Below are 243,793 nucleotides of genomic sequence, written 5' to 3' on the forward strand. Positions count from 1 at the left end.
AGACATTTATTTCTACCCCCCACCATGCATTGTTTTGCAGTCACCGTCTACTGTCTGCTCTCTGTGTCCATTTGCTGTGTGCGCATCTTCTCTTTAGGAGGCAGTGGGAAGCGAACCCAGGACCTCCCATGTGAGAGAGAGGTGTTCAATCACCTGAGCCACCTCAGCTCCCTGGTCTGTTGTGTCTTTGATTGTCTTTCTTCATTGTTTCTCTTTTGCTGCATCATCTTGTGGCTCCAGCTCACCATCTCCAGGAGGCACCGGGAACCAAACTTGGGACCTCCCACATGGTAGGCAGAAGACCAATCGCTTGAGCAACATCCACTTCCCTAAAAAAAAAGTTTTTAATATCTAATAAAGAGGGGAGATTAGCTGTGACCTAATGTTTGCATTGGTCTGGCAGGCCACATGTATTTGTAGAGTTAGAGGACACAATAGATCTGAGACCCAAAGAGCTGGTGCCCTCGAATCCCTCTGACCTTGTAAAATGTGGGTGATTGTACCCAGCCTAGTTGCTCTAACTCTCAGGTTGCACTGATTAGATGAAGTAATTGATTTGAGAGCATTTTACAAATTCAAAAGCTTTAGGCAAATGGCACTTATTCTGGGGGAATGTGTACAGTAGTCATTTGAAAAACTGATCTTACTTTTCTCATATTAAGTGACCCTTCCAAAAGAGGACAAAATTGTATTTCATGATATTATCTTTATTTTAACCAAGTAACAGCTAAACTTGCCATACCACACATGCTGCACAAAGAGAACATTGAAAGACAGACCGATTTCCCAGACGGGAGGGAGGTGTACAGGAGAAGATTATGGAATGCATTTCTCTCGCAGAGGAACTATATTTAGTTCCTTCCTCACTTCCTGTCAAATATGGTTCTTAATTCTTTCTGAGACTTGGAGCGACATTAAGATGACAGCCTGAGGTACGGAGGGGCAGAGGTGAAGAGGTACCAAAAAATATGCAAGTGCATTTTCAGGTTTACTTTGGTCCTCTCTTCTCCTTCCAGAGTTTCAGGCTGTTTTCATGGAAATGCTGCTTTTGTTTCGCGTAAGCACTTGGTAGAAAAGAGATTTCATTTGGGATATTGGTTAAATTTCAACAATTCAGTAATGATTTTAGGTAAGTCATTTAAATTCCAGGCTTTGAAATCCCAATCCTAAATTAAAATAAGAAAAAGCAGGGCACTATGTGTGTAAGCATTGTAGAGTTTTTAGATAATACAGCTTTGTTGCCATAAATTAGTTCTTATTGCATTTAGTTCTTCAGAGAGGGAGGTCTAAAATTCCCCTCTTTCCAATCACTTGTCCCCTGGACAATGAATGCCATTGCTTTTTAAAAATCCAAGATGCTACCACTAAGCTATTAATATATTTTAAGTGAGTTGGCGGGTACACATTGTTTTCCATTTCGCCACTGAGAGGTAATTCCGATTACACTATAACATGGATTGAGTACAAATCGTTATTTTCATTTAATAGCCCAGATAATGTGTTCATAAAAGGCAAATATCTAAAACTGACTCCCAAAAGGAGTTTTAAAACGGAGGCTTGCCAAGTAGAAAATTGGGGGTTTAGCCTTGTTTTTAAGCTTTGTTTACCTGAAAGTCCCAACCAGTATGAACTTGCCTAATTTTTTTTCATTTTTTTCTTTTACTTTTTTTATCCTTCTTTATTATTATTTTTTAGTGTTACATGAAAAAAATATGAGGTCCCCGTGTACCCCCACCCCTCTCACCCCCTTCCTCCCTCATTTGATTCCAGGCTGAGCCACCTGTACTGCCAAACCTCAGGTGAGGCAAAAGATTTAAAGCAGATGCCATGCTGTTAGCAGAGCTGGGTGTGCATTTTCCATTGTGCATTTGCTTATGTGTGTATATATGTATATTGACAAAAGTGGCGTGAAAAGGGGAGGGGACATTAACATAATGAAGAAAAGGGGGACTAAGGTCAAAGCAGCTCCTAAACCTAGTCGAAAAAGGGTAGCCGAAAGGGTCGGAGTCACGTGGGCCAGGTCACGTGACACCAAGGCTTCCATTAGAGGTCAAAGGAAAGAGGCAGGGGTCATTTGCCAAGGCCTCATAGAGCTCGGGGTGGGGTTGGGAAGGATTTAAAGCAGAGCAATTATATATGTGGTTTCCTTCTCTTTTTAATTAAACCACAGACACAGGGTAACAGCTGAGTTTTTGAACTACGTTTGCAAAGGTTTCGAAGTTTTTACCATATGGGGCATATTCTTGGAAATCTTTGGGACACAATGATGGCAGCTCTGATAGGTTCTGGGCCTTGGACCTCTCAGGTCAAGGGAACTTTGGCCTCTCTTATCGTATCTGTCACCTGTTCTCCATCTTAGACAAGCAAGCAAGTGGGATGAGAGAGGGGGAAGATGAAGGAAAATGCGCCGAGCTTGCTCTCAGTATACATTGGTTCAAAGTATTAACTCACGGGCGGGTACGAAGCACAAGCTCTGGAAGTGCCCACTCTGTGCCGGCCTCCCCCTGTGGATGGGCCTGTGGAGAAATGAGAAGAAGCTGGAGATCATCAGATGGACCGCGAGGCCTCACACCACTACCCACCTATCCCACCTCCAGTACTTGTACTTAGTCCTCGGGTACTTAAGTACTTAGTACTTAAGAGAGATGATATTATCCCCATTTTTCAGGTTAAGAGTGGAATGCAGGGAGAGGGAAGAAGAGGTGTGATATGGGGGCATTTTTGGAACTTGGAGTGGTCCTGAACGATATTGCAGAGACAGATGCAGGACATCATATATCCTGCCATAACCCACTGAATGGACTGGGAGAGAGGATAACCTACAATGTAAACTATAACCCATGCTGTGTAGCAGCGCTCCAAAACGGATTCACCAAATCAACGAATGTGCCACAATGATGAAAGAGGTTGTTGATGTGGGAGGAGTGGGGAGGGAGGGAGTGGGGTATATGGGAACCCCATATTTTTTTAATATAATATTTTCTGTGATCTATGTATCTTTTTTTAAAAAAAGACAATAAAAATGAATAAATTTTAAAAAAGCAAAAACACCACCACCAACAACTATAACCAATATCTTACCCTTAGTATGTTTTCTCTAAACCACCTGGTTAATGACACCCTATATTATACACTTGTTATATGAAAAGAAATGCATATTAGATTTCGGGAGAATAATAAAATATAACTGCTAAATTAAAAAGAAAGAGAGAGAGAGAGAAATGCAAAGGCATTGAGCAGCCTGCCCAGGTTCATTTCCAGTACGTAGCCCAGATTTCAAGACAGGGTGCCCTGGAACCAGTGCTGCGCGCATGTCACCTCCCCTGCTGCTTCCTGCCCCTCCTTTTCAGGTGGACCCTGCCGGCTCCCCCAGGGGGCTCTTGGCACAGAGCCCCTGACTCCCCGCCCTGTCTCCTCTGAGACTTGAGCAGGCGACCGCTGACTTAGTGAAGGGGCAATGCTGCTGATAGGCAGTATGAATTATTGGGTGGGTGGGTAGGAGGGCGGGAAACAGAAGATTCCAAGATGCCGGCTCGGCAAGCAATCTTCCAGAGGGTCTGAAGAAGCCTTTGGGGTCGCCCTGAATAAATTTCATTTCTTCCCAAACATGGTTGAATTTACCTTTTTGACCCGACTTCTCGCTGTTATTCTGTGCCTGCGTATCACTAGGATACCATATAAAAATCTCCTAAAGCTAATTTCCTCCACTCTGCCTACCTCAATAATACTGCAAACACTCAAGATGCTCTGTCAACTACCATGTTCAGCAATGTGTTTGGCATGCTCAGTGGAAAGGTAATAGCTTAGGAGGGCATAACTAGGCAGATGGAAGTTAAAGGAAGAGTCTGAAGTCCCACGAAGACGACTGAGCTTTGGTTTAGGGCTCTCTTTGTAGCCTTTCCTTTCACTTTTAGAGTAATTCCATATCACAGATCTATATTGGAGGAAGAGTATTGGTAATAATCAACATGACGTTAAAATACTCTTTATTACCATTGTTCATTCCTTTACTCTAAATACCTAGATTTTTAGCCACCATTTACCGAGCATCCATTTGTGCCAGATGCTGCATATATTATCTTAAATTCTCACGACCTCACAGCAGGCTTGGTATTATTAGCTTCACTTTGCAGAGAGGTTCATGTCATTTGTCCTGGGTCATGCCTGAAGGTGGTAGAACTGTGAGTTGAAACCCAAGGCTGGCTGGCTCCAAAGACTAACTGCCACTGAATTAACTCAGCAATCTCTTTCTGTGTAACTAGAAATTGTCTAAAAAAATGATAAAGGAAGCCTAATAAGCATGCCTTCAGTTCTGTAGACTCCAGGGTCAAAACCAAACCTAAGGACCCTAAGGCAAGTTATAGACGTAATTAAAATCTTTAATAAAAACTCCAGGGAGAGGAGGCAAGATGGCGGCTGAGTGAACTTCCCGGTTACTAGCTCCTGGAGGGAATCGGCTGGGAGGCCTCGGAGACTTCTTGGGACCGGGCTGTTTCGGGATTTTTCCTGGTCCCAAGGTGTTTAGACATCGATTTGGAGGGAAGGTAACAGAGAGGATCCATCCGTGAAATATACACGGAGAGCCCAGCTACGTGTGAAGGATTCCCTCCTTGGGTAGGCAGAGCCGAGGCAGCTAGCACCGCGCCGAGCCCCGGCGGGCGGCGGCCAGGGTAGCCTAGCTGGGCCACGGTGGGCAGCGGGCGGGGGATCCAAGCCACGCCGTGGTGGGCGGCGGGTGGGAGAGCCGAGCCGCGCTGTGCCGCGGCGGGCGGCGGGCAAGGGAGCCGAGCCCAGCCGAGCTGCGGCGGGCGTGGGCGGCGGGCGGGAGAGCGGAGCCGGGCCGAGCCCAGCTGAGCCGCGGAGGGCGAGGGGGCCGAGCCCAGCCCAGCTCAGTCGAGCCCAGCCGCGCCGCGGAGGGCGGCGAGCGGGAGAGCCGAGTCGCGCTGCGCCGCGGAGGGTGGCGGGCAGGGAAGCCGAGCCCAGCCGGGCCCAGCCGAGCCCAGCCGAGCCGCGGCGGGCGAGGGAGCCGAGCCCAGACGAGCTCGGCCGAGCCCAGCCGCGCCGCGGCGGGCGGGAGAGCCGAGCCGCGCTGCGCCGCGGTGGGCAGCGGGCGGGAAAGCCAAGCCCAGCCTAGCCCAGCCGAGCCGCGACGGGCGGGGAACCCGAGCCCAGCCGAGCCTAGCCAAGCCCAGGCAAGCCCAGACGAGCCGCGGAGGGCAGGGGACCGGAGCCCAGCCGAGCCCAGCCGAGCCTGGCGGCGGGGTTTCTGTTCTTTGCTTTTTTGTTTTTTTTTTTGTTTTTTTTTATTTTTTTTATTTTTTATTTTATTTTCTTTTTGTTGTTGTTGTTGTTGTTTTTTAATCCTCTCTTTCCTGTCCCCAATATTCTTCTTATACTATTTTATCTTAACAATACAATAGGTCCTACAGGAAATACCTCACATTTGCTGGGTTTCCTCACCCTCCACTGCCTCATTTTTCTGTGAATAGATTTAGCCTATCTACACTATCCCCTTTCCCCTACAACTTGATATCCTCCACCATCTGCTATCTCTCCTATATTCCATCTCCCTTTCTTTGATCCGCAAAGTATCTAACTCTTAATTTCTAATACCTTTGTTTAGTTTTCCATCTGGTATTCGTCCCTGAAACTATTACCTTTCTTTTCTCTTTCCCTCTCTCACGGAAACAATAGCCTCTTAGTACGTACCACATTCCTCCCATATTCAGTCGTCTACCTCATTATAGGTACTTTCCTACTACTATAACTCTACACAATTTACATGATCTAACCTCCATCCTCCCAGAACTCATATTGTTGCTTTGTTAACATATATCACCAATACTACTTCACACTTTTTCCTCCCTTACACAATTGCCTTTCCGCAGCACTAATACTTTCCTTTAAAGTGAGCTTAACTAGCAATAAGAAATTGGAATAAGAAGAACAAAGTGACAAAGAGAAGATATAACACTTACGCAAAAACAACAGCTAATTAATCTCCAAGACTAGACAAAGAAGCTAAGGAACTGATTAAACCCGTCAAGAAAAAATGTTGACAAGACAGCAACAAAAATCTACAAACCAAACCAGTAATCAGGAAAACATGGCTGAATCCAATCAGAAAGGGGGGCAGGACTTCGCACAAGCAATGAAAGATCTCAGATCATTTATCACCGACAAATTTGATGAAGTAATGAAAGAGGTTAACAGCATGAAGACAACACTTGAAGGGGAAATTGCAGACATGCGCAAAAAAATAACAGATATGATGGAAATGAACACCACAATTCAAGAAATCAAAAATACACTTGCAGCAAATATCAGCAGACTAGAAGAGGCAGAGCAGAGAATTAGTGATGTGGAAGACAGTGCATTGGAAATCAAACAGATAGTAGAAGTGGTCAGTAAAAAGGTAGAAAAAATCCAGATAGGACTTAGGGACCTGAATGATAACGCAAAATGCTCAAACATACGTATTATAGGCATTCCAGAAGGAGAAGAGAAGAGAAAGGGGTCAGAAGGACTGTTGCAGGAAATAATGAATGAAAACTTCCCAAAACTACTGAAAGAGACAGATGTATATATCCAAGAAGCACAGCGCACTCCACTGGTCATAAACCCCAACAGGCCCACCCCAAGACATATACTTGTCAAATTATCCCATGCTCAAGACAAAGAAAAAATTCTAAAAGCAGCAAGAGAAAAGAAAACCATCACATACAAGGGAAACTCCATAAGATTAAGTGCTGATTTCTCATCTGAAACGATGGAGGCAAGAAGGCAGTGGTATGATATAGTCAAGGTACTAAAGGAAAAAAATTTCCAACCAAGAATACTGTATCCAGCTAAACTAGCATTCAAAAATGATGGAGAGTTCAAAATATTCACAGATAAACAGAAACTGAAAGAGTATATCAACAAGAAACCTCCCCTTCAAGAAATTCTTAAGGGAGTTCTGCAGGAAGAAAGGAAAAAACAGGACAGTCAGAGATGGAGGAGAGTGTAAAAGCAACAAGAAAGACAAAAATAGAAGGGGAAAATAAAATAATACAAACAAAATATAACAAACACAAATCCAACCAAAATATGGCTACCATAAATAACTCTCTAAACATAATAACACTGAATGTCAACGGATTAAACTCACCTATCAAAAGATTCAGACTGGGACACTGGATAAGGAAATACGACCCATCTATATGCTGTCTACAAGAGACACATCTTAGACCCAGAGACTCATGGAGGTTGAAAGTGAATGGCTGGAAAACAATCATACAAAGCAAACAACAACCAAAAAAAGGCAGGAGTAGCTATATTAATATCAGACAAAATAGACTTTAAATGCGAAACAGTTGTGAGAGACAAAGAAGGATACTATATTTTAGTGAAAGGGACAATCTGTCAAGAAGATCGAACAATCATAAATATTTATGCTCCTAACAAGGGCGCCTCTAAATATGTGAGGCAAACGCTGGAAAAACTAAGTGAAAGAATAGATGCATCTACAATTATAGTGGGGGATTTTAATACACCACTATCAACTCTGGACAGAACATCTCAAAAGAGAATCACTAAAGAAACAAAACATTTGAACAGTATATTAGAAGAGCTGGATCTAATAGACATATATAGATCATTACACCCAAACACAGCAGGATATACATTTTTCTCAAGCGCACATGGAACATTCTCCAAGATTGACCATATGCTAGGCCACAAAGAAAGGCTTAATGAATTCAGAAAGATCGAAATCATACAAAACAATATCTCTGACCACAGTGGAGTGAAGCTGGAAATTTGCAAGGGACAGAGACCCAGACTCCACACGACAATTTGGAAATTAAACAGCACACTCTTAGAAAAACAGTGGGTCAAAGAGGAAATCTCAAAAGAAATCAATGACTACCTTGAAACAAATGATAATGATAACACAACATACCAAAATTTATGGGATGCAGCAAAAGCGGTACTGAGAGGGAAATTTATAGCCATAAATTCATATATCAAAAAAGAAGAAAGAGCAAAAATTGGAGAACTAACTGCACTTTTGACGGAATTAGAAAAACAACAACAAAGTAACCCAACAGGAAGAAGAAGGAAGGAAATAACAAAGATAAGAGCAGAACTAAATGAAATAGAAAATAAGAAAGCACTTGAAAAAATAAACAAGACCAAGAGCTGGTTTTTTGAGAAGATCAACAAAATTGACAAACCTTTAGCGAGACTAACAAAGAAAAAAAGAGAAAAGATGCAAATACACAAAATAAGAAATGAGAAAGGTGATATCACCACTGACCCCACAGAAATAAAGACTATCATAAGAGGATACTTTGAAAAACTATATTCCAACAAAAATGACAATTTAGAGGAAATGGACAAATTCCTAGAAACACATAAGCAGCCCATACTGATGAAAGAAGAAATTGATGATCTTAACAAACCAATCACAAGCAAAGAGATAGAATCAGTCATTAAAAATCTCCCAACTAAGAAGAGCCCAGGGCCAGATGGCTTCACAGGTGAATTCTACAAAACATTCCGGAAAGAACTAACACCAATCCTGTTGAAACTATTCCAAAAAATCGAAACAGAAGGAACACTGCCTAATTCCTTCTATGATGCCAACATTACCCTAGTACCAAAGCCAAACAAAGACACCACAAGAAAGGAAAATTACAGACCAATTTCTCTAATGAACCTAGACGCAAAAATACTTAACAAAATACTTGCTAATCATATTCAACAACACATTAAACAAATTATACACCATGACCAAGTGGGATTTATTCCAGGTATGCAAGGATGGTTCAACATAAGAAAATCAATCAACGTAATACACCATATAAACAGATTGAGAGAAAAAAACCACATGATTATATCTATAGATGCAGAAAAGGCATTTGACAAAATACAGCACCCCTTCCCGATAAAAACACTCCAAAAGATCGGAATACAAGGAAACTTTTTGAACATGATAAAGAGTATATATGAAAAACCGAAAGCCAACATTGTTTATAATGGCGAAATCCTGAAATCCTTCCCTCTAAACTCAGGAACAAGACAAGGATGCCCATTGTCTCCGCTCCTATTTAACATTGTCTTGGAAGTACTTGCTCGAGCACTGAGACAAGAACCAGATATAAAAGGCATTCAAATTGGAAGGGAAGAAGTCAAAATTTCATTATTTGCAGATGACATGATCCTATATATAGAAAACCCTGAGAGATCTACAACAAAGCTCCTAGAACTCATAAATGAGTTTAGTAAAGTCGCAGGTTATAAGATCAATGCGCAAAAATCAGTAGCATTTCTATACACCAATAATGAGCAAGATCAGGAGGAAATCAAGAAACAAATACCATTCACAATAGTAAATAAAAAAATCAAATACTTAGGAATAAATTTAACTAAAGAGGTAAAAAACTTATACACCGAGAACTATACAAGATTGTTCAAGGAAATCAAAGAAGACCTAAATAAATGGAAGAATATTCCCTGTTCATGGATAGGAAGACTGGATATTATTAAGATGTCTATCCTACCAAAACTGATCTACACATTCAATGCAATCCCAATAAAAATCAACACAGCCTTCTTTAAGGAACTAGAAAAACTAACTATGAAATTTATTTGGAATAGAAAGAGGCCTCGAATAGCCAAAGACATATTGAAAAAGAAAAACGAAATAGGAGGAATCACACTTCCTGACTTCAAAACATACTACAAAGCTACAGTAATGAAAACAGCATGGTACTGGCATAAGGAGAGACACACAGACCAATGGAATCGAATTGAAAGTTCAGATATAGAACCTCATGTATATAGCCATATAATATTCGATAAAGCCACCAAACCCTCTCAACTGGGAGAGAATGGCCTATTCAACAAATGGTGCCTGGGGAACTGGATAGCCATATGTAGAAGAATGAAAGAGGATTACCATCTCACACCTTATACAAAGATCAACTCAAGATGGATCAAAGACCTAAATATAAGAGCCAAGACCATAAAGACCTTAGAAAGCAGTGTAGGGAAACATCTACAGGACCTTGTAATAGGAAATGGCTTCATGAATATCACACCAAAAGCACGAGCAGCAAAAGAACAAATAGATAAATGGGACTACCTCAAAATTAAAGCCTTCTGCACCTCAAAGGAGTTTGTCAAGAAAGTAAAAAGGGAACCCACACAATGGGAGAAAATATTTGGCAACCATATATCTGATAAGAGACTTATAACTTGCATATATAAAGAACTCATATATCTTGAAAACAAAAAGATAAACAACCCATTTAAAAAATGGGAAAAAGACTTAAACAGACACTTCTCCAAAGAAGAAATACAAATGGCTAGAAAGCACATGAAAAAATGCTCCAAATCTCTAGCAATCAGGGAAATGCAAATCAAAACTACAATGAGATACCATCTTACTCCCATAAGATTGGCAGCCATGAAAAAAACAGTAGAATACAAATGCTGGAGAGGATGTGAAGAAAGGGGAACACTCATCCATTGCTGGTGGGAATGCAGAAGGATCCAACCATTCTGGAGGACAGTTTGGCGGTTTCTCAAAAAATTATCCATAGATTTGCCATATGACCCAGCAATACCCTGCTGGGTATATACCCATCAGATCTGAAAACAAGGACACAAACCGATATATGTACACCAATGTTCATAGCAGCATTGTTCACTATCGCCAAAAGTTGGAATCAATCCAAATGTCCATCAACAGATGAGTGGATCAATAAAATGTGGTATATACACACAATGGAATACTACTCAGCTGTAAGAACCAATACACTACAATCGCACGTGATAACATGGATGAACCTTGAGAATCTTATGTTGAGTGAAGCAACTCAGGCATTGAAGGACAAATACTATATGACCTCAATGATATGAAATAAGTTAACTGCCTCAGAGAGCTAGAGTCTGGAAAAGTGGCTTACAGGAAATCGGGGGGTGGAGGAAGGATGTGAGTTAATGTCTGCAGGGGTGGAATCTGTGATGAGCTGGCAGTAAGTATGAGCACAAAGAAGGGACAAAATGGGGGCAAGGGGTTACCTTCGGGTGGGGTTTTCTGGGTTTGAGGGGGGCTGGGGATGGGAAGAGGGGTAATATTGTCCAAGAAATAGGTGGGAGGGAGGGGCAACATATGAATATGGGAGAGTGTCAGAAGTTCGTTGAGAACTAAATGTTGAGTAAAACGTATCAAAGTATAAGTAGGAGGGTTACCTGGTTAGGATGCTCAGGGGGTATGGTCTGATGCGGGACGGACTCCGGAGGGAATAGCTGAAGGCTCATTTTGCCAAGGTGGGTTCTACCATTGGGTGGGGTGGACCCATATCCTGGGGAAGACTAATGCCGTTGAATAGAGAGAACTGTATCTCTCGTGAGAAAGGACGGCTCCCAGGGTATTAGATTGGCAGGCGTTGTGGGCCCTAAGGGAGGGGAAAACGGATGTGGAATGGATGGAACAAAGGTAAATAAGGGGGCAAAAGAGGAGTTATGTGAGAGTACACGAGGATGAATATAAAACAGCTAATATTACACCAAAAACATATAGGGGACGACAGACTAATAATGAAAACCATAAGACAAAACATAGGATAACTAAAAAATTTAGAAAACTGTACAGCCTAAAATATGGACCACATAGTAAGCACAAATGTCACCTTGTTTGAAAACTATAGTGTTGGAATCTGTACATCAGTTTCAGGAAATATGATATGAATAAGTTAAAAGATTATTGCTGTGCAAGGGAAAAGGTTTTATGGTGGATCTGGGGAAATACTGTATATTGTATATATGAATTTCGGTGATCTAAGACTCTTCTGAAGCTGACATTATGTTGGGATTCACTTTACGGGAAGTTTTGGATCACAGAGTGGTTCAACAATGGCAGCGGAGGAATACTGATATGGGATGTTATTGACAGGATATATATGGTTGACAGGGAGTTATACAGGGCATATGCCCAGGGTATATGGTAATGTCTATATATAGTCATAGTGGAAACAAAAACAACAGCTGGGGGGGTACTGGGCTCCTGGCTGGGGGGTCACTGTTGTGGGCCCTGGGAGAGCAGCGGCAATCCTCCAGGTGCAACGGCAAGAACCAGGAAGGAAGGAGGGCCCAACAGTGGGCTCGTGATACTAATGGTTACACTTTTGAGCCTATACACCTGCAATACGAACAAGGCCTAGAGTAGCACTGTGCCTGGGGGTTCCCTCCTGACAGCCTGCATGTTACTCAAATGTGGCCACTCTCACAGCCAAACTCAGCGTGTAGATGCGATGCATTCCTCCCAGCGTGGGACATGACACCCGGGGATGAGCCTCCCTGGCACCGAGGGATCACTACCACATACCAGCTGAAGAAGCAACTAGAAAATGACCTTGAATTAAAGATTCAATGCGGAACAGCAGAATATACCTGTCTACATATAATAACATGACTTCGGGAAGCTGTTTGACCTAATGTAAGGGGGAAATGGAAAGGAGAAATGAGATTATAAGGCTGTGAGTCTCTAAAAAAGAGTCTGGAGGTTGTCAGAAGGAATACCCCTATGTACAACTGAACAGAGTCTAAGAGACAGATAAGGTAGATACAACCCCAGGTATTGGTTCTTTTGAGGGATAAAGAGACCCACGGGTTCTATGGTCATGGCAGAAGGGGTTCACTGCCATGACAGATAGCCCTTCTTTGGAGCTGGTGTTTCTGCGTGATGGAATTGGACTCAGAGGGGATCTCTTTTCAAAAGACTTGCATGCTACTTTATTGGAATTGTAGTCGGTGCTGGGTTTAAGATATATGTAGGGGATTTGAATCTCTGGACTGATAATATGACACCCAGGCCCAGAGCCTCAACAGACTTCAGCTCCTACACTTTGATTTATTGGACTTACTCCACTCAGCTAACATGGAGTTGAAGAAGGTCAACCACCACAACATGGAGCCTAGAGTGTCTACAACTGGAAGCGGGAGGAGTGCATCCAGTACCCATGTGGAATCTAAGCCCTCACTTGACATAGATGTGCAATGGACACAACCAATCCAATGTCCACAGAGAAAATGTGGAATGGGTGTGGGAACGGTAGCCATGGTGGCTGCTGGGTGTGGGGAACGGGAGGAAGAGATGAGATGTGGAGGCATTTTCGGGACGTGGAGTTGTCCTGGATAGTGCTTCACGGACAATTACGGGACATTATAGATCCCCCCAGGGCCCACTGGATGGAACATGAGAGAGTCTGGGCTATGATGTGGACCACTGACTATGGGGTGCAGTGATGCTCAGAGATGGACTTATCAGGTGCAATGGATGTGTCATGATGATGGGAGAGAGTGTTGCTGTGGGGGGAGTGGGGGGCGGGGGCGGTGGGGTTGAATGGGACCTCATATTTTTCATAATGTAATTAAAAAAAATAAATAAATAAATAATTTTTAAAAAAAAAACTCCATAGCCTAAAAATCTCCTTTCTCATTTTCTTAATTTAATTTGTCTTCAACATTCATCTAGTGAAAGTGCCAATGATTATAATTGCCATTAAGTCATCTTTTCTCTTTTTTTAAAGATTTTATTTATTTCTCTGCCCTTGCCCCCCATTGTCTGCTCTTTGTGTCCATTCGCTGTGTGTTCTTCTGCGTCCACTTTCATTATCGGGCCACACTGGGAATTTGTGTCTCTTTTTTGTTGTGTCATCTTGCTGCGTCAGCTCTCCTTGTGTGTGGTGCCACTCCTGGGCAGGCTGCACTTTTTTCACGCAGGGTGGCTCTCCTTGCAGGGCACACACCTTTTTCACACGGGGTGGCTCTCCTTGCGGGGATGCCCCTGAGTGGCACAGCACTCCTTGCGTGGCAGCGCTGTGCGTGGGCCAGCTCACCACACGGGTCAGGAGGCCCTGGGGATTGAACCCTGGACCCTCCATATGGTAGACGGACGCTCTATCAGTTCAGCCACGTCTGCTTCCCCCATTAAGTCATCTTGACCTCAGTCTACTTGTGTTTTCATGGGGAAAAGTATATACTAATATTGTTATTCACTGTTATAAACTATGGTAAATTGAGTATATCTCAATTTATATCAAAGAATGTTACATAATTATAAGCGTTCAATAAATGTTGCAACTATTGGTGCTAATATTGGATTTAAATGCAGAGTGTAGTTACTAAAGGTGCAAAATTTAAGTCAAGGTGCCATTAGTACCTTGATTGTCTCAACTAAAATTGAGAGAAGGGTAAGGAGAAAAGGAAAAGTAATGCCAGAAACAGATGGGGATAAAGTCCAGGGGGCAGGGAGCCCCAGCAGCTTAGGAGGGCTGAGAGAGACACATGCACAGTATCCTAACTTGGGAAAGTTTGAGGAGCCAAACTACCTAGGAGAGAGTCAACGTGGTTGTCCCTTTAGTACACAGGCTAAATGTCTTTATGTCCCGGGCATGCGGAGAAACATTATAATTCACGTTTTTATAACAGCTGCATCGCTTCTCATCTCTGGCATATTTTTTCAGCGTGCACAAAGCCTCTTATCTCACCAACAGTCTCTCCCTGGACTGCTGTCCCTTTCAGCTGCTTAGGGCCAGGGCACTTAAATCTCCCAGCTGTCTTTCTTACCTCTCAGTCCTTGCCTCCTTTATCTGGCTGTTGTTTTTTTTTAAATCTTTCCCAGCTGCCACTTTTGGCACAGTGATTGTCTCTCAGTGCTCTCAGAAGGAGACATTTCAGCATGATGATGGTGTGGGGAAGGAACACAGTTGTTGTAACAATGCATTTTCAAACTTAGTCCTGAAATCGGTCAAGGAAAACATTCTTCTCAGCTTTGGTACAGTTTGCTCTTCGTGAGTCAACCTGTGCATTTCTGAAAGGATGAGCCACTCCAGAGGTCTGCAATAAAGAAAGGCAAGAGGGAACCACAGGATACTAAATTGCCCAAAATAAAAGATTCCTCCCTTTAGGAATGCAGATTTTCTGCTGTGGAAACCTCACAGAGTTTATGGAACACCCTCTCAGTTGGATAAAATGCTCGCCAGCATCGCCCCATGTACAGAAATGTGAATCTGAAGAGCCAGAGAGAAATTTCATTTCATATTTGAAATCATTTGGCTACAGTTGACTACTACCAATAACCCTAGTTGACTGTAACGTCTAAAAACAATGTGCTAAGTGCAGGGTAATTTTTATAACAGTATTTTGGATGATTGCGTGGGCTTAGATTTTCTTAACGTGATGGGTTCTCAGTGATTAAGATAAACGGTATAATCATAGAGATTTTTTTCCAACACATTTTTGATTTCAAAATTTCTGAAATTTTACAAACATTCTCTACCCACTAACCAACAACTTCCTCTTTCCAACATCCTCTCTCCACCCTCTGGAACTCTCTAGGCTACTTTCTGTCTCTGAATTTGCTTATTCTAGATATTTCATATAAATGAAATCATACAGTATTTATCCTTACATGTCCTGCTTATTTCACACAGTATATTGTCTTCAAGGTCCATCCATGTTGTTGCATGTCTCAGAACTTCATTAGTGTTTACTACTGAATTATATTCCATTGAATGTATATACAACTCTTTATTTATCCACTCAGCTGCTGATGGACACTTAGGTGGTTTCCATCTTTTGGCTGCTTGGAATGATGTTTGCTCTGAACATTGGTATACAAGGGTCTGTTTGAGGCCCTGTTTTCTCTTTAGGGCATATACTTAGGAGTGGAATTGTTGGGTCATATGGGTCTATGTTTAATTCTTTGAGGAACCACCAAACTATTTTCTACAGAGTCTCGACCATTTTATATTCCCATCAGCAATGCATGTGGGGTCCAATTTCTCCACATCCTCGCCATTTATTTTCCATTTTTAAAATATTAATAATAGCCATCCTAGTGGGTATGAAGTGCATGACGTTGTGGTTTTGGTTAACATTTCCCTAATGGCTAATTAGGGTTTTTGTTTTGTTTTGTTTTGTTTCAATTTCATTTAAACTGCAATAAAAGCTTGAGGAACTTGCAAAGCCAAAGCAGAAAACTTTCCGCATGCCACCCTGCTAAACACAGCCAGGCTGAGATTCTGGATTCACAATTGTCTTTTCTTTTTTTTTTTTTTTTAAGGTTTATTTTTTTCTTTTTTTCTCTCCCCTTCCCCCACCCCCCAGTTATCTACTCTCTGTGTCCATTCACTTATGTATTCTTCTGTGTCCGCTTGTATTCTTGTCAGTGGCACTTGGAATCTGTGTCTCTTCTGTTGCGTCATCTTGCTGCATCAGCTCTCCGTGTGTACGGCACCACTCCTGGGCAGGTTGCACTTTTTTCGTACTGGGCGGCTCTCCTTAAGGGGCACACTCCTGGTGCGTAGGGCTCCCCTATATGGGGGACACCCCTGTGTGGCACGGCACTCCTTGTGTGCATCAGTGCATATCAGCACTGCGCATGGGCCAGCTCACCACACGGGTCAGGAGGCCCTGGGTTTGAACCCTGGACCTCCCATGTGGTAGGCGGACATCCTATCAGTTGAGCCAAATCCACTTCCCAACAATTGTCTTTTCTTTTTTCTCACTCAAGAATATGTTCAAAAAGTACAGATGTCTTGAATAATAACCTATATATTTTTTGGTGTGAGTTTAATATTGTTCTCTTCTATATAAGCCCAGGAAATGTGAACACATTTGTTGAAATATCTTTGTGTTGCTAGTAAGATAACTTTTTATTTCAAAGAATGATACCAACCAATTTTGAATTTTCAAATTCAGGGGCTCTTTCCCAGTAAGTTGTAAAGAAATATATACCCACTATACTTTGAAGTAAACGGTAACTCTTTATATATTTAATTAAAGCCAGTTTCTCAAGGTAAGGAGAAACTCATACAGACAAGACCTACCCAGAGTGGATTTATTCATTTTCACTATATTCTCAATCAAAATCAGTCGCCACTGAATGTCTTCATAGATATCTTCAGATATCAGAAAGAACGATTGAATTCACACACACGCACACACGCACACATCTCCAAGTTACAAAGGACAAACTCTAGCTATTGCTTGTTAAACAACAATTTGGATTCTGAAAAGAATAGCTTGTGTTAGAAGGATAGTAGTCCGGTAAGGGTAGAAGATGAATCTGTGTTGTATTTAAGATCCTGAGACTCCGACAGTTTGTCATCTGAGTTGGTGCCGTATTTCATAACCTGAGGGAAGACAAATGATGGAACCTGAGGATTCTGCAAATCGAATCTTAAAAATTAGTGGAACTGTTTTTCATTTCTATAGTAGGTTACTGTCTTTGTTGTCATAATGGTGTCCTCTTCCTGTTCTAATACAATATCAATATTAAAATCTTTATTGGGCATTACTGAGAATTTTGTATGTCTTAGCATGTTAAGCACGCTGCATGTTTTTCTGGAGTTTTGCTTCTATGTAATAGCAAGTCTCTGACAGCTAACATTTCCTTGATGTTATTGATTTTCACCAGGTCATTGAAAAAATGACTTTTTAAAATCTTCACTAGAGAATAGAGCACGAGTAACTAAAATGGTGGGAGCTGGTTTCCCAAATTATATTTAAGAAACAGATTTTCTTATATTTTTTTTCGCCAGTTTATAGATCAGTTTTCTTACTTATAATCATTCAGGAGGTATTGCTGTTAATGGTAAACATAAGATGTAATCACTTCCATGAATTCAGTCATGGCAAGTTGGATTTACCTACTATGTTTTGTTTTCTTTTGTTTTTTTGAGACAGAGGAGCTGTTAGTTAACACAGAGATGAATCCTAACATATAAGCTGTAAAATGACTCTGGGACCTGCAAGTTCATCACAGAAAGGCACAGAGTATTCTCTAATGGTGGTGAAATAAAAATAATGTGCAATGTGCGAAGAACTGTAAATGTGAACAAAGAGAAGGCTCAAACTGTTTAGCTGTGCCAGTTACCCACTGCTGCATAATAAACCAACACACAAATAGTGTAAAAACAAAAACAACTTTATTGTGCTCGCAGCCTGGGGACCAGGAATTCAGAAAGGGCACCGTGGAAACAGCGTCTTTCTGCTCGCAGTCAACTGGGTGGTTAGACTGGCCCAGGGCGGCTCGGAAGGCTGGCAGCTGCAGCTGGAGAACACATTTCTGAGATGTCTGCTCCAGCACAGTGGACGACTTACCCACCAGCTCAGAACTCCCAAAGCACACGCTTCCTGCAGACAAGGGAGAAGCTGTGCAGCCGGCAACGGCCCCTGCCCCCAGAAGTGATGTAGCCTTCCTTCTGCCACATTCTGTCTGTTCCAAATGCATCAGTAATGCCAACCTAGGTCAATGGCAGGGGAAAGGGACTTAGACCCCACCTGTTCATGGGAGGAATGAAGGTATTGGGCGCCACCTTTTAAACTGCCATTTCTCTATATAAATTCGCTTCTCGTATGCCTTTTTCATTCCACTGCCTAATTTGTACAAAATAAGTTCTCTTTCTTTTCTGTGTTGGTGTTTGCTCACTTCTGAAATGTAGGGATTGGTGTATTGAATTAGGAGTGGCAGAGCCCCTGGACAAATCTCTGCAACAGATTATTTTTGATATTTTACTGAATGAGATTGTTGTGTTTTTGTTTGCATGTTTGTTTGGTATTGAGGTGAAATTCATGTAATAGAAAATTAACCATTTCAAAATGAGCAATTCAGTGGTTATAATACAATTGTAATGCTGTGCAACCACACCTCTAACTAGTTCCAAAACATCATCATCACCCCAGAAGAAAATTTCGTACCTATTAAGCAGTTTTTCCCCATCCCTCACTCCTGCCATGCCCTGGCAACCACCCAATCTGCATTTTGTCTCTCTCGATTACCTATTCTGGATAGGTCGTATAAGTGGAATCATACAATATTTGTCCTTTTGTGCCTGGCTTATTTCACTTAGCATAATTTTTTTGAGGTTCATCCATGTTTGCTGCATGCATCAATACTTCATTCCTATTTACGGCAGAATAATATTCCATTGTGTGGATATACCACGAGTTGTTTATCCATTTATCTGTTCATACTGAGTTCATCTTAATAATAAAATTGTGGTATTTTGAAACTGTGGGTAGCCCAGAAAAGCATGTTCTTAAAGTTAATCCATTCCTGTGAGTGTGAACCCATTGTTAGTAGGATCTTTTGATGGGGTTCTGTCAGTTAAGGCATGACCCAGGGTGGATCTTAATCCTCTTACTGGAGTCCTTTATAAGAGAAGGAAATCTAGACAAAGAGAGAGAAAGCCTCAGAAGTGAGAAACCAAAGCAACAAAACCTGGAAGAGAAGGGAGGGGCCGGCAGACAACACCATGCGCCTTGCCATGTGGCAGAGGAGTCAAGGATCACCAGTAGCCTGTGTTTGGGAAGAAAGCATTGCCTGACCGTACCTTGATTTGGACATTTTTCTCAGCCTCAAAACTGTAAGCTTGTAAGCTAATAAATTCCCACTGTTAAATGCCAATGTAAGTTATGGTTTCTGCTTTCAGCTGCTTAGCAAACTGAAACAGAGAAGTTCAAATATCAATAGGGTATGTTAAAGAGTTACTACATATATAACTTACCACTCAACGCTTTAGGGGATTGATGTTTTTTCCAAACTTGATGGCCACCTTGCCTGATAGCAGGATGTGGGTCTGAATTCCTTGAGTTGAAATAGACACCAAAGATTAAATCAGAAGCCTATACAACTAGAAGAGCACTGACCTGGGAGGCCAGATGCTTAAAGTTCAATCCATTCCCCACCAGTAATCACCAGCATTTGCTTGCGCAAGTCCCTTTACCTCTTTGTCCTTAATTTCCTTCTCTGTAAAGAGTTCGGTCTAGGTGACCTCCAGAGACCTTTCCATTTGGTTGGATTAACGCTATGATTTTAGTTCAAGTCCTTCCTACTACGTTCCTAATAGGGCACCTCTCACAGCATTTTTGAAGAGAGGAAAACTAATGAAAGAGGCATTCCTTTGATAACTTACTTAGACCTTGCAACCGATGTTCTAGCACTCAGTGCATTTCAGAGCATTTCCCTTTGTAATAAAATGCCTAAACCAAGAGAAGAAAGGCATGAGAAAGAGCCTGAAGAGAAGGTATTTTGGAGCAACTGGGTTACAGCCAAGATGTGGGGTCCAGAGAGAGCTACCTGGTCAGCCTGAGAGATCCGGAATGCCATGCCATGAATTGGAAAAACATAATCTTCTTCCAGGAAGGACTAGTGGATACTGGTAAACTGTAATACATGCTGACATAACAGCCACGGCCCCTACCTCCATTCAAGTTCACCTCCTACCTCCGCCTTTCACTCACCAGGGAGAAGGCTCTCTGCTTCTGAACAGCAGCTTGAACAACTGCCACCCTCATGTTGCCTGGGCAAGCACGCCGGGGGCCACTGTGAGGGGCACGGGCACCCACTGAGGTGAGGCTGAAGAGCCAGGTCGTGTTTGTCTAGAGTGCGCTGACCGTGAGATCCATCAATAATCCATGGTCCCGTGGAGAAAGAGCCCTATGAATAAGAAATGCGGCTGTTTTGAAAGTGGGAGCCAATGACGCCCTCGTTCCAGGGAAACAGAAGCTGCTCACGGTGACACAGCACTCTCTGAACTTTCCAATTACGTCACCGGGTCGCTCAGATGAGAGGCAATTTTAGAAGGTGCGTTCAACATCCTACCGCCCTTCCGGCCAGCCTCATTTGTTAGGGTCAAAATGTGGTCAGAAACAAACATGAGCAGTTTGTTGGTTGTTTGTCTTTACGGTTAGTCGAGGGCACCCACCTATTTTGGAGCCCCAGGCTTTATATCGGGTCATGTTTAGGTCTAAAAGGTTTATCTGGGGGGTTTTAATCCAATATGGAAGGCTGAAAATGAATGGAATTCCCATATTTGTGTGTGTGTATATATATATATATTGTTTAAAGCTCATCATCTTCTAGGTTTGTCTAGTTCTTCCTTATGGCAATATTTAATTATTAATCCTACCTTACTTTTAGGTTCTAATTTAAGAGTGCATTAATAGAATGCTCATTGGGGAGCTGATCAAAATCATGGCAGAACAAAGTCATAATGTAGGATGGTTAAGAACATGAACTTGCGGGCAGAATGACCTGAGACTGAGTCTGGGCCACACCACTTGCCGACTCTGTGAACTTAGGCAAGTTACATAACCGCCTCAAGTCTCCATTTCCTCCATGATAAGATGGGGCTAATGCCTCATAAAGTAAGATGATATAAAGCACCGAGCACGCTATTAGTTAGCAGTCAATAAAGCGGAAGTCTTTTTAATTGTTTCTGCTTTACTTCTATATTCATCTAAAAAATATTGAATGTTTCACAGGCATTGTTTTAGGCACTGGGGAGCTAGCAGTGGAAAAATCAAAGTTTTGGCACTCTTGGAGCTTATATTTGGAGGAAAAGGAGACTGAAAATAAACAAGCAATTACACTTTTCAGATAGATGATAGAAGCAATACAGTCATTAATAAAGGATGAAAAGGGGTATAGAGAGTGATGGAAGTGGGCAGAGGGTGGTGGTGTTTTTTCTTGGTTAGTCTGGGAAGTTTCTCTGGTAAAATGCCTTTGGAACAGGGAGAATGTGGAAAGCACAAACAGCATGTAAACCTCTGCATGGATGTGACACACATCACTTCTCATGCTTCCTTAGCAAAAGCAAGTCTCATGGCCAAGCCTGCCTTCAATGAGTTGGAAAAGCATAATCTTCTTCCAGGAAGGACTAGCGGCTGCTGGTAAACTATAATACAATCTACCAAAGAAGCTTCTTCCCCAAGAAGATCCTCCCAGGAAGAGTTCGTCACTGCTTCCTCTATTTCATCTCCGAGGGTATTACAATTGTTTATTCAACTCTCTCTCCAGCCAGAACAGGCTTTTATTGTCTTTGTTATTTACACGGTTCCTAGGACATAGTAGATACACAATCATGGCTGTTGAATTGAACAAGATTGGATTGGATTGATATAAAGCAGAGTATTTGAGTCTGTGTGTCGGTATAAATAAATAAGCCTGAATGGAGTATGGCATAAGGCAAAATTAGCTTAGATGGGACTTTGAACGTAGAGATCTGTTATTGAAGACTCTGGTTTCGTAGTTTAGTTCTCTTTCTATCATAGCCCAAAGCCCCCTGGCTTAGTTTGCCAGGGCTGCTATGACAAATGCCACAAACTGGTTGGCTTAATAACAGGAATTTATTGGCTCGTGACTTTGGAGATTAGAAGTTCAAAATCGAGGTCTCGACAGGCCGTGCTTTGTCCTGGAGCCTGCAGCGTTCCGGTGCTGGCATGCCGCTCTCCCTGGGTGCCTGGGTTGCCGTGCTGCCTCTGGCACACCGTGATCTGTCCCCTGGATCTCCTCTTGAGGCTTTTTCTGCCTTCTGACACACTTCTGTGTCTGAATTTCCTTTCTTTAACAGGCCTGCAGTCAGATGCATTAATCTCACCTTGTCTAAACCACATCTTAAAAGAGCCTACTCACAATCGAGTCCACACCTGAACTGGTCACAACCTCTTCAGAGGTTCTACTTGCAAATGGGTTCTCAGCCACAGGAGCATGCATTAAGGCTTGAACATGTCTTTCGTGGGAACATGATTCAACCCCCAACAGCCCTATTAAAAAAAAACCCACACATCCATCACCTAGATATTTGTGTATTTACTTAGAAAATACATATTCAAAGTAAAATTTAAAGTAATAAAAAAGAATAAGCAAAATCCACCCTCCCTATATCTTGACTCTACCTTACCTCGGGACATGTAACCACGGTTGACACTTTCTTATGCATCTTCCAGAAAATTTCCACCAATGCACAAGCATGCATATGTGTGTGTGTGTGTGTTTTTTAATACAAGTCATACTGTACATATGGTCCTGCCATTTGCTTTTTTAAATTTAACAATATATCCTGAACATCTTTACTATTAATCCATGTGAATCTATGTCTTGTACATGGCTGCACAATAGTCTATTACAATGATGATAATTTATATAACTAGGTTTTTATTTGTATACGTTTAAAGATTTAGGGCGGCAGACTTGGCCCAGTGGTTAGGGCGTCTGTCTACCACATGGGAGGTCCACGGTTCAAACCCCGGGCCTCCTTGACCTGTGTGGAGCTGACCCATGCGCAGTGCTGATGCGCGCAAGGAGTGCCCTGCCACGCAGGGGTGGCCCCCGCGTAGGGGAGCCCCACGCGCAAGGAGTGTGCCCCGTAAGGAGAGCTGCCCAGCGCGAAATAAAGTGCAGCCGGCCCAAGAATGGCGCCGCACACACGAAGATCTGATGCAACAAGATGACGCAATAAAAAGAAAAACAGATTCCCGGTGCCGCTGATAAGGATAGAAGTGGTCACAGAAGAACACACAGTGAATGGACACAGAGAGCAGACAACTGGGGGGAAGGAGAGAGAAATTGAAAACAAAAACAAAAACACTTAACTTATCAGAAAGAGAATTTTTGTCTGGCCCCATTAAACCTTTCCGTTCCTAAATTTCCACTCCTCAGTTATAGGCCTCTCCGCCCACCCAGAAACACAGACTGAAATATAGACAGGCATGCTTATTTGCTATCTTTTCCTCATACCCATATCCACATCATATCCAGTTTCTCACTGACTCCAAAACAGACTATGAATTCAATCTCTTCCCCTAATGTCCAACGCTACCAGCCTGCGCCAGGCTCCTGCCATGCCTCCCCTGGTTCACTGCCATTGCCTTGGAGCTGGTATCCCTGCTTCCACTCTTGACCTTGCTGATCCATTCACCACAAAGTAGCAAGAGTGCTCTGCTGTGGTCGATCACACATACAAAAGTGTAGGCGATGTTTACATTCTGTGTGAAGAGTAATAAAAGCAGGCACCAACTGTGCCCATCACCCTGCTTAGGAAAGAGAATTTACCAATAAATAATTTTACTTTTATTTTATTATGAAAACTTTCAAATGCAAAAAAAGTCGAAAGAATTGTACCTTGAATATCCACATACCCCCCACTAGTTTCTGTGATACACATTTTACTACATTTGCTTTAGCACATATTTACCCATGTATCCATCGCCTCATCTCTTTTTCTGATGCATTTGAAAGCACCTTCACTCCTTAACACTTCAATAAGCATGTTATTAACTTTAGGCAATGCTTTTTTTACAGTTCTTTCTTTTCCTTTTTGGAGGATAAAATTTAAAAGCAATTACATGCCTGCATCTTAAGTTGACCATTTCATGTGTTTGAAATCCTTTCACGATCTAGAACATTAACAAGAACATTAAGAAAGTTCCCCCATGCCTGCTCCTTGTCAACTTACATCCCTACCCTCCAAACACAGAGGCGTCAATTGTTCTGATTTTTTTCCTCCTTAGATTCGTTTAGCTTGTTCTAGATTCCATATAAATGAACACCCAGCATGTGCTCCTTGGTGTGTGGCTTCTTTCACTCAGCAGTGTTTTGGAGAGTTAGCCATGTTGTTGCATATGTCAGTAGTTGCTGTTCCTTTTGATTGCTAACTAATATTCTGTTGTGTACATATACCACAATTTGTTTATCCATTCTCCCGCGAAGCATGCTTGGGCTGGTTTCAGTTTGGTTCTAATATAAATAAAGCTTCTGTGAACATTCCCGCACAAGTCATCTTTCGGCCATATGTTTTCCTTTCTCTTGGGTAAAGAGCACAGGAGTAGAATCACCAGGTCATAGGGCAAGATTATGTTTAATTTTACTGCCAGACATTCTTCCAAAATGGTTCTACCTTTTATACTCCCATCCACACTGTATGGGCGCCTGCTTTCTCGTTTCTCACTGTGGGTCTACTTCTCGTTCCTCGCTCTCTAAGAGCGATCCCTTTGGGATCTGAGTTTTTATGTTTTTTGTTTGTTTTTGTTTTTGTTTTTACACTCCCACCTTGCATGGGCCCTAGGTTTCATATCCTTGATGACCTGAGTTCAATCAAAATGGAAGCTAACGTTCTCCAAAGTTAAGCAAATACCCTCAGATTAAAAGCCAATTTCAGAGCTATACTCCTACGATTCCTACTTTTATTCCATTTTGGCATCTGCAATTCCTTACTTTCTTGCCAGATCATGAAAGCATTAAAAACACAAAGCTACACAGATTTTTAAACAGAAGATTCATTCAGGAAATCTAGACTGCCATGCTGTCACAGTCGGAAGTCTCTAGAGCAGGGGCTCTTAACCTTTGTTGTTCCACAGACCCCTTTGCCAGTCAGGTGAAAATCACGGACCCCTTACCAAGTCCACACTATACTGTGTATTATTTAATAAATGCATCACACCTGCACCAACACGTTCCCACAAGAATAATGTTTGTTTTTTTTTAATCTCAATTCAAGCTCATGGACCCTTTGTTAAGAACCCCTGCTCTAGACTATACATTTGAAAACGTAAATTAGATCACGTCACACTCCTGATTGAAATTTCCCACTGGCTTCACATGACACTTAGAACAGAACTCAGTTACCTATTTTAACCTTCGAAGCCCTAATTGACATGGCCTGGGCTTACTTCCCTGACCTTATCTGAAAGCCGTACACTCCTGCCGCGTTGTCCTTCTTTCTGTTCCTCAAAGCCTGCCCCTCCCCCCAGCATTCCTCCGGGACCCTGCTGATTCCTCTGTCTGGCTGCCTCTTTCTCATCTTGAATGTCTCGGAGAGACTCTCTGACCATCCGATCTAAAGTAGCTCTCACTCCGCCACTAATCACTCTGTCTCAACAGTCTACGTTATTTTCTGGTAGAATTTATGACCCAAAGAGATCATGTTATTATTTACTGATTTATTTGCTGAACATCTTTCCCTCTAAAGAAAGAAGACAAATTCCATGTTTCTTTGGTTTCATCTCTGTTTTCCCAGTGCCTAGAACATTACTTGCAATCTAGAAAGCATTCAATGAATAGCTGAATGCATGAGTGAACAAATGAATGCTATGGAACTAATCTTGAGTAAACATATTTTCATATGCTGTGCAGGTAGTCATGTCTGAGTAGGTAATATTAGATTTTTAGCTTAAGACTAAACTAAACTGCCTTCCCTGTATTTCTTCTTTACATGGCATTATTTGGATTCATAAAAATTTATAGGTGTGTATCATCTACGAATTGCAAGGACATTATGAAGTATTTGTTATATAAAAAGGATGCTGGTTTTAAAAGGGTTGGGAACCAGGTGCTGGTGATTCTCTATACTCTAAGCACCAGGTCCCCATTGTCCAGTGTTCTATTGGACACACCCTCAGATATCACATGGTGTTCTAAATTTAGCACGTCCAAAAGCAAACATATCATTAGGCTCCATAAAACTTCCTCCTTTGTCAGTTCCAGGTGTTCCATTCTTGCTCACCTTCCACCCCACCCCCAACCATGTAATCAGTCAGCAGATCCTCTCTTCTGCCTCCCTGACACCATTTGTGATTGTCTATTCCTTTCCATCCCCATTGCCACGCCTTAGCTTAGATGCTCATCATCTTCTACATGGAAACTTGTAACATTCTTCTCTTAGATCTTTCTGTCCTCCATAAGCCCCTCTTATTCATATACTACATGAATGTTGATAGTATTATGGATACCAAAAAGCAGAGTGGCTACTGCACATGACATTGACTATAACGCAAAAATCAGGCTCTGCAAGGATCTTTCTAAAATTTCCAATCTGGTCGTATCCCTGACTCCACTTTGCCTGCCAAAGTAAGTCCAGTCCACTCTCCATGGTTAATCAGGTGCCATCTTCGTTCTCCAGCCACTCCCACCCCCCACCCCCCAACACTTCACTCATGCTGCAACACTTCATTCAGACAGACCAACTCTACGGTTCCCCAAAACAGGTTCTTACATGTCTGGAAGTCTTTGAACAGTTTGTTTCCTCAGTCAGAGTCATTCACACCCCACTTCCTCTTGACTGTTGTTGAAATCTATCATCATTCTTGAAAATTTAGTTTGACCATCACTTCTACTGTAAAGCCTTCTCAACTCATCAGGCCCAATTGCCTGGTTCCTTTGTCTACTCCCATCCTTCCCTGAATCGTTGAACTAATTGCACTGTATTGTAACTCTTTATGTGCTTCTCCCCAGCTACTATACAGACTCCTCATAAAATCATGACCAGCCCAGACTTGACATATAAAAGATAGGCAACAAACATTTGATGCATGAATTAATGAATCTTGCACTCACTTGGACCTAAGGAGAATCATTTCTAAGCTCTGGCTGATGAGCTTGAGTTAATATCCCCCCATATTATTTCCCCATAGAACTTGACACCATCCTTTTCATGCTTCTTTTATAGGTCCTTAGAGTGGAATTTAATTAAACCATACTTACTCAATAAAATTACTGCAGCTTTGCTATGGTCTGAGCAATCTGGGCTTGAAAAACAAACAGAAAAAAGATATGATGGTTCCTGGCGTTGAGAAGCTAAAAATCTTATGAGGAAAAGATGGCACCATAGAACTTTATGCTGGAAGAGACTTCTGAGCTTTAGTCCAGTCTGCTTATTTCACAGAAGAGAAAACTGAGAGGATGAGATGCCTAAAGAATAGAATCTAAGTTTCCTGGCAGGAATAATATAATAGACATACACACGTACACACATGAAACATACACGTATACACATGCAAAACACACAGAGAAATTTACGAGCATACTAAAAGAGAGAAAAAGAGAGTAACATAAGTGAATGAAACATTCATGTTTAACCAGGAAATTAAAATGTTTAAAACCTAGGGAACCCTAGTGGAATGATGGGTAACCATGCACAAGCCATTTACTGTACACACTTTGTGTCTCTGTTTCCTGATTATAAAATAGGGATACTAATGGCTACCTTGCAGGGCATTGTTGGAATTAAAGATGTCGTATGTGAAATGCCCCATCAGCCTGGGACGCTTTTGGCTGCAAGCAACATAAAACCCAATTTATAGAATCTTGAACAAATAAAGGTTGATTTATCTCATATTACAAATAGGTGGCTAACAGCATTGGTACAGCGGCCTTTGTCTCTGAAATTTTCTTGGCCGTTCCTCTGTTTTTGGTCTCCTGATGGCCAAATAACAGCGCGCCAGACATCACGTCTTCATTCAAGGCAAGAATACCGGGGGAGGGAGGGGGGGTGCGAAAGGACAGTAAGCGCCCCTAGCCGAGCCTTAGCGGCATTCTGCTGATGGCTCATGGGCCCAGTGAAGTCATGTCAACATCCCCAGCTAGACAGAAAGCTGCAAAACACAAAATTTTGGCTTTTAAGTCTCTGTAGTCAGAGCAGAAAAGAGAAAGAAGGTTGGGAATAGCTTTTTAGTAACCAATGAACAGTACCTTCCACAAGAACCTCCCACATAGAAGAGGCTTAATAAAGGGAAGTTACTGGAAGTTTAAACAAAACTTTGAGGTGTCTTATGAATCCCACCAGTCACCTTGATCTCTGTGCCCTGTGGCAATGAGCTTTTCATTACAAAGGGGCAGTGAGACGCTGTTAGCTGGTGTTAGCTGTGGTTCCTGGCTCTAGCCTACCACCTTCTTTCCACATCGTATATATTCCTTGAGACTGCCCTGGGATTATGGGAATTTGGTGACTCAGTCCATTATTTTGGCATTCCCCTTCAATGTAAAGATTCAATATTAAAGTGATATTTAGAATTTTTTTTTTTTTACTTTTTATTTTGAAATAATTTCAAATATTAGGACAGTTGCAAAATCAATACAAAACTCGTACGGAGAATTCCAACATACCTCCAGTTTTAGATCTATTTTTAACAACTTGGATTTGGAGGTTGAGTTTACATGAAACCCCAAAACACACAGAAGATCATGAAATAATGAAAATATAAGTGAAAGCGTGAATAGTTGCCTGTTGTACTTTATCCTCCTTCAAGACTTAAATAAAATGACTGACTAGTCTCAGAGTCAAAATAGTTCAGAATTTAATTGGCAAAGGTATTTTAAGGCTTAGTCTTTTCCGATTTTTCTCCTGCCTTGGTAAAAATATGAATTATGTTGCAAGCCTGGAACATCTTGAAATAGTAGTTACTAAGACAACGTCTTAAATTAAGAATTAATTGGATTTTTAAAATTCTCCCATTTGCTCATACGAACATATTGGCATTGTGCTTCTCATCTTGTCTTGGTACACGGTCCCTCTAAAAGGAGTCAGAATATCCTTTAGATTCTGAGAGCTAACGTTTACACACTTATATAAGTAAGTAGAATCTTAATTTAAATATAATAAGCATAGCAAAGCAGCGCCTGCCTACAAGAAGGTGGTTTATTACACGTTACAGAATCATATAATATACTTGATTGTAGGTCTTCAGACTAGCTTCCACCCATTTTTAGTAAATAGCTACTTTCATCTCAAAGCTGATCCCAGAGTCGCCATGGTTATTTGCCAACGACACCTGGGCTTATTTTCGGTATGCTTCCCTAATTCCTTGTTGCAATCACATCAGTTTATTCTCAAGGGGTCAATTATGCATCCAAATTTGAGCTATGTGAGAGCTGGCAGGTGACACAGATGCTATGAATTAAGCATTTGTGCAGAATGTCCCTGCTCTCTATGGAAACGTAAGCCTTTCTGTGATATGGACTCATGGAAGGTTAGGGACACACAGCTCAACCTGCTTATGTAACTCATACAGAAGATCTCAGCATAGATCAGCTAAGTCCCTTTCCCAAGACTGTAAACTAGGGGCCGAGGTAAAATCAAATTCCAGGTCTTCATAAACTTGACATTTCTGCATACCTTTTTAATAGAGGTTGAAGGGCAATGGAATGGTCCTCCCCCCGGCAGTTTCATTCCAAACCTGTTGGCTGGGTGTCGGCCACTGTGCTAGGTGCTGGGATCCCAAGGGGACTGGGACGTGGTCTCCTCCTTAAAGGGTATGCAAGAGGAATGAGAAAGGTTGGGCTGTCCTGGTTCAAGTAGGGGCTCTCTGTGCCCTGGAAGAGTTTCCATCTCCCAGGAATTTAGAGGAATCCTCTGCTCTGGATTTTCTGACCTATATGAGATAGAGAAGGATGGGGCAAGTAATGATTTAAACTAAATGAAGCATGTGTTTTTGCTGATTCAGACTTATCTCAACAATCTTTCTCAAACAGTGGTGTTATGGTCTTGTGTTCAGCAAACGAAAGACAAATTTCGGCTCAACCATTTCCCTCTTTGCTCCTTGATTTCTGTATCTGTAAAAATTTCCAGGAGATAATACTTATCTCCTTGAGTTGTGACAGGGTAGTAGATAGAGCCTCTAATGTGTGCATTTGGTGGGGAGAAGAATTTATCTAATTCACCAGGTGGGCATATGCTGAAAACTGTCAGTGTCCTTCAGAGAAAAATATGATTATTCTCTTATATGTATCCATCCCAGATTTTCTCCTGTAAACAATTTGCCCTGCAAGGATAAAATAAAACTTTCCTCCACATCCTTGCTCTGACAATGCAGCCTCCTTAGGAATCACAAGATGAAGCATGTGTTGGAGGAGGGGTGGTTGTGGCCCCCAAAGTAGGACGTGTGGACTGGTATCTTCGTGTCTTAGTTTGTCCGGTATGCTATGACAGAAACCACGGACTAGTTAACCTAAACTGGTTTTGGAGGCTAGAAGTCCAAAATCAAGTCTCAATAGGCCATGCTTCCTTCTGGAGTCCGTACCATTCTGGAGCTGCCTTCTGGGTAATCCTCTGGGTTCCCCGATTTACAGCTCTGCTTCCATCAGAGATCTGCCTGATTCTCTGACTTCTGGCTTCTACTTTCACCGCCAGTGTCCTTTGCTCATAAGAACCTCAAACATATTGGGTTAAGGTTCACCCTCCTGGCAGCGGACTTGGCCCAGTGGTTAGGGCGTCGGTCTACCATATGGGAGGTCCAGAGTTCAAACCCCGGGCCTCCTTGACCCGTGTTCAGCTGGCCCATGCACAGTGCTGATGTGCGCAAGGAGTGCTGCGCCACTCCCCCGCGTAGGGGAGCCCCACCCGCAAGGAGTGCACCCCGTAAGGAGAGCCGCCCAGCGCGAAAGCAAGTGCAGCCAGCCCAGGAATGGTGCTGCCCACACGGAGAGCTGACACAGCAAGATGACGCAACGAACAGAAACACTGATTCCTGTGCTGCTGATGACAACAGAAGCGGACAAAGAAGACGCAGCAAATAGAACAGACAACTGGAGTGGCGGGGGAGGGGAGAGGAAAAAAAAAGGCTCACCCTCCCTTAGTTTGGCCACACCTTAAGTGATAATGGTATCTGCAAAGACTCTATTTACAGAAGGATTCACACCCCCAAGAATGCAGATTAAGACTTGAACATATCTTGGGCCGGGGGGGGGGGGGGGGGGGGGGGGGGCAGGGGATTCAACCCCCAACAAGGGGCTCCACTGCAGGTTCTTCAGTGGTGGAAGAGTATGACTGTCAGCCCTTCAGTCTGGGCCAACTCTAGAGCAGACAATGAGTGGAGAATCTTTAGCCCTGTGCTGGCATTTCCACTTCCTCCCCGCTTATCCCCAACCAGGTGTAGTTTAGCAAGACTTTAGGCAAAAGTCCTCCTTTCCACTGGGAAGAATTTGAATCGTCGTAGCTGGTGTTTGTTTTTAGCACAAAGTAAATAATCATGGTTTTCTTCATTATAGGAAAGATTACATGTCATTTTTTTTAATCAGAAAAATTAAAATGTTGACGTGTAAACCCTTAATATTGTGAAACTTCACCATCTTTTAAACTCTTGCATGCCAGGGAATTGTTGAAAAAGTTTCAAGTTTAATAGTTTGCTAAATTTAGATAAATCAATATTTCACCACTGTTTATGAAAAATGCCTTTCTTGGTTTAAGCTTTAAAGTGTCCCCATAATAATAAATTGATTTAGAAGCTTTATTGGCCTCATTTTAGGTGTCTTGATTGGACATGTATATTAGATGTTAAGTGCTCAAAAAGTCAGGAAACATAAGCAAATATATTAATTTCAAGGACATCCTTAATCTGTAGCTATAATAAAATAATCTCATGCTATATGCTTTTTGGGCATTGTGAAACACAAAATATATGTCTTCAAAGAGCTCACAGTCTAAATGTGGAAACAACCATTTGATTGCTCCCAGAAACTTATCTCATTGCCCTGCTAGCAACTACTGATTTTGGTCTACGCTTCTAAAAAAGGACATCTCAACTCACAAATCAGTTCCATGGTGGAGATCATCAAATTATAGAAGAAATACAGTTCACATTTACCACCAGTTCTGTCATTTTCTTTTCCCATCTCTAGTGCCACACCACATACGCTTCACACAAGGTTAAATGTGGTACTGCTGAGACTTTGTCTTATCCACAAACTAAGATGCAGAATTTAGGAAATCATTCACATCAGTCACACCACTTGTGCTTTTAAATGATCAGATTATTCATCCATAGAAATGTTTTTCCCTGAATTACCTAAATATCTAGTTGGTGCTTTCATACATTTTGTATCATACCCATAGGATATTACTGAGTTATAGTCAAGAGAATGTTTATCTACTTATCTGGTACATTAGAAAAGGGAAGCATATTTATCCAAATCTGACTTGCTTGGCAAGTGCATCCGCTTTCCATGCTAGATACTAGCTGTGTCTGAAATCTTGTAAATTGAGGATTGAGCTAACACTCACTCATTCACAGGACGCCTAGAACTAAGGTCAGTGAGTAAATTATATCGCAATAGAATCAGTGCTTCTTGAATTTAAAAAATAATAGACTCTCAGATTTGAAAGGAGCCTTAGATGTTGTTTAATCTAAATGCCATCCTGTCTATAACTTTACCACCGAATTATAGACCAACCCCTGCCTGAACATTTGCCAAGTTCAGTGAACTATTAAACTCAAAACTCATTCGACAATGCACTGGCATGCTTGAGTTTTAACAGATGGTGAGCATTTGAAAATATTAACCATGTTTATGTTTCAACATTTTTCATTTTCTGATTTTCTTAAAAGGACTTGCATTCTTTTACAATGAAGAAAGCTACTATATTTATTCCATTTTTGGACTTTTTTTACCCATAAAAAAGTCTTCTCTCATGAATATTTGTTTGTTTTTTTGGTTTATTATTATCGGAATAATGAAAATGCTCTAAAAATGACTGCAGTGATGAATGCATAATTACATGTGTATACCAAATACCATTGATTATCCTCTTTCGATGGATTTATGCTTTATTAACATGTATCAATAAAATTGACTTATTAAACTTTTTTTAAAACTCTTCTATTAATAAAAAATATGTAAATTAAAAATCTGTCTATTAATTCTCCCCATGAACCGTAATTTTACCTGTTGGTGTCTTGGATATCAAATCTAATTTCTTTCCCATATAACAACCTAGGAACATCTTATCCTCATCTAAGTCTTGCCTTCAGACTGAATTTTCCCTGTTTCTTCAGTCAAACTTCACACACATAGCATCAAGTTCTTTCACCATCCTGGTTACTCATCTCTAAATGCAAACTCATTTTTGCTTATTGTTTCTGAACGAGCACCCTGTGAGTAGAAATGTAGCATTCTAAAGATCCCTGAGTAAATTGGGACCATGTCTTAGCTTGAGATGATATCATGCTTCCATTAGACAGCTCAAGATTGCATGTCCTGTTTGGTTGGCCATATCAAAAGTTGATTCATAGTTTATCTAAGACAAAAACCTCTGACTTTTCCATACATGTAGTATTCAACATCTCTTCCACCATGTTCAGAGGCATTAGGGTTTTATTTTGGGCCCAAATACAAGACCAAAAATTTACCCTGCTAAATCTCATCTTACTTAGTTCTGCCCTTCAAGTTAACCTAGCTAAACCTTCTGAGGCTTTCCTCCAATTCATGTTTTGTTCAGCTTGGTGTCATACAAATATACGGTGAACCACACCATTTATGCTTTTACCCAAGTAGAAGACAGAAACGTTTAATAGGTGAAAAGGACAGAGTTTAGTCTTGAAACCCACTGCAATCAATTAATGACATTGATTCATTAGTCGACCCTCTGGTTAGAGTCATTGCCTTTAGTCTATAATCCTTTATCATCACGGGCCATATTCCATGAAGAACCTCACTGAATGCCTGCAGGAGCCAGAAGAAAACTGAGATATATTGGCTACCTCTGCACCCAAGTAGTTTTATGTTTCCTCATATAATCCATTCCAGACTCATTGACTCTCTATGTTTTCTTTGATGTAACTCTCTTTCTGTTGTTCTTTGGTGTTTTGGGTTTTTTTTGCTGTGCCATTACCAATGATCCACCTACCTCAAAAATGAGCAAAAGCTATTTAGGGTTACGTAGGCCAAAGCCTATTCAATTTCATACATACAGGTAATAAAATGTACTTCGACCATGGTGGCAATAATTATTGATTAGGCATAGACCAAAATCACATCTTGGAGAAGAGGTTGAGGGTTGAGGGTTGAGGTTTTCCATTGCTAGCTTTCACTTCCTGAAGAAAACACATTAAAGTTGTGGTTAACATAAAAGATAATTACATAATTTAGGTTCATGCCCTTAATCAGTAACAATGATCCTTTTTTCTCTAATAAAATCATCATTACCTGGATTGTTATTGAAAAAGTAATTGAAATAGGGCCAAAGTTTTAGTAGAACAAAAGGGCATGAATCATAAAAAAAGAAGCACCCAAAATTCTTGTCTCACTTTATGCCTGTCAGAAATAACTATAGATAATAGTTACCTGAACGTTTTCCAGACCTCATTTTCTAAGCACATATGTCTATGTGTATATATATCTTTTTCTTAGATTCTTCCCATATTAGCAGAAGGGGAACTTGCCACACTCTTTTTAATTCCTGCATCATAATTTCTGTCTGAATTTACCATACCGGCTTAACCAGTCTCCTAGTGATGGACATTGAGATTGATTCCAGTCTTCAGTAATTACAAGCAATTATTTTAACTAAATTAATAATTCAAAATATACTTATATCATGGAGCAAGTGTAGTTCAAGTGTTTGAGCATGTGCTTCACATGAACAAGGTTCTGGTTCAATACCCAGTACTCCTAAAATTTTTTTAAAAAATATTTATACTTAAATTTTAATCCTTAATAAGAGCCAGGTACTGCTCTAAGCACTTTACAAAAGCGAGCTCATTTAACCTCTAAAATAACACATCCCATTAGGCACTAATTTTATCATCCTTGTTTTACTGATGAGGAAACTGAGAATGGAAGGAGAAGTAACTTGTCCAAGGTCAAGGTCACACATCTCGAAAACATTGCCAGAAAGCTGCACTGGCTCAAGACTCCACGCTAACCTTTGGTTGGCTTTTGATTCCTCTCCACCACTACAACACAATTGTCTGTTCCTAAAGTAGATCAGCTGCTAAGTCGTCAGGAACGAAAAGACGCTTTTAGTATTCGACATTCGCACCTGATAAAACTGGGAAAGAAGAGAAAAATAGAAGGCAAAATGGCTCGAGAGGCCACATCCATTCTGCTCTACAATCCCCATTCCTGACAACTCTGGCAGAGCTTTTGGGAGGACAAACAAACCAAACCTTCCTAGAGATGATTTCTCCTGCAAACGTCACTTTACCCAAAGATAATGAGAGAGTGGAGGTGACAGTTCACAGAACTTTAGCTTTTAAGTGTGCAGAACAGGCCAGACACGACTGCCACCCTGTGCAAAGCTTCAGAGGTGGGCACAATTTTAAGTTCAGGGTTAAACGCAATCTAATCAAGCCTTTTGAAAAAAATTCGTCTCAAGAACTCTTTTTATTAGAGCTACAATTATAGCTCTTCAGCCAGAAAAGAACAAGTTTTGTTGATCTCAAAAGCTCAAAAGCCAAAATGCAATTCAATTATTTCCCTAGATGCAAAGCAGTTGGTTCCCTGGTGCCAGTTTTTATGTTTCTTAAAGATGAAGCTGCATGCTGCCGAGGGTAATACCATTTGAATCTCAAACAGACGTGAGTGGAGAATGAAAATGGAAAGTCCTATCAATGTTTGGAGCTTTAAAATTGATTCCTGTCCCCAAGTGGTAAATAAGAAAAATAATGCCAGTTTCTTTTAGTGTATGCAATGCTAATTAGTTCACTGTTCTAATTTTACTTCTCACTTTGGTACAGCCAAAGCTTTGCTGGTGTATTAGTGACGACAGAAATGTTTGCACATTTTAAAAAATCTGAGATTACGATTCACCTTGAGAGAAATAGCTTTGCTTACAGCGTGAGGGGCTACATCAGCGCGACTTCTTTTCTACTGTTAGTATCAGTGGTAGAAGGGAAATTTGAACTTCAAGATGAAAATATTATAGTCAGTAAATGAAGAAAGGAAATTCATGTAAAGTACATGCATCCATTGAATCAGGTGGTCAGAAGAGAAAATTTCAGAAAAAGAGCAGGTCATCGGGGAGACAAAAATTAACTTGGTGATGTGATAAACAAAAAAAGAAAACATGTTCCCAGATTTAGATTTAAAAGAATTTATAAATAAATATCCAGAAATGTTGAAAACCTATGAAATGCTCCTTGTTGCATTTGACTGTCCCCAGAGACCAGACTTATTGAGGATTCAGACAAAGTCTATTCTTTTCTTCCCCCACCCCCATGCCTTTTTCATCTCCCAGTTCTGATGCTTTCTGATAGCTGCTGCTTTCCTTCCCATCTAGCATCATCTCATTATAGTACCATATGAGATGAATACTCCAAAAAGGGATGTGAACTCTCAATGCCATTTTAATCTTCTGTTCCTGCAAATGAAAGATCAAACTTACTATCCAAACTATAAAAGTATACCATTGATTTGTTTTGGAATGAAATTATATTTGATAGGGCTATATCTACAGCAGAAATACAAACTAAGAGCTTGGTACAATCATAGGGATAACTCAGGGGAGTATTTCATTTTCTTTTGTTGCTTTTGTGTTTTGTAGATACTGGGGATTGAACCCAAGACCTTGTATATAGGAAGTAGGCACTCATCCGCTTCTCTTTATTTTTTTTTAATTTTAAAAAAAAAATTTATTTTATTTTGGTTTGTCATCATATATGTATGAAAGATTGGGAAAGACTTTGAAAGGTACCAAAAGGTTACTGAAAGTCTTTAAAGGAAAATTATGTTGTTTATGGCACACCATTCTAGGTTATCTTATTGCATGGTGTTTGTGTCTTTGAGCCCTTTCACAACTCTTTAAGTTATAGATAACAAATAGCATAGCAATAAATATTTTTTGTCAATAGGCATGTAAATGAATTCTATCTTAGTGTAGGGACCATTGATTTCTCTCCCCTGCCATGTAGAAAAGCCAGTTTTACATGTTTTTATATATTTCATGGCCTCTATATACCGCCACCTTTTAAATTCTCCTTGGAATCAATTGTAACATCGTACTGGTTCTCTTATTAATTAATGAACTAAATAAAATCTTTGGCATGATTTTAACTTTTTATGAGATTATCTTTTAATAGTCAAATTTCTGTACATTCCAGTTCAATTAATTCTCAACATTGTTCAAGATACTACTTTGTTTTGCATTCATAGAAAGATCTAAGTTCTCTTTCTCAAGAGCAAAGTATGGAAATATGGTTCTTTCTCCCAGTTCTGGCTCATCATCCTCATCTCAGACAAATATTTTTTCTCATTATTCCAAAAGATCATTTGTTTTCCCCTATAACTGATTCACTCATGGATTTCCTTGTGGTTTTAAGTCAGGGAGATTCATCAAACAGAAGCCAATACCACAGTAAGACTGGTTTCCTTTTTTATTTTTTTGTGGGTACATTTTTATGTGTACCTTGTAAGTCACTGTCGTCTCTCCTTTTCTCTTTGTATTTTAGCATATTTAAGCAAATTGAGCCAGCTGAGTACTAATTAACATTTACGTTGAACGTTTGTTTAGGCTGGGACCCAAATTAAAGAAATGCCCTTAGGAAAACTTTATGATTTGTGTATGCACAAGTTACTGGTGCAGAAATTAAGGCCAAGAGTGGATTGGATATTTGAGAAAATAAACTATCTAGTTTCCAGGAAATTTTAAAATAAATGAGTGTCACAGTTCCTTCAACAGTGATTTCTAAGGTCACGTATATTGTTATAACCACACACACACACAAACACACACACACAAAGGCACCCCAAAAGTACTGGACAGGAAACTTACATTTTTCTTTGAAGTTGATTTTTTTTTGAGACTTCTTTTAAAATTTCAGTACCTCCTTGAAATAAGGGGAAATACTTGTGATTTCCCTGCAAGATCTGAGTATTACAAACAGGCAGAGGACCCGCAGTTTGTAGTAATGGAATTTTATTAACAACTGAGAACTGTCCTTACGGAACCTCCAGCTCCAGAGACATAAAAGGGAGAAACTAAAGTAGGGCCGTGAGGGTTTGGTAAACCTACCAGTAAAACGCAGCACTTCCTGCATCCCTTAACAAGGGTTAGGAAGTGCGGGCTTAATTTCTTCATTGTCTTGCTCTTTCAGGAAATCTAGGAATAGAAACTAACATCAACTTTGATCCTTAGGTTCCCAGGAAGCAGAGTATTCCTATAAACAAATAGCTCTACGAAGGCTCTTTATGTCCCTCGATGGAGCGATTGTTTTAGTTTCATATTTACTAAGGTCCAAATGACAGCACTTGTATAATTCTCTTCCCTGAGAACTGCAGAGTGCCTTTCTATTCCTCCTAATAGTTCATCTGGTCACCTATAGGAAGGACAGAATGACATTTAAGAGTCTGGACACTCAAGTCAACCTCCACCAAGTATCATTATTCAATTCCCAAATTTCCACCCTAGAAAATGACTCCTAATGGCATCCATTTGAGAGGCTGGCTTTGAGGATTAAGGCTCAGTATCTGAGATGCAGCAGCCGCTCAATAAACATTTGTAGCAGCAAAAAGGTCAAAGACTTGCCCAAGAGCCTGCAGATACTGGGTCACTTTAGGCAAAACTCCAGGAACAAGCCACTCCAATCAGCACGGCTCTGCCTGCCTTCCTCTGAGGAAAGGGCTGGTGGAAGGCAGAGCCACCTAAACAACCAACAGAAAGAAAATGGAGGTTACGTGAGCATTCCCTCAAGGATCACCTGCAGCAGCAGTTGTCAAAAGTGGTGCACATATTTTTGGTGGCACTTAAACATCCTCCAGAGGATCTGTGGACATGCCACAGGTTTAGCCTCAAGTGAGAAGAATTCAAAAGAGCACCTCTATGCTCTAAATAAGTTGAGGTCTACTGGCCCAGGTGTGTTATGTCTCAGAAAACGGAGGCAAGCAGCAGGTGAAACCGTTAAATAAAATGTCAATTATCTGTAAGGACTCTTGTAGAATATAGTACACACCAAAAATTAGAGATGGGGAAATGCCTTAATATTCATAAAGGCTGGATTCTACGAATTATCAACCCATGCATTTAGCTGAGATCTCATACAAAATTCTAGGGAATATTTTTAAGGACCAGGGAAGTTAAGGGAAACCCGTCAAGATATAAAAGTTTTGATAATATCTTGTGTTAGTTAGGGAGAAGAATATGTAAAGTGCAATCACACTTCAGGGAGCAAGTGAATCGTCTAGAAATCTTGCTTAGTGGCAAATTCTGATTCAGTGGGACTAGGTGGGGCCTGAGCCGCTGCATTTCTAACCAGCTCCCAGATGATGCCAATTCTGCTTGTGTATTATCATACATTCATAAATACATTATCATCCAACCTTCAAAGAAACATAAATTGGAGAAAATGTATAGTATTCACTATAATTTTTAAATGTGCATATCTTTTAATATAGCAATTTCACTTCTAGGAATCTGTAATACATGAGCTCATTCTCAGTCACCTGAAGATGCATATAAAAGGATATTCATAGGAGAACTGTTTTTATAAGAGCAAAAAATTGACAACAATCTAAATACCCACCATAGGGAAATAGTGAGGTAAATTATGGTAAGCTGAGGATTAATTTGAAGTCATTAAAGGGAATGTGTATTGCCACTGAAGATCCTCAAGCCATCTTATTAAGTGAGATCATATAGAGCCCTGCCCACATACTTTATTTATTTATTTATTTTTAAAGATTTAGTTTTTATTTCTCTCCCCTTCCCTGCCCCCGGCCCACCAGTTGTCTGCTCTCTGTGTCCATTCACTGTGTATTCTTCCATGTCCACTTGTATTCTTGTCAGCGGCACCGGGAATCTGTGTTACTTTTTGTTGCGTCACCTTGCTGCATCAGCTCTCCATGTGTGCGGCGCCACTCCTGGGCAGGCTTCACTTTTTTCACACTGGGTGGCTCTCCTTACAGGGCACACTCCTTGCTCATGGGGCTCCCCTACACGGGAGACACCCCTGTGTGGCACGGCACTCCTTGCACACATCAGCACTGCGCGTGGGCCAGCTCCACACAGGTCAGGAGGCCCTGGGTTTGAACCCTGGACCTCCCATGTGGTAGGTGGATGCCCTATCCATTGAGCCAAATCCACTTCTCCAACATACTTTGAAAAAAACAAACTATGCACATTGTCTTAGTTTTTTACGGCTGCCATAACAAAGGGCCACAAACGTGCTTAAAACAACAGAAACATGTTGTTTCACGGCTCTGGAGGCTGTAATGTGAAATCAAGGTGTTGGCGGAGCCCTGCTCCCTCTGAAAGCTGCTGGGGTGACTCCTTCCTTGCTTTTCTGCTGTTTACTGGCCCTGCTTGGCCTTCCTGGACATTTCTTGGCCTACAGATTCATCACCGCAATCTCGGCCTCCTCCATCTTCCCTGAATGTTCTCCCCTGTGTCCAGCTGGGTCTGGGTCCACATCTCCTCTTCCAGCAAGGACACCAGCCTCATTGCATGAAGGTCCACTCCAGTCCAGTTCAGCCTCCTCTTAACTGAGCACATCTTCAAAGACCCTAAAAAACTATAACATGCAAAGGTATAGCATAATTAAACTGCATGTGAAATATGCATATAGGTAAAAGTGCATGGATAAGACTGTTATTTTTTAAAATTGAACCAATGTAGATTTTTAAAAAATAAAAAGGCAAGAAGTGACCAATAGCGCTCACATGGGGGCGGGGGCGGGGGGCAGGTCATGCACGATGTCTTTGTAAATGGATTCAATGAAGGGCAGTTGGGTGGATTTGTAATTGTTAGAAATAATCCAATCCAGATCCTATGACCAAGAGGAAGGTCTCTTGTGGGATGCTGCAGGACTCTGTCCTTGGTTCTCTTTTAAAAACATGTTGACCTATGACTTGTGTAGGAAAAGAAAAGTCATTTCTTCAAATTTTCAAATGATGCAAGGCTGGAAAAGATAGCTAATTCTTTGGATGATAAAATGAGGAATTAAAAAATATCTTCACTGGCTGGAAACATCGATCAGATCTAAGAGAATGAAACCGATTTGGGGTAAATGTCAAGGCCTGCAATTAAGTTTAAAAATCCAGCTGCACAAGTACAAACATGGGGAAACATGGTTTAATAAAATATCATTCACTAAGACAGGAATTTTAGCTGCCTGCCATTCAAATGAGCTAAGAATATAATTTGGCTGCCACCAACATTTGGTTACAGATTCCATGCCAAGCATGGCAATTAGTTCCTGGTCAGATCAAAACAGTTGTGTTGTTGAGTTTGGTACTGAACAATTTAAGAATATATTGACAAAAAAAAAGAATACATTGACAAATACAGGTCATCCAGAGTACAACCAGGAAATGGATAGAACTTGGAAAACCATATTATACGAAAGTAAAGAAATTTTGAATTATTGAATTGCAGATTTAGGGGATGGGGAGAACTTCTGGGGAAGATGGCAGAGTAAGGAGCTCCGGGATTCACTTTTTCCCCCAAAACAACTATTAAACAGGCAGAAACTGTCTGAAACAACTGTTTTGAAACTCCAAAGGCCAGAGGAATGCCATACAGCATCCAGGAAGGAGCAGGAGGAAGAGGCCGGTAAATTATGGTAAAGAATTGTAAATTGCTTTCTCTGTGCTGTGGCTATCAGCATCATCCCCCACTCTCAAGGCAGGCTGCACTGGAGTCCAGTCCCTGGCTAGCTGCTGGTGACAGAAGTGAACTTAAAATTGGCCTCCCCAAGAACAAGGGTGAGTGTGGCCAATCACTGATCATGACTTTAATTAGTGAATTCAGGTCACTGGGACCTGGCACTGAGGGCAGCTAGTATTTCAGTCAACCCCAGACAAAGGCAATTGCAGCCATTGTTTCAACCCTGGCCTGGGCAAAGGCAGTGGTAGCCACTGTTTTGACCTTCCCTGGACTGAAGCAGGGGCCGTGAGGATTTAAAGATGCAACGCATCCTCAGGGGGCAGTTAGCTGAAGGACAGCATTTGCTCAGGGGACCAGGAAAGCTCAGCATTGAGGAGGCATCAGAGATGCTTTGGGAGCCCTTCCTGATCTCCATTTCAGGGCACTTTGGAGCTGGTCGGTGCCCCCCTCATGGGTCCCTTGCTCTATTTTGGCTGGGAAAGATCAACTTGGGAAAGTCCTCCCCGGGGTGACTCTTCTCCCAGAATTTGCCCTTTAGGCAACAGCAGCATGAGAAAATGAAAGGAGTACAAAAAACTTTAGAGGCAGGTAGCCTGGGGCAAAGACCTGCCAGCTTCAAATACCCAGGAGAGGGAGGTCTGTCTCCTGGCAAACAGAGAGGACAACCAAACTCCTGTAAACAGGGGAACTCTAATACAACTAACAAGCAAAAACCAGGACAAGGAGGAGGCCCAGAAAGGCAGGGAAAACCCTGCATATTGCATTTACTTTGGGCAGACCTTCCTGATAGAAGAGCTGATGTTCAAAAAATCTCTGTCTTATCATCAACTGGTTATAAAACCAAGAAATGGTCAACCTAGGGAAGAAGTCTCAGACTGCCACAAAAGAATACGAGACAAACAAAGAAATAGGAAATGGTGGCCCAAAGAAATGAAGAAGAAAAAAATACATAAACTATCAAGACAGATGAGATGCAGACATTCCAAACAAAGCCTTTAAAAAATGATGTTGATAATGCTAAAGGAGATGAAAGAAAATACAGAGAAAGAACTAAAGAACATCAGGAAAACAAAGAACAAGTACTATGAGAGTCTAAGTAAAGAGATAGAGATTTAAGAAAGAAACCAAAGAGAACTACTAGAATTAAAGACCACAAAAATTGAAAGGAAAAATGCACATGAGGGTTTCAAGAACAAACTGGAAACACAGAAGAAAGAATCAGTGAACTTAAAGCAAGACTCTTGAAAGGAGTCAGCTGAGGAGCAGAAAGAAAAAAGAATTATAGAAAGAGAAAATAGCCTAAGACAGCTATGGGACACCTCCAAGCACATCAATATATGCATTTTGGGAATCCAAGAAGGGGATGAAAGAGAAAGGGGAAGAAGGAATAGTCAAAATTCCCAAACTTAGCAAAAGACATGAATATGCACACTCAGAAATAAAGGTAAACATGAAGACAAGGAGAGTGTTCTGAAGGCTGTAAGAGAAAAGCATTATGTTACGTACAAAGGAGTCCCATTAGATTAAATGCTGATTTCTCATCAGAAACCATGGAGGCAAGAAGGCAGTGAGTTGAAATACTTGAAGTGCTGAAGCACAACTGCCAGCCAAGAATTCTATATCTGGTGAGACTCCCTTTCAAAAACAAGGGAGCGATTAAGACATTCCCAGATAAACAAAAGCTGAGGGATTTCATCACCACTAGGCCTGCACTACAAGCAATGCTAAAGGGAGTTCTCCACACTAACAAGAAAGGACACTAGACAGTTTTCAAAGCAGCATAAAGAAATAAAGACCTTTAGTAAAAGTAACCATTTGGATAATTATTAATGCCAGTATTTTTAGTTTTACTGTTTGTGTATGTTGCTCCACTTCTTATCTCCTATAGGTGCTAAAATGTATGTGCATAAAAAGTAATGATAGACAACCAGCAAGAAGGCAGCAGAGTAGGGAGCTCCAAGTGTCAGCTTGTGCTACAGGGCAGTTAGTAAACACCCAGAACAATCAAAAATGCCTATTGGGAGTATCCAGGAGACCGGAAGCACATCCTGCAACATCCTTGAAAGAATGGAAGAAGGAGACTGCCCATATGCAGAGAAGATTTGTAAGTAGAGCACTCCACACCCTGGACCAGTGCTTATCCTCCACTGGTGGTGCAAGCCACCTCAGGAGCTACTCCATGTATGGAATTAGAAGCTCCATGTAGCAGCTTGATATGGTTGTGAATTCCAAAAACAGATATTGGATTATGTTTGTAATCTGGTCTGTACATGGGCATAATTAAGTTATGATCAGGGCTTTGACTGGACCACATCATTAGGGCATTGAGTCCTAGGGGGTGGGGACTCACAGATAAAAGACATGACAAAGGACAGAGTTAGGGGTTCCTAATGTTGGAGTTTTGATGTTGGAGTTTTATGCTGAAGCTGGAGCCCTGGGAAGTGAGGAACCCTGAACCCAGAGAGAAGCAAGTCCCAGGAACATAGGAACCCAGGAAGCCTGAACCCTCACAGATTTCGGCAGTCATCTTGCTCCAAATAGACTTTGGTGAGGGAAGTAACTTGTACTTCATGGCCTGGTATCTGTAAGCAACTACCCCAAATAAATACCCTTTATAAAAACCAACCAATTTCTGGTATTTTGCATCAGCACCCCTTTGGCTGACTAATACACTCCATTTCCCAAAAATGGGGAATATCTTAATGATATTTAGTCTTCCAATTCATGAGCATGACTTCTTCCAATTATTTAGGTCTCTTTTGATTTCTTATAGCAATGCAATGTCGTTTTCTAAATACAAGTACTTTACATCCTTGGTTAAGTTTATTCCTGAATATTTGATTCTTTTAGTAGCTATTGTAAAAGGAATTTTTTTCCCCTGACTTTCTCCCCAGATTGCACATTGCTAGTGTCTTGTAGGGTCTGTTTCACCTGATGTAAGTATAGCTACTCTGGCTTTTTGTTGTTGTTGTTGTTATTGCATGCATGGAATATCTTTTTCCAACCTTTCACTTTCAATCAATTATTATCCTTGGGTCTAAGGTGAGTCTCTTGCAGACAGCATATAGATGGCCCATATTTTCTTATCCATTCCACTAGTCTGTATCTTTTGATTGGGGAGTTTAAACCATTAACATTCAATGTTATGTCTGTCAAGGCAGTTCTTATTTCACCCATATTGACCTTTGGATTTTATCTGTCATATTTTATTTTCACCACTCTTTTGAGACTTTTAATTACTTTTACTGATATAATCTTCATTTCTAGACTCTCTTCCAAGCCTCTCTCTCCTGTCTTTTCATTTCAGACTATAGCACACCCTTTAGTATTTCCTGCAAGGCTAGTCTCTGTTATAAACTCTCTGTTTCTGTTTATCTGTGAATATTTTAAACTAACACTCATTTTTGAAAGACGATCTTGCCAGATATAAGATGCTAGCCTGGAAGTTTTTCTCTTGCAGTATCTTTAGTATATCATACCACTGTCTTTAATCTTACTGGATATCCCTTATATGTTATCCATTGTTTTTCTTTTGCTGCACTCAGAATTCTGTTTATCTTCAGCATTTGACATTTTGATTAGTATGTGTCTCAGAGTTGGTCTATTCAGATTTATTCAGATGGGAATGCAGTGTGCTTCTTGGACATGGACATTTATGTCCTCCAATAGGGTTGGGAAATTTTCAACCACTATTTCTTCAAATATTCCTTTTGCCCCTTTTCCCTTCTCTTCTTCTTCTGGGACACCATGACATGTATGTCTGCACATCTCTTGCTATTTTTTATTTCCCTGAGAACTTGTTCAAGTTTTTCTATTCTTCTCTTCATCTGTTCTTTTGTATGTTCTTTTTCAGAGGCCATGTCTTCAAGCTCACCAATCTTTTCTTCTGCCTTCTCAAGTCTGCTGTTACATGATTTCAGTGTATTTTTCACTTCATTTATTGCACCTTTCATTCCCATAAGATATGCTATTTTTCTGTGTATGCATTCAAATTCTTCTTTGTGCTCATCCAGTGTCTTCTTAATATCCTTAATTGCTCTAGCCATTTCACTGAATTTATTAAGAAGAGTTGTTTGAACATCTATGATTAGTCATCTCAACTCCTTTATGTCATCTGGAGGCTTATCTTGTTCCTCTAACTGGGTCATATCTTTCTTGTTCTTGGTACGGATTGTAATTTTTTTATTGGTGTCTTGGCATCCGGCTTACTAGATGTATTTATTCTGGGCACAGTTTCTCTCTTGTTTATGGCTTTCTTGCCCTTTCTCCCTTGCTGGTTGTACAGTAAGAGCTGAGGATGTTCCCCAGAGAGACTGATGGGCTTCATGCCCCTTCTTTCCCTGCCTGGGGTGGGTATGTAGCTGCAGGTCTGGGCAGCAATCTATGCTATGTGGGCCTAAGATGACCACAGTTGTCCTAGTAGGCTTCCAATTATTTAATCTGTGCCAGCAAAATGTACCTGCAGTTATCCAGAGAGGCTGGTGCAGAGCCTACCAGCTTCCTCCCTGCAGGAAGTGGGGCTGAAGTCTAGGCCATGGCTGTATTCCACTCTGGATGGAAAGAAGCTGGTCCCTACCATCACTGTGATTTTCAGTCAGCCTGACTTCCCTTCATGCTGGGGGTGGGAGTCAAAATGACAGCTACCAGCCTCCTTCAGATTTGGACAGATTCAAACTTTAACTGTTCTTGAGGTTGTACTTTGCCAGCTGAATTTACTGATCAGTACCTGAAGTCAATGACCAACGATCTTTTCCTCCCCCTTTTTTTGGGAAATGGAGCTTCTAACTCCAACCACAGAATAGCTCCTGCGGTGCCACCAGCAGAGGATGGGCGCTGGCCTCCATGGCATGGTGTTCTTTACTCAGGAATCTTCTCTGCAGATGGGCAGCTCTTCCTCCCATTCTTTCCAGGATGTTGCAGGATGCTCTTTTGTTCCCCTGGAGCCACCAAACATGTGCTTTAGATATCTCTGGGTGTTTACTAACTTCCCTCCATCACTAGCTGACTCTTGGAGCTCCTTTTTCTGCTCTCATTGACTGGTTGTCCCCACCAGTGTTTTTTAAAACAAATGGAAAACACAATTATCAAATTTACCTGGAAGCGTAAGGGGTCCAGAATACTCAGAAATGTCTTAAAAAGGAAAAATTAAATTGGCAAACTCTCTCTTCCAGACTTTAAATCATATTACCTAGCTACAGTAGTAAAAACATCATGGTACTGGCATAAAAACAGACACATAAATCAATGGGACCAAATTGATGGTTCAAAAACAGACCCTTATATCTATGGTCAAGTGATTTTTGACAAGCCTGTCAAACCCACCCAGCTCAGTCAGAATAGTCCATTCTATAAATGGTGCTGTGAGAACTGGATATCCATAGCCAAAAGAAAAAAAAGAGGACCCCTATCTCAAACTGTATACAAAATTAACTCAAAATGAATAAAAAAACTTAATATTAAAGCAAGAACCATAAAACGTCTAGAAGAAAAATATAGGAAAACATCTTCAAGACCTGGTTGTAGGTGGTGGAATCTTAAAGGAGATAAGAGGAGGACTAAGAAGGATTACTAAAGCTTAATGTATGTAGAAGTTTTAGTTAGCTTTACTGTAAAAATGTGGAAATGTATAGAGTTGACGGTAGCACATTATAGTAACAGCTGGTTTATAAATGGAAATGTGGCTAGAAAGGGTAATCTAGGGATGAAAATGTCAACTGAAATGTAGCTAGAGAATAATCTATGGGTTGAATAACACACGAAACTCAGAAGTGGATGAGAATTGTGGTTGATGGTACAGATGCAAGAGTGTCCTTTTGTGACCTAGAGCAGATGTACATCACTATTGCAGGGTGGAGGGAAAGTGGAGAAGCATGGGAAAAATATAACTGGAGTGAAATATAGACAGTGGTTAACAGTAATACTATATATTCATGCATCTATGCCAAAGATGTACTGTGATGATAATGATGGAGTCTGGAAAATGCATGCCAAATGTACACTATAGACCATGGTTGGTGGTAATAGTCTGATGATGTTATCTCATAATCTGTAACAAATTGTTCCACTAAATGTAGTGTGTTGATGTAGGGGTGTTGTATGGGAATTCTACACATGTGCATGATTATTTTGTAAGTTCATAACTTCTGTAATAAAAATATATTTAAAAATTAATAGGGTGGGTTGGGGGAAAATATACAAAATGTAAGATGTGGACTACAGTCAGTAGTAAAATTTTGATGATATTCTTCTTAATTTGTAAAAAATATCTCACAACAATGCAAGGTATTAGTTGTGGTTTGATGTATGGAGCCCTTGTAAATGTTAACAAATTTTGGTAAGCTCACAACTTTTACTGTACACTTATTCCTTATGTATATACATATATCAGTGATATAAAAATAGAGTGGGTTGGGGGGAAATACACCAAATGTAAAATAATTTGATTAGTAATAATATTTTGAGGACGCTTTTTCATTATTTGTTAAAAATCTTCCACAACAATGCAAGCTATTGGTGGTGGAGTGAGGTATGAGAGCTCTGTATGATGTTATACATGTTTGTATTGTAAGTTCACAACTTCTACTATACACTTATTTTTTTAAAGATTTATTTATTTATTTATTTATTTATTTATTTATTTATTTATTTATTTATTTATTTCTCTCCCCTTCTCCCCCACCCCACCCCAGTTGTCTGTTCTCCGTGTCTATTTGGTGCATATTTTTCTTTGTCCGCTTCTGTTGTTGTCAGCGGTATGGGAATCTGTGTTTCTTTTTGTTGTATCATCTTGTGGTGTCAGCTCTCCATGTGCGTGGCGCCATTCCTGGGCAGGCTGAACTTTCTTTCACACTGGGCGGCTCTCCTTATGGGGCACACTCGTTGCGCGTGGGGCTCCCCTATGCGGGGTACACCCCTGCGTGGCATGGCACTCCTTGTGCACATCAGAACTGCACGTGGGCCAGCTCCACACAGGTCAAGGAGGCCCGGGGTTTGAACCATTGACCTCCCATGTGGTAGATGGATGCCCTAACCACTGGGCCAAGTCCGCTTCCCTACACTTATTATTTATGTATGTTTCTGTATGAGTGATATATTTCAATAAAATTTTTAAATGAAATAAGTAATGTTATATCTAGGTTTTTGGACATACAGTTTTCAAAGATATAAGTGTTAACAAGTACAAAAACTGGTAGGGGGACAGAGGAGTATAGGAAAAGTATATGTGCATGGTATTGAAGTTAAATTAGTATCAAACCAAATATGATGGATTATATATTTAGGATGTTTAACTTTAACTCCATGGTAACCACAAGGAAAACAGATGAAAAATATATCCAGATAGAAATGAGAAGGCACTCAGTATGGTATAACATAAAAATCCAAAAAATATAATATTAGTCTTAATGGAAATGGGAGATAAAAAAGTTATAAGACTTACAAAGGCAAAATAGCAAAATGGGAGAAGAAAGTCCTGAATTATCAGTAGTGACTTTAAATATAAATGATTTAGACTCTCCAGTCAAATGGCAGATATTGGCAGAATGGATAAAAATACATGACCCAACTATATGCTGTCTGCAAGAGACTCACCTTAAAGTCAAAGGAAAAAGTAGGGTGAAGGTGAAAGGAGGGAAAAATATGTAAGTGGGATGGGATTTTTCCTTCTGGAGTAAGGAAAACATTTAAAAATTAATTGAGGTGATGACACCACAACTCTCTGATGAAAATGAGAGCCACTGAGTATACACTTTGAATGGACTGTACTAAGCATGGGACTGTAACAGGGAATCCAGTGGTGGATGATGGACTGTAGTTAACAGGACAAATATGACAACATTTTCTCCTGAATGATAACAAATATATAATACTAATATAGGTTGTTAATAATTGGGTGGGTTAGGGGAGCAATTCAATCACTGGCACTCACAGAAGATACACATACATAATTATATAGGATTTTTCCCCAGCAAGTACTAATACATTTTTTGAGCATGCACAAAGTACTTGATGTGCATTACATTGTTTAATCTTCATAATATGCCATTGATGTAAGTAATGTTATTATCCTCATTTTATTTTTTAAATATATTTTTTATTTTTTAGAAGATACTTAGATTACATAAATGTTACATAAAAAATAGAGGGGATTCCCATATACGCCACACCCCATATTTTCCTACATTAACAACATCCTTCATTAGCATTGTACATTCATTACAATTGATGAACACATTTTGGAGCATTGCCATTAAGCATTGATTATCATTTACATTGTAGTTTATACTCTCTCCACACAATTGTGTAGGTTATGGCAAGATACATAATGACCTGTATCTGTCATTGCAAAATCAATTCCCAAAAACAATTCCCAAGTTCCAAAAATGCCCCCATATTACACCTGTTTTTCCCTCTCCCTCCCCTCAGAACCTCCAGGGACCACTGCCTCCACATCAATAATATTGCTAGAATCATAATTAGTCTGTAGTAGAAAACCACTAAGTCTACTTTTTTTTTTTTAAAGATTTATTCATTTTATTTATTTCTCTCCTCTCCCCCCCACACCTGCCTGTCCGCCCGCCCCAGTTGTCTGTTCCCTGTGTCTATTTGCTACATGTTCTTTGTCCGCTTCTGTTGTTGTCAGCGGCACAGAAATCTGTGTTGTTGTTTTTTTGCATCATCTTGTGTCAGCTGTCTGTGTGCATAGCACCATTCTTGGGCAGGCTGCACTTTCTTTCATGCTGGGCGGCTCTCTGTGCGGGGCGCACTCCTTGCGCGTGGGGCTCCCCTACATGAGGGACACCCCTGCGTGGCAGGGCACTCCCTGCATGCATCTGCACTGCACGTGGGCCAGCTCCACATGGGTCAAGAAGGTGTGGGGTTTGAACCGCGGACCTCCCATGTGGTAGACGGTTGCCCTAACCACTGGGCCAAGTCCTCTTCCCTAAGTCTACTTTAGTCATAGTCCATTCCCCAATCCTGAGGATTCTTGGATGGTGATGCCAACTCCTCCTCTAATTGAAAAGGGGCTTCAACCCCACAGGGCAGATGGATGGGACTCTCTTGCTTGCAGTTATAGACTCTCTCTGTTCCTTGGGATGGTCGTTGCCCACCTTCATCTCCTCATTAATAGTCTTGGGTGAGTCCAATTAACTAGAGAGTAGGTGTTGCAACTTTGTTGAGATTCAGAGCACAGCTGGCATGTCTCTTGGACATACACTTATCAACTCTAGTATTAATTATAGGTTCAAATAGAAGGGTCAGACGAGCCATGTTTAGGGAAACCACAACTGAGTCCAACCAATCTCACTGGGGAGCATAAATTCCAAAGTAGGGCCCACTGGCAAGGCACCATATTCCTGAGCTATCCGCCCTGCCTATAGTGTCTGGATGTCTCCAGAGCCCTCAGAAGCCCTGTTATTTGAGGTAGTATTTACTTTGGCAGTTAATGAGATCCTGCTGAGACATGCATAAGTGTAACCTCTGGAATGATATCCCAACTCACTTTGAAGTCTCTTAGCCATATAAATCATTTGTCTTTACCTTTCCCCCCTTTTGATCATAGTCTTTCTCCTGTTGCATTGTTAGTTGGTGTTTCATAGTAATCCCTTAGTGCCAGGGAGGCTTATCCCTGGGAGTCATTTCCCATGCTGGGGGAAAGGTAATACATTTATATGCTGAATTTGGATTAGAGAGAGGCTACATTTGAGCAACAAGGAGGTAACTCTTAGGTACCCTAAAATATTACAGGCTAAGTTTCAATTTCAAAAGTAAAGGTTCGTAAGTACAGTCATCAATATAAAGGGCCCCTCAATGGTTCATCTTCCTCCACTAGTCATTGCTCCTGTACTCAGGGGATTCTTACTTTCCCACTAGAGAATGTGACAGAGCTCCCCAGGATGGGAATTCAATATTCTTTTGGTTATTGTGTGAATTGCCACCAACCATGACAATGCCCTGTGAGCATTTGAACATATTTATATGCCTTATAGGTATGCCCCAGGTGAACATTCTCCCATATATCCCCATCACTGACACCCCACGCCAATGATCCTCCTGTTAAAGTTGTAACCCTTCTATGATCCAAAACTTCTTAAAAAATGAAGCCAACAAAATAATCAAATACAATTAATAAGAAAATGAAATAATAATGATAGTTTTCAAAATAAATAAAATACAAAAGCATTTAAAATTTTTGGAATAATAAAAAATGATGGGAAGCAGCTATGGCTCAATCAGTTGGGCTCCCATATACCATATGAGAGGCCCTGGGTTTGTGTTCTGGGGCCTCCTTGTGAAAGCAGGCTTGCCCACACACTGCGGAGATCTGCCCACCCTCAAGTGCCATGGAGAGCCTACTCAGCAAGGTGACACAACAAAAAGGGAGATAAGTAAAAACACAGGAGAGTGCATAGCAAATAGACACCGAGAACAGACAACAAGCAAGTCATGGGCAGGGGGATATAAATACAATTAAATACAGACACACAGAAGAGAAAAAAATTTCCCTTAAAAAATATATATTAACAATTTTTTTGGCATTATGCCTTTCATCACTGTAAGACCTGTTGTCTTATATGTACAGTGACATTTTCTTCAATTTATTCCCCCAGTGTCTTACTTTTTTCATTTTGTCTTCAAAAAAGTTTTAGGTTATAGAACAGTCACGTACAGAATATAGGGGATTCCTATATACCCAACATCCTCTCTTTTTTCCTCTTTCCCCTATTAATAACATTTTATATGTGGATGGTGCATTTGTTATAAATGATGTACAAATATTGAAACACAGCTACTAACCACATCCAGGGTTTAAAAAAATACTAATGGGTTCATAATACATGTATTATTCTGTGATTTGTTTCTTCCCCATTAAAAAAAAAATCATGGACAACATTCCCTGTCAGCACAAGTATATCTAACCCATTCTTTTAAATAGCTGCATAACACATGCAAGTTATGGTTGTACCAACATCTATTCAACCAGTCCATACTTATGAAACTGTTTTATTACAATTGTTTTCAATATTTTTGTTATTAAAAATGATGTTTGCACATATAAAAAATATGTATAGGGCTCCTATTTGGAATGATGGAAATGTTTTGGTGGTGGATAGTGACGTTGGTAGCGCAACACTGTGAATACAATGAACAGCGCTGTAATACATACCTGAATAACATTAAAAGGGAAAATGTTAGATTATATATATGCTAACAGAATAATTTTTAAAATAATTCCATGGAACTACACTACACAGTGAGCCCTAAGTTAAATCATGGATTTTAACTAATAGTCCTGTTTTTAAAATGTGCTATCATCGATTGTAACAAAAGTTCCACAGCAATGCAAGGTGTTGGTGTACGGGAATCCTTTATTTTATGCACAATTATTCTGTAAACCCACAACCTCTTTAAAAAGAAAAAATGGTTAAAACAAACAAAAAGACTTGAGGAGGGAAAAAGAATGTCAGCTGAAAGAAGGCTCGTCTAGATCCAAACTAGGACAAAAGGTTGGAAGCTGCATAAAGACAAATTTCAGACTGATATGAGGAAGAACTTAAACCTAACAATGAAAGAGATTGTTTACTGAAGTCATGTATTCTTGATTGCTGGGGATATTCAAGCAGAGGTCATGATACCTCTTGCTAGAAGAAGTAGAAGAGCATCAGATAAAAGACCTTTTGGCCAGTCCTGGATTATAAAAATGTACATTTTTTACAACATGAATTCATAATCTGCTTGGAATTTAGAATGTTTAAAAGCAAGATGTGATATCATTTCTTAACCAAATATTTTTATTCACTTGGTTAATTTTACCAGGATTTTGACAGGCATGGCCAGTATAATTGGGGGTCCATGGGTTTTCTGCCTCACTGAAGACAGTTCTTAGGTCAAACACATTTGCATACTTCTTTATTAAAAGTACCTCCTGAAATTTCAAACTTGAAAAGGATGATTAACTTCTAGTCTAGAACGATCTGGTTGAAGATGAGGCACATAAAATCCTTTGTGCCCAATCTCACTCTCACTCTAGTGTAGAGTTCCTTTGTACCTCCCATCCTTGCCACAATCATCCAGGGCACCTAGTGTTGAGGATGGCTGTTTGCATTTGAGATACTGTTGGCAATGGTAAAGCAATTCTTCCTTAATACTGACATACCCTAATAGCGGTTTTCGTGAGATTCAGGAAGCAAAATTCCTCATTTCTTAGGGAACAAGGACCACAGCCATTGACACATTTTCTACCTTGGACTTAGCCCCCTGTAGAAGACTGTTCCTTGTCCTATGCCTGCTGGCTTCACTGATGTCAGTGGAAGTTTTCCTCCATGTTCATTGAATTGTGTTCTCCAAAGATATGTTCCCAAGCTCTACCTCCAGGTCCCATGACTGTGATTCTATTTGGAAATAGGATCTTAGAAAACGCTATTAGTTAAGATAAATCAAAACTAGAGTAAGATGGGCCCTAATCCAATATGATTGGCATCCTTATAAGAATGGGAAAATTTAACAGGGAGGAGGGCAGACTATTATGTGATGGAGGCGGAGATTGAGTTTTCCAATATTTTGTCGATGATTTTATGATTTTTGCACCTATTTCATGATATTGTCTTTTTTTCATGTGATGCCTTTGTTCTGGCTTTGTTATCAAAGTAATACTGGCCTTTTAAAGTGAATTGGAATTTGTTCCCTCCTCCTCTATTTTCTGAGTTTGTGAAGTATTGGTATTATTTTGTATTATTTTAAAAAACATTTTACAAAATTCAACAATGAAGACATCTGAACTTGGTCTTCTATTTGAAGGAAGGTTTTTTGTTTTTTTTTAAGATTTATTTATCTTTTGTTTCCTCCCACCCCACCCTCATTGTCTGCTCTATGTGTCCATTTGCTGTGTATTCTTCTGTGTCTGCTTGTCTTCTCTTTAGTCAGCACTGGGAACTGATCCTGGGAACTTCTGGAGTGGGCAAGAGATGCTCAATCTCTTGGGCCACCTCAGCTCCCTGGTCTGCTATGTCTCTTATTGTCTCTCCTCTGTGTCTCTTTTCATTGCATCATCTTGCTGCGCCAGCTCTTTGCTTGAGCCAGCTCACTGCACAGGCCAGCTTGCCTTCTCTGGGAGGCCCCAGAAGTCAAACCCTGGACCTCCCATATGGTAGATGGGAGCCTCATTGCTTGAGCCACATCTACTTTCCTGAGGGAAGGTTTTTAAGGACAAATTCAATTGTCATATATCTTATCAGATTTTCTGTTTCTTTCTGAGTTTTGGGGAATTTCTGTCTTTCTAGAACTTTTTTATTTCATCTTAATTGTACAATTTGTTGGTATAATATTATTTATAATATTCCTTTATAATCCTCTTAATTTCTGTAGGGTCAGTAGTGATAGCCCCTCTTCTGTTCCTGATCTTTGCCATTTTTGTCATCTCTCTTATTTTCTAGTTGGTCTAGCTAAGGGCTTGCCAATTTTATTTAACTTTGGTTTCATCTATTTTCTTTATTTTTAGTTCATTTTCTATTTCAGTGATTTTTATTTTAATCTTTATTATTTCCTTCATTTTTGCTTATTCCTCTTTTCTAATTTCTTAATATTATCTGAGATATATTCAAGTATATAATGTGATTTCCTGGGTGCTATTGTGAGTGCAGGAAGTGTAGAACTCTAAAATTTTGCTAGAGTTCTAACCACCCCTATAGCTATTAAACACTTGAAATGTGGCTAATATAAATTGAGGAGTGCTGTAAGTATAAAATGCTACCATGTATCAAAGATTTAGTACCCAAAAAAATCTCAAAATTAATTTCACAAAAATTAATTTGATATATGTTGAAATATACTTTTTGATATATTGGGTTAAATAAAGCATTAATTTCATAAATTAATTTTGCCTTTCTTAAAATTTAAAAAATGTGGCTATTACAAAAATTAAAATTACAAATGGGCCTCACATTACATTTCTACTAGACAGTGTGATTCTGAAAGCACAGTTTGTAAGACTACTAATGACAAACTTGACATACCTATACCAGCTTTACCACTTTTCAAGAGAAAATTAAATTCCAAAATATCAAGAGCAAAAAAATTCCCAAAATGAGAAAATTACATATCTGTCACTACAATACTACAATGGAATAGACCCATGAAAGTGTTATGTAATTACATTGTTTCACAAATTTGAAATCATCTCAAGAATTCCCTTTTAAGTAATAAGCAGTTACTCCAAACAGTTCGTTCCAGTTTTTTATTGCCAACTTCTTTCTTTCATGCCTCTCTAAAATATATTAAATTGTACAAAGTGAGAATAATGAGCTTCCATAATTTTAAAAATTAATCTTATAAGGAAAATGTTATAAAGCCATTGACAAATCTGAATCATTTTTTAAAGTTGATTAAAATGTTGAATAGAAGTGGTGAGAGTGGAATCCTTTTCTTATTACTGATTTTAGGGGAAAGCAACCAGTCTTTCACCCTTAAATATATGTTAGTTGTGGTTTCTCGTAGATGCCCTTTATCAGGTTGAAGGAGTTTCCTTCTATTCCTAGTTTGTAGGGTGTGTTTATCATGAAAGTGGGTTGGGTTTATTCAAATGTTTCTTCTGCACCTGTGAAGATGATTATGTGCTTTATTCCTTTATTCTATTAATATGGTGCATTACATTGTCTAATTTTCATATGTCAAACCTAGCTTGCATTCCTGGGATAAATCACCCTTGGTCACAGTGTATTGTGCATTGAATATGCTTATAGAATTGTTGGGGCTTTTGCACTCTATTAATAGGGGATATAGGTCTATAGTTGTCTTTTCTTGTGATATCTTTGTCTACCCTTGGTGTCAGAGTAATACTGGCCTCATAGAATGAAGTGGGAAGTAGCCCCTCCCCTTCTATTTTCTGAAAAAGTTTATGAAGAATTCATATATTTTTAAAAAATATTTGATACAATTCACCAATGAAGCTGGGATTTTCTTTGCAGGAAGAATTTCCCTTCTTGTTTTAGGTGTCTTTAGATTTTCTACTTCTCCTTGAGTCAGTTTTGGTAGCTTGTGTTTTTCTAGGAATTTGCCCATTTCACCCATATTATATAATTTGTTGGCATATAATTGTTCATAGTAATCCCTTGTAATCATTTTCATTTCCATAAAGTCAGTATTAATGCCCCTTCTTTCAGTCCTGATTTTAGTAACTTGGGACCTCTCTTTTTCCTTAGTCAAACTAGCTAGAGGTTTGTCAAAAAATTTTTTGTACTATTTTCAAGAACCTACTTTTGGTTTTGTTGCTTTTCTCTATTTTTAAAATTTTCTATTTCATTTATTAATGCTCTGATCTCTATCATTTATTTCCTTCTAGTTTTGAGATTAATTTGCTCTTCTTTTTCTAGTTTCTTAAGGTTTTAGGTTATTGATTTGAAATTTTTTTTTTAATATGGCCCTTTACAGCTATATATTTCCTTCTTAGTACAGCCTTAGCTGCATTCCATTCATTTTATTTTGTGATTTTGTTTTCATTCATCTCAGAGGATTTTCTAATTTCTCTCATAATTTCTGTCCACCAGCTATGGTTTTGGGACTGCCAGTGGGGTGGGACACCAAGGACCAAGACACTCCCTGCCAACCTCCACCCCCACACACCTTTGGGTTGAGGGAGACAAGCTGGACTACATGACACTAGCTGGGCGGGCAGGGTCTGGGCAGTTAGATGGGGCCTGTGCCAGGAGCAGCTGCAGCCTGGGGGCCAGTAGTAGACTACTCAAAGAGGTTGGAAAAGAGCTTCCGTAGGTGGTATAGATGGGCATCTCCAAAAAGTCCAGCCTCCTGACACAGCACATGTCCACATCCTCTGAGAAGTTCTCACATAGCAACTCGATGGATGTGGCCTGCTTGGTGTCACCGACCTTTGTGTACTACTCCATGAGCATGTCCACCTTCAGCCCACCCAGGGGAGGCTGCTGTGCAGGAAGTGCAAGAGCAGGTGGCCTGGCACCTCCGGGTGGTCTTTGTGCGTTGATGCTAACCCTCAGGTAAGGGGCGGTACTCTTCAGGCTCTTGTGCTTGCTCTTCAGGATGTGCTTCATGGTCTTGGATCCTTGGCCAGCCCAAAGTTGATGATGTAGACCGTGTGCTGCTGCCTCGCTCCCCCCCTGCCCCACCAGGAAGCATGTGCTTCTGGTCATGTTGTGAGGCTCAGGGTGCACACCTACTCCATGCATGGCATCAGCTGGATGGTGATCATGAGCACCTTCCTCAGCATGGACATGAGTCACAGAGGTCAAACAGGTAGGTCCTCCATGCTGGGCCACTCAGCTCCAGTACCATGGCATTATACAACCTTTTTCTCTCCTCTTTCTCTCCATCTCTCTCTCTATCCCTTTCTCTCGAATCCCTCTGGGACTCATATTCTGTGTATGTCATTATATTTTATGATGTCCCCTACAGGTCTCCAAGGTTCTCTTCATTTTTCTTCATTCTTTTTTCTTTCGGTTCCTCAGAGTGTATTCAGGCATTTATGTCCCCAAATTGCTGCAAGCCTTTGGTTAATTTCTAGAGTGCTGAATAAGTTGATTATGACTACTTTCATGAAGAAGAGAATTTGTAATATTTTTATTTCACCCTTGCTGCTGATAATGATTCATCGTTTATTGGAATACAAAATTAGTTAACCAATGACCAATGATTCCATAAGAAACCCATATTTCACATATTTGGCTCTAAATTCCCTCTTCAAGTTCCTAGAATACTTCACAAAATCACTCAGAACTAAGATGACAAATGGACATTTTCTAGATATAGAGGTTCTTTCAAATGGGAGTTTCTTTCTAGGTCTTTATTCTTAAAGTAAAATGACTCTGCTAAGGAATACTTTTCATTTAAAAGCAGATGTTAAAACCCTTCTAAAACTACACATCACTACAAAACATAAGTTGTAACAAAAAATAAGATGATATTCATGTCAATTAATGTTACTGCTGGTCAATTTTAATTACATCATTCTTTTTTGAGAAGAAATAAAGGAACGTCACAATGGAGTTGAATCTAACAATCTGAGTATCAGTTCATAGTCACTGATCAGTGATCAAATCCATCCTTATAGAAACAAAATAAAGCAGAGACATGTATTAAAATTTAAATATTACTGAGATTACAGCATCTGTGTGCACTCACTTTTTTTATTTTAACTTTTTAAAGATACTTAGATTACAAAAAGGATACATAAAAAATGTAGGGGATTCCCATATGCTCCCTCCCCCTCCCACATGTTCCCACTTTAACAACATCGTTCATTAGTGTGGTACATTTGTTACAATTGAAGAACACATATTGGAGCATTGGCACTAAGTATGAATTATAGTTTACATTATAGTTTAAACTCTCTGCCATACAATTTTGTAAGTTAAGAAAAGATATATAATGGCCTGTATCTGTCATTGCACTGTCATTCAGGACAATTTCAAAGTTTCATAAATGCCCCCATATTATACCTATTTTTTCCCCTTTCCCTTCTCTCAGAACCTCCAGTGGCCACTGCCTCCACTGCTAGAATAATAGTAAGTCTATAGTAGAATAACAGTAAGTTATTCTTCCCCCACTAGAATAACAATAAGTCTGTAGTAGAATAACAGTAAGTCTACTCTACTCCATCATTCACTCCCCAATACTGAGGATTATGGGATGGTGATGCCCACTCCACCTCTAATTGAAAGGGGGTTTAGATCCCATGGGGCACATGGATGGTACTACCTTGCTTGCAGTTGTAGACTCTCTCAGTTCCTTGGGATGGTCATTGTCCATCATCATCTCCTTGTTAGTTGTCCTGGATGAGCCCAGTGAGTAGGTGTTGCAACTCTGTTGAGATTCAGGGCCCAACTGGCACATGGAAAACCCAAAGAATTAAGTCTCTTGGACATAAACCTGTAAACTTTAGTACTAACTATAGGTTCAAATAGAAAGGGCAGAAAAGTCATGTGTAGGGGAACTACAACTGAGTTAACTCTGTCACATTGGGAAGCATAAATTTCAAAGTACAGTCCACTGACAGGGTGCCAAACTCCTGAGCTGTCAGCCCTTCCTATAGTGTCTGGATGTCTCCAGAGCCTTCAGGAGCCCTGCTATTTGAGAAGATATTTACTCTGACTGTCAATGAGATAATGCTGAGATGTGCATAAGTGTAACCTCTGGAATAACCTCCCTACTCAACTTTGAAATCTCTTAACCATATAAACTCATTTGTCTTTACCTTTTTCCCCTTTTATTTGAGGTCTTTTTTGGGGTTCATTGCTAGTTGGTGCTTGATAGTAAGCACTCAGTGCCAGGGAGGCTCATCCCCGGGATGTCCTATGCCAAAGGGAAGGTAATGCATTTTTATGCTGAGTTTAGCTTAGTGAGAGGCTACACTGAACAACAAGGAGGCTCTCAGGAGGTAACTCTTAGGCAACCTATAATACTAGGCTAAGTTTCAATTTAAGCAGACTCACAGAGCTAGTCTGGAAGACAGGTTTACAGGAGACAGAAAAGGAGTAGAGGGTTGTGTGCCAATGCCCATATGGAAAAAATCAATTATAAGGTGGAAGGATATCACTTGATTTAGATATATATCTTTCCTCCATCTGTTTGGCCTCACTAGTATGAGTTTAAGCCTCCAGCTTTGCAGGTTCCTCAGCTGTAAATATTCTCTCTGAACATGATACAGTTGAGCCAAGACTTTGAGATCATTCACAGTGGGAATTCATATGTCTATTTTGGGAAGGAATCCTGATTCTGATATCACCACCTTTCACCTCTCAAGTCACCTTTCTATTTACCTCTTTTCAAGAGGTTTTTTTTTTTTTTTTTTAGTACACCATCTATTTTCTCACAATTCAATTTCCATAACTCCCTGCAGGCTGAATTCCCACCACTCCCTCTTCTCACTTTTTTCTATATTAGAGAAGCTGTGGGCTTACAGAACAATCATGCATAAAATACATATACCACCACAACACCAGCACCTTGTGTTGTGCTAATTTGTTGATAGCAAAACTGTTGATAGCAAATTTTTATAATTGTACTAAAATTAAAATCCCTGTTTTTACTTAGGTTCCCTACTTGGGTAGTGTAGTTCCATGGAATTATTTTTTTTAACTTTATTCTGTTATGAGATATACGATCTAACATTTCTTCCTTTTAATCATATTCAGATGATTAAAGGCTGTTAATTGCATTCACAATGTTGTGTTACCATCACTACTATCCGTTACCTAAGCATTTCCATCATTTCATATAGGAACCCTTTACATTTTAAACCTTAACTTCCCATTCCCTATCCCCACCTTCCCCAGGTAACCTATTGCTGCAATCAGCTCACAATAGGTTGGCTCAAAGGGAAGGCAATGCAAACCTTTATGAAATAAAGCAACAGAGAGAGACACACAAGAGAGGAGTTAAGATGGGCGCAGAGGACTCAGTTTCTGGAACTAAGAGCCTCGACCCTAGTTTCCACCTCGTATTTATTGGAAACTACCAAGCAGCTGTTTGCTATTAGAACATCATCTATAATAGGGAACAACTGCAAATCTACAATAGAACAGGTGTAACATTTACCGTAAGGAACAGGTAAGCCAGTTTCCCACAACATTTCCCCCTTTTTGCTTTTGCAAAGTTTATGCAAATGACATTTTACTGATTAACAAATCTTCCTGCATGATATTTTCACTTTTAGGTTTGAACAATACTCATTAAATTTTTTTCTCAGTACATTCGGTCCCAGGATTGTTCAAACTTAAAACAAGAGATTTATATATTCAACAAGGTACATATATAGATCACTTACAGTTCATCAAATCACTTAAGTACACAATATGTTATATTAAATTTCTGATTAGTATTCAAGCATTTTATGCATAATCCATAACTGCAACAGCAAACAATTAGACTTCCAACTAGCAGATATTTAATGAATAAACTTCCATTTCTCATAGGCTTAAGATTTCCTACCAGCAAGGCTATATAGGCCAGTACTCGAATTAGTGCTGGTCACATCCAATTCACAGGCTAAGTCATTACAAACTCCAGTACCATGAGAAAACTTGTATGTATCAAATACAGAAGAGAGTATAGTTTTGTCTTACCCAAACATTTAAGAATTTGATTGAGCAGCAGGGACCCTACAGCTTGTCCCAGTTGTTTGCCTTTTCCAGGCCCTTAAAATATCATTGCCTCTGATGTTTCTTAGTAGGGTCACTGCCACAGGTTTCTTCTATGCAGCCAGGTTCACTGCCATCAGGCCAGGGCAGAAAGCCTTGAAGAACTGCAAAATCCATTGTTAACCTTTTCACACAGTTTTTGTACTTTTTGTACTCACTTCAGGTTTGTTTTACTTTTACAAAACACATTATTTTACTGAACATTATCACAATACTTTTACAACTTACTGTATGCATACTAGTTCTGTCCTGCATATTTTAGGACAAAATATACCTTATAGCTTTCCCACAAACTTTTTACCTTTTCAATATTTGCTTAACTTTACATCTTTCTTCCTTCCTTTTTCTTTTTCTTTCTCTTTCTTTTTTCCTTCTTTTTTCTCTCTCTTTTTCTTTTGCCTTTCTTTTTCTCTTTTTCTTTTTTCCTTCATTTCTCTTTCTTTCTGGGCACTCACCCTGCTCTGGGCACCCGCCCTGCTCTGGGCATCTGCCCTGCTCTTTTTCTTTTTTCTTGCACACACACTGAAATAATTACAACACACACACTAACATTGAACAGACAAATATAAAAGCAGTTTCAAATCTATTAATCTAGAATTTCTTCATTGCTTCCTTTTTTATCTCAACATTTCTTTTCCAGTTTTCCTCCTCTCAACCTCTTTCTTTTTTTTTTTATTTATTATTATTTTTTTAAATTACATTATGAAAAATATGAGGTCCCATTCAACCCCACCGCCCCCGCCCCCCACTCCCCCCACAGCAACACTCTCTCCCATCATCATGACACATCCATTGCACCTGGTAAGTTCATCTCTGAGCATCACTGCACCCCATAGTCAATGGTCCACATCATAGCCCAGACTCTCTCACGTTCTATCCAGTGGGCCCTGGGGGGATCTATAATGTCCCGTAATTGTCCGTGAAGCACTATCCAGGACAACTCCACGTCCCGAAAACGCCTCCACATCTCATCTCTTCCTCCCGTTCCCCACACCCAGCAGCCACCATGGCTACCGTTCCCACACCCATTCCACATTTTCTCTGTGGACATTGGATTGGTTGTGTCCATTGCACATCTATGTCAAGTGAGGGCTTAGATTCCACATGGTACTGGATGCACTCCTCCCGCTTCCAGTTGTAGACACTCTAGGCTCCATGTTGTGGTGGTTGACCTTCTTCAACTCCATGTTAGCTGAGTGGAGTAAGTCCAATAAATCAAAGTGTAGGAGCTGAAGTCTTCAACCTCTTTCTTAATCTCTTTCTGTCCCCGAGTCATACTTGCTTTATGGTGCCATGCTTGAACGAGTTCTGTAGTTTAGATACTTTGATCTAAAGCCATTCCAGCCTTCGGAATGAGACCCAGCCATGCAGTTTCCAGCGTCCGTTTCTCCATCTGCATGACTGGAGGTTCTGGGTTCCACAGGAACATTTGTCATCTCTTGGTGTTCATGGTATGGCTTTATCTGATGAGCTAGTACCCACACAGGACATTCTCCATCTCCTGGGGAAATACAAGCAAACCCTCAAGAACTTCGAAGTCTTTACAAACCACTTAGGGCTCTGCACCATTGTACCAACTTTAATTTTGCTTGAGGCGATCCTTCTTCCTTTCAGGTCCCTTTTAGGGCGCCAGTTGCTGTGATCCTCCCTTTGGGCCCCACGCTGGGCACCAGTTGCTGCAATCAGCTCGCAATGGGTTTGCACGAAGGGAAGGCAATGCAGAAGTTAAAGAAATACAGGAACAGAGAGAGACACACAAGAGGGAGATAAAGGTGGGACCAGAAGTTCCAGCTTCTGGAACTGAGAGCCTCGACCCTAGTTTCCACCTCGTATTTATTGGAAACTACCAAGCAGCTGTTTGCTGTTAGAACTACAACATCATCTATAATAGGGAACAACTGCAACATCTACAATAGAACAGGTGTAATATTTACAGTAAGGTACAGGTAAGCCAGCTTGCCATAACAACCTGTATTCTAGATTCTGACTCCATGACTTTGCATATTCTTAAAGTTTCAAATCAGTGAGATCATATAATATTTGTTCTTTTATGTCTGGCTTATTTCATTGAACATGATATCTTCAAGGTTCATCCATGTTGCATGTGTCAGAATTTCATTCCTTTTTATGACTGAATAGTTTTCCTTTCTATGCATATCCCACATTTTATTTATCCATTCATTGGTTGATGGACACTTGGGTTGTATCCATCTTTTAGCAATTGTAAATAATGCTGCTATGAACATCATTTTGAAAAAATATCTGTCCAAGTTATGCTTTCAATTCTTTTGGGAATATTCCTAGGAGAAGGATTGCAGGGTCATATGCGAATTCTATACTTAACTTTCCGAGGACCTGCCTAACGGTCTTCCACAGTAACTGCACCAAATTACATTGTCGCCAGCAATAAGTGAGTGTCCCTATTTCTCCATTCTCTGCAATACTTGTTATTTTCCTTTTTTTAAACTAGCAGTCATTCTAATGAGTATGAAATGGCATCTCATTTTGGATTTGATTTGCATTTTCCTAATGGCTAATGATGTTGAGCATCTTTTCATATGCTTTCTGGCCATTTGTATATCTTCTTTGGAAAGATGTCTGTTCAAGCCTTTTGTTCATTTTTAATTGGGTTGTTAGTTTTTTGTTGTTAAGTTGAAGGATTTCTTTATGTGTTCTGGATATTAAACCTTTATCCAGTATGTGGTTTTTCTCCCATGCTATAGGTTGTTATTTCACTTTCATGATAACATCCATTGAAGCACAAGAGGTTTTAATTTTAATGAAGTCCCATCATCTCACTTTTGACAGTGAATAATTAAAAGTGACTTTGAGTTAACAAATCCCAAGATTTTTTTCCACTCATCCTTGCCTTCTCAGTGGTACCTTCTATTGTGAAGCAGTGTAATCTTTGATCCCTCATTGGATTGGCTCTGTTGTGGGAATGCATGTGTAACTTGCTCATTCTGAGATTTGTTCTCTCTAGTGTGCTGAGGACCACTTGTTTTTCCCCTGAAATTCTCTCTCCCTTTGGTTCTCCTAATGCTGCTTTATTTTGGCTCAATTTTGTTGCAACTGTGTGTTTCCTTTTCTTCTTTGACCTCCAAAAACCTGAATGAAGGCCTTGCTCAAGGTTCAGTCCTCAGATATTTCGTTTTCCTCCCTTTACACTTGGAGATCTCCCTGATTATCTGTGATCCAGCCTTCAGAAATCTTATATGGTGTCATGTCACTGACGGATTCTTCAGCAGTATCTTAAGGGACCTCTAGTTCTGCCTCCAGAACTTTCTCCTGAGCCCAGGTGTACAGATTCCACAGATCTAACAGTCAACTCACCACCTTTTCCTTCCCACACTCAATTCTACCATATCCCAGTTTCCCTCTTGACTTTTCTATTTCAGTTACTGTTGTCACAATTTTCCCAATCCTCTAGGTTTCATAACTGAGAAAAAGAAAGTTTATTTTTAATCTCTCTATTTGCCCTCTATATATAGTAATTTAGTTTTATTTATTCTTCCGAAGTTTCTTTTTTGGTTCACCATTTTTTTTTGGTGGAAAATTGGCAGTATCTTTTAAAATTTTTAATGTACCTATCCTTTGATTTAACAATTATATTTAAATGAATTTATTATTCAGCTCTGCTTGCACAACTAGGCAAAGACATACACATACAGTTTTGTTTATTTCAACATTGTTGAAATACAAAAAAATTGTGAACCATCTGAATGTCTATCAATAGATGACCGCTTCTGAATGTACCAATACTATAAGACACCTGAAAAAGTAATTGGTAGGACAAAATGTATACTATTATTTCATTTCATAAAGCAGGAAAGGATGTACACACAAATATATACGCATAGACATTTCTGTAAGTCATTTTTTTTCCATTTTTTAAATTAAGAATTATTTTACACAGAGTAAAATTAACCTTTTTTAATATATAAAGTTCTGAGAGTTTTGACGAATGCATACAGTTCTGCAACCAGCTCCACTATCCAGACACAGAACAGCCTCCTCCCTCCAAAAAATTCCCTTTTGCCATTTTGTGGTCCATCCCATTGCACATCCCTAATCCTTGGCAACCATTGATGGGAGGTTTTTGTCATGTATAGTTTTAGCTTTCAAAAATGTCATATAATTTATAAATGGAATTATACTGTTACAGCCTTTTAAGTTTGACCTTTGTTAAACAACATTGATATTTGAGATTCAGCCCTTTGTTAGGTATATGAGTAGTTGTTCCTTTGTATTCCATTGTATAGATAGATATACCAGAGTTTATTTACTCATTTGGGTTGTTTCCAGTTTGCGGCAATTATGAATAAAGTCACTACAAATATTCATTATAGGTTTTTGTATAAACATAAGTTATTGTTTCACTTGGTAAATATCTAGGAATACCATTGATGGGTCATATTGTAAGTTTGTGTTCAACTTTGTAAGAAACTGTTTGGAATTTCTAGTTGCTCCAAATCTTTGTCAGTTCTTGGTGTTGCCAGTTATTTGTTTGTTCGCTTCTTTGTTTATTATTTTGGCCATTCTAAAATATGTGTAATGGTATCTACTGTGGGTTTTTTTTTTTTTTTTTGGAGGCGCCATGGATTGAACCCAGGACCTCGTGCATGTGAAGCAGATGTTCAACCACTGAGCTATACCTGCTCCTACTCTATTGTGGTTTTACTTTGCATTTCTCTAATGACTAATGATGCTGAGCATCTTTATTGTGCTTATTTTATACATAGACATTTTTGAGAAATCACACACATGCACTGAACTCCTATGATTATATACAGTGCAACCATGGAAAGAATTTGCAGTAGCTGGGGTAAAAGGAGATTTTTACATTTCATCTAGCCTTTACATACTGTTTAAATTTTGTCATGAGCATATTTATTTAAAAAATTTTTTTTAAAAAGTTAATTTTAAAAATTCCCTTCTGCAGATAAAATAATCTCTGTCCTATATGAATTCTCTAACAGGGCTTCATATGTAAAATGAAGGGTAGTAGATTATCCAAACAACTAGTGGGTAATACAGGAGGCAAAGTGATTTGTGACAAGATATATAAAAAGATCTCTCCTACGAATCCTTTCTTTTCAATTCCCCTAATTCAGACCTTAACAAAAGGTCTGATGTTGTTTATCTCATCTATTTTGAAAATCAGTAACCTATCACTTTGACAATTTTAATAAGAAATATAATAAGAAATCAATGTCACAATGTGAAAACACACTTGTCATATGAAGAAAGAAAGCTTAGAAGGGGAGAAGTAGGAAGTTTTTGTTTCAGAGTTGAACCTTAGCCACAGTGAGATACTGTTATGTACCTATTGGTCTGCCTAAAATCGGGAAGATTGAACATACCAAGCATTAGTGAGACACAGAGCAATTGGTATGCTCATACACTATTGGTGAGAATGTAAAATTGTATGACCAGTTGGAAAGCATTTGGGCTGTTTCTTAGAAAGTTTCAAAACATCCGTCTATGACCCAGGCATTCTACCCATGAGAGAAAGCAAAGCATTTGTCCATACAAAGACTTGCACACAGATGTCATAGCGACTTTATTTGTAATAACCCCTAACTGAAAACCAGCCAATTGTCCATCAACATATAGATGGATAAACAAATTGAACTATATCTATGCAATGGGATACTCCACAGAAATAAAAAAGAATAAACATAGATGAATCCCAAATAATTATATTGACTAAAAGAAGCCTGACAAAAAAAAGAAAAATTTTGTATTACTCTACTTACATAAAATTCTAGAAAATTCAAACTAGGGAAGCAGACTTGGCCCAATGAATAGGACATCCGCCTACCACATGGGAGGTCTGCGGTTCAAACCCCGCGCCTCCTTGACCCATGTGGAGCTGGCCCATGTGCAGTGCTGATGCGTGCAAGGAGTGCCCTGCCACGCAGGGGTGTCCCCCACATAGGGAGCCCCACGCACAAGGAGTGCGCCCGTAAGGAGAGCTGCCCAGTGTGAAAAAAAGTGCAGCCTGCCCAGGAATGGCACCACACACACGGAGAGCTGACCCAGCAAGATGACACAACAAAAAGAAACACAGATTCCCGGTGCTACTGATAAGGATTGAAGCGGTCACAGAAGAACACACAGAGAATGGACACAGAGAGCAGACAACTGGGGGGGGGGAGCGGGGGAGAAAAAAAAATCTTAAAAAAAAAAAGAAAATTCAAACTAATCCATGATGACAGAAAGCAGATCAGTGTGGGGCACGTAGGGGCAAGAGAGAGGGATTAGAAAGAAGCATGAGGAAATTTGGGGGGTGATGGATATATTTATCTTGATTGTGGTGTTAGGTGTATACATATATCAAAACTTTCATAATAAATAAATGATTGCAATTTATTTTGTCAAATACTCCCAGTAAAGCTGCTTATAAAATGTGGAGCCCTAACCATCTCTGAAAATTGTTTGACTTCCTTATCACATAGATTTATTAAATAAGCAACAGGCCATGCAAATGAGTTCACACTGCAGACCTGTGGCTTTCCAAATTTAAAATCATTAGATGATGGTGATGATGATGGGGAAGGGACGTTGGAGGTGGACTGTTTAAGTAGGTGAATGCTTTTCTTCTCTCAACTTTTTTCCATCTACAACCTATTGGACAGGCAAATACTGCACTAACCAAAATAGAAGCCACTAGTCACGTGGCTGGTGAGCACTAGAAAAGTAGCTGGTGAGGAGTGGAATCATTCATTTAATTTAATTTGATTAACTTAAAATACAGATTTTTTTTTGCAAGACAACGAAAGTATTTATTTGGAGTCTTAGAATTGTAATCTTGGGAGCAATGATTCAGGTAGCAGCCTAACTCATGTCAAGTCATGGCATTTCCAGGCAAGGTTGTGCTTTTTTTCATATATTTTTATTAGAGAAGTTGTGAACTTATAAAACAATCATGCACCTGTGTGGAATTCCCATACAACACCCCTCCACCAACATGCCACACTATGGTAGAACATTTGTTATAGATTATGAGATACCATCAGACTATTACCACTAACTATGGTCTATAGCATACATTTGGCATATTTTTTCCATACCCCCCTATTATTAACACAGTACATCTTTGGCATCGATGCAAGAATATTACAGTATTGCTGTTAACTATAGTTCACAATTTGCATTAAATGTATTTTCCCATGCTTCTCCACATTCTTACCACCTTGCAATAGTGATGCACACTTGTTCTAGTACATTGAAGAACATTCCTGATTTTGTACTGTTAACTACAATTCTCATTTACCTGTGGGTTCACTACATTAGTCAGTCCCTAGATTATTCTGTCGCTTTCTTTCAATTGACATTTATATCCCTAGGTTTCCTTTATCATAGAAGATTATTTGGGACAGCACTACTCTCCAAGGGTTGTTGAAGTTGCTTGAGCATGACAGATTTGAACTGAGGTACAAAATGAAATGTGCTTTCTGCTACTTCCAAAGTCAGAAAGTGGAAAGAGTTATTGTGCTGTACTGGCCGCCTGTCTTAAAATGCACAGAGCAAACGCTGCAATGAATGCAGCCACCATCAGCCTACCTCAGGACCAAAAAACAGAAGGTGAGATCTGGGACTTGGGCACGAGGACTGAATTTTATGTGGATCCCACTTCAGAATCTTGAAAAACTATCTGCAGAATGTACTCTTACATAATGGATAAACCTCCTCAACTGATAAATGTGAATTTCCCAGTGGATCATGGAAAAATGTCTATTTTTGGCCCCTCCATGGGAGGCCATGCAGCTCTTACTTGTGCTTTGAAGAATCTTGGAAAATGGAAATCTGTGTCAGTAGTTGCTCCAATTTGCAACCAGTTCTGCCTTTGAATGGCAAAAATCTCTCAGTGGATATTTGGGGTTAAATCAAAATTAATGAACACTGTTGTTCTTAAGAAGTTGTATTCAGGTTCTGGTGAGACATGACCAAGGAGATGATGATCAGACATTTCAGCAAGATAGCTACTGCCTGATAACTTTATGACTGCTTGTACTAATTGCTTTTAGATTGCAAGTGGATTGTGATCACAGTTACATTTCATTGTAATCTATATTAACAATCACATCAGACTTCATGCAAAACAAAATACTTGAATGTAAGAGATGTAAGCAATTAGGATCTCTTCTGAATTATAGAAGTTTAAATTAAGTAAAAATGTAATTATTAGATTTTTAAATATGGATTTTCATGATACTGAAAGAGCTTCATTCTTTTGTTGAATCGTCCTCTAAATATGCATATGTTAAACAAGCAAAGATGAAATTCAGGTATACATTGAATGGCACCAAAAGATATTCAGACTTTTCTGTAGTCACTTTTTTCCCAGTGTGGGGCAGAATGGTCTTATTTTACACATCCCTTTGATGCTGAGGGTGTAGTAATTCATTCAGAGCTTGTCTGCAGATCAAGTTTTGTTGCAGGAAGAATGCATTTCATTCCTGTGTCAGTGAGGAGTAAAAGAGTACTCAGGTTTTATTGTTTAGTGTCAACTGAGATTTGAGCCCTGTAGCAGTTTGATATGGTTATGAATTCCAAAAATAGATACTGGATTATGTTTGTAATCTGATCTGTACCTGGATATGACTGAGTTATGATTAGGGAAGTCCCTTGGTGGGTGGGGACTCACAGATGAAAGGCATGGCAAAGGACAGAGTTGAGGGTTTCTGATGTCAGAGTTTTGATGTTGGAGTTTGATGCTGAAGCCTTAAGCCGGAGCCCCAGGAAGTAAACTCACAGAGGAAAGAGAAGCCAGCCCCAGGAAGAGAGGAATGCTGAGCCCAGGAAAAAGAAGGCCGAGGAAGGGAGGAACCCAGGAAGCCTGAACAGACGTTGGCAGTCATCCGGCTCCAACACGTGGAAATAAACTTTGGTGAGGGAAGTAATTTATGCTTATAGCCTGGTATCTGTAAGCTCCTACCCCAAATAAATACCCTTTATAAAAATCAACCAATTTCTGGTATTTTGCATCAGCACCCCTTGGGCTGACTAATACAAGCCATGATCTTCTTCTTCTCCTTCATTAGAGCAAACACTTGGAATATAATCTTTACTCCACTGTAGCGGTAGAATTCTCCCTTTACCTGCTCACTGCCTAGGCATTTGCATTGATTTCATTTCATTCACTTTTACTTCATCGTCGCTAGGAGAAATCCACACAATTAAGTGCTTTTTTTTAATATCAAGTTTTAAAAATGCAGGATTTCACTTAACACTTTTGTTATTCTTAAAACATGAAATCTAATGTTCAGGTCCCAACCCCTGGTTCTGTGGGTGTGAACCCACTGATTTGTAAATAGGACCTTTGAAGACGTTATTACTTAAGATGTGCCCAAACTGAACAAGGATGGGCCTTAATCCAATATAGCTGAAGTCCTTCAAGCAAAGGAGAAGTCATGGGGGCAGTCAGAAGCTGGAAGTCAGAGGAACCTGGAAGAGAAAGGAGAAGACACTGCCATGTAATTGCTTTGTGATGGAAAAGCCAAGGACCCCAAAGAGTGCCACCCAGCCAGAAGATACCTACCCCAAAGAAAGCAAGCCTCATAGTCTTTAAAATCACAAGTCAATAAATTCTTATTGCTAAACCAGCCCATTGTATGGTATTCATTCTAGCAGCTAGGAAACTAAGCCATGCTCTAATAAAACATTTTAAAAAATTAAATTAAATGTCTAGTTCCTCGGTCACACGGGCCACAGTTCAAGTGCTTAATAGCTGTGTGTGGCTGGTAGATAATGTGTTAGACAGCATGGGTTATGAAACACTTCCATCCTTCTGAAATGTTCTACAGTGAAAAAGCTATGTTCTATAAAACCCAACTGCAGAGGGTCTGATCCGACATGAAATCTCATTCAAAGGAACAGTAGTCTGCAAGTTAAAAGAATAATTAAAAGAAACTGGGTCTGTTTTACTTGCTAGGGGCACTGAAACAAAGTACTGCAGATTAGGTGAAATAGACATTTATTATCTCCTGGTTCTGGAGGCCAGAAGTCCAAAATCAAAATGCCAGCAGGGCCATATTTCCTCTGAAAGGAGAGAATCAGTCCCATGCCTCTTTCCTGGCTTCTGCAATCCAGGGCATACCTTGGCTCGTGCCTCCGTCACTTGGCCATTCCTTTCTGTGTCCCCGTTTTACTGCGTCCAAATTTCCTCTACTTATAAGGATGCCCAACATCTTAATTAGTAAGATCTTCGAAGACCCTATTTACAAGTCTATTCCCAATCACAGAACCAGGTGTTGGCACTCGAACATGCCTGGGTGGGGGGGCAGGTGGGGGGCACAATTCAATCCATAACGGAGTCCTTCCTATAGCTCAGATATTTTGGGGTCCAAGGGTAAGGGCAGGCAGAGGAACAGCCTCCCTCCCCCGATTTCCACCAACCAGAAGCTTACATAGAGTAATCAAAGTGTACATGCTTCTTCTCTTTCCTTGGTGCAGGAATGTCTCTCTGTATTATCAAGTTCTTGTGTTGGCAACTGAGAAAGCCACTGACAGCTGGGGAGTTATTTTCTCCTTTAGTCACAAGATGATGGAGATAATCTAGAATGGGACGTGTGGGGGAGAGAAGGGGAAGGCAAGTGCTTGCTGCTCTGACCCATACTGGGCAAGGAAGCAATAGCACATAGTTCTTTCTTTCATGTAGATCGGACACCTAAATAACTCATGATTCTATCCCCTACGTTTGATGAGAAATGATTGAGTCATATCAATGGTACTCTCGAGGCGCCACAAAGAAGGATCAAGTTTTAAATCAGCTTTATTGTTATTTTTCAGGATCATTGCAAAATAGACAATCCAGATCGCATTGTTTCAAAACACTGAAGAATCCATAAAACCTAATCTATTCTATTTCCCATGGGTGATGTCTGGCCAGGAAAACTATCCTGTTTTGTGGAAGACTGTTGACCTAAAACAGGCAGAAACTTGGATATCTATTTTTTCACTGTAAAAAAAAAAAAAAAATTAGGTGCCGTGGCTAGGAATGTATCTGACTGGAGAAAGAGCTATTGTTTTGGAATTTTCCACTTGCTGTCTCAGAGATTTGTTGAAATTGCAGGGCAACCCACTCTTTGTATTAAACTGGTTGTATGTTTGAGAATGGTTGAAGTAGGAAAGTTTGAGATTGTGCATATATTATTAGAATAAAAATTTGAAAAACAAACATGGTACTGTATAATACAAACATTGTGGCGATGGACTAGAATTGATAGTACAACTATAGGAATGCTCTTTCATGGATTGCGGCCAATGTCCCACACTAACACATGGTGTTGATGGTAGGGTGATATATGGGAACTCTGTGTCTTATGTGTAATTTTTCTTTGACCCTACACCTTCTCTAATTAAAAAAAAAAACTATTTAATGCATTTAATATATTATATATACTATATACAATTATAATTAGATCTTTATATATAAATATATAAATTGTTAATATATATAAAAGTATATATATGTTATATATATACACAGCATTAAGTTTTTTTCAACAATGCATATTTTCCAGATTGTTCCCTTAGTGTTATGTGTCAGATATTTAATTCAACCCAAAACTACTAAAAGCCTTCCACATGCCAGATGGATGGCTATTTTGGCATTTGGCATTTAAAAGGAAGTTGCTAATTTGGCTAAGTTCTTTGTAGACTTCCATCTCTCCGTTTTTCTTTCTTCCTCATCGTTTGCTGTCCTGTCTTGTGGCAATAGTATAAATACTTACTAATCTCATGATTAAATGAGAGAGGCAGGAGTATTCCACTTAATAAACAATTTTATTTTTTAAACTGCAATGTGATTCTCTATTTCAATTTTACAGTGTGACTTCGCTTTTAAATTTCAACTACAAAATATATCCCATAGAAGAGCACTGAAAAGAAATGAAAGAATGTACAAATGCTAGCATGCTGTCTTAGGATGATATGAATTTTTAAATCTGTTTTGCATTTTTACTATTTTTAAGATATTGCATTAAAGTGGAAAATAAATGTGTGACTTCCTACTAACAAGCCCTCAGGCAATTTCACTCTTTCAACCCCTCTTTATACTCAGAGTCCAAGGGTATACTCTCACGCTGGGTTCAAGTTGGTCTCTGGGCATCTTAAATTCTGGGGTAATCTCTCTCCCTTAAACTGTAAGCTTTTGAATCTGGCTTTTCTCTTTCTAATTCTGTTTTCAGAGCCATTGCCTTATTTCTTTCCAATAATTGGAATTTTTAAAAAACAAGTCTAACAGTTAAACATTTTTGGCTATAGCTTCGTTTCCTGTACTGTTTTGGACAAACGTGTGTTTTTCAGAGAGCCTGACTTTAAAGCTGGATTTGCCTCATAAAGTCAACAAATGAAGCTGTCACAGGGCCCCTGTGCATAGTTGTGCTCGGCTGGATGTCTAGATAACAGGTAGATGGAGGCTATTTGCCACCACGTGCCAAGAGGAAGTGATGCCAGATGGGCTAGTAGCAGCCCTTTCCTTATCGTGGTGTGGCGACAGGAAATAGAGACATGTGTGGCCTACCTCTAGGCACCTAAATGTACCTGAGGAGACAGGACTTGAAAGACAGAAAAAGGAAAAAGAAATTGAGTAATTATCCAATTGAGTAAATAAACATCACATATATATATATGTACCATATATGTAAAAATATTATATATAATGCAATTTTCCCAGGTATTCAAAGAAGGAAGAGATGAATGTAGGCTGGAGTATTTAGATAAAGTTCCAATGAGCCAGTGGAATTTAAAAAGGATCTTCGAGTTTGTGAAGACCAGCGGTCTCATCTATTTCTGGTTAGGTAAAATGTTCATGCAGGGACAAGCTTAGGCAAAAAGTGAGTTATTCGACACAAGCACATGAGAAGAGGGGTCTGCAAGCCCACGTCCTCTTTTCCAACACCTCTGGACCTCACCCTCTCCCTACCTTAGTGCCTGAAATTAGTGAGTTATCTATCCCTTTGAGTGAAGGTGTGGCCATCACAAGACGCCCTTTCAAAGAAGAACATATCCCCATAAGGGCAAGCATCTCAAGCAGGACCGCCCACACGACTCTGTTGAGCAAGGCTGCTGGCAGCTCTGCTCTGGAGAACCAAGAGCCTCTGTTCTCCTGGGGCTGAGCCGTTCACCTTGCCCGGGGTCTCAGGAAGGAGAGAGGGAAGGAACCACTTGTCTCTGCTGGGCACTTTGGTTCATCATTAATATCACCATTGATTTGCAGACCTAGACCGCTCTGAAGAATGCGATGAAGGCTATGGATTGTTGTCTTAGTTTCTTAGGTCTGCCGTAACCAAGTACTACAAACCAGGTGGCTTAAAACAAGGAGTTGACAGGACGGTGCTCCCTCTGAATGTGTAGGGAAGAATCCCTCCTTGCTCTTCTGATTTCTGGTGTTTGATGGCAATCGGTGGCGTTCCGTGACTTGCAGGTCCCTGTAATCTCTGCCTCCATCTCCACGTGCTCTTCTCCGTTGGCACCATCTTCACATGACACTCTCCTCTCCGTGTCTGTCTGCCTCTCCTCTTTCCAGCTTATAAGGGCACCAGTCATGTTGGACTCAGGCCACCCTACTCCAGCGTGACCTCGTTTTAACTGATATTTTCAAAAACTGTTTCCAAGTGAAGTCACATTCGCTAGACCGGGGCTTAGGACTGCAACATGTCTTTTTGGCAGACACAGTTCAACCCATAACAACCATTCCTCAGACAAATGCACAAAAAACCATCTGTGGAGTTCACAGACTCCTGAAGCCTCTGCAGGGATCCCAGGTGAAGAGTCCCTGTTCACTGGGCAAATAAAAGTGTGCATGTGTAGTGCCCGGAAAGAAGTTCTGCCAGGGAGACCTCTGCTGTTCGCCTTCGCTTTTCTATTTCTCATCCAGCCACTCAACTCCCAGGCTCATGCCCACCATATATGGGTAGGCAGACCATCAAAGCCATGACCAAGAACCCTCACATGGGGGGAGGAGGGTGTACGCTGCCACCACAGATTTATTTCCATGTGCTAGAACCATGCAAGTAACTGAGGGGTTTGGGGCTGGGGAGGGGGCATCAAAGAGAAAGAGGTAGATGATGGAACTGGAGCCAGCTGTGCCCAACCTTGTAGGTGTTCCACCAAGTGAGAGGTCAGTGTAGCGCCTCATTTTCAGGGAAAATCAGATCCTACAGCATAGCCTCCAAAGAATTCCATCTCTTACAGATGCTGGGTCAGGACATGTGAAAGTAAATAAGATAGAAAGCCTTACTGGAGACCTCGACATGGCAAGAATTTGGAATATTTTAAATTTTTCAGGGTATTTCACATCTGCAGCTGTATTTCACAACGCCCCTTTTCCAGTGGACAGGAGGAGGGTCTGGAGGCCAGAGTTGAACTACCCTGGTTCTTTCTTTCAAAAGAAAAGGAGTTAAAGAATTAATTCATCCAAAGCAATCTAAGGGTTACCTCTGACTAAGAGGACTTTGTACTCCAGAGATGGAACAATGCTTAACTTATAATGTGCTTGCCAGTATCTCATCAACTGAGGAGGGTGATACTCATGGTTCCTTTCTCTGCACAGCTAACACTGGTGTACTATCAAGTTCTATCACTTTCCTTAGTCAAGTTTATACGTCCCTCATCACCTGCTCAACAGAGGCAGGATATCTTGTTTTTATTCTCAGGATGATTCCTGGAGATGCCCAGCCATCCATCCCCATCACAACCTGGTCTTGTTGTAACTATTCATGATATTATCAATGGGTAGTTTTCCATTCGTTCCTATTTGTTCCTACTTACTCCTGGAAAGTGTCCTGGCTAAGTGCACAACCATAAACCAGACTGCTGGGTCCAAACTTCATTACCAAATGTTGCTTTGTGGTCTTGGGCAAAGGGCTAAACCTCTCTGTACTTGTCTCTTCATTCATAAAGTGGGGATAAGAACAGATCCCACCTCCTAAGGTTTCTGAGTTAAAACATGAAACGCTTAGACCAGTGCATGGGCCGTGGGTAAGTTTTGGTTATGATTACTGGTCTCTATTTGCTTGGAGTGTTGTCTTCTCAGCACTTACCATGGTGACACGCAGTGGGCCCTCAACTATTTGTGGAAGGAATGTTCTCGAATCACCCACCGGTAAAATCACTTGTGAGCTATTAAAATACAATGCAAACTCCCATAGTACACTTGCAACATGTTCTTCAGAACTTCTGACTTCCGAGGAGCCATGTTGGGGGAGGCACACCCCCATCAGCCTGTCCTCCTAAAGGGCCAGGAAAAGCTTCAAAAAAGAACATCGTGCTTCTTAGGTCTTTCCTGTTTGCCAGTAAGAGAACATACCAGCAGGGCAAGGGGGATTACTGGGGTCAGTCATCTGATGGGAACAGTCTCATCAGTCATGTGGGTGGAGCAGGTGTCACAGAGACCGAAGGCATCTGTTTAGCTTCATTTGGGACACGACCTGCAATCCCTTGACCTGTTTTCTCTCTGTGCATCGGCATGAATCCTTCTTAGGAAAGAGGGTCTGTCTGAGTTCATTTGTCTCCATCCAATACACCCTTTTGGGGGAGAGCTTTCCACCAAGCCAGCTCACAGATGGTTAGCCTTCTTGTGTCTTAACTGATATTCAGGTACTTTGGGTCCACAGAGCAGATTCTGGGAGGGGAATCACCTGGCACTGGCAATACTCTCTGTGGAGAACCTAGCAAAAACCCTTCATGTTCGAATAGTTAAAGTTTTATGCTAAGTAAAGAAAAGCAGTGGGGCAGAGCCATTCAAGAACCACTTCAAAGGTGGGTTCCTCCTGCCCCTAAGAGTCCACTGTGTTATAGCTCTTGGATGCAGCCCCCACTAGTTGCAACTGGAGTGACAGTTGCACTCCAGGGGACAGAAATCACTGGGGCTGGGGATGGATCAGGATGCAAAAGTGAGGGCCCAAAGCGGATTCAGACGAGAATAGTGTTAGCTTCGATGAGGAAGGGGACATCCATCCACATGAAATATAAAGCAGAGAGGAGAGGAGAGGGGAGGAGAAGGGAGCAGGGGAGAGATTTGGGGATGAGGGGAGAAAAGGTGAAGAAATTAATGCATCAGCCTCCTTATAAAAACAGATAGTGAAATCATCCGCGAAGGAGAAAGATTTGGGGTGGGATCTCAAGGAGGACTGAAAGGATTTAGATGAGCCTAGCATCTGTCATCTTCCCAGTTGCACTACCAGAACCTTCAGAAGTGATCCCACACAAGAAAATGTTATCAACAAATACGTACCGAATGACTTTCATGTATAAACCCTGGGAAAATAGCTTTAACTCAAACAGACATGATCCCTGCTTCCTTGGAATTACTGGTCTAGCTGGAAAATACCGACAATCCATGTTAGAGCGTTTCCAGAAAGGAGAGCTCACTGTGGGGAGGCCTCATGGGGGTGCGCCCCTTGGTAGGTGGCTTCTGTGCTGGGTGGGAGCACTTAGGGGAAGGACTGGGGCATCTGGCTCTGACTCATTCCTTTCCCTCCCAGACTAGTGAAATATTTCCTTCCAGTCCCACACACGTCACCAAATGAACCATTCCTATCATGCTTCTGCTCAAAAACCAATGGTCCCCATTATCTCCCCTCTGGGGTTCAAACATCTTAGGCTCAGGTTGAAAGCGTGCCCCAGTGCCAGCGTTCCCTGGCTCCCACCACTCCCCATTCCAGCTAAACTCGCAGGCTTTATCACCTCTCCACTTTGGCGCCTGCTGTTTCCATCCTCTTGAGCTGCCTTCTCCCACCATGCACTGTATCTTCTTTCTGCTTGAAGATTCAACTTTCATTTCCACCAGAAAACAGTCTGTAATTCCCAGAAGCAACCTCCCTGCCTTCCGTACACCCACAGAACTTGGTTCCTGCTTCTCTTAGGACGTTTTTTCATCGTCTTCTTTGTACCGCGGTTATTTTGATTCTCTCCTCTTCCTACTACATTATAAACCCAAGGGTAAGATTTGTGCCTCTATTCATCTTTATTATGGAGTCTGTAATACTTTATACACCAACACAAAATATATTTAACCCAAGCAAATGCTCAGTTAATGTTTGTTGATTTTTTAAAGTCATTTTAGAATGGATACGTGGAGGTTTCCTGTGAATGCGCAAAATCTGGATCTTATGCAAACATGATTCTCTGCATTCCTGGAACATAAATGCTCTAAACACTTATGTACTTCATCCATTCATCTATTCATTTATTCATTATTCTCATTAAACATATTGATCACCTAACATATGTAAGGAATGTGCATACAAGGATGGCTCTGAGATCAATGTTTGGGTCGTCTTGTTTCCTCTCCTTCTGCAGAAGAGAGCAAAGAGGCACTCCACAACACCGCCGTCGGTCAAGAGCTATGTGTCATAGGAATGACCTTCACTGAAGTTCTGACCTATGGGGTCAGAATAAACCATGTACATAATGCACAAAAAGCAATTAGAGGTCATTTTAACGTCTACAGAGAATACTGGCTTCTTAGAGATTCATTTTCCTATTTTTTTTGTTTGGGAGACTTTGCTTTAGACAGAATTGCATTCTTTCCCCTTTTTCTCCAGCGACACAGTGGATTTTTTGGCGTTCATTCAATGAACAATTTCAAGTCTACATTTTCGGATGGAAATAAACTCTGATGAAAATTGAGAATCAATGCTTTGCTTCTAATAATGTTAACACAGAAGGAAAGAAGCCTCCAGTTCTGTGTTTATAATCAATAGAGAAAGAGGAAATGCCCACAAATATAGACTTTTAAAAGTAGATTGGTTTTGGTTAGGTTTGCTTTTCAATAATCACACAATTATTTTGTCTTTTAAAGTTGCTGTAATACAAAACACTTCATTTTCATGTTGTTACAAGATGCAAATGCATTCGATTCTGTGCCCAGCTACAGTGCTAGATGCCACCCTCCTCTTCTGCCAGAGCCTTTATCTGTATTTTCGGCCTGGGGAACAAGGAGGTCCGTCTCTTGCTTCCTAAAGACCCCATTACCCGCTTCTCCGCACGCATCTTTGGGGACCCAACCTCTCTGGGCCTCCCCCAGCCAGGAACCTCCCCGATCTTTCCAGACCTCTCTGCCACCCTGCCTGATGCACGGAATTCATTTCTTTCACAGACAGGTTCCCTTTCTCCTTCCCTGCGCCTCCCCCGCTCCCTCTCCTTTCTCCTGCGGCCCATCTGGCCCTGCTTTCCCACCCCGCTCTGTGCCCCCCTTTATTTCCACTCCCCTCCGCTCGGGCTCCGCTCTCTCCTCCTTCTCCCCCACGGCTTGTCTGTATTTGGAGCTCCCGGAAGCCGCCGGCGACTCTCCCCGGGAGCAGCGTGACTGACACCGACGCCCCTCGCGGGGAGGAGGGAGAGGGGCGGGGAAGGGGAGCGCGCGGGAGGAGGGCGCGAGGGGCCGCGCGCGGATCTCGGTGGCGGAGGACGAGACCCCCCCGGTCCCCGAGGCAGGTAAACCTGGCGCCGTCCCGGTGGGCGAGGCCGGGGAGGGGCTGCGGTGCGCGGCGGGGGGCGCCGCGCGCCGGACGCCCGCAAGTTCCGCGACTAGGTGGGCTGCGCAGGGGACCCCGGACGCGGCGGCGGCGCGCGAGGGACAGCGGCCGTGCGGGGATCTGCGGGCCCCCGGGCGCCGCGGAGCCGCGGGGGGCGCAGGCGGAGGGCGGTCGCCCCATCTGGGTCAAGTCCACGGCGCGCCCTGCCCCCGCCGCCTCCGCGCGCGCCTCGGGGCGCCCGGGCGCGCTCCAAGGTGGGTGCGGGCGGGTGCGGGTGGGCCCCGCGCGGGGCCTCAGACTTCAGGGCTTCTCGCCCTCTCAGCTCTGCGCCTCCGTAGGTGGGAGAGCGTCTTTTGCTTGGGTCTGACCTTAGCAACCTCGAGGAGAAAGTGCTGGAGAGAACGGGTGCTGGTTTCGCAGCAGAACCCGGCTCGAGGCGATGAGTCACTTTTAAAAAATGAAAAGGCGGTGGCGGCGTGGGGTTCCGAAAACTGCATCTCACCGCTGGTTTTCTCACCGCTTTGAGTAGTAGTTCTTGGAATTAGCCGCGTGGCCATCGCTTTTAAGGCTCATAATCATACATGCAGGTGGTCGCCCGAGGGGTGTCGGGCACCACGGTTAGGCTGCAAGTTTGAGCAATGTTAGGAACGAGTAAATATGTGTGACTGCATTTAGGATATTAAACTGGGATCAGGTCTAAATGCCCAGAGTGGAGCGGAACACCCAGCAAAAAGATCAAGAACCTTTGGTTATGTGATCACTGGACTAGAGAAACCTTTGAGATTTATGCACCATAGTTTACCGGAGTTGTTTGCAGAGAAACTATTCCCTTCTGGCTTATGTGAATGTCTTTTCATTTAAGTGACATTTTAGGAGTCCTTGGTAAAATGAAAATCCAAACCCATGTAATGTAAGTTTACAGCTGTAGAGTGCTCTTCGGGAAGATTATTTGTATAGTTATTAGAGTCTAATCAGACTGTAAGCCTCTTGAGGGCAAGGATGGGGGTTTGGGTAATTCCTATAGCCCCAATTGTATTTTAGCTCATAGCACGCAGAGAGCAGGCAATAAACATTGCTGAAAATATGTAATTCAGTAGTTCGTGGCCAGGGCATTACTCAAGATACTGCATATTTTGCATGGAAACATTATTTCTCCATAAATTCCCAAATCTCAAAATTCTTAACATCAGGATCAAAGTGTCATGTAGATATTTATTAAGAATAAAGAGAAAAAGAAGTTGACTCTGAAAAGTCATGAAAGTGATCTTGACTAGAAGGGAATTAGGTTTTGACTGTTCATCATGGGAGTGAGAAATAATTTAAGTTTTTGATACCCTAAACTCTTGATATATTATAGTTAATGTAAGGGGCTATAAATATTTTTGTAAAAAAGGCCAGAGAGTAAATATGTTAGGTTTTGCTGACCATCTGGCCTCTTCAGCAACTACTCATTTCTGTTGAAGCTTGAAAGCTGCCCTAGACAATACAAACAAATGGGTATGTTATGTTTCACTTTATTTGTGGACACAGTATTTGAATTTCACATTGTTTTCATTAGTTACAAAATATTAGTCTTCTTTTCTTTTTGTTTCAACCATTTAAAAATGTAAAAGCCATTCTTAATTCTTAAGGCCTTACAAAATTAGCACCTACCATGTACTAGGGTTTGGAGAAGAAACTTCTGGAAAGGATTAATGAGCCAGATTCTCTGAGTACCTTCATCGTGCCCTGGGAGTTAATAAGTTAAATACTCTCAAGAGTAGTATTGACTTATTATTTTGGGCATTATGGTGTTTTGTTGTGAATATTTCCTAAAAGATGTTTTTATGTAAGTTTTTCTTTTAATTTGCCAACTATGTAATATTTTACATATGAAAAAGGATATCCTAAGCCAATGTAAGTTATAAACATTATATTCAAATGAACACCTGCAAACCCATTACCAGACTTGGAAACTTTCTTTGTGCTCTTCCCATATGCCATTCCCCATGTTTCTCGCAGCCCTGTGTTCTGTGTTGCTCACTCCCTGGTTTTGTAACATATGTATGTATTTCTAAATAATATTTTGTTTAGGTTTGCTTGTTGGTTGGTTTTTTAAAAGGGTATATGTAATCTTTACATTTTTAAAATTCAGCATTGTGTTTTTAAGATTCACTTACACTGCTGTATGTAGCTGTTTGATATTTCTTGGTGAAAATATTACACAGTTTACTTATCCATTCTCTTTGGTGGACGTTTGGATGGTTCCTGTGTATTGCTGTTACAAAGAGTGTTGATTTGAAGAGTTTGGTCCATGTCTCTCAGGGTATGTGTGCAAGAGTTCCTCTCGGTGTGAAATTGCTGAGTCACACTGTGTGTGAATGTGGGTGAATGGCCAAAAAAAGAGAGGTGATTCTTCGGACTTACACGTTGCTGCTGTATACAGAAAGCTTATGCATCCCCCCAAACCAAGATAAAGTTACTATAACTGAGATTCCGACTTCTCAGCCTACTCAAATTCTACTTGTATCATCTATTTTCCCATGCATGAAGTGTGGAAAATTCTGATGTCAAAGTTTACAGTAAACTTTCACAGCTGGACCACTGGACACCCTCTCTCAGGAGCATCCTCAGGCCCTCCAGGTTCACCTGGGATCAGGATGGGATGGAGGCCAGCTTTAATCACGAAATCAAAGGAGCCTTACTTCAAGCCAGGTGCAGAAGTGGTTAGTACAGCACCCTGAACGTTCCCTGTCAAAAGAGCAGACACGCTTCTATGAGTGCCGAAGTAAATGTGCTTAATAGGTGCAAAACTGGCTTCTTCTACAAGGAAGAGGGAAGTCAACTGAACTTGCACAGGATAAAGTTTATTGGCATGTCTATAGACACTACTATTTGTGTCTATCAGTTTTCTACCGTTAGCGTCTATCAGTACAAAGTTGTAAAATAGCCTTGTTCAACACAATGAATGGCTGGCACAACCCAGATGGATGACCTAGTAAGGGTGATCGCTTAATTTCAGTCTCTCCCAATTTCTCCTTATACTTAGGATTAAAATAATTTTTGATATTTCATCACTATGAAATGTGTAGCATATTACTTGGACAAGGTTCAGAGAACTGAGCGACATTGCTATGACAAAATTTATCTATCCCCAAATCCTCATTTACATGAATAAAATTTCCCAGCATTTACATTATTTAAAAACAAGAAATAAGAATCAAATTGCTGCTCAATCTAGTATTGAGGAATAAGTATACTCATCCATATGGCATGAAACAATGAAAAAAAGTTACTAAAAAATGAAATTTCTAATAAAAATTATCTTTTATTTACATTTAATAACTAGTCAAAATTTATAGTAGTGTTGTTACGATAAGGTAAGAATCAGAAGAACTTTTTTTAACATTTTTGACTTGAGGTTAAATTAAAATTTACATTCATATTTTTGATGTAGAAAAGTAGGAGAGGGTAGAGAACAAAAAGCATTAAAACATAAAAAATATAAAATTAGGATAAACTTCTACAGGACTAGTAAAATGGAAATAGAAGTTCAAGGAGAAAATATAATTAGGCACAGTTTCTGCCTATTAAAGAGCAGCCTGTTCATGTATTCTTTTAAAATGAGTGATGAGTTTCTTTGGACTTATTTGAAAGAGGTGTTTTGTTTTGTTTTTTTTACAGGTCAATATTTACAGGTTGCTGGAAAGAATAGCCTCTGTAACCATTCACATTTGGTAAAAGTTTTTGTATGTCAGTCTAAAACTATGCAAGTGGATATAGAGTTTTACAAAATTCTTTCAGGTTATCTACAAATAAAAAGTTTAAAAACTCCTTTTGTAGATCAACTTGCTCCTGTTTTCTGACCAGAAATAAAGGGTCAGGAATGCCCCTTTCTGCAAGTTTAGAGTTGATAAATGAACCAATTAATTGATTAACATAGTTCTAGTGACTACTCGTTCTGCTGGATTTAAGAAAGATACTTAAGAACTAAATGTCTTGGTACTTACGACAGCTCTCATGAGGGGATGATGGCCCATCACATTTTATTTATTTCTTTTTAGACAATTATTTCTTCGCTTTACTCATTTTTCTTTTCCTTCCTTTGGAGGCATTCCCTGTGAAGTATTGGGAGCATGTGCTGTCTCTGTGTAGTAGCCAGACAGATAGCATATTGGATCTGTAAATGTATGGCTTTCACCACATTTGGAAAGGTTTTGGTCATGATCTTCAAATATGTTTTCTGCATCATCTCCTCTTTGGACTCCAGTGACACTCTGATAGTGTCCCACAGGCCCCTGAAGCTCTGTTGCTTTTTTTTTTTTTCCCAATCTTCTTTCTCTCTGTTCTTTGGATTGGGTAATTTCTGTATCATCAAGTTCACTGATACTTTCATCTTTCATCTCCATTCTGCTGTTGACCCCATCCACTGAATTTTTAATTTCAGTTATAGTTATTTTTCAGTTGTTTCTCTTTTATAGTTTCTATGTCTCAGAACTTGCATCTTTCCATTCTTTTCAAAAGTGTTTACCTTTATTACCGGGGGCATAATTAGAATAGCGCCTTTAAAATATGTTTGATAATTCCGGCATCTGGTCATCTCATGGTTGTCATCTATTGATTGTCTTTTTCTCTTGAGAATTTCTCTAGTCTCTTGCATGTCCAGTATTTTTTTTTATTGAATTCTTGACATTTTGAGTATTATGTTGTAAGAGTCTGGGTCCATTAGACTCAATTTTTTGTTATATCAGGAAATCAACCCAGTTAAGTCCAAACCACATGGTCTGTCTTGTATCCTGTGGGGAGTGGTTCCTACATCCTTTCATTTTCAGAGCCTTTGCTGTGTCCCTTTGGTTCCACACTTAGGTTAATTATGGGTTAATCTCAGACTTGAACCCTGGTTTATAGTAGTTCAACTATTAAAGCCTCTGGGTCTGTCCCACACATGCATAATTTCACACCCAGTCTGGGGTGAAACTGGAACTTCTGCTGGATCATAGATGGAATCCAGGACCCACTTCTTCAGGTCTCTCCTCTCAGGGATTTCCCGCACACTCTCCTAGTCCAGAAAGCCCCTCTTTCTGGTTCCTTGGAATTTCAGCTGCTCACACGGCTACTGTGGAAGTAGATCCAGGAGGCTGAGGCACATAAAGAAGCAAAAACGGGTTGGAAGAAAATGCTTGGGACAAATCCATCACCTTGGCTGTTTTAAATCGAATGATCCCACTTGCACTTGTTGAAAATGTCCATGCGTAAAACTGGCCCAACAATTAAAAATGATGCTTAGGGGGTTTTTTTGGTTTTGTTTTTTAAGATTCATTTTTAAATTTATTTCTCCCTACCCCTGTGTTGTTTGCACTTGCTGTGTCTGTTCATTTTTCTTGTTTCTTTTTTAGGAGGCACCAGGAACTGAACTCAGGACCTCTGATGTGGGAGGGAGGCACCTAATCCCCTGAGCCACCTCTGCTCCCTGCTTTGCTCTGTCTCTCATTATGTTTTCCTCGTGTCTCTTGTCGCGTCAACTCGCCATGCCTGCCCATCGCATCAGCTTGCTGTCTTGCTTGTCTTTCGGAGGCACTGGGAACGGAACCTGGGACCTCCCTTGGGGTAGAGGGGAGCTCAATCGCTTGAACCACATCTGCTTCCCCTTAGGGTATTTTGGTTGGTTGGTTGGTTTAATTTTTCTTTTAAGACATTGCTGAATCTGTTATTCAATTGTATGTAAACCTTATGGTGAATCCCAGTAAATTTTGAGATTAGATGGAATTTCAGCAAACCATATTACCTTCATTATTCCAGAGAAATAAGGCATTCTGAACACTGAAATGGCAGGTTTTCATAAAGTAAAATATTTCTAGTCATGTCGTGAGAAATAACTGGCTTTATGAATTGATACCCCTTTTCATGCCTCGGGTCAGTAATGCTTGTGGTTTTATCCACTTTAGACGTGTGGTGTTTGAGGTGTCACGGTCATTGAATTTGGGGAATAGGAGATGTGGTAACACATGTAGTAGATCACAGTGACTCGTGCTGTGGAGCATTCAGAGGTAAATTACCCTAATGAAACTTAGCACTTTAAAGCTCACAAAGTTAGCTTCATCATCTCTTTTCATCTTCTGTAGAATCCTGTGGCAGGTTTTATGATGATGCAGGAAAAATACTTAGAACTCCATTCCAGAAATCTGGAAGTCTCCTACTTGCGGCTGCCAGCTGTCATCTAAATACCACTGTAGGCACCTTAACCTCGTTCACTGAACTCATCTTCGATAGCCTCTGCCCTCTCTTCATTTTTATTGGCACCACTCTACCCTGAAGAGACTTCTAAATTACCCTCCACCTCTCCTTTTGCCTCCCAGCCATCGTCTGTGCAGTGCTTTCCCAAGTCTTGCTTAGTCTAAACATCTGTCAGCTTCTCTTCCACCCGCTGTCCCCTCCCAGCTTCAGATCCTCCCAAGGACCCTGCACACCAGCCCCAACCCTTAACTAGTCATCTGTCGCCTGTCCTCATGCTTTCCTGGCACATGGTGCTGCTCAGGAAATATTTTCTGGCTGTTAGTTCCTCCATGCCCCTGCACTTGTTGGGCATAGGCTTGGGAATGCCTTTACATAGCTTCATTCTTCTGAACAACACCTCCTCATCCTTTGAGCTTTCGTTTAGTTCTTAAATAAACTTCAGAAGCCTCCCAAGTACCCTAGGCTCAATTGTACTTCCTAACGCCCCATGCCTGCGTGCTCCCACTGCCTTCCTGCGCAGCTTTACTGTAACGTTTCTCAAAACGTAGTCGTTGTGCTCTTCACGTGCTTCTTAAAATTCCAGATTCTGGGGAACACTTAGAACTACCGACCTGGTGTTTCTGAGGATGGGGTCCAGGAATCTGTGTGTAGGAAGCCTCGCCCCCCCAGCCCCCCACTCCCCGGTGATTCCGATGCCCTGGAGTTCAAGAACTGCCGCTCTTGTCCATCACCTTTCCCGGCCCCTACAACTTCTTGCAAGAGCAAGGGGTGTGGCATTCTGAGGACTCTGTGATCAAGCTGAATTATGTCCTGTGACTTGGCTGGGACGTGCGAGCAGCAAAGTTTCCGAGATTTACCTGGCTTTCCACTAAGGCTCTATAAAGGGGAGCAGTGCTTTTTCATTTGTTTTTTAGAGCTTTATTGAGGTATAACTTGTGCACCGTAAGAGTCCCCATTTTAAGTGTACAATTCAATGATTAACTTATATACAGATTGCACAGCCACCTCCTCAATCTTATTTTAACTCATTTCCATCACTCCAAATAGAGACTTCCATTTTCATTCACTCCCATTCCCTCTCCCAGCCTAGGTGATCACTTCTCTACTTTCTATATATTTTCTGGATAGTTCGTGTAAATGGACTCTTTCGTAAATGGCTTTTTTCATTTAGCATACTGTTTTTGAAGTTAATCGGCATCCATACTTTGTTCCTTTTTATTGCTGAATAATATTCCATGGAATGGATATGCTCTATGTTTGTATGTTTGGGCTGTTTCCACTTTTCAGCTATAATGAACGATACTACTCTGCACGTTCACGGACAAGTCATTGCTGGATATGTGTTTTTACTTGGCCTTGAGTAGAAGCAGAATGGCCAGGTCAGGGAGCAAATCTATGTTTAACTGTTTAAGAAACTGCCAAATTGTTTTCCAAAGTGGCTGCACCATTTTACAGTCCCACGAGGAATGCACAAGTTTTGTGATTTCTCCACATCCTTGCTGACACTTTTTATTTTCCTTTTTAAAATAACAGCCTTCCTAGTGGATATGAATTGATATTTCATCGTGGCTTTGATTTGCCATTCCCTAAGGACTAAAGATGTTGAGCATCTTTTCATGTGTTTATTGTCCATTTGCACCTCTTCTTTGGAGACATGTCTATTCAAATATATTGCCCATTAAATTGGGTCATTTGTCTTACTACTATTGAGTTGCAAGAGTTCTTTATATATTCCAGAAACACGGGGCACAGCAATACATTGACTTGATAGAAGGACGGAAGGTCCATAAAAACCCTGTCCAGGTCAGCATGACCTGGCCAGTGGGGTCTCCATGGCCCTTCTTTCCCAGGACCAGGCTGTGGCTTTGGAGGAGACCTGAAACCTACAGATCCTGAGTCAAGAGAAGGCGACTCCTCTATCTCTACTTCCTCCGTGGCCTGAAAAAGAGCAAAGGAAGGTGTGGGGATTTAGGAATAGGAGAGCTTCCCCCAAAGTAGAGGATTTGGACAGGGAGTGGAATAAGGGACTAAGGGTTTGTCCCGGGCACATTCAGCATTCAAAGTCTATGATTTTATGGCTTCGTCCTCACCCAGTTCTACCACCCCAAGTTCAGCTTTCAAGATACACTCGGTCTTTCCCCATCGGCTCAGCTCCCTCTGGGCTGTTTTCTGCTGCTGGAGCCCACTTCCCTGTACCCTTGTGCTCCAGAGAGCTAGCCTGTATCCAGCAGCCAAACCACACCACTTCTCAAGGAGATCGTGGCGCCCTGAGGACAGCCTGTGCTCACCCATGCACATCCAGTGGCCAGCACAGAACACAGCTCGAACCATGTTCACATGCATTTGCTTAAGTTAGGGAATAAAGAATAAGGTGTGAATTCGTGTATTAGAAACAAAAAAACCGAGACTCTGCCCTGAATCACACTGGTCATCAGTTAAGGGGCTGGGTCTCAAGTTAAGGTTCTTGGGCCCCCTAAATGCTTTTTCCACTACACCGAGTTATGAGACCCAGGCTCTGACTTTCAGAGATCCCAGATGAGAGGAGAAATACTACAAGACGGATCAGGGATAGTACTGAGGAGCCACCCAGCCAAGTGGAGAGGGCAGAAGGGACGGTGAGTTCATTGATACGCGTGGTTGTTTATTTTACCCTACTATATTCTACTCTGGCTTTCTCGGAGATGACAGGAAATAATACACCTCCAGGGAAGCCGATGTGGCTCAACAGATAGAGCTTCTACCTACCACATGGGAGGTCCAGGGTTCAAAGCCAGGGCCTTCTGGCCCGTGTGGCGAGCTGGCCCACGTGCAAGATGTGCAGCCCCATGCAGGAGAGCAGACTGCCCAGGAGTGGTGCCACCCACACAGAGAGCTGACGCAGCAAGATGGCGCAATAAAAAAGAGACACAGAGAAGAGATAATATGAGATGTAGCAAACTAGGGAGCTGGGGTGGCCCAAGAGAATGATCACCTCTCTCCCACTCCAGAAGGTGTCAGGATGGGTTCCCAGAGCCACCTAATGAGAATACAACAGACACAGAAGAACACACAGTGAATGGACACAGAGAGCAGACAACGGAGCGGAGAAATAATAAAATATATACCAAAAATAAGAAATAAAAATAAAAAATATAGATATACCTCCAATTTGTGGGATGCTGGAAGACCTTTGGGAGGATTTGGATTTGAAGAAAGGGTTGCAGTGGTCATGGGAAGGATCCCCCAGGCAGCGGAGTCAGCAAAGCCAAAGCGTAGAAGTGGGGTGGGATGGGGGCGTATCTGGGAAATGCTGAGTTGTCCTTGTGACTGGATCTCGGGGGCTTGGCCCATTGCAGTTAGAGAGCAGATTTAAAAAGTCAGCTGGGGTGAGCTCCTTTAGAAAGTTAAGCTGAGGAGTTTGCTTTTATTCCCTGTAGTGGAAATTTATGGGCGGCTTTAGAGGATCACTTGGCTGACCAGCCCTTGTGTGTGATTTCTCTATAGTTTTGTGGAAAATGTAGAGGTTTGCTTTACTGGTGTAACTCACCCATCTCTCATGCTGATTACACCTCCTCAAACATCAGGGACCCTTTGCAGTAAAGAGAAAATAGCGGCTCGGTTTACTGTTGGGCGAGTAGCTCCAGAGTCACCGTCCAGGAGAGCAAGCCAGAGCTGTGAGGGCGGGCTCCTTGGCACACGGAGCCCTCTCTGAGTGAAGCGACTCCCTGGCTCGCCTGAGCAGGGTCTGCTTCCAGCTTCCTCCCACTACAGCCGGGCAGGACATGCATTTAGTCACCCTTGATTTCCTTGTTCTGAGCATTGTGCTTCGCTCATGGCGGGGACTGTCCAAATGACTGAATCAAGTGAACCAACCGTTCATGAACCAGTCAATGAATGAGTGAATGACTACCATGATGGTTTATTTGTTCTACGCAGACCTGTCTTAGTTTCCTAAGACCCCGTAATGGGAAGGCTTACATAAGCAGAACTTCTTGGCTCAACGTTTCAAAGGCTAGAAGACTTGCTTCTTCCTGGGTGGCTATCTTCTGGCTGGCTGGCAATCTTTGGGCTCTTTGGTTTTTTTGTCACATGGCAATGCACATGGTGGCAGCATCTTCTTTCTCTTCTGGGTTCCCTTGACTTCCATGGACTGTTCCCCATAACTTTTCCTTCCATGCCCAATTTTCTTGGCTTATAAGAGCTTCAGCCGTATTGGATTAAGGCCACCCTCATTCAGTCTGGGCACACCTTGACTAATAACATCTTCAAAGGTCCTATTTACACACTTACAAGATCAGGGGTTGGGACCTGCATATGTCTTTTGTGGGGGGCGTGAGTCAATCCCCAACAATAGCATTTCTGCAATTATTGATAATGAATCATAAGATTACTTCCTTCAGTGATTGGTAGTTTTCTAGGAAAGGAAAGAAAGGAATTGGGAAGTGGATGTGGCTCAACAGATAGAACATCCGCCTCCCATATGGGAGGTCCAAGAGTTCGATACCCAGAGCCTCCTGGCTTGTGTGGTGAGCTGGCCCACATGCAGTGCTGCTGCACGCAAGCAGTGCCAGCCCACGCAGGGATGCCCCCAGGGAGGGGTGCTGCCTGCGCAAGGAGTGGCCCTTGTGCAAGGAGAGCCATCCACATGAAACCATAGCCTGCCCAGGAGTGGCGCCACATACACGGAGAGGTGATGCAGCAAGATGACGCAACAAAAAGAGACACTGATCCCCAGTGCCACCTAATGAGAATACAAGCAGACACAGAAGAACACACAGCGATTGGACACAGAGAGCAGACAACGGGGTGAGGACGGGGGGAGGGAGGGAGAAAGAAAGAAAGAAATCTTTAAAAAAAAAAGAAAGTAATTGATATAGTCATGGTAAAGAGAATTTAAACATCTGGTAGTCTGGTTTGATGGTAGCTTAAGAAATATTTTGGACTTTCACTTGGGCTATCGAGGATATAGTCTGCTGTGACTGTATTCTCACAAATAAGCCAGTCACCCAGCCTCATCTTGACTATAGGTTTGAAAAGTCTTCCATTTCTGAATCACAACTTTAAGACTATTCCCAACTGAATACTGGGGCTGTGAGCTCCGGAATGCCTTGGATCTGTCTCTCTCTCATAGATTCACAGGAGAAACTCTTTTATCTAGTGAAGAGAACTTTGAACTAGCAATCAGCCAACTCGAAATACTTTTTATTAACTTGGAAATGTTACCAAAGTAGCAATCTCCCTTGTTTTATGAACTGGCTGAGGAATATTGAAAGACTACCTGCAAAATCCCCCGGGACAATATGGAGTTTTAAAAAATTTGAAATCCTAGAGAAAAAAGAAGAATGGAAGGCCCAAAATTTTCACATTCGAAGGAGCAAGTGTGCTCTTTTCAATCATGGGAGGGAAGACCACTGTGGTTTGAAGTCGGAGAAACCAATCTACAACTTCTTTTAAATGGAAATTTCTTGTATGAAAACCAAGCTATCAACTTGATCTGGGAATGTGCCAGTGGCTGGGTAGGCAAGGGAAGGCGGTAATCGGTAGCTAATTAATTATCAAAAAATATTTATAGAATTACTAAGTCCATGGCACCATGCTGAGCTCAGTGGGAGATGCAAGGAAGAGTAAGATGCGGCCTCAGCCTGTGAAAAGCTTTGCTACCAGTCTCCTTGGGGGGCAGGGTGTACAGGTGCTAAGAGAGAAGTGAACACACAGCAGGATTTTAATTTTATTATTGATTGGGCAGTGTCTTACAGATGGTTAAGTATGTGATACAAATGGTCTGTTTGTTAGTCTGGGCTTATTACCATTTACTGTGTGCAGTTTTCACAGCAGCTGGAAAGTTGCTTTTATAGATAGTTAGAAAATTGAATTAGGCAAGCCTTAGGAAACCTGGACGCTGACCCCTCACCAATGAGCATAAGGTGGTTTGGGTGAAGAAAGTATGAGGGATAAAGGAGTGTAATTTTCTAAAAATATTCCCACAGAGCTTGTGCTTTTGCCCTTTGCAGAGGACTATTTGAAAGCAAAAGAGTTGTTATAAAATGTTTAGGGGGTAACCCGTGCTTAAGGAAAACTAATCGCATACTGAAATTTCCATTTTATAGTAACCATTACCCACTAACTTGAGGAAATATTAGAGGAATAAGTACATGGACAGAGGAAAATAAAACATTGAGGAAAAAAATAAGGGTGTACTAACCCGAAATTTCCATTGACCAGAACTTCCGGATAATTGCTTAACATTTCAAACACACTAAGACTTTATGTAGTGGTTTATCAATGTACTTATTCCTACTTAGAGCAAAATGAGATGGGACATCTTACTAAGAGTAGGTCACATGTTTAGCCCTGATCATGTGCCAGACTTTCAATAGCTCTTCCAGCACTGTAGCTACCCTATATATTAGGAAGTTGCTGACATGAAGCAAAACTAAGCTCCTTGCTCAGAGTACCCCAGCTCATGAGAATTGTCATACAAATCTGGTCTGTCCCCAAAGTCAGGCCCTCTCTGTGCTGCCCTGGTTAAAGGTGGACAGGACAACCATTGTGAGACCTTATACGACATTTGAGAACACACGGAACTCTCCTTTTCTGGAAACTTAAGAATAGAAATACTGTCTCAGCTGTTTTAAGCATGATCATTGTACTGTTGACATAACATTGGACATAAAACTGGACAGTGTTCTGAACTAAGTGTCTATACTTTGAGGTGACCAAGAAGGCAGAAATCCCCCTCTTTTTTTGGCCTCCATTGTTATTTTTTTAAATCATGGGGGTCATCTTTCCCCCTAGGGGGGTATTTAATTGATTCCAGGACAGTATAGGAGAGAATACCAGTTGGCTACATTCTTCTGGAAGTATAGGAAGTATCTGTAAATGTTTGCAATGAGTGTGAGAAAGTTTGAATTGTTTAAATATTTAGAATGCTAACTTCACTTGGAAAAAATACAATGCTCTTCCCGATTAAGGAAGTACAGCAAGAAAGAGGATCTGGCTTACAAGGGAGGGTTGTAGAATCCCTAAAATGAAGGAGAAGGTCGATCCCAGCTTACAGATGTGCCATGGTGTGGGATTGGAGTAATTCTCAGGAGAGATGCCTCTGAGAAGAAGAAATGAGTGGAATTCTAGGTGTGTTTGGGTCTACTGAAAGGAGACTTATACAGCTTGGAAGAGTTTGAAGAGAAATGATTTTAAGAATATAGAAGGCTGAGCAACTGAAAACAATGAGAATCATTGGCCCTGGGAATCATAGAACTTTAGGTTGTTAGTTAGAGATAAGGAGATTGTTACCAAAAGGAAAGCAACTAAAGTAATTGAAAATGGTAGACTTTTAAGTCCAAGAGTGGGAGGGCATACTCAGGAAACTGCTGTTTTTTTGTAATAAACCTCATAGAACAATTGACTTTTCTTTTTCTTTATTTTTTTTAAATGACATTCAAAAAATATAAGAGGTCCCCACATATCCCCCACCCCCCTCAGCCCACTCCTCCCACATCAACAACCTCCCCCACCATTGTGGGACATCCACTGCATTTGGTGAACACACTCCAGAGCACCGCTGCACCACATGCACAACAGTCCACACTGTAGTTTACACTCTCCCCCAGGCCACCCAGTGGACCATGGCAGGACATACAATGTCCAGCATCTGTCCCGGCAGCACCACCCAGGACAACTCCAAGTCCTGAAAATGCCCCCACATCACATCTCTTCTTCCCTCTCTCTACCCTCAGCAGCTACCGTGGCTACTTTCTCCACATCAATGCTACAATTTCTCCCATTACTAAGCACAATATTTTCATAGTAGAATATCAGTAAGTCCCCTCTAATCCATATTCTATTCCTTCATCCTGTGGACCCTGGGATGGTGATGTCCACTCCACCTCTACATCGAGAGGGGGCTTAGATTCCACATGGATGATGGATGCAATTCTCCTGCTTGCAATTGACTTTTAAAGTTCTGTGCCTTTTTTACTTTGACAAGAAGAAAAATTATACTCTAAGAAGGAAAAGTGAGGGAAGAATTCAAATAAGGAGAATAAACGACAGACAGGGTCAGGTTATACTTTCCATTCTAATGAAACTCAAAACAGAATACTCAAAATTAATACAGGGGAGCAGATGTGACTCCAGTGGTTGAGCGCCTTCCTCCTGGGTTCAGTCCCTGGTGCTTCCTGAAAAAACAATGAGCAAAACAAGTGAACAAACCAACTCAGGGAAGCTGATGTGGCGCTGGCTTCCCACATGTGAGGTCCCGGGTTCAAGAACCTCAAAAAAAGAAAAAATTAATATGGAACAAGGAAGTAAGGTTAACCTCAAATATAGTTTTCTAACACAGGTCATTAAAAAGAGAAATCTTGAAATGCTGTGTTCCTCCCCCATTTCTCCTCGCACACCCTCACACTCAGGTCAAACGTTTGAGTTTATCCTCTGTCAGCCATAGGTCATAGGGGACCTCTGCTTGGGGTGGGTTTCTCCTTGAATAGATGACTAGGAAGCCTCCTGTGTCTCGGCCAGACTCCTGAGTCCCTGAACGGGTACCTGGCTTCCGTTTGTCCTCTTCTGAGGCTTAGAGTGTGTCGTCAGTGACATCACCCTGCTTTCCTGACCTGAACTCATCTGTCCATCCATCTGGCCCCGACTCCCTCCTTACCCTGACCTACCTGTTTCCGTTTGCTCCCACCACTCTTTATCTGTCTCCTCAGCCCAGCTCTTCATTTCTGGCTTGCACCTCCTCATCCAAGCTTGGCTCAATCCACTTTGAAAAGCCAAGGCTAATGGACTGCCTGGGAAGAATTTGGAGAATCTGCAGCTATGTTCTTTCTCCATTCTTGAGAGCTGGGACAGCAGCTGGGGGCACATGTGGGGACAGTGTATGTGTGTGTTGGGAAGAGAGGGCGTGGCTATCTTGGAGGGAATGTTAATGTATTGTTTTTCTATCTTGTGGACAGTCTTTCTTTCACTTATTCTTGAGTTTCTCCTAGGAACTGTTCTAAACTTTTAAACCCAGAAGGAAGCTTCCAGTTTCCTTACCTCACCACCTGGGTCAGGAGGCCCTGGGTTTGAACCCTGGACCTCCCATGTGGTAGGCAGACGCTCTTTCCGCTGAGCCAAGTCTGCTTCCCATTTGAGCTCTATTTGGACCTCTAAGAAGCTGGGGCAAGTCTTCTGTCTGGTTCACGCGGCTTTCTACTGCAGTGACATTTGAGTCGCTCTTAGAGGGCATTCCACACCCGTCCCGCCCGCTCTGCAGCTTATGGGCTAACTCCTGTTGTCTTTCAGGGGTGCCGATTAGGCCAGGAACAGCAGCCCTGCGTGTGAAATGTCGCAGGCCTGCCTGAAACAGCCTGCACTGTGCGCTTCTGGAGGTGGCGGGAGCTTTTCTGCTGGGGGGAAGAGGGGAGGGAGCGTGCTAAAAAAGCAAACACATTTTTTCTATCATGAGTTAGGTCTGTGGTGGTAACATTTGGCAAGTTGAGTAGCAGGGAACATAGTTAACTGTGAACAGACGGGCAACTATTAAAAGATTGGAGGGCCTTTCATCATTTCTCAAATGGCCTTCACCCACCTACAAGATACCCAGTTCTCTTGCAAGACGATTATGTAAAGAATCCAATCCAATGTTTTCTTCTCTTTTTTTTTCAACTGCGATGGAAGCAAAAGGCTCTGACGTTAGAAGGAAAAGAATAGATGAGAAACTTCTAATTTTGAATCTTCTTGGGATTAGATTCTGATTCAGCTGTGCAGAAAACACTGCCCCACATTTTGAAAGCGTGGCTGCCGGCGTTTTCAGAGAAGATGACTTTCCAAAATAGACAATAAGCTCCGCCATCCGTATCTGATTACTGCCTGACATTTGGTCACAGAATTACAGAGCTCTGCACTTGGTTGAAACGTATAAACTTGCTTTTAAAAAGAAAAAAAAATGGCAATGGCAAGTTGTTATATGTAAGCCAAAAACTAATAGAATACAAGAGAGAAATGCAGTACCTGGTTCCCAGTAGAAATAAAATATTTACGCATCTTAGAGCAGCAAAATTTACCTGTCCTCCAGGGTAAGTGTCTCCCACGCAGAAGCATGCCAGCCCTCTCTTGCTCAGAAACATGCTTGACAAGTTCATGAGAACTTTACCAGGTATTGGTTAAAATGAGATACATGTCCGTCTCGGGCAGCAGCCTGATTTTGCCAAAAGTTTGGCGTGGTCAGTGTGAATGGTATCCGTTAACTGGGTCTCTGTGCACCTGGCCAAATTCGATTGGGTTCCATTTGTCAGAGGCTGTCTTAGTGACACGTAAATACTCGGTGAGTAATTCCGAGGTACTGACCCTGGCCACACTCAGTGTCTCTTTTTAATACCCAGCCCCTGTTATCCTCTGTCCCTCCGTCAGCTTCAAACCCAGTTTGTCTTAGCCAAGAGTGCTGGGCAACTGAAGATCCATGTCTTCAAAACTACCCCCACCTAAAACTAAATTTTATCTACAAATAACCAGCAGCAGGACCAAAGGAAAATAACCCCTTTTAATAGTGTAAAGTCCTCATCATTCGAAATCATGGTACTTTGAAATGATTCAGCAACAGGAACACTGAAATAAACGAATAAGTAGAAAACAGCTCTAGGAGGTGAATGTCTCTTGTCTGCCTGCGAAATGATGCGCAGTTTCATAAACTTATAGTTCTGTGCTGGGCTGTTTGATTTAATGTGATTGCGTAAACAAGGATTATCGGTGGGTGTGATGTTCCCTGGAGATTATACTTTAACAGAAAAAGATACGAGTTGGTAACATTAATTGTGAGATATACGTTCTTTTTTTTTAATAAATTGAGCACATAGCTCTGATATATTTATATGCATTTATTTTTTCATTCTATGCATATATTATTATTATGATTATTATTATTATTATTAAAGATTTATTTTATTCCCCCCCCCAGTTGTCTGCCCTGTGTCTGCTTGCTGTGTGTTCTTCTGTGTCCACTTGCACCCTTGGTGGCACCGGGAAACTGCGTCTCTTTTTTGTTATATCATCTTGCTGTGTCAGCTCTCCGTGTGGGTGGCGCCACTCCTGGGCAGGCTGCACTTTTTTTCACGCAGGGTGGCTCACCTTATGGGGCGCACTCCTTGCGCTTGGGGCACCCCCACGCGGGGGACACCCCTTCGTGGCACGGCACTCCTTGGTGCAGCAGCTCTGCACATGGGCCAGCTCACCACACGGGTCAGGAGGCCTGGGGTTTGAACCCTGGACCCTCCATATGGTAGGCGGACGCTCTATCCATTGAGCCACATCCACTTCCCAAGGAGATATACGTTCCTTGTCCTTGAAGTAAGTGCTGTGCATAGACTGGATCATGTAACAGGGAAGCATCAAAGTGACACTCGATAATAGCGTAAGAAGAGTGAATAATTGTGCGTACACCTTGAACTTGAAAAAAATCGTTCAATTCGATAGCATATAAACCCAGCGCAATCTGTCATTGTGTCTGTTCCGAGTTTTATGTCCTGAATTTCACGTTTTCGTGACGCGTAGAAATGCTCTTTAGGTAATTACAGCAGTTCCGAATACTTTGGAAACGTTCCTTCTCTCTGCTGTGGAGCTCAGTGGCGTCGGTTTGCTCGGCCTCCCTGATGTTCACGTCGCCTCCGTTTGTTCCTGTGTCTTTCTAGAATGGCGGAAATGCAGGGGTTGATAGACAGGCTGGAGCAAGCGGTCGTCCGGCTGGAGTTCCTGGCTGCAGCGTCGCACAGACCTCCTGGGAACTGTGGGGAAGTGAACGGCGTCAGCGGAGGTAGGGCCACCAACTGCTGTCATTCCGGGCGCTCTGTTTCGTTCTCATCTTTTCGTTTTCAAAATGAGGGGTATTTCCATCTGTTTTCTTCCGTTTCCCTATTCCTTCCTTTCTATGTGACCCTGATGTTAGCCAGATGCAAGCCATTCCCGGAAAAGAAATGTAGAGAAATATTTCAGCCCAGGAGCCACAAAAATGACCAATCTCTGTGCCTGTTAGGGACTGAATTCATGTGCCAAATGTCTTTTTCTTTTAGTGTTTTACTGCTTTTCCACACGCAGTGGCTAAATATGTTATCTAAGTTATCAAAAAGAAACTGTTCTCCATTAGAATGTAAATTGGGGATAATTCTCATTCTGTAGATTTTAATTTTAAAGAGAACAAGTCATTACATTTATTTTAATGCGATATTAAAGGAAGCTAAGCCGAGGGTGACTTTAAAGTAATGGTCCTCTCACATTGTTTTGCCTCTACCTATTCCCAGCCAAATATGCTTTTAAAATTCTCTGACCAAATATCAAAAGTCAACTACTTTCTTAAAAGGAGTACTGTATATGGCAAACTCTTTCAGCATCTTTAATAATTCCTTCTAGTCTAGGGTTGCAGATTTAGCAAATGAAAATATAGGACACTCAGTGAAATCTGCATTTCAGATAAGCAATGAATAGTTTTTTAACACAAGTATGTCCCCAATGTTGCATGGGACTTAAAATCTGGAACATGCTTATACTCAAACATTATTCGTTGCTTATCTGAAATTCAAATGTAACTGGTCATTCTATATTTACGCTGGCAACTCTGTTCTTGTCACACATGCATTTTCTCCTTATCTGACCCATTTTGAATCCTGTCAGCTTTCTTGGGCTGAGAAAAGCCTTGGGGAAGACCGGATTTCAAGAAAAAAGCTTTCACCAGGCAAGATCGGCGTTGGTGCTTCTAGAATTTCAGACTTACTTGGAGCTGGGCCTTGTATTACATGCCCTGAGACAAAAATTACTGTTTGAGCACAAATGCGCAGGCTGTTTTTGTTTTTGTTTTTCCTCAACATAATGGAAATTAAAATGCTTTGAATGAATTGCAAGGAGTGTTGTTTAAAGGGAGGTTGCCAGAGCCCTGTAAATTTTTCTGCATCAACTGAGAACGCATCTATGATTTCATTTTAAGCCTCTTTTTATTAACCCTACACTTGGTATATGAGGTCCAGTAAACCTTATTTGTAAGAAAATAACTTCATGTTATCTTCAGTAACTGTAATATGCTGTATGCTTCAGGCAATCTAAGATTCCTGACCATAAATGTTAAGATCGTGAATATATAAGATTAAGTTTAAGTCCAAGTCCCAGGATATTCTGTAGTGAGTAAAGAAAAACTGCAATAATTACGGTTAGACTGAACTTTATTTGAAAAAGAATTTTCTGGGAAAATGAGTAGGCTGAACAGAATTGGAGGTTATATAGTTAAATTACTTAAGTGTTGATATGAATATTTTCTAATATGGCAAAATCACTCCAAACCGGTTACTAAAATAAGGTCTTTGAAAGTAACATAGCCGACAATTTATTACTTGAAATGAAGTAGGGTAATTAGTGAAATATCTGGATGATATTCATCCTTCAGACATTTCACTAATCCAAAGCAACGCAGCTCCTGTTTATTCTTAATTAGTTAAGTTTCGGTAATTTTCTAAATTCTATTTTTAACAAATGCTTCAGGACAACCTAGCACCTTAAATTAAATGTCATTCATTATGATGACATTATAACTAAAGCTAAAAATTCTTTTTACTTAAAAAGACACTTGCAGAAGGAACATGGTCCATGATGAATATAGAATCTACACAGATTGAAGAACTGCCCTGTTAACGCTGCTGCTGTTACACGTGGGGTTTTTTCCCCTGGCAATCAGGGAAATTCAGGTCAACTGTCGGAGAAGTATTTTTTCGCGCCTTCCAAGCGACAAAACCTTGCTAAGTGCGAGGAAATCTAAGATGAGTTATGCGCAGTCTTAATCCTCAGGAATCTTTTGGTCTCGATGCATCCTAGTCATTGCTGCAAATGCTTTGGTTCTGGAGACTGAAAGGGTGCAGTCTGGAGAGAAAGGCAGGTCATGGAAGGCTGCCTGGAGGAGGTGAGCATTGCTGAGCGATGAGAGGAAACTGGAGGGTACTCCCTTTTATCGTTGTACCTTCTGCTTCCTAGAGGCCTCCATCATATTTCTGAAACTTTCTGCCACTTAAAATTCTCAGCAGAGACCTTTTGGTCCTTTCCTTAGCAACCAACAGGTTTTTCTATCCCCAGAGAGATCCGTAAGGAATCTTTGGGCTTGTGCCCCTTTTACGTTTGTCCTTGCTGCGTTCTGAAGTTTAAAAGAACTCGGCTTGTGTAGCCTGCTTAGGAGTTAGGCTGGAGGTGCAGAGACCTGTCAATAGCTGTTTCCATCAATTTTTGGGCCCAGGAAAATGGGAAATTGGGAAAAAGGGGAAAGGACAGAGCCTTCGTCCTGCAGGTTTGTGATCATGGCTATTTCCATACAAGATGAAAAAGAGAATCCTGCGTTTTGGCTTGGATTCCCATAGCCTGCAAGGCTGCATGTCTCAGGATTACGTTTTTCAATATTACGGACATGAAGGCAGGCCCTTGGACAGATTCTTACTGTTAATTAAAAGGCAGGGTCGGGGGGAACGTGGAGCAGCCACTTGGAGCACACCAGGCTGGGCTGTCGTCACTTCGGTTTTTACAGTGATTTGGCAGATTAAAACCAAACGCAGATGAGCCCAGCAGCCATTTCCATGCTCCCCCCCATCGCTGCCTCCCCTCCCCCTGAGAAGTGAACAGGCAGCAAAATGTGTGAAATCAGCTTTCTCTTTTTACTTGCCCCGTGTTCCTTTTTTTGCCTTTGAATTGTCTTGGGAAATCTCGGTAACTGTTTGCAGGGTCGTTAGAGCTGCTAAGCAGGTCGGTGGATAAGAAAGTGCCCTGGCTTTGGCTTGACAAGGCTTGGCTCAGTTTTTGGATCTGCCTCTTAATTCGCTTCGGTCAAGTCTTCTGACCTGTTTGCATCTCCAGTTCCTCATCTCTTAAATTGGTATGATGCTACTTACTTGCCGGGCTTGGGGGAGAATTAAATGAGATGATATAGGTGAGAGTGGTTACCTCCAGAGGATGAGGATAGGAAACCAGTATTTTCCTAAATCTTAGAGGAGTGTTTACTGAATTTTTTTTTTAAGATTTATTTATTTATATTTATTTCTTTCCCCTTCCCCTGATTGTCTGTTCTCTGTGTCTATTTGCTGCGTGTCTTCTTTGTCCGCTTCTTTTGTTGTCAGTGGCATGGGAATCTGTCTCTTTTTGTTGTGTCATCGTGTTGTGTCAGCTCTCTGTGTGTGCGGCGCCATTCCTGGGCAGGCTGCACTTTCTTTTGTGCTGGGCGGCTCTCCTTATGGGGCGTACTCCTTGCGCGTGGGGCTCCCCTACGCGGGGGACACCCCTACGTGGCAGGGCACTCCTTACGCGCATCAGCACTGCGCATGGGCCAGCTCCACACGGGTCAAGGAGGCCCGGGGTTTGAACCCTGGACCTCCCATGTAGTAGATGGACGCCTTATCCACTGGGCCAAGTCCGCTTCCCTACTGAATATTGATGTGGATGAATGACGTACTGAGCAGCATGAGATTGGCAGTGGTGACCGTCGCCTCCCCCATCGCCTGTGGCAGGGCTGCTCCAACTTTCCACTGAGCCACCGGGGAATAACCAGACGTTCTTCTTCCAAAGGTGTGGCGCCCTGCGTGGAAGCCTTTGATAAGCTGATGAATGGCACGGTGGCTGAGTTCTTGAAGAACAGTAGGGTCCTCGCTGGTGACGTGGAGACCCACGTGAGTACCCCCTCCCCCGCGCTCCAGGCTGTGCTCCCGGTGACCAGCCCAGCCACCGACGGCGCCCACGGCCTGATGAGCTCCTGCTCCGGGCTCCCGGTCATCGGGCGGTGGCAGCTAAACCATCCACGCGCGCATTCGTTCAGTAGGTCATTCACGCAACACCTGTGGTGGGGCGTGCGCCAGGTGCTGCTCTAGAAGCTGGGGGTGCAGAGATGAACAACATCGGCCAAGACCCTCTTCTGATGGCACTTACATTTTAGTCTAGAAAGCAGATGATACAGGTATATAAAAATAGTTCAGTTAGTATGAAGTACCATGAGAAAAAGTAGGGCGGGGAGTGGACATAGCTCAGTGGTTGAGTGGATGTGGCTCAGTGGCTGAGTGCCTGCTTCCCTCATACGAGGTCCCGGGTTTGATCCCCGGTCCCTCCTAAAATCAAAAACAAACAAGCAAACGAATGCAAAAACCAACTGGGGGGAGCTGGTGTAGCTCAGTGGTTGAGCGCCAGCTTCCCACATACAAGGTCCCGGGTTCAATCCCCAGTACCTCCTAAAAACAAAACAAATAAGCAAACAAATGATAAAAACAACTCAGGGAAGCTGGTGTAGCTCAGTGGTTGAGCACCAGCTTCCCACATACAAGGTCCCGGGTTCGATCCCCAGTCCAGTACTACAAAAAAAAAAGAAGAGGAAAAAAAAAAGTAGGGTCGTGATATAGAAAGTGCTAGGTGCAGAGGAGTTGTGTGCGATGGGGGCGCCTGTCTGAGGAGGTGACAGTTGAGCAGGAATCTGATAGAAGCGAGTCGCTGAGCTTGGCAGTGATGTGGGGGAGAGAATGCCAGGCAGAGGAGGATGCAAGAGACTCAGTGGAGGGAACGCCTCCGGGCGGAGCGGAGGGCCAGGAGATGGCGAGGAGGCAGAGAAAACACGGGGCCAGGCCACGTGGGGCCTCCTTGGTCTTAGGAAGGGACTGGGGCCTAGTTCTGAGAGCGACGGGAGGACACTGGGGACTGGCACGGGATGGAAAGTGGTGTGATTTATCGTTTAAAAGCTCGCCCTTGCTGAGCTGAGTCCGTCACCAGCCACCTTTCTCCAAAGTAGAGCCCCAGGAGAGGTAAAACCAGAATCTGAGAATCTTTCAAATGGAAGAGATCTTATGGGCCAATCTCTCTGTTTTGGGACATTTTTAATACTTTTTAAAATGTTTAATGTCATCCCCAAGGCGGCTCACTATTTGTGTGCATTTCGTGAAAACCTAATGTGGTAAATAAACCGATTAAACACCAGTCTATCCCCTGGCTCTTCTTTGTCGTTTGCCTTTGTTTCTCACAGAGGATTGAATTCCTAATCTCTCTCTCTGCCTGTAGATTTCTCCTCAGCGGGACAGTCCTGGCAAAACCAATTTCATTATAGATGCATTAAAAAAAATCTGATTCTTGAACAAAGTTGTGGTTTGGGGTTTTAAAAAAAAAAAGGTAAAAAGGGATTCTCTCTTTACTCCTTCCCCATTTAGACATTGTTTGTAACAGCTATCGCCAGCCTTCTAGGGGACCTGGTGACTCAGATTATACCAGAAACTCCAGGACTGCTTTAAATAGGCACCTACCCCATCCCATTTACAGGGTACTCATGTGCCACATCTAATGAAGAGAAGATTCTCTTTGTGACTTCCATTTTTATTAAAGGTCCCTGTTGAGAGAGGAAGCTATAATCTACGTGATTCCAGAGAAGTCTCTGTAATATGACATGTATCTCGGAGCTGTTCTACTGCTCTAGTGTGTTCTTTTCTTCACCTTTTTTATTTACAGGATTGTATGCAGTAAGATAGTGGCTGAGCTTCACATATTCTGAGGCATAATGGTACCCGAAAGCTAATATATAAAGAACACTATTATCCCCAGTACGCTAAAAGAAAATCTTGAGTGATGAGCAAACGCTGGCTCTCTTGAACACTATTGTCATAATTACTCTCATTATTGTTACTATTAATTAATTGGCATTATGCGTCTAAGATGCCTAGTACATTTTATTCACTCTTATTAGTAATGTCTCACAAGATTTTAGATAGTTCTTTACTAGAGAATAATGAGGTCTATAAATAAATATATTTAACTTTGTGTGTTAAAAGAACATAGGATTTCCATACTAAGAAAGTCTTTTCGAATTGCGAAGTAAACAGTTTCTTTAATTTTTTTTTAAGAACAAAGTGAGTTGTAAATAAAGGGTGCCTTGATTTAAATTTTTTCTTCTCTCCACTTAGCTTGAAATAGTGACTTGAATAAGGAATATTCTCATTAATGAATATATATTGTTTAAAGAGCTGTAAATGTGTGTTTCTGTTGATTAATTAAACATGTGTGTTTTCTGTTGATTAATTTTTAAAAAGAATGAAGGAGGTCAGGTAGGGAGAGAAAGAAAGGATAAAGAGCAAGAAAAAAAGCACTCATCTGGAAGTTTAAACTCTGGTTCAGCAACACAAAGAAAAGGCCAGGCGGCGAGAGTCCATCTGCCCATTACTTACTTTACCACTTGAACAAGTAGTTTATTTTCTTCCCCTTATGGAACATGTGTCATTGGCATTAAGCTCGCAGCTGCTGCCTCTCACAGAAGCCAGAGTGGGGGTTGAATGTCGTTCCAAGCACCTGTTGCCTAGGGAAAAAAACCTTACATACCTGATTGTACAGTATGGAAATCTGAGAATGACACAAATGTGCATCATGTTCAATCGTGTCCCTGAGCTTAAAGGCCATTTCACAGATACTAATAATGAAGCAGGGCAGCCCGGCCAGGATTTAACGTCTGTCTCGATGTACTGGCTGCTGGCTTGGCTTAATTTACTGAACACTCAATAGTCTATTGACAGAACAGGCCACAGAAAAGGGGAGCTAATAGCTACAATTAGGAAGCTCTGCTAAACCGAGGAACATAACAGATTTAGGAAAGATTAGATCACGTAAAGCCTCCCTGCACGCAACAGAAACCAAAGGGCTTGTTGAAGTGACTCTTGCACCAAGGAACATGGACACAGCTAGTACCCCTTTTCAGAAAGAATAAACACGGCGTAATTTTATAGTAGATATTTAGGGTAAATAGAGTCGTCGATGTCAAAGGACAGAATCCTCTTGAAATTGTACCTACATAATACCCAGCCCTCGGTTGGTCATCATTTATCCTTAAATGGACAAACGTGAATTTTTTTACAAAGCTGCCCTGTTTCGATTTATCGTATATGAAACTCAACACAGCTCTGTTTCTGAAGGATTCGAAAAATTATGAAACAACTGCAAATCATACAGCTCTTTCTAACCGAAATCCTTTTGGAGATTTATAGAAGTTACATTTTAAATGTTTCTGAAAGCCTGGAACATGCATTTCCTGTTCTGATTCAAATGGATAAGAATACTCTTTTATTCATTGTTTGATTAAAACGAGACAACTACAATTTGAACAGAGGGTCAAGAAAATTCATCTAAGAAGCGTAAGACTCATAAAGCAAAGTATGACTAAAGCACATCCAGAATATTATGATGTCCTTGAATTCCCTGTCTTTATAAAAGACAAACATTTTGAGATAATTATTGAGCCTTGCTTTTGACGGGTCACTGTCCCCATTCTAGATGTTCTCAGTCTTTGTCATTTATTTAAATTCTCTACAAAATATTTTGTTCGTTTTATGCCACACTGGTTAGGTCATGAGTTCAAAGCTTGGCAAAGTGAGAAGTATCTCTTCCTCTGGCATTAGCGGTTTGTGTTTGGATTTTAGACCTGGGTCTCCTCTTTACAGCGTGACCTTGAGCTAGTCCCTGAATGGTTCAGTGGCAGGGCTGGTCAACATCACTCCTAAAGGCCGGCTTGCACAGTCTGTCCGAGTGACTCATCAGTTGTCTCAGCGTTAAAGCATGGGGGTTATTGGATTTCCGAATGAGAGCTTGCAACAGGCTCACCGCATGGCCATTATAAAAAGCACCTCCAGCCGTGCCAGGACAGGACCTGAATCATCCGAACATGAGAAACAGGCCCAAAGAAACATGTCAAAAAATGAGACCCAGCATTAGAAATAAAAAATGCCATTTTAAAAAATTTTACTATTGTGTAGAAGGAAATCAGCCTTCCTCGTTTCAGAGGACCTTTGGGTTGCCGTGAGTCTGTCCTCCTGGGACTTACAGATTGTCACTTCTTTACCTTTACTTGGAACAAATAACCTTATCTCTGAAATAAATAATGCAAAATATCTGCGGGGTTGTTTTATTAATAATATCCATGTTCTTCCAATGATTTTAAAAAAATATTTATGAGTAATTTATAGCCATTAAAAAATGTGACCATTTGCAATTTTTGGTGCTTTATAATCTGGACCTATACAGCGTCCTCCCCACCCCTCCCCACCCCCACCCCCCAAAAAATGATCAGAAACACCAGTTTGAGGTTGATTCAGCAAAGCTACTGCATCTCCACAGGGCCCCTGGCTCTCCTGCTCTGCCTTTAGCACAAGCTGGTCTTCCTCATGAACGTCCAGTTTCCTGCTAATTGTCTTTTTTTTTTTAAGATTTCTTTTTATTTATTTCTCTTCCCTTCCCCTCCCCACCCCTGTTGTCTGCTCTGTGTCTATTCACTCTGTGTTCTTCTGGGTTCATTTCTATCCTTATCAGTGGCACCGGGAATCTGTTTCTTTTTGTTGCGTCATCTTGTTGTGTCAGCTCTCCGTGTGTGCGGCGCCATTCCTGGGCAGGCTGCACTTTCTTTTGCGCTGGGCGGCTCTCCTTACGGGGCGCACTCCTTGTGCATGGGGCTCCCCACGGCACTCCTTGCGTGCGTCAGCACTGTGCATGGGCCAGCTCCACACGGGTCAGGAGGCCCGGGGTTTGAACCCTGGACCTCCCATGTGGTAGGCGGATGCCCTATCCATTGGGCCAATTCCGCTTCCCCTCATTGTCTTTATCTGAACATTTATTTTGAATATAATTAGACATAAAATACCCTGGCAATCTCGAGCCCAAGGAATGGGCGCCTATTTCACTTTCCCCAAAGGGCAGGGATGCAAAGACGGGCTTGCATCTAGAATTCTGCCCTGGGTTTCCCGCAGGCGTTAAATCGAGAATCTCCTTTCTGACTGCCGTTGGGTAGCCACTAACAGTGGTCAGAGTTCTGTGGAGAAGGAAGGACTTTAGCAATCACCTCTTCCAGCTCAACCTCTCCCTCCCTCCCTCTCAGATCACTGGAAAGCCTGGGAGGTCAGGTGATGTGCTGGAGGGAGTCGAGGGCCTGGGCGGCAGAGCCAGGACTCTGGCCTTGGCTGGGCCCCACGCCCTTGGCTTCTGTCCGCTGTGGCGTTGTGTCTCCATCTTGGTGGACTGGTCTGCACGCTGCGGCTGTGACTCTTCTCCCCTCCGTTCCCGGAATATGAGGAAAGGTCTTTGGACGACGGGCCCAGGCCTGAGGGCTGAGGAGAGGCCGTTAGGCGCCCGTCTCACCGTCTCTCGTCTCTCATGAGCCTCCTCAGAGTAGCCCTGCATGAGGCGGCGGGGAGGCCAGTGGCTCCCAGGACAGGCGCCCATTGCCCCCAGAGGGTCTCTGCTGCTGATCCGTCACCCTGGCGCGGTCTCCGCCGGGGCCGTTCTCACTGTGCTTTTTGGCACTGAATTGGCAGAATTCAGAAAGGTCACAGAGAGTCTGGTCTCTGTGATCATTTCTTCCCAAGAATTCAGAGAATCTTGAGTCTCAGCGCTGAGCACATACTTGCCCCAAACATGCCCTGACTCACAGCCCATCTTCTGCTATGTCGCTGGCCTTAGTTGGGCATCCTTTGATTTTTTTTTTTTTTTAACTTAGAGAAGTTCATTTTCAGAGCCATATAATCTCTCTCTGTCACTCTCATGGAGCATTCCAACTTCACAGCACATTTAGTGGGTTAGGACACGGCTAATGAGAAAACTGGACTTGGAATCAAACATCGTTTGGAAAAGCCACTGATCATCGCTAACCATCATTATAGACCCATTTGCCAAAAACCAAATATGTCACCAACCTTATCAAGAGTGAAAAGACCACTTACAGAACAGGAGAATACAGCTGGAAATCATATACCTGGGCAGGGTTTGGTATCCAGAATATGTAAAGAACTCCTGCAACTCAACAACAAAACACGAACAACTGAAATATGGGCAAAGGACTTGAATAGGTATCAATTGGAAGAAGAAATGCACATGACCGATAAGTACATGAAAAGATGCTCGACTTCATTATCCATCAGGGAAATGCCAGTGGAAATCACAGTGACGTACCCCTTCACACCCGTTAAGATGGTTATTATTTTTAAAATGGAAAATAACGAGTGTTGGCAACAATGTGGAGAAATCAGAACTCCTGTGCATTGCTGGTGGGAACCTAAAATGGTGCAGCCACTGTGGAAAAGAGTTGGGCAATTCTGCAAAAAGTTGAACATAGAATTACCATATGACCCAGAGTATTAGCCAGGGTTCTCCAGAGAAACAGAGCGTGTATGTATGTTTGTAAATATGAGATTTATTATAGGAGTTGGCTCATATGACCATGGGGATTGGCAGCTCTGAATTCTGTAGTGTCGGCCTCAAGTTGGGAACTCCAATGACGGTTTTAGTGAATTCCCCTGGAGAAGCAGGCTGGCTGAGGTAGAGATGGAAATTCTTCTTTCTGACTGCTGAAATCACCGTTTCCCCCATTTAAGGCCTTCAACTGATTGGATGAGACACCTCTCATTGCCAAAGGCAGTCTCCTCTGTTGATTGTAGATGTAATCAGCCATAGATGCAATCAAATGCCTTATGATTTAAATCCATGAAATACCTCCACTGTAGCAATCAGGCTAGTGCTTGCTTGACCAAACAACACCATAATGTAGCCAAGGTGACACAGGACCTTCAGCATCACATCTGGCAATTCCACTCCTAGGTGGAATTGGGAATATACCCAAAATAATTGAAAACGGGAACTCAGACTCTTTTACACCAATGTTCACAGCAGCATTATTCACTATAGCCAAAAGATGAAAATAACCCATGTTCATCCACAGATAAATAAACAAAATGTGCTATATCCATACAATGGAATATTATTCAGCCATGAAAAGGGAATGAAGCTGATACACACTACAGCATGGATGAACCTTGAAAGCATAATGCTAAGTGAAATAAGCCAACACAAAAGGACAAATATTCTGATTCTACTCATATGAAATATCTAGAATAAGCAAATTCGTAAAGACAGAAAGTAGATTAGAGGTTTCCCGGGACTGGAAAGTAGAGAAGGAATGGGGTGTTATTGTTTAATGAGTACGAAGTTTCTGGGCTGATGAAAATGTTTTGGTAATGGTAGTGGTGATGGCAGCACAACAGTGTAAATAGAATTAATGCCACTGAATTGTATTCTTTAAAATAGTTTAAAAGGCATATTTTATGTTATGTTTTATGCCACTACAATAAAATTTTTTAAAAGAATATCATGAAAATATTTTGCTGAAACAATGACTTTGGTTACTTGAATCTCTAAGGTTAGGATGACACTGGCTTGTTTTCCCTCCTGGAAAGCAAGTAAGCTTTGCTGTTCTTTCTACTTTTTAAAAACTTTAATGTAATTGTTGAGCAGATACTATATTTGCGTGACTCAAGTAATTTTGGTCAGGGAAAGCTCTGAATCGAGTTCTTGCTCTCATCCCATTTCCCCCTCCCCACCCCCTAGCTTTTAAATGTCTTTTGTTGCCTTCCCATGTTTGCTTTGGAAAATATATACGTTCTTATTTTCCCCTTTCTTTCTGCAAGGTCAGCTCACTGTTCATCCAGCTCTGCACCTTGCTCTTTTCACCTAACAGTGTCTTCTCGAGATCTGTCAGCGCAGGCAGACCTTCCTCATCCCTTCCACAGCTTCATAAGATTCCGTTGCGTAGCTACCACAGTTTGTTTAACGAGACCCTTGCTGCTGGGCACATGTTGTCGCTAGTCTTCTGTGACCGTGCACAACTTTGTGTATGCATCCTTCTCGATGTTTCCAAGTACACCCAAGGAGAAGCTCCCCAAACTGGCATCTCTGGGTGGAACAGCCGGAATGCTGGAAGGATCCAAACTAGGGAATCTGAGGAGAGTTTAATAGACGATTTACAAAGCTGTGAGCAGGGTTTAGGGAAACAGGGCAGTCGTGGGATTTACTAATGGTAGCAGGCATTGCTTCCTCAAGCTTCAAGAGGTGAGGGAGTGGGTATCAGCAGTCAGGGAGAGTGGCCGAATAAAGGGGGCCGTTGTCACTCTGCGACCAGCAGGGAGGACCCTGGGGGATGGAGCCCCGTCTTCCCCTCCCTCCCTGCTCTGCTCTCCAGTGGATTGGAGTCCATTTGCCCAGTCTCGCCCATAGAAGGGCATGCCAGACTCAGGGATTTTTGCCAGTCTGATCGATGAGACCACGGTATTTCCACATAGTTTTCACTAGTTTTTCTCTAATGATGAGTGAGGTTGCGCATCTTTATATGTTTAACAGCCACTTGCGTTTCTTTTTCTGGGAACTGTCCATTTATATCTTTGGCCCATCGGCAGGGGCAGGGGATTGTGGGTTTCCCTATTATGGATTTCTACAGCTCCCTGAGCACTGGGGAGATGAGTTCTTGGGCTGTGATAAGAGCTGCAAATATTTTTTCCATGTTGTCATTTGTCTTTTGGCGTTGCTTATGGCGACTTTTTTGTTTTTGTCATGCAGAAGTTTCTTATGTCGTAAAATTGATCATAAATGCATCGATTTTTTTCTTTTGTGACCGTAGATTTTGTGTGGTAGTTAAAAAGGCTTCTTCTGGGAAACGGACTTTGGCCCAGTGGTTAGGGCGTCCGTCTACCATATGGGAGGTCCGCGGTTCAAACCCCGGGCCTCCTTGACCCGTGTGGAGCTGGCCATGCGCAGTGCTGATGCGCGCAAGGAGTGCTGTGCCACGCAAGGGTGTCCCCCGCGTGGGGGAGCCCCACGCACAAGGAGTGCGCCCGTGAGGAAAGCCGCCCAGCGTGAAAAGAAAGAGCAGCCTGCCCAGGAATGGCGCCGCCCACACTTCCTGTGCCGCTGATGACAACAGAAGCGGACAAAGAAACAAGACGCAGCAAATAGACACCAAGAACAGACAACCAGGGGAGGGGGGGGAAATTAAATAAATAAATAAATAAATAAATCTTTAAAAAAAAAAAAAAAGCTTCTTCTTCTAATACTTCTATGGCTTCTTTTTTATATACATAAATTTGATGCACAATTGAGTTTCTCTTGTGTATTAAGTATGGCTCCAACTCTTGTTCAGATGACATCCTAGAATTGCCATTACCACTTACTGATCTGTCCATTTCCCCCACTGATTGAAATGCTGCCTTTATCACATGCTAAATATCTGAGTGTCTTTGGGTCTGTCTTTGGACTTTCTATTTGATTGTGCTTTCAGTCTATTCATAGGGCAGTACCACACCGTTTTAGTCACTGAGGCTTTAGAGTATGTTTAATATGTAGTAGGGGTGGGTCCCCCTTATGACTCTTCCTATCTAGAATTTTCTTGAATGGTCTTGCTTTATTTTTCCATATGAACTTTAGAATTAACTTGCCCAGCTCTAGAAAAATGTTTTATTGGAATTTATCTAAATAACTTAAATTTTTTAATTAGTATAGAAAAAATTTACATCTGTATGATGGTCCAGTCTTTGTGTCCAAGAACTAAATATTTCTTTCTATTGGTTCAAGTCTACTTTCACATCATTTGTGCTGTTTTTGTCCATATAGTTTTTGCACAGTCCTTGAGTTTATTGGGTGGGGATTGTTATGCTGGTAAATTAATTTTTCAGAATATTTTCTAATCGGTTGTTTGTATTTCATAAAATTATTGATTTTCCTGCATTTATTTTGTATCTTGTTACCTTTCTTTGGTTGTTTACTTTGCTCATTAGGTGGAATAGCTTTTCAGTTAATATCCAGCATTCCCTAGATATATAATTATTTGCAAATAGTAAGTGGTTTACCTTCTTCTTTCTAGTTTTTTATTTTAATTTCTTTTTCTTCATTACCTTTAAGACAGCATTAAAAAAATGTTGATACTAGCTTCTCATCTACTAGTGGAAATGCCTGCCCATTAAGTATGTTGTTTTCTTTTGGCTGGAAAAATATATTTACGTATACATATTTTAAAAATAAATTTTAGTGTCTTGTTTTAAGCCAGGGTGTTGAATTTTGTTAAAGGTCTTTTTTTAGCAACTGTGGAGATAATCATACAGGCTTTCTCCTTCAGTCTTTTAATATGATGAATTATACTGATATTTACTAACATTGAGCCATTCGTGTATTTCGGGAGGCTGAATAATTGCATTGGAATGACTACTCTAAATTTTCTTCCACCTTTCCTTCAAGACGTTTAAGGAGTTTCACAGTGGGCAAAGGGAAATATAAAGTTTAGTGAGTCAATATGTAAGTGAGTTGTGTAAAAGCTAATTTGTTCAAGAAAAATACGCAGTCTGAAAAATTCTTATGCACCTTTAAATATTATTGGTAGTGATATCATTAACTACCAAATGCCTTTTTAAACACTTTCTAAGCTTAAGTCCATTGTATGTATATAATACATCCTTATTTAGATCCTCTGTCCAAATTTAAAAATGTTTTTCTCCCGTAGAGGCATAGTTAAACTATAGCCAACAGGTTTGAAGTGTAGAGCTTGCAGGGGGAAAAAAATTCAAAGGAAATTTAAAATAGCAATTATGTTTATTTTTCTGGTATGCACATAACTTACACTATTCAAACTTCATATTTAAAAAAAGACCAAAAGAAAAAAGCGACAACAATGCGTAGGAGTTGTAAGGCTCCCCTTGTTTCTTTCATTTAACTCATGATTGCCTGGACTAATCAATTAAAGCAAGAAGAGGATGAGTGTCCGCAGTGAAATTAGCCTGTACTGGTCTGTTTTCAGTAGCGAATTTTTTAGGGGCAAATGACTTCTTTGGTGGAATAAGTCAGGCAGAGCTGTGTCCTCGCCAGAACTGGTCAATTCGAAATCCGTGAGTCCGTAGATTGTGATGCAATGAATGGGATATGGAACCAGGCGAGAGAAAACCGGGTTTTCCTTCCAGCTTGCCCATTAACTCGCTGCACAGCGTGGAGAGTTTCTGAATTCTCTGTGCCTTTGCTTGCTCCCATGATGAGTTTTGCCGCTAGGAAACTTGTAGAATGCCAGTCCCTCTTCCTCTTCCTGCTCTCTGCTCCCTGACACAAGCAAAACGGAAGGGGCAGAAAACACAGGGGTGCCTTCTGAGCCTGCCCGGCCTGCTGTGGCTGGAGTTAGCAGCCGCCCTCTCACCTGCACCTGGGAGAATCAGATGAGGATTGCATCTACGTGAGTGCCTTGCTCCATGGAAAGGCATAACACGCATCTACAGCTAGTCCATGTCAGAAGTTGCTGAGGGTAGCCAGTCCCTTTTCCTCCTAACAGTTTTTCCCACAAAAATGTCCTTTCAGAAGATTGTTTCCCACGTCTGAATTTAATCGGGCTACCTAGGACTGCAAAATACCTGTCCCTTGCCCTTGTCATTTCCCTTGACTTTTCCTTTTTTCCCAACATTATGCCAATATTTGGAACATTTGTTGTCGCTTTTTTCTCTATGTAGACTTCAGGATAACTTGTTTGCCTGGAGCTGCTTCAGCATCTGAAATTAATATTTCGTCCAAAAGCAGTGACCTCTATACGTTCTGAATCTATTTCGCATATTTCTAAGCTCACACACAAGCACATGCGATAGCCACCATTCACCTAAGAATCCTTCAGAATGCCAGATGGACTACCTTTAAGAAAAAATAGTTGCAAATACAGAGGAGCGCTGGCCCAGGAGTCACTCAGATTCCCGAAAATGTGTTTGTAGATTTGTTACTGTGCGTAAGGCAAGTACAAAAATGCTTTCTCACGTTTAGTATATTCTCCCCCTTTCCAGTTGTATTTATACTGTGGCTTTGTGCTATAAGTTGTCAAACATGTACAAACCAACTTTTTCTATATAATATGGCAAATATGAGATGTTTTCATGATGTAAGAGAGAATAAGGTATTCAGGAAATGATTTATCGCTCATACATGACTGAAGTACAAATCCTTTCCCTTTCAGAAAACGTATAGTTATTTTAAATAGTAAAATATTGGGATGCTGATACTTGACTTTCAATCATTTAGTCAAAACAGATGAGTATACAAATAAAGCCATATAATGTTGATCATCGGGCCCACTTGTTCAGTGTTGGGACCTATTGCAAGATTCCAGAAGTATGCAGTTTCCTGCAGCTCCCTCGGTATCTAGCCCTGTGCACACAGTTGGTGCTTAATAAATGTTTGAATGAAAATGGACAAATGAATCAAATCATTAATGAATTTTTGACTCAATGGATGGGTGAATTACTGATACTGAGCAAAATCGGGGTTCTTTTCTGCCCCATGCCCTTCGAAGACCAATTCCTGTGATATAGGGGTTTCAAAGAGTTTCATTTGCTAGCACATAGCAAGAGCTCAGATAGCCTAATGGCCTCAAGTCTGTCTCCCCAAACTGCAGTAATTCTGATAGTTTGATAATATCCAGGTTTAGCAGGTTTGTGCTAATGAGTGATTGGGGCGGGGCTCCAGTTCCTTTATTAATAAACATTAAGGGGCCGACTAGTCATCACAAGACTTTAAAGTTGTAAAAGATGGGGGTTCGTCACAAGGTCTTGACAATCACAAGATAAAGGTTATATAGTTTTATAATCCTTGTCAGAGATCAAGGCATCTGGATTCTAGTTCAGCAAGTTTCAATAATTCCAGATATTTACTTTTACAACATACTAAGGCATCTATATAATGACTCAGTACTCATAATTATTTGTGAATTCTTAACCCTCGATATTACTATGACTAAGAATTTGAATCAAACAATAGTCTTGGCTAGCAGTTAAAAAGAAAATCAAGGCCAGGTGTTAAGCCATGAATCCAAGTGAAATATGGGGAAACATAGATTATTAGATTGCCATCTCTATATAGGTTTTGTTTCTTATGAGAAGAATCCTGAATCTGCCATAGCATTGCCAATCTATCTAGTACCACTCTCAGCCCCATCATTCTCATTTCTGTTTTGTAGGTGAGAAAATGAGTCATTGCAAGAACTAGGATCCTAAGGCAGCCTCAGAAAGCCAGACGAGAATTCCAAAGTAATGTGAAAATTCATCAATATATTGACTTGTAGTCACTGTCAGTGGAAATCCATGAGCTCTAGCTGAGACGCAATATTTTTTTGAAACTTACTGTAAGTGCTTCAAACTGAAGGTCAGAGTTAAGAAATAGAATTTGGTATGGTTTGGTCTGATTTGGATAAGATTTAGGTGTGTCATTTTCTCCTAGCTCATTAACATTCAAAATGATAGAGATTAGGCAAGAAATAACTCTGGAGTCAGAAAGGGCAAGTTGAAAAATTAAATTTTTGTCTGTGTATTTGCAGAAATTAGATCTCCCTAGTTTCAAGAGTCTTTAGTTGCATTTGTGTACACATCTGAATGAAAAGTGAAAAATTGAGTTGGTTGTCCCAATATGTCCAAATCCACACACTCCCAAACTTTTCAATAAGCCACCTCTTCTCTTTCAAGTCATTTCTAAATCCCTTATTAGAAACTTGGAAGGTGTTTTCCCGTAGACCTAATGTTAGCTGTGGTTTCTCTTCCTAAACAAAGATGTAGAAGAGTGCTACTCAGTTTCCACAAACTGTTTGCTGTCTGTCATGAGATAAGTCCAGAAATTGAGAATAAAATTTTGAAAACTTTTATTTCAGTCTGACAGAGTAATTTTAAGTCTGCTAAATCTAGTGATTTGAAAAATCGGGACTTTTATTGCATTTTTCTAGTAATGAATTTTCATTTATTTTACAAAAATATCAGTCTGTGACAGATGAGAAATTAAAAAGAAAAACCTTCCCCACAGGTTTTTTTCAGCAGCATTTATGTAATGCAAAATGAAAGGAAAAAAATTCTTCCATTGCACTTTTAGTTAAATGAAGCAGGAAAACAATAACATTAAAGGAAAAACAGTCATTTATTATGAATACCTGGGGAAATGTAAGCTTAATTAAAGAAAGATAAAGAAATAGGGATTTCTGTGCAGATTCTGGGTACTTTCAGCTGATGTTAAGCTGGGTGGTGGGGGTGGGGGAAAGATATTGTGGGTGACTGAGCAATAATTCAAAGAGAGAGGGTAGGGAGAAGACTTAAGTATGAAAGAAAAATCTGCCTTATTAAAAAGAAAGTCTGGAAGGATGTTCATTGAACCACTGACACTGCTCAGTCTTGGGAGGTGGGATTACTGAAGCTTTACTTCTTTTTTTCTTTTTTTAGATTTTTATTTTATTTATTTTTTATTTATTTCCCTCCCCTTCCCCCCCCAACCCCCTTGTTGTCTGCTCTCTGCGTCCATTTGCTGCGTGTTCTTCTTTGTCTGCTTCTGTTGTTGTCAGTGGCACGGGAATTTGTGTTTCTTTTTGTTGCATTGTCTTGTGTGTCAGCTCTCCATGTGTGCAGTGCCATTCTTGGGCAGGCTGAACTTTCTTGCTCGCTGGACAGCTCTCCTTATGGGGCACACTCCTTGCGCATGGGACTCCCCTACGCGGGGACACCCCTGCGTGGCAGGGCATTCCTTGCACGCATCAGCACTGCACATGGGCCAGCTCCACACGGGTCAAGGAGGCCCGGGGTTTGAACCGCGGACCTCCCATGTGATAAGACGGATGCCCTATCCACTGGGCCAAATCTGCTTCCAGAAGCTTTACTTCTTAAACGTCCATGTCTTTTGAACTTCTTATAGCAAGTTTGAATTACTGCTATCAGAAGATGGAGGAAAGGAATATTTTGGTGTGGGAAGAAAAAAATCTTGGAATCAAGGTATCGACTGAAAAGGAGTTCACTGAGCAGCAAAATACAAAGTGTAGAGAAAAATGTGGGCAGCCCTAGGGTGCCTGAAGGTTCTCATGCCGCCACCAGGTGGTGCCACTGATCCCCTGCAGCTTGGTTGCTGGGCGCCTACTTGTGGGGCCAGGCTGCATGGGAAGTCACCAGGAATGGGGGACACTGCTTTCAAAGGCACTCTTGTGGGTCGAGTGTTCCTATTGTGGTGAAGGCTGATGGATTGATGTTGGGTAGCCATGGTTGATGAATGAACACAAGCTAGTTCTTAGCTCATCTGAGAGCCCTTTATTTCCCGGCCATATTTCCAGTTTTGATATTAGTAAGAGAGGTGCTTGTAAACAAGGGGAAAAAGAAGTAGCATTTGTTGAGTGGCTGCTAAATGTCCGGCACTGTGCTAAGCTACTGACATTACTTCACTGAATCACTTGGAGAACTCTTGAAAGTCGGTAACATTTGAGATAAAGGTTGGACAACTTGCTTTTTTTAAAAAAAGATTTATATATTTATTTCTCTCCCCTTCCCCCCCACCCCAGCCCCAGTTGTCTGTTCTCTGTGTCTATTTGCTGCATGTTCTTTTGTCCTCTTCTGTTGTTGTCAGTGGCATGGGAATCTGTGTTTCTTTCTGTTGCATCATCTTGTTGTGTCAGCTCTCCGTGTGTGCAGCACCATTCCTGGGCAGGCTGCACTTTCTTTCACGCTGGGTGGCTCTCCTTACGGGGCACACTCCTTGCACGTGGGGCTACCCTATACGGGGACACCCCTGCGTGGCAGGGCACTCCTTGTGTGCATCAGCACTGCACATGGGCCAGCTCCACACGGGTCACGGAGGCCCGGGGTTTGAACCGCAGACCTCCCATGTGGTAGACGGTTACCCTAACCACTGGGCCAAGTCCGCTTCCCAGGACAACTTGCTTTTATGGCCGTGCAGCTACTAAGGAGAAGAGACGGATTCTCTCCCTGGCCTGTCTGAATCTCAAGTTCATGATTTCTCTACTGCATCACATTGCTTTCCAATAATGTCCGCCATTCACTTTTAAACAGATACTGCCTGAGTGTCTGTTTTAACAGGGCCACACTGCCTTAGTCCTCAAGAACATATCATCTGCTGGGGACAAAAGGGAGATACACACATGCATGAAAAGCTAACTAAGAATATGTCTAAAATCTTGCAGATTGAAAAGGTCATAACGCATGCCAGTTTAAGGAGTACCTTGTCTCTGATTTTTGTGAGTGGTCTTAGAGCAACCAAGTGTCCTTTGTAGACCTGAGATTCATCACCCATAAGTGGCTGCTGGCTCCCTAAGTCAAAGGCTTTGGTTTAAACATGTTGATAAAATGCATTAAATTCCATAAGTGTTAGAAAAACTTAGAGAATTTGGAGAGGGGCCAATCTGCCGAGTATTTTGTAGCTACACAGTGATTTGATTTGAAAAGGAAGCTGATTTGGGAGAACAGTTTTGCTCAGATACTCACTTGTAACAATATTCATGCCTGCCAGAAAAGCAAATGGATTTAGGCATTCCGTGCTGTTTTCTTTCTTTTCCTATTCTGCTGCCTTGAGAAATACTCATTGCTTTGAACTCTTTCAAGTCTTTGATCTTTTATTATATAAGTGGCGATAAATCAATTCTTTAGAAGAGTCTGTGTTGGGATTTTTAAGTAACAGCGATTGGTTTTAGAGTATAGATTTTGCAAACAGTTCTGCACATATTGTTTTGGGACCTGCTTATTTAAATTAAATGATATATTCAGGGCCACTTTCCATGTCAGAAAATTGATGACATTGTGATTATTATTTTTAATGGCTACATAGTATTTCTGTGTATGCTTTCACCATAATTGATTGATTGATTTTTTTAAAGATTTATTTATTTATTTATTTCTCTCCCCTTTCCCCCCAACCCCGGTTGTCTGTTCTCTGTGTCTATTTGCTGAGTCTTCTTCTTTGTCCGTGTCTGTTGTTGTCAGTGGCATGGAAATCTGTTTCTTTTTGTTGCGTCATCTTGCTGTGTCAGCTCTCCGCGTGGGCGGCACCATTCCTGGGCAGGCTGCACTTTCTTTCACGCTGGGCAGCTCTCCTTACGGGGCGCACTCCTTGCGCGTGGGGCTCCCCTACGCGGGGGACACCCCTGCGTGGCAGGACACTCCTTGTGCGCATCAGCACTGCACATGGGCCAGCTGCACACGGGTCAAGGAGGCCCGGGGTTTGAACCGTGGACCTCCATGTGGTAGACGGACGCCCTAACCACTGGGCCAAGTCCGCTCCCCATAAAGGAACAACTATACATATGAGAAATAATGTACGTACTAGAATACAGGAGCCTCCTTAAATTCTGCAGTGTTGGCTTCCCGCACCCTCATTCTGGCCCTGTCCATGCAAGGATGCTCACCTTGTTTGTAATCATGGAAGAAATGGGTGATGTTTGGCTTATTTTCAGTGTTTCCCTACTAGAAACGAAATTGTAGTGAATCTTTGTACAAATATTATTTTATAATTGCACAATTATTTTCTTCAGGAAAATTCCTAGAATTGGAAGTACTTGCCATTGACTAATATTTTTATCGCTGAACTAGCCTCCCCCCTACCCGCCCTTCACAGCATCTGAAAGGACTTTAGGTTGTTGGTCAGTAGTTACAAAGGAGGAAAGTAAGAGTTATAGGGAAACGATGCATGATTTGAATGCACATTAAAATTCACGACATTGATTGTTTAAAAATACCTTGCCCTCTGCTGGAGGAGCAGGAAAATAAAAGCAAAGCTATGCTTTTCCATATAAGTCATGCTTTTTGCGAAAGAAAGCCATTTATGACTTCCATCTTTTATCTATTTGACATCCAAAGAAATTTGTTTAAATCGTCTCTTTGGGTTGGAAATGAAATGTTTGGGATGGGTCTGGTGGGGTGTTGAGGTCACCTAAACTGAGGCAAATAATGTCGTAGAGATAAATAGTAGAAGATTTCAGGCGTGGACGTAGAAAGGACACGACGGCGCCGTTTCTTAGTGTCAGAGCTGTGTGCTGTGGCCCTGTAAATACTTCAGTGAGCTGGGAGTTGCCAAGACAACAGCAGTCCTATTAATGAAGAATAAACCTCATTTATTATCAGTGCCTGAAGGTTTGTTTTTTTTTTATAGACTGTGCCTAGCAGGCTAACATTGAACTTCTCAATCTACCTACTCATCTTTCCAGTTTGCAAATGAGCCCTAAGCCTATCTCCTTTCTCTGCCAAGGAAAGTGGAATCATTGGGGAAAAAAAATCAGTCAACTGTACGGGCAGTAAAATACTAATTTACAACAATTAGCTAATATAAAATGATTGCCCTTTTGATACATGCTTTGGCTAAGGCAGCGTCTGAAATTAGCTATGACTTGGTTGGTATTTGAGCAGGCCAGAGTCTTTAAATTAACTTGTCTTCATGATTTAATGGAGTATTGCCAGCGTATTTTTAAAGCAAGTGGAGTGTGGCATGATGCTTCCTTTCTCTAGTCAAGCTGTAAATTTAGGCTCCATTTTATTGTGCACACTCTGGAGGCATCCAAAAGGCAGCCTGTGCCGGAGTTGTAGACTTCATGACAACCAGTCTTGAAGAGCCACCTTATGGGATAAGATGGTTGGAAATTACTCGGTCCCAGGCAGTCCGCTCCCTGGGTCCTGGAGTGAAGGAAAACTTGTACTCAGAAAGAATACAGGCCCCCCTGTTTTTGAGGATGTTTCTTGTCCTTTGTCAAGTTCACCAAATGGGAAAACTTACCTTTCCATCTATGAACGGATGATATTTACAGTCCATTCTTTTCAAGATCGGATGTTTATTGTCTGTTAGCCCCTTACCATTTATTACTCACATTCACTCATTATGTTCTATGTTTACATCTGGTTTCCCCTGATTTATAGCTGGTAGCACCTAGATACATAGTAGGTATCAAGCAAATACTTAAAAAAAGGTTTTTTTTTTAAGCCATTTTAACCTCTTTTAAGTATATAATTCAGTGACATTAATTACATTTACAATGTTGTCCTACCATCACCACCATCCGTTACCAAAATGTTCTCATCAACCCCAAATAGACACTCTGGACCATTAATAACCCCCTATAACAGTTTGATATGGTTATGAATTCCAACAATAGATATTGGGTTATGCTTGTAATCTGATCTGTACCTGGGCATGACTGTGTTATGATTTGGGCCACCTCATCAGGGCATTATGCTTTATGGCCTGGTAACAGTAAGCTCCTACCCCAAATTAATACCCTTGATAATGCCCAGCAGATTTCTGGTATTTTGCATCAGCACTCCTTTGGCTGACTAATACACCCCCTGTTCCCCATTCCCCGTCCCCAACACCCCTCTGGTAACTACTGATCTACTTTGTGACTCTCTGAATTTGCTTATTCTTGATATTTCATATAAGTGAAACCATATTTGTCCTTTTGTGTCTGACTTACTTCATTTAGCATGTCAGAAAATACTTCTTCATCGTGAAATTAAAGAATAAGCTTCTATTTTACTCAGTTGTGCCTTTTTTTTTAATCCCACCCTTGCAGCTTTTTTTTTTGCATGCTATCTGTTCTCTGTGTCCATTCGCTGTGTGTTCTTCTGTGTCTGTATTTATCCCGCCCTTGCAGCTTGCTTGCTGTCTGCTCTGTGTCCATTCGCTGTGCATTCTTTTGTATCTGTATTTATTTTATTTTACTCCCCCTTCCCCCCTGTTACTTGCTTGCTGTCTGCTCTTGTGTCCATTCACTGCGCGCTCTTCTTTGTTCTTGCTGGTCTCCCTTCTTTGTTGCGTCACCTTGCTGAGTCAGCTCTCCATGGCACCTGTGGACTGGGTGGCACTCTGCAGCATGCGGGCAAGCCTGCCTTCACAAGGAGGCCCTGGGACATGAACCCTGGGACATGAATCTGATTGAGGCCCTGGGACATGAATCTGATTGAGCCACAGCCGCTTCTCAGCTGTGTCTTTTTAATGAATTTTTTTCTGATAAAATGAAAATGTTTGATATAGAAATGCTTGGCAATAAATGCATGAAGAAGAGAACAAGAGCCATTTATAATTCCACTCTTCACCAGTAATTACCATTTTTCTGGCATAGTTATTTCATAAGGACTTTTTTTTTAGTCTAAAAAACCATTTGTTGTAAAATCCTGTTTTCTCCTCAACAAGATATAATCAGGGAAGTGGAAGTGGCTGAAGCATTTGGGCACCCACCTACTACGTGGGAGGTCCTGGGTCTGCTTCCCAGTGCCTCCTGGAGAAAACAAGCAAGACAGTGAGCTGGTGCGACGGGCTGGCGTGGTGTGCTGATGCAACAAGAAGACACAAAGAGGAAACACAATGAGAAATACAACAAAAGCAGGGAGTGGAGGTGGCTCGTCCATTGAGCGCCTCTCTCCCACATGGGACATCCTGGGTTCCATTCCTAGTGCCTCCTAAAGAAGATGAGCAGACACAGAGAGCACACAACAAATGGACACAGAGAGTAGACAGTGAGCACAAACAACGAGGAGGTGGGGGGAGAAATAAATAAATAAAATATATCTGAAAAAAAAAAACCCCGAGATATAATCAAACCTGTAACAAGGGTCTGTACTGGTTTCCCAGCTGCTAAACAAATAGCATACAGTGGATTGACTTAAACAAGGGGAATTTATTGGCCCACCATGTTGAGGCTAGGAGAAGTCTAAAATCGAGGCATCAGCAGGCAACGCTTTCTCCCCGAGGACTGTGGCATTGGTTCTGGCTGGTTGCTGAGGCCCTTGGTCTGCAGGTCGTTGGCTTTGCCATCACATGGCGAAGCGCACGGTGGTAGGTATCGTTTCCTTTCTCCTCTGGGCCCCGTGGACTCTCAGCTTCTGCACGTGTCTGGCTCTCTCCACCTGAATTTCCTTGCTGCTCGAGGCCCACCCTGATTGGGTTAGGCCACACCTCAACGGGAGCGACATCGTCGGGAGGTCCTTTCCCAAACCCACAGGGCCAGGGCTTGGGATCCAGACATGCCTTTTGTGGGGCGCTTGACTCAAGCCCGACGGGGCCGCAGTTATGCAGCTGAGCAACTCAGTCATCTGCAGGTCACGTGCCACGCACTGGCAGGGTGTAGACAGAGTGGGTGAGCTGTTAAGACGGCCGGTGGAAGTGTGGCGGTCGTGGTTCAGGCAAAACTTGACCCCTTTCCTCGCTTGCTGTGGCAACTCCAGGTTCAATGACAAAAGAGCAGTTACTCTGATTTCTCATTTTAAAGATTCTAGATTTAGACGGAGTTACTGAGAAAACAGATTTTGCCCTCAGAGGAGGTTTCGGAATGAGCAGATGTAAACGTTGCTTTATGAATGGTAATTCTGGCTTGCTCCTTTGTGGCCTTTCCTACTGGCTGGTGGGATGAGAGAGAGGTTTCCCAAACCTATCATGCAAAATCGGCAAGAGTCCGTGGGAACCAAAGGAGGCATAACGAAGAACATTCCTTACTTGCATGTTTTATTCTTGGCAGTGACGGCATGAAAGGGCAGTTTGGGGAGTTGCTTTAGCCTCCCCACCAATCTCCATAAGCACTTCCAAGCATCCCCAGATAAATATGATAAAAATAACAATAATAAGCACGAAGAATAAAATCATGTGCCGTGAGGGTAAAAATATCTTAAGAGAACTTTGCTATTTTTAATAAACAGAAACAATCTAAGTAAAACCAGATTGTTTACCGTGCGGTCCCTTAGCGACCCCCCCCCATCCTTCCAGTCCCACCGTCCTTTCCACCAGATAACTGCCCCTATGTTATATGCTCATAACTCCACCACCACCCACCCACATCCTCCAGGCTCACATCAAAAAGCAGCATCGGGGAGATGTTTTGTCCCCAAGAAGAAGAAGTGGGGTGGGTGTTTCACAGTGTTGCTTGAAGATGGAGACTTAGTTTTTGCCTCTTAAAAAGTGGACAGGGAGGGAGAGGGGAAGTTGGAAGGATATATAGTTATAGCTTTCCCATCTACTATTTAAAAACCAATGTTGGTTGAATTGAATATTAAATAATTTGCCCTCGGTTCAAATCCCGACTGTGCTATTTCATTCAACCCTCCATCCGCTTTGCAGTTCTTAAGTATCTATTACGTGCCAGGCAATGGGTCGAGTGGGAGCTGGGGTTTGAAGAGCAAGGTGAGAATTGGAAATAGGCATTTAGGAGAATGGAGGAGATAGCAATCTAGGATGAAACCGTTTAGAGTGGAAATACTATTGAAGACTCTGGAGAACCTCCCAATTCAGGAGCAGAGAGTGTAGACTAGGAACTACCTTCCAACATTACCGTAGTTGAATCATTGCATGATTGGTCTTGCTAGAATTTGGGCATCAGGGAAGAGACAAGTACCTATGGAATCCATTTCTAGTGCCTGTTTTTGCACATGAACATCACCCCAATCTGCTGGTCTGTGGACACTCATCACTCTTTGTCAGCTCCTGGCTGCCTAGAACACAGCGGGTGGCATCCTTGTGGACCATAAGTAATTAAATTTGTTTCCCCGGTTGTGCCTCTTTCATTTTGCCTTGGCTGCAGAGTGCCAGCTGGGCTCAGTGGAGGATACGAAGGAAGAAACCAGGCAATCCTAACTCTTCAGGGACTTCGGATGTTATTGGGAGAAACAGTGAAGATACTGGACATGCCAAGTTAGGGAGTGGCGATGGACCGGACTCTAATCCTAAAGTTGTCCACCAACCTTGGGACATTCTCTCACCTCTCCAGGTCTTTGCTTCTTTCTCAAAGAGGCAAGAGCACCGTGTGAGCAGCAGGCTCTGGGTATACGCGATGGGTTGACCTCAGCTGCCTGGAATATACTGAAGTCCCAACCCCTGGTGCTTTGGAGATAGGGTTTTTGCAGCTGAAGCCCAGTTAAGAGGAAGTCATCCTGAATTATGGTGGGCCCTAATCCAGGATGACCTTCTAAGAAGAGGCACAGGTGCAGGGAGAGGAACTCATGTGAAGACAGAGGGAAGGTGGCTGCAAGAGGACAGAGGCAGAGATTGGAGTTTTATGCTGCCACATGCCAAGGAGCACCAGGGAGAGCTGGCGAGCCCTGGAAGCTGGTAGGGGCCGGGAAGGGTCCTCCCCTAGATCCTCCCAGACTTCTGACCTCCAGAACAGAGGGAGCATACGTTGCTGTTGCTCTAAGCCACCCAGTTTGTGGTTCTCTACAATGGCAGTCCTGGATAGAAAATAAATAAATTCCCTGTCCCAGGGCTCTTTCTGGAGATGTCCTGGGAGGAGACCGTCCTTCCTGGAGCAAAGGGTGCTCCGACCTGATGCCAGAAGATGAGGGTCTAATTGCAGGTGGCTTCGGAGGCCAGGCAAAATGCTGGGCCCTAGATGTGGTCATAAGAAGAGAAGTGGGAAGCACTCACTGTGAGAGTGTGTGTGGGTGACGTTCTCTTCTTGGCTTGCAACGTCTGTGCCCAAACACATTAACACATTTTTACGCAAAGCCTTCCTTTTCTTTCCCTTTGGTGATCTCCCATCACTGCCGCTCTGTACTCAGCCCAGAGAAAAAGCACACATGCTACTGCTTTATAAATACTTCTGGGTGGCGATAATGCCTGTGCCTCGTTTATTTGGTACCCATTCTTCTTCTTCCATGAGGCAAGCATTAGTTAGCTAAGAAGTTGGTCTTGCTGACTTTTTTTTAAAGCCATTTTTTAGCTCTCCTAGTCTGTGCTGTTCTCACTCGCCTCTGCCAAACATGCCCCTCTGCTGTTTTCTCTCCACCTGAATGATGAGAGTCCCAGGAAAGGAACCAGAAGTTCAGGCCTCCTTGCCTCAGTTTTGCCAGAAACTATCAGACCCTGAGAAAATAACTTCCATTTTTCGCCAGTCCTTTATTGCGTCACCTGAAAAAACGGGGGAGGTGAGTGAAATGGACCCTCTGGTGGCTGATGTGAGCCGGTGGCCCAGAGAGGATGCACTCTGGACTTGTTCCTCCAGCTGCTAATGACAATGAGCTTGAAACGAAGAGACCAGGCCAGCAGCTCTGGAGAACTTTTTAGAAACGTAAATTCTCGGGCCCACGCAGGCCCACGCAGACCTCTTGAATTCAGTTCTGAGGCCCGGCAGCCTCTTTTCACATGTCCTCCAGGGTAATCGACTGCTTGCTCAAGTTTGAGAACTGCTGGTTTCAGCCTTCTGTTTGTTGTTTAATACGTTAACCCAGATGTCCTTCTTCATTTGAACTTTATGGGGTCAGAGCTTATATTCCTGTCTACAAAATTAGGCATCTTCTATCTTGGGGTTTTGTTTTGTTTTGTTTTCATTTTTATCAGAGAAGCTGTGAGTAACAAAGCAATCATGCATAATGTACAGAATTCCCATACATCACCCCTACACCCAAGCCTTACACTGTTGTGGAACATCTGTTACAGCCCAATCTTGTTTTTCAAGCAAAATTGTGAAATGGGTGAAATTCGTCTTCGGCATCCTGTCACCTCCTTTTTTCGGCTCTTTTTCCTGTCTTGTTTTTATCTACCGGATTCTTCCTTGCCTCTTAAATGGCTAAAATTCAAGGGAGTTCTTTAGGATGGAGTAGAGGTCCTGAAAGAATAAGATCTGAAAATACAAGATCTCTAATGACAGAATCCTGGGCATCCGCATTCCAGCTGCAGAGGTATTTGGGGATGGCATTGACATTGACCTTCCAGAGTCCACCATGAGCAGAGACCCAGCCTATCCTTTGTAAGACTGACCTAATCAGAGTGAAAGGAGCCTTTTCCCTTCCTGTCTCATTCTCAAGAAGAGGCCGATACAGTCTCAGGAGGCAAAAATGCCTTTAGCACAGGCACCAAAGCTGGGTGCTTCTGTCTTTTCCTCCAAGACTTGCCATGCCCTCCTCCCCAGTTGTGCCATTTTCATGATACATTGCAGTCTGGAGCTTTTCAAATGAAACAATGCAAAGCCTGATGAGTATTCAGAGTTCAATTGGGCTTCCCCAGGGAGCCTGTTCTCTCCAGAGGGAATTAGATGGACATAAGTCATATTTATTTAGCTGGGGTCTGCTTATCCCCTCTTGCTTTCAAGATGACGGGAATTCATACTTCTACTTTCTGCCCTAGGACCATTGAACAAGTTGCTCCACAAACCTGTCTGTCCAAGAACCACTGTTGTTGGATGCTAAGTGCTAGAGGTCAAACAAATGGCACAGCCTTGTCTTTTACCTCCAATATCCCTTTCCTCGTTGCACACATGTGCTCTCAGGCAGATAGATTCACACACCCACAGAGGTCAGTTCATCTCAGAGCCCTGCACACTTGTGATGGACAAACTCAGCAAATACCCTCAACTACGTGTCGTCATTGAAAAACCCCTACGTTTGACTTTTTCTTTCACAATGTTTTGAACTGCCTGAGTGAGCCAAATTCTCCCCCTTCATGTTATCAGACTCAGCAGGTTCAGTAAAGTTGCTTGTAAATAGGGTGCTGCCTGGGGAGGGGACTCACAGAAATTTCCAGAAGTAAAAAGCAGGTGCATCGGAGTAGCTCAAAGTTGTCGTGAAAGTCCTTTGAAATGTGAACTGGTGAGGCTTAAACTGAGTGTTGCGTAGAGTCTGTCAATTATGCCCAGTGTTCCAGGGTTCTGGAAAGGTTTTGTCCACACAAGCTGCGTGAAAGAGAGTTGGAGGAATTATCTAGGCAAGCAGTCATTCTCCACCACCAGCCAATCTCTTTGTGGAGTGAAAGGCCATTTGGGGGAAAAGGCTAATTAATGAAATTGGCCATTCTCGCTAATCAGATCCACCAGAGAATTGTTCTACTAGCAACAGGCTAAAGTTGATATTAGGGAAAGTGAAAAAGGCTAATGATAGTGTTAATCTTGGGTTAACTACAAAAATACTGCCCCTGCCACCTCTGAGCTGCAATTTTAACTACCGAAGCCAGACATTCCCAAATTACTGTTCCCACAGCAACTCTAATTCGGTCGACTCTGCACGACTTGGCATAGATGAGGACAATAGCTCTGTATTATTGTTGCTGGGAGAGGTGCAGTTATTTTTTTTATTTTCAAGCTGTGGAAAGTTGTATTTCACGGAAATGTGGTCATTAGAGACCAACAAAAGTCCTTCAGAACCCCGGAAAATCCGTGCTTTGAAACATGGATAAACATTCATGTAATTCAGAGCTGCACGTTGTTAAGGTCGCAGTGGCCTCCTGGACAGTGGACTTTGAAAATCTTCTATTCCTACCTAAGGAATATCCACATTTTGAGGTTCTGAGCAGTAGGGTCCCAGCAGTCAGGCTACTGGGACAAAGAGAAGAGGGTATACTCCAAAATGGCTTTGAGAAAAATATATGCTCATTTAAGCAGTCATGAGACTTAATCTGTTATGATGATGCTTGAATTTGGCATTTTAGCTGTAAATGGTCTACAAATCTTGGTTTGATTTCAAACATTTTCTTCTTTGTGAAAAAGAAAATCCTTGGAAGAAAACTAGAGAGAAAAGTTAAAAGTAAGATTAAGGTGCTTGTTGCTGTAAATATTTTGGAAAAATTTTCAGATGTCCAAAAGTGATAATGAGGTAGAATGGTAAAAACTAGTCATTGCTCAATTAGTTAACGCATTTACCTTCCCAACCCAGAAAATTATCTTCTTCAACAATGGATTTGAAATTAACCTAATCCTATCATTGCTACTCTAGGTATCTGTTTTTGAAAATGTAGTAAGCTTGCTCTTATCTATCAAAAGTAAGTGGCATCCAAGATGGCAGAGAGAAACTGCCCCCAAACAGATGTGACACTAACAAGAAGGATGTTAAAGATGAAATCAGCAAGCTCACAAGAATATAAATGTATGTGAGGAATCCTGAAGAAATGGATATAGGGTTTCTTTGTTAAGATGACCAAGTAAAACTGATTGACAGAATTTTTCCTTCCCCCCTTCAAAAAAAAGGAAAAAAATAAATCGCTAGTAGTATCCAAACAAAAAAGCTATAACCTAAAGCAACATTTCAGCAACTGGTGGCTGAGCAGCTTCTGGTTCCTAATCCAGCCACCCTTCAACTGCCTCAAAGACATACCTCAGAGTAAATGAAATAAAAAAGAGGAAAGTACAAATCAGGAGAGGAAACCATGAAGCTGCCTCCCTTAGTCGCTATAGAGTCTTCATTTCTAGGTTCTGAGTTGGGGAAATGATCTAAAGTCTGAGGGGTATCATCTCCTCAGAATGGCATGTGTCCCAAGTAGGTGGAGTGCTTCCCAGTGCAGGACATTGAACAAATTCTCAAAACGATGAGCAGCACCCAGGTTCTCTAGGATTTATGTACATCACTTCAAACTCTCCCTTTCCCCATTTCCATCCAAGCCTAGAAGAGGAGTTAGAACACAACTTATTTAGCTCTCAAATCTGTGCTTGAAAGAGAAACATGTCTCCAACATGGCGGCAAGGGATTCAAGAATTCTTCCATAATGTATCAGAGTAATTAGAATATCTGCCCAGAGTTGCCTGAGCAGAGCAAGATGAAAAGAATCAGCATGACAACTACAAACAGTGTGTCAGAAAGGAACTTGGCACGCAGAGGAGAGGCACAGGCTCACCCGTGAAGAAAATAACGCTTAAAAGAGCAGAAACAGAGCCTCACAATGGCTCAATAAGAATAAAACATTTTTTAAATAGCGAAAAGACAAAGTGATGAAACAATGGGAATGAGATGAAAAGGGAAACTCAAAGTCTAACGAAACAAATCAAGAACAAAAAACATTATTGCCAAAACGATCTATAAATTAGAAATGTTAAAGTATAGAAGAGATCCTGGTGAAAATTATTTACTAACAATGGAGAAACATCTCCTTATAATCACAGTGAAACAAGGAAATTAAAGACAAAGAATCTAAAAAAAAGTGACATGCAAATATTATACAATATGAGGACAATAATTGGAGTCCCTGAATAGAGAATATAACAAGTAGAGCAGAAGATGTATTGAAAGAAAAAAGAAAATTTCCCAGAAATTAAAATGGGACCAAATGTGTTCCAGGAAATATAAAATGCTGAAAACTCAGCTGTATCTTAGTTAAGCTATTACACCTCAAGGATAAAGAAAGAATTCTTCAGATGTCAAATGAGAACAAGTCTGTCTCCTACAACGGGTGAAAAATCAAGCTGACCTCATACTTTCTCACTGAGGACTTTGATGCCATGCCACCTGAAAGTGGAGAAAGAAAGTGACCCGTGGATATTACAACATCCAGCCAAGATGTTGTTAAAATATAAAGACAGTGGGAAGAGAGACTTCAACCAAGCAACTGTGAGAAGTTTTTGAAGAAAATACTGGATAGCAAGAGTCCAGCCAATAAAAAAACATTTCAAAATAACTCAGAAATGGAGCCGCCGCAGTAAAGTGACTGAAATGACTGAAAATACGTTTGTTTAAATGTGGAACTAATACTAAATGACTGTGGGGATTGCTGTTACAGCTCGGAAATGAATACCAATTGGGAAAAATAAAAATAATCACCAAGTACAGAAGATGGGAGCCCAGAGATGGAGGGAAGTTCTTGTGTCTTCATCTTTCCCAGCAAGGAGTCAGGATTGTCTAGAATTTTGCAAACATAATTATTCCAGCCTCTGAATGTTGGATGATCTTTTTTTAACCATAGAATGATCATTGAGGATATGATTATTACAGTGTGAGAACTTTTATTTGAAGCGTAGTGGTTCTTTCTCATTCATCCATACTGTTCAATCATATTTGAAACTTAACACATTTCATTTCTTAAAATAGTACCTAGGGAATGATTCCACCCTGTAAAAGTCTTTCTGCGAAGATACCTGAAAAGGTGGCCGCAGCAATGTTCATCTGATGTTAATATTTCTGGTCGTGGGGCATTTTTTAACTTTAATCTTTACAACTTTCTGCATTTTAAAAAAACTGTTTAAGATCAGTATGCTTTATGGTACAAAACCAACTGTGGTTTTTCTTTAAAAGTAGAAAAACACATCAAAAATGGCTAATCCTGGATGATACTGGAAACTCTTTAATTCTTGGTACTTTCGTGTTACTTTTTAAATCAAAACATTCGTTGGTTAGTCAATTAAGAGTGGGCACAAGGAGAGGACGAGGGGCTGTGCCGTCCTGCGTTTGCGAGCGCTTTCGCCTGCACAGCCTCTTTTGGGGGGGGATCAGTGGGGCCCCTTCTACCTGGACTTCCTGGGCACCCTGAGAGCCCTTCCAGACCTGTCTGGATGAGCAGCTGTCGCAGCCACTGATGCTGGGTGAGCACATCTTCCCGGGGATGGCTAAGGGGCGACGCTCTTGCCTTTTGAGTGGGCAGAACAGATTTGGGGGCTCTGAAAGGGGCCAGGACAACCCTCACACTTGGGGGCTCAACGTTTAAATGGCGTCTTTCTCTTGATTCTCAGGCAGAAATGGTGCACAGCGCCTTCCAGTCCCAGCGAGCCTTCCTCGTGGTGGCCTCTCGGTACCAACAACCTCAAGAGGTAAGAGACGAGGCCGCCTCGGGGGCTGGGGTGGACCATTAGGTTAAAAAACAAGCAACTGAAATACCTATGGGGCGAGACAGGGCGCATCTGTAGGTGCCGTCTGCAGCCTGTATCATGATATGGAACGTGTCTTCTGCCGTCGTCATCTTAATAGGTAAGTTTAAAAACAAATGTCTGCCAGTTGCCAAAAAAGAAAAAGGGGAAACAGCAAGCATTACGTGTCTTCTTACTACTATAATAATATATCGTTATGGCCCAGTTCATGCTGTAGCAACTGATGTCAGTTTAAAAGGTCAACTTATTTATAGCATCGGCATCCTATCCTTTTCACAGTCTCATGGACTTTTTTTTTTTTAAAGATTTATTTTATTTCCTTCTCCCCCCTTCCCCCACTTTGTCTGCTCTCTCTGTCCATTCACTATGTGTTCTTCTGTGTCCGCTTGCATTCTTCTCATGTGGCACCAGAAAACTGTCACTTTTTTGTTGCGTCACCTTGCTGCGTCAGCTCTCCGTGTGTGCGGCACCACTCCTGGGCAGGCTGCACCTTTTTCGCATGGGGTAGTTCCCCTTGCAGGGCACACTCCTTGTGTGTGGGGCTCCCCTACACGGGGGACACGCCTGCATGGCACGGCAATCCTTGTGCGTGGCAGCACTGCATGTGGACCAGCTCATCACACGGGCCAGGAGGCCCTGGGTTTGAACCCTGGACCTCCTATATGGTAGGTGGACACTCTATCAGTTGAGCCACATCTGCTTCCCTCACGGCCTTTTTATAATCAAGGTTTCCTACTGGGTTTTAAGTTCAGATCTTGTGCTGCTTTGTTATCACAACTGCTCATTGGTATTGTCAGCTGGATTTCTCGCAAGCTCGTGTTGTTAAGGCCTCCAGTGTGTGCCACTTTGTCAGGGCAGCCTCAGGAAACTAACAAATCTCCTTTTTAGCAAAATCAGAGCTTCTCAAATATAAGTGTATATGGCTCACCCAGGAGCTGAACTGCAGTTTCTGATCCCAGAGGCCCAGGGTGGGACCAGGAATCTGCTTTCCTAGGGGATGCTTAAGCTGGTCATTCTCAAAACACCAGCGTTGGAGAGAATCTTTGTGATTCTGTCCAAGCTAAGGCATATTCCTCTCCTTTCTCCACCACCATGAATACAGGTTCACCACCATGAATACAGCTGTGGTGTAAGAAAGCTGTTAAGAGACCTTGATGCAGTATTACCAAAATAATCGTTGTAACAACTTTTAACCTGGGATAACTTTGCCCTCTGTAGCAGTTTGATATGGTTATGAGTTCCAAAAATAGATAGTGGATTATGTTGGTAAGCTGGTGTGTACCTGGGCATTATTATGATTAGGGCTTTAATTGGGCCACCTCATTAGGGCATTGAGTCCCCACCCCTTGGTGGGTGGGAACTCACAGATAGAAGGCATGGCAAAGGACAGAGCTGAGGGTTTTTGATGTTGGAGTTTTGATGTTGGAGTTTGATGCTTAAGCTGGAGCCCCGGGAAGTAAGCTCACAGAGGAAAGAGAAGCCAGCCCCAGAAAGGGAGGAACCCTGAGCCCAGGAAGAAGCAAGCCCTGGGAAGAGAGGAACCCTGAACCCAGAGAGAAGCAAGACCCTGGAAGAGAGGAACCCAGGAAGCCTGAACCCTTGCAGTCGTCGGCAGCCATCTTGATCCAACACTTGAAAATAGACTTTGCTGAGGGAAGTAACTTAGGCTTTATGGCCTGGTGTCTGTAAGCAAATACCCCAAATAAATACCCTTTATAAAAACCAACTGATTTCTGGTATTTTGCATCAGTATCCCTTTGGCTGACCAATATACCCTGTAAGGGCCAGGGTAAACTTTAACATATAAAGAAAAATAATAATGGATGTTAAGCACAAAGTGGTGGTTGGTAGGGGGTCCTTATTCTCCAGGCCACCTATAAATGTCCCACTCTCTAAACCCAGGCCCCAGTACCACCCTCCCAAAGCACTGACATTGCACCATGCAAATAATTCCATCCCCTCTATGAAGGGGTCTTTTTGTTTTTTGGTTGTTATTGGGTTTTGTTTGTTTTTATTCAACAAAGGGTTCTTAACATTTTGGCCATGCTGATTAAGTAACGAATGAAAATTTTCACTAAAATGTCGCTCAACTACCAGCATATTTTGCAAAGAAGAAAATAGAAATTATTCTTTTGAATACTCCGTATCCAAGTTTGGTAACAATTACACGCTTACAAAAGATAAAATGAATAGTCCCTGTGACACAACACAAGTTAAATTTCATAGCGCTCTTTGACTTGTGGCACAGAACCCTGCCGTTTAAAGAGTTGAGCTGAGAGGGAAGCAGATTTCGTTCAACAGATAGGGCGTCTGCCTACCACATGGAAGTCCAGGGTTCAAACCCAGGGCCTCCTGACCCATGTGGAGCTGGCCCACATGCAGTACCATGCCACAACAGGGGTGTCTCCCGCATAGGGGAGCCCCACACGCAAAGAGTGTGCCCTGTAAGGAGAGCCGCCTAGCACAAGAAAAGCACAGCCTGCCCAGGAGTGGCACCGCACACACGGAGAGCTGACGCAGCAAGGTGACACAACAAAAAGAGACATGGATTGCCGGTGCCGCTGACAAGAATGGAAGCAGACACAGAAGAACACACAGCGAATGGACACAGAGAGCAGACACCTGGGGGGCGGGGAAGGGGAGAGAAATAAATTAAAAAATAAATCTAAAATAAAAGAGTTGAGCGGAGAATCTTAGGATGTGAGAAGTTTGACATCGAGGGATAAAGCTCAGGCCCTCGCTGGCTCAGTGGTTCCCAGTTTTGCCTGCACAGTGGAGCCACCTGGAGAACTTTAAAAAGGACCAGTGCCTGCTTCTCCTCCTGGGGGTTCTGATCTAATTGACCCGCGGAGTGGTCTGGGCCTTGACGGCTTGACAGGCCCCCCAGGTGCTTCGGGCTGCAGCCAGCGTGGGCAGCCCCACCCTGGGTGGAGGGAACTGCTCCCCTCCCGTGGCCCGAGAGTTGCCTCCAGCCCCGCCGCTGGCTTGGGAGGGCTGGAAACGTTCTGTGTCGCACTCTGGGTGCTTGTCCTTCTTGGCCTTCTCAGTCCTGCTTTTTTCCCCTTTGCACAAAAACGAAGAAAGCGGGTGACACCAGGCAGTTAGGGTGGGATGCACTCTAGAGGCAGCCGTCGCCTGCCTTTTCTGTGGTCAGAGCGGGAGGAGAGGCGTCGTCAGGGGGTGTTAGAGTCTCCGTGGAGGAAGGAACCGGGACTTTTCTGGCTATTACTCTGCTCAGTCCCTTCTTAAAGTATAGACAGGGAGCCTCGGCTTTTGCCTTCTAAGTCTTATGTATAAAACAGGGGTTCTTAACCAAGGGTCCTTGAGCTTGAAGTGAAATTCAAAAAATCATTCTCGTGGGGACGTGTTGGTGCGGGTGTGATGTATTTATTAAATACTACACGGTATAGTGTGGGCTTAGTAGGGGGCCCGTGGTTTTCACCTGACTGGCAGAGGGGTCCATGGGACAAAAGAAGTTAAGAACCCCTGATATAAGGTTCTCACTAATAATTGGATGAAGCATTGAGTGAACAAATGAATGAATGCCTTTGGACCACGGCATCCCAGCACGAGCTGCGGTCGTGGCCAATGTGTGGGTTAGCACGTGGCCCTGCACAGTCTCGAGTGTAGCCAGTGTCGCTGCCCTTCGTACCCTACTGCAAACCTGATAAAAGGGAGAGGATTGCGTCTGTTCCAGGGGCCACGCACCCAGGAGGGAGGGACACCCACCCAGCAGCAAGGGCAGAAGCTGGAAACATTCCCTGGAGCACTTATCATACCGCATCCAGTGTAACAAGCTCTGGCAGGATCAGATGGACAAAATGCCAAGCAGGCTTCTGATGCCCACTTCCTTTTCTCTTCACTCCAGGTCCTTTCCTTCCCTCTTTCCCCAGAAGGGCAGTGCTGTGAAGTGCACTGTCCTAGTGCTTCCGCTGGGTAGGAAGGCAGATGCAAGAGCCCAGCCACACAGGGGTCAGAGTAGTTTGTGACCGGACCTTGATTTTCCCTCTCTGAAGTCGAGAAGACTCATCATAAAGGCTATCTTAAAGCAGACTGTACATTTTCGTGGGAACAGTGTGACAACTGTCCATGTCTTCAGCCTTTCGGGAGAATTTTATTTAGCTCCTCTAGCTTCAACTCTCAAGGATACATGGTAGTGGTTTGCAAACTTTAGCATGCGTGAGAATTACCTGGAAGACTCGTTAAACCACAGATTGCTGTGGTTTACCACTGTCAGAGTTTCTAGGTATTGGTTGGGATCCAAGGATTTGCATTTCTAACAAGTTCCCAGTAGATGCTGATGCTGGTCTGAGAAGTACACTTTGAGGACCTCTGATACATGGATTGCTCCCACCAGGTACACCTCCAGCTGGGATTTATTTCAAGTGCCTCAGACTCCTACTACGTCTAGACCCAGCTTCTCAAACTTGAATCTACATTCGAATTACCTGGGATCTTGTTAAAATGCAGATGGGGGAGCAAGAGTCTGTCTAAGAAGCTCCCACATTTCCCCAAATTTATTTGACCACGGCAGCTTAGGGAGAAGCCTACTTGACACATTTAAAAGTTGCTCTGTTTTTTTTCTCTTCTTTATTTTTTTTTTAAATGTTACATTCAAAAACTATGAGGTCCCCATATACCCCCCATGCCCCTCACCCCACTCCTTCCACATCAACAACCTCTCTCATCATCATGGCACATTCGTTGGTGAATACATTTTGGAGCCCTGCTGCACCACATGGATAATGGTTTATATCGTAATTTACACTCTCCCCCAGTCCATCCAGTGGGCCATGGCAGGACATACAATGTCTGTCCCTGCAGTACCACCCAGGACAACTCCAAGTCCTGAAAGTACCCCCACATCACATCTCTTCTTTCCTCTCCCTACCCTCAGCAGCTACGGTGGCCACTTTCTCCACACCAATGCTACAGTTTCTTCCATTACTAATCACAATAGTTCCATAGTAGAATATCAGTAAGTCCACTCTAATCCATACTCTGTTCCACTCCAGGGTCCACAGGCTGGAGGAATAGAGTATGGATTAGAGTGGGCTTACTGATATTCTACTATGGAACTATTGTGATTAATAACTGTTTTATATTCATTGCTCTTGGTGAATTCCAACATTGAGAAGGGATTCTGAGGTAGGCAGAATTCTGCGATGTCCCCCAAGTTTCCTATGCTCTAGCATGCACACCCCATTGAATCCCCCTGTTGAGCGTGCATGGGAACAGTGAATGTGATTGGAGGGATAGTCCTTTGATCATGTCACTGCATGTAAGACTTCGTAGCCATCTGGCTGGCCTTGAAGTGAGTTTTCATCTCTGGAGTCAGAGATGCCCCGCTGTGGATGAACCAGTGAGGAAACGGGACTCTCAGGCCATCTCCTCAAGGAACAGCGGTCTGAACAAGCACATGAGCTTGGAAGCAGACCCCAAGTTCAGATGAGAATGGCGCCCAGGGACCCCTTAACTGCATCCTTGAGAGAGCCCACACAGAGGCCTCAGCTCCACCTTGCCTGGACTTCTACAGAAACCGTGAGATGATAAGTGGGTGGTGTTTTAAGCCACTAAGTTTGTGGTCATTTATTAAGCAGCAGAGAAAATGAATATACATATTCCCTTTGTTCCCTTTCCTTGCCAGACTCTGGAATGATTAATCAGTCTTTCTTATGGGCCATTGGCCACAGACCAAAATGAAGCCCCCCTGCCCTTTGCTTTCTCCTCCCTGTCCCCTAGTCCCTAGACTTCCCCCGCCCATCTCTCCTAGGAAGAACAGGATAAGAGGTTCATCCATAGCCCTGGTGGACAGTGGTGACATCCAGTTTCAAGTTTCCATTCCCATTTTGGCATTGAGAAACAGGCCGCCCCTATTCTCAAGTGTTGGACCTTTCAGGTTTTTCAACCATGACCCTTAGAAAAGAATACATTTTACTTCACAGTCTAGTTTCACAAAACAACAATTATCCTTACCATACACTGTATTCTGATGTATTTCCTCTGGTCCATTCTGTTTGCTTTGTCCTTTTCCTCTTTTTTTTTAATGCCGGTCATGACCAGCTAAATCAATTTCATGATATACTAGCAGGTTACGCTTTGCAATTCAGACGCACCCCTCTCATTGATGTATTACAATGCTCTTGACATAGAACATGATATGTAACATTTGAAGAACAGCTCATGCTTTGCTTCTCTCTGTGTTATCATTTCTATAAATAATCTTTGGACAAAGGAATAGCCCAGCCCTTACGGTATCACCCTCTAGAAATTGTAGTGACATTTATCAAGTCCATCTTTTTCCAGTTGATGGAAGGATTCTTTCATGGAAAATGGCCAAGATGTTCCCAACCTCTCAGTGCACAATTTTCCAAGGGACCCCAGCACATTCAACCATTTACTTACTTTTACAACCAGTGGGTGTAGTGAAAATAGGTTAGTTCTAATTTACAAATATGAGAAATGAAATATGATACATTAAGGACCTGGTGGGGGCCCTAGACACAGACCCTATCCCTCTACTCACCATTCAAAGTCCTTTTCACAGACAATACACATAAGAGCCACACTTCACAGTCATTTATAAGAGCTTTGTGTCAAAATCAAATGGGGGAGTGTATGTAGCTCAAGTGGTTGAGTACCTGCTTCCTATGTGCAAGGTCCTGGGCTTGATCCCTGGTACCTCCTGAAAACTAAATAAGCAAATGAAAAAAAATTATTCTCACCAGGTAACATACATAGCTCAGTGGTTGAGCACCTCCTTCTCATGTATGAGGTCCTGGGTTCAGTCTCTGGTACTTCCTAAAAAAAAAAAAATCAAACTGTAGCAAGCATTTGGTCGAGTAGGGACAGGTGAAATAATCCCATCCAGCAAGGGAGCCAGTAAATTCCTGTTGTTTAAGCAAACCCATGGCATGGTATTTGTTTTGGCAACAAGGAAATGAAAACAGCAGGGCAATACCACTGCTTTAGCAAACAGTCTCCAAATCTCAAAAACCTAATAAAAGTTTCTTCCTTGCTCACATAAGGTCTTCTTGGGTGTTTTTGGTCAACAGGCTTCCATGTATTCATTCAGAGACCTGGGCTTCTTCCACCTTGTGGTCCTCTCCTTTAGGTCCTCAACCACAGAACTGAGAAAGAGAATGCAGGATCACTCCTGAGAAGGGGTTATAGCCAGGCCTGGAAGTGGCTTGTGTCATCACCACCCTTATTAGATCTTATAGCCACTTCTAGCTGCAAGGGAGGCTGGGAAATGTGGTCAGCCCATATGCGTGCAAGGAAGAACTCACAGACTTGGTGAAAGCATCTAACCAGTCTGCCAGAGGATAACTTAGTTCAGCTAAAATGAGGTCTAATCCAGTGGAAATATATTCTTTCCAAAAACTTAATGTGAATTTTTTAGTTTAACCCTCCCAGTAGCCACCCAGAGAACGGCAAGACAAAAACAAGACTTGCAAATCTAACAGCTGAATTTGGTTTTATTGCATTTAGATTTATAAATATATAAATATACATACATACATACAAAAGTTACTTTTAATTAGAATGAGTTCATCCTTTATGCCTTAATTATAAGGTATCAATTTATTGTTCAATATTTTTAAAATGCCAAACAAAAGAGTCATGTAACTTTGATCTTAGAGCATGCCTTGGGTAAATTACTTGGTCCTAGTGGTAGGTCTGGAAATTGTAAAGGAAAAGCAAACGAATGAACAAAGCCAAACTCCCAAGTGTTCCTTAAGTCCATGCCCAGAAAATGTCACACAGCATTGCTCAATCACATTTGCTGAATCTTCTTGAAAGATTTGGCCATGATTAGTGCTGCTCCATCCTGTTGTCAGAGGACATGTGACAGCTAACATAATGCAATAAAGTAATTCCGGCCCTAATATAAAATGAAATGCCTACTTTAAATTTATTGCTTAGAGATTTTTTTCTTAATACAAAAGCATCAAGAAAATGTTCTTTCTATTAATTATATGTGCTGAGCAACTATTTTCAATGGATTTTAAAAGAGTAATTTCTGTATTTATCTTGAAAACAGAAAAAATAAAGGGAAATAAAATATCAGACGTTTTCATCCTTTGCATCATACTCTGGTTTCATTTAGTGGTGGCATGTCCCTGTTGTCTAGGGCGACAGTCTTGGGCATGGCGCTTTGGCAACTAACCCATGGTTCACTTTATGACCTTTTCCAAATTTACTCTGAATTCTCCCTTCATAACTGTGCATACTTTCTGCTCTTGCTGATATTGCTAAATGGGTTGCTTCTCCTCATTCCCAATGCAGAAACACCCAAAGGCAATAAATGCCTTTTTTTTTTTAAGATTTATTTATTTCTCTTCCTCCCCCACCATTGTCTGCTCTCTGTGTCCATTCGCTGTATGTTCTTTTGTGTCCGCTTGTATTGTTGTCAGTGACACTGGGAATCTGTCTCTTTTTGTTGTGTCTTCTTGCTGCGTCAGCTCTCTGTGTGTGCGGTGCCACTCCTGGGCAGGCTGCAGTTTTGCACAGGGTGGCTCTCCTTGCGCAGGGGTCACTCCTTGTGCGGGAAGTGCCCTTATGTGAGGGCATCCCTGGGTGGGCCAGCACTCTTTGCGCACAGCAGCACTGCGCGTGGGCCAGCTCACCACACGAGCCTGGAGGCCCTGGGTATCGAACCCTTGGTCCTCCCATATGGTAGGTGGACGCTCCATCTGTTGAGCCACATCCACTTCCCAGAATATGTGCTTTTAATATCTGGAGAAGAGTGTGGGTTTAAGCCCAATCAAAACTCTTGCTCAAATAAAGTCTACATAGATAAGGCTGGAACTGCCTTCTGATCCCTACAGGATTGCCTTTTTTACTAATCAGGCTGCTGATGGAGAAGCGAGGCAAAAAAAGAAGCCTTTGCTTTTGATAGGAGCCTTTCCATGGCAAAAAAAAGTGACCTTGGTCATTATACCCTGACTCGCCTGTGAAGCTGATCTCCCTGCTGTATAGAGCTGCTGGTGAGTGCAGAAAAAAAGCAGGTTGTGTGAAATCATCAGGGTCTGCTGGTGTTGACAGCTTTGAAGCTACCCAGTCTGTGCTGAATGGCAACCGGAAAGCTAATCATTCATTTATCAGGACGGGGAGGGGAGGATAATCAGAAAGGGGCGTTCTGCTGTCATTCTTCTGCCCAGACTGTTTGCTTTAGCAGTATAAAGTCGTGGGTGAGCTGGTGAGCTGTGACTATGGGTTAGCAGGTTTATAGGTATTTAGAAGCTGAGGACTATGGAGGCAAAAGGGATTTGCTGAGATCCTGGCCAGTGGAGCTATCACTCATGGTGACCTTTTTTTCCTCCCCTAATCTGATAAGGCATATTAGCTCATCTCTCTTTGTGTAAGACTTGAATTCGCTAATGAATGGCTGCCCAAAGGAAGTGAGGTGGTAATCACACACTGGGGATTATCTGAGGGGTAAAGGGTTACTAAAGGAGGATAATATCATTTGTTTTATCTATTATTTCTTACCAAGTTCCCTAGAATTCCACTTTCTCAGGATTGCAAATGGTACATGAAGGATAGAGTTCTATATCTGGCTCGGGAATTTTTCATTCTCCGTTTCGTCAAGTGTTGGGATCATTTTGTATTTTTAGTAAATAATTATCAACTATCTATCATGCTCCACTGTGAAGCTAAGTATTGGCTAGTTAGCCACTATAAATCTAACATAAAAAGTTGGAAGAGGTACACGTTTTTCTTTTATGGCCTGAATCAAGAATTAATTAAAAGAGGCCATTGCGTCATTAAACAATGCTTTTTAAAAGCCAAACATGTTTTGGCCAAACATGTTTCAGATTTGCTACTTGCTCATCATTTCGGCAGTCTTAACTTGGGTCCTCTTTGCAGTACATAGCTTCTGTCATCTGTACGAGCCGTATATGTGAAAGGAGCAGGCCAGCAGAAGGTAATTCCAGCTGGCATTCCAGTCTGGATCAGCTGTGATAAATTACTTAGCAGAGGGCATGGTCTGTTACTTTTTATGGTCATGTTCTATATTTGTATGTGCTGGGGATGGATCACATGACAAAACCATCATTTGATATTAGTGTTTATGTGTACCAACTATTGACGGCTAGATTGAAGCTTCACTGTGCAGTGCTGCTAATTTGTGTATTTAGCTCTTAATTAAAAATGCAAACACTTCGCTAAGTACTAAAATTATAAATTATCCAAAATAAATGTCAGGTAATTGTCTTTAGGTCAAGACAAACTGCGGTATGCCTTGTCTAACTGAAATGCACTGTGCTTTCCAGAGATTTTATAACATAAATTTTGAACATGTACAAGTCAACATTGCCAGAACAGTTAAGTCTAAAATATACCATTTTACATCGTTTAGCCCTTCTCCTCACTTGAATAAGAGAACATCTTACTAGATGGCAATTTGTTTTAAAGGAGATACATTTCCCAGACTAAAAGAGAAGAAAGCACAAGGTTTTTTCCCCCCTTCTGTTCTCCCTATTGCTTCTTGCAATGCATCTTTAATATTTAGGTTTCTAGTGGCAAACACCTAAAGCTTTACTGCCAAGTTGCTGATGATTTCTTTTCATAAACTAAGCAGAAAAAAAATGTTCTTGTCAGGTTTGAATGGATTCACTGCTGTGAGAACTAGATTTCTGTATCTGGAATCATTTATTAGATAAATTTTCCTGTAAGTTGTTGCTTCAGATCTTTGTTAGGCTATGTTCCTCTTACATTCTCCAGCCCTTTTTAATTTCCTCAACCCCAGTAAGTTATTTTTCAAGGCATTTTTTAGTTTTTTTTAACCAAACATTTATTGATTGCCTGTCACATAGCAGGCCTAAACCTGGGTACTTCTGTATCTGTCATTCTCTCTTTTGTATGAGAACATACTTTGGAAAAACAGTATCTGGGTGGTATTATTTGTCATGATTCATGTATTCCTGTGCTTTACATTTAACTTCCATTATGACTAATTCCATGCCTTCAATTTCACCATCTCCTACCACGACCATCACCATTTGAACTTCCCTATCCAACTCTCCAATTCTCTTCTATTAAGGAACTATTCAAGATTGAATTTCTTTCTTGTCTTCCCCCAAGAAGCCGTACCAGGTGAACTGTACCTTGCGGCAACCTTTGTATGACTTTGTACTTCCTTAGCATCTATGTAACAGTCGCTGTCAAACCACAAGCAACTTGTTTTTGTGTTATATTAGAAACATTCCATGGTGAAATTTTGTGCATTTTTTCCATCCCTTTCTCTAGATTCTAAAAGCCTCAAGGGTCTTTATAGTTGCGGTGTCTTTGCTTTTATGACATACTGTAGTCTTAACAATATATATTTTTCATGCCAAGCTTGACGAGAAGAGAGTTTAGGCTCCCGGCCACTTTTGGTGGAGAAGCTGGTGTTGGGGATTGAATCATGTCCCCACAAAAGGCGTGTATATTTGCCGAAGGGGTGCTGATGCAAAGTACCAGAACTCTGTTGGCTTTTATAAAGGGTATTTATTTGTGGGTAGAAGCTTACAGTCACCAGGCCATCATGAATTAGTTACTTCCCTCACCAAGCCTATTGCCGTGTGTTGGAACAAGATGGCTGCCGATGGCTGCCAGGGTTCAGCCTTCCTCTTCCAGCTCTGTGGTCCCAGCTCCTTCTCTTCTCAGCTGTAGGTTAGTGTAAGGCTTGCCTCTCTCCCCAGGCTCGTTTCTCTCCGGGATCAGCTGCTCTGCTCTCTTCACAAGGTCAGCTGTAGACTGTCAGGCTCATTCTCTGCCATGTCTAAGGAAGCCTTCTCTCTTTCCTCATATATTTACTTCCTGAAGCATCAGCATCAAAACTCCAACTTTCTCCTCTGCCTTGTCATTTTCTCCTACATATTGTGGCTGAATCAAAGCCTTGATCATAATTTAATCAGGTAAAAGTGAAACCTCTGAATCTAGTACAATCTCATATGCCCAGAGGAACAGATCGGTTTACAAACATAATCCAATATCTGTTTTTGGAATTCATAAACATCAAAATCTGCTACAGTGTGTTCAGGTCTCAACCTCTGGTCTGGTGGGTGGGAACCCATTTGCAAATAGGGCTTTGGAGAAGTTGTTAGTTAAGTGTCCAGCCTGAATGAGGGCCGAAGTCCTTATAAGCAGAAGAAATTGGGTGCAGAAAGAGAAGCCATGGGACAAATGGAGGAATGACTTCAAGAACCACGAATGCAAAGGTCTGGACCGAAAAGATCTGCTTGGGCCCAGAGAGTGGCCCACCCAGGTATGGAAAGGGCAGGTCCAGCCCTGCTTGGAGGGGATGGGCCTTGCGCCCTGTCATTCATGGAGAGTGCCGCCACCCCAATGCTCAGAGTTACTGGGGCCGGTGCCCCCGTGTTCCCTGGCCGCCATCTTGACGAAAGGAGAGGTGGGGACCCACAGCCCAGCGTTCAGGGAGAGCATGGCTGCTCCCCAAGCACCCGGCAGGGGAGGGGGCTTCCACTCCATCAGGCCTGGGGGCAAAACGCTAATCCATAGAAGACTCTCAGACCTTGAAATCTATTGGAATTTGCCCTGCTGGGTTTCAGAATTGTTTGGGACCTGTAACACCTATTCTCCTTCCAATTTCTCCCTTCTGAAAATTGGAAGGTTTAGCCTATGCCTGTCCCACCATTGTAGATTGGGAGCAGTTAATGCGTTTTCTAGGTTTCAGGGGTCCATCAGACAGGAATTCTGCCCCAGGATCGGCCACACCCACAACCGATTTTGATTGGACTTTGTTACTGAAACAACAAAAGGCTTTTTAGCATGGTGGTGGAATGAATGTATTTTGCCATTGGGAAGAACTTGTCTTTTTGGGGGTCCAGGGGGGTGGACTGTGAGGATTGAATCCTGTCCACCACACAAGGCCCGCTCAGGCCCCAGCCCCTGGTCCTGCGGGTGTGAGCCCAGTTGTCAACAGGACCTCTGAAGATGTTAGTAGTTAAGGTGTGCCCCAATTGAATGACGAGGGGCCTTACTCTGATATGGCTGAAGTCCTTAGAAGCAAAGGAAATGGGACACAGAGAGAGAAACCATAGAGAGCAGCCAGAAAGTAGAAGTCAGCGGCACTGAGAAGAGACAGGAGAAGACAGTGCCATGTGGAGCGCCATGTGATGGAAAAGCCAAGGTGCCCCGAAGAGTACCTGCCTGCCAGAAGACACTGACCTGGGGAGAAGCCAGCCTTCTAATCTCAGAAACCAGGAGCTCATAAATTCCTGTTGTTAACCCAACCCATGGTGTGGTATTTCTTTTATTTTTTATTTTTTTAAAGATTTTTTTTTATTTCTCTCCCCTTCCCCTCCCCCCATTGTCTGCTCTCTGTGTCCACTCGCTGCGTGTTCTTCTGTGACTGCTTCTATCCTTATCAGCGGCACTGGGAATCTGTGTTTCTTTTTGTTGCATCATCTTGTTGTGTCAGTTCTCCGTGTGTACAGCGCCATTCCTGGGCAGGCTGCACTTTCTTTCGCGCTGGGCAGCTCTCCTTAGGGGGCGCACTCCTTGCGCATGGGGCTCCCCTACATGGGGGACACCCCTGCGTGGCACGGCACTCCTTGCACGCATCAGCACTGCGCATGGCCAGCTCCACACGGGTCAAGGAGGACCAGGGTTTGAACCGTGGACCTCCCATGTGGTAGGCAGACGCCCTACCGGGCCAAGTCCGCTCCTGGTATTTGTTTTAGCAGCCAGGAACTAAATAGCTTCTTTAATGGATTAGAGGAACAGCCAAGTGACATGTTAATTTAGTGATTTAGTGATGCCTTTATCTTAAAAAAAAAAAAATTACTCTGATTTTGTATATTATATAAGTATATATACACACAATATACAAAATTTCCCATTTTTAGCGTATAGTCCAGTAGTTTTAATTCCTTTCACAATGGATACTATTATCTTTTCTCAAAGAACTTGTTTTGATTTTTGCAAGTGTATTTAGTACTGACGTAGATACCAGTGAAGGGTGTAACTGGTAAAATGTAGGTCATGGATCAGCCACATATAATTAGCCTTGAAAACGTATTCCTTATAAGAACTTGGGAAAGGAAAGATTAGAGGAAGAACAAGTGATGTTTTGTTAATAAAAAGCATTTTGTTTAAAGATAACCATTTTTTTAATGCACACTTTTAACAAGTGAATACCTCCCAGGGTACGACAGAATAGTTTGTTTCTGGATGTGTGAAACTAATGGTGAGAAACAATCACAGCCAGATTTGGGTGACAGATGTAGCTTAAGCATTCAATAATTATAGCATATAGGTTCTGGAAAGAGTGTGCTGATTAAATTCACTTGGGCTGTGGAAATCCAGCTGACCTGATATTTAAATGCTCTTGAAAATGTTCCAATTAGATGGATTCTTCCCTATGTACAGTTTTCATGTAAATTGTGAAAAATGATCCTTTCTTGAGGCTTCAAAATTGTTGGTGTCCAACATCAGGCCTCTGACGCTGGTGATTCCATGATTAGAACTACACAAACTGCAGTGTAGAAGCACTTCAGGGTTTCTCTCTTTTCAGTGTGAATGGCTTCTCTACTGTGCGTCACACAATTTGCGTTTAACGCCCAGAGTCCCATCATTTTCTTTGGCTGAAAATCCTACTTGAATGTGTACAGGAAGTCCTCTTAGAAAGTTGTAAATTGGATTATATTTTACAATAGGAACAGGATTACAATTTGGAGCTGCCCATCTTCCCAACTTGACAGCAAATAAAGCACAGACAGGGCAAACTATACATCAGAAAAATGGAAATACAACAAAATCTCTTTAATTATATAAAATGGGAAAGCACGGCTCCAAGTTCTGTAACATTGTTATAAGTATACTGTTGACATGAGCTACATGTACAGTTCATAAAAAGTCTATGTCCTCACATACCTATCTGATACTGATGATGATGATAATAAGTCATCATCAATAATAACTTTGATGACTTCTTAAAATTTGGAAAGTCTTTTTGTAGAGCTCAATGAATCGTCCATATCTTTAAAATACAATTTGTGGGAAAATTAGAACTTTTACATTTTCTTTTTTCTCCTGTGATAACATTTCTCTGGTATGGAAGGGACTTTCAAAATCATGCTGAAATTCTGTAATGCTGTACTTGGGACTGAATTATCCTTTCCAAAATAGCAACCAAAGAATCACAGCATTCAAAGACCTTACCAAAGAGTGTGTTTGGGACAGTTCTCTTGCTCCTGGTCTTTTTGTTCAATTTTTCTTGGTTCTTCCATTTCCCAAGGCTTAAAGAGGAAAGGAGGTCAGAAAGAGGAACAGAAAGAGTGAGAAGACAACAATGCAAGGTGTTGGTGATGGGGAGATAGATGTATGGGAGCCCTGTATGATGATATACGATTCTTTTAAAAATTCACAAATTTTGCTATACACTTATTTACGTTCATGCATGAATGATAAACTTCAATTTAAAAAGTTAAAAAAGTGTGAGAAAAGAGGAAAGAAAAGGATAATCATATCCTTGTGATCCATCAGTTAGAAGTAAGGACGGCTAAACGAGCTGAGGGTGTGGCTATGCACCTCAGAACTTTTTAGAACAATACCTCTCTGAGCCACTCTGCTCTTACTTTCGTCTTTGAGTCTTTGTATTTGTATTCTCTAAGGAGTAAAGTGTAGATATTAGTGAGAAAGCAGTATTGAAGAGAGTGGAGCTGTGAAATTCAGGGCTACCTGTGCTGTTACAACATGTCATCAGACCACTTTCATTTCCTTTGATTTTTTTTTTGGTAAGCCACTGAGTTGTTTTTTTTTTAATTTTTTATTGTGATAAGAAATATTCAACACAAAATTTCCCATTTTCACCACTTTCAAGTGGACAATTCAGTGGTATTAGGTACATTCACAATATTTTGCTGCCCTCACCAACAACCATTACCCCAATATTTTCATCACCTCAAATAGAAACTCCGATTCCATTAAGCAGTGACTCACCCTTTCCCTCCACGTCCTCCCCCACCCCCCGTTCCTGGTAGCCCATAATCTGCTATGTGTCTCTATGAATTTGCATATTCTAAGTATTTCATACAAGCAAGATCATAAGATATTTGTCCTTTTGTGTCTGACTTATCTCACTCAACATGTTACCTTCAAGGTTTTTCCATGTGGCAGCTTGTGTCAGAACTTCATTCCTTTTCATAGCTGAATAATATTCCATTGTATGGCTATACTGTATTTTATTTATTCATCTCTCTGTTGATGGACACTTGGATTGCTTCCACCTATTGACTATTGTGAATAATGCTGCATTGAACACTGGTGTACAAATACATGTTCAAGTCCTTGATTTCACTTCCTTTGATTATATACCAAGAAGTGGGATTGCCGGATCATATGGTGGTTCTGTGTTCAACTTTCCGAGGAACCGCCCAAATGCTTTCCAAAGCTACCATGTATCATTTTATAATCCTGTCAACAATGTATAAAGGTTCAAATTTCTCCACAGCCTCAGCAATGCCGTTGTTTTTGTTTTTTTTAAATAACAGCTATCCTAGTGGGTATGGAGTGTCTCATTGTGGTTTTGATTTGCATTTCCCTAATGACCAGTGATGGTGAGCATCTTTTCGTATGCTTCTTGGCCATTTGTATCTCCTCCTGGGAGAAATTCAAGTCATCTTCCCATGTTTAAATTGGGATAGTTGCCTTTTTGTAATTTCATGCTGCTGAGTTTTTGGGTTTTCCTTTTAGTATTTTTATCACTTTAAAAATTTTTAGGTATTTTGTACCTTTTTATTTTTTTGAGTCATTACCCTAAACTTTGTTGTTTTCCCATAATTGACTCTTTCTGTGCTCTAATATTGTCTCTGGCACCAAATCAATTTGACTGTTGACTTGGGTAATGAGTAATCCCCTAACTTACTACCAGTAATATAAGATGTGATTACTCAGTACTTCCGAGAAGTGACTGCCCAGGCCTGTGTCCTCTGCTCGGGAGAGTTGCTCCACAAGTTCCAGAACGAATAAATCACCCACGATCCATGGCATCTCAGATTTTGAGATGGCTAAGACCTTCAAGACCACTTATGAAATGGGTCTCTGGGAACGTCTTTTTGTGTTTGTGTTTGGGAAGCAAATAATACCTGGGAAATCAGCACCAGTCACTTTAAAATAAAAGAGGAGACTTGTAGGGAGACGGGACGAGTATCTTCTCTCCATGTGTGTGGTACGCGTGTTCCCCAGCCCGAAGGGGGTTCACACTCGGCAGGGCCACCTTTAAAGACCCGGGCAGAATTGCCTTCTGACCTCGGATTGGTTATGGGAGATTATTATTCCTAGGTGGATCAGTCCTCAGCCCCCATCTCGCTCAGCCTCTCTGGGTCCCAGCTCCTTCCCCACCAACTTCCCTGGTTCCTTCAGGCCAGGCAAGTGGGTGGGGGTGAGGCCTGGCCCCGATCTCCTTCTGGAGTGCAGTGGGACGGCATTCCCTGGGGCTGGTGCAGTGCAGCAGCAGGGAGTGGAGCCACTGAGGCATGGGTGGGACCAGGTGGTGGCCAGGTGCAGCAGGTGGGTGATGAAGACTCCCATCAAGGACAGACCCAGGGCAAAGTAGACTCTGATGAGTGAGGTGCCGGGAGCCGGGATTAGTTTATTCACCATGAGCGGAAAGACAGGGAGCCCAGAAGAGTTATCTGAAGGTAACTGGGAGGTAGAAACTGAGGGCGCTGATGGCAACCAGAAAGCCACTGGGCCTGCGCCTGATGACCACATAGGACATGATCTGGTCAAAAAGACTGGAGCCACGGGCATCTTCAGGCTGGCTTTGTTGATGCCCAGGAGCTCCCATTCCCCTTGTGTGCAGGCAAGGTAATGGGCAGTGTCTGCTGTTTCCCACACTTGCTTGTCCATGCCCAGCAACTTGTGTCCACTGTGTGTAGGAAAAAGCCAGAGGTAAGTGTGCAGTTCTGCTGGCCAAAGGGGGAGTAGGTGTGCAGGCTGCAGATGCTGGTCTCCCCCTTTGGTTTGCTGTACCTGGTGTCTCCTGATAAGTCACATATGCAGGGAGGCCTTTTTGGGATCTGCTCCAGATCTTTGGATTCCACAGTGAGGCTGTCTGGGAGCCGCAGGTTCTCAGTTGGTTGTTATATTCCTTTTTTTTTTTTTTTTGCCTTAAATACCCATTAAATTTCATTCTTCTTGCCTGCACATCAAGGTAACTGGATTGTAGGACCTACCACATAAGCATCATTACGTCTTTCATCAGTGAGCTGTGAAGTGCTATATGTGGTTTTAATCTTGTTTTGTTTTTTCTAAGGAGACCATTTTAGTCTCTCTCTCGTCTACAAACCAAATTGGGGTTTTCTGTCATTTAAAAAGATTTCCTTCACCACATAAACCATCTCTTTCCTTTGCTGACTTACCTAAAGTTCTGTCCTCCCTGACTTTATGCCTTCGCTTTTCTGTCAGTTTTCAGTCCTGTCATCTGTCTGCCCACCTCAGCGTTTTACCAGAAAAAGACTTCCCCGGTACCCTGGTCTCTTCCGAATTGTCCTCATTCCTTGAAACCTTCTGGAAGGATTTTTACATTGGTCATCACTCTACAAAGTTTTCCCTTCCATTGCAACTGAAACTATTCCTTCTAAGGTCTCTGTCTCGTTCAATTTTGTTCTCTTTCTCCTCTACCTCTTTGATACACACGTTCCTCCAAAATTTCATCCTCAAGCATCAGGAGATTTTCTCAAAGCCATTCGCTCCCTGTTCTGTGTCCTTCATCTAATCTCCATGGTCGTAATAATCCAGGTGCTTGTGGAGCCAAGCCTCTCTAGGCTGTAGCTCATTACCCTTAACCTCAACGTCCTACGTGAGCCCCAAACGTAGTTTGTTCAGAAGCACACACTCAACCTCAGCCAGTGCTGTTGTCCCACCTCGTTCTTTCTCCCAGTTGACGGGATCCAACACCCTCATTCACCTGAACTAGAAATTCCAAGTCCCCCTGACTGGTCACCCTTGAGGTCCAGTCAGTTCCCGAGTCCTGGCAGTGCCCTGGCCACGCGTGTCTTTGGATCTAAGACTTCTCGCCCCTTCCCATTGCCCTAATTTGGAAAGGAAGGAAGAATGGAGGGGTGGGGGAGAAAATAGGAAGTGAGAAAGGGAGAAGGCGGAGAGGGAAGGAGGGATAGAGCAAGAGAGAATGAGAAGAAGAAAGGGGAAGAAAAGAAAGAGCTGTTGCTTTTTCTTTTTAATATAAAGATATTCCGAGCTCTAAAAGGGGGGAGGTGAATACAAAAAGACAAGCCCGCCACTCATGACAAACACTCCCTACCTCATGTCTCCCTCTTCACCTGCTCCCCGTCCCCTCCTCATAGGTCCTATTACAAACCAAAGCAACCAATCGAACAAAGTCTGGTTATATCCTACCTCACCCAGAGCTCTGCTGGGTTTCCCGTTGCCTGGGCAACCGAGTTCCCATCCCCAGGAAGACATCCACAGCCCTCAGCAGCTTATTTCCTCAGCATCTGTCCTCTCCCAAGACTCCTCCCCTGCAGCATGTCCCACGTCCTGGACAGCTGGAGTTCTCTGAACACATCGTGTAGTCTCATGCCTAGGTGCCTTTGCCTATGCTAGGGAATGACGGGCCTGCAATAGCCATCCTTCACTTCCTAACCCACGTATTTTTTTTTCATTTTAATAGCTATTGTCATCATCCATAATTTGATTTCTGTGCTTGGAGATACCAAGAGCTGCTTTCTCCTGGAGTTCAGGGTCTGATAAGGATAAATGTACCTTGTCACAAATACATAGGAATGAGCTAGTAGATGCCTCCTGGAGTTGGAGAGGACATCATCAAGAAGGGAGCCCTTGAACTAGGTCTTACAAGATCAGGATGCAAGTGTGCCAAATCGCATCTAACTATGGAAGAGCCCAAAGTATCAGTGTTCACACAAGTGTGTCAAACCTCAGGGACCCCTCCCCGTGGATCCCAGGGACTGAGTGCTAAGTATGACTCTTTTAAACAACAGATGGTTGGAGTTTTATTCTTTAATCCAATTACCTTTTTAAATAAGTATGTTTAGGCTGTTCTCAAGTACTTCAGCTCAAGTAGCCTTATCTTTACTGTAGTCATTTCTTGCTTTCTCTTCATTTCTCTGGTTTCTGTGGTGGAGTCTAAATTCTGTTTCTTTCTGGGCTTGGTCATCAGATACTGTTAGATGGTCTATATGCTAACATTTTAATATTAATGTAATTTCAGTAAAACCATTTTAAGTGCTTATGTTTATTTCTTTTATTAACTAAGTAGACTTTGATTCCTTTTCAACAATCTTTTGTTCCTCTTCTGCTATTGGTCCTTTGTGGTGATTATCTAAGATCCTTTTGAGATTCTGCTAATACCTGATAATTCCAAGAATTTATTTGCTAATTTACCAACCATTTCCATTATGGTTTTTTTTTTTAAGATTTATTTATTTATTTCTCTCCCCTTCCCCCCCACCCCGATTATCTGTTCTCTGTGTCTTAGCTGCGTCGTCTTCTTTGTCCGCTTTTGTTGTTGTCAGCGGCACGGGAATCTGTGTTTCTTTTTGTTGCGTCACCTTGTTGTGTCAGCTCTCCGTGTGTGCGGCACCATTCCTGGGCAGGCTGAACTTTCTTTCATGCTGGGCGGCTCTCCTTACGGGGTGCACTCCTTGCACATGGGGCTCCCCTCCATGGGGACACCCCTGCGTGGTAGGGCACTCCTTGCGCGCATCAGCACTGCACGTGGGCCAGCTCCACACCGGTCAAGGAGGCCCGGGGTTTGAACCGCGGACCTCCCATGTGGTAGACGGACGCCCTAACCACTGGGCCAACTCCACTGCTTCCATTATGTTTTATTATTCTTTGCTGAATACTCTGATTCAGTTATTTCTCAAAGATGTCTTTAAACCTCTGTCTCACCTTAATTATCTCCCACAGATATAAAATGGGTGTCTTTGTAACCCAGTGTTTGCATTTTTAATTGGCCAGTTGCTTAAAAGCCTCTAATCTTATGCTCTCCTCTGCCTTCAAGGAGGAAGTTCTTTTGTCTTGATTTTATTGTAGCCTCTCTACCAACACTTTTCTCCTCCCGAAATCTAAGGAGTGATAGCTAATTGAATTTTCTTCATATCAATAAATACCAATTTTCCTTATTCATGATAGCTTTAAAATGTTGTCTTTGTATTTTTTAAGGTTTCCAGACACACACTGGAGGGAAGTTTGGGCACAGGGAATTCATCCATCTCTGAGTGGATTTCTGTGGATTCTTATAGTCAAAATTCCCTGTCAGTTGAGGAAATTTTCTATCTCTGTTGTTAATTTTGTCATCAATATCACACTCCTTTTCCGTGTCCCCTGGTACTTACTTCTGTGCTTCAAAATTCATGGTTCCTTATTCTATTTTCAAGGTTTGTCAGGTAGTGCTCCAATGCTATTTTCTGTTTAATGTGGCCATTGGGTCACTTGTTCTAGAGTGTCATAGGATGCTCTAGAATGTCATGGCAATACTCCATTGGTGCTGCACCAATTTACCTCTGTGTTTTTAAAATATTGCAGGTTTTTCCATCATCCATGTGAGGTCTAAGCTTCCTCTCGATCTAGAGGTGGAGAGGACATCACCATCCCAGGGTCCACAGGATGGAGGGATAAAATATGGATTACAGTGGACTTATTATATTCTACTGTAAAACTATTGTGACTAATAATAAAAGAAATTGTAGCATTAAGGTGGAGAAAGTGGCCACAGTAGTTGCTGATGGCAGGGAGAGGGAAGAGGAGATGAGATGTGGGGGTATTTTGGGGACTTCGAGTTGTCCTGAATGATATTGCAGGGTCAGATACTGGACTTTATATATCCTGCCTTAGCCCACTGAATGGACTAGGGGAGAGTGTGAACTACAGGGTAAACTGTTACCTGTTGTATGTGGTGCAGCAGTGCTCCAAAATGTGTTCACCAAGTGCAATGAGTGTGCCACAATGATGGGGGAGGTTGTTGGTGTGGTGGGGTCAGGATATATGGGAACCTCTTATATTTTTTAATGTAACTTTTTTTGTGTGATATATATATCTTCAAAAAAATACAATTTACAAAAATGATGGGGTGGGGGGTGGGGAGTGAGTTATATGGGAACCTCTTATGTTTTTTATGTTTTTTAATGTAACGTTCTTTGTGACCTATAACTTTAATTCAAAAAGTGTAAAATATATACATATATATATATATAGCAGGTTTTGCTGTCCTTCACATCACAGCGTATTCCCCTGTAGCAATAATGATTTCTTCTCTCTTTGAAGCTATTGTCATTAGCTCACTCACACCTGTTGTCACATCAGGTGGATATCCCCAGGCTCATGGGACTTGGAGCGCTCCCTTTTGTGTTGCAATACTTTTTCCGTGGACTCAGACTGTCAGTTGGTGGAATTTTATTTTTTCAACTTATTTATTGTTTATGAGGCTTATATTACGCTTGTTGTGTCTTGTTTCTCCATTTCCCGTAATATGGAGTGGGGGGTTTCCTGGCTCCCAGAATTCCTTCTCAAGAGTCCAGAGTACATAGCGTCCAGACGGTTTCTGTCTTTTTCCCGTTTTTAAAAATTGTTTATGTTCTAGCTTTATGGGCAGTCCTGTGGAAAGCTTTGTTACCCCGTAAGCAGTCCTGTGCACACACGGAACCCCTCCACCTGGGACGGGAAGACCTGCGGCCGAGCTCCCCGACTCCCTCAGGGAGACAGATGCACCCAGCAGCCCTATGGGCTACAGATGAGGTGGTGACAAGGGGTACAGTTTGACTGGGATTCAGTATGACAGTGGGAGAGAGTTGGGCCCTGAACAAAAGAATTAAAGTCTAGTCCATAAGGGAAGGTGTGAAAAGATGGAAATTCCAACGTTCTTGGACCCCGGGACCCCTCGATATAACCTCCTCACCTCCCCAGCTCCTACCACTGGACCCCAAAGTCCTTGGGAGCCCGCGCTAAAGGCAGTTAGAGAATTCTCTGGAGGAGTTTCTGGCAGTGTTATTGTCATCCCAGGAACCATCAGGACCCAGGTGATGAGAAGTAGGTACGTAGGGAGCAGATTTGGCCCAATGGATAGGGCATCCGCCTACCACATGGGAGGTCCAGGGTTCAAACCCAGGGCCTCCTTGACCCGTGTGGAGCTGGCCCATGCACAGCGCTGATGCGCGCAAGGAGTACCCTGCCACGCAGGGGTGTCCCCTGCGTAGGGGAGCCCCACGCGCAAGGAGCGTGCCCCGTAAGGAGAGCCGCCCAGCACAAAAAAAGTACAGCTGCCCAGGAGTGGCGCCGCACACACGGAGAGCTGACACAGCAAGATGCCGCAACAAAAAGATTCCCGGTGCCGCTGACAAGAATACAAGAGGACACAGAAGAACACACAGACACAGAGAGCAAACAATGGGAGGGGGGGGGCAAGAGAGAAATAAATGAAAAATAAGTCTTAAAAAAAAAAAAAGAAGTAGGTACGAGTGGGCTCAGAAAAGAATCAAGGGACCAGAGGGTTGTCCTAGAAATTAAGCCCTGTGGGTTCTCGCCTGTGCCCCCCTGTATGTCGTACAGGCCACTCGTGTTTGGGGTTGTGCAGGTCCAGCAGGAAGAGGAATTCCAGGAAGCGTGGCAGAAAGAACTGATACGTTCCCAGGCTTCGTCCTTGGGAGTCTGTGGGGTCTACCAGCTGAGACACGGAGGCATTTTTGTAGACGACAGTCATAGACAATTGATTCTATTCCTTTCCTTTCCAGAGCCCTTCCCTGACAGTGAGGATATCCATGGGCAGAAGAAGATAGAAAAGGGTGATTTCTCTACCAGTGTCAAGTTCGCTTCGGCCCCTCTGGCCCGTGGGTGGGCACCGGCTCCAGGCCAGGTCACATAATGAGCACCTGTATAATGAATTGCTGGAACCTGCCACCTGGCTCAGGTGACCGCGGCACTGCCTCTTTGTCAGGCCCGCGCTGAGCATCTGGCGGCCTCACCGGGCGTCATGTTATACGGCTCACAACTTCAATTTTCACAAAAAATACATCTGTCAGGCTTATTGTGGCCGGCAGGATAAATCTCATATTTCTTCACTGGGTTTATAAACGTCTTACTTTTCATATCCGTTAAACATCATTCCCAGGGTGTTTTCTAAAGGAAAAAATCAAGGAGGATCCACGAGGAGCTGAGCATGTGTGTGTCAAGTGGGTCGAATTAGGAGGTAGCATTTATGTGTGCAGCGGGGTCCACTGCAGTCACCCCATCTGGCACTGACCGGAGAGATCTGACGGAGGTGGCACCGGGCAATTGTCTTGGGGGTGAAAATCCAATAGAGACAATGGCTTTGAGACCAGTCAGCAGGTGTCTGTGGGCACCTGAACTTGTTTCTATTAGGGAGGAAGGAGGAATTGTGCCACTTTCTCAGGATCCAGCTCCTGTTGCTTCTCTCTCCACAAATTATCCTTCACCAAAAGTGGTTTTCTTTGACTCTTACTGAAAATCACTCTTTATCGGTATAATGTGAAGCCTCTTTGACATGAATTCAAAATACAAGGCTAAAACGCTGTCGCTCAGTTTCTCTGCTCACAGTGAGAGGTGATAAAGAATGGACTGTGTTTGTTCGTTTTGTGACATTGGGTGGGTTAACGCGGGGAAAGAATTTGAGTTAAGTAGGAAGGCAAAGAGAAGTAGTAACATAGATTTCCAGTCCTATAGGTCTTTGGGTTTGTTTGGGTTTTTTTTTCAGTCCTGATTCAAATAGTTTAAGTATTGATGAAGCGCCTTCTTAGCGCATTAGGCAGTGCTTCAGACTCCTAATCCTAAGTACCAGTGGTGTTTTATGTGACTCTTTATGAGGGAACTTCAATTCAGAGATCTCAGAATTCTCCTATCACCTGTTAATTTTTGCAGTGCCATGCTAGAGCGCATGGGTGGTAACGTTAGACTCCAAATACAGATGGAGAGAGCTAAATCCACAGATGTTCAGTTAAAAACTGCCAGAGACCTGCTGTGATCAGCTGGGCTTTTTCCGGGCCAGCGCCCCAGCCTCTGGCCATCGGTGTCTCTGACTTCTTCCAGCCAGGTTTGATGACTGATGACCCTCCAGGCCCGGCTAGCAAGTGAGCTGGTTCTGAGAGTCAGGTGCAGAGCTAGGCCCCCCGAAATGATGGGAACAGGCCATTTGGACTTCACCCTCCCAAAGCCCATGATATCGGCACCCTGCCCTGCCCTGGGAGCTTCTACCTTCCAACATCCATCCTCCTTTCTGGTCAATCCCATCATTGCTCTCAGTTGACGTCCACTGACCCAGAAAAAGAGTAGATTGATAAGTAATTACTAATAAGGTCATACTTCTCCAAAAAATAGATGCATTTTGAAAGGAAAATCTAAATGCCAGCTCATTCTTCTCAGGCTTGCTCCCTTTTCCCTGTTTCAAATACTCTTTTCCTTCATTATCAGGAACCAAAGACTCCTAAGAACCTTTTGTTGAAGTAGCTCTCAAAGCTACTTTGAGGACAAGGAGGGATGAAGGAAAAAAGGATGGAAGAAGGACTGAGCCACGTGTGCTCCACCATCCACAGTGCCACGTTCACAACGACCAAAGAAGTGGAAATGGGGCGTGCCGCTTTTGAAAGTCTAAGGTCCCCTGGATATAACAATCTCCAATGTCTTTGGCCAAACATGTTCTGAAAACCAATTAGATTAAAAAATCCTGTAAAATAATGTGAAGCAAAACACCAGGAATACATGATGGCTGATGATTTAAGCTCAGTTTGCATTTTTTTCCAAGGGGAAAGAACCTAGGTAACTTACTTATAATATGAAGGCATAGTGAGGCTGTCATGTGTAGCAGTTTGATATAGTTAGCGAATTCCAAAAATAAATATTGGATTGTGTTTGTAAACTGGTCTGCACCTGGGCATGATTAAATTATGATTAGGGCTTTGATTGGGCCTCATCAATAGGGTGTTGGGTCCCCACCCACAGATAAAAGACATGGCCAAGGACAGAGTTGGAGGGTTTTTGATGGTGGAGGAGTTTTGATGGTGAGTTTGATGCTGAAGTCTTAAGCTGGAGCCCTGGGAAGTCAGCTCACAGAGGAAAGAGAAGCCAGCCCCAGGAAGAGAGGAACCCTGAGCCCAGAGAGAAGCAAGACCCTGGAAGGAAGGAGCCCAGGAAGCCTGAACCCTCCCAGCCGTCGGCAGCCATCTTGCTCCAAACAGACTTTGGCGAGGGAAGTAACTTATGCTTTATGGCCTGGTATCTGTAAGCTCCTACCCCAAATAAATACCCTTTATAAAAGCCAACAGACTTCCAGTATTTTGCACAAGCACCCTTTGGCTGACTAATCATCATGGAAAGCCCACAAGTGCATCTTATGAATTGACCTCAAAATAGCATCACATGAAATCTTGAAAGGCCATGATTCAAACGCTTCTAAATCAAAAGCTTTTTCTGTTATCCACTCTGTGACTGTAACTGGTCGGCTGCATCTTCCCTTCCCTTTAAGTTCCAGGTAAGCCTCACCATTCATTCCATGTCCTGTAGAAATCTCAAGCTAGCTTATCAATGCTTGTGGAATAGATTCTCCTGGGTGCCTCTGACTCCAGCATGAGCTGCTGCAGATGGCAGGCGCCCTGTCTCTCTGCTCACGGCGTCCAACAGTTTTCCTTGATTTTGTCCTCAGGAAGTTGCAGTTTTAAATTGCATCCTCCAAACAAGAAATTTGGAACCATCCTCAGTATCTCCCTTTGCTGTCCCCTCCATGTTCGCCCCATTCATTGACTCAGGCACTTTATGCCGCGTGTTGAAGCTCAAAGAGAAGAAAGCTCATCCATCCTCCTGCTCACCAGAAGCCCGGCCTCTTCCATTCTCCTCGGATGCATTCCCTGTTCCTGCATTTCTTCAGTCCCTCATAAATCCATCCCCCCAACCGCCCCTCCCTGCCCAGCTGTTTTTCTAAACTTCCCCCGAGAGCACTGCTCTGCTCAGGATCCTCCCAGAGCTTCCTGCTAAAAGCTAAATTCCTCAGCACTGCATGCGGGGCTCCTGCAGATCAGCTCCTCCTCTCCTGGCAGCCTCGCCCTCCGGGATGCCCCTCCTGATTCTTAGTCCATGCCTTGTAGGAAAATGGGTGGTCTCCCAAGCACACCCGTGATGTTCTATGCCTCTGTGCTTGTTTGTTCTTTTGTCTGCTCTTCTCTCAGTCTCGATTGCTTTTTCCACTCAACCATTTGATAGATTTATCCTTAAAGAAAGAGCATACCTCAGCTCTCTGGATTGTCGCACCTGACCCCACCCAGTGTCCTCCTCCCATCCTCCTGTGATTCAGCCACAGACTGCATCCCTGCATGGTGACCATGTGTTCGTGCAGTCGTCTTAGTCATCTATGAATTGCACAGTGCCCGGAGCATATAAGCATTTAAGAGGAATCGCTATATGAATTGTATACCCTATTTTATTTTTTTTTATTTTATCCCCCCACCACCACCGTTGCAGCTTTTTTGCTTGCTGTCTGCTCTCTTGTGTCCATTCGCTGTACATTCTTCTGTGTCTGCATTTTTTTCTTTTATTTCCCCTCCCCCCGCTGCAGCTTGCTTGCTGTCTGCTCTCTGTGTCCATTCGCTGTGGGCTCTTCTGTGTTCTCCAGTGTCTCCCTTCTTTCTTTTTTTGTCATGTCACCTTGCTGAGTCAGCTCTCTGCAGCGTCTGCAAGCCGGGTGGTGCTCCGCAGTGTGTGCGGGCTGGGCAGCACTCCACAGCGTGCGGGCGAGCCTGCCTTCACAAGTTGGCCCCGGGATGCGAACCAAGGCCTCACACATGGTAGACAGGGGCTCATCTGATTGAGTCACAGCCGATTCCCTGTATACCCTATTTTTAAAAGAAACCCATAATGTTACAAGCCAACATCAATAACTCATGACTCTACCTAGACTCTGTTTTCTCTAGTGAATAAAGGATAATACTACTCAGTTGCAAAGGCATATAGAATTAGCATATACGTATGTGGGAGTTACAGTATCGAGCACATCATAGCAGCCGATTAAATGGCAGTTGGCATTAGTGTACTATTGTCATTAAAGTTATGAATGCTGAGTAGCACACTTCACCTCAAGTGATACCTGCTGGAAGTATAAGATAAAGGGAATTTATGAATATGGAGCACTAGTTGCTTCATATCTGTTCCTTGTGATGACTGTGATTCTTTAAATTAATAAGGGGGGCAGGGTTAGGAATAAAACCCATACTGACTTTGATGCCTAGTATTAGTCAGCCAAAGGGGTGCTGATGCAAAATACCAGAAATCTGCTGGGCGTTATAAAGGGTATTTATTTGGGGTAGGAGTTTACAGATGCCAGGTCATAAAGCATAAGTTATTCTTTCACCACAGTCTATTTTCACATGTTGGAGCAAGATGACTGCCGATGGCTGTGAGGGTTCAGGCTTCCTGGGTTCCTCCCTTCTAGGGTCTTGCTTCTCTCTGGGCTCAGGGTTCCTCTCTTCCTGGGGCTGGCTTCTCTTTCCTCTGTGTGCTGACTTCCTGGGACTCCAGCTTAAGTCTTCAGCATCAAACTCCAACATCAAAACTCCAACATTAGAAACCCTCAACTCTGTCCTTTGCCCTGCCTTTTATCTGTGAGTCCCCACCCACCAAGGGGCAGGGACTCGACGCCCTTATGATGTGGCCTAATCAAAGCCTTAATCATAACTTAATCATGCCCAGGTACAGACCAGATTACAAACATAATCCAATATCTATTTTTGGAATTCATAACCATATTAAAGTCCTACACCCATGGTGTGGTGGAAGTTCCATTACGCTGCCTCCCGTGACGGTGACGTCTGTGACCTCTGGGACTTTCTACCACTAAAGGTTGACACATTGTTTGCCTGTGGCCAGTTCCAATAAACCCAGGGAAACGCCTCCCCAGAAAGTCTAGGAAACTGATACTGACTGCAGAATTCATTAAATTGATGGCCGCAGTGAACCCCAGGAGAAATTGCCTTTCAAGAAAACTAGTGAGACAATGACTCCTGCTTGGTGCTGTTTCCAACAGGCAGGGGTGTTAAGTCCTCAGAGTCTAGTGTGGTCCCTGAACCGTTGTTGAATGACTGACTGTCTCCCAGTGGGGTATCCCCCGCTCTCGCTGGCAGAGTCCACTTTCCCCTGGAGCCTTCTGTGCGTGTCTCTGCCTTGCCAAGGGCGAGGGCCTTGAGATTTGCTGCTTTCCCCTTTGCTAACCAGGGCTTTGCATTTACTCCCTCATTCACAAATACCGAGTTTCTACTACTTGGCCTATTCTGGACCAGGGTTTGAGAAAACGGTAATGAGTGAAACAGACCTGCCCACGTGGACCTTGCAGTCTGGTCGGACCATCATAAATAATTTATTTAACCAGATCTGGGGCTCTCATTGGGGGGTTTACCAAGCCCCAAAAGGGCAGGGTGGAAGTTTGTGAGGGTCTTTTTCAGCAGGAGAGGGATTTGATGGGTGGTGACCCAGCAGTACACAATACAGTCCATCATCCCTCATCCTGCTTGATTTTCAGTGTCCTGCTGGACATTTATGTAAGTAAAACAAACCAAAAAACCTGTTTTTAGTTATCTGAGCCTAAAACCCAACCCAACTGCATATAAAATAGGCCTAGTAATTTTGTACTATTAGTATAGAATGAGTTATCCTGGCATGCAGCTACAGTGAAAATGGAGGGAAGATGACACTTGTTCTGTGCCGAAGTTTACCAGATGTTGTTTATCATGTCAGAAAATCATATCGCCACAAGGCTTGTTGTATTCGAGTTGCTAGTGCCTTCACCTGAATCAGCCCCGATTTGCAGCCGCCTCACTCCCCATGGTTCTACGGAAGGTTGCAAGTCTCAGACCACTCCACATCTTCTCATGTCGTTGTGGCCAAGCATTGACATATTAAAATTATTTGCCCTTTGTTTCTCCTTTATTTTACAATCAGAACACCCTGTTGACTTTTTAAAATGTATCTCTGTCCCTCGCTGTGAGTTTCTTTCAGAATAGAGAAGGTTATCAATTACTTGTGACTTTTAAATAAAACGGGCATTGGGTGATAGGATGTAAAACCACATAGTAGCGCACTCCTCCGGGCGGGCAGAGGTCCTGCCCGTGACGTTTAGGCTGTTGTCACCCTAGGAATCTCCATGGGTCCAATCAGAGCAAACAAAAGCATGGCCTTGGCGTGGGTCCTGGGGGGCCCTGCCGAGCCAGGCATTACCCTTCGGTTGCTGGACTGTGGGGACCTTTGGGGGTCTGGAAAAGGGCTGGGGCAGCCAGGACAGGAGGCAGTGGCTGGGGGTCTTGGAATGAGGCCATTTACCAACCACGACAGGGTATTCAGTGTCTTAACAACTGGTGCCCCTCAGCCAGCTGTCAGCCGTGGGCCCACCCTTCGGCCTCCACACCCATTTCCCACGGGAATGAACAATCCAGGCCATCCCAATGGCGCCCCTTGGCATTCCTGTAGGAGCTTGGAAACCTCTCCCAGTCTGCTTCGTGGTATGCCTTCTTTAAGCAACGGCTTTCAAGCGCGTTCTTCGGTTTCCGTAAAAGAGAGAGCTTCACTTGCCCGAGACGGCATCACCTCTGGCGTGCTGGCTCTACCCAGAGAGTGGAGAGACAGGTGCTCCTGAAAGAAAGCTGTTTCTCTTCTCTGATCCTTCTTCTGCCCTGAGCCCTTAGAAACTCAGTGTCCGTGACTTCATACCCCAGAAAGTCAGGGGACATGACGGATCTTGGGGTCCCTCCCGATCCCGGAGTTCTTCCAACTCCCTTGCATTGAGTTGGGGCATTCTTTTCCCAAGGACTGTCCCTCAGTGCACCAGAGGTTGCCAGGGTGCCCCATCCATGCTCCACTTACTGCAGACTGTCCCAGGGGTACACAAATTGCCTGGGATACGCAGAAGGGACGAACCAAGTTGCCACCCCGTGGCATCCTTCATCATGCCAGGGGCACTCTCTTCTCAATTCTTTTATCAGCCTAGATGTTTCCCCATTTTTTTTGCCTGTCAATCACATGCTTTTTCTTCAATATCTGAGGTCAGCAAAGTGTTTGAATAATTATAATAGCAGCTACCATTTTTAAGCCTCTTTATGTATCAGACATTATATACACAATGTCTTACTTAATTAGTGCCATAACCTTACAGATGAGTATGGTACATTTCATAGGAGACTACTGGAGCTCAGAAAGGGGTATTAGCCCCAACTAGTATCAAGGATGGACTTTAAATCCGGATGTGTCCTATTCTAAAGCTCTGGGAGCCAGGCATATCCAAGTTCAAATTCCAGCTCTAGCCAGGGAAACTTGGACAAATCCCTAAATATTTCTCAACCCCATTCCCTAATTTTTAAAACATGTAGTAATGCCAATCCTCCCAAGAAGTAGTTTAAATAAGCTTAAGATTCAGATACAAAATACGGCGCCTAATTTATTTGTCACAGACAATCAATAAAGGTTCACTCTGTCTCCCCACCCCCAGACTGATCCTCGTATGATACCCCAAAGGACTTTCAGACACTTTGTGGGGTTCCTAGAGTGGCATGCCGATGAGAACCAAATCCCCTTAGCTGCCCTGCCCAGTTGCTCTTGGCTCCAGTTTGTCCCTATGTGTTTATTCTGGAATGAGCTCCTCATAAGCCAGAGGGAAGGAAAGGGTTTGATCTTATTGGCCTTTCCTTTGCAGGAATTGTGTTTTGTACTTTGCAAGACAAATGTGTGATGCTGGAAAAGTACCTCTTAGAAATTCAGAGAAATCTCTTAAAACTGACAATGGGAAAAGGTGGTATATTTTTTTCTCCCTGTAAATTCACCAACTTCTTTTGACAGCGGTAGTGTTTTAGTTTGCCAAAGGCTGCCAGTGCAAAACACCAGAAATGGGTTGGCTTTTCTCATAGGAATGTGTTAGGGTAGAAGCTTACAGTTCCAAGGCTGTGAAAGTGTCTCAGTTAAGGCGTCATCAGAGACGCTGTCTCACCAAAGGCCAGCTGCTGGCAAGCCTGGGCTCCTGCCCCGTGGCAGGGCAGAATGTTAGCAGGCCTCTGCTTTCTCCTCCAGGCCCACTTTCCCCCCAAGCTCGGCTATGGGAAATCAGGCATATGACTTGTCTCTTCCCGGGCCTGTCTCTTTAGCTTCGGACTGATTCCAGCCTCCAGCCTCTCTCTCAGCTTCTTGTGGTTTCTCTGTCTTTCTGTAGCTGCCGACGATCCTGGAAACCTCTCTCACATGGCATGAAAATGGCAGCTCCCCTTCTCTATGTCTCTGCTCTTAGTTCTCAGTTTATATACAACTCCAATAAAAGAATTAGGACCCACCCTCTGTCCTGCAATCTAATCAAAGGCAGTTCAAGGAAGGGCTCTAATCAAAAGTCGTCTAAGCAAAAGGGTTCCTCAACTGAATCCAACAAGAATGTCCCGCACACAACAGGCTTACACTGTAGCACAGGAATGGGTTAGCTTAAGAGCGTAATTTTCCAGGGTTCACAAAAAACTCAGACCAGTAGGGTGCATGGATAAGTGTTCGTATTTTGTATTTTGGGTTACCAGAAAAATCAAGAGACTGAGTACATTGACTAAAGTAACCCTCCAGCTGGAAATCAGAAAGGCCCAGAGCTGAGAAAAGGTTGAAGAGAAAGCCAGGTTGGAGAGAAACCAAGGTGTTCAAGCTGCTAGTGAAACTTGCAGCTGGTAGCTGTCGTTGTGCAAGGCTAATCAGCAGCGAGCACATTATCCTGTGTGCCGTGCCAAGGTCAGTGGTGTCTGGACTTGAAAGTGCACTTTAGCCTGTGAGTGGCTGAATTCAGGTTAGCCAGTTGGAAGAGGGAAGGGAAAAAAAGCAACTTTTCTCCCCCTCCCCTTCCCCGTTGCTTCTCAGTGATGGTCCACATGCCATTCTGATCAGCGGCTGGCACTGACAGACTGGCTAAATCAAGCAGAATCAGCCACATACCCAGTCACCTATTTCAGTCAGTGAAATAAAATAGTCTCACTTACACCTTCTTATGTTAATGAAGACTCCCCAGCACCCCATGGTCTTTTTATTGCTCTCCCTTTTTCTCTTTTTTTTGTGGCATATCATTGTCTATTGTTGATTGTTTTTCCCCACTTGTGAAGTCCCCAAGGGAAAGTGTTTTTTTGTTTTTCTTTGTTGTTTTTTTTTAAAGATACTTAGATTACCTATATGTTATATAAAAAATGTAGGGGATTCCACATGTCCCACTCCCTCCCACTCTGATACTTTCCCACATTAACATCCTTCATTAGCCCAGTATAATTGGTTGTGTTTTTTTTTAAGGTTTATTTTTTATTTATTTCTCTCCCCTTCCCTCCCCGCCGATTGCCTGCTCTTGGTGTCCATTTGCTGCGTGTTCTTTTGTGACAGCTTCTATCCTTATCAGCGGCACTGGAAATCTGTGTTTCTTTTTGTTGCGTCATCTTGCTGTGTCAACTCTCCATGTGTGCGGCACCACTCCTGGGCAGGCTGCACTTTTCTTTCATGCTGGGTGGCTCTCCTTGTGGGGTGCACTCCTTGCGCATGGGACTCCCCTACCCGGGGACACCCCTGCGTGGCACGGCACTCCTTGCGCACATCAACACTGCGCATGGGCCAGCTCCACACGGGTCAAGGAGGCCCTGGGTTTGAACCGCGGACCTCCCATGTGGTAGACGGACGCCCTAACCACTGGGCCAAGTCCACTTCCCCAGTATATTTGTTACAATTGATGAACGCGTATTGGAGCATTGCCACTAAGCGTGAATCGTTTTGTTGGTCTCTCTAATGCATTCCAGCTACCTGGCATCATGCCTAGCACATGGTAGGTGCTCAATGCATTTTCTAACAGTTAAAAGGAACAAGAAAACAGGATGAGGTCAGGGCAAGTGGGTGCCAGGTAGAAAGAAAGTCATAAAGAAAAAGAGGAGAAGGGCCGAAAAGAAAATAGCTGGTGATTTTGTTCACTTTGTTATGTGTATAAAAGCAGGATGAAGTCCTGCCGTCTTTAGAGCGGTAAGTTTAATTTCTGCTACCCAGATCACCTCTCACTGCTCAGAAGCTTCATTTTAAAAAATTACTTCGACAATAATTTGTTCACTCATTCATTCACCTATCAGGTGGCCAGCACATTCCTTGTATACAAATGTAGAAAAGTCACCAACAGACACTCATATTTCATGACTGGCTCTCCCCCAGATCGTCAATAGCTCCTCCATCTGTTACCTGGATTAATTAAACTGTGGTGCCGATGAAGCCGAGTTCCACGGTTTGATCTGGGCCAGCAGGGTTCAGGATATAATGAGTAACTGGCCTGGGAAGTTACCAAAAAATAATTTTACCCTGCAACCACAGACTGTACCCGCTGTCCTGGCAAGCTGCCTCCCGGGCCTCTGCTGACAGCCAGAGCGCGCCGGCCATCACCCCGAGAGAAGCAAGCGGGGCTCCCCTTGGCCAAGCGTGGGCCTCCAGCACCACCCTTGACAGAGAGGAGCAGCGCTTCACACGCTGTGTGCGCCCAAGGAGAGCCGAGCTGTCCTGAATGTATACACTGAGCTGAACTAGAAATGCAAGGAGATGCCCCAGACGCAGGCAAGCTGACCGAGAGGGGGCGAGAGCTTTAGGGACCCCAACGACCACTTTGCAGAGGACAGTACTCAGCTGTGGCCCCTGGGAAAGCCTGGGTAAGGGTAGACCGAATCTGCACTTCGGGTCTTCCCGCTAAAGCCTGCCCCTTCCGCGATCTTCCCCTTCTCCGTTGACCTTGCCGTCGTTTCAGTCGCTCAAGTCCACGGAGTCCTCTCTGCTCCCATAGCCAGGTGATCCTGACCAAAGGAGAGCCACCTCGTGCCATTCCGCTGCTCAGAACTCGGCGGTGATTTCCATTCATTCAGGATAAAAGCCAGGCTTTGCCTTTCATCAGCCTCTGTGATCTGCCTGTGAGCTGAACCCCATCTTTCCTGCCCTCTCCAAACGCACATCCTGTCCCCTGCCCCCTCGCTCTCTCCATTCCTGCTATGCTGGTCTCCTTGCTGCTCCTGTAATTTCCTTCTGGACGTAGGCCCTTTGCACCTACTGTTCTCTCTGCCTGGAACGCCCTCTCCCCAGGTATCCACATGGCTCCAAGTTTTCACTCAGTGGCCTCCCGGTGAGCCCTCTTCTTGCTATTCGGTTTTACGTTGAAATCTGCCCCCCACCCAGCATATTTCTGATCCTCCTTATTCCACTCTACTTTTTAACTTTTTATTGTAGTAACATATATACGATTCAAGATTTCCCATTTTAACCACTTGCGAGTGTATACAACTCAGTGGTGTTAATTATATTCACACTATGTGCTACCATGTCCAGCATCCATTATCCCAGCCTTTTCATTCCCTCAACGAGAAGCTCTGCATCCATTAAAGCAATAAGGCCCTCTTCCTCTCCCCCCAGCCCCTGGTAACTTGTAATTTACTGTCTGTCCTTAGGAATTTGCTTCTAGGTATTTCTTGTAAATGAGATCATACAATATTTGTCCTCTTGTATCTGGCTTATTTCACTCAACACAGTGTCTTCAGGGTCCATCCACGTTGTAGCATGTAGCGGAACTTCATTCCTTTTTATGAGTGAATAATATTCCCTTGTGTGTATATACCACATTTGTTCATCTGCTGATGGACACTTGGTTTGCTTCCACCTTTTGGCTACCGTGACTAATGGTGCTATGAACATGTGTGTACAAACATCTGTTTGAGTCCCAGCTTTCAATTCTTTTGGGTATACCAAGAAACAGAATTGCCAGATTATATGGCAATTCTTTGTTCCTCTTTCTGAGAAACTGCAGTTTTCCATAGTGGCTGCCGTTTTACAAACCCACCAACAATGTATAAGGGTTTCAATTTCTCTTTGTTCTCACCAACACTTATTTTCTGTTTTTTTTCCTAGTGTGTATGAAGTGTCTCCCATGGTTTTTAACAATTTCTAATATGCTGTGTAATTTATTATATTTATTATTCTTTGTCTCTCTCCCCTCACCCCACTCAAAACAGAAGAGGGCAGGGACATAAAGTGCAATCTGTATTATTTACTACTGTACTCCAGCAAATAGCCCTGGCACACGGGTATATATTTGTTGAATAAATGAGGAAGCAAATGAACTTCCAGGTAACAAGATGGCTATCTTTGGAGATGTGGTTAACGTGATTTTCTTCATTTAATTATATAGTTGCTTTATAACTAATGTCTGAGCCAAAAATCAAAGAATCGTTTTCCTGTACATACCCCATCGAATGTACTTCTTGATGTGCATCACATTTTTAAAGAGTGTCACATATATAGTTAGCCACGCTTTCCCTTAGGGTCTTATTTTGAAACCCAGGCATCCAGTTCTACATGCGCTGATAGGACTTTTGAGTCCATTTGATCCATTGTATAAGAGAGCTTTAAATCAGGAACTGCCATGGGACTGCTCTGGAATTGGAAAGTAGCCAAAACTCCCTCTCGGATAATAACAAAGAAGTATTCCTTGGCTGTGCATCATCTCAGGACAGAAGCTAGCCAAGGCCCGGAGCTTAAAGCCAAATGCAAGTCGCCATCAGTTGGCACTGCAGAAGGAAACGGAGACTGTGTGTGTGGCGGTGGTGCTTCTTAGTAGTCTTTCTTTCCACACAATAGGTCAGCAAGGGAAAACAATGCAAATAAGGGGAAAGAAGAAGAGGAAAGAGTCTACCTGCCAGTGGTGAGTATAATTAGGAGTGGGGGGCAGGGCTAGCCAGCAAAAGATGCTGAGATGGGAGGAAGTGACAGAAGATAGAAACAGCGCCTGGGGAAGCCCACCCATAGGCTGTTGCCGCTCTTGAAGCATCTGTGCACGTATGTGTGTGTTTGTTGGAGGTGAGAGAGGAGAGACTTCTTCAACTCCATTAAAAAAAAGTGCCCGTGAAAGCTTCCCATGGTAATGAGCTAGAATAAATGGAGAGGATGAGAACTAATACATCCTGGGTAGCACCCCAGAAGAGCCTTTTGCGTCACCAGAGCTGCCCACAGCTTCCTCTAGCAGTGTCCGGCAGGGCGTGTTTCCCTAAATACCAGTTTCCGTGGAAAACGGTGGGGGGCGGGAGGTGGGAATAAAAGGTTCCATAGGCAAAAATCCTTGAGAAGCATTAGGTTAAACAGAGCTTAAATAGGTTTCTTTACTACCTCTCTTAGTATTCTGAGGGGAATCGTGACTCACCAAAAGGGGCCGCCATATGCAGACTTTCCCAGACTTGGACCAGGAAGCACCGTTTCTGTAGGGCGTCATGCAAACGTTGGGTTGCTGCTGTGTTGGTCGCACTGGGGGAGGTGTAGCTAAAAAAGCAAAGGTTGTGCCCACCTTAAAAAATTTCCGATCCTTTAAAGATAATTAGAGCAAATTATCAGTAAATAAGTTATCACCCTAAAGGGTGTTTTAAACTCACAGAGTAGTTGTTGAAATTCTTTTCATCTTTTGAGGTTTGGAACAAACTATAGGCTTATGCCATCTCAGCTGTGTCCACATAAATGAATAATAGAGAAATGCCCTGGCCACTCCCTACCGTGGGCCATTTATTCAGGAGAAACACAGTGACTGAGTAAATGCTGTTGACTGGATTTCCAAATGGTGTCTTAGGTACATTGAACTCATATTTATCACTGGAAAGTAGACAAAACTGGTGAAAACCTGATTGGTGTTTGGCAGACAGTCAATGCTCACCACATGTTGGTAGAATAAAAAGTGAACGGCAGTTCAGAAGTTTTTGCTTGGATTTTTTTCTGTTTCAAAGAACAAATTTCTAATCACAGTAGTATGTCTTAGATTTTTCTTCTACCACTAGTGAATTTGCATGACTTTGACAGTGGCTTCTAATTTATATCCCTAGAGACTGCTGGCCAATGAAATCCCTGCATGGTTTAACTAAAGCACAGTGAGAGCTGCTCTTTAGTTTTAATATGCAGAATCCCATAAAGTAAAATTGCAGATGATCATAAAATTCATCATTGTCAGAAGCCAGATGGTATCTACTCAGCTAGGCTCAGTGTTGATATATTCTCAGGTGGGCCAATAAAACAAACTGAAACAATAACAGAGTACAAAATGAGGTGCTTCTCAGTCTGTTCTCTTGCGTTTGTTGTGGCTAACTTGGCTAACCTTTGGTTTTCGACTTAATTCCCCAAATGACTTGTGGTGGTGGTAGTTTTTCACCATCCCAGTTAAGTCTTTGTCATTGTCCTTTATCAACCCACTATCTCCTTTCTAGATCTCAAATAATCCAGCTAACCCCATCCCACTGCCATGAAGCCATCTTTTTCCAAGAACTCATTTGGTCAAGTCCCATCATACAGGAAAGATCCACTTGCACTTTATATGTAGCCCATATTAATTTGGTAGCTTGAACGCAGTGCAAGAAAGGAAAGATCATTTTTCTGTGACTCGGACTGTTTTCTTTTTGCACTACCAGTGAAGAGTCTGTCAGAGCAACTAGAATGAAAACTATAAATCTCAACCTGGGAAAGGCAAGTTAGTATTAGTTTGGGCTTTTGAGTGGTTTCTTTTTTTTTGGTTTGGTTTGGTTGCTTTTACCATCTTCTGTCTCCCACTGTTGCATTCTGATTCAGGATATGAAATATTGTAAGAAAACAAATTTTTGTGGGTCACTGTGTGAACATTTAGATTTCCACTGAACTTGACTTTTATACCACTCACCTACCTTTCTGAGAAACAAACATTGAGAGCTTAGAGAAAATTATGGTCCGCATGTCATGGTAGCAGAACTGTGTTCTTGTCCTGAAGAATAAATTGTAGGGTTTGGAATGATCACTCCCCAAATACTGCAGCACAAAATCTAGAAATGACGAGAAGTAGGATTCACACCTGTGAACAGTGGCAAAGACAAAAAATACTCTGGGGGACGTGCCAAAGAAATGCCTTTTGCTCCTTGTGGCCGTGCCCAGGAATCTGAGGCAAGGCTTTGAATGATTCAGACAAGTTAAAATATATTATAGATAGCCACGGTGTTATCATCTGAAGGATGAGAAAGGGATTTCAGAGAAGCCTTTTTTTAGCCTCTGCTTTGCTGAACACTTTTACAGAAAAGATTTTAGAGCCATCCCTGAAGTCCTATCTAGAGATTTCTATATCCCTCATCTCCAGCTCTTCTCCAGCAAATGGCAAGAAAAGGGAAATTCTAGTGATGATCTGGACCCTGGTGCAATATTAAGTCATGTTTCCTACTCAAGGGTGCCTGGCATTATTATTTTCCATGCTTTCCTCTATGTCTAAAATGGTGTGCTTGTTTTTAAACAAGAATTATTGTGGAGAAAAACTATGTGCTGCTGAGTCTAATGGGTTCGTGCCGCCCAGCACAAAAGAAAGTTCAGCCTGCCCAGGAATGGCACCGCACACACGGAGAGCTGACACAGCAAGATGACGCAACAAAAAGAAACACAGATTCCCGTGCCGCTGACAACAACAGAAGCGGACGAAGAAGAACATACAGCAAATAGACACAGAGAACAGACAACTGGGGTGGGGGGGAGGGGAGAGAAATAAAATAAATAAATAAATCTTTAAAAAAATTTTTTTTCTTAAGCAAAGGTTATACACATCCAGGGCAGTGTTTTGCTTCTAAAAATGTATTATTTGGGCACATTCTATTAACTGAAGCAAATTGTTCCAGACATTTTAAGTCAGGAACAAATATTTCTGATCAGAAATATTAATTTGAGTAAACTCTGGCTGTGGTGCAATTTTAGTTATTTTCCTAGGCTACTTTCCCTTCATGTTCCACTCATATATAATTTTTCTACTGTCCAGGAGAATTTCGGAGATTTCAGAATATGCCTCAGAGAAATACTTTCTAAAATGTATGTACATAGAAGAAAATTTGAAAGACGTTTACAGAACCATAACAGAAGTCAATTTAAATAAACAAAACCTACAGAGCACCACGAATGAACATGATACTCTGGTAGTTGCCATTATATCACGACAAATTCCTTGGAAAATATGTTTAGATGTTCTTAAGGTTTTATGTTTCCACGCATAGACCTTATTTTAGGGTAACTAAACTCTTAAAAGAACACTCAAGAATCCCAAAGGCTTTTGCTTATATTCCTTAAAAATCATTCTTAAAGAATAAAACCTGGTGCTTGGGCTCCCTAGGGGAATGGGCTGCTTTGGATAGCTGCAAGATACCCAAGAGAAGAGCTTTTAAATTCATAAACTCCTATTTCGAGTTTTTAATGCCAATCTCTCAAGAACCCATTAGACTCAGCAGCACTCCTTGCACGCATCAGCACTGTACGTGGGCCAGCTCCACACGGGTCAAGAAGGCCCAGGGTTTGAACCATGGACCTCCCATGTGGTAGACGGACGCCCTAACCACTGGGCCAAGTCCACTTCCCAAGAAAATTTTAATTCTTCTTCTTTATCTGAATTATTTGTTCTGGTCATTTCTGATCCTGTTTACCTAAAGGTACTTCCCTAACGAGAAGGAGCTTTAAATTTTAAAAAAATATTTTTGATATATGTAGAATTTAATAGGACCTATGAGAAATTTCTCTATGGTTGAAAGTACAGACTGGTTAATATGTTTGTTTTTTTTATTTTGAAACTTTTTCCATAATGAAAAAAGAAATGTAGGTACCTATTAGAAAATTTAGAATATATAGATGAATCAATAAAATTAAGTTAAGCATCTATGTTCTGTGTTACCATTTTGATGTATATCTTTCCACATTTTCTATGGTATACACTTATACACACATACATACATGCATCCAAATGGAATCAACTGGTAAAACTTGGCACAAAAATACATAAGCCAAAGTAATAATGATTGATGTTTGGTTGTATGATTTGCTAAAAAGTACTGCTTAATATGAGCTTTCTTAGAATTTTGAATGTAGATGGGATCCAAACATAAAAATTGCAAATTTTTTCTTTTACTGCCATTAAATTTTCCTGAGTTATAACGATAATGCATTAGTTGTACTTCCTTTTAAAACATCCTTTCTAACATGATAGATTTCTCATGGTACTTGCCAAGAATATAATGTTTGTGTGCTTAGTTGTTTTAACTGAACTGCTTGAATTCGACTCTTAGAACCATCGCTTATGGTTTTAATAGCCATTATTTAAAAAATAAATATTTTTACTTCTGAAGATGTCTCTAATAATTACATCTAAAGAAAAAATAAAACGGCATTTAGCAGTACTGTTCTCTGTGGTAGAATTAAGAATAGTTTTTGTTTACTTGTCTTTCCGTCTATATTTTCTGGTGTTACACACACAGCATATATTATAATGAGAAAAGGAGTTATTTAAAAGGAATTAAGGAAATGTTGATCCATTTGCTACCTGATGCAAAAGAATGTGCGAACCCTGGATTCCAGAAATAACCGGCCTATTTGGTTTTCCTCAGTGACAACGCATCTTTGAGGTCAAACTCCCCAAAAGATTGTTCCATCCCTTTCGAAACAGCATGCGTGAGAATTTGGTTTTCCTTTTTGGGTAAAGTTTCTACAAAGCTTGCTGATAAAGCTCTTTAATTTTCCTTTCTGCAAAACAATTCAGTGACTTCTGGAGCTGAACTGAGATGAAGCCGATACTGGGTCTCAATTCGTCAACTTTAAAGCAGAAACTAGGGTCATGAAGACATGAAGTCCTGAAATACTCTCCAAAGTACAGTCCCATCGAGCTCACATAGCCCTTGGCAACACTGGCTGAAACTTGCAGTTGGCTCACACGTCTCCTCCAGTTTGGCCATTTTCACCGTCTCTATCAGCCACAGAACACTGGGACAGGTCAGGGGAAATTTCTTCTAATTTCATGTGGCCCTTGAAAAATGATTTTCTTTCAGGGAAACATCTTTCAAGATAAAGCACATCTAAGTTAAGAGATAGAATAATTATGTGAGTGAAACCAATGGCTCATATAAAGCCATTCCAAGCTTTATACCTGGCTGCTATGGGTATCTGAAGAGCTACCACCTCTGTCTTCCATTGAAAAAATCCACGATGCTTCTTGGAGCCATCTCCTTCCGTCCCTGGCCCTTTTGTGGTTTTAATGCCATCAGTATGATTCAACCTGTATTTATTGAGTATGCCTAATCTATGATTAATGCTTAAACAGGTGAAAGTGCATCTAACTAATCTCCTCCCCCATAAGCTTTTTGTCTGATTTCCTACACAATAAGCCTTGATGGAAATCACACCGTAATTCTAATGACATCTCTTGATTTTCGATTCCAGCTATGAAAATTCAGGATGCGCTGGAGAATGTAAGCCTACTTTAAAGTGCAGGAGAAATCTATTGGCATGGAATAAAAGCCGTACTGTTTATTGGGATTGTGCCAATAGCTGCCGTACTTAGTATTGCTTCTTTTTTTTTTTTTAATGGAGCCAATTCTTCATGCAATTTCCAAACTAAGTCAAAAGGAAACTTTCTCAATCTTTATGATGCTTTCATCAGATAACCAATATAAATTATCTTCTAGAGTACTCTCTCTCCTCAGACTTTAGTTCTTGAGAAGTTAGAGATAAACAAAGATGGCCTTAATAAATTTAACCTTGTAAATATATGATTTTAGGTTCTTTTTCTCCTTGGGGCAATAGGCCAAGTATCACCAACGATTCAGTTTTCTGACTTTTTCAAAAAATGTCATGGCATCAAGGATATTATTGCTTAGCAAATTGCAATAGACAATTAGGATGATTTTTATTCCTTTTGCTATAATTAAAATTGGTTGCCTGGGAAAACCAGTGCCACTCCTTTGATTAGATACTGAATTTGGACTCTAAAGAATCCCTTGAAGAGGGAAAGCTTTGCTTTCTAAAGAGTGAGATGCCAGGGAAAGTATATAAACCTGACTTTGAGCAACCATTAAAGAAGGAACATGGCCTCTCTGTGTTTGGGTGAGGGAGTATTTAGAGGGTTTTCTGGCTTGCTGTATTGTTGGGCTTTCGGTGGAGATTGGGAAGGAGAGTTTGCTTGCCTTGTCTGTACAGCTGTTCTATCCTTATTCAGAATCTTCATGCCAAATCTAAGACCTTTTCTTTGGACTTGCCAGAAGGGGAGGAGCGAGGCAAGAAGATATTCATGAATTTTCCATAAGAACTGGCTAGTTTTTGTAGCAGCCTTTTCTGGTTTCCCCCTCACTCAGTAAGGATGACAAGCCCCCTGAGGACCTCTGAGGATGCTTTGCTCTCATTCACTGTATTTCTTTTTCCCTCTCACCCCAAACAGAAATATACCTCCATCTGCATATCTCAGTGAGGGAACCGTTCTCCTTGGGTTGCCTATAAGACACAACTATTCCAAGGTCCACAGGAGGGAGGAATAGCATATGGATTAGAGTGGACTTACTGATATTCTATTCATGAGCTATTGTGATGAGTAATCGAAGAAAATGTGGCATTGGTGTGGAGAAAGTGGCCATGGTGGCTGCTCAGGGTGGGGAATGGGAGGAAGAGATGAGATGTGGAGGCATTTTCAGGACTTGGAGTTGTCCTGGGTGATGCTGCAGGGACAGTTACCGGACATTGAATGTCCTCCCATGGCCCACTGGGTGGCCTGTGGGAGAGTGTGGGCTATGGTGTGGACCATTGACCATGAGGTGCAGCGGTGCTCAGAGATGTATTCACCAAATGCAATGAATGTCTCATGATGATGGAGGAGATTGTTGCTATGGGGGGAGGAGTGGGATGATGGGGGTAGGGGGGTATATGGGGACCTCATATTTTTTTAATGTAATAATTTTAAAAATAAAGACAAAAAAAAAAAGAATGAAAAAAAAAAACAAGTGGTAGGAAAGAGCTATTTGGGGGATTTGTTGGTCAGGGACGTTGTAGCCTTGGCGATCTCCTACCAGCCCACCCTAATGCCTGATGCTTGTTGAGCCCCCGCGGGTACCTGACCCTCTACCTAGCACGTTCTCTCGTTTGCTCCTCCTAACAGCCCTGGGAAGTGGGTGCCCCTCGCAGTTGTGTGTTGCAAGTGGGATAATGGAATTTCTAGATGTCAAGTACGTTGTGGAAGGCCCCAGAGCTGGTAATCTGTGGAGCAAGGGCTTAGACCCATTCAGTCTCATCTCAGGATCTGAGTTCTCTTTTTATTTAATTTATATTTGCTTGTATTTTTTTGTTTTGTTTTGTTTTGAAGTCTGAATTCTTAATCTCTTTGTAAAATCTTTCTCTAGTCTTGTGGGCAGAGAAGAACCTTGGGTGTAAAGAATTAGCCCATCTTATTTTCAGTACCCAGTCTAGAGAAAATTGTGCCAGAGCCTCATGAAAGAGCTAGGTTCTGGTCCCAGCTCTACTAATGCTTGCCATCTGACCATGGCTTAGTCAATTAACTCTTCTGAGCTTGCTTCCCTGTATGTAAAATGGGAGAGTTGGATTAGGTCTATGTTCCTCTACTTTTTCAGACTGAGATCCACAGTGAGAAATACGTTTTATTTTGCAACCCAGTCCATCCATGTACTGCATAACTGAAACAAATATTTCATAAAACAGTGTGCACCCTTACTTCGTATAAATGCCCTCGGATATTTTCTATTCTATTCCAGTTTTTAAAATACTGATTGTGATCTACTCAGTTGAGTCTTAGAAATTGGAACCAGGTGACATAGTTTACATCTTGTTGTCTTAAAATCCTGTCAGCCTACGTGGATGTTAACTTGGAGGCTCTCTTATCTTAAATGCACTTTTATTTGAAGCCAGTAAATATTTCACATCATAGGGGAGACCCTTTTGGTATAAGCTAGTTGCTTAGTAATGATCACTTGCATTTACTGTGTACCCCCAAGTGCCAGGGGCTTAAAATACAATCTCTCATGCAGCCATCGTCGTGACCCAGGGATCATTGTTTATCAAGGCTCCGCAGGTGATTCCCACGTGGAGACAAGGTTGAGAGCCCTGGCTTCAAAGTCTCAGTTAAAGAAATTGGAGAGCTTTAAGAAGCTTTTCCATTTTGCTTTCCTGCAAACAAGAGTTAGTAAAAATTACTGCTTAAACCTCTTCAGCTGCTGTTTTCTAAAGCTCAAGTTCAGGACTGTTGCTGTTTCTTTGGAGCACATAGAAAAAATGTCAGATAAGCAACCTTGTATTGGCTTTTCAACCCTAAAGGAAGCAGAGAATGACGAGGGGGTTGGTGGAGGGATTGTACAGGAAGCTGTGATATCATTGAGTAACTCTCTCTATAATACTTCAGAATTCAGTCCACATAATTTTGACAATAGTTTCTATATGATTGGCAAAGTCACTTATTAAATTAATCAGAAATTACAGTGACAGTTATCGGCCAAGTTGACGGGGCAATATAGAAAGCCAGATCAGACTGAGGTCTCGATAGATATGACAGGCTATCAATGAAAGATTTCCACTTTTTCCTATGGATTATGGTAACTAAGCTAAAAGCCAAGAACTTCCCTTCCACCCCCATTTTCCCACAGAAGTAGGAAGACGTCATTTCACTAACTTCTCACCCACTCCCATCTTGGATCTCCGTTGTGCTGGTGTGTGAGCTATGCATTGCCTTTGAAAATATAATTGATTCTCAGTCCATTTCACTATGTTGCATGCAGGAGTCTCCAAATTAGGTACTGTATCATACTGCTGGGTTGTTGGGATTTTTTTTATGTCCCAGGAGACACCATTAATAATGTTAAAAATATGGGGTATCACCATAATAAGAACTAATACATTCTGTGCTGAAAGATTGTGGTATCTTCCTTTCAGGCCACTGGACCAATGGAAAGTCCTGAGTGCTTCTACTTGGGCCAACAAAGAGTCTCAGCGTTTTTGCTGGGCGCTTAGTAACAGTCCTCAATATTTGGTTACAGAATGATGTGGCTGCACTTTTGAAACCAATATCTGACAAGATTCAGGAAATACAGACTTTCCGAGAAAGCAATCGGGACAGTACGATGTTCAATCACCTCTCGGCTGTCAGCGAGAGCATCCCCGCGCTTGGCTGGATAGCTGTGGTGAGTCCAGAGGTGACGCTACCCCTCACCTGGTCACATTTCTGGATATTCAGGAGAGTGCAAAGCTCTGGTTTCTTGTCCTCCCCCTCCTGCTCCTTCGCTCCGATGCACCAAAAGAAGCTTCCTTTCAGGAAGACTGCTTACGCAGCTTCTTGCCCTGCTGCAGGGGGACGGCTTTGTGTGCTGCGATGGGGAGAGTGCTTCGGCAACCTTGACATGTCAGATTGCTCTTCGAGCTTGCAAGACAGCGCCTCCGTTGCCTGCCTTCTTCTTAACACCGTCTTCTTTCTTATCCTATTTTTCTTCCCCCTGTGCTTGGGTGATGGTCCTGATCTCTCAGTCCCCCAAACCGGGTCCTTACGTCAAGGAGATGAATGACGCTGCCACCTTTTATGCTAACAGGGTCTTAAAGGACTACAAACACAGGTAAGTACCTTCTTTTACTGACCAAATTTTCAGTTGATCACTGGTTTGATGTTGGTTCCTTAAACTTAATGTAGTTAATTATCGACTCTTTTCAAAGGCTCTTCTGCGAGGGTACCACAAACTTAAAAGAAAAATCCCATCTTTGCGGGAAAGTGGATGAAATCAATTATCCAGATAATATTTGTGTCTTGGAAGGTCTGCCTCAAGCACTTGAAATGAATAACCTCTCCCTGCTTGGATGCATGTCACTAGATTACATATTCTCGGGTTAAGGAAAGAGCTTTGGGATGGCTGGTGATCAACCATGTAGCCCCAAAACTTTTACATTGTTCGAAGAAAACCCTTTGCCCAAGAGTTTGTGCTGAGTGATGGGTGAGCAGGTAGAGGAAGGGAGAAACCGAGAAATGAAATGGGAGTGAACAAAACCAATGAGATGAGGCAGTAACCGGGCAGGTGAGAGAGAAGCTGGAGATTGAGTTAAGGTGAAGTTCATTGTGGCTGGAGAGTGAGTCTACGGTGAGAACAGGAGCCCTCCAGGGGGCTAGTGGGAGTCCAGAGCAGTCTCGAACAAGGGCTTGTGTCTGGAGAACCGGCTTGAGAGGACCTTGCATTCCCCAGCACAAATAATAGACCCTGGAGAACCTTACGCTGAGGTTACAGTTGACAACGGGACTGGATGCAGAGATGCTAGCACCAAAGAAACATCTGGGAGAACCTGTCTCCTCAGCTGCTTACGGGATCTCATAGGATTCCATGCTCTCGGACAGGGTTGTGGTTTGCCCTGTAAACAGCTGGCTAAATGTGACACAACTGATGCCTAGTCACCAAGAGTTGGAAGGAGGCAAAAATAAGAGGGAACAAGGTTCCATCCCCTAGGTCCAGGCTAAAGAACAAATCCCCCTTGAGCCCATAAGTGGCAAATGCAGGGGCTTCTGGAGACATCCCGTTCATTGGACGTGAACTATTCGGATGGAAGGGAATTTGAGGGCCTTAATTGTTTGGATTAATACCTCTAGTCACCTCTTTATTTTACTAACAGGGACCTGAAAATAAGAATCAGAGAAAAAGGAGCAACATTATCAGATAAATTTTAAATGAAATAGACAAAACTTGCATGGAATATATAAATAAATACCCACCGTTGTTCCAAGTGATTGACCTATATTACATATTTAAAGTTTGCATCACAATTTCTTTTTCTGATTGTTTTGTTTTTAATGAAATACTAAGTAGATTTAAAAGACTGTTGGTATGTATAAGATATAAAGAATTGCAATGCAAAGAATACGTGCACTTGGTCTGCACTGTTTAAGAAATAGGTTCCAGTATTTCTTTACTATAAAAAACAGCCACATCCAGGAATTCCACTCCTAGGTAAATATCCAGGCAAAATGAAAACATATGTCCATGCAAAAACTTGTACACAATTGGTCATAATGACATTACTCATAATAACGAAAAAGTGAAAGCAACTCAAATGTGCGTCTGCTGATAATGGCTAAGCAAGGTGTGGTATATCCATACAATGGAATATTATTCAGCCATTAAAAGAAAGCAGGTACTGACCTACGGTACAACACAGATGAGCCTTGAAATCAGTATGCCAGACACAAAGACCATATATTATATGATTCCCTTTATAAAATGTCCAGAAAAGGCAAATCTGTAGACAGAACGTGGATAAGTAGTTGCCAGGGGCTGTGGGAAGAAAGAAATGGGGAACTGGGGGTATGGGGAATGAAAATGTTCTAAAATCAATTGTGATGGTTGCACAACTCGAGCTAAGCTATTGAATTATTTACTTTAAATAGTTGAATTCATGGTATGTGAACTATGTCTCAATAAAGCGGTTTTGTTTTAAAAAGAAACTACCAAAAATGCTGTTTCCTCATAGAATTTAGTCCTATGTTAGCAAAACAGGTCTTGTAGCTCTTTAGGAAGAGCGCTTTAACAGGCGGGACTACTAACTCATTCTAGCATTTCCGCCTGCCTCTTTCCCTCCCGTGGCTCTCAGTGGCAGCCTTCCTGCAGCCAGAGACCTGTGGTTGAAACACCTGTACCCAATGATACGTCTCCAGATACCACCATGTTGTGTCGGAGACTGTATAGAGCTCTGCAAGGTGAATAAGAAAAAGCATCAGAAATGCAAGACAAAACAAAAAAATCTAAGAAGAAAAATAGAAGAGAAAGAAAGAAAAGGAATGCAGGAGAGCCTGCTCTTATCACATGAAAGTCCCCATTCAGGAAAGAACAAGTTACAAAACCTGGTTCTAGAAGCATGTTGGCCTGAGCACACTCCCCCAGGTCCAGCCACACGATAGAAGACATTTGGCGCTTGGTCTTTTTTTTCCAGCACGTTCAGACACACACCTCTACGTGCCTCACCAAGGTACCCCGGCAGCACCTGCTCCTCTGCCTTTTTAGCATATCACCCTTGAAGGCCACTTTCGCTTTTATCTCCCCAGTGCCTCACTTAACTGTTGGTTGGGGTCACAGATGTGATTCTCCCCCGGAGGGTTGGGGTCTCCCATTTTTTGCGTGCACACAAAGATGGTCTAGTATTTGCCCCTCCGTGTCAGCTATTAAGTAGAAAATGAACTTCTGGCAGCATCAAAGACAACTCAGTTTTAGTTTAGTAGAGCACCCGGAGATGGAGCAGAAAGCCTGGAAAGCTGCTGGAAGTGCTCAGTCAGACCGGTCCCAAATCACCCTCGAGCCACTGGGGTGGCCACCCTTGGGGCAACTAATGCCGAATGCTCCACGGCTGCTCGCTTCATGCCAGTTCAGGGCTGGCCCAGAGGCTGCTCTGCCTTCACCCCGTGTGGGTCAGGGAGGGCCGTGAGTGGTCCAGGAGCTGGCGACACTTTTCCAGCTGGCAGGAAGAGTGCTGGGTGCAGGCACTGGAGGCAGGCTTCCTTGTGGTTTAAGCAGCAGAGCTGTGAGCCGTGGACTCTTTGTGTTGTCCAGCTCTTAAGACTGACTTACCTGGCTGTGTGGCTCTTAATTCACAAATAGGTAAGTTAATTGTTTTGGCTTTATAAAGGCGTGGTTTCTCTGAGTCTTAAGCATTCAAATACACCTTCCGCTACCAGGGCTTTTTCCAGAGTAAATGAAAACCAAGGATAGGTTTGCAGCTCCCCATAAATAGTCAGGTCCAGCCCAGGTCAAACTGAATCCTCATACTGTGAATCCCTACCACAAGTTTTGCTAGAGCTTTCTTTAAGTCAAAATACTACTACATTGGTTAAAAGAAAAGCAAATTTGCCAGTACAGGTTTGCACTTTGTTGCTTGATAAACTTTTTCGTAAAAAGTATACTGAGAATTCAACATGTTTTTTCTCTAAGGCGTCTATGTGCAGGTCATATGTACATATACAAACACATTATATGTGAATTCCCTTTATTCATGGAAGTTTTGTTCCACGAAGTTGTCATGAACAGTGAATGAGTGAAAACTGACCCATTGCTCCTTGGGGGAGATACAGGTTTAGGGTCCCACATGTTCAACATCCAATCAATACATAACCATGTTTTGTCTTGTTTTCTGTGTGTTTCTGTCCTAAAGACATGTTATTTAATATTTATGGTTGATTCTGAACGTTGAGCTCATGGCTGATGAGCGCTTTAACTTGTGTCTAAATGACGCTCACCTAATAAACGTATCTCCTGGTAGGCACATCAGAACCTTCTTTTGCTTAGGAACACTGGACAGCAATTCGGCGCTACTCTTGGGGGCTGTTTTAAACAGCAGAATCACCAAGAAAAAGCACAAAAATGTGGAAAACGAGGCACTAACTATATTGCAAAAAGAATGTGAGAACTGAAACAGGAAGGCAGAGCGCCATGTTGTTCTGCTTTCAGCCAGGAGGGTGAGCATCGGGTGATTCAGAGTTTTCATTGTTCTGTGTTTTTAAGCGAATTACACAAAAATTCCACGAGGTTTCATTTTGGGCTTACTGGAAGATTGTAGCAAGTACCCAAATTACAAACACAGAATCCACAAATAATAATGAAACCACATATATTGTTTTAAATGCCCTCATGTATAAGTATGTATATATATTTATATTGAGATAATCCTAGTGCTCTATTAATAACTTGTATATTCTGCTCCTTGTGTACAAGGCATTGTGTTAAGACCCTCACAAAACCCTATAGTGTAAGGAAACAGAAGAGACCTATTGAACTACACTTAGACTTTTGGGTTTTGACTGTGAAAGTGAGAGAAAGTGGCAAATGAGATTTTTCATCGATTTGACTAATATACTCAGTAAATCTAAAAACATAGACACCCACACTTATACTTTTGTTCTTTAGGGGGTGGATAATATGGCTTCAGGTCTCCATTTCACTTTTCCTCGATGGCGTAACTTAATCATACAACGGGATTCTAAATAGGCTGGTGGATTTGGAGCTTACCAAGGACACCAAAGCAAAATAAGTCCCAAGACAAATCCTTCCAGACAAGAGCTTTAGTAATAGAGATTCCCTTCAGTGATTATCTCAGATTAATGATCCAGGAACAAAATTAAATTTTTGCAAACTGAAATGTCCTTTCCTCATTCACAATTTCTTTCAAAGTGGGGAAAAAAGGTGGGTGCAGGTAATCCAAAGGAGAGGGACCAGTTTTCATGCATCTGTCAGTTTAATAATTCTCACAGTTCTCTCAATCTTGTATGTTAATCCTGTTGTAAAAAGTAAGATTTTTACTCATTCTTGCCCTGCCCTGTCTGGCTTGCATCGTGGCTGCGAGTGGCCAATTGAGATAATTTAAGTGAATTATGGAGCACTACCCATTATTAATAAATCATTTTTCTGCGAGATCGACTTTTTAATTGACTGAAATCCACTGATTGGGGGTCCCACTTTTCACCGAATTAATAAATTGAATGGGAACAAGCCAAATGGTGTTTTTTCTTGTCACACCTTCTACTTCCTGAGAACACTGTTTTTCACTTTGCATCAGAGGCAACCCCGACAGAGGGTAATAGATGGTTCCCTCACCGCAGGGATGACAGAGGTGACACAGGGGCCACCTGACGAGCACTCAGCTCTGTCAGGCCCCCTCGCCAGGCGCACGCCTGGCAGTCAGGGCCCTTGGCCTTCAGCTCCTCTCAGGGCAGGGCACTCAGCATTCAGCTCCCCTCAGCCCAGGGGGCTCGGCCTTCAGCTCCCCTCAGGTCGGGGCGCTGGGCCTCAGCTCCCCTCAGGTCAGGGCGCTCGGCCTTCAGCTCCCCTCAGGTCGGGGCGCTGGGCCTCAGCTCCCCTCAGGTCAGGGCGCTCGGCCTTCAGCTCCCCTCAGGTCGGGGCGCTCACCTTCAGCTCCCCTCAGGTCAGGGCACTCGGCCTTCAGCTCCCCTCAGGTCGGGGCGCTGGGCCTTCAGCTCCCCTCAGGTCGGGGCACTCGGCCTTCAGCTCCCCTCCGCCCAGGGCCGCTGGGCTGCCGCCTGCCTCTCGGGAGCTCTCTTCCGACTGGGCTCACAGCAGCTGGGCTGGAAGGGCAGCTGCTTCAGTGTCCCCTGGAGCCGTGGTTACTGGGAACCATGCCCCCCCCCCAATTCTTACATTTTATTTTAGGGTCTAACTCTACTTTCTTCCTCTTTCTTTCCTGACTAAGTGACTTACGCCATGTGGATTGGGTGAAGTCTTATTTGAACATTTGGACTGAGCTCCAAGCGTACATCAAGGAATTTCACACCACAGGCCTGACTTGGAGCAAAACAGTAAGTACCAGGCCCACCGCCGCCTGTGGAACAAGTGAGGTAAAAAGCACACTTCCCCTTTGGCCTCACAATCTCACGCCCTACAGTTTGCCTCAAGGGATACATGAGATAAAATACACATGTAGAAATAAAATGTGGAATGTCATTTGTCATGTGGAAATGACAATTACGGAAATGTCGTTTATAAGATGAAATTTTAGAAATTTGTCTATATACTGAAAGAAGATGGTTAGGCTGCCTATGGGAAGAATGCAACAAAATGCCCTACAACCATTAAAGTACTATACATACTAGGAAGACTTAACTCTATGTTACAGAACCATGTGGTAAAGATCACGTGAGAACAGGGAGGTTTGGAAATTGTAACGTTCAGGGGGTGGAATTGTGAATAAAATACCTTTTAAATTTTTTCTTAATTTCACTTCTAGGTTTTAAAGTTTATTGAATAATAGTTGTGAATACCTAGGCAATCCTAGTTCTTTGATTAGTATTCTAGTACTAGGATAAAATTGCCGCCTGTGTCTGTTCCCACTTTAATTTCCGGGAGAAAGGTTAACTGACCAGCGCCCTCTTCAGCAGCTTTGGCTCTCACATCTTCCCACGTGCATCACGTGGCCCATCAATACCAAATGATTCGTGGTACCTGGAATACGTGTCATAATGTAGCACTATTAGGGTGGACAAAATGAAATTGTTTTTTCAAATTCGTCTATTTCATATTGTTTAACTTTTCCTTTTTAACTTCTATTTTATTTATTTCTTTCTCCCCACTCTCTCATCATTTGCACTTGTTGTGTCTGTTCATCTTATTTGTTTCCTTAGAAGGCACCAGGCACCGAACCTGGGACCTCTGATGTGGAAGGGAGGTGCCTAATTGCTTGAGCCACCTCTGTTCCCTGCTTGGTTGTGTCTCTCATTATGTTTTTCTTCTTGCCTGTTGTTACATCATCTTGCTCTGCCTGCCCATTGTGTCAGCTCGCTCTCTTGCTCGTCTTCTTTAGGAGGCACTGGGAACCTCTACTTTGTTGTGTCTTTCATTATGGTTATCTTTTTGTGTCTCTTGGTGCGTCATCTTGTTTTGTCAGCTTGCCACACCTGCCTGTCACGCCAACTTGCTGTCTTCTTTAGGAGGCACTGGGAATCAAACCATGGACCTCCCATGTGGTGGGCAGGAGCTCAATTGCTTGAGCCACATCCACTTCCCAATATAGTTTTACTTTAATTGCAATGTTCTGAACACATCACGCTACTTAACCAGAGTTCCCTTTTAAAACTGCCTTACTGATATGCATTTGCCAAGGCCCCACTCCAACATCACTCTTTGAGGAACTGTCCCTGGGCTCCCTACCTGGGTTGGATGGCTCTCTTCTCTGCCTCCTTTGTGTCCTGAGTATACCACGATCTTATGCAATTATACTTTTCTGTGTAAATTTTAGGACTCTCCCGCTTGGCTGGAAACTCTTCTCTTTCTTCAGCCCTTCCAGTCCCTAGTGTGGCACTGCAATAAATGGTGTGAACTTAATTGCGAGGTAGGAGACCCTTCGACTCCTCCTTGCCCTTCTCGTCTCTGTACCATGGAAAATCCCTTCAGTTAGAAATGAAACATGGCCTTTCCATGGTCACAGAGGACAGCCTCAGTGCTGAGGAAATGAAGCTGCACATCTGTGACTTCCGTTCAAGCGTAGAATTCTCATTCTCCTGCTCAGGGATCCTTCCCTTCTCAACGTCGACGCCGGTGTAGTTGGCTTAACATTAAGCCAGAGTTTGCAATTTTGGGGGGGAGCATAGAACCTCTACGTTTTTTCCTCAGCACTCGACCACTTGTTAATGCTGACCCTAAAGTAGGACGTTCCTGTTTTTCTACTTTTCTCCTTTTCTCCTTTTCTCCACAGTACTGAAGTGCCCTGTACAAAATGCAGCTAAATTGATTGATTTCTTTTCTTCTGCCCACAAGGGTATGATTTGTGAGAAGAGAGTTCGTAAACATTTGAAGGGCTTAATGAGGAAGTGTATGTGTTGATGCGGATGGGTGTTTATATCGACGGATTGGAATTATTTTTCACCATTTCCAATGTGGGGCTGTTTTGTTGTAGATTAATTTGTCATAAAGTGGAATTGTCATGTCTTTGCCATGGAGCTAGTTCATCATTAGAGAACAGTAAACTGAAAATTAACAGTCCTCGGAACTATTAGATAAACACAAGAGGAATGAGAATCCATCTGTGGAAAATAGTCACATAAACAAATGGTAGCCTGTTAATTCTCTGAGGGTACCCTTGGAAAATAAATAGAAAACTTACTTGTAAGTGGTTTGAAGATCTTTAATGCAATGTAAAAACCTGAATAATGGTGTTTATGAATGTAAGAGAATTGATTATTATAGAAACAATAAATGTAGATATTTCCCTTTGTTCTAGGGTGAATACTTTCCACCATGTCATTAGAAATGTATGATTTGTAACAGTGACTTTCAAAGTTTTAAGACAATCCTTGGTAAGAAGTAAATCGATATTACACATGCACACATACACACTCACAATATTGAAACAAGTTTCATAAAACAATACTTTTTAAACACATGCAATGAATTCACATATATTCTTTTCTATATTATGTCATTTTTAGAAAATTCTGGTTGAGACCTACTAAATGGATTTCATGACCCACTAAGGGATCACACCCCATATTTTGAAAAACATGTTATAAAATAGATGTTAAATTTGTACAAAATACGAATGCCCCATAGAGCTCTCATTGGCATCATGGGGAGTTGTAATCATAGTGGCAGCTTTTTATTGATTGAACACATATTATGCCATGGGAAAATTCTCTTCAGAATGATAATCTTTATAAAGCACATCATGCCTTTAATTCTTTAAAGGAGGAGTGGTATGATAAAGTTTTGGCCAGATATTAAAAGTGAGAAATGTTTATAAGAAGCTGTTGATTCAGCGACAACATCATGTGGACAAAATCTTTTGACAAGCTTTAAGACAAATACATAGAAACACATTTTCCTGGTATTTATGTCCTCCTCTTCTAAGGTTTTTGGGGCAAAAGCTATTAAAAAGTACTTGATAAATTTTAAAATTGAATTTCTATTTTAAATGACAAAACACTCGTTTAAAGGTTTCAAAGCTTAGGATAGCAAAAACTCAAATCATTTTTCCTCATTTACTAGGGTCTGCCAACATACCAGCAAAATGGATCATAAATTGTTAGAGCCAGAATCACAACATCCTGGCAAAGAAAAAGGAAAGGACTATTAGAATTATCTGATCAAATTAATGGCCTGGGAGAGAGGGGAGGGGAGATTTATTCATTTATTTTCCTACTGAATACAGCTCTGTAAAAACTGTCTGTTTACAGAACCATAAGGATTAGGAGGCGAGGTAGAAAGCTCGAGGCGCTGGTGTTCACTGATGCAGGATTGGGAAGTTTTAAAGTACCCATTCTACCTTACCGCACACAGTGACCTCACGGAGACACTGACGGCTATTTACCATCGCAAGAATGTTGAGTAATTGGGGTTTCCTTAGATTTTCAAATTGGATTGAGGGGCTTCTGGTTACCCACCGCGTGCTGCTGGAGACTTGGGGTCTCTACGGTGGCCCTAAGAGAGAACTGCTCACCCCAGTTAACTGTGGGACCCGAGGTTGCCCACTCCATCCCCTGACCTCTGACCTTTGCATCGAGGCTGCAGCTGTGCCTGGCAAGTGTCACTCACTCCACAGCAAAATGTAAAACTCTGAGGCGGGTGGCTTTTAAGGACAGTGACTGGAGAGAGGGCATGTGTGTGTGCTGGGTGGGGAGCGAGCAGCTGTGTGAGCCATCCGTCTGGATTTTCAGTTACTGTGGAAAATGGAGTGGCTTCCCTGTGGACTTTTTTGAACCGTGAAAGCCACCTCAGCCAAGAAGGGACCCTATGCCAGAAACGACTTCAGAGTTTTTATGTAGTTTAATCAGTGGGCCTTTTTTTCCATAATAATTTACATAGTTTCCTCAGTGCAAGATTCAAATACACTTCATTTTAATATTTTAAATATAAAGATTTTACTATTATAAATCTTTTAGCACAAACCCACTCTCGTTCCCCATGCTCGGTCATAGTATTCATTGGCAGTTCCACCAAATCAAACAATTAAAAGCTGAAAGAGTGAGGCTTAGTCTTTACACTTATAATGACTGAGATGATGAAACGTTCTGTGAACTGCCCAGGTCAGTATTCCAGCTGTTTACTCTCTTCTGTGTGGATCTGGCCAGAGAAAGGTCATGGAAAGAATAAACTATGATTACTTTCTAAACCTTCTGGTGTTAAACTTGTTGGCAGGTTTGTATTAGCCAAAGGGATGCTGATGCAAAGTGCCAGAAATCTGTTGGCTCTTATAAAGGGTATTTATCTGGGGTAAAAGCTTACAATTAGAAGGTCCTAAAGAGTCCAACTCAAGATAGCCTAAGAGATACTTTCCCACCCAAGTCAGTCGCCATGTGTCGAAGCAAGATGGCTGCCAATCTCTGCGTGGCTTCAGCCTTCTTCTCTCTCAACTGCAGGCTGGCATAGGGCTCATCTCTGTGGACCCAAGTTCTCTCCTCTGGCATCTATGGAGCTCTCTCTCTCTTGCTATGTATCTTCTTCCGTGCTATCTTCTTGAGCGAGTGCCCATTTATATCAACCCACTGAGGTGGCGGGAACTGAACTCAAGTTACACCCTATTGATGTGGTCAAATCAGAGCCCTAATCTTAACATAATTTAATCAAAGACATCTCAGCTGAATCTAATACAGTTAAAGGGGATCACACCCAGGGGAACAGACCAGTTTACAAACATAGCCTCTCTTTTTGGAATTCATAAATTATCTCAAACCGCAACAAGGCTGTTTTCTTTTCATGTCTTTCTGGTTACTTTAGTACTGGGAACAACTAGGATATAATTGTTTGTAGCATAAAATAAAGGCACACTTGGATGAGTGTGTATAACGTCTGTCTTGTGGCGATGTCGTTCTTAATGTCAGTCATTTGGATTTTAACAGTCTGTCCTATACCCCAGCTGTATTCATCCTACCCTCCCTTGAACTTCCCAGGAAAATGCAGGTAGTTGGAGAGGGAAGTTAAAATTACAGACAAGGTGGGGTTCTATTTTTCCCAGAGCAAGACACTTTACGTTCACTCCTTTTCGTTCATGTAGATGTTTCTTTTCAGCCTTTCTAAATGTAAAGGCCAAGTGTCCCTTAGCAAAGGGAAAGTTTAACAGTTTGCTTTTGATCAAATGAAAACTCAGCCAGAGGGGATCCTAACTGAATTATAAATAATGCAGACTCTGTGGTGTCATTAAATATGTATGTCTTTTAAGTTTTCAAGTCTTCCAACCTCGTTGGCTTCCTTTTGATAGTGACAAGAGAAAACTGTTGTCAACTTTTTATATCTGAATTTTCATTCACCACCTGTGTGGAACCCACATTAGGGTTATTGGTCAGAGTGAGTGGGCAAAGCTACAGATGTTTGAATCTGTTGTTGGGATCACAGAGCTACCTGACCTCCAGGACTCTTCTCGAAGGGGGTTCTCTCTCTCGTTTGCTTGACCATTGCTGCATTCAATCTACTTAATAGCTTTTGGCTTTTGGCTCCCTTTTGGAGTTTTGTGTGGCCGTGGCTTCCATTCTCCTATGGAGGAAATCCAGACTGCTCAGAGCAGGTGAGGAGTGTTATCAACTAACTAAAGGCCACCAGTCGCAAAGATGATCAGTTGGGTTGGAAATAGCCATAAGTTTGCCCAGAAAGAGACTAAGAGACTACGTCCTCAAGCAAACATGGATTAAGTACAGACTCTGTGCCAAGGTCTGGGCAATATGCTGAAAATACAAAGGTGAGTATATGACCCAAATAACTAAGTTCCTGTCCACTAAAACTCACATGCCAGCTGAAGAACATACAACAACACAACGTGATGTAATACAGTGAGTAGCATGCTAGGGGTGAGCGCAACATACACTGAGTGTGTAGACCAGAAGAGAAGGAGGAGCTTCCAGTCCTGGAGTACAGGGCAGTCCCTGCCCAGCAGCAGCCAGGAACTTGTTAGAAATGCAGACTCTCAGGCCCACCCCAGACCTCCTGAATCAGAACCTATATTTTAATAGGATTCTCCAGGTGATTTGTACATGCATTCAAGTTTGAAAAGCACTGCTGTTGATATTTAAGTTGGACCAAAACAGCTGTTAATGGGAGATTGTTAATTTTTCAGTCATTCATTTATTTAGTAATTCATTTATTTGATAAACATTGATGGGCCACCTACCATATATGAAGCCCACACCAGGCACTATGTTTATGCTATAGTTTCTGCCATCAAAGAGCCTTTTTTTGGTGATACATAAATAAGGTGTTTTAGTTTGCTAGAGCTGCTAGGAGCAAAATATCAGAAATAGGTTGGCTTTTGCATTTGGAATTTATTTGGGTAACAGCTTACAGTTCTGAGGCTGCGAAAGTGTCCAAATCAAGATGCCGTCTCACCAAGTCGGCTGCTGGCGAGCCTGGGCTCCTGCCGCGGGGCCAGACAAAATGGCGGCTCTCCATCTGGCCTCTGCCTTCTCCTGCTGGTCGCGTTCTCCCCCAGCTCAGCTCTGTGCTCTGCTGATCCCAGCCTCCTGGGCCCCTCTCCCAGGCTCTCGGGGCTTCTTTGACTTTCTGCGATAGCAGGCCATCCTGGAGTCCATTCTCACATGGCGGGGTAAAGACAGCAGCTTCCTTTCCCTATCTTTATGCTTTCAGTTCTCTACTTATGGAGGCTTCTAGAAGAGGGTGGAGACAGATCCTGGGTCACCCCTCACCGATATAGTCCAATCAAAGGCTCTGAAGCAATCTAACTCAAAGTGATCGGATCAAAGGTTCCTCAACTGAATCTAATGCAGTCAACAGTCCCACACAGACGGAAATGGATTAATTCAAAGAACATGATCTTGTCTGGGATTCACAAAACTGCCAACTGCCAACAAGGCTACCCTGGAAAATGAGCCTTGCTGCTCTTTTTTTTTTTTTTCCTTTATTTATTTTTTAATGTTACATTCAAGAAATATGAGGTCCCCATATACCTCCCCATCCCCTCACCCCACTCCTCCCATAACAACAACCTCCTCCATCATCATGAGACATTCATTGCGTTTGGTGAATACATCTCTGTGCACCGCTGCACCTCATGGTCAATGGTCCATATCATAGCGCACACTCTCCCCCAGGCCACCCAGTGGGCCATGGGAGGACATACAATGTCTGGTAACTGTCCCTGCAGCATCACCCAGGACAACTCCAAGTCCCGAAAGCGCCCCCACATCACATCTCTTCCTCCCACTCCCTACCCCCAGCAGCCACCATGGCCACTTTCTCCACACCAATGCCACATTTTCTTCAATTACTCATCAAAATAGTTCATGAATAGAATATCAGTAAGTCCACTCTAATCCATACTCTATTCCTCCATCCTGTGGACCTTGGAATGGTTGTGTCCACTCCACATCTATATCTACTTAATTAACTTGCTGGATGGGCAGGAGCTGACCCTCAGTTTGGGTCTTAGGGCTCCCCTACGTAGACAGTAAAGGGCAGTTGTTGGCAGAGAATTCACTTGTGCACCTAGGACACACAGTGCTGAGGGAAAGCCTGGATGTTGGGTAGAGCCAAACCATGCCAGGAGGGGAGGCCAGAAGGCCAGTTGTCCCAGACAGTGAAAGCCCCCCGTGCCATGCAGATGGGGCAGGGTTCATTCCCTCGCCACGGGGTTTTAAGCTATAATTGACGATTTAGGAAGTACGTGGTCAATAGCAGTTTCATCTCATTTATTTATTACAATGACAGCGCCCATGTCCTCTGCTGCCCCTCCTCTCACTTCCATGTGTCAAGCCCAGCCATCCTTCAAGGTCCATTTAACATATTCTTCTCTCAGAGAGGCCTCTCCAAATCGCCTCAGCTGACGGCCAGCCCCCACCTGGAAATTATCCTCTCCCTCCTCTGAACCTCCATCGACCATGATAAAATCTGTATTTCTCTTATGAGCACTTGCTCTCTTGTAAAGTCTTGGTTTCATCACTTCAGTAAATTAAGCATCTACCATGGTTCAGGCCACATCACTAAATGAATAAAGAGTGGTCCTTCAGAAGCTGGCGATGACCAAGCCTGGGTTCCCAGAGGAGGATGTTCTGAGAGTCTTTGTCATAGAGAAACAGGGAATCTCCTTTGAGGAGAGCTTCAGAAAACTTACGAAATGAGGAGGCCCTGGAGTTGAGCCTGGAAGGATGTGTAGGTGTTTTCCAGGCAGTAAATTGTGGAAGAATCTTCCAGAGAAAGGCACATCTTGAGCGAAGACCCAAAGACTGAGAACCAAGTAGCTGAAGTATCTGAGACGGTGAAATGTCTTCTCCTACTAGGCCAGGAGCTCTCTCAGAGCAGTGTCCTTTCCCTTTCAGCTTTGGATTTGCAGCACTGACTGGGACAGGCCCTTAAATACAGACGACATTCATACACATTTCCTAAATTGAGTGTGCCTAATTTGTGATCACAGTTCCTCAAAAGGAAATTTCCAAAGCTTTTTTCCATTAACTACTGATAGGCTTGATAGTTTAAGCCTCATGTAAATAATTCTTCTTTCTACCCTCCAACAGACAATGGTACTGGAAGTGGACGATGCGTTTTATTATGGGCAGTAACTTATTGTTCCCAGATGCTGCCTCCACAGCTTTGTCTGGCCACTGCCTGTCCCTAAACCTCACTCAGTATAAACTCAGGAAATACAAGCTCTTATTAGACAAAGCAAAAAGATTTTCTTAGGGAGGGAAGTTAGAAAGATGCAGATTACCTCCAAAAGGAAAAACAAACCCTTCCTAAAATATAATGTAAAGCCACGGGTGCAAATAATCTTTACAACAGCCATCTTTTTTTTTGTCCTCCATCTCTGCCATCTGACAAATTTCAGGACTTTCTTTATGACTCTAAGATTTGAAAGAAAAATTAAAAACTTTAATTCAGTGGTAGCTCAGACCTGTGTGATTCCAACCAAATGAAGAAGTTGCTCAGATAATTCAAGCCAAATGTCACTGTAGGCTCTTTGTAGTTTGTCTTTTTGATGGGTAGACCACTATCTTTAAATCTGTAAAGTTTCCCATGGAAATTTAACTTTATCTTTCCTTTATTATTTATTTCTTCTTTTTTTTTTTTTTTTGGCTAAGAAATTGTATTTTTTAAGTTGCCAGTGCTTTCAGACAAGAAGAAAAGATGATCTGGAAAACTCCAGATTTGGTCTAAAAATCACTGGGGCAAAGCAAAGCCAAACTAATAATTAAAGGCTATCATCAAGACAATTTATGCAAAATATTTGCATTGCTTGAGCCAATTAGATTGTGTTCGGTATATGCTACTGGACTCTGCTTTGAGGGCTTGGTCGACTTTTATTAAAAATTTCTGCATTGTGCATGTCAGACAGAAATTACCACCTCTATGATGCGAAGGGCCACCTCTGGTTGTATAACGAGAACAGCTAGTGCGTGAAAACACTTAAGTTACCAGTTCACACGTACTAACGTAGCCTTCGGGGTTATTCCCTGGCTCTTCTCCACTGGAAGGCTGCCAGTGCTCCTCCAGAGCCACTTGGTTTCTTGCGTTGCCATTTGTCTGTCTACTGGCATGACTCAGGCTCCATCTAGACCACCGGGGGTGGGTAGGTGAGCAACATCTAGAGATCATGGGGGGTGGAAGGAATGGGGGAGAGTGCCAGAAATCACTGGCAAAACCCTGAGATTTGGGTTTTGAACTCTCTTTCCCTGTGTACTTCTATCTTTGTGATAAGGCATTTGGAGCATGCTACCGAGGAAAACTGATCAAATGAGCCTCACATTTTCTTCATAATTGTGGAACCATCCTTCTTACTAAACTACACAGAATTACTGTTGGTGCTTTTGTGGACACCTGCAATTGGGAGATTAAAAGCATCAGTGGCATTCGGTTTCCACATATGTAATAGGAAATATTCCTTAAATTGACTGAAAAAATTATGAACATATGCTTAAAATATTATACAGCATTCCACTGTGGTATTATTAACAATTCTCTTTTCTTGGAAAGGTCTTCAGAAACTTTGCAGAAGACTCAAAATTAGAAGAGGTGATAAAAATAAGAGAAGACAGAATTAAGTTGTGAATTCAAGTTTGGTTTAAACTTTTGGTTGACAGGATGATCATCTGTTCGTTTATTTGCAACGTTAGTACTTGATTATAGTTGTCAGCCAAGGGAAGTATGATATACATAGGAATGTAAAATTTCTAAGTACTTAGAGAAATTGATGAGTTTGGGGATATAGTAATTTCAGTAAGATCTTGATGAAATCATGCATAAAATAGAAAATAGTTGTGACATCTAAAATATAAATAAACCCCCTAATTCATAATTTTTGCTGCTAGGAAGACTGTCTGGTTTATGTATGTAAAAGGTTAATTAGTTTTGTTTGGAAACTGGAGTTCTTTCTTTTAATCCCTCCCATTAAGTTATATGAGAAGATTAGCATCCTCTGTTTTATGTGCCATACTTTAAGAGGCCATTTGAGATGCTTTGTTTTTGGAAAAATTATTAAACGGCCTCTTATAAAGATGTTCAGTTGTAAAACACTGTGTGTTTCTGTAGCTGTAGCATGTGAAAGTCAGTGTGGTTGCGATTGGAATGGCTGTGTGGATTTTAGACTGCTTTTGAAATCTGTTAACTGGGAAGATATACATTGTCACTGCAAACTAGAGAATATTGAATCTGGGCCAGGTAATTATGGATCAGAATGGTTCAGAGATTTCACAATGGAAGAGGGAATCTCACCAGACACGGAGGGGAACTGTGTGTACACACACGCATACACAGAGGGGTACTGGACGGGGAAGATAAGAGAGGACACAGGAAGTCGGGTGAACTCCACAAGCAGAAGCACCGCCTATCAGCTCTTTCGTTTTATAGCTTTTTCTATGACCTCCGCAAATATTTAGAGACAGGTAGCTCAAAATTGTACCACCACTAAAGCTAGTTTTATTAAGAAAGCATCTTACCAAAGCTCTGTTGTACCATAACCCACCTGTTCCAAGAGACTGTCATGTGATGTTTTTATTTTCTTGGTCTCTGCTTTTTAAAAATTGGCTTAAAAACTTAACCAAGATAGAGGTTTCCTGGCCTGTTCTTGAACTTGGACATTATCATTAGCTAGACATCCATTGTCTGTCTTTCTCCCTGCTTAAAACCCAACAGTATTTCCTTTCAGGGTAGATAGGTCGGCAAGACACCCTGTGGCCCAGCTGCCCTTTCTCTGGCTCGTTGACCCTACCCTCCCCAGGAGAGCTGGCCACTCCCTCCCTGTGGCCCCGAGTCCCTTGGTCATGTGACACAGAGCACACAGAACTGTATCTGCAATTACTTATTCATGCATTTGCCTCCCCCACTAGATGATGAGCCTTACAAATAGGGCCTGTGCCTCTTTCTTCATTGTGTACCCAGTCCCTAGCAGGATGGCATTCAGTAAATGTCTGCTCAGTGGATTCGCAAATGAGCCCTGCTTTTCTCCAGTGTATTTTCAATAAATCCGTTAAGTAGATAGATTCCATTTGGATCAAATCATCATCTTGGCTGGGTTTGAAAAATCTTTGAATTGTAAATGTAGAAGCTGACAATTTCCAAACGATTTCATTATCTCAGAGTGAATTATAGAAAATCTCAAAAGGAAAACTTTTCTTTGTAGCTGATTTTTTAGAAGTGAAGCAAGTATGTGTCACTTTTAATTTTGCTGTAAAGACATAAAACCTCTGTCTAAAAATACCATATGTATCCTACTTTCTATAAACTCAAGAAAATGGATAAAGGTAATAAATTTCATAGATTACTTATGGATTATTTAGCTTCATATCTAGACTTTACTTGAATTAACCAGATAACTAGGCAACAGTGTTTGTGCATGGAAAATGGGTTGTTAATAATAACTTGTTACTGCCAGTGGCAAAGCACTGTGGAGATTTCATTTAAGAACTGAGAGTAATTTCCCTTTCAGAATAAAATCTACATTCTAAAGTAATAAAATTATGAATAATTATGTCAAGAAGTAACATTGAATGAAAACAAATGTCTACACACATTAGTATCTAACTCTGTGAAAGATAACCAAAAAATTACAGGCATCCCACATGCAGCATACAATGGTTTCATTATTAAATATATAGTTTACAGTTCTTATATTTAAGAGCAAAGGAAGCAGCTGTTCCCAAAACAGTTGAAATTAATTTAGAGAAGGGGATTTGCAATACAGTAACTTGTTAAAAAGTCTTTGTGCCCACCCCCCAAAAAAAGAAGAAAAAATATATAAAATTGAACATCTGCTCTCAAAATTAATCTTAATAGACCTTTCAAAAAGCAGCATATTTTGCTTTTGTGCTGTGTTCTTGCAGCATAAGGGAACTTTTGTACCCTGAATATGGCCATTTAAAAACATAAATGAGCTGCTTTTCTTTTTTTAAGTTCTAAGCCCATTGTTACAAAGACTTTAATAGAATGTATTTTTCAGTTGTTCACAGTCTGAAGCTCTAAGACATTTAAGCGACTCATTTCATCAACATAAAATAGTTTTTAAAAATTAAAGCATTTGTGCATGGGTCATTGCTGTTTAACCAATGTTAGGCCTTTCTCCCCTTGGTTCCCAATTTCAGTCCTCAACTTTACTTTTCCAATATATGTGAGTTTCTGCAAATCACATGACATCATAGCTCAGTTCTTTTTTACGTACTTTTTTTAAATTAGAGAGGTTGAAAGTCTTTTGGTTCTTTTTAAAATGGGACTGGAACCCCATCATTCTGTTGGCCCTGAGCTTTTGCATATATGATTCTACAGTGCAAAAAAATAAAATTAAAGTAATTGTTAGGGAAAAAACACACCGTAAAATAATTTGTTCTTGAAAAAACAGTTCTTCCTAATGGATCCCAAATATTCAGATAATTTGCAAGTTAACAACATCTTTTTCTATTAAGTCGTGAACTTACAAAACAGTCATGCATAACGTGCAGACATCACCCCTCTTACATTTTCGTGGAACATTTTTACAGATTATGAAAGAACATGATCAGACTATTGCCAGTATGTTCCATAGCTTACATTTGGTGTATTTTTCTCATACATCCCTATCATTAACCCCATATATTAGTGTTGTACATTTGTCGTAGTTCATTAGAGAACACTCTCATATTATATTTGTCCTGCCAACCACAGTCCATCTTCCACCACACAATTCCCTGTGTTATACAATCACATGCCTTGTACATGCTGTCCAAAGTGTACACTCAGGGGCCCTCATTTTGATCACAGATCACCCCGGTAACCTATGAACATTTTCTTTAGTCCAAAAGAAAAATCCCATACCCCTCCATTACTGATCCTTAGTGTTGCTATAGTACCTTCTTTGATACTGAAGCAAAAGAACAATAGTACTGTCAGCTATAGTCCATAAGTTACAGTAATTGTATTTTCCCCTGCATTCTTGCTGCCTTGTAATAGTGACATACATCTGTTCTAAGTTCATAGAAGACCATTCTTGTATTTGTACCAGTAACCAATCCTCATCCACCCTGAATTCACTGTTATTCAGTCCCTAGAGTATTCTCTAGCTTTCTTTCTATTGACATTTACAGCTTCTTTTATTAAATGTCTTTGTTTCATTCTGCCTGTGTAGATCCGACCACAAAGCCTCTGGTGAGAGAAGTGGATGCTGTCCTCAGGGTAGCGAGGCAGTTTTCAGGACGTGATTGGTAAATGAGGAGGGCAGGGCAGGGACCTCTGGTACGTGCTGTGCCCTGCGATTCTCGTAGGAGCCTCTCAGGGCCCCGGGGCAGGCACCACCTGTTCAGAGGCCCTTCCCAGCCCTTGTCCTTGGCATCCTCCAGACAAGCTTGCTCACCTGGGAGCTGTCCTCTGTCTCCCTAATTCCAGCCATGAAGTAGGCAAAACCGGCCCTCTTCCAGTGCTGCTTTCTCCTCTTAACCTCCACTCTCCCACGGGGCTCTGGGCTCCACTGCCCCTTGAGGGGTGTGATCTGGTCCACCGCTTCTCAGTCCATCTTGGCAACGTGCAGCAGGACCTCTGCCGTGAGATTTTATCATCAAAGGGAAATCAAACTAAGGGGCAGTGCCCTTAAATGTCATTCCCAGGAGAGGGATCAGGGCCCCATCCCAGAACGACTGGAACAGTAGGCAGGGGACCGGGATTTGGGTATAGTACCCTGTAACTGGAACCAATGGGTACTCAAGAGAAAGATGACTTAGGCAAGGAGCCAGTTTCTCGAGCCAGGGCAGAGCCAGCCAAAACCAACATTGAGGGTGATTTGATGCCAAGGTGCTGGTGTCGGGGCCCAAGGTTTCTTACAGCCCCAGGACCAAGCCCGGTCCCAGAGTCAGGTATAGGAGTGAGGAAGAGTGGAGATAGAAACCGAACTAGGAGGGAAGCAGATTTGGCTCAACGGATAGGGCATCCGCCTACCACATGGGAGGTCCAGGGTTCAAACCCAGGGCCTCCTGACCCATGTGGTGAGCTGGCCCACGCACTGTGCTGATGCGTGCAAGGGATGCCCTGCCACACAGGGGTGTCCCCGGTGTAGGGGAGCTCCACACACAAGGAGCATGCCCCGTAAGAAGAGCCACCCTGCACAAAAAAAGCACAGCCCACCCAGGAGTGGCACCACACACATGGAAAGCTGACGCAGCAAGATGATGCAACAAAAAGAGACAGATTCCCAGTGCCGCTGACAAGAATGCAAGTGGACACAGAAGAGCACACAGTGAATGGACACAGAGAGCAGACAACTGAGGGGGGAGGGTGGGGAAGGAGAGAAAAATAAATTAAAAAATAAATCTTTAAAAAACAAAAACTGAACTAGGAGGGAAGCAGATTTGGCTCAACTGATAGAGCGTCCACCTACCACATGGGAGGTCTAGGGTTCAAACCCAGGGCCTCCTGACCTGCTGGTGAGCTGGCCCATGAGCAGTGCTGATGTGCACAAGGAGTGCTGTGCTACACAGGGATGTCCCCCGCATAGGGGAGCCCCATGCTCAAGGAGCGTGCCCTGCAAGGAAAGCCTGCCCAGAAAAAAGCACAGCCTGCCCAGGAGTGACGCCGCACACACGGAGAGCTGACGCAGCAAGATGACGCAACAAAAAAGAGACACGGATTCCTGGTGCCGCTGACAAGAATACAAGCATTCACAGAAGAATACACAGTGAATGGACACAGAGAGCAGACAACTGAGGGGGGAGGGTGGGGAAGGAGAGAAAAATAAATTAAAAAATAAATCTTTAAAAAACAAAAACTGAACTAGGAGGGAAGCAGATTTGGCTCAACTGATAGAGCGTCCACCTACCACATGGGAGGTCTAGGGTTCAAACCCAGGGCCTCCTGACCTGCTGGTGAGCTGGCCCATGAGCAGTGCTGATGTGCACAAGGAGTGCTGTGCTACACAGGGATGTCCCCCGCATAGGGGAGCCCCATGCTCAAGGAGCGTGCCCTGCAAGGAAAGCCTGCCCAGAAAAAAGCACAGCCTGCCCAGGAGTGACGCCGCACACACGGAGAGCTGACGCAGCAAGATGACGCAACAAAAAAGAGACACGGATTCCTGGTGCCGCTGACAAGAATACAAGCATTCACAGAAGAATACACAGTGAATGGACACAGAGAGCAGACAACTGGGGGGAGGAGAGCGGGGAGAATAAATAAATAAATCTTTAAAAAAAAACTAGAATTAGAAAGCCTGAAGATATGACTGAATTGCTTCAATCTCACGATACAACCTGAACGGATGAGGAGTTGCTTCTTACGGATGAGCAAAGAAAGTAACTTCTTGAGAAGGAATCTACTCCTGGTGAAGTTGCTGTGACCACTGTAGATTTAGAATATTACATAAACTTGGTTGATAAAGCAGTGGCAGGGTTTGAGAGGACTGACTTCAGTTTTGAAAGTTCTGCTGTGGGTAAAATGCTGCCAAAGAGCACCACGGCTACAGGGAAATCTTTGTGAAAGGAAGAGTCAATCAATGTGGCAAACATCACTATTATTTAAGAAATTGCCACGGCCATCCCACCCTTCAGCACCTACCACCCTGATCAGTCAGCACCCACAGCGTGGAGGCAGGACCCTCCACCAGCTAAAGGATAGCAACTCGCTGAAGGCTTTGATGGTGGTGAGCATTTTTTGTAATAAAGTATTTTTATTTTTTTTATTTTTTTATTTTTTAAAGATTTATTTATTTATTTCTCTCCCCTTCCCTCCCACCCCGGTTGTCTGTTCTCTGTGTCTATTTTTGCTGCTGTTGTTGTCAGCGGCACGGGAATCTGTGTTTCTTTTTTTGCATCATCTTGCTGCGTCAGCTCTCCGTGTGTGCGGCACCACTCCTGGGCAGGCTGCGCTTTCTTTCGCGCTGGGCGGCTCTCCTTACGGGGTGGACTCCTTGCGTGTGGGGCTCCCCTACGCGGGGACACCCCTGCGTGGCAGGGCACTCCTTGCGTGCATCAGCACTGCGCATGGGCCAGCTCCACACGGGTCAAGGAGGCCCGGGGTTTGAACCGCGGACCTCCTATATGGTAGACGGACGTCCTAACCACTGGGCCAAGTCCGCCGCCAGAGCATTTTTAATTAAAGTATGTACATTGCTTTTTTGTGCTATTGCACACTTAATAGACTACAGTATAATGTAACCGTAGCTTTTATGTGCACTGGGAGACCCAAAAATTAGCGTGACTCGCTTTGTGGCGGTGGGCTGGAACTAAACCTACAGTGGCTCTGAGGTATGACTATTTTTTAAAAGCCCACCAGCTACAGCATAAAGGATTCCTGGAGAAGGCGTTAGAATCAAGCAGGTGTATGTTTGAGTTATGTCTCTGCCCCTGACTGGATCAGCCTTTCTGGTTCCCCACTTTCTTGTCTCTAAATGAGGGATTGCCGTCCTGGTAACATTTGTTGTGGTAATTAAGATTAATCTCAGCATGTAGCATAGAGTGTGTGTTCCCAAACGTGTCTGCCCATTGGAATCACCTGGGGAGCCTCAAAACTTCTATCCCCCAGAAAATATTTCTGTGGCAGCTTTGGCATTTTAACAGATCCTTAGATGATTCTACCATTGGTGCAAGTTTGCAAACCCCTGAGCGTCCAATATCTGTTCAGCAAATAAGGAAAAAATTAGTGCGTGGCACAGGAGGCTTTCTACAATTCCTGGCTTCCTTTTCTTCTCTGCCTGCCCCTCCTCTGTTTTGGGGGATGCCTGAAGACTTAGGGTTGGCTCTGTCTCCAGTCAGCGTGGCTGTCACTTGTGACCCCGCAACACAGGAGAATACAGAAGATCCGCTATCATGGGATGGACTGTCTGAGGGAAGAGGAGCGCAGGCAGCCCGTGGAGATCCAGTTAAGGGACTGTCTCGTCGCTGTGCTTTCTAGGGCACTGTACAGTCAAGCCCCTGAATTCTCACTGTAGAGTAACCTTGGAAACGAGAGCGTGATATTGTGCTGTCACTACGAGAATGAGTCACGGCATTCAAAAAAATAAGTCCAAGGCACAGTTGCCACCGGTTCTGAGTTCTTTTCTCTTTTGGCTTTTATTTTCAACATGTGTTGCAGTCAGTCCTTTGTTTGGTGTTCTTGAGTCAGCCAGCCAAATGTATCAAAGTTCCAGAAAGTTGAATATGTGGCTTATTGGTTTCAGCGTCCCTTCATGGCCCTTAGAGAGAGACTCTGAATTCTGAGAGCGAGGGAAATGCTAAGATTTAGAAGCCAGTATCATCTCCCCTTGCCACGAAATAGGAGGACGATAAAGCTCAGTCTTTCGGATACAGGGTTTCTGTTCCTTCATTTACTTTGGGTTAGTCCGTGCTTACCAGTAAAAGTAATGCTCCGTGCTCTCAGTGTCCAGAACTGAGGACTGGAATATTGTTTGGTGCATAAAGTTTATATTATAAGCTCTTTATGATTCCATGCAAATTCTCAAATTTCACCCCCATAGCAAAATAGAAAACATTTAGGAAACTGAAAAAAAATATTGGCCATTCTCAAGAATGCATTCGTTTTCCACATGACCCAAGAATCCTGATGGAGTTAGGCTGATCATTCTTAGAAACCTTCAGAAGACAATACCTCCAGCCTGCTGAGTGTTTTTAAGACATGAATTCTGAATATTACTTTCAATGTAATCCTACACTTAATAGAGATTATTTAAGTACTTTGAAAATAACATGTGTTTTTTTTTAACTGAAAACTACTACAAATAAAGCGTTCTGGTTTTGACACTTTGTAATACTGAGTTGTTTATGAATAAGGATATGCTGTATTCATTAATATTTAGCACATATGTAATTTTTTCTCAATAGCCAAATATTTTGTATTTGGTATTAAAAATATGTAAGCCTGAACATATTTCCATCACTTCCAATTTTTTAAGGTTCCAATTTATTTTTTTAAATGAATTAGCTTATAAGTCCTTATCAAGATAGGCAGTTCTACTTCTGGGTTTAAAAGTAAAATGATATTTATCCACAGTCTGTTGTTTATGTGTATTTCTCTATTAGTTTAATTCTCAGAACGTTCTTCTATGGGGCCTTTCAAAAACATTAAAATGAATCCTTCTCTTTGTTATCATCTCTTACTGCCATTTGAATTTAAGAACTTCATTTTGAAAACAAAAGTTGCACTTCACATAGCACAGAAATTAAGAATAAGCCTAATCGTGCTCAAACCCAACAGATTTTCGTCCACTAATGGTCCATGATGGATGAACTACAGGCCGGGTCCTAGCTCCTGCTCACCTCCAAGGTCAACCAGCATTCAGGTCACTTAAGGTCCTTGTTTGAGGATCAGTTTGAGACATGAATATGTGAAAAGTGAGTTCCAGAGAAAGAGTTTTGGTATTTTTTTTTTAGGTGCTCAGAAAGTTGCAAATACATCTAATAACATCGACTATTTTCACTTCTCTCTCTCTCTCACTGGGGCTAGAAACTCCCAGTGTCCCCCATATCTCATCCTCTTATCATGTGGACCACTTTTTTCCAATTCTAAAGTGGCCAAGCCCGGTTTCTTTCAAATCGAGAGTGGTGAGCACGAGCTCGTGAGGTGGCTTCGTTGAGTGGGCCGCGTGTCTCCAGGACGTGCCGGTTCTGCTGCGAGGGCTCCACAGCCGGGGCCCTGTCCCCGCCCCCAGGGTGGCCCCCCTCCCGGTGCCGGGTCCTCCCGCGCAGACCCCTGATGCACATGCTGCTCTCGGGCCCCTGTGTGAGTCCTGAGCCCCTCTCCCTCCTGCCCGCAGTGCTGAGTGCCGCTGGCAAGGCCCCGCTCGTGTGCGCTCACCGCTGTCGCCTTCTCTCGTCCACAGGGTCCAGTAGCGTCCACCGCGTCGGCGTGGTCAGCGCTCTCACCTGGGCCTGGCCTTCCTCCGCCCCCTCCTCCTCCGCCGCCTCCAGGCCCACCTCCACCCTTTGAAAATGAAGGCAGGAGAGAGGAGTCCTCTCCCTCACGCTCAGCTCTGTTTGCTCAGCTCAACCAGGGAGAAGCGATTACGAAAGGTGAGAGCACAAGGCGGGGAAAGGTCTCCCCTCCCTTCCAGAGCCCCCGTCCACGGATCCTTCACTCCCTCCCTGTCCCAACACGCTGAGCACTGCTGCCGGGAAAGCAGAAGCACACGGTACCTTGGCCCACTGGGCAAAGGGCTGTTGATTGAGACAGAAAGAACTCGAGGCTCTGGGTTCTGAATCCACCACTGTACTGCAGCACCCCCTCACCCCTGGTGCTCCAGCACTACCTTCTACAGTTAAGGCGTCAATGCTGAGTGAAATAAAAATCATAAACAGTAGCATCCTTGTCCTCAAGCCACATATAGGCTTGTCAAAGAATTCTGCCATTGACCAACTTTTGTCCTCATGAGGCATGGTCAAGTAAAAAAAGTACAGCATGCACACTTAAAACGGATGGGGTGCAGGAGCACATGTAGTCTAAACAATAAAGGCACACTGTTGGCAAGTGTGTGAAAATAGACCTTTCCTGTGCACGGGTAGTAGGAATTGTGGTTTAAGTGCTCGTAGGCACTGGCTGGTTGCTGAGGACCTCAGTTTACAGATTTGCCTCTGGTTCCACCAGGCTGTGCTATGGCTCTGACCCTCAACTATAAAGTAACCCTGAAGTTGATTCCATACTGTTCCATATATATACTGGAATGCCCTAATCTTTTAGGCTCTATCCTGGGGAGTCACTTATCCACTAGAGAAGTGAACCAGGTGATTCTTTTTGGCAAGGTAGTTTGGTTTTTTGCAGAATTTCTATGTATCATTTTTAGTTCCTTCCAGAAGAGGTTCTTCAAATAGAAAATTCTTAACATTGCTTCTATCAACTCTACTTTTGTAGAGGTCTCCGGCTTTGCTTCTTCACCTCAAGAAAGCACTAGATTGTGATGAAAACAGCATTACCAAAAATGCACGTGCTATTTAAATTCTGTCAGCTTTAAGAAATCAGACACTTCCTTTTGCATAAAATATAAAGAAATGCATCTGTGTCACCATCCTAGGGCTCCGGCATGTCAGAGATGACCAGAAGACATACAAGAACCCCAGCCTGAGAGCTCAGGGAGGACAAGCTCGATCTCCCACCAAAAGCCATTCTCCAGGCCCCACTTCTCCCAAATCCCACCCTCCACAGAAACATGCTCCCGTGTTTGCGTTGGAAGGAAAAAAGTGGAGAGTGGTGAGTGACGCCCTCTAACCTTTATTCCTGACACTGTCCAATGAAAGGACCAACAGCTCGACCATTTACCAAGAGCTTGAGGATTTCTGGGTGAAATGACAGAGGCAGGACAGTTCCGAAGGCTTCCACCACCTTTGAGCCAGGCAGCAAGGGAAACCCGTAACACGTGGGACTGAGAAAGCGGTGCCCCCTTCTCCTCTGCTGTGGGATGTTTCTTTCTGTCTCATGGACATCTCTGCAGCCAACCGTCATCTGCCACTTTCAGGGTTAATTGTGAGCAGGATAAAAACACCTTGGATGTGGATGACTGCTGGTGATCCCTGCCAATTCAGGGGCTTCCCTAAAGAGTGAGGATCCAACTCCCCGCAAAGGTCGTCATGGCCTGAAAGTGGGGCTTTGGCCACTGTTGTAACCTTTCATCTATTTTCACAACTCCTTTATGACAGAGCAGTTTTTGCTGCAGCATCGTTAAATCTAGATTCAGTATCAAGGTCCCAACAAAAAGCCCTCACTTCCCTGCCCCATTCCTTACCTCTTAGGCAGAACGCCCATACCTGACTGTTTCAAAATTGATCCTGACCCTCTTCCAAGCAGTAGTTAATCAGTTCCCATCATTACAATGACAAGGCAAGGAAATGGTTCTGCAAGACAGAATATATTGAAAAGCTATAATTAGTGCTGAACTTGATAGTTTCAGTTTGCAGTAGACTCAACCTATGTGTTCTTCTATTTAATATTTGTATATATTTTAATTTTAGGAGTACCAAGAGGACAGGAATGACCTTGTGATTTCAGACACTGAACTGAAACAAGTGGCTTACATTTTCAAATGCAACAAATCTACTCTGCAGATAAAAGGAAAATTAAATTCCATTACAATTGGTAGGGCAGAACTATGACAATGCAGATACTATGATGAGTTACTTTATATCAACACGGAGCAGTGTATTTAATGGCATTCTTTTTTTTTTCCTAGACAACTGTAAGAAGTTTGGCCTTGTGTTTGACAATGTGGTGGGAATTGTGGAAGTGATCAATTCCAAGGACATTCAAATTCAGGTAAGCAGCCCTTCCAGCCCGCTTTGCTCCCTCCGTGGCTTTGCAAAGACCATCCATTCTGCCCCCAAGACTCTGACATCCCCATGTCCACATAGATAGTTCCTGTCCCCCTGCCCTCAAGACTCAGCTCTGTCACGACAGCTTCTGTGAAGCCCTATCTTCTTAGTGTTAAGTTCCCCCTTTCTAATCTCTTATAACGCATCCGCTTGGCACTGCAATTGCTGGTTTGCCATCTCTATTTCAAAGGCAGAAGCTACGTCTAATTAATTTTTATGGTTCTATAGAATCATGCAGAGAATCTATACATAGAAGATATCTAATAAACGTTGAGTTTAATGAGTGAATGATTGGAATATGTCAATTAATGAATGACTCATTCCAATCTCTCCTACTAAGAGATTCTTCTAGCATCATAGCACCATCCTGAAGAGAACTTTTTTTTCCAGGAAAATTTAGTTCTGGGTAAGGCGGAGGAAAGATTTTTCTAAAGAGTTGGTGAGAGAATCCGAAAAACCACTGAAAGGTCGGATTGGAATTGAATTTGCAAAGCAGAAGAAAATCTATACTCTTTCAGTCATTCTGATTTAGCCTAATAGGATTTCACAATACACTAAAAACTAAAAGGCTTCTTAGCTTCAGGCCGCTCCCACTTCAGTCTTTGGTTACACTCTTTTCATATTGTCAGTTACTCACGTTATCTGACGTTTCCTAATAATGTTGGTGAAAATTGTGTTCTGGTTTTATGGATCTTTCTCTTTTGCTTTACCAGGCTCTTCAGCACAGCCACTTTCAATTACAGTGCATTCAATTTTGCGCTTTTTCATTTCATTAACTGACATGGAAGAGTTTGGTTGTGGGTGGGTCTGTTTAGTGGAAATAGCCCAGGACGGAGGGTCAGGAGGCCTGGGCATTGGTGCCAACTCTGCCCTCGCCAGCCACGTACCCTTGGCCGATCCCCTTCTCCTCTTTTTTTTTTTTTAATTTTTTTTCTAATCCCTTCACCTCCTGATGCCCAGTCTCTGCCCTGAAACGTGAGGAGGTCAGCTGGGGGATTTCAAAAGTCCTCTGCATCCTAAATTCAAAACACTCTTGCCAGTGGCATCTGTGGATACATTTGTTTATTTCACACAGCTCTTCATTGCCAGGTCCATATATTCTCTTTAAGGACTCTGTATTATCACCTCTTCCTTTTTACTGTTCAGCTTCCACTTCATAAAATCCTTTCCTTAGAGGAAAGCGGATTAAAAGAAGGCTACCAAGTAGTTCCCTGCAAAGAGGCAGCATATTGTTAACCTTCGCTTTGTGAACAGGGAAACTTGATCGCCCTCAGTTCTACCATGTGAATTATTTACCCAAGGCCACTTAGCATCTAGCATTGGTTCATTCTTGTATTCACCAAATGTTCATTGAACATTTCTCATAAAATAATTAGCACTAAAGACAACAGTAAACGAACCAAAAATCCCTGCCCTCATGTAGCTTACATTCTGGCAATGCTATATCTCAATCTAACATTTCTGATAAACCCATTTATCCATTTAACCTGCTGATTCTCCCATAGTATTAAGCATGAAAATTTTAAGGAAGTCTACATCCTCAGAAAAACTAGTTCTTCAAGGAGAAAGAAACCTAGTAAGGAGTCTGTATTTCTGAAGGACTTTTTGGAATGTGGAAAGTTCCTATGAGAAGACCCAGGCTTTCTCCCACTTCACTTTTTTTATTTTTTATTTTTTTTTTGCTTAAAAAATTAGAAATAACAGTGAAATATTTTATGCTAGAAGCGAGAGTACATATTCAACTATAATCGTGCTAGAGAATGTTGTAGTTGAAAAATATCTGGGCAATAATCTAATATAACATTAGCCCCCTTAATTTTGACAGCATTTATATCAAGTTCCCTTTATTTTTTAAGGTCTTTTTTTTTTCTTTATTAGACAAGTTGTAGGTTTTCAAAAGAATCATACATAAAATACAATTCCCATAAATACCTTAGTATTACCACCTTGCATTGATGTAGAACATTTGTTACAGTGATGGAAGCACATGATTATAATTCTAATATTAACTGTAGTCTATGGTTTACCTTAACACTGTGTAGTATATATAGATTCATGGATTTTTTAAAAATTCTTATTCTGTACCACATATACAATATACAACTGTAACATCTCCCCCCTTTTAACTGAGTTCAGATATATATGTATTTCAGTGCTGTTAATTACATTCACAATGTTATGCTACCGTCACCATCATCCATTACCAAAACATTTCCGTCTTTCCAAAAAGCAACCCTGTACATTTTAAGCCTTCATTTCCCACTCCCTAGCCCCACCACATCCCCTGGGAACCTATATTCTAGATTCCGACTCTATGGGTTTGCTTATTCTAATTTGTATCGAGATCATATATTCGTCCTTTTGTGTCTGACTTATTTCGCTCACCATGATGTCTTCAAGGTTCATCCATGTTATTGTAGGAATCAGGGCTTCATTTCTTTTTATGGCTGAATTTCCACCATATTGTGTATAACTATTCATTGGTTGATGGACACTTGGGTTGCTGCCATATCTTGGCAATTGTAAATGACGCTGCTATGAACATTGGTGAACAAAAATATCTGTTCAAGTCCCTAATTTCAATTCTTTGGGGTATATACTTAGTGGTGGGATTGCCAGGTCATATGGTAATTCTATATTAACTTTCTGAGGAACCACCAAACTCCCTTCCACAGTGTCTGCACCATTTTTCATGGCCACCAGCAATGAAGGAATGTTCCTCTTTCTCCATATCCTCTCCAACAATTGTAATTTTCCATATTTTAAATAGCCATATGAATGGATATGAAATGGCATCTCATTTTTGGTTTTATTTTTCATCTTTCAGACTTTCCTTTAATTAACTTTTTCATTATTTTATTTTTTTAAACAAAAACATACATTTCTCAATTAAATGTATTGGATACATTCAAAAAAATTTTAATCTTCCAATACATTACACAATATATTTGGTTCCTAGTAATGCAAAAATATAATATTTGTCCTCTTATATCTGGCTTGCTTCACTCAACATAATGTCCTCCAGGTTCATCCATGTTGTCATATGCTTCACGACTTCATTTCTTCTTACTGCTGCATAATATTCCATCGTGTGAATGCACCACAGTTTGTTTATCCATTATTCAGTTATTGGACACCTGGGAGGTTTCCAACTTTTGGCAATCATGAATAATGCCTCTGTGAACCTTGGTGTGCAGATGTCTGTTCCTGTGACTGCTCTCAGTTCTTCTGGGTATATACCCAGTAGTGATATTTCAGGGTCAATTGGCAACTCTATATTCAACTTCTTTAAGAACTGCCAAGCAGTCCTTCAACATGGCTGGCTGTACCATTCTGCTTCCCACCAATAGTGAATAAGTGTTCCTATCTCTCCACATCCTCTCCAATGCTTGTAGTTCTCCATCTTGTTAATACTGGCCATTCTGATAGGTGTGAAATGATATTTCATTATAGTTTTGATTTGCATTTTTCTCATCATAAGTGATGTTGAGCATTTTTTCATGTGTTTTTTGCCATTTGTATTTCTTCTTGGACAAACATGTATTCAAGTCTTTCGCCCATTTTTTAATTGGGTCGTTTGTCTTTTTATTGTTGAGTTGCAACATCTCTTTATGTATCCTGGATTTTAAACCCTTATCTGACATGTGATTTCCAAATATTTTTTCCCATTGAGTTGGCTGCCCTCTGACCCTTTTGACAAAGTCCTGGGAGGTGCAATAGTGCTTAATTTTAAGGAGGTCCCAGTTATCTATTTTTTTTTTCTTTTGTTGTGTGTGCTTTGAGTGTAAGTCCAAGAAACCACCACCTACCTACCACAAGGTCTTTAAGATGTTTACCTACATTTTTTTTCTAGGAGTTTTATGGTCCTGGCTTTTATATTTAGGTCTTTGATCCATTTTGAGTTGATTCATGTATAGGGAGTGAGAGAGGAGTCCTCTTTCATTCTTTTGGTTATAGATATCTAGTTCTCCCAGCACCATTTGTTGAAGAGACTGTTTTGTCCTGTTAACATGGACTTGGTAGGTTTGTCAAAAACCAATTAACCATATACTTTAGGGGTTATTTCTGGATTCTCAATTCAATTCCACTGATCAGTGTGTCTATCTTTATGCCAGTACCATGCTGTTTTGACCACGGTAGCTTTGTAATATGTTTCAGGGTCAGGCAGTGAAGTTCCTCCTACATCACTCTTCATTTTTAGAATGCTTTTGGCTATTCGGGTGCACTTTCCCTTCCAAATGAATTTGGTAATTACTTTTTTAAATTCTGTACCTTTTCTAATTCTGTTGGAATTTTGATTGGTATTGCATTGAATCTATAAACCAGTATGGGTAAAAGATTGACATCGTCATGATATTTAGTCTTTCCATTTGTTTAGGTCTTTTAAAATTTCTTTTAGCATTGTTGTATAGTTTTGTTCTTATAGGTCCTGTACTTCTTGATATTTGAGTCTTTTTGTTGCTGTTGTAAATGGAATTTCCCCCCATATTTCCTCCTCAGATTATTCAGTACTAGAGTACAAAAACATTACTGATTTTTATGTGTTGATCTTGTATCCTGCCACTTTCCTGAACTCATTTATTAGCTCAAGTAGCTTTGTCATGAATACTTTAGAATTTTCTAAATACAGGATCACGTCATCCACAAACAGTGAGAGTTTTACTTCCTATTTGGATGCCTTTAGGTTTTTTTTGGTTTTTTTTTTTTCATTTCTAATTGCCCTAGCTAGAACTTTTAGTAGCGTTGAATAACAATGGTGACAGTGGGCATCCTTGTCTTGATCCGGATATTAGAGGGAAAGCTTTCAACTTTTCCCCATTGAGTACAATGTTGACTGTGGGTTTTTCATACATGCCTTTTATCAGATTGAGGAATTTTCCTTCTATTCCTATCTTTTGAAGTGTTCTTATCAAAAAAGGATGCTGGATTTTGTTGAATGCCTTTTCTGCATTGATTGAGATGATCATGTGTTTTTCCTTCAATTTTCTAATGTGGTGTATTACATTGATTTATTTTCAAATGTTGAACCAGCCTTCCATACCAGGAATAAATCCCACTTAGTCATGATGTATTAAGTCTTTTGATATGCTGTTGGATTCTGTTTGCAAGTATTTTGTTGAGAATTTTTGCATCTATTTTATTAGAGAGATTGGTCTATAATTTTCTTTTCTTGTGGTATCTTCATCTGGCTTTGGTATTAGGGTGATGTTGGCTTCATAAAATGTGTTGGGAAATTTTCCCTCTTCTTCAATTTTTTGCAAGAGTTTAAACAGGATTGGTGTTAATTCTTTTCGAAATGCTTGGTAGAATTCACCTGTGAAGTCATCTGGTCCTGGACTTTTCTTTAGTGGGAGATTTTTGATGACTGATTCAATCTCTTTAAATGTAATTAGTTTGTTAAGTTCTTGTATTTCTTGTAGTTTGTGTATTTCTAGAAATTTGTCCATTTCATCTAGGTCGTCTAGTTTGTTGGCATACAGTTTCTCATAATATCCTCATGATCATTTTTATTTCTGTGGGGTTAGTCATTATGTCCCCCCTTTCATTTCTGATAGTATTTATTTGCAGCTTCTCTCTTTTTTTCTTTGTTAGTCTAGATAGGGGTTTTTCAATTTTATTGATCTTCTCAAAGAAACAACTTTTGGTTTTGTTGATTTTCTCTATTGTTTTGCTGTTGTTGTTGTTCTCAATTTCATTTATTTGTACTCTAATCTTTATTATTTCTTTCCTTCTGCTTGCTTTGAAATTGTTTGCTGTACTTTTTATAGTTTCTCTAGTTGCTCAGTTAAATCTTTGAGTTTAGCTCTTTATTCTTTTTTATTTATTTTTTATTTTTTTATTTTTTTAAAGATTTATTTATTTAATTCCCCCCCTCCCCCGGTTGTCTGTTCTCTGTGTCTATTTGCTGCGTCTTGTTTCTTTGTCCGCTTCTGTTGTCGTCAGCAGCAAGGAAAGTATGGGCGGCGCCATTCCTGGGCAGGCTGCACTTTCCTTCGCGCTGGGCGGCTCTCCTTACGGGGCGCACTCCTTGTGCGTGGGGCTCCCCTACGTGGGGGACACCCCTGCGTGGCAGGGCACTCCTTGTGCGCATCAGCACTGCGCATGGGCCAGCTCCACACGGGTCAAGGAGGCCCAGGGTTTGAACCGCGGACCTCCCATGTGGTAGACGAACACCCTAACCACTGGGCCAAGTCTGTTTCCCTATTCTTTTTTAATACAGGCATTTAGGGCTATAAATTTCCCTCTCAAGACTGACTTCACTGGATCCATAAGTTTTGATAAACTGTGTTCTCACTTTCATTTGTCTCAATATATTTACTGATTTCACTTGCAATTTCTTTTATTTAAGAGGATGTGGTTCAGCCTCCACACATTTGTGAATTTACTTTTTTCCTATTATTGATTTCCAGCTTCATTCCATTATGATCTGAGAAGGTGCTTTTTATAATTTCAATCTCTTTGTATTTATTGAGAGCTGCATTATGCCATAACATGTGGTCTATCCTGGAGAAAATCCATGGGCACTTGAGAAGAATGTATAACCTGCTGAGTTTGGATGCAGCATAGGTCTAGCTCATTTATCATATTGTTCAAGTTCTCTGTTTCCTTGTTGACCTTCTGTCTAGATGTTCTATCTAATGATGTGAGTGGGGTGTTGAGGTCTCCAATGATTATTGTAGAGATGTCTGTTTCTCCCTTCAGTTTTGCCAGAGTTTGTCTCATGTATTTTGTGGCACCCTGGTTAGATGCATAGACATTTATGACTGTTAAATCTTCCTGGTGGATTGTCCCTTTTATTAATATATTTTGGCAGCCTGTATCTCTTATAACTTTTTGCATTTAAAGTCTGTTTTGTTCGATATTAGTATAGCTACCCCTGCTCTTTTTTGGTTACTATTTGCATCGAGTATCTTTTTTCAACCTTTCACTTTTGCCAGTTTGTATCCCTGGCTCTAAGGCGAGTTTCTTGTAAGCAGCATATAGATGGCTCAATTTTTTATCCATTCTGTTAGCCTGTATCTTTTGATTGGGGAGTTTAATCCATTTATTTTTTTTTAAATTTATTTAATTCCCCTCCCCTCCCCCGGTTGTCTGTTTTCTGTGTCTTTTTGCTGCGTCTTGTTTCTTTGTCCGCTTCTGTTGTCGTCAGCGGCATGGGAAGTGTGGGCAGCGCCATTCCTCGGCAGGCTGCTCCCTCCTTCGCACTGGGCGGCTCTCCTTATGGGTGCACTCCTTGCGCGTGGGGCTCCCCTACGCGGGGGACACCCCTGTGTAGCACGGCACTCCTTGCGCGCATCAGCACTGCGCATTGGCCAGCTCCACACGGGTCAAGGAGGCCCGGGGTTTGAACCGCGGACCTCCCATGTGGTAGACGGACACCCTAACCACTGGGCCAAAGTCCGTTTCCCTTTAAATGCATTGATGTTACTGTAAATGCACTATTTACTTCCACCACTTTATTCTTTGGTTTTCTTATGTTGTATCTTATTTTTGTCTGTCTTTTCACTCTTTTGGTTATCCTTTCTCTGTTCTTTCTTGTACACTCTCCTCCTGGCCTCTCCCTCATGTCTTTTTATTTCAGGTTCTAAGGCTTCCTTTAGTATTTCCTACAAAGGTGTATTCTTTTTTTGCATAATCTCTTAGTTTCTGTTTGTTTGTGAATATTTTATACTCACCTTCATATTTGAAGGATAGTTTTGCTGGATAAAAAATTTTCGACTGGCAGTTTTTCTCTTTCAGTATCCTAATTGTATCATACCACTGTCTTCTCACCTCCATGTTTTCTGAAGAAAAATCTGCACTAAGTCTACTGGACATCCCTTGTACATGATGGTTTGCTTCTCCCTTGCTGCTCTGAGAATTTTCTCTTTATCTTTGACATTTGACATTCTGAATAGTATGTGTCTTGGAGTAGGTCTATTCGGATTTATTCTGATTGGGGTATGGTGCATTTCTTGGACATGTAAGTACATTTCTTTCATGAAAATTGGGAAGTGTTCAGCTGCTAATTCCTCAAATACTCTTTCTGTCCCTTTTCCCTTCTCTTCTTCTGGAACTTCCATGACATGTATATTGTTGCATTTCATGTTGTCATTCAACTTTCTGAGCCCCTGCTCAATTTTTTCCATTCTTTTCTCTCTTCAATTTTAGTTGTTGTGTCTTCAGTATCACTTATTCTTTCTTCTTTCATTTTGAGTCTGCTGTTGTGTGCCTCTAATTTGTTTTATGATCTCTCCTATTGTGTCTTTCATTCCCATGAGCTCTGTTACTTTCCTGTTCAGGATTTCAAATTCTTCTTTGCACTCGCTCAGTGTCTTCTTGATGTCATTTATCTCTTTAGTCATATTGTCTTTCAACTCATTAATTTGATTTTGGAAATTGGTGCACATCTTACTAATTCTCTCAAGTCCTGCATCTCTGCTGGGATTTTGATATATTCCTTTTCTTGGGCCATGTATTCCATTTTCTTAGTATGGCTCATAATTTTTTTGCTGATGTATAGGCATCTGCTTAGGATGTAGTTTACTCAGATGCTCAATTTCTTTCCCTTTTGTAGGGATTCAGTGGCAGGAGGCTGTGTATTACCACTGGTTTTTGATTCTTGGCTTGACCTGGATTGTTAGGATTATCCCTGCTAGTTGCTCAAAACTGGGCTCTAGACCCAGTAATCGGTTGCAGGCCAGCTTCCTAGAACCTTGAGCAGGGAAGCTATTATAAAAGCTGGAAAAAGCCTCTCACTTATTTTTCATTTTCTCACTGTGCTTCCTTGGTTTGCCAGCAGATGGTGCTCTTTGGCATGTCTCAGTTCAGTGACTGGTTGGAGTGTATTTGTTGCAACACAGACTGGATCAATGTGATAGAGCTTCCTGCCTGGAGACTGTGAACCTTGTAATTCAGACTTTCTCAGTGCCAGTTCTCCCGCCTTCTCTAGAGACCCCTCCCTTTTCCCCCCGGGTCAGAAATATTTCCACTCCCCTCTGAGTCCTCATCATTCAGTCCTTGTTAGTAGAGGAGATTGGCAGGGTTGTGTGTCTTTAGCCCCTTGCCAGCTGCCAAGGCAAATGGCACAGCCCCACCTGGCCTGGAAGGGTGGAAGGGCTGGTGGGACACAGCAGACCCAATTTGTGAGTCAAAAGCTGAGTCAGCCTTAGGCTGTGCCCCTCTCTCTCCCCTGTCCTGGGGTGGTGGATCCCTGGAGCCCTCAACAGCCCCAGAGGCCTGAGAATTCTAAAATGTCTTTAGTGTGGGGAAGGTGCCGGCCGAAGCAGCCACTGGTTTCATCTCACAGTTCTGTCTAGTGGTTCCCCATTTTGTCCTTCTCTCCTCTGGGTGGTACCTGGCCTTCGCCTGGTGTCGTAAACCTTAGAAGATCTTTTTCCAAGCTGTTTCAGCCTATCCTCTATTTTTCTGGAGGAGGAGAGTCCCGTGTCTTTCTAGTCTGCCCTCTTCCTGGAAGTCCTTTCATTTTGATTTTAATATGTATTTTCCTGATGACTAATGGTGTTGAGAATCTTTACATGTGCTTTCTGGTTATTTGTATATCTTCTTGGAAAAGATGTTTATTCAACTCTTTTGCCCATTTGTCAATTGGTTTGTCTGTCTTTTTGGTGTTAAGTTGAAGTATTTCTTTAAATATTCTGGATATTAACCCTATATTGAATATGTGGTTTCCAAATATTTTCTCCCATTGTGTAAGCAGTCATTTTATTTTCATGATAAAGGGCTTTGAGGCATGAAAGCTTTTCATCACATTTATCTATTTTTTCTTTTGTTGCTCATGCTTTTGGTGTAAAGTCTGACAGAAACCGTTGCCTAACACAAAGTTCTGATAATGCCTCCCTATGTTTTCTAGGAGTTTTATAGTCCTTGTTCTTATAATTAGGTCTTTGATTCATTTGAATTAGTTTTTGTATATGGTGTGAGATAGGGGTCGTCTTTCATCCTTTTACAATATGGATATCCAGTACTCCTAGGACCATTTGTTGAAGAGACCATCTTTTCCCAATTGAGTGGACTTGGCCAGGGAAGTGGCTGTGGCTCAATTGATTGGGCTCCCATCTACCATATGGGAGGCCCTGGGAGGCCCAGGGCCTCCTTTTGAAAGCTAGCTAGCCCGTGCCCCGTGAAGAGCTGACCAATGGAGAGCTGGCGCAGCAAAATGACATAACAAAGGGAGACAAGCAGACGCAGAAGAACATGCAGCGAATGGACACAGAGAGCACCCAACAAAAAAAGCCACAAGGGGGAAAAATAAATAAATAAATAATAAATCTTTTTTTAAAATGCAAGTTACTTACTGCCTTAAAAAAAAAAATCAATTGGCCACAGATGTGATGGTTGACTTCTGAAATCTCCATTCAGTTTCACTGGTCTATATATTTATCCTTATGCCAATACCATACCATTTTGACCACTGTAGCTTTGGAATAAATTTAGAAGTCAGGTTTTGAAAGTTTTGATTACTGTAGCTTTGGAATAAGTTTGAAAGTCCTCCAGCTTCATTCTTCTTTTTCAAGATGGTTTTGGCTAGTCAGGCCCCTTATCTTCCAAATAAATTTGATTATTGACTATTCCATTCCTAAAAAGTAGGCTGTTATAATTTTGATTGGGCTTGCATTGAATCTCCACATCATTTTGGGTAGAATTGACATCTTAACAATACTTAATCTTCATGAGCATGGAATATCCTTCCATTTATTTAGATCTTCTTTGATTACTTTTAGGGAAGTTTTTTGTTTTCCTTGTATAAGTATTTTACATCCTTGATTAAATTTATTCCTAGATATTTGATTCTTTTAATTGCTAATGGAAATGAATTTTTTTTATTTCTTCCTCAGCTTGCTCATAACCAGTGTGTAGAAATACTACTGATATTTGCATGTTGCTCTTGTATTCTGCCATTTTGCTGAATGCATTTATTAGTACTAGGAGATTTGTTGTAGATTTCTAAGGATTTTCTGTATATAGGATCATGTCATTTGCAAATAGGCAAAGTTTTACTTCTTCCTTTCCAATTTTGATGTCTTTTCTTTTTCTTGCCTAATTCCTCTGGCTAGAACTTCCAGTTCAAGTTGGAATAGCAATGATGACAGTAGGCATCCTTGTCTCAAATCTGATCTTAGAGGGAAAGCTTTCAGTCTTTCACCATTAAGTAGTGTGTTAGTTGTGGGATTTTCACATATGCCCTTTATCATGTTGAGAAGGTTTCCTTCTATTCCTAGTGTTCCAAGTGTTTTTATCAAGAAGGGGTGCTGGATTTTGTCAAAATGCCTTTTCTGCATAAATTGGGACAATCTTATAATTTTTGTCCCTTCATTCTGTTAGTATGGTATATTACATTAATTTATTTTCTTATGGTGAACCATGCTTGCATACCTGAGATAAATCCCACTTGATAATAGCATTTAATTCTTTTAGTGTGCTGTTGCATTTGGTCTGCTCCTATTTTGTTGAGGATTTTTCCATCTTTATTCATAAGAGATACTGGTCTGTAATTTGTTTTTTCTTGTGTTCTTATCTGGCTTTGGTATGAGGGTGATGTTGGCCTCTTACAATGAAATAAGGAGTGTCGCCTCCTCTTCAATTTTTTAGAAGAATTTGAGCAGATTTAGAGTTAGGTCATCTCTTGATGTTTGGTAAAATTCCCCGGTGAAACCATCTGGTCCTGGGCTTTTCTTTGTTGGGAGGCTTTTGAGGACTGATTCAATCTCTTTATTTGAATTGGTTTGTTGAAAACTTCTGTATCTTCTACAGTCAGTGTATGTAGTTTTTGTTTTTCTAAGAATTTGTCTATTTCATCTATTGTATCTTATTGACACAGGTTTCACATTTTCCCCTCTTTTTTCTTTGTCAGTATGGCTAAAGGTTTGCCAATTTTATAGATCTTTTCAAAGATTTGGCTTTATTGATTCTATTTTTTGCTCTCTATTTTATTTGTCATTGCTCTGATCTTGGTTATTTCCTTCCTCCTGCTTGCTTTGGGTTTAGTTTGTTCTTTTTCTGGTTCTCTTAGTTTTGAGGTTAGGTCTCTGATTTGAAGTCTTTTTTTAAATGTAAGCATTAAGAGCTATAAATTTCTCTCTTAGCACTTTGTTTCATCCCATAAGTTTTGGTATGTTGTATTTTCATTTTCATTTGCCTCAAGATGTTTCTAATTTGCCTTGTGATTTCCTCTTTAACCCATTGGTTATTAGAGTATGTTATATAATTTCCACATATCTGTGAATTTTCCATTCTTTCTCTGTTATTGATTTCTAGTTTCATTCCATTGTGGTCAAAGAAGATATATTGTATGATTTAATGTTTTTTTTTAAATTTATTGAGACTTGTCCTGTGACTTAACATATGGTCTGTGCTGGAGACTGATCCATGTGCACTCAAGAAGACTGTGTTTATTCTGTTGTTGGATGAAGTTTCTATATAGGGCTGTAGATCTATTTGGTGTCAGGCGTCATTCAAGTCTTGTAATTCCTTATTCATCTTTTGACTATATATCCTATCCTTATTGAAAGTGGTGTATTAATATTTCCTGTTATTATATAGAACTGTCAGTTTTTCCTTTCAAATCTGTCAGTATTTGCTACATGTATTTTGGGGCTCTGCAATTAGGTACATGTATATTTATAACTTTCTTCTTGTCAAACTGACACTTCTTTCAGTATATAATGACCATCTTTGTCCTTCAAAATTTCTTTTAATTTAAAGTCTGTTTTATCTAATATTAGTATAGCTACCCCCATTCTCTCTTGTTTACTATTTACATGGTATATTTTTTACCTCCTTTCACTTTCAGCCTACCTGTATCTTTGAATTTAGGGCAAGTCTCTTGCAGACAGCATGTAGTTTGGTCATGCTTTTTTATCCATTCTGCCAACCTCTGCTTTTTGACTGGGGAGTTTAATCCACTTACTTTTTTTTTTGGCTTAAACAACAAGCATTTATGGCCTGATGGTTTCAGAGGCCAGAAATCCAAATCCAGGTGCCAGCAAGACCTTGCTTTCCCAGGGTCGGTGGTGTTCCGGTGCCGGCTGCCAGCAAGTCTTGGGGTTCCCTGGCTGGGTCTCTGCCTCCCATCACATAGCGATGGCCTCTCCCTTCCGGCATCTGTGACTTCCGGTCCTTCCTATAAGCCCTCCAAGAGTCCAAATATAGACCTACCCTCACTTGGTTGGGCCACACTAATAAAAAATAACAGCTTCCAGAGGTCTGGGTTCACACCCACAGGAATGCAAAGTAAGGGTTTTTTTCGGGCTACCTAACTCAATCATTAGCTAAATAAATAGTTGTTATAAGTCATTGAGTTTTAGAGTGGGCTGTTATGCAGTGATCTTTCTCCACCCAGACATCTAAGTCAGCTTCCTCTTTTCTCATGGCTGCACAGTATTCCATCTGTGTGGAGGCACCATGATTTATTTATCCAGTGCTTTCTTGCTGGACTTTGGTTGCTTCTTTGTTTCTGAGTTCTCCTCCTCATCTTTAAAATGGAGCTGATAACACCTGCCTTGAGATTAATTTGTGAGCATCAGAATAGGCAAGTGTGATGGTTTGCAGTTCTACATACCCCAGAAAAGTATGTTCTTAAGGATAATCCATTCTTGTGAGTGTGGACCTATTGTAAGTAAGATGTTTTGGTGAGTAGGATCTTAACTTAGGTTAATATGTGACTCATTGTATTCAGGGTAGGTCTTAATCCTCTCACTGTAGTCCTTTTTCTTTAATTTAAGCGTTTATTTATTTATTTGATTTTACCTCTCACACTCATTGTTTGCACTTGCCATCTGCTCTCTGTGTGTTTGTCATGTGCCCTCTGTGTCTGCTTGTCTTCTTTTTAAGAGGCACCTGGAACCAAATGGGAGGGAAGCACCCAACTGCTTGAGCCGCTCCCTGCTTGTTGTGTCTCTCATTGTGTCTCCTCGTTGTGTCATCTAGTTGAGTCAGTTCACTACGCCAGCCCATCATGTCAGCTCACTGTCTTGTTCATCTTCTTTAGGAGGCACCAGAAACCAAACCTGGACTTCCCATATGGGAGGCAGGAACCCAACTGCTTGAGCCACATCCACTCCCTGGAGTCTTTTTTTTAAATTAATTAATTTATTTATTTTTAATGTTACATTAAAAAATATGAGGTCCCCATATGCCCCCCCAACCCCCTCACCCCACTCCTCCCATAACCACAACCTCCTCCATCATCATGGGACAGTCATTGCACTTGGTGAATACATCTCTGAGCACTGCTGTACCACATGGTCAGTGGTCCACATTACAGTTTACACTCTCCCCCAGTCCACCCAGTGGGTCATGGGAGGACATACAATGTCCAGAAACTGTCCCTGCAGTACCACCCAGGGTAACTCCAAGTCCTGAAAATGCCCCCATATCACATCTCTTCTTCCCGTTTCCACCCTCAGCAGCTACCATGGCCACTTCCTCCATCTCAGTGCTACATTTACTTCCATTACTAGGGCATTAGTTCCAGAATAGAGTATCAGTAAGTCCACTCTAATCTATACTCTATTCTTCCATTCTGTGAACCCTGGGATGGTTGTGTCCACTCCATTTACATTTAAAAGTCACTACTGATAATGCAAAACTTTCTTTTGTGGTTTGCTGTTTATCTTTTACACCCTTAAACCATTTTTGTCCCTCAATTGTTCTGTAAATGCCTACTTTTATGTTTATTTAATTTTGGGGTTGTACCATATTGAGTGCCGTCTCTTTTCTATCTATATATATTCTGAGTATATTTTCCTTGTGGTTATCATGGGTTAAAATTTAACAACCTAAATATGTAAAAATCTTTTTTGGTTTAATACCAACTTGACTTCAATAGCATGTACGTTTTCTTTTCTTATACCTCTCCATTCCCCCACCTTTTATTCGTCCTTGTTACCACTTATACCCATACGTCCAAAACCGTAGACTTATCATCACTCTTTGCGTTTGCAGGTTAGCACCTGTAGGTAGTAAGAAGTGGCGTTACATACCAAGCAATACTCTACAAAAATACTGGCATTTATAATTATCCAAATGGTTACCTTTACAGGAGTTCTTTACACTGCTTTGAACCACTGCCTGGTGTCCTTTCCTTTCAGGCAGAAGCGCTCCCTTTGTAGGTCTAGTGGTGATAAACACTGTCAGTGTTTGTTAATCTGGGAGTGTCTTAATCTCTCCCTCATTTTTGAAAGAAAACTTTCCAGATATAAAATTCTTGGTTGGCAGTTGTACAATCAGTGGCTCTTTGTATAATCCCATAGTTGTATATTCATCACCACAATCTATTTTAGAACATTTGCTCCAAAAAGAAAAATCCCATCTACCTAATACCCCCCAATTATTGACACTAGGTGTAGTACCTTTGTTACAGCTGAGAAAAGGATTTACAATCTTACTGTTAACTGTAGTCAATAGTTCGCATTAGTTGTATTTTTCCCATATACCACCCTATTATTTACACCTTGTAATAGCGGCATACATTTGTTCAAGTTCATGGGAAAACGTTCTTATATTTATACTATTAACCACAGTCATCATCCACAACAGGTTGACTATGTTGTACTCCCACATTTTAGCCTCTAGCTTTCTTTTTAGTGACATACACGACCCTAAAGTTTCCCTTTCAACCACAGTCACGCTTGCAGTAGTATGCAGTTGTCATCTCTATCCATTTCCCAACATTTATATTCAATCTTATTAGAAATTCTTTACAAATTAAGCATCTGCTCTGCATTTTCTACCCTCGTTCTATCTCCTGGTAATCTATACTCTAGATTTTACTCCCTGAGTTTTCTCATTATAATTAGTTCGTCTCAGTGAGACCGTACAATATGTGTCCTTTCGTGTCTGGCTTACTTCACTCAACCTAATGTCCTCAAGGTTCGTCCATGCTGACACATGCATCTTCTTAGAGTTGAATAATCCATCGATTGTATATACCACATTTTGTTTATCCATTTATCAGTTGACGGACACTTGGGTTGCTTTCATCTTTGGGGACTGTGAATAACGCCGCTGTGAACACGGGTGTGCAAATGTCTGTTCGTGTCCCTAATTTCAGGTCTTCTGAGTGTATACCTAGTAGTGGGATTGCCAGATCATATGGCAGTCCTATACTTAGCTTCCTGAGGAGCCACCGAACCTTCTTCTACAGCAGCTGCCCCATCTCTATTCCCACCAGCAGTGGATAAGTGTTCCTTTTTCTCTGCATACTCTGCAACACAAAACAGAGATTTTCTTGAGCTCCAGTCCATCAAGGAGAGCTGCCCAAGGCAACTGCAGGGTACGGGGTCCTCCCTTTCTTTTCTGGGTCTGCGTATGGTCCTGGCTTTGGGCTTGTTCGTTGTTTTGCACTTGCCTTGTTTGCAGGGGTTTGAATGTCCCCTCTGTTTCCAGGAGACAGACCTGCCTCTTCCAGATGTTTAAAGCAGGCAAGCCCTTGCCCCAGACTCTCTGCCTCTATAGATTTTTTGCACTCCTTTCCTTGTCTCAAGCTGCTTCTGCTGGGGGTGGGGGGCCAGGAACCCATGAAGTGGGTGCAGACTAGCTCCAAAGTACCCTGGGGAGGGGATCAGGAGAATGCCAAGAGCTTCTTTACAGCTCCCCAAAGCTGAACATCCTTGCCCTGCTCAGAAAATGCAGCCCTTCAGCTAAACATCCCCTGCAGCTCTGAGCAAGCAACAGTGTCTTTAAGCCTACTCTTTGGCTGGATTGAAACATTGGCTGCCCTCAGAGCCAGGCCTCCAGCGATCTGAAGTTGTTAATCAAGAGCAGTGATCAGGAACCACGCATGCCCACTCTGGTCTTAGGGAAGATTTTTATGTCCCTTTCTGTCACCCACAAGCTAGCCAGGGCTGGATCCCGTAGCAGCCTGCTGCATGGGTGGGAGATCGGCACCAATAACTACTGCACAGAGAGAGCCATTTATTGGTCTTTACTGTAATTTACCAGCCTCTTCCTCCCACTCTTCCCTGGATGCTGTACCGTGTTCTGCTGGCCTCCATTGTTTCAAAATAGTTATTTCAGACCATTCCTTCTTGTTTAATAGTTATTCTGGTGGAATGACTGAATTCTGGAGCTTCCTGCTTTGCCATATTCTCACAGTCCTTCGCAAGTTCCCTTTTATTTTTTTTCAGAGATGAGATTAGTAGCATTAATGAAACATATAAGGCACCTACATCATTTTAATATAAACATATACTCGAAAATAAGAAGACAGATTAACTAAATTTAAAATATAAAGCCATAGGAAAACTAGAATAAAACAGTTCTAAATATTCATGAAATTTCCGGAAGGAGCCAAGTTCTAAATTCAGAATTAATAGAAGAAATTATCAAAAAAGATATGATTACTTAAAATTTTAAACTGCTGAATTTTATGACATAATTATAAAAATAATGACCTAGAAAGATATCCATGGTATCTTGTAAGAGGAAAGAACAGTTTTATACCATTGTATAGAACATGATTTCATTTTTATAAGCACACACAGATATGCCTTTGTATACACATGCATCTAACTGATAACCCTAGAAAAAGTATGAGCAGACATACTACATTCTTTAACCAGATTAAAGGTATCTATCAAAATACTATAGCAAAATTGTACTTTAGTATAGAACTTTATAAGATTCCCATTAGAGTCAGGATCAGGACAAGAATTGCTTCTATCATTGCTTCTGTTCAATAATGCTTTTGAAGTTGTAATCTATAGAATAAGACAAAAATATATATATAAAATTGGAAAAAGAGGAGGCAAAATGTCCTTATTTTCCAACAAAACGGTTGCCTTTATATAAAATCCAAGCAATGCAACTGGCAAACTATAAAATTAAACATTCAACAAGGTGGTTGGATATAATATAAACATACAAAGTCAATAACATCTTTATATCACAATATAATAAAATAAGATTAAAATAGCACCTAAAACATTACAGTGCCTAGGAAAAAATTAAATAACAAAAATTCAAGATATTCATGATCAAAAAAGATGTAAATAAATGGACAGGAAGACAACAATATCAGTTGTCCCCATTTAAAATATAAATTCATTGAAATTCTGCTCAAAATCCCAACAGGGAAAATGGTCTTAGAATTCATTTGGAAGATAAATGGACAAAAGCTAAAACAGCTAAAACAGTTTTGACAATGAACGAAGTGAAAGGACATCCCAACCAGCTATTAAAAGTCAATGGAGGGTACCATATGGGACCTAATGGTCCACCTACCATATGGGAGGTCCAGGGTTCAAACCCAGGGCCACCTGGCCCATGTAGTGAGCTGGCCCACATGGGGCAATGCCGCTCGCAAGGAGCGCAATGCCACATGGGGTGTTCCCCGCGTAGAAGAGCCCCATGCACAAGGAGTGTGCCCCACATTGAGCCACTGCATGCAAAAAAAGTGCAGCCTGCCCAGGAGTGGCACTGCACACATGGAGAGATGACACAGCAAGATGACACAACAAAAAAAGAGACACAGATTCCCAGTGCCACCAAGAATGCAAGCAGACACAGAAGAACACACAACGAATGGGGACAGAGAGCAGACAATGGGGGGTGGGGAGAAATAAATAATAAAATTAATCTTTTTTAAAAAGTCAGTGGAGCGAGTTCTGGGAAGATGGCATTGGAATAGGCAGGTAGGGCTCAACTATCTTACAGAAACAATGGAGAAAGGGCTAAAAGCTGTCCAAGGACTCTCTTTGGGGGGTCAGCAGACCAGGACAGTGCTGCACTACTCCCAGGAGGGTTAGGGACAGAGAGCTGAAGAACCTGAAACGAAGATGAGTTTCCAAAGCCCCATGGCAGCTGGGAAGGGCTCCCATGCCTACCCTCAGGACATTAAGCCAGGATGAAACCCCTGGCCCACTGCAGCCGAATGAGAGGGCTCCCTGTCAGCTATTACAAGGGAAGAGGGAGGGTGCGCTGGGGCGCTTCTTTTCAGTGAATTCAGCCAGCAGTGCCTGCTCTGAGTCTCGGCTCTAGCTAGACTAGAAACACTGGAAAGCAAAGGTTGAAGGAAACACCTTGGTGGAAAGGTTCGCCAACAGCACCATCTGCTGGCCAGTCTGGAAACTGCATGGAGGAAAAAAAACTGCTTTTAGGTCTCTTTTAAGCTCCTGGGAGAAAATCTGTACAGCATTAGTGAGTTCCTGGCCCAATTCTGAAGACTTAAGCTGGGAAATTTTAAAGACTTAGAATAAGGTGAACCAAAAATCAAAGAAGAGCTGTGCAAAGAAAAAATACTAAGCAAGAGAGAGAAATTAACCATCAGAGTAAATTCACAACATATTCAGAAGCCTAAACATCAGCAAAAATCACAAGCCGTGCAAAGAAATAGGAAGATATGGCCCAGCCAAAGGAACAAACCAAAAATCCTGACAAGACACAGGATTTAAGACAGTTTTAATCAATGATAATCACACAAATCTCCTAAATCAATTCAAATAATTGAAAGAAAATATGCCTGAAGAGATAAAGGATATTAAGAAGATACTGGACAAAGCAGAATTGGCTCAAACAATTGAGTGCCTACTTCCCACCTGGGAGGTCCCAGGTTCAGTTCCAGGTGCCTCCTAGGGAAAAAAAACAAGCAAAGCAAGTGAAAAAAACAACGCAGGGCACCAGCTTCCAGCATACACAGTCCCAGGTTCAATCCCCAGTACCTTAAAAAAAAAGGACACCAGGTGAGCATAGAGAACAATCTGAAAGACTTCACAGAAAAGTAACAGTTTATGGGAATGAAAAGGACAGTGGATAAGATTAAAAATCCTTTAAAGGCACATAATAGCAATTTGAATTACTCAGAGACACTTAGTGATTTCAAGGACAAAACATCCAAACTGGAAATGACAGGAGAACGGAAAGAGAAGAGAATGGAAAAAATATAACAGGGTTTCAGGGAATTGAATGACAACATGAAACACAAGCATACACATTATCAGTGTCCCAGAAGGGGAAAAGAATGGAAAAGCGGCAGAAAGAATATTTGAGAAAATAATGACCAAAAACTTTCTGATTCTTATAAAAGACCTAAATACCAATATCCAAGAAGGACAAGGCACTCCAAACAGAATAAGTCCAAAAGACTTACTCCAAGACCCCTACTGTTCAGAATGACAAATATCAGAGATAAAGGCTCTGAAAGCAGCAAGAGAAAAGCAAAGGATCATATACATGGGAACCTCAATAAGATTGAGCACCAGCCTCTCATCAGAAACTAGGGAGGTGAGAAGAAAATATAATAGTACGAGGTATTGAAGGTACTAAAAGCAAACACCTGCCAACCTAGAATTCTGTACCTAGCAAAACTGTCCTTCAAAATTGAGGGTGAACGTGGGAGAGTGTGGGCTATGATGTGGACCATTGACCATGAGGTGCAGCGATGCCCAGAGATGTACTCACCAAATGCAAGGATGTGTCATGATGATGGGGGAGAGTGTTGCTGTGGGGGGAGTGGTGGGGTGGGGGCAGTGGGGGGTGAATGGGGACCTCATATTTTTTGAATGTAATATTTTTAAAAAATGAATTAAAAAATTAAATTAAATTTTTAAAAAAATGAGGGTGAGTTCAAGGTCGTCAAGACAAAACAGATACGTTACCGAAAGACTAATTCTACAAGAGATATTAAAGGAGTGCGACAGCCCAAAAGGAAAAAACAAGGGCAAGAGATTTGGAGAAGATTGTAGAAATGGAGGTTATTAGGAAGGGTAAATGAATGGATAAAATGACAGACAAAAGTCGATAGGCTAGCAGAAAGCCAAAGGACAAAATGGATGAAGTAATATCTTTACAGTAATAACACTGATGTTAATGGCCTGAACTCCCCAATCAAAAGACATAGACTGATAGAATGGATTTTTTAAAAGTATGAACCGTCTATATGCTCTTTACAAGAGACTTACCTCAGATGTAAAGATAAAATCAGGTTGAAAGTAAAAGGCTGGAAAAGATAATCCACGCTAAAAGTAACCAAAAAAGATCTGGAGTAGTGATACTAATATCAGACAAAATAGATTTTAAATGCAAAACTGTTATGAAGGATGAAGAAGGTCATCGTATATTAATAAAAGGGGCAATTCACCAAGAAGAAATAACTGAAATAAATACTTATGCAGCTAACTGGGTGCCCCAAGATATATGAGGCACACACTGACAAAACAGAAGGGAGAAATAGATGTCTCCACAATAATAGTTGGAAACTTCAAATCACCACTCTCAGAATTGGACAGAGTATCTGGATAGAGGATAAAGAAAGAAAAAGAGCTTGAATAATATAATAAATGAACAAGACCTCACAAACATTTATAGAGCATTGCACCTGATAACTGTGGGATAAACATTCTTTTCAAGCATTCATGGATCCATATGTTGGGTCAGAAGACAGGTCTCAATGAATTTAAAAAGACTGAAATTATACAAGACACTTCCTCTGATCATAATGAATGAAGCTGGAAATAATAATGGACGGAAAAAAGGAAAATTCATAAATAAATGAAGTGTAGACAACATACTATTAAATAATCAGTGGGTCAAAGAATTGCAAGAGAATTCGGTAAATATCTTGAGATGAATGAAAATGGCAAAGCAATATATCAAAACCTATGGTAAATAAATCTTAAAAAAAAAAAAAAACTTATGGGATACCTCAAAGGCAGTGCTCAGAGGGAAATTTAACACCCTCACTGCTTATATTAAAAAGAAAAAGAGCTAAAATTGAAGGTCTAACTGCACATCTAGAGAAACTAGAAAAAGAACAGCAAACTAATCCCAAATCAAGCCAAAGGAAAGACATAGTAAAGACCAGAGCACAAATAAATAGGGCAGAAAAACAGAACAATAGAACCAGCAAAATCAAAAGTTGGCTCTTTGAAAAAAATCAACAAATTTGACAAACCCTTAGCTAGACTGACAAGGGAAAAAGAGAAGATGCAAATAAATAAAATCAGAAATGAGAGGGGGGATACTAAGAGATCATAAGATACTATGGGGGAAGGGTGGGAGGTGTGGGAAGTGGGGCATCTGGGAATCCTTTATATTTTTTCGTGTGATCTAAGTATCTTTTTTAAAAATATATTTTTAAAAAGAGGATACTATGACAAACGTACACCAAAAAACTAAACAATGTAGACGAGATGTATAAAGTCCTGGAAGCACATGAACCACCTACACTGACCCTAGAAGCAACAGAAGACCTCAACAAACCAACCACAAGCAAAGAGATTGAAACAGTCATCAAAAACTTCCCAAAGATGAGAAGCCCTAGACCAGATGGGTTCACAGGGGAATTCTACCAGTCATTCAAAGATGATCGAATACCAATCTTGCTCAAACTCAAAAAAATTGAAATGGAAAGAATGCTACCAAACCCATCCTATCAAGCCAAAATCACCCTAATTCCAAAACCAGATGAAGATACTACAAAAAAAAAAAAAAAATTACTGACCAATATCTCTAATGATATAGATGTAAAAATCTCCAACAAAAATTGCAGACTGAATCCAAAAGCACATTAAAAGAATTGTACACCACAATCAAGTGGGTTTTATCCCAAGTATGCAAGGGTTTTCATCACAAGAAAATAAGTTAGTATAATAAACCACATTAATAAATTGAAGAAAAATCATATGATCCTCTCCGTGGATGCAGAAAAAGGCATTTGACAAAATACAGTGCCCTTTCTTGATAAAAACACTCAAAAAGATTGGAATAGAAGGAGGCTTTCTCAATATGGTAAGGTACATATATGAAAAACCTACAGCTAGCACTGTAATTAATGGTGAGAGACTGAAAGTTTTTCCACTGAGATAGGAACAAGACAAGGATACCCACTGTCACCACAGTTTCCAATATTGTGCTAGAAGTTCTAGTTTGAGCAATTAGGATCGATAAAGAAATAAAAGGCACCCAAAAAGGAAAAGAAGAAGTAAAACTTTCACTATTTGGTGAAGATATGATCTTATATCTAGAAAATCTTGAAAAAATCCACAACAAAGCTACTAGAACTAATAGACAAGTTTAGCAAAGTGGCAGGATACAAGACTAATACGCAAAAATCAGTAGCATTTCTATACACTAATGATGAGCAATCTGAGGAGTAAATCAGAAAAAAATTCCATTTATAGTAGCAACTAAAAGAATCAAATATTTAGTAATAAACTTAACCAAGGACATAAAGGACCTGTATTCAGAAAACTACAAAATATTGCTAAAAGAAAACAAAGAAGAATTAAATAAATGGAAGGACATTCGGTGTTCATGGACTGGAAGACTACGTACCGTTAAGATGTCATTTCTACCCATACTGATTTACATATTCAACAAAATCCCAATAGAAATCCCAACACCCTTTTTTGCAGGAATAGAATAGCCAATTATCAAATTTATTTGGAAGGGTAAGGGGCCATGAATAGCAAAAAATATCTTTAAAAAGAGGGAAGTTGGAGGACTCTCACTTCCTGACTTTAAAGCATATTACTTAGCTACAGTAGTAAAAACAGCATGGTACTGGCATAAAGACAGATTGACCAATGGAACCAAACCAAGAATTCAGAAATAGACCCTCACGTCTATGATCAAGTCATTTTTCACAAAGCTGTCAAGTCCTCCCAGCTGGGCCAGAACAGTCTGTTCAACGAATGGTGCTGGGAAAACTGGATATCCATAACCAAAAGAATAAAAGAGGACCCCTATCTCAAACCTTACATAAAAATTAACTCAAAATGGATCAAGAACCAAAATATAAAAACAAGAACCATAAAACTCCTAGAAGAAAATGTAGGAAAACATCTGCAAGATCTTGTGGTAGGCAGTAGTTTATTAAATCTTACACCCAAAGCACAAGCAATGAAAGAAAAGTAGATAAATGGGACCTCCTCAACATTAAACACTTGACCTCACAGGACTTTGTCAGAAGGGTGAAAAGCAGCCAGCTCAATGGGAGAAAATACTTGGAAATCATATATCCGATAAGGGTTTAATATCCATGCTATATAAAGAGATCATAAAACTCAACAATAAAAAAGACAAACTACCTAATTAAAAAGTGGGCACAAGACCTTAAAAGACAATTGCCAAAGAAGAAATACAAATGGTGAAAAAAATCACCTGAAAAAATATCAACATCACTAGTGATTAGGGAAATGCAAATCAAAACTACAATGAGATATCATTTCACCCCTATTAGAATGGTCACTACTAAAAAGTCAAGAAACTACAAGTGTTAGAGAGGATGTGGAGATAGGAAGACTTGTTCTCATTGGTGGGGATGGAGAATGGTCCAGCCTCCCACTATGGAGGACTGTTTGGCAGTCCCTAAGGAAGTTGAATATAGATTTGTCACATCCCCTGGCAATACCATTACTAGGTGTATACCCAGAAGAGCTGAGAGCAGTGGCATGAACAGACATCTGCACACCGATGTTTATAGCAGCATTATTCACAATTGCAAAACGTTGGAAACAACCCAGGGGCCCATCAACTGATGAATGGATAAACAAACTGTGGTGTATACAATGGAATATTATGCAGCAGTCAGAAGAAATGAAGTCGTGAAGCATATGACAATGTGGATGAACCTGGAGGACATTATGTTGAGCAAAGCAAGCCAGACACAAAAGGACAAATGCTGTATGATTGTGCTATTATGAACTAAATATATCGTGTAAACTCTTGGAGTTAACTAGAATATAGGTCACCAGAAAATAGAATGAGGGTAGAGAATGAAAAGCTGAGGGTTAACATTTTACAGAGTTGGTAAAAGTTGGTTCATAAATCTTTGGAAATTAGTAGAAATGGTGAAAGCACATGATAGTGTTTGTACCTAGCAGAGCTATTATATGGGTATGACAGTGGTTGAAGAGAAAAGTCTAAGACCATGTATATTACTAGAAGGAAAGCTAGAAAATGTAACACATGGGACTGTGTAATAGTAAAACCTCCTGTAAAATACGAATATGGTTGATACTGTATATATAAGACTGTTTTTACAAAATACAAATACAAATAAACTCCCATCAGTGCTGGGAGAGTAAATCTATGACCTCATGGTGCAGAGAAAATTGGTACCATCTAATAAAGTTAAAGGCATTCACTGTCTGTGACGGAGCAATTCCACGTTCAGGTAAATACAGAAATAGAATAGCACCTACATACAGCAGGGGAGGCAGAGAAAGAGTGAGGGGTGATGAGTTTTTGTTTGATGTTTTTAATTATTCTTGGAATAATGAAAATGCTCTAAATATGATGACTGTGATGAATGCACAACTGTGTGATTATATCAAATACCATTGGTTGTACATTTTGGAGGTATTTATGCTTTATTAATATATACCAATAAAATTGACTTGTTAAAGTCATTGGGAAGTGTGATATTATGGGAAAATGACATAAATAGACTAATAAAACAGAATCAAAAGACTTGAAATGGATACATGCATATATGGACATGTATTTTCAGGCATTCAATTATATGGGAAAAATTGAATTCCTACCTGACTCCATACATAAACGTAAACTCCTCCAATTGCAAAAAATACATTTAGCCTTTGAGAAGAAAATACAAAAGAATATCATTATGGCATCAGGGTATGGAAGAGTTTAATAAGTCTTGAAAAGCATAGACCTTAAAGAAGGCGACTGAAGAATTTGACCACATTAAAATTAAAATGATAAGTTCAACAAATACATCATATATAAAGTTAAAAGACAAGCCATGGATTTAAAGAAGATATTTGCAATGGAGATAATCAATACAGATTAGTGTATAGAATGCTTGAGGAACTTAGCACAAATCAATAAGAAAAAGACTAACAACCCAAGAGAAAAATGGGCAAAGACTATTACACAGAAGGGAAAAACAGAAACGGTTGAATATGTGAAAACACATATAGCCTATCTAATTGTAGTAGAAATGCAAATTAATACCATAATTGGCTGTAACTTTCCACCATCATCAGTGTTGCAAACAGACTGTCTTCACTTCTTCAGGGTGTCATGTCAACCGAAACTCATGCAAACCAGAACCGTGTAACACAAGGACGGCCTATCTATTAAAAAGGCTGATGGCACAAGGGTTGTAAAGGAAGCAGAACAAGAGGAACCCTGAAACAACAGTGCTGGGAGTGTAAATCTGTTACCCTCCCAGTGCAAAGCAAATTAGAACCATCTAATAAAGTCAAAGTCATTCACAGTCTGTGACGGAGCAATTCCATGCTTAGCTGCATGCACTAAAGGAACTCAGTGCCAAGGAGACATGTAAAAATGTTTACTGAGCTACCTTTCATGATGGCAATAAAAGCAAAAACAATTTAAACGCCCACCACCCTGGTATATGAATAAATAAATCCACACAATAGAATATTGTACAGTACTTCAAATGAATGATTTACATGTATAAAAATAGGTATATCTCAAAAATATTGAGCAATAAAGGCAAGTTACGGAATGGAAGGTCCAGTCTAGTACATGTTTTTATGTAAAGATTGAAAACACGCAAAACAATGCACACATACTGAATATGCTTATGAGAGCTCGAGAGAGCCGTAGCAGTTGCCTTACCCAATGGAGAGACCTGATATGAATGATAAATACAAAATTCAGAACAGTGGTTATCTTTGAGGAGGGAAGGAAACTGAGGAGGCAGTGGAGGGTCCAGTGACTGAAGGTGTCAACTGTATTTTAAAATTTTAGCCCTAAAAAAAAAAAAAATGCAAACAAGTCCAAATGTTATATTCCAATAAAAGCTATTTGATAGACGTGTGTTTCTGTATTTGTTATTCTTCATCCTATAAGCGTCAGTATTTGGAATATAATTTTTTAGGGATATGGGCATGTATTATAAAAATAATGTAGTTACCTCTCCAGGAGGGTTAGAAACTGAACAGTGTTGTTTGGAGACATTTTACTGAAGACTTTTTGAACTTTTAGATGTTCAAACCAAGTAAATGTAATTACCTATTTAAAACGTTTAATAAATTGTTTTCAGAGGACCTGGACACCACCAGAACTTGCTCCAAAGAAATCCCCCCTCTCTTCCTTTTCATGTTCAAGTCTCTTACAGCTCCCACTTGGGTGATGGGTGAAGCTTTATTAAACTAGTTTTCAGCTCTTACCTGCCTTGTTTTTGGTGGTTTTTGGATGTGACAGTACTTGGCACCCATTATTTCTCAGCCTTTGGGGGATTCAGACAGGTTTGAGACAAAAGGAGTCACATCCTAATATCCAGCTAAAATTCAAAATAAAAACCACTGAGGAGAGAGAGGAGTCCTGGACACCGTGTAGACGGAAAGCAGGTTAGGAGTTGCCTGGAGGTGGGAACGGGGATTGTCTATCAAGGAGCATGACGGATGTTTATGGGGATGATGGAAATGTTCTAAACCTGGACTGCAGTGAAGCTCGCTCAACTCTCTAAATTTACTAAGTATCATTGAACTGCACACTTAAAACGGGTGAATCTTATGCTTTACAGATTTTACCTTAATAATGCTATTTAAACCAAAAGACCGAAAGGGAACGAAGGGCATGACCAAAAATTTCATACAATTTTACCCACTAATTCTGTTTTTGGCAGACTAGCCTAGGAAAACTGTACAAAGTATGAGGGAGAGAAAAGCCCTTACGCTATGCAAAAGGCAAGAGGACCTTTCCTTTCCACCTTTTCATGGAAAAATAAATTCATGAAAAACGAAAGTAAAACAGAAGCATTTTTAAATGCTAGAGCCTTGGCCTGGGTCAGCGTATACACAGGGAAGAAAGATATGTAGATTATCTACTCTAAAGCAGTATTGACAAAAATGCTGTGGAAATTGCAGTGCGTACTCTATCAGGGCTATTTTTTTATTAAGTTCTTCTATTGCCTTTTCAAGTACATAGGATACTTTCTGCAATTAAAAAAAAATTTTTTTTTGCTTTTATATTGGAGAATCTTTTTAACTTGTTTTTGGTAACATACACAACTCAAAATTTACCATTTTAACCACTTTCAAGTGTACAATTCAGTAATATTACTTACATTCCCAATATTGTGCCGGCATCACCGATATCCATCACCTCAACTTTTTCATCACATCAAACAGAAACTCTGCACCCATTAAGCAGGAACTCCTTCTGCACTCCTCGCCCACCTCCTCCTTACCCCCTGCTCTCTGACAACCTGCAGTGTACCTTCTGTCTCTAAAAAATTTGCTTCTTCTAGGTATTTCATGTAAGTGAGACTATACAATATTTGTCTTTTTGTGCCTGTCTTCTTTCACTCAACACGATGTCTTCAAGTTTCATCTATATTGTAACATGCATCTGAACTTCATTCCTTCTTCTAGCTGCATAATATTCCATTGATCAGATGTATCTGTTGATGGACATATAGATTGCTTCCACCTTTTGACTATTGTGAATAATGCTGCTATAAACATTGGTGTAGGGAAGCGGATGTGACTGAAGCAGCCGGGCACCTGCCTATCTAATGGGAGGTCTCAGATTCAGTTCCTGGTGCCTCCTAAAGAAGACAAATAAGACAATGAGTTGATGCGGCAAGCTGATGCAACAAGATGATGCAACAAAGAGACACAACAAGAAGGGAGCGGAGGCGGCTCAAGTCCCCCACATAGGAGGACCTGGGTTCAGTTCCCAGGGCCTCCTAAAAATAAAAAAGAGAGGATGAGCACACAACAAACAGAGAGAGAAGACAGCAAGTGCAAACAACAGGGCAGGAGAAATAAATCTTTTTTAAAAATTGGAATAGTTAAGCATTTTTAACATAGTGTAGTAATATATAAATAAAATGTATCAGCATAATGTGGTTGCCTCATGAGTCCCCACTCTGTCTCAAATGAAACACCCAAGACTTACAATTAATTTATCCTTTTCTCCTTACTTGCGTGGTTATCAGACAGTTCTGGCTAGTATGTAAATGCTCTTCATCTTTATAAAATAAACAAAGCTAGAAATTACCAAAACATTACGACTGACAAGTTCTTGAAGTATTTTTTCTTATTCTTAGTTTATAGCAGAGCCCTGCTGCTTACCTGACCTTAAACTACCCCTGCCTTTCTTGCGCTGGGACTCAATTCCAGCTCAGTGTCCCGTTCCTAAGGAGAGAGGGGAGAACAGAAGTGTGGCAGCCTGACTAGACTCCCCCCAGGGAATTCTTTACACCTGCACCATCAACAGGACTTGCTCCTTTGGTTTGCAGTCCAGCCTTTTCTTCAGGCTGTAAGAGGAGATGTCTTTATCCCTTCAATTACCATTACAAGCAGGAAAATTATACAGCTATAATATGGTCATTGGGGAACCAGATTGCCCCAGTAAAGATTTGGGGGACTTCTGAAAACTGATGGTTAAAAGAAAAATTTAAAACTGACCAGAATTTGTGTAGCACTTAAATATTTGTCAACAATACAAAGAATGTCCTCTTCTTGTATCATGGAGCTATTTGCCCATACAATGAGTGGCCTGAACCGAACCCCCAGTTTTGGCTCATGAAATTAATACATTTCAGAATACCGAGACACACATTATCTCACGTAAGCGTCACATTCAGCCAGTGAGATTTTTATCCACTAAAGGACTTTACCTGAAAAGAATTGTACTGTTCCTTATTTATTGTTCTTTAAGTCCGGGTAAAATCTACTCAATTACAAAATAATTTATTTACTCATAAAGGACAATATTGAGTACCTGTTTTCATCCGAGTTTCATAGAGATTTGTCCAAACTCAAATTTTACGCAAATAAAAGCAAACGTGCCTTGTTTCTTTTATCATGAAATCAAATATATGTTTGAAATCCACTGAGTTCTGAGGCTTTTTTTCTGAACATTTAGCTGCTGTTTTCAAAGTGATCGCTTTATTTTGTTTCAGGAAAGAAACCCTGAGGTTTGCACACCCCCTTGTGTGGTCCTTTCGTTCTGTCCCCAAATGACACCTTCCCAGTTTGACCTCGAGAAGTTGCCATTAACCAACCTCCTGACTCCGTGGTTCCTGGTGCTTGTTTAAGCCAAAGCCAGTAGGAATTTGTGGATTTTACTTATTTGGGGACATTGTAATTCCTATTTCTTTACTTTGGTCCCAGATTTTTTTAAATTGTGATCACATATGTATAATACAGAATTTCCCATTTTAACCATATTTTTAAGTGTATACTTCAGTAGCATTACTTCCATTCACCGTGTTGTACCACCTTCACCACCATCCACTATCAGAACTTTTTCATCACTCCAAACAAAGACTCTGTCCTATTATATTAAGCAATCACACCTCATTCCTTCCTCCCCACAGTCCCTGGTAAACTCTAATCTACTTCCTGTTTTTATGAATTTGCCTATTCTAAATATTTTATGTAAGTAGAACAGTACAGTATCTTTTTGTGCCTGGCTTCTTTCCCTCAGCATAACGTTTTCAGGATTCATCCATTTTCTAACATGTAACAGAACTACCTTCCTTCTTATGGCTGAATAGTATTCCATTGTATGGCTCTACCACATTTTGTTTACCCAGTCCTCTGCTGATGGACACATGGGTTGTTTCCACCTTTTGGCAACTGTGAATAATGCTGCTGTGAATAATGGTGTGCAAATATCTATTCAGGTCCCTAATTTCAGTTCTTTTCGTTATATACCTAGGGGTGGGATTACCAGATCATATGGTAATTCTCTGTTTAACTTTTTGAGAAATTTTATTTTCCTATTTCAGGTAATGGGGAAAGTGCCAACAATTTCCATTAATAAGACAGAAGGATGCCACATATACCTCAGCGAAGACGCCTTAGACTGTGAGATTGTGAGTGCCACATCATCTGAAATGAATATACTTATCCCCCAGGATGGTGATTATGTAAGTATATTTTAAAAGGCTATAAAGGATTTTTCTTGATGCTTCATTATTAACATTCTTAGAGACCAAGTAATCAGCTACCAACCTCTGGGCTTTGTTCGTAGAAAAATTCACAGGCAGGACAGGAATTCAGCTGCCTTTCACATTCTCATCTCCCCAGTCACCTGATTACGGCAGATTCAGGTCTCCTGAGTTTGCACCAACCCCAGCACCAACCACAGGTCCAATAAAAGTAACAGAAGAGACATGTGTAGAAAGGTCACATCTGAGTCCAACACCACCACACTCAGGAGCACAAACACCAAAGTAGGGTCAACTGACATGGCCCTGAACTCCAGAGCCATCTGCCATGACCATAGAAACTGTGGGTCTCTGTAGCCCTCAGTAGAACCAGTACCTGGGCTTCTATCTACTTTGACTGTCTCAGGGACCCTGCTGAGGCGTGCATAAGTGTTACCCCTCTGATGACTTCCCGACTCTTTTTTGGAGACTCATAGCCATATAAACTCATTTGTCTTTTCCATTTTTCCCTTTTATCCAAAGTCAAAAAGCAGTTTTTAACACCTGATATTACATGTAGGCTGAGATATTCTGCTGGTAAGTTGACCCTTTTATTCAGGGTCTTTTTCTAGTTACATCATCAGCTAGTGCTTGGTAATAATCCTTTGGCACCAGGGAGGCTCATCCCCAGGAATCATGTTCCATGCTGGGGGGGAAGATAATGCATTTACATGCTGAGTTTGTGTAGCATAAGAATTATCTGAAAAGCTTGATAAAAATACTGACTCACAAACCCTGCACCTAGGTCAGATTCAGGAGATTTGGAATGAGGCCCCAAAATCTGTGTTTTTAATAGGCAACTCAGGTGATTCTAATGCCAACAGTCCATCTACCAACCCTTCTGAGAAACACTAGCTTGTGATTTTGCCACCATTTATTTTCTTCACTTCCTCTCCCACATAAAGCAGCTTCTAAGAGAAGCATGCAAATGTTCTCACAAGTTGGGATGGAAGTATAAATATTCTTGATCTCACAGCATGGTGAACCTGGTGGACTTACTTAGTTGTCGTTGCTTTTTGAAAGTAGGGAAGTAAATATAGCTACAGTTCCCTCAGCGTCAGTCATGCAGGATCCTGTGAACATGGAAGGATGGGAGCTAACATAAATGAGCAGGTGCACCTCAGCCCATGGGGCAGTCACCAGCCGCGGACACACTGGCCAACCTGCATGTCCCTTACCTCAGGGAGACAGCACGACCGTGCCCCCGTTTTCTCCTCTCCCTAACTGTCAATAAGTTCTTCACTTGTACAGAGCCACATGCCATATGTTGCAGACTAGATTTCTTTATTTAAGTCTAAAAAACAAAATTACAAGCACTGGACTATGCCTTACAACTCAAATATATGGACAGTCCAATCCTGAGCGGCTAGAGAAGAGTGCCCTCTTAGGTTCTTCAACTACAAAGCCTCAGAAGAGCTAACGCCAATACAGGAAAACAGCTTCAGAGTAGGAAAGCCAAAAAGTAGGGTGCTGCCTGGCCTGGCAGCTGTTTAAGCAGACAACACAGCTGCTTGGCACCTGGGTCTGCTAAGAAAAGCAGTGGGGTTTGGATTAGCACACCAGACCAACTAGAATCTCTAGGGGTGGGAGTTGGGCATCTTTTTTTTTTTTTTTTTACACTCTCCAGGTGGTTCCCTGAGACAAGATTGAGAGCCACTGATTAAAGGATGAGTATAGGTGAAAACCTACGCTCTTATGCTGAAAAAGTCAGGTTTTACCTATAGACCAAGTTACCTCGTGCCCTTAGGGCCCTCTTCATGTATTTTTCAGATGGAAGTGGAGGGAGCAATACAGAGAGGTCATGCTGTGGGCCCTGTTATCTGGGCCTGGGTGGTGGGGACGATTCATCCAGAAAGAAATCAGTCTCCCATACTCTCGACTCATTGCCAAAAAAAGATTTGAAACAGCTGTCGTGCAGTTACTATCCAAGAGGCACCGTCACTCCAGAGCATTCCCTGCTTGGCCTGGCACTTGAGAGCCAAAACCAAGCCCCAGGTGCTCATCGAGAAGCATCCAGAAGGTTTACTATCCATCCCGCCTGCCCAAACATACATCAGCACATTAGGTTATTAAGACTGTGGCTTCTTTGCTCCGTCTCAGTACGATTTTTCCAGCACAGCTTTCGCTCAGGAAAAATTCATTACAATAGCAAAGACCTTCCTTTGAGAAAAATAAATTGCTTCTTCCAAAAGAAATAGCTGGTCCTTCCTCTAGGAAGGTCAGAACTAGCGCCCCTCGCCAGTGACTGAGCAGGGGCACCAGCTTATCTCATGCACCCATTTTAACTGAGTCCAGGAATGTCGCAAAAGCCAGGGCCAAAGCGGCTGCTCCTCGCCTTCCGCTTAGATCTGCTTCTGAAATGCCTGGAGGATCTCTGGGGAAAGGAGAGATTCCAAACTACCCCTATGTAGGCAACTCCTGTATCTTTGTGTGGTGTGTGTGTGTGTATCCCAGAGGGAGGAGTAAGGGAGTAGGGTGGTGGGGAGAAGGGTAATGAATTCATAGCTCATTCTTTTTTTTTTTTTTTAAGATTTATTTATTTTATTTATTTCTCTCCCCCACCCTGGTTGTCTGTTCTCTGTGTCTATTTGCTGCATCTTTTTCTTTGTCCGCTTCTGTTGTTGTCAGCAGCACAGGAATCTGTTTCTTTTTGTTGCATCATCTTGTTGTGTCAGCTCTCCGTGTGTGCGGCACCATTCCTGGGCAGGCTGCACTTTCTTTCGCACTGGGCGGCTCTCCTTACGGGGCGCACTCCTTGCTCGTGGGGCTCCCCTACGTGGGGGACACCCCTGCGTGGCAGGGCACTCCTTGAGTGCATTAGTACTGTGCATGGGCCAGCTCCATATGGGTCAAGGAGGCCCTGGGTTTGAACTGTAGACCTCCCATGTGGTAGTCGGATGCCCTATCCACTGGGCCAAGTCTGCCTCCTGCTCACGCATTCTTATATTTGACCAAAGAGTAGACAGATGGCACTGGGCTAAAGACTTGCTCCTCGGGGTGATCTGGGCCCGCTAGCCTCAGCATTACTTGGGAGTTGGTTGGAAATCTCCTTCCTTTCCCCAGACTTACAGCAGCAGAGTGTGCATTTTAACAAGATCCCCAGTTGATGGCATTGCGTGGTATTGGTGGAGAGCCGTGGTAGGAGAAAGTGCCTATATTTGAACTCTGGCTCCTCTGCTCACTGGTGGTGCCAACGCCGGCCAGGTGCTTGAGCTCTCCTGGCCTGTTTCCTGTAGCCCAGAGGGTGGCCGTCGGGGCTCACTGGCCCCATAGCGGTCCCGTGCCTGGAAGGATGCCTGGATCTCAGTAAGTGCTCTGCTGGCCTGCAGTCATGGGATGGACATGTGACATGGGCAGGTCTCCACGTGACACCGACACGGCCTCTGCAGGGAAGTAAGGAGGCCTTTCCACGAGCCAGGCTTCTTTAAGATTTATTGGCTCATCACGTGGCACTAATCAAACTCCCGTTTGTTTCAGGAGGAATCCTCGGTTGTTTAACAGCTTTGTTCTTCTTGCCTTTTTCCAGAGAGAATTTCCCGTTCCTGAGCAGTTCAAAACAGCATGGGATGGATCCAAGTTGGTCACTGAACCTGCAGAAATTATGGCCTAACCTCCAGAGACCAAGTCCCCTCGCCCGCTGAACCTCCCGTATGAAAAAACAAAAAATTTTGAGAAAGAAGCATGGAAGACCTAGAAGTGCGGTAGCACTACTGCTGTAGCCAGGGTCTCCTCTCATGCTGTGCTATGGACATGACATCATTTCCGGCACGCTTTAATGGGTATTTTGAAGTATTTAATGTTTCTTCATGATTTGCCTTTGTGTGTGATTTTAGCTCCATAAGATGATTTGTGAGCATTACAGGTCAAAAGGGAAAAAAAAAAGAATCCTGTCTCCCTCACATTGTTAACACAGTAACTGATAAGTAAAAAAAATTGCATGATTCACTTTCACATTTGTTTAATTGCTAGTAGAAAAAATCTTTAAGAATCTAAGGTGTACATTTTACCTTTTAGACAATTTCATTATGACGTTACTACGTCATACATCACCCACCCTGGAAGGTGGGTGATTTCTCTGTTTTTCACCACTTGTTCACCTTTATCAGCATGAATACACTATCAGCACGAATACATATTTCAATTGACATTTTTTAAAGCACAAGAAAATTCCGTATTAGAGGCCAAATTTAGTTTCTTGATCAGTGGAAGACCTATAGTTACTGAAAATCAAAAGTCAATTTAATTACTGATCTTCAATTTTTTTTTCTGTGTCACTTGAAAAACTTACTTTGATGCGTAAAGATTTTGATGCCAAAAGATGGAGAGGCAGCTGTTTCTTTGCTATCTATGTAATACCTCACAATTTTGCTCTAAGATCACACTCAATTTTGTTTTCCAATTTTGAACTCATTAAATATCAGATGCCTTGTAAATGAAGTCTTTAATGTTCTATCATAGACCAGTTTTTTTTTCTACTTGCCAGACTTGCTAACCGGTCTCAAAAATGAACAAGAAAAAGCCATAGCTGTGTTACTTCTTCCAAAACCTAAGGACTTATCTCTTGGTTTGGCTTGCTGCTCTATTTTGTAGTCTTGATAGGATTTGCTTTTTTAACACAAGAGTAAGTAGGATATTCCTTTGTATCTTTTTAGTCCATAGTGCCAAAAAGCCTGCCACTTCTTGTATCACATGAAATGAATTATAGTATAATGCTTGCAGATCCAATACAAGCATCTATATTGTGCCTAATACAGCCTTTGAAATACATCATTTCTGGTTTTTAAATACCCTCTCTATCCATATTGTATTCAAATTCCTGATGTTCATATAAGGTTTTGCTTTAAAAGTTTTGTCCATATGAATAATGTCGTGGCTTTAAGTAAATACCATTTTTCAACTGTAAACGGATTCTGAAATAAAGTAAAATTCTAATTGTTTAAATGCTCGTATTAATTCTGGGTATTAAAATGATTTTTTTTTCCTCTGTGATTTGTCTCTTGCTCATATGTCAAATTTAGGAGTGACAGCTGAGTCCTTCTGGTTGAATTAGAGAATTTATTCAACGTTCCACCAGGTCCCAGATCTCTTTGAGACAGATATTAGATACAGCTGTTTACTGGAATGAATGTCAGTCAGCGAATTCTAGAATCCAGTTTTGTATTATAATACCTCTTCAGTGAGAAAATCCCCCTTGGTAGATCTTGGTTAATGTAAATACCTCAGAGAATGAATTTATCATTAATGATATTAAAAGAAATAATGTAGGAAACAAAAATTTTAAGGTGGGGAAAAAAAAGACTTGAGAAAGAACATGCTACATAACCATTATGGAGCAAAATTTTATACTGAGAAATAAGTTCACTCAGAAAACTTAGAATCTGTCACTGGCCTTGGATTTGTCATCAGCCTTTCAACGTGCTTCACCACAGATATTAAAATCTGGACCTGAGGCTCGAAATATTATTTTACAAGCCCCGTATGTGTCTGATCACCTATTAGTAGCTTTTTTAAATCATCGAAGAAAAAGAGAAAACTCTGGCAATATATAAGAAACAATTACTGAAAAACAAAGCTGCATTCTCAATCTGAGTTTAACAAATGGAATAAAGCAAAATAACTCTGACTTAGAAGATCTAAGTTACATAAGAAGAATTAAGGCTTTAATTCTTCTAAAAAAAGAGAAAGGGAATATGTTTGTTTTTCCAGTGTCTTATGGAATTATATATTAGGACAAAATAAAAATCTTCAAGTCTGAAAAATAAATATTATATAGGCTATATAGTTTCTGAGCACAAGACAATGAAGCTAGAAACTGATAAGATTAACCAAAAGCAAGCCGGCCATTGAAAAACTTTACTCTTCTAAATAATTATTGAATCAAATAAAAAAATCAAAATTGCAATGACAAATTAGTGACAATAGAAGCATTGTGTGGCGGCTTGCTCGGTCAGTAGAGGTGGGGTCTGGCTGCGGACGAGGGGTCGGTCCAGCTTTGGACGAGGGGTCGAGTATAGAATGATAAACATGCTAGTTAAAAGTGAGAAAAAAAAAGAAAATAGGTCAAAGGAATATGGGAGAAATAATAAAAATATGGCAAACATTAATTACAAGAATTTTTTATGTTTGAAAACTGAGAAGAATATGAAATAATGTGTACTTAATGGGTGATAATCCTTTGGGGTATAAAGACACTTTCTAAGAAATATTACTTTTGTAATTAAAAATAGATAAGCAAATAAATAAGGAAAATTCTGGGTTTTTAAAAATTAGCTGGAAAGTAGCCCTTATACTATTTTTCCAGTATTTCTTGTGGAACACATTTAAAAATTAATCACATCATAGTTCAAAATAATCTCAAATTCTAAAACGCAAAAATTATATAAGCATAATCTCTGAGCAGAGGACAATAAAGCTTGTAAAATATTAATCACTTTGGAAGGGACTGATTGCTTTTTAAATTTCTCCAGTGGTTATAGATGTCTTTAGTTTTTTATCTCCTACTTGGTGATTTACCTTTTTGGGGAGAAATAATCCAGTAGCTCAGGACTTTCAAATTTGTCAGTATAAAATTGAACATCATTATCTGGTTTTTAAAAATTATTTGAATATTCTCATTACTTTTTTTTCTCATTCTTAATGTTCTATAATCACAATTTCTCCTTTTCTCTTGATCAAAACTGCCAGAATTTTGGTATTGTATTGCTTTTCCCTTCAAATAACTAGTTATTGGATTTACTGACAAATTTTATGTTATTCTGCTTTCTTACCAAATTCTCTTAGATTTTCTTGAATAGATGTTTCTTCATTTGCTGTTTGCCCTTTGGGCTATTTCTAGTGACTTAAAATGGTTGACTTTTTATAATTATTCATAAACTTCCAAAAAACAGAAAAGGAGAGAATATTTCACACTCATTTTGCAAGGCCAGTATTACCCTAATACCAAAACCAAGACATCCCAAGAAAACTGCAGACTAACTAATATCTCCCGTGAACACAGACACAAAATTCCTCAGCAAAATACTAGCAAAATGAACCCAAC

At 41.8% G+C, this 243,793-nt stretch overlaps 1 protein-coding gene across 2 annotated transcripts; it reads left to right on the forward strand.

Moving 5' to 3' along the window:
• The first annotated feature begins 80,324 nt into the window (after positions 1-80,324).
• On the forward strand, positions 80,325-241,743 carry CAP2 (cyclase associated actin cytoskeleton regulatory protein 2). Of its 2 annotated transcripts, none has more exons than XM_004484784.5 (13): positions 80,325-80,542; positions 98,442-98,563; positions 102,334-102,434; positions 131,756-131,833; positions 177,709-177,852; positions 178,193-178,278; positions 183,896-184,001; positions 203,396-203,585; positions 204,581-204,756; positions 205,515-205,638; positions 205,733-205,815; positions 236,554-236,694; positions 240,281-241,743. In XM_004484784.5, the coding sequence occupies exons 2-13, from the start codon at positions 98,443-98,445 to the stop codon at positions 240,362-240,364; spliced, it is 1,434 nt and encodes a 477-aa protein (XP_004484841.1). In that variant the 5' UTR covers positions 80,325-80,542; position 98,442; the 3' UTR covers positions 240,365-241,743. The 2 variants fall into 2 exon arrangements, with proteins under 2 accessions (XP_004484841.1, XP_004484842.1); XM_004484785.5 differs by having other exon boundaries at positions 80,366-80,538.
• Positions 241,744-243,793: the final 2,050 nt, after the last annotated feature.

Source organism: Dasypus novemcinctus, chromosome 22 (assembly GCF_030445035.2).
Source record: "Dasypus novemcinctus isolate mDasNov1 chromosome 22, mDasNov1.1.hap2, whole genome shotgun sequence".
Taxonomy (NCBI): Eukaryota; Metazoa; Chordata; class Mammalia; order Cingulata; family Dasypodidae; genus Dasypus; species Dasypus novemcinctus.

Excerpts from the sequence above, each read along its gene's own strand:
- CAP2 (XM_004484784.5), top strand. The coding sequence starts at position 98,443 with ATGGCGGAAATGCAGGGGTTGATAGACAGGCTGGAGCAAGCGGTCGTC. Across the intron at positions 203,586-204,580 it reads GGGAGAAGCGATTACGAAAG|GGCTCCGGCATGTCAGAGAT; the intron begins GTGAGAGCACAA and ends TCACCATCCTAG. Across the intron at positions 205,816-236,553 it reads CCAAGGACATTCAAATTCAG|GTAATGGGGAAAGTGCCAAC; the intron begins GTAAGCAGCCCT and ends TTCCTATTTCAG.